A 284,678-nucleotide genomic window follows, 5' to 3' on the forward strand; every position below is an offset into this window, starting at 1 on the left:
GCCTGCCCCACAATCCCTGCTTGAACTAACCTGGGTTTGACCCAGCCTTTTGGGGTGAATTCATGGACACTCCCAACGAACGCAGCCGTAATTCACATTAGGTGCCAAAAACATCTTTATTAGCAAAGTGTACACTAAAACTCCGGAGAAAGAGCTGCTCACAGTTTGACTACTCTCGGAGGGAGCTCGATACATTACTTGAGCTGGCGGCCTAGGACTATCACAGCGTCTACCCGAGCGAGCGGCGAGGCGGCAGCGCTACCTGGGCTTCTCCTACGGACTGCTGCGGAGAGAAGGGCTGGGCAGGAGGGAGCACCTATGGAACCCTTATCAAAAGAGAGACGCTGGGAAGGGGCACTGGACACTCTGGGGCTTTTCAGCTTTCTGGGATTGTGCTTTTGAATTTTGTGCTTTATGCCCAGGCCGGTGACGAGTTGGCTTTACCTGGGGAGCCGTGGGGATGCGTGTTGGGGTTTGCAAGGTGTGATCGGCCTTGCTGGAGAAGTCAGTGCTCTGGGACTCGTGCTGAAGCAGGCTGAGGTGGCAGGGGCTGTTGGCCCTTCACTTCTCAGTGGCAATCAAGTAGGACAAGCTTCTGTCCTTGTCCTTGGCTTGTCACCTGCACTTTCCCCTGAACTGTGGAGATCTCACACTCCTCCTCTGGTGACCACCCTTCTGAAATACCTGCGGGCTCTGCTGGGCCGAGCCTTGTACCAACACAGTGGTCCCTGCTCCAGAAGTTTCCAGAACAGCAGCCTCACAGAGCCCTGGATTTGCTCCCCCGTGGTTGCTGTGGCTCGCTTGGCTTGTGCCCTTCTCGAGAAGAAGCCTTGGCAAGGAGGAGGTGGTGGCCTAGGAGGTGGCCTAACCAGCTCGGTGGTGGCTGTAAGAACTGTTCTAGGTTCACTCTAATGTGCAAATGAAATCTACTCTATGGGAACCGCTGGAAAACGTTGACCTTGGAAGCCAGCCACTCTATACTTCCTGTCACGGTGGCAGAAGATAGCTACAAATTATACCCTGAGCCAATGGCATCGTCCAATGTCTTACCCTTGCAGTCAAAATCAACATCAACTGGCCGGGCTTGCAGTTGAGGTTCCTCTTGACTCGCCCCCACGTCTCTAACTTGCAGGAAGCACGGGGTCGGAGAGGTGTCTCTGAATGTCCTGGTGCTCGGAAGATGCCTCCAAGTGCTCAGGGAGGGAAGGGAAACGAGAGCCCCGCGAGAGTCCCTGGGTGTTTGGTGCCCTTTGGTGGGGAGGCTCTGGGCTCGGGAGAGGTGGGGAGTGGTGCTCCTGCTCGGAGTAGACGGTCAGAGTTTTGTCAGATGACACAGACAGCTGCATCCCACTTGACAAGGAGTCCCTGGATTTCAAGTGGAACTTTTCTACCTCCGTGTAGCTCGGGCTCTGGTGGGAAACCAGGAATTGTATGAGTTATGGTAAAAGCAAAACAAAGTAGCCACACTCTCTCCTCATCAGGCTCCAAGCCCCAAAATGTTATTTTTTTACTTGAGGAAGCCTCAGAGCAGAGGAACCCACTTTTTTCCTTACTGATGGGGCAAGCTGGCAGCTGTGCCCCAAAACCAGTGATGCACTGGGCAGATCAGCTTTGCTGGGACCCACGAGTGTTTGGCTGTGCCTTGCCTGGAGAGAACTCGGGACTGGGGCAGAAGGACCTGGCGGGTGCTGAGCCAGCAGGGTGCCCTTACCTGCTCCTGGGTGGGCAGCTCCTGGTCCTGCAGAGGTGCACAGGGGGCGAGCGGCTCCAGGCTCCGCGGGACGATGCCGTACATGGCCAGGCTCTGGGAGCTGGGCGAGATGGGGCTGTACGCCGGTGGCACTTGGGACAGCTGGCGCTGCAGGAGCTGCAGGATTACATGAATGTCTGACGACATCCTGGACTCCAGCCTGGGGACAGAGCAGCCAGAGAACCCTTTTGCATCCTGCAGCAGGGCAGGGGAGGCGCTGGGAGGAGGTGCCAATCCCGCTACCCCAGGGCTGTGATGCTTTGCCTGCTGCTTGTTGAGGTTTTTAGAGAGCTTCAAACCGGCACTGCCAGAGAGAGAGATCAATCCTGCCATCTCTCTCCTGCCACACTCAATCATCCTCTGCCCAATTTTATGTGAAGCCAAACTGGGATCTGGAGCGGGGATTTGAAAAAAGCTAAAATTACCCTGGAGGGGGGAAAAAATTGCAATGGTTAGTTTTAATCTGGATCAATTCTCCAGGCCAGCTGCCTGTGCTGACAGATGGAGCAAGGCAGGTTAGTGCCAACCACTTTTAACTCAGGAAAAGAAAAAATGGAAAAGTTGAAGTCTCTTCTTTCTGCCTTGTCCTTGACTGAACAACTCTGGATGGAGTGGGCACAGCCCCACTTGTAGGACACAGTCACAGCATCCCTGACAGAGTGGGCAGATCTGTCCCCCTGTGCTAGCATGGTGCACTGCAGGGACACCTAAACACAAGGGTGGGGTGAAATGAGCTCAACAAGGGCAGCAGAACCCACAGTGTCAGCCCCTCATGTGGGTGCTGCCTGGGGACCTTAAACCTGCAACTCCAATGTGGGCTCGTCCTTCTCCTTCAAAAATCACAGAACAGTTAGATTTGAAAGGGATCTTAAAGCTCATCCAGTTCCATCCCCAGCCATGGGCAGGGACACCTTCCACTGTCCTGGGTTGCTCCAAGCCCCTTCCAACCTGGCCTGGGACACTTCAGCCACAGTTGCTCTGGGCACCCTGTGCCAGTCTCACCACCCTCGCAGGGAAGGACTTTTCCCTAGTATTCAATCTAAGCCTACTCTCTGTCAGTTTGAAAAATAATGTATTTTTTCTTATTTAGAGGCCAATGACAGTCATGAGGCTCATTTGCTCAAGAGGATGCTTATAGGTCTGTGCAGCAGGAAGAGGGGCCCTGCAAAGGGCTCCAGTTGTGCCTGTGGTGGTTTAATATCTGTAGTTGCATTGAATTTGGAAGCCATGGCAAAATGACAGATCTCAGGTGGCACTGTGTGACATCCTGGGGGTGGTGACAGATGCCAAGAGTGGTGGCACAGCAGCAGATAAGGGGCTGGGCTGCAGTCAGGGTCAGGACTTGCCCTTTGAGAAGCCACTGCATTTGCAAAGCACTCCCACCCCTTCCCCAGGAATGCAGTGTCCCAGGGGTTGCTGCACACAGAGCCCACTGCAGCCACCTCTAGAAAGCAGAAAGTGATGGCCCAGAGTCCCCCCAGGTCCTCTCCAACCCTGCCCACCTGCTGAGCTGGGCCTGCAGGAGCTCCAGCCTGGACTCGATGTGCCCTGGCCTGCAGTCGCTGTGCAGGGGCACGTCCTGCGAGCTGTGCACCAGCGAGATGTGCTGCAGGGGCTCTGCAGGGTGCGCTGCCTGCCGGTCCTCCCAGAAGGTGAACATGTTGGGAATATCCAGGGGAGTGGCTGGAAGGAGAGGAGACATCTCAGCATCTTGTCTTGCATCCTCCAGCCCCGCTGGAAGTGCGTCAGATTCTGTCACCTGACACACATGGAGAGCCGTCACCAACACGTGGAGCCACAACTGACATCATGGAGAGCCATCACCCACACTCATGGAGAGCCATCACCCACACACATGGAGAGCCATCCCCAGCACACACGGAGAGCCATCCCCAGCACGCACGGAGAGCCATCACCCACACTCATGGAGAGCCATCACCCACACTCATGGAGAGCCATTACCCACACACATGGAGAGCCATCCCCAGCACACACAGAGAGCCATCACCCACACTCATGGAGAGCCATCCCCAGCACACATGGAGAGCCATCACCCACACACATGGAGGGCCATCACCCACACTCATGGAGAGCCATCACCCACACTCAGGAGGGCCATCACCCACACTCATGGAGAGCCATCACCACACTGGAGCCCACCACAACATGGAGAGCCATCACCCACACTCATGGAGAGCCATCCCCAGCACACATAGAGAGCCATCACCCACACTCATGGAGAGCCATCCCCAGCACACATGGAGAGCCATCACCCACACACATGGAGGGCCATCACCCACACTCATGGAGAGCCATCACCCACACACATGGAGGGCCATCACCCACACTCATGGAGAGCCATCCACACACACATGGAGAGCCATCACCCACACACATGGAGAGCCATCACCCACACTCATGGAGAGCCATCACCCACACTCATGGAGAGCCATCCCCAGCACACATGGAGAGCCATCACCCACACACATGGAGAGCCATCCCCAGCACACACGGAGAGCCATCATCCACACTCATGGAGAGCCGTCACCCACACTCATGGAGAGCCATCACCCACACTCATGGAGAGCCATCACCCACACACATGGAGGGCCATCACCCACACTCATGGAGAGCCATCCCCAGCACACATGGAGAGCCATCCCCAGCACACACGGAGAGCCATCACCCACACTCATGGAGAGCCATCCCCGAAACACATGGAGAGCCATCACACACACACATGGAGAGCCATCCCCAGCACTCATGGAGAGCCATTCCTGACACACATGGAGAGCCATCCCCAGCACACACGGAGAGCCAACACCCACACTCATGGAGAGCCATCCCCAGCACACATGGAGCCACCACTGACATCATGGAGAGCCACCACCCTGAGACACATGGAGAGCCGTCCTCAGCACACACGGAGAGCCGTCCTCAGCACACACGGAGAGCCTTCCTCAGCACACATGGAGAGCCATCCCCAGCACACATGGAGAGCCATTCCTGACACACATGGAGAGCCGTCCCCAGCACACATGGAGAGCCATCATCCACACTCATGGAGAGCCATCACACACACTCATGGAGAGCCATCCCCCACACACATGGAGAGCCATCCCAAGCACACATGGAGAGCCACCACCCTGACACACATGGAGAGCCATCACCCTGACACACATGGAGAGCCATCCCAAACACACATGGAGTGGCACAGGAGGGACACAGCAGATCCAGCTGGGGACAAAAGGCAGGCAAGACCTTTGGCCTTGGAATGTGGCTCCCCTCAAGTGCACATAAGCAGCTTGGCCCTGCTCCAAGACCATACCCAAGCATGTCTCACCACCCTCCTGCCAGCCCTGCCTGCAGCCCTGGGTACCTGTGTAGGACTGGCTGCTCTCTGCTGCCTGCTTGCCAACCTCCGTGTTGCCAGCGCTGGTGGTGATGAGGCTGAGCGAGGGCAGAGCCAAGTCATCCTTTTTGGGTGTGGGGAAGGGCTCAGCTTTCACAGGGCTGCCAGTCTTGGCCTCATCATCACTGGCCTGAGAGCAGGGAGAGGTGCTGCTGCCCAGGTCGTCCCACTGGTCCTTACTCAGCGGCTCCTGCGGGTTGGTGAGCTCGGAGTAGGTGTGATACTGCTCTGCATCAGAGATTCCCGTGTCTGGGTCTGTGGGACAGCACAGCAGGTCACTTTGGGGAGTACCACACATGAGAAAACCAGCTCCCCATTCCTTCAGGATGCCTGTAGGGCTGGGGCACCCCAAGGGGAGGGAGGGAAGGCAGCTTGGGTACCTGCAGGGACAGAGTCACCAGCAACCTCTGCTTTGGGGCACCTGTCCTGGTGGGAATGAATACTGACCCCACTGTCCTGCCCTGCAGGTGGGCACTGCCAGCTCAGGGGCACTCACCAGGCTTGCTGGGCTGGCAGGGGGAGCAATGAATACCAATCCCAGTCTCACCCTGCCAGCTCAGGGGCACTCACCAGGCTTGCTGGGCTGGCAGGGGGAGTAATGAATACCAATCCCAGTCTCACCCTGCCAGCTCAGGGGCACTCACCAGGCTTGTTGGGCTGGCAGGGGGAGTAATAGATACTGACCCCACTGTCCTGCCCTGCAGGTGGGCACTGCCAGCTCAGGGGCACTCACCAGGCTTGTTGGGCTGGCAGGGGGAGTAATGGATACTGATCCCACTGTCCTGCCCTGCAGGTGGGCACTGCCAGCCCAGGGGCACTCACCAGGCTTGTTGGGCTGGCAGGGGGAGTAATGGATACCGATCCCACTGTCCTGCCCTGCAGGTGGGCACTGCCAGCCCAGGGGCACTCACCAGGCTTGCTGGGCTGGCAGGGGGAGTGCTTGCGGCGGCGAGCCCGGCGGTAGGTGCAGTCATACTCCTCGCTGAGGGGTGAGCGGGGAACGCTGTCTGCCTGAGGAACGAGAGGGGCTGCTCATCAGGGAAAGGCTGTCCTGTCCCATCTGGGTGTGCCACGGGGGCTACAGCTCTTTCCATGTCCTCTGAAGGTGAAGCTATCTCTGTCTCTTCATCACTGCCCTGTCCCACCCAGTGCCTCCCGGACTGGTTTCACATTCCTGAAGCTGTCCTTGCTGCTCTGAGATTGAGGTAAGTGTGTCAGGGCCATGGGGAGGGAAGGAGCGCCCTGAGAAGTGGCAGGACATCCCAGAGTGGGACAGGACATGAAGGGAATTTTACTTTCTTATCTATATTTCAGGTCTCTGAAAAAAAAAATGTCGGGAAAGGGCAAAGTTCAGTCACACACTATAAAAGTAGACATGTCCTGCTGTGGGGGAATCATGACTCCCTGGAGAATGGGAAATGTGACTGCTGCACCTCCTGACATCCTTGCTTTAGCCCTCCCACTTGCCAAATTTAAGCACTGACCACATTTGCTCCCTGGGGCAGCCCTGGCACTCACATCTCGTAGGTTGAAAGTGATCTCTAGGTTGCTCCAGAAGTTGTCAGAGAAGGCTGGGTACATGTCCAAGACCTCCAGCAGGTCCTCACGCTGGATCTTGTGCAAGTCACAGTAGGTCAGGGCCCTCACATCAGCGTTGGACTTCCCTGGGCGGGCGTAGAGGCTGATGGGCTCCCCAAAGATGTCGTTCTTCCCTGTGCCAAGAGACAGCTCATTATGGAGATGTGGGCACCCACTACTGCTCCAGTTATTCTGGTCCAGCACCTCTTACTTTGGGGCTCGTGAACAAGGGGATGCCCAGCAAACCCAGCCCTGACGGTGTGTGTTGGGGATAACACTGTGAAAGCCACCAGTGGTGGTGACACCAAGCCAGGGCAGTGGGTGATCAGTGATGGCTGGAGACTGCTGAGCCATGCCTTGCTCTCCTCACTCCTTTGCAGCTTCCCCCTGGCATCTCCCAGGGGACCCTCCTTTCCCTGTCCACTGGCGTGGGGACCCATCAGATGCTGAGGAACAACCTCCCTTTCCCCAGCATGTGGGGAAGTTCTTTACCCTCACCTGCCACCCCTCATCCACTGCTCACTGCCCATCACCCTTTGCCCCTTGCCCGTCACCCCTCGCAGAAGGAAGGACTTTTTCACCTAGGATGGCCACCACAATGTCTTCCCTGAGGATCTCAATGGAGCCCCGGGAGATGAAGTAGAGCGTGGTGAGGACATCTCCGTAGTGCACCAGGGTGTCTCCAGGTGGGGCATGGGTGGTCTTGAACTTCATGGCCAGGGCACGCAGGCAGCCCTTGCTGGCTCCCCGGAACGCTTTGCAGTTCTGCAGCAGCGTGCGGTTCAGGTGCAGGCAGATGTCAGCCTGCAGGCAGTCAGGGAAGCCCTTCAGCACCTGTGGAGAGCCAGGGAGAGATGCCATCACGCCACTGTCCCTGGGAGGGCATGCTGTGACAGAGCTGAGAGGTTGGATGACACTCAGCATGAAACAATGGGGACAAACAGGGAGACTGTGTGCCCGGAAAGGCAAAGGTGGGGACACTTTCCCATCCCTGGAAGCGTTCAAGGCCAGACTGGATGGGGCTTGGAGCAACCTGGTCTAGTGGAAGATGTTCTTGCTCATAGCAGGGAGTGGAACAGTTTGAGCTTTGAGGTCCCTTCCAACTGTAAACCATTCTGTGATTCTGTGATTTCGATCATCTTTTGATCTTCCCTTGGTGGATCCCTGCCTGCCTGTTGCTGGCTTTTATTGCTTGTGGCTGGGGACAACAGCACTCCCAAGCAATAATTAAAAGTAACCAGTTCAGTCTATTTATACCCACTGGTGGCATATCCCCTTTTTCATCTTTACACCCACTAATCTTGGATGAATGAGAGCAGAAACTGGCACAAAGAGCACAAAAACCTTAATTAAACAGCACCTTCCTGAATGCCAAGAAACAGCAGCACAGGACAGTTGTGTGCACTGACAGCTAAATATACCTGTGCAAATACCTCATGTTGAACAAAAGCTGAATCTGAAGGTGACATCAAGGTATAACTCGCAATATGGAGAAAGCTGCTGCCACCAATGACTCATGGTGCCAAGGTGAAAACCACCTGGGTTTGGGTTTTTTTTGGAGAGCAGCATATGGCCCTGGGGTCCTCCTTGCTGTCCTCTTTGCTCACATCCCGCTGGTGGCCAAATCTGGAACAGCCATGCTGGGGCTGGTGAGCACGACTTGTTCCTGGCTTCAACTTGATCTCCCATGCTAGCAGAAGTGTTTCCCTACTGGGAAATCAGGAGTGGATGAATTGATCAGGCTGTGGGGTGATTGATGAGATCACACTGTGTCTCTGCAGCAGCCAGCAGGAATTGCTGTGAGCAGCAGCATGGCTGAGCTGCAAGCTCAGCTCTCCCTGGGGATCTGTGACCTGGGTTTCTACTAAGCCAAGAGCACCTGTGCTTGGTAGGGTGGCACTGCTTCTCTTTATTGCCACTGATGTCCAGGCCAGGGTGTCTCCTCCACCTGAGAGGTTTAACCCAAAGCTCTCCCAGCAGCAAACCCCCAGATGCTGCCCAGTTGTTTCATGTGGCAGCATCAACTTTAGAGGGAGATGCTGAATTCCTACAAGTCTGTGTCCTGATGCTGCTCAGGCTCAAATCTTAAGGAAAAGAGGAGCATTAGCAGAGAATGAGTGGGCTGATAACCTGCCCAGGGCTAAGAGACCAGGAATATGAGGTTTCATGTCTCTCCTTGCCTTATCCTTTCTCATTCCTCTGCCTTGCTGCTGGCTGAGCCATCATGTCTGTGCACTGAACCCCAGTGCTGTGAGTCCAGTCCCCAGCCCAGAACACCTCAGCTGAGCCACATCTTCATCCCCACGGAGCCCCGGCGCTGCCGGCACACAGGCTCGGAGACACGGCGCCTCTCCAGCACAGCTCTGCCATTGATCCCCCCTTTGCTAACAAACAGCTGCCTCTCTGGGCTCTAATTAAAATGGATCGAGGTTTATTTAAATGCCCTCCTTTCCCTGCTGCGAGAGCAGGATGCACTTTGCTTAGCAACCGGTGGTGTGGAGAGGAGCTGGATCGATACCTGCTCCGCTCCTGTGACACCAACAGACACCAGCCTGAAAGTGCTCAGTGCCAAGAGGGACTCTGAGCTCCCCACCAAACCTGCTCTCTGGCCAAGAAATGTGCTCATGATCCTGGAAAACCTCAGGGTAGATGTAAAAGAATGGGCAGAGAGAAGGAGAAAGGGGAATGCAGGAGCTAGAAACGCAGGAGATGTAAGGATAGAGTCTGTCTCCAGCCTCCCAAGTCTCCTGCCTCTATCCTGATCAAAAGGATGGAAAAGTTTGGGTGGACCCAGATCTAGACGCCGTGTTGTTTAGGACAAAGTGCTGTGAGGACACGGGGCCTGCCCGTACTCACCGCGTTCATGTCGATGCCGTTGGTGTAGGACCAGGCATGCTGGAAATACTCCTCCAGGCGCTGGCGCAGGGGGTTGGGGATCTGGTGGAAGCGAATGAACTCCTTGACCCGCAGCATCTGCGTGTGGTAGCGAGCTGTGCCTGAGTAGAGGCGCTGGATGATGGCTGAGACGTTGCCGAAGATACTGGCGTACATCAGAGCTGAAACGAGAGGGCAGGACTCAGTGGGACATGGCGAGGTGCATGTCCAGCTACATGAGACCTGGAACCAGCAGATTCCCAAAACACATATCTACCAGGACCTGAAAACCTGTATTTCTATCACCCCATCCATCTGTCTGTGCAGAAGAGGCACAGGCAGAGGGAGATGCTCCAACCTCCAAAGCAGGGATGGGAACAGTGGGACGTGCACCAGCACTCACAGCCAATGAGCATGACACAGATGGAGAAGATCTTCTCGGAGTTGGTGTTGGGCGAGACATTGCCAAAGCCCACGCTGGTGAGGCTGCTGAAGGTGAAGTAGAGGGCAGTGACATATTTATCCTTGATGGACGGGCCAGAGGAGAGGTCGCTGTCGTTGTAGCGCTTGCCAATCTGGTCACCCAGGTTGTCCAGCCAGCCAATCTTGTGCTCCATGTAGGGCCGCTCCACGTTGCCAATGGCATACCAGATGCAGGCCAGCCAGTGGGCGATGAGGGCGAAGGTGCACATGAGCAGGAAGAGCACGGCTGCTCCGTACTCCGAGTACCGGTCCAGCTTCCGCGCCACGCGCACCAGGCGCAGCAGCCGGGCAGTCTTCAGGAGGCCAATGAGGGTGGTGGTCTGCAGGGGAGAGGTGAGACACCTCAGGGACGAGCAAAGGGTAAATATTGCATGTTCCAAAGGCATGTTCCCAGCTGAGCCGTGCTTCCTTTGAAGGATAAAAATGCATTTCTAGAGTGTGAATCACCTTGTCCTGGAGGTGACCTCTGAACTGGGTCAGATGAGTCACAGCACAGGAAAGGCAGTTTGCCTCTGATGATCAAAAGGCAACAAGCTCTGGCATTAGAGGTGAGCAAGTGAGAAGAGCCAAGGCCAAGCCCGTGTTTCCTGATGGATCCTGGCCTTGCCAGCCATTGCTCCCAAAAGTGCTGCTTTCACTCCCAGATGTGGAGCCTCCAGGCAGTACAGTAACTACAGGGTTACCCCACTGTCAACATTTTGAGTCTGGCTGGCAATGCACCCCCAAATTCGCCCACATTGGAGGATGGGGTCAGCCCTTAAACGGAGCCCCCAGCCTGCTCTGCTGGGTCAGCCTCAACAAGGGGAGTGGATCCATTCTGAACACTTAGAGTAGGGACTGCCTAACCCTAAAAAATGAAATCCCAGGTCCCAGCTGCCTGTAAAGACACCCTGTGACCAACCACCCCTCTCCCCATGGATTTAGCCATCCACCACTTACATCAAACCGCCCACATCCCTTTCCTTCTTTCTCATACGTCTCTCCCTGTCCATCCACGCATCCCCTCCTGTCCTGACAGACCCTGCTCTTACCTCATCAGAGCCAGAGCGGAAGATGAGCAGGTCGAAGGGGATGGCAGCCACCATGTCGATGAGGAACCACCCCTTGAAGTAATGAATGGCGATCTTGCCGGGGTGGCTCACCACCTCGTCGTTGATGTTGACGTAGGTGGTGCGGAAGTTGATGACAATGTCCACGATGAACATGATGTCCACGATGAGGTCAATGATGTTGAGCGGGTCGCAGGAGTAGCTGCAGTCCCAGCGCTTCTCCTCCACCTGCTCCTCGTTGAGCAGGAAGGCGGCTGAGTAGGGGGTGAAGACGGCTGTGTAGATGACCAGCAGGAGGATGAGCCAGTCCCACACGGCCTTGAAGGGGCTGTAGTGCAGGATGGTCCATCGATGGATGCGCGGCGCCTGTAGCTTGTACTCGGGAAGGACGTCAGCGCCCAGGGACAGCACCTACCAGGAGAGGGGTGTGAGAAGGATGCGAGGCCAGGAGAGAGGCTGGATAATGCCAGGAACCAGGCAAGGGACTTCCATGTGCTGGTAGAGCATCGAGGAGCACACAATGGTTTCCTACAGCTTTTTCAGCTTTGTTGGCTGAATATGTGTTTGTCCAGTTCCCACTGTGGTGACACCAAGGTTCTTGTCTGTCTGTGATGGTCACAGCACCCTTGGGGCAGCTTCTTACCTGCTTTATGGCCTTCTGACCCAGCAGAGAGGAAAGTGCCTGCTGCTGAGCCTCCTTCTGCCCTCAGCTCTGTGCCACCTGCTTGGGAGCTGCTGGGAGTCCCTGGTGCAGGGCTATGGGATGGGCAGCCTGGAGATGCCCTCACATGGCTGTGTCACCCAAGGGTGACAGCATATTATGCATCTTGCAAGCCTTTCTTGGCCATAGCAAGTATCTTCCCCTGGATGTCCTTCTGGCACACGTGTCCTCCAAGCAGAGGGATAGCTTGGGCCACCTGCAGCAAAGCCTCAGGCAGTGCCCATTCCCCACCTCACCTGTGGCCACCAACGTGCAAACACCATCTCGAGTGAGATGGTGCGAGCCCCCTCCCATGCTGTCATGTGTCCCCACTGCTCTCCACAGAGAGGGGACACTCCACAGCACCAGTGAGTTCCCCACATGCCCAGGCCTGGCCCAGCTCCCCCTCCAAGACCAATGCCAGCTCCTGGTGGCTCTAAAGCCACTGTGGGGACACAACACTAGACACTGGGTATGGGATGGGTGGCGGCATGAAGGGGCTTATTTGGAGCTGGAGGCAGCTGGATCCCTTTCTGCCTCTGCTGCTCTGCTGTCCCCCAGTATCCCTGTGGTGCTGGGACCAGTGCCAGTTGCAGAGGAGGGTGAGGGGCACCTCAATTGTCTCTCCTGGCACTGAGCCCCCAGCTAAAAGGGAGCTTTTTGCTGGGCTGCAAAGGAGAGGAGAGAGGAAAGAGAAGAAGGATCCACATATCCCAAGGCAACAGTGATGAGCATCACCATGGCTCTGGCAACAGATCTGGAAGAAGGGTCTGATCCTTCCTGCCCCGACAGGAAGGATCAAGGTTTCTTTTATCAAGAGTCTCCCAAGGGCTCCTGACGCTGCCATCCAAAGTGGATCCACCCCTGCAACCCCATCCCACAACAAGCAGCCGCTCCCACATCCCAGAGCCCCAGGACACCGGAGGGTCCCACACCCCAGCGGTGTCCCCTGCTCCTACCTGCCTGCAGCTGGCCCTGCGCCCCAGGCGGCAGCTGCCCCTCGAGGTCCGGCTGTCCACCATGGGGGCCCCCAGCCCCACGGGCCCCGGCAGCGTCCGGCAGGGCGGGCGCAGCGCTCGGGCCGGGGCATTGCCCACGCAGGCTCGCAGGCACTCGGCCAGGCGGGTGGGAGGCATGCGGCACGAAGGGCACCCGGGAGCCCGGCCCGCGCTAATCAAAGGCGATCGATGCCGGGCCCCCGTGGGGACGGCAGCGCCAATGGAGCAGCGGGAGCCGCCGACGTCGGTGGTGGACGGAGAGGGGAGGGATTGGAAAAAGTGACCCGAACGCAATCGTTGTGGAGGGGATGAGGGACCAGCTGGGCTTGGGACCGGCTCCTGTGGGGATGGTGGGGAAGGGAACGAGGCAACGCTGATAAAACGCTTGATCCCAAAACCAGGATGCGCCGGGAAGAGCTCGTTCACCTTGTGTCTGGGGATGGGCTCCTTCACCTTGTGTCTGGGGAAACCAGCAGTGCTCCCAGCCTCAGCAGCTGAATGCTTGTTCTGCCTGGCTGGAGGTAGCTCTTGGGGCCAGTCCTGGATTCAGGACACCAAATACTGTTCCCTATGCTGGGGCACCTGCCCTGCGCCTCGTCCCTGGCACCTAGCTCTTGTGGAAGAAGCAAGAACAGGTTAAGCACTCTTGCTTTCCAGGCAGGAATGAATAAAAAACCACAGCCCCAAAGATGTGAGGCAGAAAAGGGTAAACAAATAATCCCCATAAGAGCATCCAAACCAACACAGAGTTAGGGAGCAGCTGCAGCCTTGTTCCTCTCTGCCCCTGAGGGATGGGAAGGTCACCCTTGGGTGGCCTGGGAGTCTCTGAAGGTGGCAGTGCCAGTGTTCCCCGTGGTGATCCTCCTGGGTGCCCCTTCCTCGTGCACTTACTGGCTTTAGCCATGGCCACAGGCTCATGGCGTGGGGTGCTGGGTGCTGGCAGTGAGCGAGGGAGTGCAGAAGGGAGGAGGAGGAGGGAGCAGGGTGGGCTGTGTGGGCTGTGGGTGACAGGGGAGAGGCTCCTGTGACCCTGGCTAACCCAGGCCATTGCTCATGCCCCCTGGTGCCCCAGCACCCACCACCTTCCCAGTTGTGCCCCTGTGTCCCTTGCCCAGTGCTGGGCATAAGGGGACTGACCTGAGGTGGCGGCCAGTCCAGAATCACCAGGAGAGCCTCAAACACGAGTGGCTGGGCAGGATCAGGCCCCTGGTGCTGTCTGCAGGCTGGCAGTGACCCAGTGTCACTCCCAGCACATATCCTGGCACAGCTCAGCCCCCCATCCCTGTCCCCAGCACCCTCCTGCCCAGATGGGGGGAGTGGGACACATTCCACCTGCAGACAGGACCCCAGCCTCACAGCACTCCCACGTGCCTCCAGCTGTGCTCCAGAGCCCTGTGAGGCTGTGAGACCTTCACTGCACTTGTGGCCTGCCCTCTGTGCCAGCTCAGTGCAGGGCCAGACCATCCCAAAGAGCCTGGCTCCACTCCCTGCCCACCCGCTGGTATTTTTAGTTGGCGTCTCGCCGCTGTCTCTGCCTCACCATGAATTATTGAACAGCCAGGAGCAGGGAGCTGTGTCTTGGGCAGGAGGTGTGGGGGACACTGGGGTGAGCACAGGCAGGTCCTCCCTGAGAGGGGCAGATGCAGCAGGGAGGAGAGATCCATCCTGTCCTGTCCCACTGCATCCCATCCCACCTGGAGATTGAAAGTGGAGGGAAGATTGACCTCAGTGGGTGCAGCCACCACCTGCCAGCTCTGACCCCACCACAACCAGCTACTGACCCCACAGGGAGTGGCCAGCACCACTGTGACAGTCACCCCAGTGTGACCATTCATTCCTGGTGTGCTCCTTGTGATGGGGACCAGGGCATGGAGGCTGCTCACTGTCCCTCTGGGGAGTTCAGGGGCCAATCCTGGGTCACTGCAGTCACTCCCAAATTAGAGGGACTAATGAAGGGGACAAGACAGGGGGAAAACAAGCCTAGAAACTGTTCCGTGATGTGCAAAGTGGGGAGCCCATCCCCTGTGCATGAAGTTAAAGGTTTGCTGGCACTGAGACAGAAGGAGAATCCTGCATAGCACCCCACTGTGATGGAGCAAACTCCCAAGCCTGGAGGCTTTTCTGGGGTCAGATGGCTGTGTTTTCATTAAATTTGCCCTGGGCTGCTGCTGGCAACAATGGGAGGTGCCCTTAGATGTATTTTGTGCATTGAGGCTCTCCGTGCCTCAGTTTCCCCACGGCTAGAAGAGCTCCTTACCCGGGACTGTGGGATACCTCAGCATCTCTCATGTACACTGACATCCCCATGGGATGCACTATTCCATGCGTGTCCCTCTGGGTGACAGTGTGTAAAGTGTCCCCTGCAGTGACAGTGCAGTGCCACCTGCTGTCTCCCAGGGGATCCTCGGTGTGCTGACACCAGGCCAGGTCCTTGGCTGGGCACCTCGGGGCCAGCAGTGCCCCAGGGGCTCCATTCCCAGCTCTGGGGGCAGGAACAGTGGCCAGATCTCCCCACATGCACACACAAACATGCAAACACGTGTCCCCTTCAAGGCCACCATCACGAGCAGTTCATGCTGCTGTTTCCCCAGCCACAAATTGCCAGAAATACTCATTGAGGGGACTAAAATGAGAATTTCAGCCATTCAGAGGAAGGCATAACCAAACATAGGGATACTGGCATTTCCTGGGGTGGAGTCTCCAGGTGTCACTGCCCTCTCTGCTTCTCTCCTCCCAAAGCCACCAGAGTGCTTGTGACTGTCCCCCAGCACCCCAGTGTCACAGACATATTTTCTGAAAAATCCATTTGTTAGGATTTTCTCTCCTGAGAAGCTGAGAGGCCTCAGAAATGAAATGTAAACAAGAATTATCTGATTGCTTGGAATGTGGTTTGGAGGTTGCTTACTAACAAGTGCATCTTTGATTGCTCTCATGTGAATTGTTTCTACTTGATGACCAATCCCAGGTCCAGCTGTTTTGGGACTCTGGTCAGTCACAAGATTTTATAATTCATTCCATTCCTTTCTTTGCTAGCCTTCTGGTGTCTCCTTTCTCTTCCTTTAGTAAGGTTTAACATCTCATTTTCTTTTAATATAATATATTAAATATATAATAAAATAATAAATCAGCCTTCTGAAACATGGAGTCAAGATTCTCATCTCTTCCCTCATCCTGGGGGGGACCCACAAACACCCCCACACCCCACCACTGCCTTGGTGGCACCTCAGGGCCCCCATACCTGTGTGACCTTCTCGGTGACGTTCTGGGTGCGCTCCATCACCTTGTGGGGAGCAATTATCTCGATCTCTGTGGTGGAGCCTGAGCGATGCTTCTCCAGGTTGAACTCCACAAAGTTGAGGGTGAACTGGGGGATCTGGCTGATGGTCCTGTACTTCATGAGGTCCGAGTCCGATGTGGAGTTCGGGGGGTTGGGTTTGACGTGGGAAGCCTCTGAAAGAGGATGGAGAGGAGCACTGAGAAGGGCAGTGAGAGCAGGAATGGATCCCCAGAGCCCTGACCTCCTGTAGGACCTCCAGGAGCTGGGGACCACCACAAGGTGCCACCAAAAGGTGCCAAAATCAGGCTGGCTCAGATGTGGGATGCCCTGCCTGGGATGCCTGAGAGAGGGCTGTTTTTCCCACACATCACCCATCTTTCCACCATTAAGCATCCTGCAGGAGGCTCAGAGCAGCTGCCAAAGCACAGAGACACTCAATGTCCCCTGCTAGCCCTGATGACTGTAGTGGGTTGGGGATCAACCCACAGAGATTCAGCAGGGAGAGATGCCAAAACTGGCATGAAAACAGACAGGAGGAGGTTGTTCTCCTCCACCCTTTGCCTGACAAACACAGCTCCTGAGCTGCTGTGCTGGTTTTTGGCCAGACTGAACCAGGAGTTGGATGTATCCTCCACCCCCAGCTCCAGGTAGGGAGGTCAGAGCTTTCTCCAGAAGAAGAGCTGTAGTGGGTGTGGATCCTGATATTTCTCCCTGGGGACCTGCCTCTGGGTCACCCCAGGGCAGGACCAGGGAGGAAGCTGTGTAGGTGGTCATTTCATGGTCAGGCTTGTGGCAACGTGTTGTCATGAGTGGGAGTCTGTACCCAGACCCTGAGCTCCAGGAAGATCCCCAGGCACTGTACTCAGTGTGTACCAACCTTTCCATCTCCTACAGGCAGGGCAGGGTTGTATTTTCAATTTGTTACCCTTTCTAACCCTTGCACTCTGACATTGACCCAAGTGGTGGTGTGGGAAGGAAGTGTCTGAAGACATTGTGAAGGTGCACAGTTAGCACCAGCCATGCTGCTGCCACCCTTCTCCCTTCCCTCCCTCTACATCGTGTCTCCTCCTGAGGGTCTGCAACTTGTGACTATTGGAGGAACATGAACCCCCAGCCCATTTTCACAGCCAGATTCCACAGATTGATCTCTCTCATCCCCAGCTGAGAGCCTTCTCTCTCTACACCTCCATCTAATTTGTCCTCATCCCTCTCATGAGAACCAGAGGTCTGGACATGGACAGCAGGATGAAGGATTGTTCCCTCCAGCCCTTCAGAGTGGCCTGGCCGGTGTCTCACCCACCTCCAAGACGTGGACACAGCTCACACTGCACATGCCTGCAGAGCCCTTCCCTCCCTCCAGGGAAGGTGGGATGGCATCGGGATGCCCCTTGTGTGGGGCAGCCAAATGCAATCTGGTACGGTCTCACATCGCACACACAAACCATGGATGGCTCTCCCTACAGAGCAGGACCTGCCTGTGCAGGGAATCACATGGAGACCAGCGGGTTTTGGGGAGAAGACCCAGGTAATCTCCACTTTGCAGAGGGAAAAGAGACCGAGACCTCCCCCCCGAGATGTGCTGGGGCCATCGCCAGGACCCTGACTCCCACAGTAGAACCGACGGCTCCGGGGTTTTCCCTACCTGAGTTTGCCCTCCTTTCCCTGAATTTTCTCTGGAACTCAGACCTCGCAGCCTCAAAGTTGTCCAAGGAGGAGACCCTGCGGAGGCTGTGGAAGCTGCCCCCGGGGCGAGACCGAAAGAAACCCCATGCGGGGTGTGGGCCCAGCACGGGAGGCTCTTGTTTCGGGGACGAGTGTTGTAGGGTGGGGTCGGCCTCCAGGCTTGGCCTCCTCTCCTTTTCCAGGAGGGATTCGGTCTCTGACTGCATACAGTTTTCCTTGGGCGATGTCTTCAAGTCCCTCAAAATCAGGGAGTCACCACCAGGCTTTAAGACAGCCAGGAGAAAGCGTTGTATTAGAAGGAGTCCCCGCGTGCTGTGGGGGAAGGTGAGGGAGCCGGGGTAGGTTAAGAGGAGAGGCAGAGGGCTGGGAAGCACTGCAGTTCCTGAGGTCATCTCCAGCCTGCACCAGGACCTGCTTTGGAGTGGGGCCACCGAGTCCCTGGGGACTTGGCAGCTCCCAGCTCCTACCAGCTCCCGCCGGAGGCTGGGCGGCCGCGGGGAGGTTTGCGAGGCGATGCTGCACAGGTGGGAGCAGGTGAGAGCAAGAGAAGAGGAGACCTAGGGACAGGCTCTCCTGGAGTACCTGCAGTGCCATGCGTTTCTCTGAGATGGCCCTGTGTCCCACCACTGGGGCTGCCCTTCCCTCCCCTGCTGCAAAGAGCTCAGGCCACCACCGAGGGTCAGCGCCCCAGCCCTGCGCTGGTGTTCATGGGGGAGGATGTGCTCTGCACCAGGAAGCACTGGAGGAGCTGCTGGGTTTGCAAATTTGGTCATATTGCTCCTTCTTCTCCTACAGCCACCTTAAAGCATGGCTAAACCTTTTCCCCTGGAGACCTGAAGAGTTTCCAGACTTTTTTCTGCAGTGGGGTGTTCAAAGCAACCACCTTCTGGAGTAGAGACCCATGAGAACCTGTGCCTCCAGTAATCCCCACAGGAGGAACTGTGGAACTTCTCACCATCCCTAAGGCCCTTTAGGGCAGGTTTTAGGGTGGGGTGCCTGGAGAGGCTGGCTGCTGGCTGGCCCTGTATCTCTGGGCTGTGGCCACTTGACCAAGCTCCAGCGAAATGGTGCATCATCAGGCTGTCCTCAATGCACATTTTCCATTCCACACTGCATTCCATTTCCCTTCCACACTGCAGTGCCCCGTGCAGCTCCAGCCTCGGGGTACCCAGAGCTTTTAGCAGTGCTGGTGCCTATGGGAATGATGGACCCAAAGCATCTGATGTACCTACACACATCTTCAACCTACCATAAGCAGAACCTCTGAGAAGACAGGCACCTTCCATCTCATTATATCTATGATTTGGGGAAGCAGATTTATCCAGGCTGCCTGGATACACCCAGCACAGCCAGACCCTGGCACCTGGGGATGCCTTAGCAGAGCAAAACCCTCCTGCTGACAGCCTTGAGCTGCAGCATTTCAGAAAACAGCAGGTCTTTGACTGGAGCTGCCCTGAGCACTGCTGACAGTCAGGAAGCCACCAAGAACAGCAATCTCTAGACAGGCCCCACCAACAGCTTTTCAAGGTTGGTGACAGCATCACCTTCCATCATGGGAAGTACAATCTCTGCTGGAGGGCTGAGAAGCTGGACCTGCCTGTGCTGCCTGCTCCCTGCCAGGAAAACACGGGGAAATGAGCCTGCCAGTCCTTGCTCAGAGCACACCACGCTCCTACAGCCACCAGCACGTCCCCTCCTTGAGGTGGGGACAACTCCCTGAAGCTCCACCATCCTGCACCACTTGGAGTGTGGAGGCAGAGCTTCCTCCCAGCTTTGGCACATCTCCCACTCCCCCCTCGAGCCGCGGGATGTGCAGAGCAGCAGGGTGGAGCTGCAGCCCAGCAGGGCCGTGCCCTGCCACAGGAGATGGCCCAAACCACAGCAGCCAAGGGGGACTGGGGTGGGGACAGCGAGGTGGAGAGCTGGGACCTGGCCTGAGGTGTGGGCTGGTATCAGACAAAGGCTACTGTTACCTTTCCATAGTCAATGGCTACTCCATCAAACTCACTGGTGGGCAGAGATTTCCGCTGGATTTTGAGGCGCCGCAGGGACGGGAGACTAAACTTCAAACTCCTACCTTCACCTTGTTAAAAAGAAAAACAAAACACAAGAGAGAAAGATGTGACCTAGCTGCATGTGATGGCTGGAGCGAGGCAGGACAGAGGAGAGGCTACAGAGAGTTTTGGGTGGCTCTGGGGGACGCACATGCTGTGTGGCCCTTCCTCCTCCAAATTCCCATGCCATCACAGTGCCATGTGCTCAAGGCAGACCCTGACCTGGCAGCAAGCTCCTCTGAGCTGGAGAAGAGTTCCCTACAACTGCAGATGTGAGATGGGAAAGGTGCAGAGCATCCCTAAGCCAATTAAAGAGGTTAAAGCCAATTAAGGGATTTGGTCCCAGAGGAGATCGAGCCTCTAAATCTCCTTGGTGGAACTTAAGAGAAAAAAAACCCCACACAATAGAGATGGTAATTTAGAAAGGCACAGAAAGAAAAGTAGTTCTAACAATTTTATTCCTGGATTTGTTTTGAATTTTCAGTGATGGAATTTGGACCACAAAACCAGGATCCCTTTCTGCCATCACAGGGGACAAGGAGACCACCTCAGGGAGGACTGGGGCTGGGACAAGGGCAGCCAGGGCTGCTAGGAGCTGTGAGAGGTGCAGGAGAGGAAGAGCCCAGATCTGGAGAGGGCCCAATGCCCCTGGTTGTGACACTCAATGCAAAGTCACTCATCCTCTTCTAGAGGAGACAATGGTCACTTGCTACTGCAGAGTTTGTGTGAGCAGCTGGGTTCACACCCTCGGGGCCTGAAGCTCATCCAGCAGCACCAACTCTGCTCCCTAACTGCACAAAAGGTGGCCTAAATCCTGGGGTGGGTGGGATGTGGCATGAGCTCCACAAAGACATTGTCCCCTGGGAAAAAGCAGCATGTTGAGGAGCTCTTTGGTTTTGGCAAGATTAGCTTCCCAAATCAGCACTGAGCTGCTTGGGCAGGGTCCCAGCCTGCCCAGAAATGCCCCTGCCCATGGGGTACCCTCTGCTCACCCCATCCCCACTGCCTAGAGCAGCTTTTCAGCTGGAAGAAGCAAAGCATCCAACTTTCCCTGCACACCAGTGAGCTGGAGACCAGCAACGCAGGCACCTGTGGCTGTTCAATGAAAGACTGAGTCAGAAAACCTGTGCACAAGGGCAGGTTTGTGCTGGATCTGGATGGGCACCAGCAGCTCTGGCCTTTCCACACCCCCTGTCACTGGAGTGGGAAACCCAAGGAACACAACATCCCTTGGGATGCTCAACACAACATCCAACATGCAGGGAAGTGAGAGGTGCTCTTGATTTGGGTGCCTCCTGTCAAAGGTGTGTCTTTGGGTGGGATGGGATATGGCTGCATCTCATGTTGAGACATTCTGAGAGCTGGTGGGGCTGCAAAGCAGCACTGGTGCTGGAATTTAGGATTTCCTCTGCAGGTCATGCATAGAGGGCAGCTGGTACTAAAGTAAACCATCAAAAATATGAATCTCATCACTTCACAGACCTCCAAACACATGCACAGGTATCTGTCCATTCACACTCACACATCCACGAGCCCCCTGAGCAGGTACAAACCCACACAAAACTCTGCTGGTACCTGCTGCCATCCACAGACACCTGAATGCTCCAGGATACAGACATGGACCGAGCAGGAATGCACTGAGACTCCCACAAACTCCAGTTCAATGGCCACTTGTCCCCATGGGGGCTCCCTGTGTGGCCCTGGCTCTGATCCTGCTGTGCCACCCCATGTGCCAAGGGGGGACAGACCCATGTTGCTCCCACAGCTTTGTTTTGAGGCCTGCCCAAAGCCTCTCAACAGCAGCCCTGGGGAATGTCATCATGGAGGCAGAGGTGGGGTTATTTCCTGACTCAAGGAGAGCTGCCCAGCACTGAGGGCTGTATGCAAGGAGGAGACTGAGAATCACAGCTCCTTGTCAGGTCTAACATCTGCCTTCCTGAACATCCACATCCCCTCAAGAGCCTCACCACAGCTTCCCTTTGATCCAGTCTTCCCAAAAAAGGGAACTTGAGTTTTCCACTGTCTCCAAAACCCTAGAATGAGCCTAAGAGAGCGGGGAAGAGCCTGAAGCTGGGGGCAGGCTGAGCCATTGCAGTGCAGCCATCCTTGTGCCATTGGCCTGCAGTGACACCCCCACAGCACAGCCATGCTCTTGGTGACACCAAATGTCCCCTGGCCCGCTGGTGACCCCGCACACAGGTCCTGCCCCACACCAGCTCCCCCAGCCCAAGCCAGTGTTAAAGATGGAAAAGATCCAGCAATGCAGGGGGGGTTCATGGAGGGGACAACACAGCTCCACTTCCAGCGAGACCTCCTCTCAAAAATGCACCATCCCATGCAGAACAGGCTGGGCAGTCCCCAGCCCTGTTCCCCAGGTCTCTGGGATGTTGGGAAGTGTGTGCAGGCAGCTGTGAGGGCAAGGGGAGCACAGCTGGCTCCTACAGCCTTTTCCCATCCAGCTGGGCTTTGGCTGGACCAGCCCCTGAGCAGGCAGAGCTGCGGCCGTGCAAAAACACAAACCTCTTCCCATGCAGGATCCTGCCCAGACTCAGATGCATCCTTCAGTCCCCCCGTGCTCCCCAGCAAGCCCCGGGATGAGGGGGCTGCGCTGCCCGGCCGGTCCCCGCCGCCCCCGGGCACGCACCTTTGTTCCAGCTGTGCGACAGGCGCTGGTGCAGGCTCCGCCCGGTGCTCTTGGCGATCAGCTGGGCCAGATCCTCGAAGTTGAGGATGAACATGATGACGACGCCTTCCTCGTTCTTCACAGGCACCACATCCACCAGGCAGCGGAAACACGATGCTGCCGAGCAGAGAGAGGCTCAGGGGGGCTGCTCAGGAGACTCTGACCTCCCCCTCCCCTCCAGCACCCAATACTTTTGGCAGAAAAGTGGGGTTTTGAGCACTCTGATGGGTGTGATCCCTGCTGGTGGGTAGTGGAGGGTGTGGAACACGATCTGGGCTCTGGGAAAGGGCCAAAACCCTGAAGCATCCCAATCACACTGATCACATCTCTTTTTTTCTGTCCCAGACAGTCATTTATATTAATGTACTTGAGAGCAGCAATTAAAGAGTGAGTAATTAAGAACTCAGGAAGTCCCAGGTAGTGGTTTAACCTCATTAAGCATCCTGCTTGTAATCACGCTGCAGTTAATTGCCCTGCAATCACCAGGCAGTTTTTGGGGGCTGGATGCAGGCAATGGGGGTGAGCCCACGTGGGGGGCAGGACCGGGTGGGATCAGCCCCCAGGGACATTCCCTAAAGACATGGAGTGGCCAGGCATGGCCTTTTCTTGTCCTGCCATGGGGAAACCGAGGCACAAAGGGGGCACAAGGACTGGCTCAGTGTCCTGGCAGTGATGGAGGCGATGAGGAGCATCCCAAATATATCCACAGGGATTTTCCTGTTGGATGGCAGCTCGACCCTGTGGCTCCTCTTGTGCAGCAGCCAGGCACCATTCTGCAATTAGAGGCAACTGAGAACACCTGCAGGTCTTTTCCAAAGCACCTAGTGAAGGATACAGGTGGTTGCCCACTTCCTTTTCCATCTTTATTCCCACCAAACCCTCCAAAAAATCCTATAATCACCGAGTCCCTTCCCTGAGCTGTTGGCACTGCTGGGAGCGGGACCCCCCGAGCTGCAGCCACTGTCACCGTCCCTCTGGCAAACCCCCCAAAAAACTCCTAGAGATGATGGAGCAGCCAGGTACCATTCCAGCCGGTAGGGAACCAAACCACCTCGTTGCCCGGCAGGGCTGCCCGGTGCAGATCGCTGCTGTCGCCTTTCCCCGGGGATTGGCAGCCGGGCAGGGATGCGCGGCCGGCCCGACCCGGCGCTCCCGCTCCGGCCGTGGCCGCGCTCCAGCCGGGAGGGGCAGGCTGGCCTTCCTGCGTATAATTTTAAGGAGCTCAGGGCCTCCCGTAATCAGGAGCAGATGGCCGGCATCGGGCAACTTCAAAATCTGCCCTGACGTCAGGGATGTGCACATACACGGACACACACAGGCACAAGAAGGGGAAAGAAATGGATATGGTGAAACCTGCTGAAAGACCCCAGCAGCTGTGCTTTGTTCGTTTGGTCTTTCTTTTTCTCTCTCTCTCTTTCTCCACTGCTCACCAAAGGGAGAGGAAATCCACTAAAATGTGTGAGCTGGGGAGGAGAGAGTGGATTTTGGGCAGATGAAGCTGTTTGGGGGCTGCATGGCAAGTGACAGGTTACCTCTGTGTGGAGCAGGGAGAAGAGACTCCTTTCCCTCCCTTTGTCAGGATTTTTAGGGATCTTTAGATGAAGAGATGCCCTGTAAGTGATGCTGAGGGAGCGAGGTGGCACGTGCCCGGTGGGGTGACACGGTGCCATCCCCAGGATGATGTTGATGCTGGTACTGGTATGTGCAGGGGCTGTGCACAGGGGAGCCCACTCAGCGATGTTTTCTCCTTTGGTGTGTTAGAAATCAGGAGGTTTTTCCCCCCAGAGGTGATTTTGAAGCATCACTGACTTCCTGGAACCCACAAGGTTCACTGGCATGGGCAGCCACCAACCCCATGCTTCCCCCTGCACTGGGAATTCTGATCCAGACAGCCCAGTCCTGGCTCAGGTGCTCTGCCCTCCTGCACTCCTTCACTGCCTCAGGTTTCCTCCCTAAGTTCCTCCATGGCAGTGGGAGGAGATGGGCTCTGAGCTGTTCTCAGGGGGGGTTGGATCCTGTGTGGCACAGGAAAGGGTTAATCCCATGGCCAGTGCTGAACAGCTGAAAACTGGGCCCAGTTACATCCAGTTGGAGGGATATAAGGAGCAGCTGGGAGGTGGCTGGGGGTGGGTTTGGGTGGCAGCTGGTGCCTGGTTTGATCCTGCAAATCTGGGAGGTGCTGAGCTTGAGCAGCCCTGGCCAATGTCACTGTGAGCCCCTCACTGATCCCTTCTTAAATTAAATAAAATAGACTATTTCTGTTGGGAGGGAACTACAGCAATAATCTAGTCTAACTACCTGGCCAATTCAGGGCTGGCCAAAAGTTAATTCCCCTCCAAAACCAGGGGAATCACCCCAAAAGTGGCCCCAACAGGCACAGCCCTGCATGCCAGGGACTCAGTGCCTTGCTCTGACCCACATGGAGGTGTGGGTCACCTCCACAGCATGGAGGTGTCAAGGGAATGAGGGAATATCAGAGTCAGGGATGGGAGCAGCAGATTCCCTTCAGCCTGGCCCAAAGACAGGGCATTCCCCCAGGATTTGGGGCACCCCCAGCTCTGTGGAGAGGCTGCAGCTGGGAGAGCTGTGGCACTCTCTGCCCTGACTCAGTTTCCCTATGGTGAGCCAGCCTGGGCTCTGCTGAAGGCTGAGCCTGCTCATCCTTCTTCCCAAAAACCAGGCCCTGCTGTAGCCCCAGTGGCTGAGGCAGCCCCACGAGGCACCTCAGCCCTGCCCTCCCATCCTTGTTCCTCGATCCACTGTCCCCATCCCTCTGACTGTCCCTTCCCTTCAGCTGTTCAGCTAATCTCTCTCCATCCATCTAATTTTATCCAGCCACCCAATGATCTCCTGGAGGAGCCCTGGGGGGATTCACAACCTGCCTGAGCTCTGTGGCCACCAGCATGAGGGTGCCCGTGCCCATCTGGGGTAAAACCCAGCCTGGGGGCTGCAGACAGGCCTTGGCAGGTGGGGTAAGACATGGATGGTGGTTTGAAGGGTCCCACAGCCAACGTGGTAGGCTTGTAGGAGCTGGGAAAACCAGCTCATTCCCTAAAAACTTCTGTTTGACCCTAAAAACTTCTGTTTGACCTTCCAGCACCCAGCTCAGCTCCCCCAAGCCGAGTGAGTGCCTGGAGGTTTGTGCTTTCTGACCCACCGTGTCTTCTGACCTTGATAAAAACCAACACTTAATAACATTAAAAATGTCATTGCTGGGGGCCCTCCCTCCCTCCCTGTCCCCTTATCCCCTGCAGGCACTGGTGGTTAATGCATTTGTCATCAGTATCATCAGTATTAAACTAATCAACAGGACACGGGGGTTTCCAGAGCCGGACACAAGCCAGCATTGTTATGAATATTAAAAAAGAGAGCTATTAATCTGTGCCTAGAGCTCTTCCCCAGGCCTGCCCTCCCCCCAGCTAGGAGATTTAATCTGCAGGGTCTCATGGCAGAGTGGCTAAAGCTATAGTGGTATTATATAAAGGAGCAGGGGAGAGGGGCTGGGGAGGGCACAGAGGGGATGGGCATGGGAGCAGAGCTGTGCCTGGCACGCCCAGAGAGGAGCCTGGAGGACCAAGCTGTGCTCCCATCCTGGGATAAATCAGTGTCAGGGGCTGGGTGGAACTTCAAAGGGAAGTGCAGATTGCTGGGAGGCTCTACAGCAAATCCCTGAGGTGGGGTGGAAAAAAAAATGGAGAGAGAGTCTGAGCTAGTGGGAGATTGGTCACTCTTGGGAGCTGGGGTGAGCCCCTGCAGGTCTGCATCCCCCTGCCCAGGGAGGGAATGTGCAACACAGGTCTGCCCTGGCCCCTCTCCCCACACCCAGACAGGGCATCAGGAGACTGAAACCTGCCAGGACACCAGGCCAGCCAAAAATGACCTTATTAAGTAACATCAGCAGGACAGAGGTTGCCCTGTGCAGGGATTTGTGTGCTTCCAGGCCTCACTGGCTGGAAGCTGCAGAGGGGAAGGAAAATCAGGAGCATCAGCTGGCTGAGGGTACCTACCAAAATGTTGCCCTGAGAAAGATCCAAACCTAGCAGGGTGCTTTCAGTGCAGGTGGATGTTCTGATCCCCAGGGGCCAAAAGAGGTCCTAGATCAATACAGTGGGTTGGCAAAATACATCTTATCTCTGCCAGGGCAGGGATCTCAGGAAAAGCCTGCTCCAGGCAGCATCCTTAGAGGTGCTGGGGGTGATCTGGGCCCGTCCTTTTGTTCATGGGACATCAGGTCCAAGCAAAAAGCATCTGTGGGGATGAAAAATGTGTCTCTGCCCTGGTCACAGTGGCCCTGGGGCACTGCCAGGGCAATGGGGGTGCCTGGAGCTGCAGCACAGCTGTGCCAGGATGGCAGAATTGGCTCTGCAGTGCAGGATCTCTGGGACCAGAGCTTTGCCATTGTGAGGAGGGATGTTTATAAGTTCCCATCTGGAGCTGGGCCCTGGTGTCCATCCCTTTCCAGAGGTCACAGACTGACCCTTAAAGCAAACAGCAAGCAACAAACAGCCCAAGCTTGGCATAAACCCCATGGGTTTGTACAAGCCAAGAGCTCAACTTGGGCTTGGGGTTTGTCAGCTGGCTGTGCCTTCCTTCTCCTCCAACAGCCAAGAAGTGCCCTCAGTCCTGCCTTGACCCCACCACGGGGCAGCAGCAGAGGCTCCCTGGGGCTGCCAGCACCAAATCCCTGACAGTGCCAGGATGCAGCAGCTGCTGGTGGGATTTGCCATCCTGCTCCCAGTGCACCCCTTGGGCACGTCACACGTTGCTGTTTACAAAGCTGGAGAAACCCTGCTTGGATCCATCCCCCTGCCTTAGCCAGGCTTGGATCCATCCCCCTGCCTCAGCCAGGCTTGTATCCATCCCCCTGCCTCAGCCAGGCTTGGATCCATCCCCCTGCCTTAGCCAGGCTTGTATCCATCCCCCTGCCTCAGCCAGGCTTGGATCCATCCCCTGCCTCAGCCAGGCTTGGATCCATCCCCCTGCCTCAGCCAGGCTTGGATCCATCCCCCTGCCTCAGCCAGGCTTGTATCCATCCCCCTGCCTCAGCCAGGCTTGGCTCCATCCCCCTGCCTAGCCAGGCTTGGACCTCCCGCGCATCCACCCTGCCTAGCAGCTGGCCATCCCTGCTAGCCAGGCTTGGATCCATCCCCCTGCCTCAGCCAGGCTTGGATCCATCCCCCTGCCTTAGCCAGGCTTGGATCCATCCCCCTGCCTCAGCCAGGCTTGGATCCATCCCCCTGCCTCAGCCAGGCTTCCTGGCAGCAGCTGCTGGAGAGGTGCAGTGCCACGGACGTGCCCTGGGCTGGGGACAGAGGGGATGTGTCACATGAGTGCCCCTGCCCCCTCTGGGTGTGGTGGCACCCCCCAACCCATGCCTGCCTGGCTGCTTGCTCGGGCCCCTCCACGGGGACCTGTAGGGGGGATGTGCTGAGTGGCACAGGGCACCCCAATCACTCTCTGACCCTCCCAGGGGAAAATCCTGGCTTCTGCAGCAGTGTTATGAGTTTGCTGGCCTGATCCCAGTCCCTAATCCCAGTTCCATGGGGACTGACACGAACTGCTGCTGGAGGGGACAAGCTGTGGGCTCTGCCCAGGAAAGGACAGGCTGGAGGGGCTGGGGCTGCCCCACCAGCTGCTCCAGCTGTCACAGCCACATCTCCCCTTTCATATTCATCAGCATCACATTCACGCAGATTAAGCAGAGCGAGTGCCACCAGCTGCTGCTGCTCAGGCCCTGCTACCCCTGTGGCACTCAGCACCTGTGGCCACCTCCTGCTCTGGGGACCCCATGAGTCCTGGCCAGTGGCTTTGCTGCAAAGCACATCCCTACCTGGGGAGGGAAAAAAAACAACTCTGGATGCAGCTCAGCTCCTCGGTGTCCTCCTCAGGGGATGCTGGAGGATTTGAGCTCTCCCTGGCCATAGTGGACAGTGTGTCTGCAGGGCTGGGGGTTGTGGCTGGTCCTTGCTGCAGCAGGAGCTGATCCCGTGCTGACCCCCCTGTCTGGGCCAGTTCCAGCTGTGTAGCATCTTGTAAGGAAATTAACTTTTCACTGATCTCCCAGCTTTGAGCTGAGGATTAGAGCCCACACGCGCTGCAAATGGGCTCTTCCCTCTTTCCAAGGCCTTTTTGGGGCTGGTATGGCAGGGAGGGACAACTGCTCTGCCTGGGCTGGTCCCACCTTCCCCCATGGGAAGGTTCCATTCTTGGTTCCATTTGGGAGCTGGGCTCACTGTTGGCACCCCTGGCTCATTTGGCTCTGTTTATAATTATAATTAGGTGATGACAGCATGGGTGGGGACCGAGCAGCCAGGCCATCCCCAGGGACACGCATCCCCCATCACTCAGCATCCTGCCTGACCCCAGAACCCACTGGCCCAGACACCCTTGGGTGGCCCCTTCCTACCTTCCTCCACCTGGCCCTGCTTGGGTGTCTCCAACAGGCAGATTTTGGGTTTAATATTGCCTCTGTCAGCCAGAAAAAGCCAGGAAACAACCCCGCGAGCTGCAGAGCCGGGAGTACCGCAGTAATAAACAGCAGGTCGAGGCTGGAGATTGGTGCTGCTGGTATGAAAAAGAGGACAGGCAGGTTCGGAGCTCTGCTGGCTAATTAAGCAGCAGCTCCCTATAATGCAAAAGCCTTTTCTTCGCCGATAAGACCCATTTATAATGGGCCGAGCGGTCGCAGGCTGAGTGCTGGGGGGAAACAATTGGAAAGCATGCTGCTGGTGGGGCTGGGTTTTAAAAATAGACATGAAGGGTTTGCTTCTGGGCTTTTTTATTTTTTCCCCTTTTTTTTTTTTTTTAATAAAAAAAGAGAAGAAAGCAGCTCAGAGCTGCAATGAGAGTTCCCCATGGCCTAGAGGAAGAGCGGGGCTCTGAGGACAGCACCGAGCATCCCGTGAGCCCAGCAGGAATGCTTCAAAGCAGGGAGCACGGTGATGCATCAGGCTCACCGGCAAAGTAGTCCCCAGGGACAGAATGGGAAACTATCCTGAGGGAGGGAGAGAGGAAGGAAATGGACCAGGGCTGCAGATGCTGTCCTTGCCACAGCCAGTGCATGGCCACGCACTGGCACTGGATGGGAGCAGGGCACAGCGTGTGCCACTTCTCTGCGTGTCTCCTGCACTGTGCTGGGCTCCAGCCAGGCCCTGAGACTGCTGAAGGGGGGGACTTGCACCCAGACCTGGCACCACTCGTGGCCCCTCTCCACCCAGGAGTGCCCCACAGGAAGAGCCCCGACTGAGTGGCCCGATTCTGCCACCACACAGGGTCAGGTCCTGCCAGGTTAACACGCCGAGGTGCTGCCAGTGAATAACTCTGATACACTGGCACCTGGATGCCAGCCCGGGAGATAGGGGCTGGGAGGGAGGCCAGGACACCCGGGTGCCAGCCCCCAAGATAGGGTGCTGGGCTGGGAGCCAGGGTTCCTGCCTGCTCCTTCCTTTTCCTTCCAGTGGTTCTCCTCTAACTGGCTGTGCGGGAGCTGCCAGCAGTGGGGTGCTGCCCTGTGCTCAGGCCAAGCCCCCATCAATACTATCTGAAGCAATGGGAAAGCTCCATAGGTTAAAACAAGGAAACACTTCATATTTTTAACCTCCTGTGAGCACCGGCCCTGCATTTCCCTGCCCCTGGGAGCTCTGGCCACTGCTGTTTTGCAGCATCAAGCACTAAATATTTATTTAACTTCCTGCTGTATTAGAACTAATCACTCGTATTTTCCATCAAAGCTTCATTTTCATCTTAACGTAATTCCATCTGTGCACGCACAGCCGCATCCTGCTCACTGCAAAGGCAGCTCTGAGCCCATCAGCTGCACCCACTCTCAGCAGAGATGGGGGGTCTGTCTCCTCTCATCTTGGAGCACGGACTGGCAGACCTGTGTCCGAGCCTGGCTTCTCATTCCTGGTGCAGGGATCCCGCAAGCAATGACACAGCTTGTCCCAGGAGCTCCGAGCCATCCCCAAAGGCTCACAAATGACCTGATTCCCAAATAATCTGACAACACCCTCTATTGCTCAAGGTCCCAGCGTGCTCCAGGCCAGCAGAGGTGCCTCCATTCCACCAGGAGCCACTGTGGATTGGTTCTCAGCAAAGCCCTGAGCCTGTTTGTGTCCCCAGTGCAGGGCAGGTCCCACCGCCCACCGCTGGCTCACCCCGCAGAGCGGCTCTTACTGTCTTTGCGGTAGTAGAGGATCTCGAGCTTGCACTCCTCGGAGCCCAGCAGGGCCTGGGTGAGCTGGGCAATGGAGCTCTTGGTGGTGTCAGGGCCCGTGAGGAAGTCGCAGGTGCAGGGCTGCTGCATCACCTCCACGCGGGAGTAGCCGAACATCTCGCAGAAGCCGTCGTTGCAGTAGATGATGGCACAGTTCTCCATCTGGGCGTTGGCAATGAGGAACTTGCGGTCTGCAGGGAGGCAGGAGAGAGAGCACCAGGCTTAGAGGGGTGCTGGGGACCCACGGGGGTTGGGGACAGCCGGGGTGTGGGGGGGCGAGCTTGGGGTTTTTGATGTCACCCGCTGTGGGGCTCGTGCTCAGGTGACATTGGGGACAGCTCTGGGGGGACAGTGGCTGACCTCAGCCCACACAGTCCCAGGTACTGCTCTGCTTTTCAGAGAGAGAAAGTGTCCCCAGTTCAGTGTGAATTTGTGACTGTGGGGACAGGGGGACCCGAAGGGGGGGTTCTCAGTGGAGCCAGTTTTGCTGGGATTGGCCAATCCCTGCAGCCTTGACATTTCACCGCTGGCATGTGGGGACTCTCTGCTGTCTAATGGGCAATCTGTCCCTGACCAGCACTGCAGGCAGAGGGGAGAGCAGCCTCTGTCCCTACCCAGGAGCTTATCAGGGACCTGAGTTATCTCAGAGACTTTCCACCCTTGCTCAGATTGGACTGAAGTCAGGCAAGGGGCAAGAGGAGGAGTGAGTGTGAGGCTTGGCTTCATGGGAAGCAGGGGTGAAACCCATCACATTAATGATTCTCCTAATGTTTTATAGGATAATTGTGCCTTTGGGCTGAAGGTGAAATCCAGACTCTGCTGGGCTTTGTAGCCCCTATGCTCAAGGGAAAGAAAAGGGAAACTGAGGCAGAGAGTGGTGCTGCCCCATTCCCTCCTGGTGCTGCAGCCACCTAGGTTGGGCTGGGGCCAGACCTGCTGCCTTGCCAGGGTGTGTGGCAGTGCTGCACAGCCCACATCATCCAGCCCACATGGAGCCACTTCCATCCTTATCTCGGGGTGAGCTCTGATTTGGTTAGATTTTGTGGGGTTTTTTTAAGGATATCAGGGAGTGCTGGGCTCTGGGACAGGTTTGCTGGGATGTGAATGCCACATCTCCCCCAGCACCATCTCCCTCATCATTTGGCATCAGGTCTGGGCTGGAGCTGAAGGCAAGTCTGAGCAGAGGGTCCATTTGGAGGCTGTCTCCCAGCCCAGACCCCAAATAATCTCCTGGATTACCCAGGAATGGCATCTGCAGCTTGCGTGCTCCAGAACCCTGCTGCACTCCAGCCTCACGGGGAATTTCACCCAAATGCAAGAGGAACCTCTGCACAGCTGTGACACTGAGCACTGGGACCTGGTGGGGTGAGGGGACCCCTCCCAGGCACATCAGGGCTGTCCCCCAAGGCACCTGCAGAGTCCCAGCTCTACAGGATGCCTCCCAGTAAAACCAGTGTCCCCAGGGATGCTGCACAAGTCTCCTGCTTCATTCCACCCTCTGACAGCCCCTTGGTAGCCCTTTCTGGGGGACTCCCACTCTGGCACCCTTCTCTTCCCCACACAGGGCTGATGCTGGTGCTGATGCTGCAAACAGCACAAACCACCACAGAAAAACATTTCCCAGTTCCTTCTTCCCGATCCTTCTATATCCAAATTGCTTTGCCAGCACCAGGAGGGGACCTTCTCCCGAAGCCCTGCTCCTGGGGCACACTCCCCACCTCTGAGGAACAGTTTCCCCATCCAGTGTCAGCTCCATGGACTGGATCCAGTCTGGATCCAGGCTGGGCTGGCGCAGGACAGGATTTACAGGGCTGGCAGGGCGCCGGAGCAAGCTGTGCTGAGCACAGGGATGTGACCACGACCAGGATGGCAAGGAGCTGCAGAGCCAGGTCTCCTTGGGGGTTTTTTCACCCCTAATTTGCTGTCTTGCTCTCACCTGCAGATTTGCCCTTGGTCCCACAGTACCAGGGCTCTGCAGGGAAGAGTTGGGCCCCTCTGGCTGCAGCGGGGACTCCCCAGGAGCAGCTACACCCATGGGAGCTGCGGTGCTGGGGGTGAGGGCAGCACCCACAGGCGGGGAAGAACTCACTGCCTGTAGCAAAGATCTATTAGGTGTGCTGGTTTGCTGTCTCCCAACACCTGTCACAGCACGAAACTGCCGCGGGGGAGCGTGGGGCGATGTTTCGGCAGAACCCAGCTGGTGCCCGACATGGCTGGCAGGGAGCGGGCAGGGAGCGGGCAGGGAGCGGGGCCCTGGCACTGTCCTCGCTGTCACGCCTCACCGCGTGGCCCCGCTGCTCCCCAGCCGCCGCTTCCCAGGGGGAACTGATAGGAAGCAGGGACAGTTTTTCTCACTTTCCATCCCCAGGGTCACGTCAGTCACTGCCAGGCCAGGCAGCGCAGAGCCTGCAGGGATGGCAGCGCCAGGGAATTTGCACACTCGGGAAACTTGGACACCCACAAAAAAAAAAAACCCAACCCAGCGAGCCGGGGTAGTGGGGGGTGCACGGCCCGACAAACCCACAGCAGCCCCCCGAGCTCAGTTTTTGGGGGACCCCGGTCCCCTGGTCCCCTCCCGTTATCCCCAGCATTGTAGGGGGACCCAGCCCCGTTGGGGTGCCCAGAGAGTGGGAGCGGAACCCCCGCGCCCCCACCCAGCCAGCGCTCCCCTGTGTGCACGGACTTTTCGCTGTATTTGACACGAAACCAGCCAAAAAATTCATATAAAGGGATTACTCGGAGCAACAGCAAATGGCAACGTTTCACCAGGGACGGCGGCCGCCGAGAGCGCAGAGTTGAAGGCAAACAGGCAGCGAGCCCGCCTGCGCTGGGGTACAGCCTGTCCCCCCGTCCAGCCGGCCGGGACCCCCTCCCCGCCAGCCCGGGCACTCCGCCCCAGCCCGGGGACTCGGGGAGTCGCGGCGTCCCCGGCCCCCGGGGAAACACCGAGGCCGGGATGGCTCGTCCCCCTGTGTCGCCCTGTCTATAAATACCCGCGGGGACACTGCCTGGCTGTCGCCCACCCCTCTCCCCCCTCGGGAGGTCACAGGGGCGCCTCCGTGCCCCCGGGGACACCCTCCCGCCTTCCCCCCCTCCTCTCCCCGCTGTGCTTCGAAGTTGGGGGGCCGCCCCGGCCGCGGGGGGAGCGGAGCGGGATCGGAGGGTGCGGTACTCACTTTGTCCTTCAAATTTGCGAATGATGGTGTCCAGGTAGGTGTTTTGGGGGGCCACATGGCCCCGGCGCACCGGCATCGCTCCGCTGCGCTCTGCGCGCCCCGGGAGCGGCGGAACTTGCCGCGGGCGCGGCGGGGAGCGCGGCCCGGCCCCGGAGCGGCGCGGCACGGCACGGCGCGGCCCCGCTCCGCCTCACCCCAGGGCTGACCGAGCTCTGGAGCCCAGCCGGCCCGGGGCTCCCATGCTCTCGGTGGCCGGAAGGGGGAACCCCTCCGCCCGCCCTGCCGCGCCCGGCCCCGGGCGGGGGCGGCCGGGGAAGATGAGGATGGGAGGGGGAAGCGGGGGAGAGAGGGGGGAGGACCCGCTTGAAAGCGGGAGAAAATAATAGAATAAAATAATAAAGAGTAGAAATCCCCAAAGTGCTTAGTCACCGCTGCCCCGGCCGCCCGGAGGCTCCGAGGGAGCCGTCAGCAGCAACAGCTGCCGGCCGGGCAGCGCGCACCCCCCGGCGGCCCCCGGGGCTCCCCCGGACCCCCCGGCATCCCGCGGCACCGGCCCCGCACGGCCCCGGCTGGCACCGGCCCCGCGGGCGGGGGGGCTCCGGGGCGGGGCGCGGGGCGGGCCGGGGGAGCAGGTGGGTGCTGAGGGTGCGGGGGTGGGGTCCTCGAGGGTCTGGGGCAGGGCGTGCTGAGGGGTGAAAGAGGCTTTGGGGAGCCTGGGACGGGGAATGGTTAAGGGGTGCAGGGAGAATCCCTCTGGGGCTGGGATGGGGGGTGCTTGGAGGGGCGGGGATGGGGTCCTCGGGGTGCTGGCAGAGGATGTCCTGGAGGGATTGGGGTGGTGGAGCTGGAGGTTGTGCTGGGGATGTAGGGATTTGGTGGGAGTGCAATGAAGGGTGCTGGGGGCGCTGGAGGAAGGGGTGGTGAAGGAAGGGGTGCTGGAGAGGGGTGCTGGAGGAGGAGGAGGAGGCACCGGGAGCGCCGGGAGCTGACGGGTGGGGATGGTGAAGGAGGATGGTGGAGGAGGGAGTGATGAAGAGCGCTGGGGTGCTGGGGGTGGCAGAGGAGGGGATGCCGGGGTGCAGGGGGTGGTGCAGGTGGTGCTGAGGTGCAGGGGGTGGTGCGGGGGAGGAGGAGATGCGGAGCTGCAGAGGCAGAAGAGGGGGTGCTGCTGGGTGCAGGGGTTGGAGGGGGCAGTGCCTGTGGCTGCAGGGGGGCAGGAGCAGAGGAGGGGGTGCAGAGGAGGGGGCGCAGGGGCGCAGCTCGAGTAGGGAGTGTCGGAGGGTGAGAATGGGGTGCGAGGGAAGGGGCTTTGTCGGGATGTTGGGGATGCCGGGGGATGCCGGGGGGAGGTCGGGGTGCTCCCGGAGGTTTCCGAGGAGGAGGTCAGGGTGTTCCTGAGGGGGCGCCGGGGATGCCGGGTGCGGGGCCCCGGCGCTGTCCAGCCGAGGTGGTGCTGAAGGGGCGGGCGGGGCGGGAGGGGGGGACCGGCTGCTTCTTTTGGGGACAGGGGGCTTGGCATGGGACGACCCTGCCTGGTGCAGGGCTCTGCGGGCACGGAAAATGCTTGAGGAATACAGAGCGTCCTGAGAGTCCTGAGAACTCTGAAGGACGTGGAGAGTCCAGAGCGTCCTGGCAGCTCTGGTGGACATGGAGAATACACGAGGTTCCAGGGTTTTGGGGTCACAGAAAGCCCCAAGGGCCCTGCAGAGCACGGGGGCCCTGGTGGGTCCCCAGGTCTCTGTGGGACATCGGGGTCCCATGGTGATGCTGTGCTGCTAGAGCAGATGTTCAGACCTAGACCCAATTCAGTTCTTCTCCTGCCCAGCCTCAGGGGTGGAGGCCAAGGGCACCAGCTCCCTTTCCTTCCTGAGAAATCCACTCTGGCTGACCCTCTTCTTCCGTGTCCACTGCTAAGGACAGTGTCCACTGAGGGGCTTTCTCTTATTATTTTGTTATGCATGATTTTTCAGGCATGAAATTGCTCTAAGAGGATTATGGTCCATTATCATCAACAGAAGTGTTTTGCTGGGATTTTCAATTAATATTCCAGTGCACCTCAGTGATGTCCATGTGGACCAGGCCATGCCAGTGGGGCACTGGACCCACAGCATGGTTTGCCCGGTTTGCCTCTGTCCCTCGGCCAGCAATGCAAGTGGGTGAGGCAAGTGCCCTTTCAGCCCGTTTTGGAGGCTCAGTGCTGTTTTTATCTCCATCTCTCTGAGAAGTCAGCCTTCCCTAACGCAGAAAAACTTGTTCTATTGTTGAAGAGGGTGAAAAACCCATTATCTCCCCCCATCCACTCTGCACACTGCCTCTGCCGTGATTTACTGCGACTCGTGGAGGATGTTTTGCTCTATATTACACAGATGCAGCTTAATAGCATGGGGGAGGGAGAGGGACACAGAGTCCAGACTCCTGCCTTCTCTGTTTTCTTGTTGATATACTGTGTGACTCAAGGGAGACAGCTCTGTGCTGCAATTTCCTTTAGAAAATAGGGACATTGGTCACTTGGCCTGGTAAAACCTCTCTGAGATTCCTGGATGACCAGTTCTGCAGGGGAAAGCAAACCATTACTACTACAGCTAATATGATAGTAATTATGATTATTAATCACCAGGCAGTCAGGATTTAAGGTTGGCCTCCTGCCCTCCTCTCATCCCATAAATCAGCCCGGGATGCTCACGGACACGTCACGTGGATGAGGATGTGTCTGACAGAAAGGGCACGTGCCAGCCCAGAGCCCTTCTGGGGGGGTCCCCAGGGTGGAGGGTGGGGGCACCAGCACAGCTCTGGGCACTGGGCAGGGAACAGCCCCAATCCCTCCAGCCCCTCTGCCAGGGCTGGGCTCTGCAGTGACCCCAGCAAGGCTTGTCCTGCTCCAGCCATGGCAGTGGGGCCCCTCTGATCCCACTTTCTCCAAGCAGGGAGTTTGTCCCAGCATGTGCTGGTGGAAGAGCCTCTCTTACCAGCCCTCTTCCCCACACAGCCCTTGCATTTGGAGCTGAGTCATGTCATTCTTTTCCAGGTTATTATTGACTAAGCTCCAGCAGCCTCCCAGTGCACCCGTGCTTCTTCCAGTCCCCTCACAGCTCCCTCAGTGCATCCCTGTAGGGGCAGGTCATCCATGCAGCTGCCAGCCCATGCCCTGCCTCCCTGCCCTCTTTGGAGCACTTTATGCCCAGACTTCTTTCAATTCCCTGGGTTTTAAGCATATGCTTGTAGTTAATCCTGTGCTTACATTTTATCCCAAATTGGAAAAATTGGGGTCTTTGGGCAAATTCTCCTGCTGTTCAAGTCAGCTGAAGGGCTCCCTCTAATTTAACTGAACAGTAATCCTCTCTCTCTCTCCCTGCCCTGCTCTCCTCCTTCCCCCTCCTCCCTCCTCCTCCTCCTCCTCCTTTTTCTCCTCACTGAACGTTTTTGAGGTTTTACTCCTTTCCCCCTTTTTTTTTTCCTTCCTTCCCACACCCTGGGGAATCAGTGGGAAACCACCTGGTTTCCAAGGGCAAAGGAGCCCTGGGTGCTTCCCAAGGGTGTCCTCCCCCTCCCTGCTCCTGGGAGCGCAGGGATTTCTGATCTCTGCAGGAAATTATCACCTCCTCAGCGAGGGGCTGCCCTGGGCACCTTGGGAAAGGAGGTGCAGCCTTCACAGGGTATGGATTTGTGGTGGGAGGTGTGGGATGGAGGGGATGGGAGCCCACTTTGGATGCCAGCATGGCAGCTGTCGGCTGGCACTTGCCAGGAGAAATGTTTGCCAACCGAGACGCGACATTTCTCCCTCTTTCTGTAATTAGAGCCACACTGCAAACACAGCTGGGAAGGGAGAGACAGGGCTGTCATGGTCCCCAAAGCTGCTTCCAGCCACCAGGACTGTCCCCAGGCACTCACCTTCTGCCTGGCATGGCTCATGCCCCTGCTTTGCCCTTCACCTTTGGAGGATGCTCCACGGATGTGACACGGGACGGAGGAATTGGGGCTGTAAATTTATTTTGCAGGTGGAAGGATGCTCCTTGTTTTGGCTCCTTTCTCTGTCTCACCACTCCAAATCTTGATGTATTTTTTCAGGCTCTCACCTCCACACTGTTTGTTAAGTATGAAACAATAAACAAAAAAAAAAAAAAGGGGTAAAATGTGCAGCCAAACAGAACTCTCATCAGCCTGGGCCTTCCCAGCCCTGGGAGGCTGCAAATCTGGAAAGGACTCAGTGACATTAAACCAAGTCACGGACATTGCTTCCTGACAAAGCCACTTCCCACTTGTGACTGGCAGGAAATGCCAGGGCCACTCTGCTCTGGGACGTGGCCCCTCAGGTCATGGCATCCCCCCCTGGCACCCTGCCTGTCCTCACTGCACAGCAGGGGAAACTGAGGCACGGGGCAGGCTCGTGACTCACCTGCCAGGAGGATGGATGGGGCCTGCAGGCTGCAATAACTCGTGATGCTGCAGGGAGGAGCAGGGAAAGGCAGCAGGCAGCCCTGGGTCTGTCTGACTGGAAACTCCCCTGGGCAAGGGGGGGAGAGGAGCCCATGCCAAGTTCCCAGCACGTTGGTGGGGGACAATTCTCTCCCTGTCACCTGGGATGCCTCAGTGGGACAGTGTCAGCTCAGGGGGGAGCTCCTAAGGGTGGGGACAGTTCCCCACCAGCAGTGGGACGTGGGCAGAGCCTGCTTTGGGGTCCTGCTGCTGAGGCACCCTGAGACAGGGCAATGTTACCCATGCAGGGCAGGGACTCTGTGGGGCTGGGGAAGTGGCCAGCACAGCTGGCACCTCTGGACACATCCCCTGGGGAGGATGGGACCCCACTGGGTGCCCAGTGCATCCAGGCACAGGCATGGATGACACCCCTCCATCAAGGATGGACATTGGGAGGGTAGAGGTGTCGTTTGCCTTGGATCTGGCCCTGTCCCCCTTGCTAGGGAATTCTAGCTAAGCCATGGGGCTGGGAAGAGTCTGAACTTGCTTAGGGGGAGAATATGGGGTCTTTCCCCTCACCCCCAAACTCACCTTTACACCCCTCAGCCCTGCTTGAGCAGGGGGGAGGGAAGGATGGTGCTGAGCAGAGCTCGCAGGGGCTGCAGCCAAGGGCAGGGATGGAGCTTTCCCAGTCCCTCCTGCAGCTCACTACATCCCCTCCACAATCCTGCTGTCCCCTGAGACCCCCCCCCCAAGGCCACCTGGCCCCTCTCCCCTGCCCACAGTGGCCCCTTCTGATGGCCCCAGCTGCTGCCAGGCTGTGGCTGTGCATTTCCAGGCTCTCCTTTTCCCCGGGGAGGGGAATGTGAGGAACGCAGCCTGTGCACCCTGTCTGCTCCTGCCTGGCCACCCAGCAGCTAAGAATAGACCTGCCTTGGCCAGGCCCCACCAGCACCACGGGGCTGTGGGCTGTGGGAACCCCCAGCCACCTTCCTGAGGGGAAAAACAGACTTTAAAAAAAATTAAAAATGGGTTTCTCTGATTCCCAAAGGGTCCTTGTGCTGGGGAAGGGAGCCCAGAGTGTTTCTTGCTTTGAATTCATGTGATTTTTAAGCAGATCCCCTCTGGAAGCTCCATGTACAGGCAGGGGGGTGCAAAGCAGCCCCCCAAGCCTTGGTACCCGCTGCCTCCTGAGCTCCCCTCCAGGAGCTCTGTGAATTAAGGGGGAATCTCCTCCTTTTTTCTGCTTTTACGTTTCTTTTTTCTCCTTAGGGAGTGATTTCACTGAGCCTCCTAATTTCAGCTGCAAGCATGATGCAGAAGGCAGAAGGCAGCAAAATCTCTCCAGATGTTATCACAGCGGGGAAGGGAAATCATCCTTGGTTTAAAGCTATCTTGTAAAACACTGCTGCTGGCTTGGCAGAGCCCCTGGGGCATGAGCTGGCCCTGCTGCCCTCAAAAGTCTCACCCAGGCCCCCATCTCAGCCAAGAAGCTCCAGTGGAGCTCAAGGTGAGACCTTCAGCCTCCCCATGGGCTGGACTGGGCATCACCTTGTGTCCAGCCCCATCTCCTGGGTGGACTTTGCACCTGTGTGAAAGATAGCCTGGTGTCCAACCCCATCCCATCTGCTGCGTGGACCTTGGCCCCATGTGGAAGGTTGGCTGGTGTCCAATCCCACCTGCTGCACAGAGCTTGGACCTGTGCTGAAGGAGCCTGGTGTCTGCCTCTGTCTTCTGCATGGCTGGTGGGCCTGGGCTGTCTGGGTGTCCCTGGACACAGCTCAGTGCACCCATCATCCACCCTCATGTCCCTGGCAGGACAAACTCAGCTCCTGTGTGGATTCTCTGATGTCTCAGTGTTCAATGTGGTTCTTTTTTCTCCTTTTCCTTTTTTTTTTTTTTTTTTCTTTTTATCCTCTTCTCCAGAAAGCAATTTTCATGAAACTTGCAGGATCTTGATGATCTTGGAGACCTCTTTTCCTCCACTAATGGGGCAGAAAGGAGCCAAGGAACTCAAAATTACCAGTGAGGAACCGAGCTGGATGGAGCACACCTGCACCAGCCTGCTTTCCCAGGCTGAAAATACACTTGGCTTCCAGCTCAGCTCTCACAGTGCCAGGTCTCTGCTCTGTGAGCAACACACTGCTGGGAAGGGGGGAGAGGAGGGAGCCTGGTGTGCCGGGATGGAAAGCAGATGCCCCGGGATGCGGCGAGGGAAGGACACGGTGTGAGCGCTGCTCCGGCTGCTGGGGCTGCTGCTGGGCTCTGGGGCTGTGGCAGAGCCATCAAGGTTGGGGTGCCACCTCCCCGTGGGCGTCCTGCACTCCAGGAGATGGAAAGCAAACAAACAGCCGAGCGTGGGCGGGCAGACACCTGCCTTCTGCTCCTCTGCCAGGTGCATGAGCCGCTCCCAAGCCTCGGCTTCCTGGCTAAGACATGACCGAGGGCAGAGGCCATGGGATGGGATAGGGACGGGTGGATCATCCAGATCCCCTCATTTCCCCTGCTGCTTCGGGCTGCAGCAGATCACAGCTCTTTAAGGCTGCAATAATCCCCAGCCTGGGATTAGTTTTGCACCTAATCACTGCAGAACAAATACGAAGTTTTATTTACAGAAGCAGAAGAAAGACGGGGACGGGGAGGAGGGGTGGGGGGGGGAACGGGTGGGCCTCAAAGCACGGCTGATCCCAAGATAATCAGGAGCTGGAGGGCAGGAGGTGATCACTGACCTTGGAACCTCCTCCCCGGCTCTTACGTAAGCGTGGCACCGCTGCTGGAGTCACAGCAGTGGTGAGCTCCAGCCTGGTGACCCCCCCAGCCCTTTAAACCCTCACATCTGGACTTTGGGCATTCCTGGCCCTGATTCAGCCCCTTCCTTAGGCACGTGCTGCACTGTGAACCCACGAGCTGTCAGCTCTGACGGGAGCTGGGATTCAGGGGAGGATGGAGATGCTGCAAAGGGATGCTGATCCTTCAGATGGGGTGAGGAGAAGCTGGGTGCTGCAGTTATGTTGCCTCAAAGCCAGACTGGGCCCCAGGGATTTGTGTCTGCACTGGGTTGTGGTGGCAGCTCACCTGCTTGAGAACCTCGTTCCACTGAGCCCCCAGCCCACCTGCAAGAAGAAGCTGAGCTGCTGCTGGAAGGGGGACAAGACATAGGTTTATTTTTCAACCATGCAAGCGAACAGCCTGGTAGCAGGCAGACCAGGATGTGCTCCATCCCTCCCCAAACTGCCCTCTGTCACTCAAGTCCCTGTGGCTTTGCCCACAGATCAGAATTGGCTGGTGGGTGACCAGGCTGGACCAGCTCCAGCCCTGGGCACAGGGGCAGCTTGTGATGGCTCCGTGCCTGCCGGAGCCTGAACTTCTCTTTCCCCCGATTCAGATTCAGACATTGACAAATAAATAGCTCTTCTCTGTTCTGGTTCTTGCATAGTGGAAAGGAATGTCTGACCTGATAGGAGAGAGTAATCCTGGGTTGTGGAAACCCATGGCTTCCTTGGCAAGTGTGCCCATGGCATGGCTGCCAGCCTGGCCAAGTGCCCATGCTTGCACCCTGTCTGTGTTGCCCTGCTGGTGGCTGCCTTATTTCAGTTCCATTTCTGAGATGGATGTGAAGGTCTTTCCCCTGGCTAAGAAGAACTTGACACCGAAGAAGATGGTGGTGATCAGGAAGATGAGTGCCAGGGCAAGCAGGACCCAGCCCCCAGCCGTGGCTTGGCTTTTGGTCAGGGACATTCCCAGGAAATCAGTTTTGCTGGAGTCATCTTGGGCTGGAAAAGAGAGAAAAGAGAGACATGGTTGTTGCTGGGGGCTCTGGGCTGTGGTATGTTGGTCTCTTGGGTGCCCTTTGGCCTCAGCTCCACGAGGAATCAAGGAGAAGTATCCAAACACCCTGTGGTTTTTGGGATGGCCAAGCAGCTCCAAGAGAGCTCCATTTCATTCTGACCCTGGTGAGGGCTGAGCCCTGGCCAGCCATTGTCCTGCTGAGCCTGGCTGAGCCCTGCATACCTGTGTAAGGAGTCCAGCTGTATTCAGGCCAGCCCAGGACCTCCCCATTCTTCTGGTTCTCTTTCTCCAACCATATCCTGAGTGGCTCAAAGTAGTTCATCAGGGCCTCTGCTGACATGTTGGGCTGTCCTGTGATGAGCTGCATGGCTTCAGGCCATGGCTTGCTGAAACCCAGCTTCAGGGCATCCCTGTGGCGGGAGAAATCAGCTCCAGTGTGTTCCCCATCACCCTCTTGGTTGCCAGCCCCTCCCTTTCCCTTGGAGTTCTTGGTGTCACTATCCCTGGGTGCAGTCTGAGCCCCCAGAACCATAGGGCTGCCAGCCTGGAGCACAGGGAAGGACATTTATAGAGGAGTTTACATGGATTAAAAACCTCCAGTGGATCCAGCCTGATGCAGAGCAGTCCCTGGGTGAAAGAGTTAATTTTGCAGGTGCTTTTCTTGAAGCAAGGGGGTTGTTTTCCCTAAGGAACTGGGGGCTGGCAGGAGGAGGAGGAGGAGGAGGAGGGAACCTTCCCCCTGCCAGGGGCCTAGCTACCATCTAGTGGCTGCCTTTGCAATCACAGCCCCTGTGCCCAGCCCAGGGTGTCCCCCCCAGATATGGGATGGGAGGGGTGACCAGGGGCTGTGTTGCCTCCTGTCTTGCTGGGCTGGCTTTAAGGTATTTGGGGATACTGATGCCTTGGCTTTAGCCTGCCCACACACCTACCCCAAGAGCTTCCCAGCCTCCTTGGACTGGTAGATGTCACAGGTGTGCAGGGGACCCTGGTGCCCAGCTGCATCACAGAGTGCCTGGTGGAACTGGAACTGGATCACAAAGCTGACGAAGTACCTGGTGGAGAGGGATGAAGAGATGGGAATGGACCCTGCTTGTGCCTGTGCAACAGAGGATGTGGCTCCCCTCATTCTCTGGCTGAACCCTCCCAGTCTAGAGGAGCATCACTGGCTTTGGAGCTACACCTTCTTCAGCTCAGCTCAACCTGACGAGGCCATTTCTCCCATAATGTGTTTTATATTTCTTGGAGTGGATGAGCTCATCTTCCTTGGATAGGGAGAAATCCCCCTAAATCCAAACTTCTCATTTGAAGCCCTGTCAGGGTCTCTGGAGCTGCCCAGCCCACGCAGGATGGTACCACCAGCCATGGAAAAAGGTGTCATCGCTGGCATCTGACCTGGGGATCCTGCTTCTATGTCCAAGTGGTGTCCCTCGTGCCCCAGCCCTGCTGGCTCACCTAATGTAAGGGACGTTGGCAGGAATGTGAAACTTTGCCCCGGGGTCGAAGTCATCTTCAGACCTCAGTGCTGGTGGGCACAAGCCCTGGTACTTCAGCCTGTGTGAGAGAGGGAGAGTCAGGCCAGCTTGGGGAGGAGGAGATGGGGCAACGTGGGAAGGAACATAGTGGGGTGTGAGGACAGAGGGAGGGGCTGTGTATCTCATCATTCCCATTGCAGTCAGCTGGACCACAAGGAGAAAACACCCAGTGGGACAAGAGCCTTGTTTCAGAGAGGGGTCTGAATTCAATCCTACCTGAGGTTCCACCACTCCTTGTTGTACTCGTCCTCCTTGATCCGCCCATCAAACACCTTCCAGCGCCACTGGTCCATGAGGTACCCGAAGGGCAGGAAGGCAATTTTGTCCAGGGCGATGCTCATCAGATAGTTGATATCACTTTCTGCCCAGGGCACGAAGATGTGAGCAAGACAGTGCTGTATCCACCTCTCCTCCCTCTGTGGATCATTCTGCCCCAGAACTGGGTGTCCCCAACAGGTCCTGTCCCCTCCATGCATGCAAAGCCACCACGTATGTCCCTGAGCCCTTCAACCTTGCCCAGCCCCTCCTGACCATCTGCATTTCCAGCTGTTCCCATCAGCATCCCCACATTTGCTGTGTGGCCCCTCCAGCTCACCTTCGTTTTCCATGACTTGGTCCAGCAGATTGATGCTGTGGAGGTGTTTGGGGGTGGAGACGGACAAGGCCATGACATCCCCAACAGCCTCATGGAAGCCAGGGTTGGCCCCGTCACGGAAGGAGACAGGCTGGTCCTTGTACTGCAGGAAGTACTGGACGTGGCCCATCTCGTGGTGCACTGTGATGAGGTCGTCCATGTTCACCACTGTGCACTGCTTGATCCTGGACAAGGACACAGGGGTTGGGGGAGAAGGGAGGGCAGTGGTGGCATGAGAACCTCCAGGAACCATCACAGCCCCTTGAGCTATTTTTCCTTTCTATGTGCCCTCTCCCCACATCTGATGCCACGCCAGGCTGGTCCCACTCCACTGGGTTGATCTCTTCCTCCTCCTGCATCTCCTGCTGACCCTGCCCATTCCTTGTCCCTGTTCTTCAGCTTTTCCATTCTCCAGGACAGGGCAGGGCAGGCATGGATTGCCCTCCATCCACCATGGGGGCTCCTACCAGCACCTTGGGTACCAAGAGAAGTGCCACATTTGGGGTGCCACAGCCACAGAGCAAGACACACTGTGGTGGCCCACCTGCCCTCATTCTACAAAGACTCTTTCTGCCCCAGCACCACACCAGCAGTGGCCACCCCCTGCTCCCCAGGGGCACCTGAAGTCCTTGCGGTTGTAGAAATCCCAGGCTGAGGCGTGGCACACCACCTCCCGCCCATCCGACGGCTTCTCGATCATGGACTTGTCCCAGAACTCCTGTGGCATCGGGATGAGGCCCAGGGAGGTGAAGAAATGGTCTGACTCTTCAAACATTCTCTTGGGTGTCCAGCCCTGAGGAAAGAGCAGAGACCTGGTGAGGGGCAGCGGGGGGGCTGTGGAAGGATGGGAGGACAGGGATAACCTTGTTCTGGGCAAGGGAATCTCCAGGAGTCAGCTAGACCTGGATCCAGGTCTTGGCATGTAGAGGTAGGGAGAATCCAGATGAGGCATGGATTTTTTTGGCAACGTTAAAGCATTTGGCAGCATGGGTGGTGGCAACAGCCAAAGGTTGCTGCGTCCCAAAGGTTTCCCCAGAGCAGGCTAGAAAAGCACTGACCTGGTTTTTCATGGCTGGGGTGGCATCCACCTTGGTGGCATCTGGGAAAGGGACCACCAGGTCGAAAATGCTGGACCATGACTGAGCCCACATGTTGCCTGGGAAGCACAGAAGGATAACACATGTCAGGAGGGAGACAGGGAGAGGAGAGCAACCAGTCACTCCCTCCTCCTGCACAGGTGGATCACCTTGCCTGGTCCCTGCCTTGCCTGGTCCCTGCCCTGTCTGCATAAGGGCAATGTAGGCAGGAGCCATCCATGCAAGAGAAGTCAAACCATGCTGAGCGTGCTGCCCTTCCCTGGGGCAGATTGGCCTCTACAGACCCATCCCAGGGGACTTTTTCCCTTCAGCCACAGCTGAACAGAGACCAGACTTGACTCTTGGCATGGCACAGAGACAGCCACACCTGGTGGGAGAAGCAGCATAGCTCCAGCAGAGCCCTTACCCAGCAGATGGGCAGGGATGGGACCCTTCAGGTTGATGTGCTCTGCACCATACTTTTTGTAGAGGGCTCGGCGTACATAAGCATGCAGGTTGAGGTACAGGGGCTGCAGCTGCTGATACAGCCTCTCCAGATCTTCCTCGAAGGTGGATGTCTCATACAGGGATCTCCAGTAGGCCCCATTGTCTGTGTAGCCTGTGGTAGGGCAAGGACAGGAGCTGTCAGACTCTGTCCTTCTTGGGCAAGACTCTGTCTTGTTGTTCAGACACTCCAAGAGTGAGAGTAGATCTCCTGGGAGTTAGTGAGACCTCCACACCCTTGGGATTTTGACCCCCAGTTGGGTGAAGAGCCCAATCCTCTGCTCACAGGGGGCCAGGGCCATGGTGGGCTCCAGGGGAGCAGGGCACTGACCATTGAGCACGGCTGCCTTGTTGCTCAGCTCCACATATCTCTTGTAGTTGTTCCTCATCTTCTTCCCAGAAGCATCCCTCCAGCCCTTCCAGGCGAAGAGGAGCTCGTCATAGTCCCGAGAGGTGGCCATGATGTCTGTGAGGTCTGAGAGAGAGCAACAAAGCCACTGAGATGCTGTTGGATGGGCTGGGCAGGTGCAATGGTTCTGTACTGTGTTGCTCAGGGGCCATCACAGAGAAGGTGAAATAACCCTTCATGGTCTTTCTTCATGCCCCCATTAAAAAAAAAAAATCCAAAATTCCCTCCCTTCTGGGCCAGGTGCTGATGCCCCACAGGACACCCTGCTAGATCTTACCAGGATCCAGTGGGTGACAGGTTTTGTTCTCTCTGCAGACCTTGGCCACGCTGTAGGTGGTCTCCATGTCTGAGAGCAGGGTGTTATACTGCAAAGGAAATCAGAGTATATAAAGTGGTTATCCTTGTTTCTGATACTGGAGGGTATTGGAGGACGTCCCAGCCCATTGAGGTTTTTGGGTGTTTTACTCTGGTCCTTACCAAGATCAAGTGTGACCCCAACAGAGGCAACACAGAGTGAATATAGGAGGGCCTGGGGCCAATAAGCAGTGTGCTATTGTCACCAAACATCCAGGTCCCACTGCAGCCTGGGCTAGGCAACCTTTGGGTGGGAAACCTTGAAGACAAGGATTTTGGCTTTGTGTGGAAGGTACCAGGCTATCACCTTTTCCAAGGCAGGTGGTGGCTGCCCAGTGGCATTTCTTAAGTTTTGAGAGAAACTTTTGTCTTCACATAAGGTGATGGCAAGGGCCACCCTCTCTTGCTCTGTCCCCCTGCCACTCACCTCCTTCAGTTCCTCCTCAGGTAAGGCTGCCCTCTCAATGACACTCAGCTTCTTGAGGATGCGGGTGACACTTTCATCCTGGAAATCGGAGGTGTCAAACTGCCTGGCCCTCATGCCGTACTCCAGGGTGTGCTTGGACATGGCCAAGTTCTTCTCCAGCTGCAATGACAGAAGAAGAGTTACTTCAGGGAGAAGACACAGGCCACTGCTAGAAACACCCCCTGGCATCCCATGATGACACCCTCCCCACAGCTGCCCTTGTGGGTACCCCATGGGATGTGAGGGTTTCAAGGAAAAGGGTGAGAGCATTATCCCTCTACAAGGGGCAGAGGCTGGCCTGGTTTGCAGAGCCTCTGTGAAACGTGCCCTGGGTACCACCTGCCCTCCCTGGCTGATGGCTCTCCCTGCACAGCCCCAGGGTTGTTCCCATACCATGATCTCCTTGTTGTGGTCAGTGATGTTGGTGTTGTAGGCCCAGGATGCCTCGGTGTAGGCATTCCACACTTCCTCAGCCGTGCTGTTGTACTCGGACAAGAACTCTTTAGCTTGTGCCTCGTCTGCTATTTTGTCTAGAGGAGGAAATAAATGGAGGAAGAGATGAGAAAGCACTCTTGCAACTCTCCTGACCTATCACATGGAGAAGCCATTGTTAAGCTTTTCCCAGAACTGCAGGTCCATTGAAGGATGCCACAACTTGGGAGCAGGCTGAGCTGAGAACTGGGGGAAGAGGTGCCCAGCTGGGGTGTCCCATCGGACAGAGGATGGGATGACAGGACAAACTGCATGCCCTAGACTCTCCCACGTGAGCACAAAGGATACAACTAAGAAGAGAAACTCTTCACACCATGACTGATGACATCACTGTGCAGCCTCAGAAAATGGCACCTGCCTCCTGGGAAGCAACACCCCGTGGGACTTCACTGAGCTGGCTATTTCTCTTTCCTGGTATGGAGACCACCCCACCCACAGCAGAGACCTTCCTGTGCTTCTGTCTGTGGATTAATGATGTCCCTTGGGGGACCTCTTCCTGACCCTCCCCAAACCCAGGATGGAGCTGCAGCCTTACCAATGCCTTCAGGGTAGCCTTCAGGGACAGGGGGACGCCAGTCAAACTCAGGCCAGCCCAGCACCTCATTGGTCTTTTTGTTCTGCTCCTGAAGCCACTTGGTGACAGGGCTGAAATACTCCAGAAGGGCTCCAGCATCCATCTGGCCCTTGCCAGTGAGATTCAAGAGGATTTCCTGCCACGACTTCGAGGACCCAGCTTTCAACACTTCTCTGCAGAGGAGCAGAACAGCAAGAGCCAGCATGAGGCCAGAGGATGGATGGGAGAGAAGCAGTGATAGTATCTCAGCACCTGAAGGGTTGAAAATGCTGTTCCAGAGTGGGATGTGAACCTGGGAACTGCCCTGGAAGCCACCACCTGTCTTGCATGTGGGAACTGAGGACTCCCTGTCACACACTCGTGCATTTAACACCCAGGGAATCAACAGGAGCCAACTGTGCTTTAGTGACCTCTTGTCTGGGTGGGAGCTCATGGCTGGGACAATAGCAATACTCTGGTGAGGACCACTCACCCCACCCCAGTGCTTCCACGTATTTCCATCCATCCATCCATCCATCTGCAAAGCTATTTCTCCAGTTCACTTTTCCTTCCTTCCTTCCTTTCTTCTTTCCTTCCTTTGCACACCATCAGCTTCCATGCACACATCTGCCCATGGCGATTTTCCTGACCCTCCTCTGTCCCCACCTGAGTTTGTCTCCAGCCTCTTTGGACCTGTAGATGTCACAGGTGTGCAGGGGACCGGTGTGGTTGGCTGCCTGGCACAGTGCCTTGTGAAACTGGAACTGGAGGATGAAGCTCACAAAGTACCTGCCAAGGAAGCCCATGAAGGTGAGAACTGGGAACAAGGGGAAGCAGACCCAAGAGCTCAACCCCACCATTTGTGGTCCCAAGCGTTGGGAGATCTCTGTGTCTTGAGCAGGAGCAGCACATGACAGTCCCTGCCCACAGAGGTCATCCCCCACCCACTGCATCCCAAACCTTGGTCCCCTTGCCAACACTTCCTCTACCTGATGTAAGGAGTGTTCCCTGGGATGTGGTACTTTGCTCCAGGGTCAAAGTTGCTCTCATTCCTTGAAATCGGGGCACAGATGCCCTGGTATTTGGTTCTGTGGACAACACAAGCATGGGAATAATAAAGGGTCAGAAGAATCTAGTCAAAGAATAGGAAGGCTTGGCATAGTGCTGAAGAAATCTGCACAATTAGAGCACGATTCCATCCATCATCCATCCATCCATCCATCCATCCATCCATCCATCCATCCATCCATCCATCCATCCATCCATCCATCCATCCATCCATCCATCCATCCATCCACCCACTCATCTCTTCTTCCATCCTACCCACCCCCCATCTATCCATTGCTCTCCCACCATTTCTGTGGCTACTTTTATGCTTTTTCTTTCCTCTTTCCTGCCTCCTTTCCTTGCACATGCCCAGCTTCCACAGCCACATCCCCCCAGGTGACTGTGCCCTACCTCAGGTACCACCAGTCGTAGTTGTAGCGGCTTGGCGGCGTGTGGCCACTGAAGACGTTCCAGCGCCACTGGTCAATGAGGTAGCCAAAGGGCAGGAAGGCAATCTTCTCCAGGGCCATCTTCAGCAGGTAGTTGATATTGCTCTCTGCATGAAAGAGAGCCTGAACCAGGCTGGAAAGGAGTCTGCATAGACAGCACTACAGGCACCACAATTTTAGTGGGCAAGAGGGTGGGCAGATCTGGATGAGAAACAGGGACAGCATCTCAGCACCTAACAGTGCTCCTCGAGAAGGCTGTGTAGGACACAGGAGGTCTCTATAGATACAGTCAGTACCTGAGGCAACATGTGCCTTTTACTGAGTGGGGACAATGAGAGTGACACGTGTGGTGTCCCCTTGCCCTTAAGCCCAGCTCTCAGAGTTAAAAGGTCTTTGGTGAGTGTAACTCTTCACACTTCCACCCTGGGGCCTCAGGGTAAGGGGGTTTGGGGGAGTTTGTTCTGCAGTCACACCACTGCAAAGGCTCTGATGGTTTAGACCCAGAACCAGAGTCAACTCTAGGACAGCCACTGTACCATGAGGAGCACAGGGGATGGTGACATCTGTTTTCCCCCTCTCAAGGAAACCCAGGGAAGGAAGTTTGGAGAAAGACCTGCTGGAGACCCAGCTGAAGCTGTGGGGTCAGAGAAGGGCTGGCAGCACTGCCCTGAGGGGCTGTTGGCTGCCATCACTATGGCAGCCTGGCTGCCAAGAGCTGGCAGGCCGGGTAGCAGTGGCTTGAGGCAGAGACCATCTGCTTCGTTGTGTTTATGCAGCACTGGCCCGATGCTCTTGGCTGCTGGGCTGTCTTTCTTGTCATAAAACCTATTTAATGACACGGCAGGAGGATCCCAGGACTGTCCCTCCTCCGCCAAGCAGCGCCTGGGGCAGGTCTGGGAGCGCTCAATTTCTTCTGCCACCATCTGCTTTGATGTGTTGGCTGAGGGATGTCGGGTGGGAGGATGAGGCTCTTGATGAGCTGGGCAGTGACAAGTCCTGCCCTGCTGTGCTGGCTGGCAGCTGGACATGTCACCCTCTGACTGCCCTCATGACTGTGCACGTGCATGCTTGGTGCCACCTCCTCAGAGCCACACCAGCAGCTCCAGTGGTGGATGCTTCTTGGGGAGGGAGGGAGGGAGGAATGCTAGAAAGGTCAAGGCCAATCAAGCACAGAAATGTTGATTTCCAGTTTGGGCTCTGTTGGTGAAGGGAAAGGCTCTGGAGAGCATCACTCCTGCCTCAGGGGTGAAGAAGATGGAACCAAGAAGGACTCTACATGGACCCACAGAGACAAGAGGGACTTGTGCATGAACCCATGGAGATGAGAAGGGGTTGTGGCAGCTCTGGGCTGCATTGCCAGACTGCAAACCATCCTGGCATGTCTCAAACTCTTCCCAGTGCCACAGGTAGTGCCAGAGCCCTTCAGGTCACCCAGCTCCAAAGGGTGGCTGCCATACCTTCATCCTCAGCAGCATTGCTGAGGAGACCGATTTTCCTGAGGTGGCTGGGGGTGGAGACAGAGAGGGCCAGGACATCACCGATGGCCTCGTGGAAGCCAGGGTTGGCCCCGCTGCGGAAGGACACGGGCTGGTCCTTGTATTGCAGGTAGTACTGGATGTGGCCCATCTCATGGTGCACTGTGAACAGATGCTCCATGGTCACCGATGTGCACTGCTTGATCCTGCCGTGGGAAAACAGCATTGCCTGAGCCCACTGAGGGACTCAGGTGCCTGTGCACCCCCTGGATGGGAAGGACTCCCCACAGTCTCAGAGAGGGTGGCAGCACCCCACAGGGTAAGGGAAAATGGAGGGGAAGGCAGGGCAGCATTGCCACTCCAGACCTCACTGCAGAAAGTGCCAGATTGGGGGCATATTGCCAGGCTGGGGGTACCCAAAAGGGTGATCACCAACGGGGATAGGAGAGGGCCTTGCCCTGTAGCCCTGGGTCCCTGCACGTCCCCACAGACCTGAAGTCCTTGCGGTTGTAGAAGTCCCAGGCCGAGGCATGACACACCACCTCCCTCCCATCTGTTGGCTTTTCCAGCATGGACTCCTTCCAGAATTCAGGGGGCATCTCCAGGAGCCCCAGGGAGGTGAAGAACTCCTCTGAGACCCGGAACATGTGAGTGGCATTCCAACCCTGGTGGGCAGCAGGCAATGGGTTATGTGAGGAAGGGGCTGCCTGTGCCCTGGGCATTGCCTCCAGTGCTCCAGGACTGTGGCAAGGAGGTGAGTTGCTCCCAGGGACTCAGGTCCTGCCCCTCTCTCTGTGATGGGGAGGCCCAGCCCCAGAACTGGTGTGAACATTGCTAAAAAGCATGAAGCAATGGTGCTGGAGCTCAGCAGGGGCAGGAGAAGGGAGCAGGACTTATACCCAAGAAGGGCTTGGAGCTGTGTGATGGTGTGAATGCAGCAATGCAGCCCCCAGCCTGGGGACTGGCAGCAGTCCCAGTGCACTACCCACTTTTGTCCCCCTGCTGCCTCTTTGGTCATTGCCAGATATGGAGTAAGATAATTTCTTTGTCCCTTCCCCTCCCATACATGGGTTTTCTGCTGTCCTCTATACAAGTATTAAAAAATTCTCCCAGGGGGTCAATGTCATGGGCCAGCCTTGGCAACACCTCCTGCTTTTTCTCCCTGGTCCCTCCAATGATCCCTCAGCCCATCACCTGCTGCACCATGGCGCTCGTGACATCAAGGTTGGGTTTCTCAGGGTAGGGGATCATCAGGTCATAGATGTTGTTCCACTGCTGAGCCCACATGTTGCCTGAAAAGAGAAAATAGCTGGAGTAGAGCTGGTGGCAGGTCAGAAGAGAAACACAGTGATAACTGAGACCTCTCTGGCCTTGTGTGTGCCCCTCTGACCCCACCAGCACCTCTGGGCCCAGGCTGGGGGAGTCTCATCTCTTACCCAGGAGGTGAGCAGGGATGGGCCCCTTCAGGTTGATGTATTTGGGTCCATAGCGGTCGTACAGCTTCCTCCGGACGAAGGCGTGCAGGTTGAGGTAGAGTGGCTCCAGCTGGTTGTAGAGGTCCTCCAGGTCCTTCTCAAAGGTGTCTGAGTCGTACCAGGAGCGCCAGTAGCTGCCTGTGTCATTGAATCCTACCAGGGACACAGGGAAAACCTCTGTCTCCAGACCCCAAAGGCTGCCCCCACTACCCACCCCCAAAAGGTGGGACCAGGGACTAGCAGCAGGATTTCCCCCCCATCCTTAAAGTGTTGGTACTTGGGAAATAGAAGCTGGATGTGGGGGTAGAGCATCCCAATACCCCAGTCCCAATTTCCACCCCTGGCCTGTTTGGGGAGCCCCTTGGTTTGTACCATCCTGCGAGTAGGCGGCGTTGCTCAGCTGCACAAACTCCTGGTACTTGGGGCGCAGCGGGATCCCCGCGGCGTTGTGCCAGCCCTCCCAGGCGTACAGCAGCTTCTTGTAGCTCCGGGACGTGGCCATGATATCCGACAGGTCTGGGACAGAGGGGACAAGGAGAACATGAGAGAGTGGCTGGAGAGGGAGGCACAAGCCACAGCTCTGCAGAGGTGCCACCAGCACCACCACGCCAGACCCCAGCGCCTGTCGCTCTAGGACATGAAACAGAAAAATGGGGACACTGGATTTTTTTAAGGAAAAAAAGGGGGAAGTTTAATTCTGACTTCAGCATTTATAGATTTCCAAAAGCGACAGTGGATTGGAGGGTGAAAGTGCCACCTCTCCAATGACACTGGACAAACCAACAGTTTATTAAATTTCTCTTCTTTTACGAAAGAATCCAAAACAATCATATTTACATCAAGTGTGTGAGAAAGTTCATTACAAGAATAAGAATCCAAAACAATCATATTTACATCAAGTGTGTGAGAAAGTTCATTACAAGAATGTAAACATCAGAAGGCTTAGAAAAAATAAAACAGGGCAACAAGTGCCCATCCTCATACTGGGACAATCCTGATGATCATGAGTGGCACATGCCAACCCCAACCCTCTAAGGATGTGGGGACCAGGACACTGTCCTGGCCATGGGGTGCTCAGCAGCTGGCAGGATTGAGGGGACAGGGACCATACCTGGCTCCAGATCCCAGCAGGTGCCATTGGGCAGGCACACCTTGGCCGTGGAGTAGATTTTGTCCATGTCATTTAGGATGGTGTTGAACTGTAGGAAAGGAAAAGACTGCTGAGAGGAAAGGGGCTGCCAGGGGACAGGAAAAGCCCTTCAGGATCTACAGGATTCCCAGCTCTGGAGTGTGTGTGTCCAGACAGATGTGGGGAAGGATTGGTGTGTTTATACAACACGTTTTTGGTGAGATAAGTGTGTTATCACTCAGGGTTTTGGCGTGGTGGGAGCAGGGAGGCTCTTGGGACAGACAATCCATGCTCCAGAGAGGGGCTGTTTATAAAGCTCTTTGTCAGCAGGGCCACAGCACAGGCTGTTTATCTAAATGGGTTAAAAAAAACAGGAGAAGAAAAGCCAGAGGATGAGGGGGGTTTATTTCTGTGAACTGCAACAACAGAAAACAATAGCAACAGGAGGTTTCCTGGAATGTGCCTGGGGAGCCCATTCCCAGGGAAGGAAATTCCTCTGCTCTGTCCCTCTCTCCACTCCCATTCCTCTGCTCCATCTGGGCAGAGGGGATGGAGATGGGGACAATGGTGGCTTGGGATGGAGATGGGGACAATGGTGGCTTGGATGGAGCTGCCCAGGGATGGGAGAGACATGAGTGATGTGCAGGGAGGAGACATGATGCTGTCTGTTGTCTGGAAGAGGGCAGGGATGGGTTTCCTGGAAGGAACTGGGGCCGACAGCTCTCCGGAAGGGATTGCATCACTTGGCTTTGCCAGGGCTTGGCTGGGAATGGCTGTCAGGGAGCTGGGGGCAGGATGGAAGGGCCTGTCCTGTGCTCATGTAGAGCAGAGTGGCTGCCAGCTTCAGCTTGGGCAATATTTTCATGCATGGAAATCAAAATTCAGATAAACTGCCCTAAAAACTCAGGATGTCCTGATGTCCCTAGCATGGAACTGTGTCACCAAGGCAGAGCAGTCCTTGTCTTATGGGGACCTCAGGAGCTGGGTGGCTGCATCAGCCCTTCTTTTCAGTGGGCTGCATACCTGAAGAGCACAGAAGGGTTGGGCACAGCCTGGCTGGTTTCCAGGTGATGCCCAAGACTGCTCTGTGTAAGCAGGAAATTTCCAGTTCTTGCTGGGACAGCTCCAAGATTAGGCTGGGGCTGGCTAATAGGGGCAGAAGGCACCCCACATCCCCTGGAAACAGCACCCCATCTCCTCCTCAGTCACTGTGTAGGGGCCAGTGACACCCTCCAAAATGCAACAGGCCAGCAGTGGAGTCTGGATGCTTGTGAGAATTCCCTCTAAGGCATTCCACAGCACCCCAGCCTTGCCCAGGGCTCCTCTGCCACCTTGCCTACCTGCTCTCTCATGTCCACGGGTAGGTTGGAGGGTCCCAAGGTCTGGATTGATCCAATGATTTTCCTCAGCTGGGGGTCACTGAAGTTATTCCACTTGTCGCCATAGAGTTCCTTGGCTTTCTTCCCCCATAGCTCTGTGAAGTTCTGCTCCTCCAGGGATGCTGCGACCTGCGTGGTGAGAGGGGACATGGGGGCTCAGGACCAGCCCTAGGACATGCCACCACCCAGGCAATTGCTTGGGAGCCAGGGGCAAAGCCATGAGGGTTTGTGGAAGTCAGAAGTGACAGGACATGGGGTGACAGGCAAGGCTGTCCCCAGTGCATGGCACCCATGCATAGAGACTGCAGCTTCCATCTGGGACTGCAGTGTCTGCAGCCCCTACTGCCCTGTGGAGCTCTCAATGAGCACCTGCTGGTGGCCTGGGAGGGTGTTTAGGAGGGAGCTCCAGGGTCTCATTTGGGATGGGAGTGCTGGGATTGGGTGTCCAGGCCATGCAGTCAGGGTGTCTGGGTGCTCCTGGGCTGGCTTTGACATCTGCTGGACCTGGGTTTTGGAAGGAGCTCTGTGGTCTGGCTTAGTTTTATTTCCATTCCTGCTTTTTCTCACCTTCACTGAAGCCCAAAAGATAACTCTAAAGGTGCCACATTCACCTTTCTCCTTCCTCTCTGCCCTCACTATATCTGTACACTCCTATTTCTATACATTCCTCAGGTGGCTGTTTGCACCTTGTGACCTGTAAATGCCACATCTGGTGCTCTGAGTCCCCAGTTTTGGGTGTCTCTCTGCCACCCAACTCCTGCCAGCCCTGACCTCCCTTCCTGGGGCCATGGGCTGCCAGTAAGCTGCCAGCACTGTGGGTGTTATTTAGGCAGCTGGGGCTGTGGCCCTGCTTTTGGGATGGGGTGCATTGCAGGTGTCAGCTGTATTTTTGGGAAGCTGCAATCTTTTCCAGAGTGTCCTGGCCCTGTGCAGGTGGAGTGAGATGGTGCAGAGTGCCTGGTCAGTGTCCATGTGCTGTCCTGGTGTGATTTATGGAGTTCATTAGCTGTGACTTGTGGCATTTTTAGCCTGGCTCCAACACGCCTGGTTTGTTTTATTTTAATCTTCACATTCCCTCAGCAGGCAGCAGGGAAGGAAGGGAGTTGTGGTGTGGCAGAGTTGGAGCTGCCCAGGGTTGGAGGCTACCCACACAGCTGTGGGACACGGGGGTGGGAATCCCAAAAGTGCCAGGTGCCCCTGGCCACCCCTCACTGCTCCCACGGCTTCCCTTGGACATCCCAGTGCCCACAGCATCACTGGCACCAATGCCCCAACATGCCAGCCCCACAGACACCCTGCTCTTGCATCACCCCTCTAAGCAGGAGATGCCTTTACACCTTCCCAGACCCCGTGCAGAGCTGGAGGAAGCAGAGTTCAGCTGTGTTTTGTTTTCTCCTTGAACTGACACCTGTGTTTGGTCAGGCAAATTGTACCCTAAACTCTCCTGACAGCTCTGGTGGAGTGAGTTGAGGCCAGTGGTGCTGCTTGAGAGCCCCTTGCCGTGGCCGTGCCCACCAGTCCTGGCCCTTCACTGCCACATCTGGGATCTCTCTCTGCCCCTGTGGGGGGCTCAGAAGCCCCTTGGCACCCACAGCCTCAAAGCCTCCCTACCAAAGCTCTGCCCCAGTCCCTCCCTGCTGGAGCACAGTGAACACTCAGGATCAGCTCAGGACACTGGCACTGCCTCAGCCCAGGCATCTGCAGTAGTTCTGCACCCAAACACGACCAGCCCCCAAGCCCCATTGCCTGCCTCTTGCCCAGAATCCCAGCTTGTGAAAGATGGATCATCTATCTGTCTGTCCAGCATCCCTCTGTCCATCCCTGCCCCTGCCTTTGATCTGCCCCTCATGTCCCTTTGCCACAGGGTCCCCTTTTGTGGCAGGCCCTAGAGCTGCCCATGCCCTGGTGGCCTGGCTCAGCCTCTCTTGTGTTATGGATGTGCAGGGTTTGCCTGGCCCAGTTCTCTCCCAGATCCCCCAAATCCATCCTTTTGGGTCCTGCTGGCCAGCTGGTATTCCTTTAGGAGCCTGTGACTCCCCATCCCAGCACACCTCCCTGCTGCCCCATCATGGACTGATCTCAGGGCTTCAGGTCCCCTCCTCTACCTGGGCTGGCTTAGGAGCCTTGACATTGCAGGGAGCTCCTGGACATGATCCTCACACATTTAATAGCACATCAAGGGGGGAAAGTGCTCTGCAAACACCTTCTCAGAAAAGTCCTTGCAAGGTGCTCTCCTGGCCTTAATTATGGACTCAGTGTAGCTGGGATGTTCCTGCTCTGCCCCAAGGTCCCTCACCCCACCACATCTGCAGCTAGAGCTGGATGCCTGCCCAGACATCACGTCAGCTTGACAAAAAAAGGCTGAAGGGGCACCTGGGCCCTCTTGAGTGTCCTGCCAAATTGGCAGTGCCCAGACCTGGCAGTGATCTTTCCCCTAGACAGGAAGATGCATTTCCTTCCCGCACAGGACACACTGTGCTCCCGTGCCCACGGGATCTGGAGGGTTCAGGGCTCTGTGTGCCAGCCCCTCTGTGACACTGGGCTGGCCAAACACACCGTGGTCACCTATGGGCTGCACTGCCCCTTGTGCTCCTGCAGCCATAGGACTGGCAGATGTGCCCTGAGCTGTGACTTGTCCATGACCACATGCTGGGGCCACCGGTAGCTCTCTGAGCCCATCTGGGACTGGGGAAACCACTGCAGCCTGCCCAGGCACTGCCACTGCCTGGGCTGGGCTGGGCTGGGCTGGGCTGCAGCTCACCCAACCAAGAGCAGACCTGGGGCTAATCCAGCTCCCTGCCCCACTAAATACAACCCAGACACATGCAAACTCCTGGGAGAGCACACACCCACTGTGGTGGCATTGCTCCCTGCAGAGGTTCTTCCTTCCCTAACCTGGGCTGATGTCTAATTCCCTACAGCCTGGAGTGCTTTCCCGCCTCTGTATTTGTCCCTGTGAGCTGGGGACACAAGGACAAGAGGTGGCAGCCTCACTCCCGATGCCACACAGCTGTCTGTGCACTTTGGGCTCCTGGTGTCTGCCCCAAACCAAAACCCTCAGCACTGGGATGCGGTGACACCAGGCAGGGACAGGGACAACTGACACCTGGCCCAGTTCTGGGAAGGGGAAAAGGAAAGTGGAAGGTGCTGGGAGCAGGGAATCACCTCTAAAAATAACCTTGACTCTGCTCTGGGACCAGAGCTGTCATTCTGGGGCAGAGTCTCCCTGAAAGCCAATTTGGGGCAAAACCCTACAGCTCCTGGACTACAAGTCCCAGCCTTGGTTTGCCACCCCGAGGTGCTGAGACAGAAGCCCGCAGGGAGGAAGGGAACCACACCAAGTGCCTCCAGCGTGACCCAGCCCCCCCAATCCCCGGTGCTGGGGACACCCCCGTGGTGGCATCGCCCCCGTCCCGCCACCCACCTGCCGTTCAGCATTCTCGGCCGTCAGGTTGGTGCTGTAATTCCAGCTGGCCGAGACGCTGTTGAAGAGGATGATCTCGGCCGAGCTGTTGTAGTCTGAGGCGAAGCGGGCGGCCCCTTCCTCGGTGCTGTCGTAGTGGGGGGGTTCGAGGTGGGAGCGAAGGGCACCTGCCAGGCTCAGCCACAGCAGCAGCCCCAGCGCCGCGGGCATCGCGGCGGGAGCGCGGGCACCGAGGGGCCCCGTTCGGTGCCTTCCGAGACGGCTTTGCCTCCGCCGCCGGCTGCTTATAAACCGGCAGCTTTCGCGCAAACCCTGCCCACCGAGCCTGCCTCCCCTCGCAGATAAGAGCGGAGTATTCCGTTCTCCCTCCGGCAGCTCCAAGGCTTGCGGGAAGGAGAGGCGAGAGAACGCTGCCTCGGGGTGCAAAGTCCTTTTGGCTCCTGGCAGTGCCGGGAGGGAAGGGGCTGGGGCAGGAGGGAGGGAAGGAAGGAGATGGAGGAGAATCCAGGGAGAGGCCAAAAAAAAAAGAGAAAGGAGAAAGGCTAGGGTGGATGGGGTGGGTGAGATGCAGCTCCGTCCCTGCAGGGTCCCAGTCCCCTCCCGATTTGGCGCAGGGGGATCCGGCTCAAGTGGTCCTTAGCAGAACATCTCCCCTCTCCTGCATCACACGGCAGGCGCCCCTCGGCAACACCCCGACCACCTGCGGGGGCTGCAGGGGCAAGTGCAGGAGGAAACTGCTCCTGTGGGACACAGCCCAGGGACTGTCACACTGCTTCCTGCCACAGGGACCTCCCTCCCGACAGAACCTGTTTTTTCAACAAAACAGAGTATTTCTCCTGGCTGTGAAGGAAATCACGTCACATCACACCAAGCGTTTTGGACTTGGAAGAATTAGGCTGATGACAAACAAGTAACACACAGTTCCTTCAAAATGAAAACCAGGCCCATGCTGGTGGGTTCGATAGCTCCTTTGTTTTGTTTTCTGTTTAATCAACTATATCCCTTTTCCCCAGGGCCTGGCCTCAGCCCTGGGAATGGTGCCTGGGCTGAACTTAGGCCCTGGGTTGACCGACCTCATGACTCCTTGTTGGAGCAACCACCCACAGACACAATAGTGAACACATGCCAAAAGAGAGCTTTTTTTGGGGAGGAACCGAGGGAAATCCCTTCACCTTTTTTCCCTGCTGGGAGCTGCAAAGCAGCTGCACACCATCATGGACCCTTGGAGTGAGTCAGTGGGTTGAATCCATGGGGACAGTGTGGCCACTTGAAAAGGGACAAGTCCTGCTGTCAGCACTGGGCACCCTATGGGGTGTGCACAGCCATTAAAAAAAAAAAAAAAAAAAGAACTTAGAAGACTGCAACCCTCTGATGTCTATTAAACATCACTCCAAAAATCACAGCTTCACACCTGTTCTAGCACCCTCCACCTGCACAGGCTGATGTGAGCCCATGAAAACACTTCATCCCCCTGACCAAAAGCCTATGGTGGAATCCCCCATGCACCAGCACCACCTGTGAGCCTGGACATTGTAAAGCTGGAGGCAGAGTCAGCATCTGCCTCCAGCCCCCCTTGCTGACCCCTTTCCTCACCAGCCATAGTTTTCTGGAAAGTCCAGTTTACTGGGAAGTTGGAAAAAAAAGGTTGGTTTGGGTCCAAGTTGGCTGGAGACCAAGCCCCAGTGAATGGAGATTTCCTGTCCCCCTGCAGCCTCTGTTCCCAGCTGCACCAGGGAGGGGTTTTCCCGGCCCTGGGTCCTGGTGCAGCCTCTGGCACCAGTGGGGGTTTCAGGAGATCAGTGAGGCCAAAAGTGTGCAATGTCACTGGTATCCAGGAATCCCAGCATTTGAGGCCTTTTCCAAGGCTGATGAGTCCGATGGATGATCCTTCAGGAGAAGGGCAGTGCTCCATCCTTTTACACAAGAGTGTCTTCCAAGGCTGGTGCAAGAGGGGCTGCTGCTGCTGCTGGACTTTGTGCAGGAGAAAAAGTTCCTCTTGGAGGCTGCGTCTCCAGAGATGTCCATGGCTCTGTGTCACTCTGTGTTATAGAACTCCAGCTGCATCAAGCAGAAAAATATCCCACATTCAGGAGAGCACTGGCAGGTTACATGGCTGTTGGTCCAGGAAGGCAGGTGAGATGTCTGCAAGCTGTCAGATGCTCGTTGCTACCTCTGTGCTGCCCCAAATCCTCTCTGTGCTCCAGCACCCACCAAGGAAGGGCTCTGAGTCACCTGTAGGCATTCTGTGGAGCAGTGGGACCACTCCCTACTCTCCCTGCCTTTCTCAGGGGTGCTGGGGTGGGTGATGGACATCCATCAGCTCCCAGCCTGCAGGGTACCCGGCGCTGCCAGCACCACAGACCAGAGGGGCAGGAGATACCGAAGAATGTGAAAAATGCGTTGCCACGGAGACGGATGCGGAACTGCTCGCGGGGACGTGGGCTGGGGGACGCTGGGTGAGACGTGATGGATGCCCCAGCATCTGCCCTGGCCCAGAGGATGCTTGCCATCAGTTTGCATTGCCATCATCACTCCGTGGAGACTTTTCCTCCCCCTCCCTGGGGCACGTGTGAGAGGACACGTGTGCGATGGCCGGACTGTCACCGCAGCGCATCGGTGGTGACACCGCGGCCGTGCCTCACACGTGAAGGAGCATGACTTGATTTCAGCATTTTGGGTCAGACCTGCAAAATCTCCCAGCCCACAGTCAGCAGTGCTGGAAGGGGCTGGTGCAGCCCAGAATTTTCAAAAGAAATAAATAAGGAGTTTTGATGGTAAATGTTTCTTAGGGGGCTACGAGGTGTCCATGGTGGTGGTGTGATGGTAAGCAGGTGTGGTGGAGCAAAGGAGCAGGAATTTGGGGATGGCCCTCGTGCTGGCTGGGAAGATTTGGTGATTTATGTGGGTATATCCCAGCCCCGAGGCCTCTGGCTTGGGATGCTCAAGCTTATTTCCCCCTTCTTTTATTATAAACCACGTTTTTGGCTTCTCCATCCCACCATATCTTAAAGGGTTCAAGGTTGCTTCATAATTTCTGATCCATCTGATCAGAAGTTCAAGGGTTCAAGGTTGCTTCATAACTGTCTGTTCCATCTCTCTAAAGAGCCAAGGAGCTTCTGGAGGTGAGAGAAAGGATTCCCTTTTGCAGAGAAATCATTCCTTCCTTATTTAGACCCAAAAGGAGCTTTGTTTAGTCCAGAGTGCAGTGCTGTGTGTCACTTTTCCTGGTGGCTGTGGTTTCATGGGCATGGCGACTCCTGTACCTGTTGGTACAAACCACCACATTGAGAATTTTTCCTCCCTCTCCAGACCCTGAGTTTAGAGGTGGCTGCTTTATTTACTGATGAATTCAATCAATTATCATGGCCTATAATTCGCTAAGCTGCTTTCCCAGCTGCGGTGATGCTGTCATGAGGGAGAGGGGAAAAAAACACCCCTCCAGTTCAAATTTTTCATCTAAACAAATAGCTTTTTTTTTTCCTCTGCCTTCCAAAAAAAATAAAAGAAATGCCAGAAGCAATCAGGCTTTTTTCCATTTATTTCAGACCTCTGATTGCTAAGATAATTTTCAGCTATTCCAGTGAGTGTTGGGGCTGGTGGAGCCCCTCAATGTCACCTGGATTTGGGGGCTGTAATGGCAAGAGGACAGAGAAGTCCTTGCTCCTGTTGTCTGGTTGCAAAAGGTCTCTGCTGAGCGGTTTTGGCATTACTGTGAGGCTGTTTCCAGCTTTTCCCTGGATTTAAGGTGTGTTGAAAGCCTGGAGTGTCCCCTCTGAGTGGGGATGGGGGGCAATGAGCTGTGGGGGAGCTCACCCTGGCCCCATGACAGCAAGTGTTGCTTTATCACTCGATCTGCACTCTCAGTGGAACGCAGCAGAAAGCTCCTTATCACCACAATTTCCACCCCACCCCATAAAAACTCCTTCTAGCACACACCTGCCCTTGGACAAGGGTCTATTGTCCCACAGAGACCGGACCTGGCACAGGTGTGGGGACACATGTGATCCAGGCTGGCTGCACGGGGCAGCCTGAGAGGGACCATGTGTTTTCCTCAGCTGGGCAGCTCGGTGGGGCTGGAGGTGAGTGGGAAAGGGACAGACATGTGGTTTTCACCAGCAGATCTCCTCAGCCTCATTCCCAGACTGGGACCAGTGCCAGCAGCCCAGGGATGTGCCCATTGCAAAGAGAGCCCCGAGGATGTGCTGTGACACTGCAAGGCCTTGAATATGCAGTGTGCTGAAGGCACTGGTGGACTCAGGGCTCCTAAATGATTCCCACATTTTGGGAGGGTCCTAAATAAATGTAAGACCCCAATAGTCCAGCCCTTGGGGAGCCCCATGCCACAGTGCAGGATATGTGCACAGTGCTAGGCACACAGTCAGGAACATCACAGGGCAAGAAGTAAAAACCTGGTGAGAAATCATTGTTCTTCTTCATCCTTCATCCTTCATCTGTCCTCCTTCGTCCCTCCTTCCTCCACCTTAATTTCTCATCTCTCATCTCTCATCCTTCATTCCTTGTCCTTCATCATTCATCCCTCATCCTTCATCACTCCATCCCCCATCTTTGCCACTCAGCCAGAGCTGGGCATGATACCGGGTGAGCAAAGAGGCCAACGTGTTCCCCTCTGCACCTATCAACCCAATAAAACATGGCAAAGTCCATTATTCCCCCCCTTTAATAAATGAAAACAATCCCAGCCCCGAGGCGAGCGAGCGTGACTGTTCCAGGAGCATTAATCATCCTCTGGGAGCCCAGCTCGGGTTATCAACGCTGTTTATCCAAGCTGCTATTAAAAAATGGCCATAAACTTGCCTTCAGCCTCTCCTGAAGGAGATGAAGTGTCTGCAGGGGCTGTGCTGGGCTGATTGTATCGCCCACCCCACGCAGCAAAGTTGTGTTTCTGGCGAGGAGGAGGACAGGGTGGCTTAATTGCTGCCAGGAGGAGAACCAGAGTCTTTTCCAGCTGATTTGCAGCCTGGGAAGGATCCAGGTTCTTGAGGAAGCTTTGTCCCAGCTGGGAATTACCAGTTTTTCAGCTTTCAGAGCATCCCAGGGAACTGGAGATCAGCCCTTTTGATGCTACCCAGTGCTTAAAACCAAGCCCCCCCCCAGCCACCCTCTTGGCAGCCATTGAACCCTCCAACATGACTGTTATTTTTTCCCTTATATTTAGTGAAAAATGGTTAATTTAGCCCCAGGTTTGGGGTTTCACATGGAACAGCAGCAGCTTGAGGTTGTTTCAAGCCCCAGGTTTGGGGTTTCACATGGAACAGCAGCAGCTTGAGGTTGTTTCAGGCCGCACCTCAGCTCCTCCAAGGCAGCTGGGCTCTTGAATCTCAGTCCTCAGGGGAGGCATCTTGCAAATTAGCACCTCTTAGCCTTAAGAATTTGATTTAGGAAGGAGAAGAAATAAACCAACCAAAAGAAGTTAGATCAGCAAAATGGTAATTTAATAATCTTTAGCGGAGAGAGGGAAGATGCCCATGCCAAGGTGGGAGGCACAGCTGGGCAAGGACAAGAACTGCTGGTTTTCCATTAATTATCAATTGATGATGCTCTTATTGATCCCTGGATTCCTGACAGCCCAGGACAAACCTGGAACAGGTTCCAGGCTCAGCCAACAGCTGAGGAGCTGGAGCAGCATCTCCAGAACCACGTCAGCTCATTGATCAGAAGGAAGCTGTGGCAGTCCCAAGCACACCTGAGCATGCTTGAACACCTCTAAGCATCCCTGAACATCCCCCAAGCATCCCTGAGCAGCCTTGAACATCCCTGAACATTCCTCAGCAGCCCTGAGAAGCCTTGAGCATCCCTGAGAGGCCTTGGGCAGCCCTGAGCAGCTCAAGAGGTCTCAAGCATCCCCTCAACCTGCAGGTCCATGCCAGGACAGCCAGCACAGGTTCTGGTCCCTAAGTGACACATCCCCATGCCAGCAGTTCCACAAGGATTTCATTACCTCCAGCCTGGGGAAAGCTCAAGCAGATTTAATAAAGCCATTATGCCCCTGGCAATGCCTTTAATTAAAGAGCTCGTTATAAATGGCTGCTGCTCCCTGGTAAGAGGAGCTCAGCAGTGAAGAAGCTCAATTGTCCCTGGACTGGCTGCCACCACGGCCCCTCAGCAAACACTGCCATTGTTCCTGCTGTATGGATGGGACAAGATCCACCTCCATTTAATTCTGAAGGCTAAAGGGTTGTTCTCTTTCCTTGTCTGCTGAAAGTTGACATAGTTCAGCTGGACACATGTTTATAAACATTTCTAAGCCTATTTGGTATTGGGTTACACAGTGCTGCTTTCATCAGGCCGAAGCTTTATGTCTTGCCAAGTATCCTAAAGGATGAATCACCAAATCTCATCCCCTTTGTGGGTTTTTCAAGGGTCTCAGCTGGGCTGTGGTGGGGGAAGTCCTCCCTCTGCTCTGCCCAGCCCCCTGGCCAGCCCATCCCAGCCATGGCACAGCCCGATGGCTGAAGGTTTGCAGTTTATGGCGGCTTTTATGGCTTGAGCAGATGACTCTGCCATAAACCATTTTCCAAGCAGTGATAAAGCTCCAGTGGAGGCTGGATGGTGACAGTGACTCCTCTGTCAGTGCCATACCCCATATCTCGTGCCTCACCTCCCTGTGCTCGGGGTGGTGGCTCTGGGACTCTGCCCCAGGCTGCAGCAGGACCTGGACTTTGCTGCTGCTGTGTCAGGTCTCCATCGGGCTCTGGGGCTGCAGAGGGGTTTCGCTTCTGCTGAATCATGCCCTGGTGGCAGTGGTGGGTCCCCATCTCCTGGGGTTTGTGCCCCATAGCACATGTCCCTGCTGGGCAAAGGAATGGGGATGTTGGTGGGGGACTCAGCTGCGACTTCGGGTGCCTTTACCGAGGGTTTCTGTGTGGATGACAGCAGATTCCAGTGCCCAAGAGAAAGGCTGAGGGAGCAGCCCTGCACCCCAACAGAGGCTGTTACACCTGGTCTTCTGCAGCACAGGAGCCCCAGGTCCCACCAGCCACTCCAAGTGCCAGGATGCTCCAAGCTCCCGTGGGCAGAGGGTGCTGCAAACCCCACCATGAGTGAGGGTGCGCTGGTTCCCGGGGGTGCTCTGGCTCCGGGAGTGCCCCGGGTCCTTCTGGGGGTGCAGCCTTAAGGCTGGGGCCGTTCCTACCCGCTCCGTGCCCGGTGTCTGTCTCCTACTGCTGATCCAGGGCCGAGGGTGCTCCAGATCCTCTGGGCGCTCCCTCCCTCCCTCCTTCCCTCACCACCTCCCTCCCTCCTTCCCTCCCTCCTTCCCTCACCACCTCCCTCCCTCCTTCCCTCACCACCTCCCTCCCCCCTCCCTCCCTCCCTCCCTCCCTCCCTCCCTCCTTCCCTCCCTCCCTCCTTCCCTCACCACCTCCCTCCCTCCTTCCCTCACCACCATCCCTCCCTCCTCCCCTCCCTCCCTCCCTCCCTCCCTCCTTCCCTCACCACCTCCCTCCCTCCTTGCCTCACCATCTCCCTCCCTCCTTCCCTCACCACCTCCCTCCCTCCTTCCCTCCCCACCTCCCTCCCTCCCTCCCTCCTTCCCTCACCACCTCCCTCCCTCCCTCCCTCCCTCCCTTCCTTCCTCACCAGGCCGCTGCTCGCCGCGGGCTCCTGGTGACATCTAGTGGTGTCACACACAGGGACAGACACAGGGACAGACACAGGGACAGACACAGGGACACGGACACACAGACACAGCGAGGGGGAGCGGTCCAGGGGCCCTGCCCGCACTCGGCCAGGAAACGCTGAGATGGGGACACCGCTCCTCTCCCCCCAGTTCCCCTATTTCCCCTCATCTCCAGGCTCTTTCTCCCTCAGGGATTTTCCTCAGGCGGTGCAGGATGTGCCCGGCCGTGCTGGAAGGGCTGGCCGTGAGGCAGACGGAGGTCGGGGGTTGATGTCTGCCCTTCCCCTCTGCCATTCCCCCATCCACCAGCCCAGCCAAGGGGTTCTGGTTCCCAGGATGTCACTCCACGGCTGCTGGTGGGTGCAGGGATGAGCCAGCAAGGCCCAACCACAAATGAAACGGTGACAAAGGCCCTGTGCAGGGCACGGTGCTTGGCCTTGTGCAGGGTGCTTGGGCCGGGCCCGTAGGGCCTGGTGCTCCTGGCCTGTTTGGGGCTGGGGTGCCACAGGGGGCAGGGGTGCCTGGAACGGTGTGGGGGTGTCACACACACTGTTAGTGAGTCACCTCCTCGGGGACTGTCCCCAGAATACACAGACCCCTCTCGGTGGCGATCCCGCTGTGGTTTTGCAGCCCCCCTGCCTCTGCTCCTGACACCCTCCCGCTGCAGCCACGCTGGGGTGCAGCTCCCCCTCGCTTTGTCATCGCTGCGTTGCCGTGCCAACGCCGTGGCCCTGTCCCTGCTCAGACACTGTCACCGCAGGGCCCGGCACAGGCAGCACCACCCGGCAGCCACAGGTAGGGCCGGGGAACACGGGGGAGCCATGTGGGGATCTGCCTTCAACCCCTCCAGTTTGTCACTCGGACCCTCCTCAGCTATGAACTGGAGAGAATCCCCTCCCCTGCATGTAGCCCCCATGGAGAGCAGTGACAGTCCCTGAGCCCCTCCTGGCATTTTGGGGAGTCCCAGCCAGAGGCCACAGTGAGGGGGGGCCGGGCTGAAGGTGCATCCTCCCCCCAGGGCACGTGGGTTAACCAGATTAACCGGAGAAAACACCCTGGCAAATGTAAGGAGCACTGGATTTGTCCTGGGAAGGGGGAGCTGTGGATGTGCAGGGGGTGCAGGGGAGACAGAGGTTGGGAGGGGAACAGGCAGGTCCTGGAAGGGGTCCAGTCACCTCCAGTTTTCCCAGCACTCAGTGGTGGCTAAAGGTAACTCAGAATATCCTGCTGCCACAGACACACCCTGTGTCCTGCTGCCAGGCCCTGTGGCTGGGGGTGTTCATTGCCTGTCCCTCCATCCTCGGTGCTGTTGGGGACTGTGTTTGCCCTGTGTGGCTGCCAGCAGGGCCAGATGTTTGCATCCGGTGGGAGGGCAGGACAGGGCTACATGGGTCCCCATTTGCAAACCCCAGATGTGCCAGTAGCCCCTCGGTGTGATGAGAGTTTGGGGGAGGCTGCTGTGATATGGGAGGAGCTGATGCCTCTCACTGTCCCCCCCCAGCCTGGTCCCCCTGCTCATCCCACAGAGCACCCATGGCCCCAGGCAGTGAGGCTGGGCACAGGCGGCCTTTGCAGTGCAACTTAATGGGATAAACCAATTCCCTTAACCCACTTATCTGGCTGATCCAATAAAGGTGGCTGGGAATAAAGTGTGTGCGTGGTCTTAATGCATTCCCCCTCTCCATGCTCCCCCAGTCCTGGCAGCATCCACAGCTGGCAGAGGGCTCCTCCCCAGAGGCAGTGCAGAGGGGCCATTGGACCTGGGGACCAGGACCTGCTGGCTGTAGGTGCCAGGGAAGAGGAGGAGTGGCTGTGACAGTGGTGGAGGTGGCTCCGATCCATTGAGGGATAACCCAGCACAAAGCATAGAGCAGGTGAGTTGTGGGGGCCATGGGAAGGGTCTCTGGTGTAGCTGTGGTTGGGTGACACCATGTGTTTGTCCCTCCCCCCCAGCACAGATGTTCACTCAGCTCCATGTCCCCAAGGGCCATTGCTTTTACCATGGTGGGGGTCTCTTGCTTACCCCTGCACTTCCTTCCTCTCAGGGTTTGGGGGTTGTTGTGGGGGTCTGGGAGTGGGTGGGCTGGGGAGGGGGTGAAGGTGGGACATGGGATGGGCATGGAGTGGAAGGGATGGGGATTGAGGGATGGGGAGTGTTGGAGGGATGGGGACGAAAAGGATGGAGGCAGGGACAGGCACAGAAGGACAAGGACGGAGGGGTATGGGTGGAGGGGCGGTTGTTGCAGCAGGGCTGGGGCAGGAGGAATGAGGCAGGCAGGGCACAGGCAGGGGCAGAAGGGTTGGGAAGAAGGACAGGAGCAGGCAGGCAGGGACAGGAGGATTGGACAGGAGTCCAGGAGCAGGCAGGAGGTGCAGGAGCAGGGGGATGGGTGTGCCGTGGTGGCTGGGAGCCACCTCCAGGTGTGGGTGACGCAGCGGGACCAGGAAGCGTCCGGCTCCGTGGCAGGTGAGGGTGGAGCAGAAGTGACGGACGCTGCTCGGAGCCGGACCTTACCCCAGGTTCGGCCAGCCGGGATCTGCTTGGGGCCACTGCGGCTCCGCTGCCCGCTCCTCTCTGTCCCCGCAGGCTGCCATGGATGGGGCCCCGCCGCCCTCCAGCCCCAGCGGGCTCTCGGCGTACGTGGCCGTGTCGCAGCTGCTGGGCCTGACACTCCTGGGCACCACAGGTGCCTGGCTGGGTCGCTACCGGGGCGGTGTGGCCTGGCACAGCCCCCTGCAGTTCAACGCCCACCCCCTCTGCATGGTGCTGGGCATGGTGTTCCTCCAAGGTGACGGTGAGCAGAACGGTGGGACACCCGCCCTGTCCCAGCTGCAGCCTCCAAAGCCTGCAGCTGTGGTCAGGCAGGGAATGAAGGGGACAAAGTGGTGACAAAAGACACGGGGAAGGTGCACCAGCATCCCTGGGCCGTGCTGGGTGAGTCCTGTGGATGCTCAGGTCCCCTCTCTGTGCAGCTCTCCTGGTGTACCGGGTGTTCAGGCACGAGGCCAAGCGCTCCACCAAGGCACTGCATGCTTTGCTCCATGGCCTGGCCCTGGTCATCGCCCTGGTGGGTGAGTGCTGGGCTGGGCTGGGAGGGTGGGCTGGGCTGGAGGGGTGGATTGGGCAGGATCAGCCCTGCTGGTGGTTCTGGACTGGGTTGGAAGGGTGGATTGGGCAGGATCAGCCCTGCTGGTGGTTCTGGACTGAGCTGGAAGGGTGGATTGGGCAGGATCACCCCTGCTGGTGGTTCTGGACTGGGTTGGAAGGGTGGATTGGGCAGGATCAGCCCTGCTGGTGGTTCTGGACTGAGCTGGAAGGGTGGATTGGGCAGGATCACCCCTGCTGGTGGTTCTGGACTGGGTTGGAAGGGTGGATTGAGCAGGATCAGCCCTGCTGGTGATGGGCTCTTTTCCACAGGTATCATCGCTGTGTTCGAGTCACACAGAGCTAAGGGCATCCCTGACATGTACAGCCTGCACTCCTGGTGTGGGATGGCCACTTTTGTGCTCTACCTCCTGCAGGTCAGGGGTGGGAAGCCCCTGGCCCCCCCAGCAGGGAAGGGGCTCTGCAGCGCCTGTGACATCCCTGTGTCCCCACAGTGGTTCCTGGGCTGTGGTTTCTTTCTGTTCCCTGGTGCCTCCTTCTCGCTGAGAGGGTGGTACAAGCCCCAGCACATCTTCTTTGGCATCACCCTCTTCATCCTGTCCATCACCTCCTGCTTGTTGGGCATTACTGAGATGCTCCTCTTCAACATCAGGTGGGTGACTGAACTGGGGTGAGGAGGTGGCCCCCCCAGACCTCCAGCAGAGGGATGTCCCTGTCCCTGCTCAATCTGTGGCTCTTAAATTTCCCCTCAAGGCCTTTATTTCTGCTGCTGCTGCTGAGTCACTTACCAGATGAAGTTTAACAAGGGGCTGGATCCTGCAACAGCTTTCTTTGGCAATGTGGATAAAATGCCCAGTGCCACTTCCCTATGTCCAGGTGTCTGCAGAACCCCTCAGGGACTCATGTCCCTGAGACCTCTGCTCTTGCAGCTGGAGGACACAGTGATGACCCCAGCTGCACACTGGGGTCACCCCCAGCCCCAGCACTGTGGGGACAGAGCTATGGGGTACCCCAGGAGCCACTTCCCCCCAGCAGGGAGGGTACTGGGCTGCCTATAGCCCCAGTACAGGACTGTGCCACCAGTTTAATCTGCTGTCACCAAGTGTCTCTCCCAAAAGTGAGCAAAACACCAACACTCCTCTCTTGCTCTGATTTGGGGAAGGAACCTTTCCCATGGTGTGTGCCTGAAGGATGAGGATGGGGATGAGGATGAGGATGAGGAGGGGGTCCCAGCCAGGATAAGGATAGGTCACTCATCCCTTAAGGCTTGAGCATCCCTCTCTGTGCCTGCAGTGATTCCTACAGCCACTTTGTGCCTGAGGGCATCCTGGCCAACACCCTGGGGGTGCTGCTGGTGGCCTTTGGGCTGGTGGTGGGCTACATGCTGACACGGGAGGAGTGGAAGCGCCCACCCCTGGCAGAGGAGCTGGCCCTGTCCATGGACTTCAAGACCCTGACAGAGGGAGAGAGCCCTGGTGGTGGCAGCCAGTGACATCTGCAGCTCCTGGTCTCCAGCACGGGCTCCTTGTGATGTCTGAAATGTTCCTGTCCCTGGTGGTTTGCATCCCTGCCCAGCCCAGGGTGACGAGGACAGCTGGGGAGGGACACGCTTGGTGCAATGCTGCCCGCTGGACTCAGCTTGGCTTGGCCTTAATCATCCTAAGCTCTGCCCTGTCCAGGCCCTGGTGACCCCTGAGCCCATCCCAGCCCTGTGGGAATGGCAGTGCTGAGGGCAGGGCAGGGGCTGCCAGGGGCACAGGAGAGGAGGAGGTCTGGGCTCTTCCTCTTCCCTGCTCTGGGGATGGAGTGGGAGCAGATTTCTGCACTGTGGGCCAAAGCCTACGGGCTGTTCCCAGTGCTGATGGGCAGAGGGGATGTTTGCCACCACTGGGATGTCCCACTCACTGGCAGCCCCTCACCCTTCAGCATGGGGGGGACGCTCCCCTAAAGGGCTCCCTGGGGGTTTGGAGTGATCCTGTGCCTGTGCAGGTTCAGCAGCTTCGTGTCTGAAGTGTTTACTCCCCACGCATGTTGTGTTTGCTCAGTGGATGCTCCTGACCTAATAAATGTTTGCAGCTAACCCTGTCCTCCTGACTGTGACCCCTGAGATCAATTTTGGGGTGTCCTCGAGTTCCCACATGCCGAGGGCAGCTGGGAGAGGAACTGCCTGAGGGGCTGGGGAGGGAGGGTGGGCATTAGGGGTGGGATTGTCCTGTCCAGCGCTGCAGACCTCAGTGGTGGCTGTGTGAGGGACCCCATGGGCACATCTCCAGGGTCTGGCCGTGCACTGGGTGTTGTAATTATTATCCACTCTATTATTAAATGCCTTTTGCTGGCAGCAGCAGCGCTGCCTCTGTCACCTCCTGCTCCTGGTGGTTCCCAGGTCTCTGTCCCCACCCCCATGCAGTGACCCTGAGACCCACCATCATTTCCACACCGAGAAGCATCAGAACACTTCTTCACTGACCCCAGTGTGGGAAAAACAGCAGCCCAGACACCATTTCCAAGTGTTAACCATTTATAAATAGGTACATTTTTTTCATACATACAGTTTTCATTGTACAGATTACAATCTGTATACATTGGGGGGGGGGGAAATGCATTCTTTTGAACTTTTCACATCTATCTCACAGCTCACATGTACAGACAAGAAAACTCTGCTCAAGCAAATACAGCAAAGGAAAAAATATGTTTTCTTCTTTCCTTAGAGATGAGAGGCGAAGGCCTCTGCTGTTGGCAGGGGCTGCTCTTCCCACTGCACAATATCACAACTGTGTGGTGTTCAATATATCAGAGAGAACAGAACATGCATTGGATAATATACTGTACAGAGAGAAAGTCCTTTACATCTGAATTATAGAAAAGCTAAAGGAAAATTTAAGTGTCTTAAAGATCTTCCCAGCAAGTGTCTCAGAGGATGGCAACCAGGCAGTTGTACAAAGCACAAGGCAGGTGTAGTGGACGTGTTTGTACCCAACTCAGATCCTCTCGGATGTGAAGACAGAAAGGAGATGGAACGCTGAATGCAACACTATGGCAAAGAAAAGGCTGGACAGGGATGAGCCCGGCAGTACTGGCAGAGTCCACACCAGTCTCTGGCTTATCAGTGTAGCAACACAATGCACTTTATGTAGCACACAGTGCTGCTCTGTGGCTGGCTGAGCAGTGCACAGCAAGGCAGACCTGTGGGGACCCAGCTCTAAGGGCACCAGGCTTTCCCACCTACCCATTCCCACCCTGACTTGCCTCCCCACCGCCGTCCCTGGACAGCATCACCCAAAGGGACAAAGTCTTTTAGCAAAGCAGCCCTCTGTTTTCACAACCACAGGATGTGATCCCATCAGATGGGACCCGGCTGCTGACTCCCCAGTACTGTGACAGCTAGAAAAGGAGCAGGAGGAAGGACACAGCTGGTGGTTGGGTGTCTGTTGGCTTTCCCCGTGACGGCCGCGCTCGCTGTGACCTCTTGGGTTGGTCTGTACCAGTTTGGTGAGATCCAGCTGTTGAGTCAAGAGTTGGACACGAATGCATCTTGCTAAAGAATTGAGCCCTTAGTGGTTTATATTAGAAAAAAGAGTTTGATTGAATGAAAATCCAGCAATTATTCACATAAAGCTGAAAAAAAACGCAGATTCACTTTCAACCATTGTGCTTTGTGTCCAACACACCCTCCACCAGCCTGCGAAGAAGCACAGCCGGCATGGGGTGAAGGCTTTGATTTGCAGAGGTCCCAGCAGGTACAGCAGCTCTTTCCCTAAGCCCTTGGGTAAAGGCTGATAAACCAGCAGGAGAGTTCCCTTGAATTGCCAAGAGTACAGCAAAGTACAACCACCAAGGAGCTCGCGGCAGCGCACTATGGACCCCCGCGGGCGAGGAGGGCGGGGGACGAGCAGGCACGCTGGCTTGCTTGGTTCTCTAGATAAGGCAGAGCTGGCACTTCGGTTTTAGCTAGACTTCTCTTGGGTAACCCTGAATATACAGCAACCTTTGTAAAGCAGGCTGAACCGCTCCCAGTTTGCTGCCCACCCTGGTTCCAGACCTAATCCCAGCACGACTCCGGTGTTTGGCACACGCACGCTCACACGTTCACACCAGCCACACGGTTTTCTTCACAGCCAGGTTAAAGAAAAAGAACCAAAAAGTTCAATGCTCAGACAGACTGAGCTGGGCACTGGTGCCACAGCAGACAGACAGATGGACAGACACACGTTTCAGATTGTTGGAACCATCACAGTCCTCCCAAAGAGTGACACAGAGAAGGCAGCTCAGGCTGTACCTCCTTCAGAGATGGATCTCAAAGGATCTGTCTTTATAAACCCTCCTTTTCCTAAGCACTTTGATGCCCACTCAAGACTATGTCCAAAGCCCTCTGATGCCACTCCCAGCCTGGCTGGTGGGACCCTGCAGAGCTCCCACCATGTGGGCATCCACTCCCCTGGGACCACAGCATCCTCCTGAGCTGGGAGAAAAGCAAGAGTCAATGAACCCCCACTGAGGGATGGGGCAGACACCAACACCTGATGCTGGGAGAGAAGATTCCAGCTCTGTGGCAGCACACCTGGGTCTCAGAGCAGCCACAGGTGAGGATGAGACACCTGGTGGGAAGGTTGGCTAAAGAAAAGGGTCAGCTTCAGCATCACTTTTGGCACTGCCTTCTGCATGTACCCCAAGAATGAAAACTGGAGTTTCAATGTCATCAAGAACCTGCTTTTCTTGGTGAACCCAAAATCCTGCTTGCTCAAAGGTGGGGCTTGCCAGTGGTACTACTGCAGTCAGGAGGGCATGAAGGCACCAGCTGGCAGCATTGACCTGCATCTTAATTACTGAAAAAGTAATTAAATACATAGCACAGACATCCAGGATAGCTCAATGTCTGAAACTGAGCGTGATCCCACAGTGGGGCCTGATCTTGTCACACCCAGATCCAAGAGTAGAGGTTGAGGGGCCCTCAGGGTGAGATCTGACCTTGTGCTCCCCCAAGCACACTGGGGCCATGCCAGCACAACACAGACTGACCTCTGCTTCTCCTCATGCAAAGACCAAATCATGACTTTGAAGACAGGGGACTGAGCAAGAACAGCTCTTCCAGGAAGAAATGTGCTTCTTACCCACCTGGTGACCACAGCAGCCATCCTGCCTCAACTGTCCCTAAGAGAATTGCCAGGGAAGTGCTTTAAAACCACTGCAAATAATTTTGTATTCAAAAATTACTCAATCTGTTGATGCTTATATACAGGAGTCAGTTCTTGTGCTATAAATGTTATGATTCATTGCTTCGTTTCTTTTCTCTTCTTTTTTTTTTTTTTTTGAAAAATACACTAAGAGACTTGAGCTGTTTTGCTATTTTTCTAATGAAGACACTACTCACGCTTAAATATCCAGTATTTATCATAGTAACAAATTCAAACAGTAAAGTGCACCCATTTACAGAGAGAACAGATGGAAAACCATTAGTGCAAGAATCCTGTGGAAAACCTAACGTGTGGAATTGTGAAAAAACCTGCATGCTGCAGTGTTTCAAGCCTTCTTCAGCTTTGTGGTTGTGTTAAAAGCGTGAGCTGTTTTCTTTTCCCTTAAAACATCTTCAGAAACTGGGGAGTTCCACACAGGAGTGCTGTGGGGGATGTTCTGAAGGACAGGACTGGGAGCACAAGGTGGTGAGTGGTGAAAGCAGAGCTTGGGCAGTTCTGTCACTGCCCCTGGGCCACCCTGCTGGCGTGGCAGGGGAGAGGAGCACCCGTGGGTAACACAGGCACAGGGCTGGACTGGGTTACTTTTTCCTCTCAAAGAAGCAACTAAAGGCAGGACACCACTCACTGAGGCAGAAAGCTGGAGGATGGGAGGCACCTAAGCAAAGTGACTGATGCTGCTCCAGACCCAGGATATGTCTCCCAGCTATGGGCATGAGGGATGTGGAGGAGAAATCAGTTATTCCTTACAATACAGAGCATGTTATTTCAGAAATGAGAGGAAGAAAACCATCACACCCCATTTGCAAGGAGAGAAACCCTGCACAGACCTGGGTGTCCCCATGGGGTACCCACCCCATTGAAGGGGTCCCCAGCCAGCCCCCCATTCTACAGAGCACTGGGATAAAGCAGAGTCAGCACTGGGTTGCACCTCAATGAAGAAAACACCAACCTCAATTCAAATACTGGCTTTGACAAAGACCAAATGGCCCCTGGGGTGCCCCAAAACTGCCAAAACTCATAGAGGAACCCCCCCTTCCAAATGCTCCCCATGTGTCTATGAGACACAAGCCTCCCCTGGCCCGAGGCGTGCATGTCCCAGCTTGCTCTGAGCAAGTTAGGCAATGAAACAGCAATGAGATGTGCTGAGCCACACACAGGGAAAAAAAAAATGCCCCATCAAAGCCAGGGTTTGCCTAAAGAGTTCCAGAGCCTGTCCTGAGCTGGTGTGAAAGGGTGCAGCTGCAGTGATGTGTTGCTGGGATATGCTCACTCACACCAGCAGAGGTTGGAGCCCGTGATTTGGTTCAAGAAGTCTTGCAATCGATTCTCAGTAGCCCTTTGGAGGTATCACTCCCTGCTCAGCACTGAACTGCTCCCCAGAGTTGATATGAGTGAGGTTTGGCATTGGGCAACAGGCACTAGTTTGCTTTAAAACAAGCTACAGCGTTATCACTCCCTCCCATCATCCCACCCTTCACCCTCAGAACAGAAAAGGCAGATTACAAACCCACCAGGAATACAGGAATCGGTAAAGGAAGTTCTTCCCCCCACCTCAAAAGAAATTTTCAGCAACTAATTGAAAAAATGCTTGGAAATCCTCTAAAAAGGATTTTGGAACCAGCCCCTGCTTTTCACGTTGTCTGGATGTGACTTGCATTTGATTACAAAACTGAAAATAATAGAAAAAACCCTACCTGAACTGGAAAATGTCCTGAAACAGATAACATAAATAAATTATAAATAGATCTCTCTGAACTACAGCTTCTCAAAAAGCAACACATGGTTTCTACCATGTACAGATACCAATCACAGTGTCCCTTTCCAGGATTTCAGGAACAGAGAATCTTAGAGGAGCACAGCCCTTGCTACAGCACCTGCTGCCTGGTAGGACTGAGCCAGAGGGAAGGGATGCTGCAGGGACTGCAGAAGGACCCTTCCTCTTTTGGGACCATCATGCCACGTTCTACATCCTCATTATAAAAAAAATGTAAAAAAAAAATAATTAAGAATTGCAATTTTCCTCTTTGAATACCATTTCCTAAGTCAGATTTTTGCTCTTCCTTGCAAGTAATAAATCCCTTCCCACATGAAGTCCCCAACACTGACTTGCCCCGTGCAAATGCTGTGGGTGAGGTGAAGTCTGCCAACAGTGTGAAGAAGTCAGTGCAACCCCAGTTCATGCACAAGAGGTTCCTGGCCAATTCCCTTGGCTGATTAAAACACTGAACAAAGGGCCAACCTTACACCCTCAATGCTTGTAAAATGCCCCAGAGCAAAGAAATCAGTGTGAGGGCACCTGGGTAGGTACTTGGAAAGCAGCAAAGTGCTGTGTGATCCCCACCCTTCTGGCCAGTGGCGAGTTAAGTAAGGAAGGAGAGCACTGTAAGCCAGCAGAATCAGAATGGGTGTTGTGGGTGCTGTGCATAGCTACTGGTGCTGAATCACATCACTGAGGGTAATCTGCTCTTTGGGGCAAAGAGCCAAACAGCCTGGCTGGCATGGGGGCCTGTGGATGCAGCCTTGGGAAAGGCTCCTGTGGAATTCCCTAGGAATTCCCATCCGAGTTGAGGAAGAGATCACTGAGACAAAAGAAACCAATTTAAATCCAAGGCAATTGTCTCTGGAAAAAGAGCTGGTTACCTCCTGCTGCGTAGGGATATCTCTGGACCACCCCACACCATGGACTAAGATCTCCTGGTTGGAACTTTGCTGGAATTGGGCAAATGATACTGGCTCGGCTGATGTTGGCTTCACAGTCAGCTGGGGAACAAAAGGGCTGGAGCACGTGCATGGCTGTCTGACCACCACATAAAGTACCGGAGAAACTTGATCATGTAGCTATCAAAGAGAAATAAAAATAATAATAGTAATAATAATAATTATAATAGTATGCATGGAAATCAAGCTTGGAAGTGTGTGCTGAAAACATGAGGGTCTCACTCCAACAAGTGTCTTTCACACATTAGACTCCACAAATGGTCTCTTTGGTTTGATTGGGGACGTCTGCCCTTGCCTGGAGTCCCTGGAGAGCTGCCTGTACAGGTTATCCTGGTAGGCCTGCGCCACGGGCAGCGTCCTTGCCACCTTGACATCGGGGTATGAGGAGGCTTGGGTGACTCTCTCCAGGAGGTCTCCCCGGGACCCATTGGCCAGCATCCCATGGGGGCTGTAATAGTCTTCCTCTAGCAAATGGCCATTCTGTGCATTGTTGGTTTTGTTATAAAAGGCAATGTTGCTGATTGAAGAGGGTGGGCTAAAGGATTCCGGCTGGGGCAGATTGCCAGGAGACGTAGGACTAATGACAGTGTCCACTGAAGACACGGCCCAGGTCCGGTTCTGCTGATGGAGGTGGGGGTACTGCTGAGTCCGAGCAGTTTTATCTATGATCCCCATGAAGGGCGTGGTCCGGGAGCGGGCTGGCTCGCTGGGGTAGCCCCCCTGCGTGGGGGAGACTGGAGACAGCTCATCGCACGATCTGTCATAGGCTGGCTTGAGGGGAATCTCCATTTGCTGAATCGAAGCAGAGGGCCGAAAGTTGGGAGTCAGGTTGGAGGTGGAGGAGATGCTATTGCTGGAAGGGGAGAAGCGGAGGCCAACGCTCTGAGAGTGGAGCAGAGGCCTTGGAGTCGGTGGGTGAGGCTTGATTTCGCTGGGATTGACTGTGATGGGCCTTCTAATGAGGTGAGACACATCTGGAGAGCCCAGCTGGTTGGCGGGGAGGGAAGAACGCTCCAGGTCAAGCTTTGAGTGGCACACGGGATAGTAGGAGGCGGACTGGCTTCGCCCGATCTGAGGGGTCTGGCTGTACCTCATCCCCCCTCTGTAAGCCGAGGATGGTCTCTGTGGAAGGTCTTCTTTGGCCAGCCCTCCATGCTGACAGATGGCTCCGGCGCTGAGACTAGCCTGCACATGCTGCACGGGCCTGCTGTCACCCACGATGCCCCCGATGGAGCCCTGGTAGACCAGGCGGCTCTGGCTGACCCCCATGTCCCCTGATGATGACTGATACTTGCTGGCCATCGAGTGGGCAACCTGGCTGTAGGCACCGGTTGGGATGACAGTACTGGAATGGACGGCAGAGCTGGGCTGATTGCTCCTCACGATCTGTGCCTTGGCCGGCTGCAGCCTCAGCCCTGGCTGCGGCACGGCCACGGGGAGCTGGGGCATCTGGAAGGATCTCTGTGTCATCTTGGACAGAGGAGACTTGGGCCTGCCTGGGAGCTGGGAGACGGCGCTGGGCTCCTGCTGGTAGCGCACCGGGGAGCCGGACTGCGAGCGGTACACGCTCATGCTCTCGGCGGGGGGACTGGCGCGGTACTGGGGGCCTCTGCGGAGGGGAGACGGCGGAGGGCTCTGGTACTCCTTGCCCTGGCTCCCCACGGGAGGGGGGCTGAAGCGGTAAGTGGAGCCCTGGTGAGCTGGGGACGTGTGTGGAGGACTGGGTCTGTAATGTGAGTTTTGGTGCGTTGGAGATAGAGCAGGAGATGTGGACTGGTATCCCTGCCTGGTCGGTGAACCCACAGAGCTGTTGGACCTGAAATCAAAGACCTGGTGAGAGCCAAGAGGTGAGCCAGAAATATAGGCTGAGTCCCTGTGAGCTGGAGATGGGGGTGGGCTCTGGATGATGGGCAGCCCTTGGTTTGGCCTGGACTCTGTCTGTAAGCCAATGGAAATATTTTCTACATCCTGCTCGAGGAATTCCTCCTCAAAGATATCTTGCACAGAGTATAGCTCTTCATGCTGGGCTTCGGGTTCTGGCTCCACTGGGAGTGGAGGGGATGGCTGCTGCTGTTGCTGCTGCTGCTGCTGCTGTTGCTGCTGCTGCTGTTGCTGTTGTTGCTGCTGCTGCTGCTGCTGCTGCACCTGCCTGCACTCCTCCTCCACCCGCATCAGCAGCCGCTGGATCTCACGGTTGTTAGGACACAGCTTGATGGCCTCGTTCAGGTCCTCCAGGGCTGCTGAAAACTGCCTGCTTGACAAAGGAACAGAAATGAGAACTGAAAGTACTTTGGATTTGGATGGAGCTGTTTGCAGAGGTTCCAGGGCAATAAAGTGGCTTGCGCACGTTACTGAGGGAGAGAGCTACTGCTTGCTGCACCTCTCACATGCTGCCTTATGGGCCTCCCTTGGATTTACGTTATCCAAACAGAGGGAGAATTCTGGAGAGGAAGGGAACACAGTCCTTAGATGGCACAGCCCAGACTGGCAAACACGCCTGCCTCTGCAGGTTACCTTAGGGGCTAATTAATTACTCTCCCTAGCATCACCATGAGCTTCACCTCTCTTTTAGTGAAGGGGACACCAACACATTGATCACTGCAAGCCCAGCTCACCAACTGCTGCATACAAGCTCTGACAGAGCTACAACCACTTAGGCCAGTGAAAATTTAACTCCTGCCTGATGCCAAGACCACACAGCGTCAGGCCTGGCTCCAGAGCTCAGGGGCTCCCACAGGTCAGAGCTCTGGGCAAGGCTTGTCTCTCCAATTTTGCAGTGGATTTTGGCTAACTTCTTTGGAATGAAGCAACCAAGCAATGTGCCAGAGGCTGTGAGCCCAGGGAAGCCTTTGTGAGGGAAAGGCCAGCCCAGGAGGTGTAACAGGGAGGCGGGGGTTGTCATTTACAGGGACACTGTTCACTCTGGAGTAAATCTATGTGTTTAAACATGACTGTGATCTTGGAAAACCCACCCAGATGGGGAAAAAGCTCCCATCTGTGATCCCCCCAGCACCTCCCAACAGCGGCTTAATCTTCTGTACAAGCCATGAGTCATAGTCTGCTTTGAGTCCAAGTTGTGATCAAACTAAAGCGTGCTTTGAAAAAGAACACCCCACTTTGGTGCACAGGTCTGCAGTGTTGTAAGATGGTCAGACAAAGCTCTGCTAAGACAAACCTCCCAAAACATTTGGACTCAGAAATCACCAAGTGAGGGAGGGCATTACTCTGGAGTTCAGGACGTTTGTGATCTCACTAATGAAGGTTCCTTGGCCATTTCTTCCCATGGGGGCACTGCCTGGCTCTGCAGGGTGGGTGCCCACACCTGATGTGACAGGCTGGCAGAGACTGGTCCCTCACATCCTTCTCTCTGTCCCTCCTCACCTGCTGCTCCGTTTGGCCCTTGCTCTTGCATAGTAAGCTTCGTAAGACTTCGGTTTCAGCTCCAGTGCTTTAGTGGCAAATTCTTCGGCCATTCCAAAATCCTGCCATTTGAACAGGTGTGCAGGTAAGTAACTGAGTAAATTCAGAAATAAAATATACATACAGCACAGAAGAAAACAAACTTTTAGTATGGGCTTTCTTTTTCATATTGCATGGAAAACTTGATGGTTTCGGAATATTTTACATGGATTCAACATCATTTACAGACAGGGAGCTATGATGGCATTTCCAAAGACTCAGGCATTATTAACCCAAGCTGCTGTCATCACCCTCACTGTGTCCCCAACATGTGCATGTAAATCCTTCTCCAACAACCTGTTTCCTCTCAAGTCTTGAGGAAACATCTGGTCTTGCAGAGGCTGGAATTTTATCTCATGAACGATTTTTTTCCATAGTTGAAAGTAACAGGAAACCTTTCCCATGCCCTTCTGCTTCCCTGAGCACACTGACATTCTTTGAGGGGCTGAAGAAAATTGCCTGGGAAGGACAGGGATGCATTGGCTGTTCCTCACTTCTCCAGGACGGCTCACCTGGGAGGACGGTTTGGGAGCAGGGAGAGGGTGACAGTGTGGGGTGGGACTGCTCTGGGTGCTTTCCAAGGGCAGTGCCATGAGACCAGATTATCAGCTCTGGTTCAGACCCTGTCACCATCCTCCCTTGCCTTGTTCTGAATGCTTCATGTCCTGCTAAGCTCAGCACTTGTGAAAGAGAACTCCTCCTCATGGGGAGGATTCCATTTCACAGCCAAACACTGCTTTGGATTGCTGCACTGGGCTACGACCTGAGCAGCTCTGGGAGAAAGGACTGCAAAGTGCTGCTCCTGATTTGTTCAAAACCTTGTGATGCCAACTCTTGCTATGGGCATGCCCTGCCTGGGGAACATTATACTTCTCTTTGTACCTGCAGTAGCAGTTACTGAGCAGTTCCAGTCCAACAAACTGAAATGGGAATGCAGTCCTGAGGTATCTTTATGGTCTCATAGGTGCAAAAACTGCAGGAGCAATTACAACCCTCCAAAATTTTCTATCACAAAAGTTAGCATTCCCCAGTTAATGATAAACCAAAAATCTTGTCCTCAAAGCACAGGACAAGAGCTGGAGTTGATTAGCTGTGAATTGGCTGATTTAAAAGAAGGTTCACACTTTTTCTCCAAACTGTATTTGTTCACCAGCATTAAGAATTTACCCCCCTTGTTTTCCATCTTTCTTCCTCACAGGAAGAAATAAAAAGGTGTCCCAAAAGCTCCTTCTCCTCCAGTGTAACCTTTGCTGGCTCATGACCTCAGCTATGTCACTTTTTGAATTTATGGAGACTTTAATTGGTGGAAGTGAAAGTCCCTGCACTCCAAGTCAGGGAAGGGTGGCAGAACAGGCATCTGCACGAGCTGCTTGCTGGATGCTGCCAGATTGCAGTGGGGAGAGTGACAGAGATCTGGAAGTTCTGGGCTGAGAGGGAGTCTTGTGGAGGTGTTTCTGCATGAGTCACTGCCCTGGGGAAGTGCTAACCCCCTAAGCATATGCTCCTTCATTTGAAATTAATTAGTATTCAAAGGAGCACATCTCCTGGCTCCTCCTCACTGCTGCCCCAGAAATCTGGAAAATGCCTCCACCCCCATGTGACGATGTGAACATCATCATCAAAAGGGAGTAATAAAAAATTCAAAGAGCTATAAACAGAGCAATGAATTTTTAATCATCTGAAACACATACTAAACCACTACTGCTTTGGAATTATAAAACCTCAGTGCTCTGTGAAGGACAACCAGGTTACAAGAGGAGAGATCTGCGAGGCCAAAGCACAACGAGGGGTGGACACGTCTCTGCAGAGGCACAGAGCTGCCAGGCTGTGCCATCAAGAGGGGACACTTACATTCATTTTCCTTCGACACCGGGAGAGGTTGAGCAGCAGCGACACCTTCAGCTCACGGAAGGTTTTCAGGTCCTCTCCAAACCCTTCTCTGGGGAATTTTTTCAGAGCATACTGGTAGCGCTGGGCAGCCTCTTTCACTTTACCTTTCTATTAGAAGGAAAACATGTCAAAACTCATCCTTGGGTTGAGAGTACCTCCCTGCAGAGAATTCACTCACCAGCCCAACCAATGTTTTAGGTGGCTAAGGAAGCACAACTTCACTACTTAGCTCTTTCCTAGAAAAGAAGGGCAGAACATTTGATCAAGGGAACATCTGAGCTGGAAAGGCAGATGCCTTGCACAAGTTGAGATCTCCCACTTCATACAGAGCTGTCACACTACAGCAGGAAAGGTGGAGAAATGGTGTTAACTTGATACAACTCCATCTGGCTCTTGGCTGGATGGTCTTTTGAGCTGGGTGATCAGTTACCCATTCCTGGAAAACACCCTCCACCCAAAGCTTCATGCACATCCAGGAGGGTAAGGAACACAAATTTTGGGACTTTGGGTGGAGCTCTGGGGCTCAGAGAAGCCTCTGCAATAGCAAAGACAAATGTTACTGCACTGCTGTGGCTCTGAACTTGAACAAACAGGGGGAGATTCACCTCCCTGGACTTCAGAGGTTTAAAACTCTATATCTAAATCTGTTAAGTGGGTTCCATTTATAATTACTGGTATGCAACAGTCACCTTCAAAGGTGACTCATCTCTGCTATTTTGGGCAACTCATTTTGGGATGGGATGATGTGCACCCAGAAGGGGGGCAGCTGAGGCAGGGTGAGAGAAAGAGGGCAGGATGGGATCTAGGACACACACAGCTCCTCAGGACACAGACAGAAATTTTGCAGCTGCAAACAGGGATTTTTAAAAACCTGTAGACTCAGGTTTCTCAGCTGTATCATGTATCTCTGGCAGATAACTCCTACTACAATGCCAGCTTTGCCTATTTTCTGCTTCACCCTTAGAGCCTCAGACTGAATCATTGTTGTACTTGCACAATTTCTATGTGTGTGCAAATCCCCAGGTTTTAAAGACTGGCTTAAAACAAACAGAAAGCAAAAAAAAAAAGACTACCTAATTGTAACAGTGGACTGTCTCCCATGGGCTAAAGGACATGACAAAGCCAGCTGTGTCCTGACAATCTGTTCTCATTGCAAGAAGTTTATTCTGGGAGTTCTTCTGGGATATTCTATCCTGTTGCCTTGATTCCCAACAGTGAGCCCACTAGGTAATGACAAGGCTGCCAGACCTGATGCCATGACAGCAGCACTCCCAATAAACACTTAGGTCCTGCTGTTTTCAAAGAGGAAATGAACTCCTGGCTCTAATCCAATTCAACTTGGCTGTGCTTCAGCTTTTTTACAGATTTGGGCAATCAATCCCCTCTTCTCCAACCCCACTAACCAAAACCAAACAGTTTAGAACACAAGGAATGCTGTGAGTAGGACACAGTTAAGGCAGCAGCATTAGGATCAAAGAACCATTTAGGCTGGGGAGGACCAACCACTGACCTAACACAGCCAAAACCTCACACCAAGTGATGCTGCAAGTTGCATCTGTTCCATGTTCCAAACCCACCCTTCTCACCTTATAAAACATGTCTCCCTCCTCCATCAGCTTGCTCAACAGGATGATCATGATGTCTGGTTTGGAGGTTGCCATTGCCCAAGTTGCTGGACCTGTAGTGTACAGGATGCATGATGGGTAAAGAACTCATACAATGCAAGGGTGGTAGGAAGCTGGGTGGAAAAAAATACCCTGGGGTGGGAATTTCTGCTGGAGAGAACAACTTGGCATGGTCAAAGGGCAGAGAGCTCCAAAGGACTGAGCTGACAATTCCTCTGACACCTAAATTAATGTCATCCCCCTTGCAATGGTTTTCCTTTGCAGTCATTAAGGCTAATCCCAGTGGTCTGGGAAAGGATGGAGCCGTTTCCACAAGAGGGCAGTGCTGAATATGGGACATGCTGAGATGGGGGAAACAAACTGTATTTAAAGGAAAAATCAGAGTGGTTACATAAAAGCATTTCTAAACTCAAATCTATGGAAGTGTACTAGGGAATCTGCAGTTTGACTGTTGATAGGTGGCTTGTGGTTAAGTGGACTGTGATTTGCAGAGTGATTTTCACAAGATGTGAAAGACTAGAGTAGAAAATCCATTAAGGCAGAAAAAATTACAAAGGGAAGGTTGTGTGTAAGTGCTGCTGGTGCCGAAGGCGTCGCTGGGCTGGGGGCACTGGCTCTGCACAGGGGCCACCCTGCAGAGCCAGCTCCTCTCTCAAGGACTAACACTGGCAGGGAAGGGGTGGCAAAAATTTGAGGACAGCTCATTAGTGTGGGTGAAGAGTAAGTCAACAATATTCTATAAGTAGATTCAGTACGTTTTGGGGGAAGGAGGTTAGTTTTTGAGTTCAAGTTATTCTCTGCAACAGTCATTAAAAAAATTATTTGAAGGTGAGGTAAATTAAAAGATTAGAGGTGTTGGGGACGCATGCAGACTAAATCAAACAGGAGAAAGCAAGGCTAACAAAGCTATCAGATCGAAGCTGATGCTGACAGCAATGAGATATACCTCGTGGGCGACTCGGTAACGTCTGACAACCTTCAAAGAAAGGAGAAAACAAGAAGTTGTAGGAGAGAGGGGGAAAAAAATGGATGAAGGTGAAAAAAAAAAAAAAAAAAAAAAAAGAAAGGAAAAAAGCAGCTGTGAGAGGCAGGAAGCGAGGAAGCCAATGCACCAGCAAAATCCCCTTTCACAGGAAAACGTAACGTGAGCAGCTGTGTGGCGCAGTGCAGGTACACTGAGGTCTGGAAGCATACACAGAGCGAGTGAACGCAGCAGCTCACAGCAAGGCATGGACAGAGTACACTTGGCAACTCAGACTAGTAAAGATAGAAAAAGCATTACCAGAGGAAAGACCTTGCCAAAGAAACAGTTGTTTATTGATTAACTTTTGCTAAGTAATACGACAGGAAAAAAAATCAAGTCCCCATTTTAGGAAAGAGAACCAAGTGGTCCTGACTCGCCGTCTGCTTTCCGAGTGTGAAGCAGCGGCTGGGCCTGAGGCTGCCTCTGGGTTATACTTGTATTTTTTAGGATGCCAGCCCCACTGTTTGAGTCCTGACTGAGCACAGAGCTGATGGCAGCGTCCCCCTGTTCCTACCTATCTTTGCTCCTTTCTTCAGGAGGGTGACGACCACCGAGGTGTTGCGGCAGCCCACTGCTCTGTCGAGGGGCCGCATCCCACTGTAGTCAACGTGCTCAATCATGGCCCCATGGTCCACCAGGAACTGAACCTGCAATGAGAAGCCCAATAATCAGTTCTGTTCTTGGCTGAGACCCCCACACACTACTGGGGATGCAGGATCAGCAGAAGCTTGCTCTTCTCCACTGTCTGGGCTAAAAGCACCTCCACGGTGTCTGATGGGTACGTTGTGGGAAGCAGGTCGAGGGAGGGGATTCTGTTCCTCTACTCCATTCTGGTCTCTGGTGAGACTGGAGAGCTGTAGCCAGCTCTGGGGTCCCAAGTACAGGAAGGACATCAACCTGTTGGAGCAAGTCCAGAGAAGGCCATGGAGATGCTCCAAAGGCTAGAGCACCTCTGTTAAGGAGGCTGGGAGAATTGGGATTGTTCAGCCTGGAAAAGGCAAGGCTCCAGGAATACTTTAGAGTCCCTTCCAGTGCCTAAAGGAGCTCTAAAAAGGTTGGAGAGGGAGTTTGGACAAGGAACTGGAATGACAGAACAAGGGGGAATGGCTTTAAATTGGAAAAAAGAAGGTTTTGATATTAGGAAGAAATCCTTCCCTGCAGTGGTGGTGAAGCCCTGGCATAGGGTGCCCAGAGAAGCTGGGGCTTCTCCATCCCTTGAAGTGTTCAAGGCCAGGATGGACAGGGCTTGGAGCAACCTGGGATAGAGGGAGGTGTCCCTGCCCATGGCACAGGGTGGAATGAGATGGTCTGTAAGTTCCCTTCCAACTGAAACCATTCTGGGATTCTCTTATCACCCTCTGTGGAAGCACCTTCCCACAGGGAGTGCCAGGACTGTAAGTGTTCACCGCTACACCAAGCTGAACTGTTTGATTTTATGGCTTTTACAGCAAGTGCCCCTTTTCTCTGGGCATGCCAAGGCCACTCACCACCTCAGCGTCGCCGTAGAACGCCGCCAGGTCCAGCGGCGTGCGGCCGTTCTTGTCCGCGTGGTCCGTGGCAGCTCCGTTCTCCACCAGGGAACGCACCACGGGCAGGTGACCCTTCAGGCAGGCCCAGCTGAGGGCTGTCAAACCCTCTTTGTCCATCAGAGAAATGGAGGCACCTGGAAGAACAAGCAGCAGTTCACTTCAGAGCTCTCCATTGTTTGTTGCAAGCCCTCTGCTCAGCAATGACAGCTTGTTTTCAGAGAGCTCTGTACATAATTATTAATTCCTTTATTAATGTTTCTCCCACCACAGATCCCACCCTCTGTGGCAACTTCAAATACACTGATGGGAACTGTGGCAAAGGAGTTGATTCACACCAAGCTGCAAACTTTTTCACGCCTACCTCTGCTGGCTTTCCTGGCAAACATCTGAGTAGCATGGTAGATCTGACTTCCCTCATCTGAGACATCATCTTTTTAACTGCTTTTTTTAAAACTTAATCCAACCCCATTCCAGCCTGGGTGAGTCAGAGCTGAAGACCATTTTGCTGTTTCAGCAGGTCACCATGGGGAATTAAGTCAATTCAACTCAGTTACCCTAAAAAAGCACATATTTTCCCTTCTTCACTCCCCTCCCCTTTACCCAAAAGTACACAATTTCCAGCAGTATTTCTTCCTGAACTTTACCCAATATAAATACAACGTTGTGGGATACACTGCTGCCAACTGCAAGCCTAGGAGAGGAGGACTTGACGTTTTCTTGGATGAGGCAATGGCGCTGCCATACCAACGGGTCAGTATTGCTCCACACGGCATATGGATACAGATATGAGAGCTGAACAGCAGTTTTAAGTGAACACTCCTCTTCATGGCATGAAGACAACTCCTGTTGCCATGGCACAGCCACGGCTCTGGCTCTGGAGAGTGCAGAGATTATCTGTATCAGCTCTGCTCCTCCGAGGAGCTGCAGCTACCTGCGGGATGCTCCTGCCAGCAGCTGGGATGAATTGCTGCTGCAGTGCTTTTCTCCTGGAGGCAAACTCTAAACCTCCCAGCATGAGATTCCCTGCCTCTAGAACATTCAGCAAATGTGGGAGTGATGTGAATTTCCTAAATGTTCCCGTTCATCCCAGCTGACACATCCCTGGTCTACACAGGCTGCCCAGCTGAGAGCAGACTAAGAGGTCTCCCTGCTGGCACAAACTGTTTGTGGAGGAATACAGCTCCAGGTGTGTTCAGAAACCTCTGGCCAGAGCTCTCACCACAGTGTGGAGTGTCAGTGGGGGGAGGAGGCAAACAGCATCTGGAACAAGCAGGAATGCCAAGGTGGGACACAGGCTGCAAGGTACTGGCTCAGGGAGGACACTGTAGAATCACAGACTCATCTAGGTTGGAAAAGACTTTACTGTCATTGAATCCAACTGCTCCACCAGCCCTGCCAAGCCCTCCACTAACCATGTCTCCAAGTGCCACATCTTTAGATCCTTTAAATCTCCCCAGGGATGGGAGCTCCACAACTGCCCTCAGCAGCCTGTGCCAGGGCTGAACAACCCTTTCATCCCTCCCCTAGAGCAACTTGAGGCTTTTTCCTCAAGTGCCTTATTCCCTGGGAGCAGAGCCCGACCTCCATCTGGTTGCCCCCTCCTGCCAGGGAGCTGTGCAGAGCTCAGGTCCTCCCTGAGCCTCCTTTTCTCCTGGCTGAGCTGCTCCCAGCTCCCTCAGCCACTTATTGTGTTCCAGACCCTTCTCCACCTCTGTTTTCTTCTTTGGACACGCTCCAGCACCTCAATGCATTGCCAGTGTTTCCTCATGTTGCCCACACTGTATCCAGGAACCACTCTGAAGCCATGGGAAAGCCTCTCCAGATGAGCCTGAGCTGACCCAAGCCCAAATTCTGCTCAGGATGAAGCTGGAGCTGGTGTGGTGGGATGCACCACAGCTGGTCCCCAGCACTGTGTTTCCTCACGTTGCCCACACTGCACCCAGGAACATTCTGAAGCTGTGGGAAAGCCCCTCCGGATGATGCTGAGCTGACCCAAGCCCAAATTCTGCTCAGGATGAAGCTGGAGCTGGTGTGGTGGGATGCACCACAGCTGGTCCCCAACACCTCCCAGCACTGCTCTGACCTTGTGCAAGCAGGAACTCCACAGTGCCCAGGTGTCCCTCGGACGCGGCCATCATCAGCGGCGTCCGGCCCTGCTTGTCTGCCATGTTCACGTCAGCGCCGTGTGTGAGCAGGAGATCCACGATCTGCAGCACACAAAGCCAGGGTTACACATGGAGACACAGCTGAGAAGATGCCAGAGCCAAGGAAGAGCAGAACAGACCCCACATTCTAAAAGCTCCCACCCCTACAGGCATGGTGGCTTCTGGGATTGCTGGATGGATGATTAAGGATAATGAAAATGAAGGGAGGTATAAGGACAGGGAAAATGTTCTGGTAGGTCATGAGCATCCTGTTTGCTTCTCAAATGGTGAGACAACCAGAGAAGCTGTGGCTGCCCCATCTCTGGAACTGTTCAAGGCCAGGCTGGATGGGGCTTGGAGAAACCTGGGATAGTGGAAGGTATCCCTGTCCATAGGAGGGGGATGGAATTAGATGATTAGATGATCACTATTCCATGATTCTATGATAACACAGGACTTAAGCAAAGCTTTCTGCAGCCAGCCAGAGCTTGGGGCGATAGAAGAACCAGCATCACTTCTTTTTGCTCTGGCCATTCCCCAGAAGAGCTGGGGCTTGTCTTCTCCATGCCTATTCCAACAAGACAGAAGGGATGGCCTGACCCATGAGGGCGAGAGGACCCCGCTGACCTGCCAGTGTCCCTGTCTGACGGCGCTGAAGAGCGGCACGACCCCGCGGCGGTTGGGCTGCGCCACGGCGGCGCCCTGCTCCAGGAGCAGCCTGCACACCTCCAGCTTCCCGCGCCCCGCCGCCGCCGTCAGAGCTGCACGAGACAGGAAAGAGGTCAGGGAAAGGGCCACGTGCTCACTGGAGTGCTTCCCTACCTGGAAATGGGTCTTTCTGCTGGATACCAAAGTGATGGGGCTTGAAATGTCAAAGCTACCTCATGGCGGGAAAAACCAACAAAGAAAATGGGCTGGATTAGTCCAGCTTCTACTCTTGGAATTTCAGTTACCTCAAAGGTCAACTCTTCCATGAGAGGTTTACATAATGTCATGGAACGAGGCTGCTTGGGACAATCAGCTTTTACTGTTTCCTGCAAGTCACAGTGAAATGGGATGAGAACCCCAAGAAGTATAAAATAATCTACAGGCACTTGTGACTGAGGTTCAGGGGGTGTCTGAGGTTCAAATTGACTGAGGTTAAAGGTGTGACTTAGGCTCAGGTTTAGCTGCAATGAAATGTGATCATGATTTTGTTACTGTTTTCCCTAATGCCAAAGCCATAGGCTGTGAGGCCAAATGTATTTGAGTAGGGGCACAATATCCAGAGAAAATAAAGGTCTTCAGGTACTTGACAAGACCTTCTGCAATCTGTCATTGCCTCATGTCACCATGAGTACAAGGGAGCAAGTGAGGGATCAAGCAGGAGGCACTGACAGATCCTGCCAGCCACTGATCTCAGTCACATTTGTGGCTTTTCTTTCTCCAAACAAGCACAGAGCAGTGTAATCCAGATGGAGGACTTTTATTTTCCATATCCCACTGTAGTCTGTAGATCTTTGAAACCAGGGAAACAATTGGAAAGCAAAAAAGGGTGGATTTATTCACCTGTTTTCCAAGAAGAACACTATTTCTGGGCTTTGTTTCTGGCCAGGGCTGATCCTACCAGCCGGGGTCTTTGTGCAAACCCAAAAATATCTTTCATTTTCATATGCTCATGATATTACAGGTGGGTAGAAGCAATACCTGAGAGCTCTTTCCCTGACAAAATGTGCTCTGTTAACTCAGAAGTGTGGTTGAGTTAGAGAACACATATTCAATCTGAAAATAGTTCCAAGTTCAGGACCTGCCAGTGGCTTGTTTCAGTATTAATTTTAGACTTTCTGGTTCCTCCCTCTCCCTAACTTTCTGTGCACTTCAGCACAGCTCCACTGGCTCCACGTTCTGCTGCTTCTGGTAGGAGTTGGAGCAGAAGGTGGGAGTCTATTTCTGACTGATGTCGCTTGTTTTTGCTTTGAAGTACATTTCTGTGGGTTGGCTGATTACAAGGTGTTGATGGGTTTCCAACTGCAACACTGTTAATGGTGGGGGATTTAATTAATTCTCAATTCTCTTCCATATTATGGCTGAATTTTCTTCTCTTGGGGTTGAGAGACACCAAGAGTTAAATGAAAAATCATTTTGCTGCCACAAGCAGAACATTCTACAAAATCTATAATCAGATCCATGTGGGTTTTAAACGTAAGCTACAAATATAGAAGGAAGCAGAGGGATTGGCATGCAGGGCTGCTGGGTTCCACTGCTAAACCTGCCTGCACTTGAAATGCTGCAGGTTAATTTGAGGTATTTTACATCAAAATTACGAATGTTTGCAACAATGAAAATATTGTGAATCACTCCAGTGTTTGGTGTTTGTTCTTTGGAGAAGACTTTACTGAAACAGGATGATTTGATCCACTGTTTGTCTACTTTCCTTTGCAATTCCTTCTGCCTGGAGTGACACATCTTTCTGCTGCTCTGCTCCTCAGGGTCCAAGCAACTGGAGTGGGTTTGTGGCTCCAGCCTGTTCTCTGCAGCTCCAGCTCAAGGGAAGCTCAAAAGCTCCTGTGCTACTGAGCAGCCAGACCTTGCTCGTCCAGGAGGAACTAAGGAGGATGAAAATGGGCTGGTCTGAAGTTTCACAGTCTGCTGGAGAGCTCCCATGGCCCAGCACATCTGAGGTGAGTCCACTGAGCCCAGCCAAGGAGCAGCAAGCAGGATCCATTCCTGCTGAACAGGAATTGTGCAGCTTTTCCATGAGGATGGAGTTCCAGAAGGACCACTCACCGTGCAATAACCAAGTCCTTCCACAAACACCACACAACAACTTGCTGTGCTTCTCAAAACAGCTCAAACAGAGCCTGAGACCAGGTTCAGGTGTGGATGAGCCCATCTCCATCAGTAAACCACAGCCTCCTACACCAGGGATCTGCCACAGTGCCTTTTGTTTCTGCTGCTGTGTTTTCTTGTAGAAAAAACAACTTTATCTGGAGAAGGAATCATTAAACTGCTCCTATCCAGCACGTGTATCTGTTTCACAGCCTGGCAGCAAGACAAACACTTTGATGGAGATGTTTTTTGCACCTCCAACTCTGATGGAGATAGCAGAAGTGACTCAGACACTTTTCTGCTGGGTTTTGATGTTAGTTCTGTCCCAGGGGGAAATGCTCCATCTGGAACTGGCTCTAGTGTGCTGTCAGCAATTCCTAAACTTATGATGTCACTTGGCACTGCCATTTGGATGATATCAGCCTGATATAATGGAGCCAGGCATTTGGTTCTGCTCTGTGGAAGATGAGACATGAGCAACAAGTACCAAACCTCAGACAAGCCAGGATTCAGATTTTCAGAGCAGATTGCTATTTTTAGGCAGAAACCTGCATTTCTCTCCAAATTTATTTAAACCCTCTATTTGTTTGTGTGAAAATAAAGAATACAGTTATGTGAAAGTGAGCCTTGAGTTTCATATGAACTCCCAGATTTGTTACATGCAGACAAAAGGCTGCTCACTTTGGTGGTTGGCTCCTTTTTTGCTCATTTTCCCATCACACCTACTACCAATTTTAATGTAAAAGTGAATATTCCTTTGAGATGGCTCCCCAGTTTGTGGGTGATTTGTCAATCCCAAATCCACATTCCCAACTGCCCCAGTTACTCAGGACCCCTCTCAGATTGAGGAACTCCAGGATGTCTGGTTAGTCCAGCTTTTTGCATTTTGGGGGGCAGAGGTGTGGGACAAGAGAGATGGAAAAGGGAAAGTTGGGAATATCTGAGAGGGAAGGGAAGGGAAGGGAAGGAAGGGAAGGGAAGGGAAGGGAAGGGAAGGGAAGGGAAGGGAAGGGAAGGGAAGGGAAGGGAAGGGAAGGGAAGGGAAGGGACGGGAAGGGAAGGGAAGGGAAGGGAAGGGAAGGGAAGGGAAGGGAAGGGAAGGGAAGGGAAGGGAAGGGAAGGGAAGGGAAGGGAAGGGAAGGAAGGGAAGGAAGGGAAGGGAAGGGCAGGGAAGGAAGGGAAGGGAAGGGAAGGAAGGGAAGGGAAGGGAAGGGAAGGGAAGGGAAGGGAAGGGAAGGGAAGGGAAGGGAAGGGAAGGGAAGGGAAGGGAAGGGAAGGGAAGGGAAGGGAAGGGAAGGGAAGGGAAGGGAAGGGAAGGGCTTCTACAGAAATCACCTGTCTCTCCCCAGAGGCTGTCAAAGCTGTTGATCTGTGCTCTCTCCACCTCCTCTTCATCTTTTTCTGGAAGATCGAGCAGGTAGGAGACAATCTAAAAGAAAATATGTGTCAGATCATGAACTGGAATGTGTTACACAGGAACTGCTGACACCATCACACGAGCTACTTGTAATACACAGAGGGAAGGGAACAGTCTCTGCCTGGCTCCTTGGGATCAAGGAAATATTCTGAGATTAATCACTGAACTTGCTGCCCTGTACAAGCAACAAAACCTTCCCAAGTGTTTTGATATGGTGGCACATGATGAGACTTGGTAGGGTCAGTTCCCTGTGAGTGCTCTGTTGGAGATGACCTGGTGTGTGCAGTGGGTGCATCTCCTGGAGGAGGTGAGGCTGAGAGGAGGTATTGGGAGGAAAGAAACTCATTCTTAAGGCAAGGAGCAGGAACTGTGGGTTGCTGGGGCTCTTTGGAGCACTGATGGCAGTGGTGGGCTTGGTACTGGCTCAGTGGTTGGACTCAATGACCTTAATGGTCTCTTCCAACCTAAATTAGTCTATATATAATTTTCCCCATCATAAATCTCTGTCAGGATGGCAGGAGGAAGCTCTCTGGCTCTTCTCTCCCTGGACACACAGTCCAAAGTTACACATTCTCACACTCCCCATCCGTGCTGGATGTAGGCAACGTGTGTCCATCCATCTTATCCCTGCTTCAAAGTTCATTCCAAAAGTTTATTCTGACTACTTAAAAGCTTGTTATCCTTCCTCTCCTGGATGCCTGCCCAGACCACAGGGTTGGCCAAGGGATCTGTGAACACTGGGGTGGGACAGGGAGGAAGGGCAGGACAGAAGTAGCCTGGACTCCACCTCCAGACGTTCTCTGGTGGGTGGGCAGGAGAAGGCCAGCCCTTGGTGTCCTACCTCGGTGTAGCCCATGCTGGCAGCAGCAATCAGGGCCTGCTGGATTGCGTGGCTCTTCTTGAACACTCCCTGCTGCTGGCCAGCCATGCTCCAGTCACACTGGATCAAGAACTTCACCACCTCCAAGTGTCCCCTGAGAGCAGCGTGGACCAGGGCACACTGCCCGTTTTTGTCCAAATGATCCACCTTGAAAAGAGATTAAAAAATACAATTAAACAAAATCATGAGGGACACATCTTTGTTTCTTCAGAGTTTCCAATCCCTGTTTCAAAACAATGCCACATGTGCAAAATGTGCATTTTTCTGGTAAACTATCACTTCCATGACCAGAAAACAAACACTTCCAAAGCAATGTCCCAGGCTCTGGCATTATCTTGGCCACAAATGTTTGCTTTGGGGAAAATATCATTACTTTTTTTTAGGTTTCTCCAGTTTTCTTCAAAAATTCAAAGACTACAAAAATATTTTTTCTGTTGTGTCCTGAAGTCCAGCATTCAAATTATTTTGTGCATTGAAATACTATAACCTGGCCCTGGACACTTCTAGGGATCCAGGGCAGCCACAGCTTCTCTGGGAACCTGGTGCTAAATTGCAGTTATATAATACATATGAGAAATATTTAATATATTATAATACATTCACATCAATAATATATCAATATTTCTCTTTTTTCAACTCCTTCAGTAATCAGTATTGCAATTTTCTGCAAATATCTCAGTCTTCAAACTACACCAAACTGGGCTTTGGGGTATTTCTCAGTACTGTTAGGGATAGTCAAGGAAAACTATGAGTGGCAGGACTTATGTCACCAAACTCTCTCAAAATATCCAACAAAAGCAATTTTTTATTTTTTTCCTTCATACCATCCCCACATTATTACAGACAACACAACCCAGCAAGATCTTAACAGTCCCTCAGTCATCCTGACATCCATACCAAAACTACATAAACCCATATTTTGCCTTTTGAACTAAAATTAAAGATATAGAGAAACCACAAATTGTTTCCAGGAGGCTCCACTTCAAAAATCAACATAGTTTTCTTCTTCAACAAAGTATTTTGACTTGACTCATAATATACAATTAAAACTCCACTCATCACAAAGCTAAACAAAGGGGATATTTCTAGGACAAGTCTGATGAAAATTTTAGGAGAATGTGTCTCAGGGAGATATTTAAAGAATGCTTTGTGCTGGAAAAGCAGTGTTGCCATTTTAACCTTGTGAAGTTCAAGGATTTCTCCAGAACATCCTTATGCAGGTCACCAGTGCAGCATCACTAGGCAGCTCCTACCTCAGACCTGAATTCCAGACACCAATTACTGACTCCCAGGAGTTGCTGTCAATGTGGGACTTTTAAACCCAGAAAAAAATCTAGATTTTAGCAGAAAAAACCAACACCAAAAGCAGCCTCCTGGCTTTATCAGCTGGAGGATGCTCCCTAACAAGGGTTCCATGTTCTGCCTGCAGCTCCTACCCAGCCTTGAGTAAAGGTGGAGCAGTTCAGATCAGCTTTTGAGTGCTGGAACTCAGGACATCCCTCTGGGAGTCTGGAGCTGCCAGGACCCCTGGCAGGGGGCTCAGAGACCCTGGCACACAGCCCAGAACACCAGTGGGGTCGATTATGAACCCTGGAGCAAAGTGCCAGCTTTACATGGAGAGATAAAAGCCACAGCAGTTTGAACAGTGTAAGAATAAAGTTATCACAGGGTGTAAGTGTGGGGTTTGGGATTTTTAGTGTAGGGGTTTTTGGGGAGAAGATGGAGGGATTTGGGCATGTCCAGCCTTTCTTCTTCTTCTTCTTCTGTACCTCCACCTTCAGTGGTGATGTTGGCACTTTTGGATTGGTTTAGAGCAGAAGCTCACTGTCTAACACAGGTGACAGGGATGTAATTGTAAATATTGTACATGTAGTTTTTAGTGTATAAAGATAACACTGCCCTGGGGGCAGGCAGAGTGCCTCTGGCTGTCCTGCTGAGCTGACCTCAGCTGGCAGGAGGAAAATTTTATAGATAAGATACAATAAACAACCTTGAGACCGAGATATGAAGAGCTTCAACTCATCCTTTGAACGCATGGGCTGAAGCAGAGACTTTCACCACAAGCTGGGGTCACAAACCCTGTGGCCACCCCACATTTGAGCAGTGAGGCTCCTTTACCTTGGCTCGTTTCTTGCACAGCAGCACCACGATGCTCAGGAACCCGGCGGCGGCCGCGTAGCCCAGCGGGGTCAGGCCGCTCTCAGAAGCTGCATCAACGTTGGCCCCAAACTCCAAGAGCAAGGCCACCATCTCTGCATAGCCCAGGTGAGATTGGACACACAAAACTGGGGCGTTGTTCAGAACCTCCGTCCGGTAATTCACATTTGCACCTCCTAAAATCAGCAACCGGCTGACCTGCATGAGGGAGGAGAGCCTTAGGCTGAGCTTTAGAGAGACAGCAGAGACACCACAGCAGAAAGCAGGGCCTCTACACACCCCCAAACAAACAGCAAAGGACATGAAATGCTCAGCAAAACCATCTGGCCTAGAGATGGCCCCATTTGGTGCAGTTGGAGCAGTTGAATCATTTCCCAAGTGGCTGGGAAGTGGTCTGGAGGGTGCTGCCAGCCTTTGTTTTGGAACAAAGTCACTCCAGCCCTGCTGCAGCATCTGGGGATGTGGAGGGGATGGGGAATCAAACACACAGCTGGAGAGAGCTGTACTCAGCACCTTTCCCATGGGATTCCTCTGCAGGGTTCCTCTCTGGCTGTCCCACTACACGGCTCCCTTTGCCCTCAGCACCCTGCACCTGATACTGGAGAGTGACAAGGGGACAGACACTGAGCTCACCTCACCTGGGTGGGAAGGACCTGGGATAAACATCCTCCCATGTGAGAAAACAATTCCAAACCTGTATCTCTGTGTGAAATCCTTTCTGCTGTAGAGATGGGCTCACCTAAGTCAACACATTCATCTTACCACTGCAAAAGAAGTGGCTGAACCAGCACATGAGCACGTGCTGCTGGATTTGGTGTCACCTCAGAGTTCATGCCTATCTAAGTCAGAGCCCTTTACATGTCAAGTTCCAACATCAGTTATTGCATTCCCCATCTGTGGGAAGGAAAAGATCCCATTTTGCACAGGCACAAACTCACTATTTGCTCATTGCAATGAGAAGGAGATCCTTTGTCAAAGCAGTGGAGCTGACAGACTACCTCACATGATAAAAAAAATCTCAGCTGACTAAAGGCCTCTCCTCAGCTCAGGACAAACACCCAGCAAGCTGCTCAGCCTGGCCAGGACACTGCACACAGCTCCAGTGAATACTCTGCACTGTCACTGCCCACAGCTGGAGCTTCTTGTGTGAATTCTGAACCCCCCAGCCCTCCACCTCCTCCTCCAGTACCTTTATGTTTGGGGTGTAGAGATTTCTCAGAGATGCCAATGCCATTGAAAGTCCTTCAGTACTGTAGGAGATCCAAAGCCCTTGCAGGATGGAGGAAGATACCCCAACTTTTTTACTCAGACCCTGAAAAAGAGAAAGGAACTTAGATCCACACTTACAAATCTGCTCAGTGACACTGGGCAGATCCTCCTGGGTCTCTGGACTTCAGAGGAGTTTCAGGACAATGATGACTACACCCAAGATAATGTGACAATTTGCCATATCTGACCTTCACAGTCAATTAATAAGCTTGCAGAAAATTAACTTATAAAGGTAATGTAGCCATCTCCAAGGTCAAGGAAAGGCAGGATTTAAGTGTGAGCAACCAGATCCATTCCACACCCTCACAAAATGCCATGTTAGGAACACAGATTGCTGCTTTTTTTTCTTTTTAAATAAAGCACAGAGTATCTGCTCACAGTGAAATAAATTCTGGAACTTTCAACCACAGCCTGGAGCAGTATGCCCTGGTATCTTGCACCAGATTGTCTCCAGCTTTTCTAGCTGGTGTCCATGATCAGGTTATACATAATATATTGAAGGTCTGACATATTTTCCAGCACTCCTAACTGGCAGAGCACAGTTGAGCAGGTTTCTCCCTGGAAGGAGAAATAATTTCCCCATAGCTGACAGATGGGAGTGAACAGCTGGATGAAGAGCAGAGGGGTGGGATGGTGACTCCAGCAGGAGCCAGGCTGTCAGTGTGCCCTGAATGCTGCTGTTCTGCTCCTGATTTCCCAGGAAAGCCTGCTGATTCCATGGAAACTGCACAGGCAGCTTGCACTGCACATTTAATTCTGTCTCGAGATGCAAACCCTGATTTCTGCTCTCTTCCACCCCTTTTGGTCACTTCCATCCCTGCAAAGCAGCAGGGTCCCAGGTCTGCTTTGTGTGCCTGGGATTGGGATGAGGCTGCTGCAACAAAACCTCTGCACAAGGTGGGATTTGTTTCCTCTGTGGGGAATCATCATCCCAGCCCCTTGCTGGACTCGGCTGCAACCTCGAATTCCTGTGTGAAAAATAATCTGCAGCATCACCCCAGCCATCAACAGATTTGTCATTTGAAATGGTTTTAGCACCAAAAGAAGCAGTAGATTAGACAAGCTCTTATAAATAACAGCTCCATGTACTCGTTTCCTTAAAATTCAGGGTGCTAAACCACAAAAAATACCTGCTTGTGTTGGGGGGAAAAGAGCTCAGGAATTTGAGCCACTGTTAAATGCTGCTTTTGAAATGACACAACACAAGACACTAGAGGTCAATATTAAATTTCATGAACTCAGGATGGTGAAATTGGAAAGGGAAAGCCTTTTTATAAAATAATTTTAAAATAGTTATACTACTATCAAGCCCATAAATAGGCTGCCTGAATCACCATCAGGACCAAGGAAAAGGGTAGATATTTTGAGAATAGCCCTCTGAAGATAATCACAGATGCTACAGAAATCTTAACTGTTGCATTAGAATATATATATACACTTAGATATTAGTGCAAGACATAAAAGGTGACATTTACCCCTTAAAGAAAAAGTACATTCAACACCATTATCATCCAGTTACCATTCAGGCAAAAGCCTGCCCTACTTCTCATTTTTTAGCTCATATCTTCCTGTTCTAATTCCCCCTTCAGAACAGTGGGGCAGAGTGAATCCTTCAGTAAAAACAACCCCCAGCTTCATACAGAGACAAGATAAAAATACAGCCTTGTTTTTACTAGTGTTAAGCACCCACAGGTCCTAACACTTTGAAGAAAATCTGCATTTCCTGTGACCTTACAAATCCACCCTCTCATTCCCACCTTCTGGTGCCTGGGCCAGCAGGAAGAATGATATTTAGTTTATGGGTCATATTGGTACTCACATCCAAGTTTGCTTTCCAGTTTCCCAGGTCTTAAATGTCAGTTTTCAACAACAATCAGATTTTCCTATTGAATTTTCATTAGACTCTTCAAAACCTCTCTTTTTTAAAGATTTCATTTTTTTTCCTGGATGCTGCCACAAGAATTCATCTTTCAGAGCAAGAAGCATCTTATGGTAGAGAGCAATTTTAGGTAAGGAGGCTCTCTGCTGAATTTACCATCTGAAGGAGGGTTTCATTTCTTAGGTACCACAGCCAATTTTCTAAACTCACTTCTACATGCTTCAGCAGCCTCAAGCAATCACACTTCTTACACCAACCCCACGACAAGACTGGGTGCTGCTGGGGCTGTGGATGAGGTTGGTGTAAACCTTGATCTGAATTTTTGTTACCTTAAAAATATGGGCTTTGAGAATGTGATGTCCCAGTTCAATGGTCTGCTGTCTGTTTAATTTTCCTTCTTGTCGAGAAAACCAGAAGGCAAGGAGTGTGTGGCCACTCCTAAAATCAGAAGAAAAAGTAGGTTAGTATTTCTCATTACACCAACAAAACAGCTTTTGAAGACAAAAGTGCTTTTATCCTTCAGCCACATCCAGCTTTGGGAAACAGAGCTGGCTGAATTCTCACTTGTAAACCAACAATTAATTGCATCCTTTATTATTGGTGATCAGTGACAGCTCAAAACCCCTCAGACATCAGCAAAAAAACCAACCCCAATATATTTCCTATATATATTTTCTATGAGTAGATGTAAATTTAGGAACACCAGAGGTACCATGCAATGAAAGCTGATTTTTATTGTCATTTCACAGAGGCAAACCACATTTGCAAAGCTTGTAACCAACCTGAAGCCACTGGAAAATGCCATATTTAAAATATCCACACTTTGAATAAAAGGTCCTTTAAATGACACCTGCACTCACTACCCTGTGGACAGTCCCATGGAATGGAACAACTTTATTGCTCTGTAAAACTCCTTCTCAACACGTTCTCCAGTGATAAAGATGCTTCTGGCAATGCCCTACCAGACTGACAACCACAGCTAATTACCTGAACTACAACCAAGTCCTGTTTAAGGCAAAAAATAATAAAAATCAGGCAATAAATTCTGTTGTTTTAAAGATGATTTAACGACATTTTTAAACATTTACAGATTTCCATCTTGTAATGCTGCAAGTTCAACATGGCTGAATCTTCTCAGAGATGCGAGAAGATGATTCTCCACAGACACACAAAACACACAAGATGCAGAAATGTGAAGTTTTAATACCATTTCTGGGTGAGATCAGCAAATTCCTGCTCCTGCAGATGCCCCATGCATGTGTGGATGCCACAGCAGGACATGCAGCAAGCAGAGGAGGAGGCAGAGAAACTCCACCCCGGGACCTCAGTGGTCTGTGTGATGTTTTTTTGGTTTTACCAACAAAATTATATTCTTCCTTAAGCCCCTGGCTGATCCCAAGGGAGTCCTTTTAAGCCACTTCATTTCTGGAAGTACATAAAAATGTGACTGCACTAAAAGCAATCTAACTCCTTCCAGCCAAGGAAAATAAAATATGATCTCAACTGTGGCTTTCAAAGGGCTTTTAAGGACAGGAAATGTTATTAGCTCATCCCTGTCTGGCAAAGCAAAGAAATACCTTGGATGGCCAAAGATCTAGTAAATATTACACAAGATAGAAGCTTTCACAGCAGTGGGGATTTACCAGCTCAGCCCCATTCAGGGATGAATACTATCCATCTCAAAATAAACTCAGGAAAAAAAGTGAATGACTTCTAATGCCCTGGCCAGGTTTTTGGCAAGGTGTCCCCTGAGCCCTGCCAATGAACCTCCTTTTGGATTGGTAACACATGGATTTGTGTGAGCAGAGCCCAGGGATGCTCTGTCAGCCCTCGTGGTGCTGGGAGGACAAGAATATGCCTGCTGGAAAAACAAATACTATTTTTCTTGTGAGGCAGGACTTGATCCCCAGGTTTGGACAGGTGAGAGAGCACCACAGCCCATTTACAGGTCATAAAACTGTTGTGCTTCATTCCAAAATGCAGCTCTGCTTATAGAGGCACCATCAACTCAAGTAACTGCTTGCTGAGATGTTTTTATTGACTTACAGTACTTTCACTCTTAGGTCATAGAAAGCAATTGAAGAAAATCCCTTTTTTTTTTGGCCTGTCAAGCTGCTCTCCACACCTTGGCCTGGCACACAGCCCGTGCTGGGATCCCATTGCTCCATGCTTCCCCTGAGTGGAGGAAAAGCCTCTCCAGATGGTGACTGTGCCCATCACAACACTGCTCTGATGCCTCAGCTGAGTGCTGAAAACCCATAGTGCAAGGAGTGCCTCTGATCCCATGCATCTGTGCTGTGAGAACTCTCCAAACAGCACCAGCACAAGGGACAAAACATAAAAAGCTGGAACAGAAGGGCCTTAAAGTGGTTAGAGCACCTTGAGGTAACCCCAGCTTGTTGTCCTGCCTTCCTTTGGCTCTGCCATCTTTGGAAAGGGAGGAGAATATCAGCTCTCCCATCACAGAAGACAAATGCATTTGCTCATGACACTGGTTAAGCTGTGGGAATGTCCATGGGAAGGAAGGACATACAGATCAGAAGGACACACAGCTTGAGTGGTGCCAGACACTGCTGGAAGTCGAGTGGGACAGCAACTGCTGGACTGAACCGGCCCTGTTCTGCCAGATGAGAACTGGAATTGCTGTAACACACTCAGGGCATCCCAGTAACTCATCAGGTTCACAGGCTGGGAGGGGTTGGAGTGGGGCCAAGGGGTTCAGCTCCACCCTGAGTGTGCTGGTGCAAGCTCAAGAACTCGTAGGTCACTGAGCAGGGAGCTGCAGAGAGACTTTGGACAAGGGTCTGGAGTGACAGAAGTGACAGAAGGGGGAACAGCTTCAAACTGACAGAGAGTAGGTGTAGATTAGACAGCAGGAAAACATCCTTCCCTCTCAGGGTGGTGAGGCTCTGGCACAGGTTTCCCAGAGCAGCTGTGGCTGGAAATGTCCAAGGCCAGGCTGGACTGGGTTTGGAGCAACCTGAGACAGTGGAGAGTGTCCCCAAGGCAGGGGGTTGGACTGAATGGCCTTTCCAACACAAACCATTCCAAGGTTTTATGATTCCACAATTCAGAGCCAGCAGCTCCTTCCCTTTCTGGGGGGATCCTCAGGAGCTGCATCCTTCTGCTGCAGACTGTGAGAGGCTGTGCACAAGGACTCTTCAGCCACACCCCTCTCTGCTCCACATCACAGGAGAGCAAATAACCCCAGGTTTTTGCTTGTTGTGAAAATCTCTTTGAGAATGTTTAGGAATGCTCTGGATGGATCTGTAACTGCATTTATCCTAAGCATGAACTGAAAATCCAGAAGCTTCTGAGGTGCAAGAGCTGAAGTGCAGCTCCTGCCTGCCACACCAGTGCAGTCAGCTCCTAAATTGCTCTCCAGCTGCAGCTGGAAGGGCATTTACCTAAATTTCATTACAGACCTGACTTTGGTGCTATCAATAAAGCATGTACAGACTACTCCAGAGTAAGGTACAGTATTCATGAGTAACACATTGCCTCTGCAATGCTTCCCAGACCTTGGCTTTCAGCTGCTTGATAAATACTTGTTCTGTCAACATTAATTGCAAACTAAACCAGACTGCAACAGCACAGGCTCTTTTTTTTTACCTTTAATACAGCAGAGTGGCAGTAATGATTTCTACATCAAGGAGCTCAGTGAAATGATATGCTTTGAATTTCACCACTGCAGAGTTTATCATCAGAGATTTTTCTATTTTTAATGTAAGATTTTTTTTTTTTTTTTTTTGGTGAAAAATTAATAGCTCTGCCAGTTCAGCTCCTGCAGCTTTAATCTGCTCTCTGTGCCTGTATCAACTCCTGTCGTGGTCAGGAGTCTGCCCAGATGGGCACAGAGGTGTGTGTGTAGAAATGTGCATATAGAGAAATCATTATATATAATTATATATATATTTACATATATGTAAAAAAGACATTAAAATGAGTCTCCAATCATTCCAACACAGCACAAACCAGTGCACACCTACAGCAGCTCTGAGGAAGGTAAGAGAAGGCTGCACACATGGTTATGTGGAATTATGGGATGGTTTGGGTTGGAAGGGACCCATCCAGTCCAACCCCCTGCCATGGGCAGGGACTCCTTCCTCTGTCCCAGAGCCCTGTCCAGTCTGGCCTTGGACAATTCCAGGAATCCAGGAGCACCCACACTGCCCTGGGCAACCTGTGCCAGGACCTGACCACCCTGTCAGGAAAGAATATTTTCCTAATATCTAATTTAAACCTACTCTCGAGTAGTTTTGAAGCCATTCCCCCTTGTCCTGTCGTTCCATGCACTTAAAAATAGATGCTGGATGTGATGTCGACACAAGTGTCCCTTATCCACCCAAACATGAGTCACACACAGCTCTGGGTGCAGAGCAGGATGATGCTGGATGTTGGTACCTCAGCAGTCCCCAGGTGAGCTCATTCCTCACGTCACAGATGGAAAAGGACAAAGTCTCACTGATAAAATACTGGTGTGACCCAAGAGCACTGAAGGAGAATGATGAAATACAAAAGAAAATATGAAAAGCTTCCAGATCTGTGCATCATCGAAACTCTTCCAGTTCTCAGGTAAAAAAGGTTTTAAAGAGTTTAAAACTCCTCTGGTGTTAAGGCATTGCAATACCAGAGTAAAAGACAAATAAAAAATTACATGAGAATCAGAAATCCTGTTCACTTCTGAACCTACCAACATCCAAACTCCCTGATTTACACCCACATCTCCCTTCTTCCAGCTAACCCCATGAAAACATTCCCAAATCGAGAGGTTTGACACTGTGCCCAGTGAATCTGCTCTTCAAAAAGATGTGTATTCACATTTCATTCAGCTCTGCCAAGGGTAATGTCATAACTGCAGTGCAGAGACTGATGTGTGCTCTGACAAAGCCCAGAGCCTCTCCCCTGCAGAAGGACAGCTGCGTCTCTGTCCTGCAGAAAGGCCAAGCTCAGCTCCAGGAGCCCCTCTCAAAGGAACAGTTTATCACTGAATTGATTTATTGATTTTTTTTTAATGTAGTTTCCCTCTGATGTCATAACTGCAAATTAACTTGGAAGGAATTCACATTATTAAAAAAATATTCAAATAAAATAGTCAAGGCTACTCTCTCCTGCACTGCTGGAAGATGATTTTGCTCTAAAAGTGGGCCTTAATATTTGAGGAATAAAGTGACAGGAAGAAATTCAGTAACATTTCTTTCTTCAATCAGTTTCTGGTTAACTCTACTCCTGTCTTCCTGGTGGCTCAGTGCCACAGGATGAATTATTCTGTGAATATTTTCTTCCATTCAGATGTGGAAACGGCCCAGCAGACAGAAGTTTAAAGTTCAGAAGAAAAGAAAAAGTGCAGATTTTATGAGGACAGTAACTTAAGATGCTGAATATCTTCAAGCCCTTGCTGCATGCCAGTGCTAGGTCTGCATGGTTAATGAGCCAGTTAAAACTCTGCTTTCTGCTCTCTGCTGATGTCCTTTATGGTGGCACTGATCACATCTGCTCTCCATCTCATCTGTCACCATTCATCATCTGTGCTTTTCTCCTCGTCTCTTCCAACTGACGCTGCAGCTGCACTTCAGGGGGAAACCTGCACAAAAGTCACTTCTCTGCACTGCTAAATCCCTCCTACAGATCCCCAGCTTGCTACCAATGGCTTCAGTCATTGATTTTTGACCTCTGATTTCTGCATGAGATTAGAAAGGGACTCCAAGGCAGCTGCAGAGGGCCTGGAGTAACAGGACTAGGGGGAATGGCTTCCCACTGCCAGAGGGCAGGGTGAGATGGGATATGGGCAAGAAATTGTTCCCTGTGAGATGGTGAGGTCCTGGCACAGGGTGCCCAGAGCAGCTGTGGCTGTCCCACCCCTGGGAGTGTCCCAGGCCAGGCTGGATGAGGTTTGGAAAGTGTCCCTGCCCATGGATGGGCTCTGAAGTCCTTTCAACACAAATCCCTCCATGATTCTCTGACCAGAGTTAATGTTTCGAGATGCTGGAGATGTGGAATTTGCATAATGGTAAGTTTCCTTCACTCACCTTGTTGAGTTCCTACCCATTCTTTTTACAGTTCAAAATTACTGGGTTCCACGTCATGCAATCAAAAAAAAAAAGTTTTTCTGGGACACAAATGGGATGCCCAAAAGTTGTATTCTCAGAGTCAGCACTCCATACTTGGAGAACAGATTGGGTTTGCCTCTCCAATTTACTGGAGGACATGATGGTGGACTCATCTCTGTGATTCACAAATATGGCACTCAATAAATATGGCTCGAGGGGTCAATGGAAAGAGTGAGAAATGTTGTACTCTCCTTCCCTCTCAATGGGTGCACAGGAAGTTCTGCTCAAAATGGCAGCTCAGCCACCACTTCTACCACATCCCTGCCAAAATTAGAGCTGTGGAGATGATGAACAAGCAGACCTGGTCATTAATTGCACTCACTGAGCACAGGCCTTGCACAAGTGCAGATGACCAGACAGCAGGCTGGGTAAGGAAATAACCTGACCTCATTTATTTTGGTGGCATGTGGCATCCAGCCTGTGGCTGGGGATGGCAAAACAACTGCCATCCCACCATGTCCCTTGTGGCTGTGCTGATGTGCTGAGTGCTGCCTGCACCTCTACCTGGGGCACTTTTGTAGCTCCAGAGCTACACAACTGGCACTCTGGAGCAATGAAAAAGACATTAAGAGAGGTAATTCCAAGTGTAAAGCACTGCTAAATAATGACAGCAGTCCCTTTCCAATTTGGAAAACCTGATTATTCCATCTCTGGCCCCACAAGGTACTAGTGGGCACTGCATTATTTTTAATTTTCTGCCTAATATATAAGGAATTCAAATAAATTCTAAACCCATTATTCTGCTTCACCTTGAATTCAAATGATGCCTTTGCTTTGCTGAGTAAAATCCATCCCTCATGGATGGATTTTAGATTAAGACCTACCCTGGGTTTTGGTGAACACTTGATCATTTCAGCTAGCAATCAATCTGAGTGTATTTTAAGAGCTTTTGTGAGTCTTATAATAAAAAAGAGAAAGAAAATCAATTAATCCATGCACCATAATGCCCAAGTGATGGCCATGTGGAGGACTGATCTGGGGTAATTTTTAAGAAGTTAAGACATGTAATACAAGGACCAACTCCCCATTTAAAGCTGTTTGTTGTATCCCTGAATTGCTAGAAATATCACTTTCACCAACTTCTTTTTTCTCCCAACTTTCTAAATGAATTATCTTTACACTGAGGGCTGTTATTTGTCAATCAAATTCAGCATCCCATCAAAATAAAACAAAACCTCCAATTCTGCTCTAAAGCCTTCACTCCATCATTTTGCTGGGTATTACATAAAAACATTAATTTTGTGCAGGAAAAGTCTCCACTTGCAATGTGATCCCAAGAGAGAAAAAGGAAAATGTAAAATACCTACAGAGTATTGTACTGGAAGACAGCTCTGCCAGAAACCATGGCAACTGGGGTGTTAGATGAGAGCTGCTTCCTTCTGCCTGCATTGCTGCTGCATGTTTATCCATGCAGGGTATCTTCAGCTGGGCTCTGACAAACAGATTTGGTTTAGGGATGTTGAAGAGGAGGGAAGAGGTGAGGAAATGGCCTTGTTCTGGGTTCATAAAATGCTTATCCTTCAAAACCCACTGCCCTAGTGTCGCCCTGATTAAGATTTTCTAAGCCTTCTGATGTTGACATTTTTGTAGCAAACTTTCTGTAAATAACTCATTGTTTTTCATTCTTTTATGGAGGAGGAGAAATTTGATGGACTGTTGGTTTGTCCAGTGTCATTGGAGAGGTGTCACTGCCACCCTCCAATCCACTGTCACTTTTGGAAATCTATAAATGATGGAGTCACAAAATAAACTTCCCTTTTTCTCTTCACCTTGAGAACAGTGGTGTGTGCTTGTGTTCTTTTGTGTCCTACAGTGACACCCTAGAACAGCAAAGCTTCACCAGAGGCACCAAGCCCCTCTGCTCTTCCCACCTCTGCCAAGCTCCAGTCCTGCACAGGTCACCTCCCTGGGCAGCAGGTCTGTGCCTCAGTGGCCCTGGAGGTCAGACAGGGACTGAGCTTTGGGTTTCAGCTCACCTCAGCCAGCAGCCAGAAGAGGCCAGATGAACTGCTCCAAGGACTCCAGGAGATGAGAGGGACTGCCTGAGCAACAGACACCTGGGGGCAGGCCCCTAAAATTAGGGGAGTTTTGGCTTCACCAAGCCAGAGGTGAAGCCCCCGAGGTGAAGATCTAAAATGAGGTGAAGATCTAAAATGAGGTGAAGATCTAAAATGAGATGAAGATCTAAAATGAGGTGAAGATCTAAAATGCTTCATCTTGCTATGGAGGCTGGGACACCCCCAAGCAGCACAAAGAGCCTCTTCCCTCAGCCACCACCACCAGCACACACAACGTGGGTTGGTCCAGTGCCACCCTGGGACACAGATGCCCAAACTGGGACTCTCCTACAGCAACAGCACTGAGAGTATCTTTATCCCACCTCAGCTTTCCTGAACAAGGGAAGAAAATCTGTGAACCTGCCTCAAAACCCTGTGTGTAGGGTAGAGGAGCAGCCTGGAAAGATTCACTTCATCCAGCCTTGTCAGTCCTGGAAACATCTCCTGGGGAGCCCATCACCCTGAGATTCCTCATAACTCAGCTGGAGGAGATGCTTCCCAGGCACTCCTCATCTGACCTACTGCAGCCTTTTAGCTCAGGATGAAATTAATCACTCTAATTTCTCTCCTCTGACTATAAAGCAAGTCTAGACAAGCAACTCAGATGTTTACACTTAAACCTGGATAAAGTAATTTCACTTCTGGGGTCCATATCTGACTACAGCTCTCTTACTGCCTTGCCAGGGAATATCACTTCATTTCTGTCTTGCTCACAGCCCTTCCAGCAGCAGCAAAAGGATAAAACATTTATTAGTGTTGTAAAAACATGGGAAATAATTGCATAGAAGTTTCTGATAAAGTCTGGGCAGAAAAAAACTGCATTAGAGCAGAATTTAGGTTTAGAAATACGAGTGTAGGAGGAAGGTGTAGTAAGAACTGCTTTCTCCAAGCACCAGTCACAAAGGATTGGGTCTTTCCCTAAAATGTTTTATGCTATTTGTCAAGGAAGCCACTTGGTTGATGTGCTGGCCTGACAGGCTGGGGAGGTCGTTACTGCAATGCTGGTTAAGTGCTCTGACAAATGCCTCACTTTTTAACTCCTGTGTTAAAAACTGGAGGGGTTCCTCTCTGGGGAGAGCAGCAGTGAGAACGTTGCCCTTCAGAGCCAATTAGCCTTTGCTTTGGACAGCAAACACATGATGAGGGTTCAAAGAAGAGGGTCAGCATCTCCACAGGCCAACCACAACCCCAGAGGGTGGAGATCTGCTGTTTTTCTTAAAAGCATAGAAAAATGTGATAATTCCTGTTCCTCCTCTGCCCTCCCCTCTTTTCCACGCTTCTGAGAACATGAGAACTCTCTCTCACTAATGAAATCAGGAAGATTATCCAGCTGCAGTGCTGGGATATGAGTGGACACGAGGCCCATTATCCCAATTTCCTTCATAACGGTCTCACACCTGGACACACTGTCAGGGTCAGTCAATTAACAGCAGCTTCACAAACCCACATTTCACTTCAAAGCTCTTCTTGCAGGGAATAATATCAGCCTCAGCAACCTTATTCTTCACCTACTGGCACTGTACTGACATGGTGGGGTCAAACTGCATCACGTTCAACAACCCCAGGACTGCTCTGTGCAGTTGTCATGTCCTCTCAATTCCCAAGTGAGCAGAAGGAAATCCATCTGGCTGAGAACAAACCAGCTGCAGACACACTTCCACAGGCTACTGCTGTGAGCTCTGTCAGTGGCCAGCTCTGCTCCTCTTCCAAGAAATAAAATGAAAAATCATGACTTCTCTTAACTGTTGCTCAGGGTTTCCCATGAGCTCAGTATCAGCTGGACAGGAGGATTTTGTGGAGTGCTGTAGCTCAGGGATCCTTCTCTATTAACCTCTGGGTTGTATCTGGTTTCATTAGTTACCATCAGAGCATAATGCAATTAGTGCACATTATACATCAGAGATATAAATATATATTAGTCCTCCAGTATGTATGGGCTCATGCCTGTGGTAGTGAGATTCTGTTGATGCACTGGAATTTCATTTTGCCTGTGGGAAGGAGCTAAGCCAGGCCAGCTCTGTGGGGATACCCTGCTTGCACAGAGCATCAGTGGTCCCCATGAAGTCACCATGAATTTCCTCACATGAATGGCACATATGAGATGGAAAGTTATACCTGAAAATCTCCTAAATAGTCTTAAGGGCAGCACAATGTGTTTGTGATGCTTGGAAAGGCAGCACCAAACCCAAATGTTGAGCAAAAATCTTTCTGGTGACTTGCTGAGTGAACACGGTCTGATTTGTGCCTTCATGTTGATTACACACTTTGTTTAGTGCAGGAACATCTAAAATGCAGCACATCTGAATTTCCTTCTGAATCTGCAGCACCAGGTAGGAGTGATTGGGATGGAGGAAGCTCTCAGCTCCACTGGAGCAAGCACCACACAGATGCTGCAAACAGGGTACAACAGCAAAACGTGGTGGCAAGCACTCAGTGACTTCCAAGAAAGGATATTAAATAATTCTTTGATTGATCTGAAGGAACCTGCTGATGGGAGATGCTTTACCAAGGGCTCACTCAACAGGAATATTGTCAGAACCCACTAAAAACAAGGAGATGCCCATTGGGAGGAGCTATTTTGTATTTTCCTACTGCAGCCTGTTTACCTTGAAATTTAAAGTTGCAAATTACTCTGACACCACTAACAGCCACAGCTGCCTTTCAGCCAGGTGCTTTCCAGCTCCAGCAGATACCATGAGATTGTCTTCAGACTGACCATTGGGTCACTGGCACATCCTTGAATCTGAGTGTTTCCCTGATGATTATAACCATATTTTAAGAAATGGGCAGAAAAACGGAGCAAAACTTGTGAGGGTAAGTGATGAGAATTACAGTCAGATGGTCTGTTTCCACTTGTCACCAGAAACAAAACTCATGTTGTTGATAGAGATCACTGGGCTTAGAGAATATAAATCTAACTGTGATTAAATTCTGCTCCCTGTGAGCTAAGCCAGGAACTCAGCTGCTGTCAGGCTAGAGATTACAGATGCATTTACAGTGCAAAATCACTACAGAACAATTCTGCTCTTTATTTTATTTTCAAAAAAACCTTTAGTAGAACTATGAGGAACGCAACTTGAAAAATAAGCAACCACGAAAGATGTATCCACACTACTCATCTTTCCACTTCTTATCTTCTACTTCCTGTGCTTTTGATGCCTTTGGAGAAAGGGACAATGATGCCCTTTCTCCAGGACTGAGCTGGCAGGAATAACCTGCCCCTGGTGATAACTGAGCTAGGCAGCCTGGGGCCTTCTGAGGAACAGCTCATCTCATTCTCAAGATGACTGTTAGGTTTGCCAAGTCAGGTGTGTGCCCAGGGGTGCTTGTTTCTTTCCATGAACAACATAAAGACCTCAGGTGATCAGGACAGAACGCAGAGACCTCCAGAGTACAGAGAGCAAACTCTGTGTACAGAGTAACTGCAGCCGTGTGCAACTTCATAAAATAAGATGATTCAGGTAACAGTGCAGAGTAACACACTGGTAAGCTCTGATTTCTCAGAGCATTTGCTTACCTTGGATCACAAAGAAACTTGGTTTTTTCACCTTCTTCTCTCCAAATAAGCCATTCTCGGAAAGAGGGATGAACAAACATTCGCGTCATGTCTCTACGTTTGATAAGAAACATAGAAAGGTTCTCCATCCTCTGCTGAAAGTCCTCCCACTCCAAAGTGCCCTCAATGTTACCTGCATTAATGGCCTGAAAAATATGTTCATCTGTTAATGGGTGCAGAGAAGCCACTGCTACGTTCAAGAGAGGCATGACCCGATCAAAGGAAGACTGTGTTGGGAACTTCATATTGCACTGCAACAGGTACACTTCGGACAGGGACACTGGGACCACTTTGTAGCTGGAGCTTTTTAGAACTAGGTATCCTTTCTCTATGAGATCAAAAGTAAGTTTCAGGTACAGGTAGGACCCTTGGCTCAAGGTCTTGAGGTGAGAGCTGAGTTTGCCAAAGGTAGTGTTGTCCATTTTGCCATTGAGCGAGATGTTGTTCTGGATCTCTGAGCTGCTGTGTATCCTGTGGAGGATGTATGCCTGCAGATCCTGGTCGATGGCTTCATTCTCTTCCAGTCTATCCAAAAATATTCTGTGGAAGGGCAACAGCTTAATTATTTCCTACAAAGAAAGAAAGAAAAAAAGATACTCATGCCTGCAGTGTTTGCTATTCTTTAAGTAAACTTAGTTTCTATTACATTAGCACCTTTGAGACTCCTTTAAGACCTTCCATCAGGACAAGAACACAAACAGCAGTTTGTACCCTCAGGGCCTCACACTCCCATCTATAATCAAGCAGACTGTGTGTGACACGTGACTGATATGAAAACAAGGGACACTTTCTAACAGCACATCCATGGAAAGGGCTGGTAAATTCACAGAGCAGTGCCCTTGTTATTCCTGTCCCTCCCAACCACAGATTGACCTCCCATCCCTTCTGCTGTCCAGGACACCCAGATGACAGATCTGAGGCCACTTGCTGAAGCTGAGACCAAGAACCTCCCTGAGAGCATCCTTCTGCATCTACACCCACAGATGCACAGAAACATCAGGACAGATATTAGTGAGTAACTTCCAGTGCAAAGCAGCCGTGTCTGTCTGCTGCAGGACACTGCGCTCAGGGAATGCTCATCTACTGAACTCCCTGGCTCAACACAGACCAAAGATCACCAAAGGCTTCTCCAAAGAAATTCCTGCCTCACACACACACTCTCAGCCTCTGTGAGGAGAGGAGAAGTGATGCAACAGATCTGGACAAGGCCAACTCCAGGAAAGCCAAAAGCTCTCCAACAAAATAGAGAGGGAGAGCACAGTGTGAACTCAAGTGGCAGTGAAGACTTTACAGATGCAAAAGCCCTGATTAAATGAGGAATTCAAGTCATTGGGATCCAATTTAGTTACAATTACAAAGAGATTTCTTCCAAATGATATTTAATTTACTCCATTACTGAGCAAAAAATGGACCCCAGCACTGAACAACAAATAGTCTGTACTCTCCTGGCCTTGGGAAGCAGCTGCCATTCCCAGTGACAATGACAATGTGGGGGCTGGCTGCCCTGGAGGGGCTGGAACCACTCAGCTCCCTGCTGACCTGCTCACAACAGTCTTGAGCTGAGTAACATCTTGGCCTAATCAGACTGAAATCATCCTGCTCTGGGTCACACCAAAAGGAATGAAGATCCAAATTCCTCTGTCCTTCCACATGGAGCCATTAGGAAGGCAGGGCCTGGTGTCTGGCAGCCTTCCTAATGGTTCCATGAGTCAGGCCCTACTGGCCAGTGAACAGTCTCAGAAAATGATCTGAGCTATTTGCTGATGAACATTTATTTACATGAATAAGTGATGCTGGATTAGATCCTTCCAAAGCTGTAGAGTGAGCCTAGGGACATGGATGTAAATCAAAGAATAAAAAAGCAAAAAGGATAACCTGAAACAAAGGTTTTGAGCAAATCCAGAACATCCAGTAAGATCTTCTTTACCAAAGTCCCATCATGACAATGACACAGATTATCCCTGTTTTGGGTCTCATACCTGTAGACTTGTCCTGACTGTCACAACCAGCTTCAGCCAGGAAGGGAATTTTCCAATCATTTTGCTCAGGAACGATACTATGGTGTCTCCATAATCTGGCTTGTGAAATTCAGCCTCATTTAAACCATCAATTAATATAATGAAATCTTCATCAGGGATCTTCCTCTCTGAGAGAAAGAGAAAAAGCATTTATTGGATAGGCTATAGACACACAACCATGAGGTACTGCAACATCACTACAGAGTTTTAAACTCTGTCAAAGAAGAAAACACCTACAGAGGCAGCACCTTTTTAATGATACATTAATTGCACATTGACATTTACAGGTCATCTTGTTTCCCCCTAAAGCTGGGGACAGGGACATCCTGTTGTTGTTCCAACCTGGCCTTGAAAATCCTACAAGAAGTAAATACTGGACTGTTTAAACAGGATTTTTTTGCTGCTGGAGAATACAGTAACCCAGGTGATGCTGACAATGCAGTAATTTTTTCTGTCAGACACTGAGAGGTGAGTATGGCTTTACAACTAATGGCAGAGATACCTTTGGACTTGTATCTTAAGCTCAAGGGGTATCTTCTCAATGGTAAATTTGCCTAGTAAGACTCAAAACCAGGTGTAAAATGTAAAATCTGAGTCTATTGATGGCATATGCTATTCACATGTACTACATGTCAGAATTTAGGGCAAATGGGGGTCAACCTCCTTGACAAGAAAAATAAAAATCCTCCAAAACACTCTGAAATCAAGAGCTGAAACATCTCCCAAGGAGCTACTGCAATAACCAAGAATTATTTTCCTCTAGAGCAGGGGTTCCTAAATGCCTCTTTTTTTCTTTTTCTTTTTGCCAAGAGTGATGATAGGAAAGAGCAACCACGCTCCTTCCACAGTGACATTTCTCCATGCCAGGAAAACCAGCCACTGTCATGCTGTGCTGCCTCTACATATGCTTTGTGCCTGGTGGAACAGGGCAGGTTGGACCCAGATGCTGCTGCTCAGAGCTTGGCCACAGATTTGAAGAGCTGGTTTGAACATCAGAGCTTTGAATCTGCCAGAAGCTGCATCTCCTTCATGTTGGATCTTACACTGTAGCGTGTAGGGCGGTAACAAAATTAACTGAACTATTTTTGCAGCCAAGATGCAGCACAGGCACAGTAATAAACATGATTCTGCAGGACAACAGTCTTGAACTCTGCAATGCTCTGACAGTTTTCATGGCAACGAGCAAAGATCTTAAATTTAGTGACTGTCACGATGAATTACTTATAACTTGCAGAGAGGAGAAAGAAAAGAAGACAAAATCAATGCTCTATTAGAAAAAGCTCTGTTATCAGAATAAGGCTTGTCACCAGCTCCTCCAGAAGCTTTACACATGGTGTCTATGGACTTTTTGATACCAGTCCTTTGGTGAAAGCTTCAGATTCTCCAAAACCCACTAATAGTGACAGGGGAAGGGAAAAAAAGTCACTCCTACACAAATAATTCAGAATATTTTGCTGTAAGCAGTGCTGTGAATGCAACTGGTTGCTTGTTTTCATCTTTAGAACTTCAAGGACAGTTTTGGGATATGAAAGAAGCAAGAAAAGGGAAGGCCAAATGGGAAAAAATTCCTCACTGAGGGTGGGCAGGCCCTGGCACAGGTTGTCCAGAGAAGCTGTGGCTGTCCCTGGTTCCCTGGGAGTGCCCAAGGCCAGGCTGGATGGGGCTTAGAGCAGCCTGGCACAGTGGAAGGTGTCCCTGGCATGGCAGGGGGTGGAATGGGATGACCTTTAAGGTCCCTTCCACCACAAACCATTCCATGATTCTCAGTCATGGGGATTCTGGAGCTTCCCTTCAGCTCCAGAACCGAAGCATCCAGATGAATCCACCGCTTCCTTTAAACACCCAGAACCCAATGAAGCATCATTTCCAAAACCCCAATAAAAAGAGGCTCCTGTCAGGTTGGGGCATGGCAAGGAACAGCAGTACCTTTGTGCAGGCTCTCCAGGGGCTCCAGGACCCCCCTGCGGAAGGAGGCCATGGGGTCCTGCACGCAGGAGCGCAGGCTGAGCAGGCTCTGCAGGTGCGGCTCGCGCAGCAGCTGCTCCCGGTAGGCCACGAACTGCGGCGAGCGGCAGAGCAGGGCGGCCACGTTGTGCACAAACTCGGGCACCAGGCAGGTGTAGGCGTTGTCAGCCTGGCAGTAGTGGTAAGCCACGACCTAGCAAAGAGAAAAGAATGAAAAACTCCGTGTTCTTCATCAGAGCCACGCTGGGACAGTTGGAAAAGCAGCGTGTAGCTGTGATATTTTCTGAAAAATCCTTTCCTTAGGATATTTTCCTCCTGAGAAGCTGAGAGGCCTCAGGAACAAAATGTAAACAATTCTTATCTGCTGCTGTGGGATGCAACAGGTGGATCTGGGATTGGTCTCATCTGGTTGTTTCTAATTAATGGCCAATCCCAGTCCAGCTGTCCAGACCATCTCAGTCAGAGACAAACCTTTGTTATTCATTCCTTTTCTATTCTTAGCCAGCCTTCTGATGAAATCCTTTCTTCTATTCTTCTAGTTTAGTTTTAATATAATAGATATCATAAAATAATAAATCAAGCCTTCTGAAACACAGAGTCAGATCCTCATCTCTTCCCCCATCCTAAGACCCCTGCAAACACCATCACAGCCGTGGTTTTTCCTTTGGTGAGTCTGAGCTGTTCTGGCAGGTGAAGTCTTTAGGAGCAATGACTGTTAACTACCTATGACAAGAATCCAGACAAATCAGTCGGTAAAAACAGGCACTGGTCCTGACAAGTGACTGGCCCACCCTCCTGAGGAATAAATGAAATGAAGCCATAGCTGTTTGCAGAGATGGACAGTGACAATGGTTGACGTCTCTATGTGTTGTGCTGAGCTTGTGTGTGCTCTATCTAAGAACTTGGTGCCAGTAAAGAGCTGTTGAGATTGTTTTCTTGAACTTACTCTTTATTTGCTTTGTTTTCACATGTCAAGCTCTGTGGAGTGGGCAGACAGCACTCCCTGAGTCCATCAGAGTGAGGCAGCCCCACGGGTACAGATTCCCCTGAGATGGGGGCGATGGCAGGCTCACTGTACTTTACTCATACATTGTGATCTCACACTTCATTAAAAAAATTAATTCCATTAAAAAAAAAAAAGTTCCCCTTTTCCCAGCTTTCCCCTGATTTTTCCAGCTCAGCAAACTCTGCTAGAACCCTGCTACATTCTGCCCATTTATTAAAATAAGCAGAACACCAGTGATATCTTCTCAGGCCACGCTGCCAACTTTCTTGTTTTCTTTTGCAATATAAAAAAGGCCCTCAAAAATCTGTCTCTGCTTGCAAATTCCCTGGGAAGCTGCTCTGGCACCACTCCAGCCCAGCTCCTCCTGCTCCCTTCAGCCATAGGCACTGTCTGCCCATTTGGGATGAGCCTCTGCCAGGGCACAAAGCTTTTCTCCAGCTCCCATTCTGGACTGGGTTTTCTTTTCAAATATCACTGAGTATCCAAAAATATCCCAGCAAGGCAGGTGGGAACAGTTCTGTACCAAAACCACCGCTGCCCTGGAGCACTGTAGCACAGAATGTTACAAAATAAATTGCATTTTTGAACTTGGGAAAGACAATATAACTGAGGACACTGTGAAAAGGAAAAGCTCCTCTGGAGCTCAGGGCAGCTGGGATGAAATGTGCCCATGGCTTTGGACATGATAAAGGCTTTCTGTCTCTCCACCTGCAAAACCTGTCCCTTAGATTGCAGGAGGCTGCAGGGTGGCTAGGGCAGTGAAGGATGGGACCAAGGAATGAACACATCAGGCTGTGGGGTCCTCACACGTTGCTGGTTCAGCACTGGCTTTTAATTTTCAATATGAAATTACCCATCGGATATAATGCAGTAATTTCCTTTCCCAGTCAAAACGAGGTGTGACACATGCAGCGATGAGAAAGCTGGGCTGTTATTTCAAGCATCAAGCACTAATACATGTATTTAAGTTTTAATGGATACCTCCAAATTCCTTACAGAATTTTTCCTACCAGACAGTTAAAATAGAATGAATTCCCTTAGAGAACAGCACTATATAAAGTAATTATAGAGGTAATGATTTCTTTTCATCAATCCTATTTATTTGGGGATTATAACTTGTGGATTTCACAGAATGAAGTTCACAAGTTGCCATTCCTTGATATCAGGTTCCACTAACAGAAATTACTCTGATTTCCTATGCAACCTGTGTGTAGACACAAAAATAAAGTCTCTTTTAATGAAAGGCCAATTAATTTCTTCCAGGAATCTGAAGAGTCACGTCATGGAAAAAGGGTCACCCATAATCATCATCACCATCAGATTTTGGGACACACATGCAATTACAACCCACTTCATTTCAGCCACTTCCCCTGCATTACAACTGGATTTGATGACCTTAAAGGTCTTTTCAAACCTTAGCAGTTCTTTGATTCCATGATTCCTGAAGCCTGTGCTGGATTTACTGGTGCATCAACTAAGCCTTATAACCAGCAGGATAAACATAATGCTGAAGGGGGGGATCTGAAGCTAAAGCAGTAAGCAAAGGAATATTCTGGGAAGTCAACCACAGCAAAGGCAGAATGACGTTCTTAGAAAATGCAACCTGAGCCAGAATTTCATCTTGATGTTATTTATTCTCTGTGACATTTTCTCTATCTTCAAATCACAGAGAGGCTGCCAAAAGCCAGGGCTGTGAGTGGAGCCTGGGGATGGAGATGGGGCTGAGAATCACTCACATGGAGCTGGGTGGGAAGCAGTTTTCTCACACTGTAAAACTCTTCAAGGTTTCTAAATCTGTTTCACCCTTGGGAATGAGACCAGGTGAGTGTCTCATTCTCCTTTATGAGAAGGGAATGTAAGAGCCTCCAGGATGGCCAGGGCCTGGTGGGGATGGGACTCACCCCAAACAGCTTCAAACTGCTCTTTCTACCCTGTATTTGGTGAATGCCAGTAATGCTCTGGGAAAGGTCCCTTTCCAATTATTTCACCTTAAATACTTCATCAGTTGTTCAAGGTTAATTTCTCCAGGAAGGGGGATGGATTACCAGCTTCACTGCTAAGGATTCTCTTCTATGACATGCAAGACCACATGCAGGCTTTGCTCAGCATCTAAAATGATCACTCATGTCCCAGTCATGATTCTGAGGTGATTTTGGTCTCTCTTCCTTTTTGTTGACTGGATAAGCCAAAAAACAAATAAAAACCTCCCTTGTATACCCTGGAAATTAACTTTTCACTGGAAAAGGTGTGTTCTCTCTCAAGAAAAGCTTAATTTTCCACAGATCTAACTATTTTGCCTTAAAATAATGTCTGAACAAGTTCCAACCATGCCTTATCATAAACAAATCCTTGAGTTAAACATTTAATTTTATCTAGAAACTATTACAAAAAATGAAATCACCCGGGAACATCATGTGGTTCCAAAAGTATGGGCACGCCTGGATGTTGTGTTCAGCAAATTGTTATTTGTGACTGATACAATTTAAGACATAATTTTTTTAACTGTAGTTTCAATTTGAACATTGTCATCCCATTGCTATAAACACTAAATCGGACTTCCAAAACTTTCAAACCTTTATTTCAGCTATCAGGTTTGTTAAGTGATTTCCTTGTTTTAAAGTCTGTCTAAATTCAAATCATTGGATTGCAAAGCACACAAGGCCTATAAGCAACCCTAAATCAAGAAGTGGATTAAAACAAAGGATGGGAAAAGTAACACCCATATCCAGTCAAGTGCTCATTTACTCTGAAATGACATAAACTTCATCTTTGTAACTGCCAAAGCAGAATGACAAAGACATTATTTGTATTCTCTCTAGGTGTTTAACCCAGCAGGTCTTCAGGAGTCTCTTCTCCCAACATCAGACATTATTACTCTCTCTTTTTGCCACAATCACTCCCCAGTTCTGCCTTCATCCAGCCTCATGTAACCTTTACCTTCCTGCTGGATGAAGGATGTTAAAAGCAAAACAGCTGCTCTGAGGAGAATGGAAAATGCTGCTGGATGAGCAGGTAAGAGCCACATGAATGGAGCAAGAGGACGAGGGTGAGAGGGAAAAATGAGACACAAAAGAGATGGTGTATCAGTCACCAAGTACAGAGGGAGAGAAGGGACTGAACTGTGAGGGAGGAAAAGAAAAGAAAGAGAAGGGGAACGAGTGACATGGCAGGAGAGGGAGAAGATGACAGTAACAGGAAAGGCTGGAAGGACAGCATGAACATCAAAGGAGTGGGAGGGTCTGGAGATGTCTCAAGGGAAATAAGTTATTTTTAATTATTAGCACAGGCCAATTTTATGCAGTTCTCCAGCAATGCTTCTGAAACAGAATCTACTCCATTTAGGCAGCTTTCCTTTGCCATCACACCTCCCCTGTGGCTTTTCTTGGCTTCCTTCTGGAAGTGTATAGTGCAAGGACAGCCAACTCTCTTTGGACCAACCTCCCAGACCCCTGAGCTCACAGCAACACCCCACTCCCTCCAGTGCTCTTAAAGGGCTTCAGCACTGTATTTTAACCTTTAACAAGATTTTTTTTTTTTTGACCCATACAAAATAGCTTCAAATAAATGCAGAGTAACACTTTGACTTGCCACTATGCCACATGCCAGGCACAGTGCTGGCTGGGAGAATGGAAATGGCCCTTAGCACTGCATGTGACTGTGACCCAGTATGTGGCACGTGGTGACCCAGTTTATTGGCAGTGTTCATTACCTTTACACAGCTGAGTATGCTGGGAAATGCTTTCTGAAACTCATTAGTGGCCCAGGGCATCAAGGCTCAGCAGCAATGAATCCCTTCACCTCTGTGTAGAGTAGGAGCACTCTGTTTTTCTGTGCCTGCAGCAATGTTAGTGATGCTTTGGATATGGCTGGGAGGATGGGGAGAAGAGCCTCCTGGAGCCACCAGCTGTGCTCAGCATCAGAAAAATGAACTAATGCAATGGATGTGCAGCTCCTCCACCAGCTGCTCTGCACGGGGTACGACCCATTAGTGCAGCTGAGCTGGGTTTCAGGTCCATTTGTTTAAGTGCTGCTACCACAAGCCACCACACAGCATCCAGAAACCCGAAGAATAAAGCTGTTCAATGGGTTAGTTAAAACTGGGTAGCCAGTCCATTAAAAATCTTCTGTGAGTAAAGGACAAACCTTCAGGGAAAAGGAAAGGTCAGCATGGCAGGACTGAGTCGAGCTCCTGCTTGCCAGTCAGCAGTTACTTCATTCTAAAATTAATGATTTGTTCATCTCTGACATTAAGAGCTAAATGCAAACTTTGCCCCCAAGAATTTACTGTATAAAAATCAGGCATAAAAGTGCAACCCTGAGTAATCCAGAGGAGGAAAAGCAACTGTTTGCTCACCTTTCATTTCTGTCATCATAGATACACAACTTCTGAATATTGGGATAAGTGACATTTTCAGAGGGAAGGGGAGTGGGTGAGAGGACAACGAGCTTCCCACCAGCATTCTGGAGCCTGTACCAGCCATTACCTAAGACTGTTTGTATATTCTTAATCTGCTTTTGTAATGATCTTCATTTCTCCAGCACAGGGACCTCAGCCCAGTCTGAGAACACTCTGCTCTGCTCAGTGCAGGCAGAGGTGGAACATCTGCACACAGCTTTCTCCAGCTCCTCACATATGGTTCATCTAGCTCCTAAAATAACCCTGACAATTGTGGCTGTCCATCACTGTCAACACTTTCTTCTGTGCTTCAATTCTGACTTCAGTGTAAACATAACTATAAAACACACACATCCCAGAAATACTTTTCCATCCAGACAGACCAAAGGACCTTAAAACCCTTCCTAAAGTGTCTGCAGCCAAGGTACAACAACCTATTTTTACTTTAATTTTGGCTGTAAGGATTCTTTTTAGCTCTTTCTCTGGTGATCAGAGATGCAAAAAAATCTTTAGTGAGCAATCTATGCTGTGGATGTGACAAAGTGTTTGAAAGAGCCATATTCCTTACCTCTTCCAGGAGCAAACAAGCTAAACCAGCATCCACTGATCAATTACATACCCAGCAGGATGACTTAAGCACTCAGGGGAAGTGATAGATGAGGTATTTTAAGCAGAGATAGCACACTTTACTGCCCTTTCTGGTGTCTGCAGAGCTTCAGATTTGCAAGGAATACAGTGACTAATGCAACCTGAACAAAACCAGACCTGGGCATTGCATTCCTTTCAAGAACTCCATGTGGAAGAGGAGAGTATCAAATCTTATTTTTGGTTTATGCAGCACATGCTACCTGCCTGGCTATCTGTGTACAGCAGGAAAGCAGACAGGACAAGACAGCATCTGGCACAAAAAGCCAAGCAAAACACGTCCTGGTAACAACTTCAAACAGAGACTTTTCTTGCTGTTTTTGTCTCTGAAGTGGGAGCAGGAGACAGAAAAGCATTACCTGCTCCCATCCTCCCAAAAGGTGGAGGAGGAGCAAGAGAAAACTCCTTGGATTTCGAAGCAAGAGAATGGCACCTTCCTACCACCACAGAATTAGGGTTAAATCTCAGTAATACAATAAAATTCAAGCTGTAAATCTTACGTACATAAGTGACAGTGTTCCATATGTTCCATACAAACCATTCCTGCCAAAACAGCAAGTAATTTGTGTATTGTTCCAAGGGCTATGGTCTACTTTGGAGAATTTCCCAAAAAATTCCCAAGTGTACACACAGCATTAACACTCAGCTTGTGCCTTCCCCAAGTACAGTACCTGCCCTTTTCAAACAAAACACTGCTCAAAAACTGGGCAATTCTGTTCTCAGTGCTGAAGAAAAACCACAATTATTTCAATAATTGTGTCATATCCTAAAGTTTGCAATGAGAAAGTAGGGTTGCTGTGAAAGACAAACCCTCAGAGTAACAGGGAAGTGTATCTGATCTAGAGGGAGTTTCATTTTAGAGAAATAACCTCCCTGGATACCAAAACTCCATCCAGAAATCTCTCGAGGCTCCCCAAGCGAGCATTTGAACGCAGGGATTTTTCCAAGTGACGTCAAGAGGGAGAAGTTTCAAGGAGTGGCTTGAGAAGTTCCAAGGACTAAAGCTGCCCTTTTCCCCAGGAGCCCCCAGCCCCGAGCAGGAGGCCCATCTCCTCATGGCCCTTTTCCCCAGGAGCCCCCAGGAGACCCCAGCCCCGAGCAGGAGGCCCATCTCCTCATGGTTCTTTTCCTCCATGAGCCCACAGCAGACAGTGCCATACCTGTGAGGCCAATTGCCTCATGGCTGCCCTTTGCCCAAGGAGCCCCCAGTCCCAAGCAGGAGGCCAATCTCACCAAGGCCCTTTCCCCAGGAGCCCCCAGCCCCGAGCGGGTGCCATACCTGCGAGGCCAATCCCCTCATGGCTGCCCTTTTCCCCAGGAGCCCCCAGCCCCGAGCAGGTGCCATACCTGTGAGGCCAATCCCCTCATGGCTGCCCTTTTCCCCAGGGGTCCCCAGCCCTGAACAGGAGGTCAATCTCTGCATGGCCCTTTTCCCCAGGAGCCCCCAACCCTGAGTGGGTGCCATACCTGTGAGGCCAATCTCCTCATGGCCCTTTCCCCAGGAGTCCCCAGGAGCCCCCAGCCCCGAGCAGGCAGTGCCATACCTGCGAGGCCAATCCCCTCATGGCCTTTTCCCAGGAGCCCCCAGCCCCGAGCAGGAGGCCAATCCCCTCAGGGCCCTTTTCCCCAGGAGCCCTGAGCAGGCAGTGCCATACCTGCAAGGCCAATCCCCTCATGGCCTTTTCCCAGGAGCCCTCAGCCCCGAGCAGGAGGCCAATCCCCTCATGGCTCCCCTTTTCCCCAGGAGCCCTGAGCAGGCAGTGCCATACCTGCAAGGCCAATCCCCTCATGGCTGCCCTTTTCCCCAGGAGCCCCCAGCCCCGAGCAGGAGGCCAATCTCCCCATGGCCCTTTTCCCCAGGAGCCCCCAGCCCTGAGTGGGTGCCATACCTGTGAGGCCAATCCCCTCATGGCTGCCCTTTCCCCAGGAGCCCCGAGCAGGCAGTGCCATACCTGCGAGGCCAGTCTCCTCATGGCCTTTTCCCAGGAGCACCCAGCCCTGAGCAGGCAGTGCCATACCTGCAAGGCCAATCCCCTCATGGCTGCCCTTTCCCCAGGAGCCCCCAGGAGCCCCCAGCCCCGAGTGGGTGCCATACCTGCGAGGCCAATCCCCTCATGGCTGCCCTTTTCCCCAGGAGCCCCGAGCAGGCAGTGCCATACCTGCAAGGCCAATCCCCTCATGGCTGTCATTTCCCCAGGAGCCCCGAGCAGGCAGTGCCATACCTGCAAGGCCAATCTCCCTATGGCCTTTTCCCAGGAGCCCCGAGTGGGTGCCATACCTGCGAGGCCAGTCTCCTCATGGCCTCCTCCTGGCGCCGCCGCATCTCGGGCGTCCCCGGGCAGCTCCCGCTGGCGATGGACGCGTGGGCAGAGGGCGGCTGCGCCAAGGGCAGCTCCCGGTTGGCATCCACATCTGCCCAAGGAAAGAGGTTAGGACAAGCACTGAGATTATTACTGAAAACCAGGCAGCTGCTGTTTCCTAGGTTAAAAATACTTCCCACAAATCCTCTGGTTGAGATTTCAAGGATTTCCAGGCCAGAGGCTTCTCAAGAAACTTCTTTTGGAAGCAGAAAAGGACCACTAAGAAAAAGCCTTGGGTTTGTCTTATTCATCTTCCCCACTGTAATTTCATTGACTTCTAAATAATGACAATAATGGAGTGAACTGGGCCCTCTGGCAGGCTTTGCCTTCAGGTTTGGTGGATTTGAGTGCCCAGCTCTCCTGCTCTCCCCTTCTGCCAACAGACCTTCCCTTGTTATGAACAATCACTGGTTAATTTGGTTCCAAGTCCTCCTTCAGCACAGACAGCCAATTTTTCTGAATTACAGGCCTATTTTCTAACATAAATAAATGAAGAGCCCCAGCTAATACAGCCATCTGAAGCCCATTAATTTAATCAGGGGGAGAGGAGCAGGAGCAGCACAAGGATCTGGAAAAGGCTTGCAAGCAAATAATAAATTATCCTGGAATTATCTCTGGCAAGTTTAACTGTGTCCTAGTGCATTTTAGCTGCTTCTTTTGCCTGGTAAAGCAGAAATTTGCTTTACCATCAGATTGCTACAGAAGCACATCCACCTGGCCTTTGTGGATAACATTCCCAAACTATTTTTATTTTCATTTCAAAGTACTAATATGGAGGGTTTTTGGGCACCACAACATGCAGCACTTGGTGATGTCTAATTATTGATTATTTCAAGAACAACACCACTCTGAAGAGCAGTCTGTGCTGGCAGAGGATTCTCTTGACTGGATTGCTGCAGTGCATCCCTAAGCTTGACTGGAAATAATCATGCAAACAATGACCCATTTAATGGCAAACAACAGAGGAGAATGACTGCTGCCTCCATAATTAAACCCTGAAAGTGTTAGAATGAGGCATGTTCTTGATTCTGACCATAACACCACTGTCACTTGTATCAATTTTCTGAGAGGAATTAGAAGTATGAGGCTGCATTGGAGCCAGTTTAATTAGCTGATTGCACAACTGCCATAGCAGAGTCAGACCACCTGATTAGCACATTTTAATTAGCATAGATTTAATAAGCATAATAGATTTTTTTTCAGCACGTGGAAAAAGAAATGACAAAGAAACTTATCACAAAATCAGAGATGAATCATAGAATATCTTGAATTGGAAGGGACCCACAAGGATCTTCCAGAATAATTATTATCTTCTACAGCTAGACTTGTGATCTCTTTAGGAAATAAATTACTGATTAATTAATTACTGATTCTGAAGGTTTCCATCCTAATAACTAACACTGAGGAATCATTCAGCTTTCAACTCCAGGGACACACTAGAGTGAACTAAACAATGTGTTAGGTGGGACCAAGGATCTCCATCATCTGTGGACCAAGGGTGCAAGGCACCCCATGTGAGAAATCCAGTTTTTAGTCCAGAAGGAGTTCGGCACAGCCCTATCTTTAATGTCCCCATGTGAGAAATCTGGTTTTTAGTCCAGAAGGAGTTTGGCACAGCCCTATCTTTAATGTCCCCATGTGAGAAATCTGGTTTTTAGTCCAGAAGGAGTTCAGCACAGCCCTATCTTTAATGTCCACCATCATCCTAAGGAGACTGGGGACACACACTCACAGCTGGTGCACTGCAGAGCTGCAGGTAAAATAAAGAAACAAGCCCTGCTTTCACTACACATTGTTTATTTAGCTCTGACAAGTGACACTGCTCAACATGCCAATCCCAGTGACATTTCAGCTCTTCTGATAGGGCAAGAGCACAGCATTTCCAGTAAACAGATTCAACTACAGCTTCACTGAGATACAGTGACCTACATCCTTAAAGATACCTTCAGGTACCTAACTCAGTATTTTTAGTCCTGTCTTACTCACTCACTGCAAGCTGAGTGATTTTAAAATGCTGTCATCTCTACCTGCAAACCTGCCAGTGAGTAGTGATGGGAATTGGATGGGACCAGGGGAGGTAGAGCAATGTTGGGTCCTGAGCCTACAGGGGCTCGTGAACCTGCATGGAATATTTACACCACGATTCAAGGAGATAAACAATCAGTATGGGAAGAAGAATGCATTGGCATGGATTCACAATCACAGAATACTAGCTGCCTGATCTGGCTGGAGATGTCATGAGCAGGGGGGACTGGACTGCATGACCTTTAAAGGTCCCTTCAAACCCAAACCATTCTGTGATTCTATGATTCTAAAATTGGAGGCTTCCCAGCCAGAGAAAGTCTGTGATGTTTCTAAGCCAGACAAGTCAGACACAGACAATTCTGACTCTTCAAAAAGCAGCTTTGGAACAGGAGCTGTATAAAAGCTGCCTGTGGGACTCCAAGAGAGCTGAAGAGGGACTTTACACAAGGGCATGAAGGGATAGGACAAGAGGGAATGGCCTCAAGCTGAAGGAAGGTAGATTTAGATTAGGAAGAATTTAGATAAAGTATTAGGAAGAAATTGTTCTCTGTGAGGGTGGGGAGGCCCTGGCACAGGTTGCCCAGGGAAGCTGTGGCCACCCCATCTCTGGAAGTATCGAAGGCCAGGCTGGATGAGGCTTGGAGCAACCTGGGCTGGTAGAAGGTGCCTCTGTCTATAGCAGGAATGAGATAATCTTCAAAGTCCCTTCCAACTCAAACCATTCAGGGCTTCTATGACACACTTCTCAAAGGTCCTTCCTTTGCTCACCAACAAAGACAAAACTGATTCCTTGGGCCTGAAGAGAAACTGGATTATTTCAGCCAAGCCCGCTCTAAAAGCCACCAAAAAATCTCTGAGTTTTGGAGACCCACGTGCTGCCATCCTTACGTTTTGGGGAGGCGTGGGGGCTATCTGAAGCGATCTGCCTCATCCTGGTGCCGTGGCAGCTGAGCGCCACCAGCCTGGAGATGATGGCGGTTTTGCCGAAGCCGATGTTGCCGACGATGACCACGCCGCGGTTGACGCTGGCGTTGGAGCTCTGCAGCTGCGCGTCGATCTCGTGGAACACCCAGTCCCGGCCCACGAACACCGACTCGGTGGTGATGCTGGGCACCTCGAAGAGCAGCGGCTTCAGGGAGATGTCGGGGGGTCTGTAGGGCGCGAAGCGCACTGGAAAGGGAGACAAAGAAGAACGTCAACATTCACACCCGTTACCCTCATATTTACTGAAAAGGGAGACAAAGGAAGAATGTCAACGTTCACGCCCGTTACCCTCATATTTACTGAAAAGGGAGACAAGGGAAGAACGTCAACGTTCACACCCGTTACCCTCATATTTACTGAAAAGGGAGACAAGGGAAGAACGTCAACGTTCACACCCGTTACCCTCATATTTACTGAAAAGGGAGACAAGGGAAGAACGTCAACGTTCACACCCGTTACCCTCATATTTACTGGAAAGGGAGACAAGGGAAGAACGTCAACGTTCACACCTGTTACCCTCATGTTTTCTGGAAAAATCCCTTTGCCAGTGTTGCAGTGGGATGTCAGTTTGTCTCAGGTATCCCGATCCTCCCAGCTGCCAATCACCTCTCCTTCCCCCACCCTGACCCCTGCTGGGTGCTATCAATCCTGACATTCCAGCAGGGTGTTGAGTGATTGGCAGAGTTCAAAAGATTCCTGGTATCCCTGAGGGTCCACTGGCCCACCCAGGTGCCCTTTCACCTGAGACCTGCCCACCTGCACCTGGTTGGTGGGATCCCTACCCCTTCCCTCCTCCTCTCCCTGGGGGTTAAAAGAGCCAGCAACCACGTGGTTTGGGAGATCCTGTCAGAGCTGTTACGAGATTCAGAACCTTGCCATTGGAATAAAACTCTGGATTGAAACTCTCTGGCAGAATCCCACTCCTTTCCTTCACCTCGCCTTAAAGCATCTGCACAGGGGTAAAACTGCTCTGCATGTCTGGACTTGTCTCCAGCTGCAGCATCCACCAAGCCAGAGGCTTCTCTGAGGTGAAACCACCACAGCTGCCACCTTTTGGTCAAGCAGCAGAGGCTGGTCAAGTCTGGACAAGCCCCATCTGGATAAATATTGGTAATTATTCCAATACACCAAGATTTCTCTCTTGGGAAGCTGAGAAGCCTCAGAGAAAAAGGAAAACAATATTTGCTTCTCCTGTGTTGTGCTGCTTCAGAATGTGGTTTGAAGATGGTTTATCCAACAGGTGGTTGTTTCACTGGTTTTGTGTGAATTGTTTTTACTTGTTAGCCAATCACAGCCAAGCTGTGTTGAGGCTTTGGAAAGAGTCAGGAGTTTTTCATTAGTTTCTTTTAGCCTTCTATCTGTATCCTTTCTGTATTCTTTAACATTCTTTGGTATAGTTTAGTTTAGTATTCTTATTATTTGTCTGCTGACATTTGCTTTCTGGAGAAGAAAACCCACGGTACATCACAGCCATCAGCCTGTGCCCTGGGTTACAGCAACCTGAAAAGCCTCAAATCCCCAGGGATGAAAATGGGGAAAGCAAAAATTGCCTTCCCCATCCTATTAAAAAGCTGTCACTGGGAAGAATCCTTATCACACTCTTAGTGTTGGGATTCCTCTACTGCTCCCTTGCTTAAAATAATTGATTTAACAAAAAATAGCAGAGACAATCTCCCATTCAGTCTCTCTCACTGGGATTTTGGAAGCCTGGGAACAGACAGTGGGCTGTAATGTGTCCCCCAGCACAGGCCCACAAATGGCTTCACTATTTCAGCCCAGTGCCAAGATTGGGGATATTAAAATTAAACACAAGTTTAGGATTTCCAGCTGGAACAAAGAGCTGCAGTTTATAACAGCCCAGATTGATGCAATTTCACAGCAATAGCTGCAAAATGCAGCATTTCAGGGAAGAGCCCCCCTCTGCATATGCAATGACATGCAAATATTTCCAAATAGTGAAATGGTTTGCTTTTTCACATCTTCTTCTCCCCTTCTTTTTAAAAACAGCACAGAACCTCAGGCAGGATAAGAAACAAACTTAAAAGATTTGAAACACTGCTGCTCTTCTCATGCAACTGTCCCAAAAAGGGGAAAAAAAACCCCAAAATGCAGAAGGAAAATATGTAGTGCAACAAGGGTTTCAAAAGTGTGTCTGGAAAACAATTTGATTCTGTTCCTACAATAAAGCTGAATGTTTTGGATGCAATCACTGCAAATTACACAGCTTTGGCAAGCTCCTGCCTCTGAACATATGGAAATTTGGTCTGTCAAACTTTGCTTTCTTCACTTACTGCCTGCTAATGCACTTCTAGAACTGCCTCAGCAGCCAGGGGGATTTCATTGCAGACTTTCATCCAAAGCTCACAAACCCACTCTTTGGAGGGGTCATGTCTTTGGTACAAAGTCCTGCCAGGCTGTACCAGGTTGAACATGTTGGGTGAAAACCCAGCCTGTGCCTTCCAGCTCCCAGCTCCTCACCCTAAGATGGTGGGCTCAAAAAAAAAAACCCCAAGAGAACAGGAAAGTTTCAGGTATGGCCAAAAAAAGCAGCTCTTCTATGCACAGGGGAGAATAAAGCAGTCTCATGGCACAGAAACAACCTGAAAATATCCCAAATGAGCTTTCTTGGCCACTTACTCATCTGTGCAACAAAAAAATGATGGGGCTGAAGCATTAATTAGCCCGGTGATCTGCTGCAGACTCAGGACTGTCACAGTGACAGCTTAAGCACGTGGTGGAAGACTGAGCTCAGATTAAAAGAGGGATGTAAGTTAAAGGATGAGCTGAAATCCCAAGGAGATGGAGCAAACCGAGCTAGAGCTGCCTGGGAATAATAAGCAAAACACTAAAATGCCAGCCCTGGCTCCTCTTCTCATTGCTAATGTCTTGTTTGTGGAATTTGCCACAAAGAACCACAAAAATGTCCCCTTCAAAAGGCTTTTTAGAACTCAAAGAGCTGCCTGAATACAGGCATTGTGAGCAACCCTACAAGCAGTGGCTGAGCTGGTGGCCTGATCCCTGCACTGGGCTCCTTCCCCACTGGCACACTGCAGAATGCAAGGGGGAACTGCAATCCCTGGCCTTGAGTGAAAAAATGAGACAAAACAGTAGTAATCCATAAAATTTCTCATTTTTAATAACTTAGCAAATTATTAAGCCCAAGGAGACCAGCTGAGAGCTGGGGGTATTCATGCTGGAGAAGAGCCAAGAGAAGGCTCTGGGGTGACCTTTCTGCAGCCTCTCAGTGCCTAAAGATGCTCCAAGAGAGCAGGAGAGGGACTTTGGACAAGGGCCTGAAGGGACAGGACAGAGGGCAGGGTTGGATGAGATATTAGGAAGGAATTGCTCCCTGTGAGGCTGCTGAGGCCCTGGCACAGGTGCCCAGAGCAGCTGTGGCTGCCCCTGGATCCCTGGCAGTGCCCAAGGCCAGGCTGGACAAAGCCTGGAGCAGCCTGGGGCGGTGGGAGGTGTCCCTGCCATGGCACTGGATGAGCTTTAAGGTCCTTTTCAACCCGAAACATTCTGAAATTCTGGTTTTCCCATGGACATGGATGAAGTTCCCCCCAGAGGATGGGAAGCCCTGAGGGCCTGGTGGTGCTCCTACCTCGCAGGTCCTGCTGTGCCCGGGCGCTGGCCACGCTCTGCCGCGGCATGCGCAGCGAGGTGCGCAGGGGAGTGTGCCTCTGCTCGTCCAGGTAAGCCAGATCCTCCAGGTGGGCTGAGCTGGTGGCTGCCACGAGAAAGCAAAGAAGTCCATCACACCTGCCTTCTGGATCTCATGCTCTGGTTACTGCATTTATTCAGTTTTTAATGAAAATACATGGAGATGGAAGAACCGTGAGACAACAGAGCTGATGTGAACCAAGGATAACCAAGCATTTTTCTCATGCTTCATTGGTATTTTCTCTGGTCTGGTCTCCTGTTGTGTTCCCAAATAAAAAAAAGACAGATTCCACTATTCCAGGGTGCTCCAGGCCCTCTGCAAGCCAGCCTTGGACCCTGCCAGGGATGCAGGGGCAGGCACAGCTGCTCTGTGTGTGTTGTAAGAGCTGCACCCAGTTGTAAACTGCTCAGTGAAACAACACATTCAGTGACTGTACTTTGTAGGCTGCTATAAAAATGGGTATTTTTGGGCTGTTTTGGAAGAGATTTGGGGAGAATCTTAAAAAAAAAAAAAAAAAAAAAAAGAAAAATAAAAGGAGAAAAAAAAAAGAGCCAGCACGTGTAAGTGCTGCTATGCTTTGCTTCCCAAGAACAGACTGTATACAAACTCAACTGTATTTTGGGAAAAAAAAAAAAAAAAGAGAGAAGAACCTGTTTTAGCAAAGCTGTGAACTCATGATTACCTTAAAATGTGGAATACCATGGAATATCACAAAAGAAAGGCAGCTTTTTGCACCATTCCCAGCTACACTGTCTCCACACTGATGACCTTGAGGGTCAAAATTAATACACCTATTTTCTGGTGGGTTAGTTTTCAGTTGGATTAGTCAACTAATCTGGTTTATCAAGTGGTTACCCAATGTTTGTCACTGGAGCAAGGACATGGAATTGGCAGCTCAGCATTAACTCTTTGAGCAATGTCACATTTGCAGACAGACTTAAATCAACTCTGAAACTACACTTGGCTTCCCTTCCTCATCACTCAGGCACAAAGATAATGAGGTTAAACTCTGGTGAAAACCACCCTTATAAATCCACTACCTAAACCCCAGAATTTTCTGCTGCCATGAGCATAAAGGAGCTAATATGGGATCATTTGGTGATAAAATGTTAAGCCAAATCTTCAATTCTCATCAGAATTATTTCCACGATTTCACCTGGGGTATGAACTGTGTTAGCTGACACAGAACTTCAAAGCAGCAAAATCTCTACCAAAAATAAACATCTAGGAGGAAAAGTTGTTCCTGAACTTTACTGGACAGATAGTTTCCTCCTGAAATAGTATTTGCCTCTAAGTGCACCAAGCAAGTCAACAACTTCCAAAGGCAATTAAATGAACACACATTTATTTAAATTTATGGTGCTCAGCCTACTCTGTTTGTGTTTACAGTGTCATTTATAAGGAATTCATCTAAAGCAAGCAGGCTATGGAAGGAGAGTTTTTGAGTTTTTTCTGTCCCCTCTCTTCAGCCTGAAATCTCAGGTTTTCAGTCTGTGCTGCACCTCCATGCTCTGGGTTTGTACTTCATCATCTATAAATCAAATTTCTGCATTGCTTTCAGCTCTGTGACCAGCCAAAGCAGGATTAAAAACGAAAACTAATCCAGTTATGCAATGCAGCCTGGTTCACCAAGAGATGCTGATTTAACAGACAATATCCCAGGCTCTTTGGGGCATCTCTCAGAATTGTCTCTGGGTTTTCTGGAGCAGGAGTCAGAATTCAAAGTGTGGATTTCTCCACATGTCTACACAGACACACAGACAACAGGTTTTATCCCAGAGAAGCTATCCAGCAAGAAAAAAATATGGGGCAATAAAGGAACAGGGAGTAATTCCAGGCAAGCAGCTTTGCAGCACAGCTTTAATATTTCTAATCCCATCTCTTTTTCTGCCCTGCTGTTACCAGCTTCAGGGGAAGGCTCAGCAGGCTGGTAAAAGACATCAATAAGGTATGGCACAAGATCACTTAGAAATGTTTCAAAGAACAAACATGAATTGAAATGAAATTAATGTTGATTTTATGCCTAGAAAAAAAGAAAAGTCAGTCAGTAGCAAACACCAAGTGCTGTGAGGTGTGAGATGTTTGGGGCACAGTCCACCAGGAGCCATGGGAACCAGAGCAGATCAAGTGCCACCACTCTCCTAACTCCAGAGCTCTTCAGAGGACATGAGACAGGTTATTTTACTGCAATGAATCCTCTGAAATAGTAGAAATGGCTATGATGGCGTGGCACCTTAAACACAAGACATTTGCATTGTAATGACAGTAAAGAATCTGGCTTTTTCTTTTTAAACCTAGTCTCCCATAATCTTGTGTACAACTTTGTAAGGAAGTGATCCTAAACTGCTCAAATAACCATTAAACACCATCAGAAGCAGTTTTCCACAGAGGAATTTTTCTTTTAGAACCAATAAATCAAACAAAAACCCAATTTTTGTCATTCTTAACTACGACGACTCCAGGAAGGAGATTTTTTGGATAAGGAAACACAAGAAGGGCTGTGGCATCCGTGTGCTGTGTCTGGCTCTGCCCTAAAGGCACAAACATGAATTCCTTACCTGCTACTGAATTTGGCCGTGGCATAAGGTACAGAGGAATTGACTGCACTGACTGGGACAGGACTGTCTCCAGGTTCCTCTCGGGGATTTTGTTCAGGCTGTAGGTGGAGGCTGACATGTTCTCATCCACACGGTACAGGCACGAGTCCATGCTGGATTTCTGGGATTGCCACTGCTTCAGGTTTCCCCCAGATCCAAGTTCCTTACTGCTTTCCCCTCCGTATTTAGTACGTTCCACATTCTCAGAGTAACTTGTCAGTGTAGCTTGAAGGAAGAAATGATAAATAAAATGAGGAACAAAGAAAGAATGGCTTGAACACACGCTGCTGAGCTGAGCCATGCACGAGCCAAAAATCATCTTCATCACATTTTCCACATCCACATAAATCAGAGATTATGGATTTTAGTTTAATGATAATACTGTTTCTGCTTATGACTTCTAAAAGAACATTTAAGCTCTAATGTTTTGGCTCATACTGTTAAAAGCCATTTGTAATTACAAAGAGTATTAAAAATTCTGTGCTGCATTGTATTCAAATACACCATTCCAGAGAGAACAGAAATTATTTAGGAGGAAACATTACCACAGCTCCTCATGTCTTTTAATTGGCATCACAGTTTCTACCTTTCCTTTTCCAGGGAATGTTTGCAGAAGTTTGCAAGGTCTGACACTGAGAAGCCTCCACTGACCTGCCAGAAGAACCAGCTCCCATGGACTGGTTTGGTTCAGAAACTGAACCCTTCATCTCATTTAACTGACAGTAAGTTTTTATGAAGCTTCAGCTGTGATCCACTCAGTTTCCCCTCCATTATTGCATTTTACAGATGAGGACTGCTGCTATATTGACTTTCCTACTGGGAAGTGACAACACTCCATTGATCCAGAACATCCCCACGTTCTCCCCATTTGTAGTTTCTCTTCTGGCTAGCAGTGTAGCTACCCCTGGCTGTAAATCCCTTTGGGCTATTGACTTTTCTCTCATCTTTAGTCCCCAGTATATTGACTCAAGGTCATAATCTTAGTTACAAGTTGGGACAAGGCTCCAACATTCCCACCAGCTTATCTGAGTGTTAGAGAGTCACAGAAGGGTCTGGGCTGGAAGGGACCTTAGAGACCACCCAGCCCCACCCCCTGCCATGGGCACCCTCCACCATGCCAGGGTGGTCCAAGCCCTGCCCAGCCTGGCCTTGGACACTGCCAGGAACAGAGCAGAAGGAAGATGGGATAGTGGAAGCCACAGCTTCTCTGGGAAACCTCTTCTTTATCCATCCTAACAGACCCCACAGCACCTTCAATCTTCAGCCCTACTTCTATGGCCTGGTCAATATTGGGTTTCCTTCTAAGGAGTGGGCTCAGTATCTTTGCATCCCATCAAATGTTCCAAAATGTAGTCACTTGCAACGTATTTTGAAATTTATAACCAGCACATGAAACTGCTAAGAATTGGTATTTGTTGGCATTTATACACAGGCTTGCTGTCAGGTAAACATATTTATGATTTAGGGTAAGAAAATCAGATAAAAACAGAAAACAGCTATTCACACTTTTCTCTTGCTCCCTCAAGTCTGAGAAAAATTGAAATTATTCTCTATAAAAAAAGTCCATGTCAAAGACTGGGTTTGCAGGGCAAGGCATGCCATGTTTGCTATCCACAGAAAAAAACCCCCATTGATCCATTAGGATCCCTTAGAACCCGTTCATTTTAAAAGCCTCTCTCAGTGTGTGTCTAATTAGTCTCTGTAGAAACAAATCAGCAGCTGACATCAGTCATCTTCCAACACATCAAACTGAGGAAAAACAAAATAACCATGTGTCAAAATAAGTTTTCTTTAAGTGAAACAACAAAAAAGAAAAAAGAGTTATTAAGTCCTGCTGCCCCTTTTTCTAATCAACAATTTGTGTTCATTCTAAACATAATTTTCTCTGGTTTACACTAAAGCTGTTTTATGTGCAAACTCATCATTGAAGGAGATATTTAGGACTGTTCCCTGTGGATTAATTTACCTGCTGAACAGCCCTGGATGAGCTAAGTGCTGCTACACATGCTGAAGTGATGGCTCTATGGATTTAATCTCTTCTAGGAGCTATTTTAAACCAAAATAATTTAAACTTCAGTTAAAAAGCAAAAGCATCAGGTTAGCTGTGAGTCAGCAACATGAACTGACATGCTGAGCCCATCTCCCACAGCGTGACCCCCAGGGCTGCTCAGACACTACACCTTCACTGGGACAACTGGAGAAAGCACATTTCAGAAAGATAATTTCAGAACATTTACATTACCTGCAACTACTAAGATGCAGAGTGATGTTCAGGGGAGAAAAGCTGTGAACACCAGATTGGCAGATAAATACAATGGAAGTGCAAAGATTTGGGCAGCCCTGAAATAGTCAGGGAGATGGATCAGGTGGTCATTGTAGGTCCCTTCACACCAAAATTATTCTATTCTATTCTATTCTATTCTATTCTATTCTATTCTATTCTATTCTATTCTATTCTATTCTATTCTATTCTATTCTATTCTATTCTATTCTATTCTATTCTATTCGATTCTATTCCATTCCATTCCATCCATTCCATTCCATTCCCATTCCATTCCATTCCCTTCCCATTCCCATTCCCATTCCATTCCATTCCATTCCATTTCCATCCTTCATTCCCATTCCCATTCCCATTCCCATTCCATTCCAATGCCCATTCCCATTCCCATTCCATTCCATCCATCCCCCCATTCCCATTCCCATTCCCATTCCATTCCATTCCATTCCATTCCATTCCATTCCATTCCCATTCCCATTCCCATTCCCCATTCCATTCCCTTCCCTTCCCATTCCCATTCCCATTCCATTCCATCCCATTCCATTCTGACAGGATGAGAGGAAACAGCCTCAAGTTACACCAAGGAAGGTGAAGGTTGAACATTAGGGAAAATTTCTTCCCTGAAAGGGTGGTGAAGTCCTGGAACAGGCTGTCCAGGCCAGTGATGGAATACCCATCCCTGGAAACATGAAACAAACATGTGGATGTGGTACCTGGGGACAGTGCAAGGGGACTGGAATTTACTGGTCCTTAAAGGTCCCTTCCAACACAAACCACCCTATAATTCTGTGATTTTTAAACACAAGGATGCCTCATTAATCAAAAGCTCAAACAAAACCTGCAACCTTTGAACTGACAGCATGCTCTAAACTGGGAAGAGATCAACTGATGAACTCAAACCTATCAAAGAGCAGGAATTTTTGCCTTAAGCCACCTGCAGAGGGGCAGATCCTTCAAGCCCAGTCTCCAAGGGACAGGTGGGACACACTGGGGGTGCCACAGGGGCACCAGAGGCTATGCAAGAACACTTGAGGTTCCTCAATTACTAAATCCAGACCAAAGAGCACAACCCTGATGAAAATAAAATCAGAACTTGGCCATGCCTGGGCCCTGCTCCATCAGATCATGGTGACCACGGTGTGTGCTGGTGAGCTGGGAGCACACAAGGAGAAGGATGGGACAGTGTGTGAGTCACACACAGAGCAAGAGAAACCTGACAGGCACAAACAGCTGAGGTTCTCTACAGCACCCAAGTAACACCACAGGGACATAAATACATATTTATGTGTGTGTGCATATAGATTGTGTATTTATAGATACAGAGCTGGGTCTCCAGTCTCCACTGGTGCAGTCTGACAGAATTTGAGGCATCCAGGTCATGTGAGAGCTGGAAAACACAGAGTGAATGCTCTCCCATGGAAAGCCCCCTGGATGAGTGTGCAGGCAGTGAGGTGCCCCTCTGCAATCCTGTCTGCAGCTTTTTCCTGGGATTTGCTGAATCTCTCAGTCCCCACGACCCCAACCCACCCACAGCACCAGCACCACCTGCACCAGCTTCAAGCAGCTTTGCAGGCACGTGGACTGTGGTGCCAGGAGGGAACACACTCCAGAAGTGCTGCAGTCACTCCACAATCCCACCCTGCTTTGAGCACTGAGCATTTACTCCTGTGTTTCCTCCTTTTCCAACGTGCCTTGTTTCCCTTGGAAACTAAAGTTCTGATTGGAACTTTTTGCAAATAACAGGAGTGAAATATTTTAATTTCTTTGGGGAAATCACAGAGCTGCACTGAAGCAGCAGCAGCCCCCTCCAGACAGCACCTCAGCACTACAAACAGGTCTCAAGACGGTTTTGTCTATTTACAGGCCACAAATATTATTTCTCATTTAGCTGCAAGCTGGCCTATGCCCTGGGAGGTTTTCAGCTGAATGTGTCTCTAGTCAAACACACAAGGGAATTTTTACCATCCCATCCAATTCTCCTCGAGGCAAAGCCCATGCCTGGAAAACATCAACCTTTACATTCACCTTCCAGCTGTAACTGTGGGAGAAGCAGTTTCTGCAGGTCCCACGTGACAATGACCAACAGCTGTATCATTAATTATATGTAAAGATTTATAGTGCCTCAAGTAAGAAACGGGGATTTTGTTGATTTACAGAAATAACTGCAGCAAAGCAATGACCTTTTCAATGCTGCTCTGCAACGAGCTCCAAACCCAGCCTGAATTAACCTCATTTCACTTCAGCACCTCTTGCCTCATTCCATTAGAGATGTCCCAGCTAACACGTACAAGCTGGCAAGGAGTGAAATAAATTTTTTACCCTCATCTACATAAGCCTCCACAAACTCAGCCACAGAAGGATCCACCTAAATATAGTCACATCACCCCAGACCACTCCAGCTGCCAAACAGAAAAACTTGGCAGGCAGAAAGTGAAAGTCCAAACCATTCCCAAGGGAAGGCAGCAGCCTCGTGCAGTCACACACTGTCTGTGCCACAACAACCTTGGTGCCCCTTTAGAACATTATTCCCTGCTGGACACCACCAGGCAGTGAGTTGATGGCATCTCCACACAAAAAAACCCAATCCCAAAATCCCTGAGGTGTGTCCTGCTCAAGGCTTGAGGCCAAAATCCACACTGCTTGCTGGATGTTTAACTTCTGGTCTCAAATAGGAGAAAAAGAAAATGAAGATTACTGGCTTAATTCATATAAACAATCCCACAAATAGACAGCCATTAAACAGGTAAAGCCATTTCTGTGTCAGGCCTGGGGGTGTTATAAATCATGGTGAGCACGCAAAGGGACTTAAAACAAAATGAAAAATACCTTGACAGTAGCATCACCTGACCCCAAATCCATCCTGTGCTAAATCTGAATTCCCTGCTGCACCACCTGACAAGCAGGATGAGGAATGGGATAAAGAATGGGATGACAAATGGGATGATTGCCTTGCAGGGCTCTATCCTGGCTAGAAATGCAAGGTCTGGGTAAAACAGGACGAGACCCTCCCACCTCCTGGGCCCAGCTCCCTGCAAACACTGGCAGACAGAACAAAGTTTCTGTTTCAGTTTATTACTTGCAGAAACAAGGTAATTAATGTTGTAAAGCACACTCCACTATTGTAAACATGAAAAAAATCTGTTAAAAAGGTCCCAACTCTCCAGAGGCAGCAGCCTTAATGACCATACCCCAACTCTCTTTGGGGAATGAGCCCAACTAGAAACCATTGAGATTCAAAAAAAGATCTGTAATTCTCAGAAATGTTATTCATTATTAACAGAGCATTTCATAATACTGATGAGAATGTCAGAATTCAAATGCTTTAACTGTAAGATCACAAAAATATTTAACCTGAGTTAAATTTATCTTGATGTGCCTTTTGAGCTTTGTTCCCTTCTCAAAGCAGATGAAGTTGGAAACAAATCCATCTTGTTTCATTGTCAGCAGCATCTATTCTGCACAGCAGCACCTATTTTGTTTAGCAGGCACTTGGACAAATTTATTTATTAAAAAACCAATTTTTAACCCAAAACCACATACATCTGTAGAAGGCAGCATCTTGATAAAACTTAGGAATAAAAGGAAAAATAAATAGCAAAGAAAGAGTAACTGGAAGAAGCTACAGGCCAGAGATTCCCAGGAGGGAATAAGGCTCCTTTATCTGTTATTTTCCATCAAATAAATCCACAAAAACTAAATGAAGACATCCACACAGTGCCAGACCTGTGCACTTCACTGCAGCAGCAGGGCCAGAGGATTTCCACTGTCACTGCTTTCCCTTCGAAGCTGCTTTTCCCTCCTGCCTGTGTCCCTGCACAGGATGATCCCCTGACACTGCAGCAGGGAGCAGAGGGCAGATCTGTCCTGCTTGGAGAGGAAGTGAGTTCTTTTGGGATGCTGTGGTCAGACCAAGAGGTGCTCAGGTTTGAATATTGGCACCTGGTGAGGACATGGATCCACCTCTGAGAACACAGGGGGTTAAAAGCTGAGAATTGCTGGGGGAAACTCTTGGAAGAGAGATCAGAGCTGCTCTGCCCAGCTCTGAGCTCATCAACAAGATCACAGCAAAGTCTCCACCATCCAGCAAGAAGGAAACACAAGAGGTTTCAGCTGTGATTCCTGGGGAAGCCCATGGTACAAGAGGGACTCCTCTCTCCTTGATGAACTGAGAATTGATGATCTCAAGGGTGGTGCTGGACTGAGAGTTGGTGATTTGAGGGGTGGATGTATTGGAAATTTGGTGTGGGGAGAGGAGGATTGTTTTTGGAAGGTTTTCACCCTGAGTTCTGTGTGTTTCTTTTATAGTTGTAGTTTAATAAAGTTTTTCCCTTTTATTCCTCAGCTGGACCTGCTTTGCTCTATTTCTGATCCCATCTCACAGCAGACACCAGAGAAGAAGTATTTTCATGGGGGGCACTGGCTCAAACCATGACATCATCACAGGCAAAAAGTGTGGCCCCATTTCCACTTGAACACCCTTCTACAGGAAGGTGCCCCATGGACAACAGCCCTTCCTCAGGAGACTGCTGCTAATGATGGAAAGTGCTGCCTGGACATCACTTGGATCAGCTTTGCATACTGGCAAGAAAAGTTTGCTGGTTATTTCAAAGGTTTTTTAAGTCTGGTGGAGGTTTTCCTGTCCTCTGCTGCATTCCAGCAGCAAAGTTTCCATGCTCACACTGGAGGGGCTCTGAGGTGCAAAGTTCCCTCAGAGCAGCACATGATTCTTTGACCAGTTTTCTTTTCAGTAGCAGATTTTTGAACATTAACAGTTGGCTGCTTTTACATAGTGAGAGCCAAAAAATCCTGGAAGCTATTCAGAGGTTACAGTCAGGTCAGGATTTTCACCAGCCATTCTGTTTTACATGGAAAGGATCTCGTGGCACACAGGAGAAAGAGCTGACTTGCTCCTACCTCTGCTCTTGTCTCACCTTCTCCCCCCTTCCCCACTGCTTTTCTTTTACAAATAAAGAATATCTGAATTTGAGGATCCAGACCTTGTAAGTTTTTTTTATCTTTTCAACCTTTGCTCAGCTCTTAGAACCCAGTGACAGCTTGGGCAGAGGCAGGACCCAGCTGGGATCCAACACCCACCTGCACTCAGTGTGACCCTCCAGCCCAGCCCAGCTCTGGGGCTGGATGTGGGAGAAGGTGCAGCTCTGAGGGTGGGATATGGTGAGCAGGGAAGTGAGGGGGTGGGATCCTGCAGTGACTTTGCCAGGATTCATTAACCTACTTCAGCACACAGCTCAGAATAGCTCACCCATTTGCATTTGAAGATCACGCAGGCAGAAGTGCTGCAAGGGTTGCTGTGGCATCCAGGAGCTGAACTAAGCCCAGATTCCCTGATCAGCCAAGCAAAATGTTAACCACTAGTGCAACTAACCTCCCTAAATTATCAACCTGCCTTTCTCTTCTTTTTTTTTTTAACACTACAGAAATTGTTAACAAAATAAAATCTTCTTAAATTGGGGAAATAATCCAGAACATGTGGCAAAAACACCCAAGTGACAATCACCCTGTTGATATCATATAAACATTAATGTTTTCCCATTATGCCTGTACAGTTACTGAACAAAATTAATCTGTGTATATTTTCCCCAGATTCTTTACACCTGCAACCCACAGATCACTCAAATGAAAAACCTGCTACAGCACCTACAGAAATTCACTGAAATTTGTGATAATTTAGCTCAGCTCCTGCACAAGGCTTCCTCTTGCACCATTTAAACAATTTCCAACAGTAAATTAATTGATGTGAAGTTACCAACCTCACACATCCCAATTTTCACCAACTACCATGAATTTTACCCATGAGGAATGGAAGATGGAAGGGTACAGATCACCTTGGTCACTGCAGTATAAATTTAAATAATAAACCTGAATAAAAAAACCTTTCCCCTAATGAGCAATCACAGATAAATAATATTATCTAAACAGAGCACTGCATCCAGCCCTGGGGTCCCCATGAAACAGCTGGGGTGAGTCCAGAGCAGGTCCCTGAGTTGATGACATGCCTGGAATCCCTCTGCTCTGGAGCCAGGCTGGGAGAGCAGGGGTTGTTCAGACTTGAGCAGGCTCCAGGGAGACCTCAGAGCCCCTCTGGTGTCTAAAGGGGCTCCAGGAGAGCAGGAGAGGGACTTGGGACAAGGGCCTGGAGAGACAAGGGGGAATGGCTCCCACTGCCAGAGAGCAGGGATGGATGGGATATTGGGAAGGAATTGCTCCCTGGGAGGGTGGGCAGGCCCTGGCACAGGGTGCCCAGAGCAGCTGGGGCTGCCCCTGGATCCCAGGCAGTGCCCAAGGCCAGGTTGGACACGACTTCACTTGGGACAGTGGGAGGTGTCCCTGCCCATGGCAGGGGGTGGCACTGGATGGGCTTTAGGATCCCTTCCAACCCAAACCAGGGTTGGAAGGGATCCTAAAGGATCTCTGCAGGGATTCTCTGCCTTCTTAGACCACCCCAGCACACTGGGGGTCAGCCAGCAGCAGCGAGGAGGAGGAGGAGGAGGAGGAAGAGGAAGAGCACTCACCGATGATGCCGCTGTCTCTGCTCTCCAGCGTGGACGTGGGGCTGGTGACAGCCCCATAGGTGCAGTCCTTGGCCGTGACAGTGGCACTGACAGGGGGCAGGGTGGAGCAGGGGCTGCTGGCAGGGGGTGAGGCCGTGCTGCTGGTCAGGGTGGAGCAGGGGCTGATGCGCTGCGTCACCGCCGAGCTCTGCAAAAACCAAAGAGCAGGAACACATCACTCACCATGGGCACTGCCGGGGGGGGAAAGGCTTTCTCTAGCTCACACTTGAGGATTTGCTTTGTCTGGTGAGGTTAAGAAGTGCTTTATTTCAGAGTTTGAAAGGAAAACATCCGTTGGGCCACCCCCCACCTGGGGCAGACACTGGGCTCGTTTTCTCCTTCACGCTTCAGAGATCCCAACCTCCGTGCTCAACAGGAGCCACAGGAAACATAAACAGTGGTGTTTATCAAAAGCCTGATCCCATACTTGATCAGGAGTTTTGGTTGTTTTGTTAGCACTGAACTGAAAGCTTAAAAGAAAAAAAGCACAAATAAGCAAAATCTGTGACAGAAAGGTAAATTTGGTGCTGCTGTTGAAGTGGAGAGCTCTGGGGTGGGAAACACACACTGTGATCTCACCTTTACTTACAGTTACAATCACCACATCCAGGAAATCCCACAAAGACCTCTGGGCCACTTCCATCTGCTCAGGATCCTTGTGGGGCTGCAGTTTTTATTTTGCTCTATAAATGTTTCCTCCATTCCAGGAAAACAACAGAGATCCTTTATCTAGATACCAGATGGCCCTGCCCTGCCCAGGCAGGCTTTTCCCACCAGATAAAGTTGAAACAAGCCCTCAATAAGATGGAAAATAAAGCAGCAAAAAGAAGATGCTGTTTTAAAGGTGATTTTTGGTAAGACCCTACAGGATATTGTGTGCAAGGAACCTGGAGGAGTTGATCCTGGAGGAGTACCCTCAATAATATGGAAAATAAAGGAGCAAAAAGAAGATGCTGTTCTAAAGGTGATTTTTGGTAAGACCCTACAGGATATTGTGTGCAAGGAACCTGGAGGAGTTGATCCATCTGATCCTGTGCAGGGAGATGGATTTATTAAAAATCTAAAATCATTCTTGAATTCAGTTTGATACATGACAGAGCCCTTGTTTTAACTGCAGGCTACTGAATACAGGCACATCCTGGAGCATCTGCAGGGGACAAAGCTGCTGTGCAGGGACAAGGCACAGGTGACCTTTTGTGTACTGAACACACCAACTTCATCACCCTTACACTGGATTCAGAGCTTTTTTTTTTAATAAAAAGGCAATTTCAACACTTTCCTTGCACAGGACTGGGTGCCAGAACAGGGTGGGCACTGGAGGAGCCTCACCCTCAGGAGGGTCAGTCCATCTCCCCTCGAGGATGGGCCAAAAGCAAGCACTAAAAATGGAGTTTCAGCATGCCATCCTCCCTTGAGCTCATCTTTAGGGCTCTGCAGAGGGAGGTGACCCCACTCCCCCTGGCTCAGGGGACAGAGCAGAGCCCAGCAGGTTCCCTGCACTGCTGCTGTTGTCACTTCACTCCCCCCACAATGAGCCTGGCCCCAAGGAAGGGACAGCAGAGCTTCATTCCCCATCTGGAATCTGATTCAATGAGATTCCTTTTATTCTGTGGGAGCAGCCCCATGTAATTGTGTGGCTTTGTATCCCCTTCTCTGTGGCACAGAAAACAAACTGCAGAACAGGCTTGACCTGTTATTTTTTTTCCTCCTCCCTATTCCATATTTGAAACTTTAAAAAATGTCTGTGAGGGCCATTTTTAAGTCAAACATGATGTTTTATATTAGGACACCATAATGGCAGCTGCCACGTGAAGCCACCAGGAAAAAAAACCCACTTTGTGCAAGTATCCCCATGGGTTTGGTAAAAATCCTTACTCAGAGAGGATTTTCTCAGCTCTGCCCTGGTGCTGGAGGCAGCACAGAGCATCCCTGGCAGGGGGGATGGAGCAGCCCCCTGGCCACCCCAGAGCTCTGCTCTCATGCCAGAATTGATCTCAGCTCAATCACAGATTATCCCCACCATGGATCAGAGCACCAGCACACCAGGGACACAGGGCCACTGTCACAGCTCTGTGACACACACACATCCCAACACAGCAGACAATGAACTCTGGGAGCATTTCTGTGCTCATTTCTCATTGCCCTGTGGTGTCCATCAGGGTTGGTCTCTGCTTCCAAGCAACACGCATCAGGATAAGGGGAAATTGCCTGGAGTGGGGCCAGGGGAGTTCAGGTTGGATATTAAGGAACATTTTTGGAGTGGTCAGGCATTGGAACAGGCTGCCCAAGGCAGTGGTGGAGTCACCATCCCTGGAAGCCTTCAAAGAACAAGCAGATGTGGCACTGTGTGACATGGTGGGGTTCAAAGGCTGGAGCTGATTATCCTGCAGGTCTTTTCCAACCTTAATGATGCAGGGATTCTGAAATACCAGCAGGGCACATGATGGCTCCATCCCTGCTGAAGCACCTGGGACAAGCAAAGCAACTCTCTCCTCTCTCCATCCTATTTAAAGTTAATCCCATTTGATCAGCTTACATGTGGGATCTTCAAGAATGTAAAGCTTTATTGCTATTATGAATTCTTTATGGTGGAGGTTTTTTTTTGTTTTAACTGTCATTTTAAACAAATCCCCACTGAAACTTATCTCACTACAAAATAACATCCACTAACTTTAAAACATAGAAATCATTGCACTTTAAAGTAAATTAAAATTCAGTGCAAGGATGGCACACTTATCTTCCCTCCAGCTGATAAAACTATTGTTTCATGAAATACCAGAAGTGATAAAAGTTCCTTTATTTGCTGTGTTATCAATGCAGCTCCTGAAGAACAAGCTCCTTGCAACTGGAATTTATGAAATAACACAGTATATCACTTGGCATTGATTGACATGTTTTATTTTTGTATTGATATAGAAAAATGTTCCTCTGTGTGAGTTTTAAATATAAATTTCCATTGACAGAACATTCTGTATTATTATTGCTGCTGTTTCATCTGTCACATTTTCACTGAACTTTGAAAAATCACTCTGTTCTGCCAGAACCTCAGTGTCCTTTGTGCTGCTCTGGCAGACAATACAGTCAGAAAGAATTTCCCAAAAAGCGGGAGAAAAAGGATTTAATCCTCAGCATTTGGGATCTCCCATTAAGGAAATCACAATTAAAAGCCAAGAAAACATTCTGTTTTATTACAATCTGGATTAGAGAATATATCCTTGGATATAAAATAAGGCAACTGGGGGGAAAGGCATGGTAGAGATGCACAGATTGGGCAGTTTCAGTGCCAATTCCTTATCTTCCTTTCAGCTTAGGCACTGGTGAGATGGCAAATAATCATTGTCTCATCCCAGAAGGCAAAGCATGGCTGGAATAACAAGCAGCAGCTTTTGACACAAAGAACGTTTTCTTTGCTGAGCTCATGTAAATTAACACATTAAACCCCAAAAAAATTGTGCTGATTTTTAGATTCAAGTGCAAATTACTGGTCAAAGTCTCAATCAGAATTTAACCAATCAATGGCTAACAAGAATTAATTTAATGAATGCAAATCCCATAAACGTCTCATTGGGTGATTTTCAACATGATTGGAAGTAAGGCAGGGAAAGAAACTCAGTGTGGGATGGAGATCTGGAGAGGTTTTACCAAAATTTGCTGCAATTCAGAAGCTTGGCCAGGATTTGTTTGCTGAGACAGCCAGGGGGAGAGGGCAGAGTCAGAGGAGAGCCCCAGGAGTGTGAGAGGGAGAGGATGATGAGGAAGGTTCACTCAGCCTAGAGAAAGGACAGGTAACTGCATCCAAGGATAGCTGCAGCCCTCCACTGCCTGCAGGGCCTGGAGAGGAGACACAGCCACGCTCCTCTCAGAAAGGGAAAGGAGCTACAGCCACAGCTTCCACCCAGGGCCTTTCTACCAGGTGGAAGAATAATGTTTTTCACAGGTAAACTTGGTGAGCCCCAGGAGAGGCTGTCAGGAGAGCCCAGTGACCTCCATCAGTGGAGATCTTCCAGCCCTGCCTGGATGAGCCATGAGAACCACGGGAGGCTGTCAGGAGCCACTGATCTCCACCAAACCCTGCCTGGATGGGCCCTGAGAACCACCAGAGGCTGTCAGGAGAGGCACTGATCTCCACCAAACCCTGCCTGGATGGGCCCTGAGAACCACGGCTGGTGACCCCCACGAGATCTCCACTGATCTCCACCAAACCCTGCCTGGACGAGCCCTGAGAGCCACAACCCCTCCCTGAAGCCACCCTGCCTCCAGGGGTGCATGGATGGGCTGACCTGGCGAGGTCACTTCCAACCCTGAGTATTCCAGGATTCAAGGCAAGTGCTGACATCGGGAGACACTCACAAAGGAAGGAAAAAATTAACTTGGTAATTGAGGAACCGGCCTCTCTTTATCTTCTCCTCAACATGAATGGCATTCAAAGGGCCTGGAAAACTTTTTCATGCAAAAATTAGCACACAGCCCAAGATCCCAATCTAGTTTAGAGGACAAGTCTGCTATTTCTCTTTGGATTTTTTCTTTTATTTATTCTCCAAAGACATCTTTGGCTTTAGAGAAAAGACTGGATTTTAATTTCTGTCAAAAGGTAACAACAAAAGGAACCATTTATAGTAGAAAGCTCTGCTTGGCTTTGAAGTATTCAGTTGAAAGAGGCGCCTGTTAAAAGGACATTTTCTAGCCCAATGTATAGCACAGTCCATTCTAAATCCACAACTTGCTTGAAGAAATTGAATGGGAAGTCTTAAAAGTCTAACACATGTTTTAAAGGCAAAAACTTTACAAAATCACATTTCTTGGCTCTCAATCAAACCAGCTCACGCAGGAGATCAAAAATGTCTTGTGTCAGTCAGTCAATCCAGCCTGGCCCTGGGCACTGCCAGGGATCCAGGGGCAGCCACAGCTTCTCTGGGCACCTGTGCCAGGGCCTGCCCACCCCACACAGAGGAATTCCTTCCCAATATCCCATCCAACCCTGCCCTCTGGCAGTGGGAGCCATTCATGTCACTCCAGGCCTTTTTCCAACCTCCCTCTCCAGCTCTCCTGGAGCCCCTTCAGGCACTGGAGGGGGCTCCAAGGTCTCCCTGGAGCCTTCTGCTCTCCAGCCTGAACATTCCCAGCTCTCCCAGCCTGGCTCCAGAGCAGAGGGGCTCCAGCACCTGGACCAACTCCAGGGCCTCCTCTGGACTTGCTCCAACAGGTCTGTTCTGTGCTGAGGACAGGCCACTTCTCACTGACTCTCTTTTTAAGGAATTCAGGCTCTCTGAATTACATTTATGTTAAATATCTGAGTGACTCATGCAGAGTCATCCAATGACAACTAAAGGAACAGAGATTTGGAAGTGGTTGATGAGTTTTGTGCTCTTCTGCTACATACTGGATTAGCCATCTGTCAATTTAAATGCAAAAAGGGGTGGGGAGGAAAGGCCTCCTATTTTCACTCAGCAAAACTGCTAATTGTCAGTTAGGACAAGGAGGAAAAAGGAGGGAGAAACTCAGGCCCAGGCAGTTTCTACAAAACCTGTATGATAGCCCAAAGCCTTCCAGCCAGCCAGGAGTGTAACAAGCTCCATCACAATAAAGATTTTATGATTTGCCTTCTTTATCTGTTTTCAAGCATGAAATCACCTTGTTGGGCAAACATGAGCAAGAACCATGACTATCTGTGAAATCAGGCTGCTACTATTCCCCTCTCCCTTCTGCAGAGACTCTAAATCTTTATGTAACACTACTGAAGCACTTCTGAAATATCACAGAGAAGACGCCAGGCAAGTGGAGATTATTTTGGTCACTATAATCTGATTAGAAACACTGCCCACTCCTACATTGGCAGAAACAGAAAAACACCAGAAGCTGTCTCACATGGCTGATCCCTGAACCATGGCCTGCTGCTCAGTGAGGATGAGTCACCCTGAGATGAGGAGACACCACCTCTAGCTCAGCACCATTATTTCATTGTTACAGAGACACCTGGCTGCCATGGAATCAGTCAAGAACCTCTCCCAAACTCCAGGGTGATCCCACCCCATGCCAGCACAGGGGATCAGGGGGAGGGGGGCCATACCTGGTTCTCGTCCTGCACCTCCATGCTGTACTGGGGCCCTGGCTGAACCTCCGTGACTTTCTCTCCGAGGAGGAAGCCCAGGCGAGTCATGAGTGTGTTCGCTGCCTCATCTACGGATGGAGGGGGTCCCAGCTCTTGCTCAGTGTCACCTAAACACAAGAAAACCAGATTCAGACAGGAATTGTTGGCTTTTGGCTGCTGCCCAGTGGTTTTACTGACACAGCACACGTTGGGTACCCTCAGGATCCGGGTTTTCAGGTTATTCACGTTATTCAAGTCTGTTTTACCTGGTCATTAATTTTAGGTCATGCACCACAGATAGAAGTTTTCTCCAGTGTTAACTGTTGCTGCTCCTCTCACTGCTCGTTATTTTCTCACACCTAGGTATTTGTCCCTGCAGCAGAAGCACCAGAGCTACCAGGGAAGAAGATTTTCTGGACCAGCATTGGAGAAGAGTGTTTGCTCTCTTCCCTCAGTTTCTCCCAGAGAAGACAAAGCCAAAAAAGCCATTTGGAAGGTGCTCCACGAGCTGCAGAGCAACCAACCTGTGCTACTGAGCAGTCAACAGCAAAGACCAGGACAGAAAATACATTTGTGGAAGTGCAGCTTCCGCTGTCACCTGCTGTCCCCAACACACTCATGGTCACACAGAAATCAAGTCTCTCCAAATTAAACTCACTTTCTGCACTCCCCCTAAGGGCCACGCCACAAATTCCCCATCAAGTCTGCAAAACAGGCCAAACCCAACATCCCTAATGGTTTTTTAATTTTTTTTTCTATCACTTGTAGGGAAAGCAGCACAGATGAGATTCTAGCTAGCAATGCACACTGGGAAAAGGCCTGGCATGTATTCTGGCATTTCTGTATACTTTTAATTTTATAACAAAAAAGGAGGAACAAAAACCTGTGGAGGTTTTTGACTTGTGGTATCACACATGTAATTTGGGTTCTGAAAGTCAAGTTCCTCCCTGCTCACACCAACAGCAGGGTTAAAGTCTGAAGGTCAAGTTCTCACCACTTTACACTGAAGTAATACTGTGCTTAGTGCAGTTATAGGAGACTAATTAGGATTTGCAATTAGTCTACAGTTAATTATTCATCTGATAATGTACAATCTGGAGAAGAGCCCATCTCCATTTCCGAGCTCTGTCCTGCTTTGGGCTCCTGCAGCAACAGTACAAGGATGCTACTTTAAATAAAATATTGCTTTTTGATAACTGTAACTGAAACCCACAAACCATGGAACCTGGGATACGTACAAAACCTTCCAGAAATTGACATTTAATGAATTTCACAGAAGTTTACAGCAATTTTTGGATGTCTCATCTGCACTAGTGCAAATTAAAAACCCGGGAGCATCTCCCATGCAGCCACGACTGCATTGCTAAGCACCACCAGCTCTGGGAGCTGAGCATCTGGAGCTGTCCTTCCCCTGTGGCCTCTCTGCTGTGAAAATGGATGCAGCAGTAGATCCATGTGAGTTCCTGAATCCCCATTGTACTGCTTGAACCAACGCTGACGCCAATCCCAGAGACTTCAGAGAGACAAATTTAAATGGATGGCCCAATTTGAGGATCTGCTGACCACCCACAGTCAATCTGTGGGCACTTACTGGCTCTAGGAGCCCAAGCCAGAACACAGACATTTATATCAAATGAAAACTAGAGAGACTTTTATTTCCAAGGTTATTTCTTTCTTTGTAAGGTAGACTACATTTTTCAAGGTAGATTTTTTTTTTGGTAAAAGCCATTCCTTATTGTGCATTCCCATCCTGTCTTCACAACCATGATATTAAAAATATTCAAATGATGCTGACTCGCACATCTGGGGCAGAAAGGAACAGCTGGATCTACCTCTATACTGCCCTCCTGAGAGGATTTAGGAGTGCACTGGGCACAGCCAGTTTCCTTTGGCTCAATGCTGGGAACAACTCCCAGCCAAACTTCACTCATTGAAGGTTGAGTTTAACTTTGTCCTTAACCCCCCCACTTCTTTTAAACTACCCTTTAAACATCTCCAAGGGGCACAAACCTGGCTTTCACCTGTAAAATACAGAAAATTACAATCTTGCCTCAAGTTACTGTACAGGTACATTGAAGATACAGAGGATAATAATTATGTGCTTTGATAAGAGTCCCAATGGAACCACAACACCTTCAAGATCCCTGCAACCCAAACCACTTTGTGACTAATTCACAGAATCATGGAAAGGTTTGGCACAGGAAGGACCTTAAAGCCCATCCATTCCCACCCCCTGCCCTGGGCAGGGACACTCTGCACTGTCCCAGGGTGCTCCAAGCCCCATCCACCCTGTCCTGGGACACTCCCAGGGATGGGGCAGCCACAGCTGTGCCAGCACCTCACCAGGCTCACAGGGAATGATTTCTTCCTCATATCTGATCTTACTCTGACCTCCTTCAGCTTAAGGTTCTCCTGCCTTGTCTTGCCACTCCATGCCCATTCCCTGCCAGATGTTGGTGGTGGCACAAGGTGTCACCAGCTGAACCACAGCAGTGCAGCTGTGAGCCTTCCCCATCTCATCCAGAGCTATCAATCATTTCATTATAACCTGGCTTTCAAAGTACAGATCACTCTGAATTTAAGCAAAGCACCATTCTACTGGATTATCCCCTCCTAAAGTCTTGAAAAATAAGTGGGATCATTGAACTGAATGTCAAAGAAGAGACAGAACAGCTCCCAAGTGCCTGTGAATGGGTATTATGGAAAAAAGCTGCATGTTGCCTTTCAGGGCTGACAGTAAGACCTAATACTCCCTTCCTAAGTTCAGTGAAAGGCCAGAACTGGCTTTTTCTCCCTTCTCCTGTGTGTTACCCAGTTGGTGCTGCAACCACATTTTACTCTTCACTTCAGCTCTCCAATGAGAGTCTGTGTCTTGGCTCATTTTTACCCCTAGTGAGATTCTGCTGCAACAAGTGGAGCTGCCTGAGGCTCACACAGATACCTTCTTCTCTTTATTTTCAACAATTTTAGCAGATCCCAGCTCTGAACACCCCCATACTTTCCATCTACTTCTGCCTCTTGTTCAGTTAATGACTTTTTCTTTGACTGAACTGTAAAAATGCAAATTAGAAATACAACTTGAGCTCGTCAAGCAGTTTAATAGCTCTGATCCTCCCTTCAAAAAATTCAACCCACTTTAAATCCGTCAGCACTCTCTGCGATTCACCCTGGAATTTACCTGATTTAGGCCATTTAGGAGCAATTTCACAGAGCCTGGCAGCTCTCTCAGATGTCTTATCTAGAAACCCTGTGTGGATTTCTGAAGGGGTTAACTCCTACACCTCTGAAGGCATCACATGCAGCAAGACTGAGTTCATAAACGCTCATAAATGCTCAGAGTATTCCTTGAAAACCAAATATATCATTTTACAGCAGAGTTATTAGGTTTGCTCCTCTCAAGAAACCATAACATTCAAAATGTCCAATGTTTTTTTTTGTACATTGTCATTTTCAAATAGTGTTTCTGTTACCTCCTTTCAATTCCTAGATGAAAGCTGCCACATATTTCAGCTGCAATTGCTTACCAGCAAATGAAATTTCTTCCTGATTTATTTGGTCATTCTGTGACTGGTTTGATAGCCACCCTCATCTAATTCTAGATAAATGGTGGAGGGCAGTGCCCCTGGGAGACATTAACAATGTAGTCCACAGAATATTTTTAGTTTAATTGCCATACTTTTACTTTCAAACCAGCTGAAATCTATTTCAGTGAGTGGCTAACAAGAACTGGGTAACAGTTCCCTTAGAGGCACCCATCCCCAAATTTCCCTGAGCATGAGACTGATTTACCTTTAGGAAATCAAAAATCCTTGAATTAGCAATGGAAAAAAAGAAAAGCTATGTGCAAAAAGCAAGCACTTATGGAAGGGCAGAAATAAAAACCATTTAGGACCCTGATCTTCAATTACATAACTGCAGAGCTTTATCTAACAACTTCCCTAGCTCCATGTGACCTGAATCTGTCCCATTATTATGTACATCTGCTTGAAATTATTCTGGATACACTTGAGCTGTATTTGGAAAATATCCTTGACCATTTCTGCATATTCCCCTAATCTCAGAATTAATGGAAGATTTTTTCATTAGTCTTGTTTACATCAAGAAGAGATTTTTAAAAATTTAACTACTAAGGGATGAAGGTGGCCCTATTTGCATCTCTAAAAATGTCAATTTTTGTACTGCTGCACCTCCAATCCTGGGGTCAGTTTTGGGGAAGACATTGAGGGGCTGGAACAGGGAAGGGAACAGAGCTGGGAAGGGTTTGGAGCCCCAGGAGCAGCTGAGAGAGATGGAAAGGGGCTCAGCCTGGAGAAAAGGAGACTCAGGGGGACCCTTCTAGACCAAAGAAAAAAGAATTGGGGATATGAGAGGGGGAAATGAGAGAACTGTTCATTATTGAATATATATATATATATAAAAGGTCAGTTATCATAAATACAAGGCTGGGCATCTGGAATATCTCCTGGAAGCAGGATTACACTTTGATCCCCCAAAATGTTCCTGAGCTCTTTAACAAATCAAGGACACCAGGACGGAAGCAGTAAGTTCCCCACTGATGGAAAGCAGAGATGAAATTGTTTCTTTCTTTACAGTTTTTGGCACTTTAGCTCCAAAAAATGAATATGGGGCTGTGCTCCAGCTCTGCACATCCACTGCTGGATGTCAAAGGCCACCCATCAAAGGCATGGCTGGTAAATAAAGTTGTTTGTATTTATTTTTAGGTCTTAAACTGACCTTTTATTCCAGACAATTTGAGGGTAGTGTATTACACTCTTATTGATACAGAAGGCTTTTTTAATATCAAAAAAGAAGAAACACTCCCTTAAAGACTAAGGGAGTGATTGTGCTTGCCAAAGCCTGATTTTGTTTTGCAGTATTAGGCATGTGTCTTGGTTTGAAAGACAGGTGTTTGCCAAGGAAGGTTGGAACCTCCCTTGGAATGGAGAATGCGACCCCCTTCCCTCCAAATTATTGTAATCTGAAATTACAGCGCTTTCAGACAAAGGTACAGGACAAGAAACCCCAGTTCTTCCCCAGGATCTATATTGTATACAAGGCAAACAGACAGCTCTGGCACTGCTAGAAATGGGCCCAGATTCCCGGTACTGAAGTGATTTCAGCATTTCTTATAAGAAAAAGAAAGGCCCAAAGCAAAGGGGCCTCTGGCACTGCTAGAAACGGGCCCAGATTCCCGGTACTGAAGTGATTTCAGCATTTCTTATAAGAAAAAGAAAGGCCCAAAGCAAGGGAGCCCACGGGCCGAGCAGGAGCATTCCCGTCCAGGATGCTGCAGCGCCGGCACTGGGGCTGCCTCAGCAACCATGGCCCCGATGTTCCAGGTGGAGCAGCACAGCTGCCCTGGGTCAGGTGACCCTTTTTATCCTGGTTTTTGTCCCTTTGGATTGGTTTCTTTTTGGATCCTTCATGCTAATCCAGTTTTAGGTGCTCGATTGGCCCGTTACAGTTCTGTCCTGGCTCCTTACGCTTGGGAAGTGGCGCACTTTACTTAGGGGTATTACATTGAGTGCCACATTTCTGATAACTACCCTTTTACCATAACCAAACTAACAGTACATCCTTAACAATTATCAACTATTTCTCACCAGTTTTAATCTAATTTATCTCTCACCAGTTTTAATCTAATTTATCTCTCACCAGTTTCTAATCTATTTTTAAAGGCACGGACACCGGAGTCGACCTTCCCCCGGTGCAGTTCCGGGCACGGCCAGCAGGGGCGCTGCTGGCTCCTGGCCGGGCAGGGGCCATGGCAGCCCCACGGCTGCAGGGGGCGCTGTGCCACCTTTCCCTGCATGGCAATGGAGGGTGGGCACCGGCAGGGACACCCCCGGGGGGTGACAAACAAATTGTCACAGACAACACGCAGGGACACCCCCTGGGGGTGACAAAATGTCACAGACAACACGCAGGGACACCCCCGGGGGGTGACAAACAAAATGTCACAGACAACGCCGCAGCCTCAGCAGGAGCCAAGGGTGGCGGATGGACACAGGGTGCTGGGTTTTGTTATGAAGAAAAAAAGGGTTACCCATTTTTTTCCCAAAGGTTGTAGAATTACAAGTTTAACCAGTTCTGGTAGAGGGGAGGGCTTTGTTAGTTGCATGTTGTAATCACCTGTTAAATAACAGTCGTTAACCATCTATTGTTGAGAATTCTCCTCTCTCAGTACCACCCTTGCCTGCTGCCAGGAGGATGGCATCGCCCCAGACATCCCCCCAGACGGTGGGAAGGGAGGAGACCTTGGAGTTGAGATGCAAAGTAACCTCTGATCTAGAATGCAATGTGACAGGACCCCCACCAAATCCAGAAAAACACCCCAAAAACAATGAGCCAAAACAGAATTAAGAGATCAAAGCAGTGTCTAGACATCAGGGGCGAGGTCTGAAACCGGGAGAGATGCTGAGAACCTCGGCTGTCCCTCGCCCTAAATACAGAAGATGTTGGTTGGAGCCAGGACCCGAGACTGCAAACTCAAAATTGAGATCCAGGGATGTACACCCCAACCTGCTCATGTGAGGAAAGGACCCCCAGCTCTGCCCTGTACTGGACACATCTGCATCTTCCTCCTCCTCCTCCGAGTCACTCCTGGGAGCGACAACAGCAAAACCGCGAACACTCCTGGGAGTGACGATGGCAAAACCACAGACCCGTTGGGCCTCCCAACCCTGAGCTGATCACTTTTAATAAAGGCACTAAACAGAGGAAGGTCTCCTGCCCTGGTTATTTCAGGTTTGAGGGTAGCCAGGAAGCCCAAGGCAGCGGCGGCCGGGCTCCTCCGTAGCACCCGCCTCAGCCGGGGAGATGCGCCCGCCCCGGGATGTGCCCGTCGGGAAGGGGTCCTGGTTTTCCTCTGAGGCATCCCAAGGGATGGTGAAGGTCCCTCCCAGTCTCATCAGGTGGATTAAAGTCCCAGTTCAGCTCTTACAAGCAGCTCACAGTGGGAGGACAAAGCAGTGAATCCTCCAGGCCCGCTGTCCCTCCCTCACCCCCCAGCCAATTCCTGCAGGATCTCCGTCCTTTTAAAGAGAAAACCCCTCAGGTGAGAGAGCAGCCAGCTGCACCCTTCTCCATCTCCTCCTCTTCCCAGCCACATCTTTTGTTCTCTTCAGTATCAGTAGCTATTGTCTCTTAGCAACAAGTGGGACAAAATTTCATGAGAGAAAGGAAAAAAAAAGAAAAATAAATCCTAACCTGCACCAGCACGTTGCATCACAACCACCCAAATAATCTCTTTAATTCCAGCATCTCTCTTTCAAAACATCCCACGTTCCTTCCTCTTATTTTTCGCATCATTTATTTCTATCAGGTGGTAGAAATCTGACAAGAATTTTGGAAAAACTGCTCCCTTTGTGGTAAGGCCAACCCTGGCCAACCAACAGGGGCACAGAGAAGGTGGCAGGAGACTCTCAGAAATATTTACATACATATATAACATAGAATTTCCATCATTTTTTCGGGGAGAAGATCTATAGAAGAGGATTTTGACAAACACCTTTCCTTCTTCCAAGGCAGCTTTGCCTGGTCAAAACACAATGAGCATTAAAATGAACCAAATGAGCATAAAAAGGAGCCAAACAAGCATGAAAATGAGCCAAAAGTTTAGCAAGGCAAATGACACTTTACCGTCACCTTCGACCACTGTCAAGTGGGAGGTCACCAGCAAGAGACAAGACAGCACAAAGACCTTGTCCTTACCTGATCTGATCTATTAGCACCTTCCCAGGATAAATTTATTAAAAGAAAATCTGACTAAATTATGGTCTTTGCATTTACGACGCTGACAACAGTCTTGAAAACCTACCATTAGGTACCTGAATAAGACTTCAAAAGTTCTGTTTGGATGTACCAACTGCTACAGAAATAGACTAATTTACTGCTGCCAGTTTTTAAAATAACAAGTCAGACTGAACAGGGCTTAAACCTGGTCCAGTGGAAGGTTCCCTGCCCTTGGCAGCAGGTGGAATGATCCCTTCCAGCCCAACACAGTCTGTTATTCTCTGATTCTTCTGGGGGCTGATTTCTAACAGCACCAATGTCTAGGGCTGCTGCTAATTGTGTATCTTCAATGACTGGAGAGGGAAGACTACTGTCCATGTGGATAAAATCAATTTAAATCTTGTTCTTTCTCTAAAACATAAATTATATTTATGAAAATCTTACCCCACTCAAATAAAATAAAATCACTCACACTGATAGTGGGGCCCTGGAAAAATGTTAAGATAGACTCTGAAATGTTAAGCTTTGTGTAAGTAGTGTGATAAATGATATAATTGTTAGATGTGATGATTGTTTAGCAATTAAAAATAATTATTGTATAATCATAAGAACCACCATGAGAAACTGTATGTTCCTAATCTAAGGAGGCCATGCTTGGCTGAAATCTACGTATACAATAGAACAATATAAGTTTAATAATTAACATGAAAGTTATATAACAGTAGAATATAAAAATATGTTCATCCCAAACCCACGTCAGAGTCAGATCTGGGTCTGTACCCCTGACCCCCAGAGCTCTTCAATAAAAGCACCTGCATATAATGATTTTCTGTGATTATGTGCTCCTGAATGCCAACACCACTGTCCTCACAGTGCCCTGAAGTGACACAGACGAGGAGCTGTAACTTCACCTGTGAAATGTGGGTGGAGAAACACCACAGAAGTTACTGAAGGGGGCAGATGCAGGTGAGAGACCTGCAGGTAACTGCACACATCACCACAGCTCCTCTTTCAAGGCCAAACAGATGCCAAGAAGAGATGGGAATAGAGCAGGAATGCTGCCCCAGGGAGATTCTGGAGCAGGAGTGGAGAGCAGACCATGTGTGGTGGGACAAGGCTTCCCCAGAGGGATGGGATTCCTCGTGGGAACATATGGAAGAGCCAGGGGGATTTAACTCTGAGGAACAAAACCAGCAGGCTCAGGAGTAGGGGAGGAAGGCTGGGTCTGAGAAATAAAACCAGCAGGCTCAGGAGTAGGGGAGGAAGGCTGAGTCTGAGGAACAAAACCAGCAGGCTCAGGAGTAGGGGAGGAAGGCTGGGTCTGAGGAACAAAACCAGCAGGCTCAGGAGTAGGGGTGGAAGGCTGCTACAGTCTCAGCCCAAACACCAGGATTTTGGAGCCTGCAGGAAGTTCCAGGGCACTGGAGGAATCTGAAGGCAGGCTGGTACAACCAGGCCTTCCAAGCAGGGCTGCACTTTCAAACTGGCAGCTGGCCAAAATGGTCATGTTTGGACTCAAGGTAATTATTTTCGAGCGATTTGGAGCTAAATAATTAGTGACATAAAAAGTCAAAAAATTCTGCTTAATGAGGTGGAAAATCTACAGTGGTACAGGAGGTTATGCACAAGTGGATCTGCTTTCTTCAGGGTCCAAGGGCAGCTGTGCAGCCCTGGAGAACAGAGCAGATGGGACAGAGGGAATGCTGAGGACTGAAGCCCGTTTCACCAGGGGAACAACAGTCACACCAGATAAGAATAAAGAAGTTCTTGTTCTGCAACCCTGGGGAGGGTGAGGAAGTCACAGCAACTGGCAAGAGAGCACAAGTCATGGTGTGGCTTTCAGAGCACTGCATATTTTCACTTATGGGCAGCTCTCCATAGCATCACTGAAATCCAAGGACTTTATCCGTAGGCACTGGGACACGGGAGCCAGGCTGATAAAAGAACAGAGCACTTTCCTACAAAGGCAACCAACCCTTCTGCCATTGCTACAGATAACAATAATGGTAAAATGAACACTGAGAGGCCTCCATAAAGAGCTGAAACAAAATAACAGCATCTCAAAACACTGTAGGAAAAAAAGAAGTAGAAATACTGACCACTTCCACAACAGCATCGCAAAACACTGTAGGAAAAAAAGAAGTAGAAATACTGACCACTTCCTCTTTCTTTCCCCTCTCCTCCAGCTACATTTTTATGATAAAAACAGGCTGAATGGAGCTTGGAGCAACTTGTTCTGGAAGGTGTCCCTGCCCATGTCAGGGGGTGGGATTATATGATCTTTAAGGGGCCACCCAACCCAAACCCTGCTGGGATTCAAGAGCATCAGTGCTCCTGTTGTCAAAAATAAAATGCTAGAAGAGGAAACTCCTCTGCCAGAGTCACTCAGTCAGTGAGAAACCTGCCCCACCTGCTCAGATATGGAAGAAAAGGTTTTCCACTGATCCTCACAGGCCCAGCACTGGCAGTTTCAAAACCATCAGGGTTGGTTTGCTTATGTACATATTTATTTGCTGGCAGAAAGCTATAAATATTCCAAAAGCCAAAGTATTAGCACAAAAATGTTACTGCTTCCCAACAGATCAGTTGAAAGCAAGCACTGCTGCTTGCTGAGGCAAAACAACTCCTTAGATTGCTGGGATCCATCTGGATGGGCAGCCAGAGGTGCTTGGCTGCTGCTGCTGAAGGATCTGAAGCAAAACACACCTCGGGAGCCACCTAGGTTACACAGCCACAACACTTTAAAGTTGGCCAGTTCATCACAAAAACAGAATTTGGATCATTTACAGCCTTTTTCCCTTTTTTTCTCCTCCAGGTAGATTGAACCCAAACCCTGTAAAGGGTTGGGTATTAACAGATTGCACCAGGAAGCTTCAGGAAAAGCATGTTGTCTCCAGTTATTTCACAGTTAAAACATAAGGCAATAATCTATGGGATTAGTATTATTTTTGCTTCTTATCTTGAACAACTCTGCTTTGGGAAGATTGAACAAACCCTAAACTCTGGACCCTGCCACTTTTCTCCAAGTTGCAGCTTTCAGTTCAAGCCAACTCGATGGCACCCAATGGCAATCCAATCCCAAAGGGATTCACACCCAGAACTCCAGCAATGCCTTCAACATTCCTCCCTCTGATCCAGAACTCCAGACCAGGCTGGGGCTTGTTTTGTAACACAGAGTTTAATCTGAAACTGGTTCCATCTCTTGATCTAGCAGAAGGAACCAACAGCATCCTCCCAGGAACAGCAGGAGAAAAGTCAATGGCTCCCATGGCAACCAGTGTGCCAAATTATGGCTCTTCTGCAATTAGGGCTGATCACAATGATTTCCCATTCCCTTCAGGTCACTGGGCTTGACAGTGCTGGGACAACCACAAGATTCAACAGTAAAACACTGCTCAGATCACGCTTGGTTTGATGATTTCCTCTCCCTCCCCCCAGTCCATTGCTGTTCAATATGACAGAGGTTGGACCAGAATCCTGCTGGCTACATTTGTTTGGGGTTTTGTAGGATTTTTTTGGCTCAGTGCCTGTATTTTCACAATAAAAAAATCAGAGAGAGGAGTGCTGGTTCCCACATTCCCTCTTAAAGGGCTTTTTCTAAGACCTGAGCAGCGTTTTGCTGTGTTTAGGAGAAACACGTGGACAGTGTAAAATGAAAAATACACATTTTGCACCATAAAAGAGAGAAGCAGCAGCAAGCAGATGCCAAGCTCAGTGATTCTGTAACCAAAGGAAGAGAAAAAGGAGCACTGGGATGAACACAAGTGCTGCTGCCATGGTAAATCACTCCCCTCCCTGTCTGTGGCAGGAGCACCGCAGTGATTCCTAACTCAGTCAGGGATGGAAACACATCCCTGATTGAAAACACATCCCTGCCAGACACTCAAGATCTGGCTCCCAAAATTTCTGAAGAAGGAGTTAATCAAATTAAAAGATAATGTCATAACAGACTTAGCCTTTGGAACACAACACCAAGGTAATAAATTACATAAAATGCAACTGCAAACATTAATCTGAGGCTAAAGGCCATTACCTGAAAGCACCATCCATCTCCAACAGATTTTCTGAGCACTCAGAAGTCAAAACATGTTTTAGCTACCATGAAAAACAAAAAGCAGCTCCAAAAAAAGACACTCTGGTGACTGCAATGAAGAACTAAGAAACCAGGACAGGAGTGAGGTGTGATAAAGTGGGGGAAAACCCCTACACACGAAACTGAGTCACTAGAATCACTGCAGAAAGGCTTTGACAGATGAACCACAGAGGTTTGAAGGTCAATTTATTCTGCTTTATCCTCCTTGAAGAGCAATGATGGATGTGGGGGTGTCACCCCCAGCCTCCCTGCCCTCACAGGGCTGACAGGGGGGAAAACACAAATGCCTCTGTTGGACAGTGCCTGCAGGACTGGAGCAGGGACAAGGAGGGAAGGTGGATCAGAAACCTGCCCAGACCCTCCTCAAAAAGTCTCTGCCAAGGCAGAGAGTCACTGAATGGTCTGGGTTGGTCTTTTAGCTCATCCATCCACTAGAGCAGTTTGCTCTAAGCCCTGTCCAACCTGGCCTTGAACATTTCCAGGATGGGAGACCTGTGCCAGGACCTCATTACCCACACAGGGAAGAGACAAGAACTCCATCTCCACCAGGAACACTTCAGGTCAAGGACTGAAATCTGAACAACCTCTGCAACTTAAAACATCTACAGAAACATAATTTGACTCAATGATGCTTGTGGGTCCCTTTCAACTCAGCTTTTTCTGTGATAATTCTGGTAGAAAAGGGTTTTTCAAAGTCATGGAACAGCTTTTTCTTGCCATCATCTTAGCTGCAACAACTATAAAATATAAAATGAATTTTCAGAAGATTTATTAATTTTTAAGTATCTACATTCTTTTCTCTATACAATGAATGGAATAAAAAATGAAATAGAAATTATACCAAGCTTAAAACTTCATTATTTGTGCTTGGTATTAGAATGATGTCCCTCCATGGCACCACTCAGGATTGTGATCTTCCTTCTCCTGCCTCGGCACTGGAATGTTGGGAGCACGTCACTCCCCCACACTGACTCACACTGAAGATGTCACAAGCAAATCTTCCCCCCAGCAGCAGGAGGGGCACTGCAGTTGCTCAGGAAACCACCTCCCTGGAATGTGCTGAAATTTGCCTGAAACCTTAAAATAAACATTTTGATACTGAGCAAAATCTCACCTCTCGGCATCTCAAACTGAAATCGTTATTTGTAGATCTGCAGAGCAGCTCATGCTCTCTTTTCTTTGCTATTTAGTGTTTTAAACTGCTTTCAAGTGTATAATTAATTACATTTTTGTGTCAGGGATCACATTAAAAACCACTCCACCTCCCCTCCACTGCCAGGCAGATCATCAGCCTGATTCCTTTCCTTCTTTCAGCTCACAGCGTTATTCTTGGAAGCGCTGGGGATTTAGCACGGAGTGCTACATCTTCACAGGAGGCACGAGTTTCAGAAGAGGGTTAGTGTAAGCCTAGCACAGAGGAGGAGCTGGATTGCCTTGGAAAACCCATTCCAAGCAGTGCCTGAAGCTTTGCCATGATCCAGAGCCCACCTTCCCATCAGGAGCTGGATGCTCTGTCCCCTTCAGTTCCTGGGAGTTGACCACAACTCACTCTCTCTCTTTCTCTCTCTCTCTTTTCTTTCTCTTTCTTTCTCTCTTTCTTTCTCTTTCTCTCTCTCTTTCTTTCTCTTTCTCTCTGTCTTTTCTTTCTCTTTCTCTCTCTCTCTTTCTTTTTCTCTTTCTCTCTCTCTTTCTTTTTCTCTTTCTCTCTCTTTCTCTCTTTTCTTTCTTTTTCTCTTTCTCTTTCTTTCTCTCTCTCTTTCTCTTTCTTTCTCTCTCTTTTCTTTCTCTTTCTTTCTCTCTCCCTTTCTTTCTTTTTCTCTTTCTCTTTCTTTCTCCCTTTCTTTCTTTTTCTCTTTCTCTTTCTTTCTCTCTTTTTCTCTTTCTCTTTCTTTCTCTCTCTCTCTTTCTTTCTCTCTCTCTCTCTCTCTTTCTCTCCCTCTTTCTCTCTCTCTCTCTCTCTCTCTCTCTCTCTCTCTCTCTCTCTCTCTCTCTCCCTCTTTCCACAAGGATCCTCCCTCACCCACCTGCTTCTTCCAAGGTGTATCTCAAGTTTGGAATCCAGCCTTCCAGACTAGCAAACCCTCCAGGCCCCACACTACTGCTGCTTCCACAGAAGGATCCATAAATCTGGGCAGTTCTGTCACGAACAGCTTCAGGAATCCTTCCCCAATGGATTTTATCCCTCCCCTCTCCCCCTGCCTGTCCCATCTGCCAATACAGACCTGGCCACAATCCCTGGCCGAGGCACCCATGAAGAGAGCAGCTCCCTGACAGGTCCCTGGGGTCACACTGGAGGAAACTCAAACAAGCTGAATCCCCAAGCTGCCGTTTCTACCTTGACTCCAATCCTGCCCTGCTCTCATCTCATCTCCCTTTCCCAATACACCAAGGTGGCACTTGGGGACAGTCTCACGGTCACTTGGGAGAGCTGGGTCTGCACTTGGACTGGATGGCCCCAAAGGGCTTTTCCAACCTTATTGGTTCCAACTCTGCCATTGTCACTTGTCTCCTTCCTTAATGACACTTCATGTTCCTTTAAGGACACTTCAAGGCAGTACAGAACTCCACTTTTCCTTTCAGATCACTAAACTATCAGCAAGAGAAGGAGATCAAATAGCAGAAAAAGAAATTAAAGCAACTGCAGATCCCATTGTCAAAGCCCATCCCTGGGCTTGGCAGCAGTCCTGCCCTCCAAAGCTCTGGAAGAGGGGAGGCACAAGTCTGGGTGTGGGAATGTGGAATTTATGGGTTTTTTAATCTTACAATGCAATGATAATTCTCTGTGGATGCAATCATAATAAGTTTATAATTATTAACAATTATAAACATGACAGTTGAAGCTGCTCAGTTAGAAAAAAAGAGCTGCAGCAGCACAATTTTAATTGTAATTCATGATGATTGAAAAAGGAGCTGCACTTTTCAGGCAACTGTGGTCTCCAATTAGGCATTGCCAAGCACAGGAACTGGCTTTTGATTTTCTGAGACAACTTCTCTTTCAGACAATACATTCAAGAAAGCCCACATTCAAAATCTGGACAACATTCAATTAATTCCTCCAATTTTGAGCACTCTACAAGTTCTTCTACAAATTCATCAGCCACAGGAATAAGCAACACCCTGATTTCAGAGTCATTCATTAACCTGACCTTGGTGACTGTAGCTAGAGATTCAGAGGCAGATGTCACACATTTACACACCATTTCATCCTATTAAACATTCCTTTTTCCATCCAAAGCCTACACTGAGTATGGATCCCTTTGGTTCATAAGCAGGGAGAACCAGGGGAAGAATCTGCAGAATTCAGCACAGAATCCACCACAACTCCTGCTGCTGTTTTCAGCCTTCCCCAGGCTGCCACTTCCACATTTCCACAAGTGGAAACGATCCTGAGCTGCAGATTCCAGGCCCTCACATCTGCTGGCTTTGCTGGGGCTGGGGGGATTTAGGCAAAGCCTGCCTGAGCTGACAGACACCAACAGGGCTGAGCCAGGAGGGGACATCACCCACTTGATTTATTTTTCAACCAGAGGCCTCAAGCAACACGTAAGCATTTCAGAGCAACTGCCACAGGATCCATCAATGAGAAGGTATTTCCCAAGAAAATAAAAGTTACCACCCCAATATTCCTAGATGCAGGTAACAAGGTCCCACAGTTTTGCTTTAGCTGACTGAATGATGTTTCTGAGATGTGGTTTTATTCCAGCCTCTCTGCAGACCAGCATTAAAAATGAAATTTAAAGCAAGTATGTTTACTGGCTCCTTTTTATCTTCTCAAAAACAACTCCCTAGACCTTCTAAATTATTCTGAGGAGACAGAAGCCACATGCAAAATTGCAAGAAAAAAACATAAATGGGCAGTGATCAGAAATTAATGCTTATTCAAATTTCCAAGAGAGTGAAACTTGGTCAGGGAAGGTCCAACCAAGCATCCAGCCAAACATTATCCATTTAAAAAGTCTTTCTGCCTGTTTGCACAGAGCCTTTGCATGCAGCTTACCAGGGCAGAAGGCATCAACATCCAACTTCTGGGCAGAGAGGGTTGGGGAGCCAAGCTCGGACTCTGGGATTCGAGGGCTCTCCACAAACTTTGCTTTCCTCAGAGGGGCTAAAGGAGAAGGAGGGGGAGAGAAAAAGAGAGGTCATGAGTAAGGGAAATAGCAAGCAACAGATGGAAGCACTTAACTAAACGACACTGTCAGACTCATATCAGGTTACCTTTTTTTTTCTTTTTTTTTTTTTTTTTTTTTGCCAGGAAAAAAAATTATCTGCATTCTTTACAAAGGAGATGGCTCTTGGTTAAACTTTCAAACTGCACATTTAAAGTGTGTGAACGCTGAGGCACATTCCTGATACTCTAAAATATTTTCTTTTCTCCTATTTTTATTAAATTTTTTTAGAGGAAGCAAATGAGCCTGGATCCAACCAGCAACTGTGGAAAAGCAAAAATCATAGAGAGGTACACAGATTTAAATATTTAAATATTTCACTGTAAATATCTGAACTGAACACACAAATGCTATGTTCAGTAATTGTTTCCTTGAACATAAATTTCAATTTCAAGCCAGTCTCACTGCTGGACCAAACAGGTTTGGTGTTCAACACAAAAGAGCAGAGCAAAGCTAACACTGTGCAAGCCAAAAAGAAGCACTCCACTTTTATCCTTGCAAATCCATAAAAGATCAAGAGACTTAACAGAGGATGGGGAAAAGGTAAAAGTGTCTGTAACAAAGCATCACTGACCACTAGAGCTAGAAAAATGGGATTTTCTCCATGTTTTAACAGTCTGAACTCTAAAGGATATGAAATTCTGTACAACTTTTTTTTTTTTTGGAGTAAAACTATAAAAGTGCTTTAGTAAAAGTCTTTAAATATATTCCAGACCAGAGAAAGAGAACTAGAGAAAAAGTTCAATGCAGAGATGGTCACAGTGCATTTCCAAGTTAAACTCTCATGCCCATTCCAATGAAAGGTTAATTTGAAAAGTCCCTCAGCAATCATTTTGGGGGTCAGTGCCTTCTGCCCCTCCAGTTCCATAATTTATCTTTCTAGTTCCCTGCCTTGCAAATTAAATTTGGGATCTGCAGCTAAAGATTGGGATTGTTCTTCTGCTTCTCCTGCAATAAAAGCTCAACAGGTCAGAGAATGATCTCTGAGGCAGCAGCAAATCTTGGTTTTAGGGAGCTGCTGTGTGCTAGGAAAGGCTGAGAAGGTCCAAGGATGGGGAGCCTGACAGACAATGCACAACCAGATCACTCCCACTGAGCTGCACATCAGTGAGCCCAGATTCTCTTTAGATGGAGTGGGCAAAAGGAGATGCAGACTGGGGAATGGTTTTTCACTCTAAAGGCTGTGCAAAAGGAGATGCAGGCTGGGGAATGGTTTTTCACTCTAAAGTCCCTGTGAAGCAGAAGAAAGGCAAAGAATCAAGCCCCCAGATCTGCACCAAAACAAGTGTGCTAAAACCCCTCCTCTCTGCCCCCTCAATGCACCTGAGGAGATGTGCTGAGGGAAAGCAGGTACCACGCTTGCATTTCACACACAAAACCCTGCAGGAATGTGAGACCCTGCCAGCACATCCCATCCCCTGCCAGCCCATCCCATCCCCTGCCAGCCCATCCCATCCCCTGCCAGCCCATCCCATCCCCTGCCAGCCCATCCCATCCCCTGCCAGCCCATCCCATCCCCTGCCAGCCCATCCCATGTCCTGCCAGCCCATCCCATCCCCTGCCATCCCATCCATGTCCTGCCATCCCATCCCATCCATCCCATCCCATCCCATCCATCCATCCATCCCATCCCATCCCATCCATCCCATCCCATCCCATCCCATCCCATCCCATCCCATCCCATCCCATGTCCTGCCAGCCCATCCCATGTCCTGCCAGCCCATCCCATCCCCTGCCAGCCCATCCCATCCCCTGCCAGCACATTCCCTGCCATCCCATCCCATCCCATCCCATCCCATCCCATCCCATCCCCTGCCAGCCCCCCAGGGCTGGTGCAGCAGGAGCTGTGCAGGGCAGCAGGAATGGGAGAAGCTCAGGAAGGTCAGGGCAGCCTGCAGCCCCTTCTGCCCCCATGCTCATCATGGGCAGCACCACTCAAACCCACACCCTGATGCTGAACACTGCAAGCCAGCAGAGAATTCTGTGTAATCCCCCCTGGAAAAAATCCCACAAACACCCCACAGCCACCGACTGGCCAGCACCTGAGAGAAATCATTCCCAGCAACAACCTTGTGCCAGATCCTGACGTAATGAAAACATTTTAATAATGAAAAGATTATTGCTATGGCCTGAAAATTGGTTAAATAATTCTGCACTGGTCAATCCTTTAATATTTCATTTGTAAGTGCAGTTTAATAAATATTAATATATTTAATATTTTAGTATATGATTTAATATAAATATATTAATAAATAGATGTAAGATAAATATATTGAAGATAAAGATAGTTAATAAATATCTGTAATGATAAAGATATGTTAAAAAATATTAAGATAAATATATTTAATAAATATATTTAATATAAATATATTTAATAAATATCTTTAATATAAATATATTTAATAAATATCTTTATGTTTTGCCACAGTCTCAGTAATTTCTGTAGTAGATATTAAAAACAGCCTCTCTTTTCTTTATCATTTCTGGCTGACACCAGGACCATGCATCATCCCATGCACATGTGGCAGTGCTCACTGCATTCTAAAACACAAAACCCCCAGAATTTGCACAGTTCAAGAAATGCTAATGACTGATGGGACTGTCACTAGAAGGTTCTGCACTAAAAAGTATTTTTAAAAAGAGGAAGGAGAATTTTAAGAAGCACAGAGAGGGCGATGTGATCAGCACCCCAGCTGCTGTGGGGGCACCCAGGGCTGTGCAGGGTGCAGGACCTGCCTGTGCTGTCAGATCTGCACTGGGCAGTGCCTCTCACCTGCAGGGAAGGGATTGATCTCCCTTTCCACTGGGTTTTATTTTACATTTCCTCTGGATCTCTTCTACCCCTCACTGAGGTGCCCACTGCCCCACGGATGTGGATCTTGCACCCAACAAACTGATCCATCATTTTTGCTCTTGATCAAAGAACATCCTGTCACCAATGTGGTGAAATCTCTATATATTGCAATTTACACACAATTTTAATGCATTTCACAGCATCACAAAATCACAAACTGGGGGGGGCTGGAAGGGAATTTAAAGCTCATTCAGTTCCACTCCCTGGAACTGGGCAGGGAACACCTTCCACTACGCCAGAGCACTGCCCAGTCTGGCCTGGCATCTATTTTATTATGTTTTTGTTCCCTCAAAAGCACAATTTGAGCCCTAAAAAACACACTTCCACCAGCCAAAACACACCATGACTCACAGACAACAGCTCACTTTAAAAGGCTCAAGTCAATACAATCCTCCCCATGTAAATACAGGTGGGGAAAGATCACAGGAGGAAGAGTTTCTGTTCTTACAAATCCCCTAAGTGTGGAAAAGACAAAAACTCCTCCTAACTCAGCCACAACCCGATTGCAGGAAAGGAGGATTTTCATGGACAAGAATTAAGCACCTCTGACTCATGTTCAAATGAAGATTATCCTGACAGATTCACATTTGGGCATTAGTCTTCTACTGGGATAAATAATAAATGGAAATATCATCAACTCTAAAATCTGCTTTGACACTCTACAGCCAAATGTTAATGGGGAACTCTGATCTTTTTATAAAAGTGCCTTTTCAAGGCACAGTGGTTTGCCTGGGTCCTGAACCCCTTCCTGAGAGCAATCTTATGATCAGAGTCATGGGATCAGCTCCTGGCACAAATTATAAAAAACTGACAAAAGCATCAAACAATTGTTTGAAGTATTCTGTACCTGCTCAGCCCTTTAGGCCTCTGTCAGGATTTTCTGTATGAAAATGACCAACTCCAGGTGTGAACCAGCACAGAAACAGCCCTTGTGTTACACAACTGGAGTTTTCTGAGCAGAGAAAATTATGTTTTCCAAGAACACCAGGAAAAGGATGTCTGCAATAACCAGTTCTAGGAATATCATGGATTGAGTAGAGATGGCAGTCAGCAGCAACACTGGCTTTCCAGAAGTGCAAAACCAGCATTTAATTCAGAAAATGCTGATTACAGGGAGCCAAGAGTCACAACCTTGTGGCTGTCACCTTGATCTGGGTCCACCTCACAGGCCAATGATGATGACAAATATATTTGCTACTGCTGAAGAAGGAACTCCAATTTCAATGGCTGAGATGTCATTTCAAACCAACACTGCACATTTTTGGGGCCAGTTCTCTGCACTTCTTAGTGGGATTAATCCCCCTGGCATCCAAGCCAGCAGAACAAAACTGAAAATCCCTCTGTTGATGCAAAAAAAACTCTCATTTGACTTTGGCAGCACGAGGAAAGTGATGGGAATGAACCATGCAATGCAAAACCCTGAGCAATCAGAAAATTGAATTAGCTGCCTCATTTCTGACACTTCCTGCAACCTTCCAGGGTCTTTCCTTGTCCTGGCACAGGTGCCCAGAGCAGCTGGGGCTGCCCTGGATCCCTGGCAGTGCCCATGGCCAGGTTGGACAGGGCTTGGAGCAGCCTGGCACAGTGGCAGGTGTCCCTGGATCCCTGGCAGTGCCCAAGGCCAGGCTGGGCAGGGCTTGGAGCAGCCTGGCACAGTGGCAGGTGTCCCTGGATCCCTGGCAGTGCCCATGGCCAGGCTGGGCAGGGCTTGGAGCAGCCTGGCACAGTGGCAGGTGTCCCTGGATCCCTGGCAGTGCCCATGGCCAGGTTGGACAGGGCTTGGAGCAGCCTGGCACAGTGGCAGGTGTCCCCACCATGGCAGGAGATGGGACCAGATGGGTTTTAAGGTCCCTCCCCACCCAAACCAGGGCTGGCATTCTGTGACAGACCAGGGAAAGGATTTCCTCAGGAGCTGCAATTTCAGCAGCTTTTTCTGACTTTTCAAGACTCTCTTTAACAACAGAGAGCAAACTTTGGAAGCTTGGCTTGGAAGAGAGGAAAAGTGGGGGCTCAGTGCTCAGTGCCTCCTCCCTCCCCACCTTTCACTCAGAGCCTGCCTCACCTTTGAGGTGTTTGAGGTGTCCCAGCAGCTCTGCAGAGCTGCCTTTATTGAAGGAAATGTTTTTAGTGCTGCAGAGTTATTGATCCACGCAGCTCCTGGAACAAACCACTGGCACATTCAGCCCAGCTGCACAAAACCCACCCACCAAACACAGGGCATGAAGCTTTGCTCCTTCCTCTGGCCCAAAGGAAACTTTATTTGGCCAAAAAGAGGAAATTGTGGATCACATGATTATTTCTGCTGGAACCCCAGAAGGGTTTGGGTTAGAAAAGACCCTAAAAAAATGATCCAGCCCCACTCCCTGTCATGTTCCACTAGAGCAGCTTGCTCCAAGCTCCATCCATGAACATTCCCAGGGATGGGGCAGCCACAGCTTCTCTGGGAAACCAGAAGAAATACCACACCAGCTGTGTGCAATGAGGATTTTTAGGTGCATATATATTTTTTAGAAATTAAAATTAGACCAGTGACAATACATACAAAGAGGGTGAACATCCTCTTTACATAACCCAGTGTTATTTTATAGAATCCATTGTGTAACAGGGTTGGTTTTTTTTTTCCCTCTTCTATTATTTGAGACTAAAACAGCTTTTTAAATTCCATTTTAAATTTAAAGCTTTTTAAATTCCATTTTAAATTTAAAGCTTTTTAAATTTAAAGCTTTTTAAATTCCATTCCTCAGCCTCTCTCCTCTCACCCCACATTAGGGCAGGGCAGCACAGAGAAGTGGTGAGAACAATGTGTTGTCTGGAAACATCACACTTGTTCCTAAACTTTCAGAAAACATGTTTAGTTTAGGAGATAAGGCCCTGGAACAAGAAAATGGAAGGAAACATAGGTGGGAAGAGGAAAAGAATAAATAAAAGCAGGAAGAGAGTTCAGCAAGGTGATAGCAGGACAAGAAATGGAAAAGGAGAGCTCAAAAAAGCAGCTAAATTCATGTAGAAATTCTTCTTTAAACTGTAGAGGTGTGTAACACAAAGGGTTTGCCCATTACTGCCCCTGAAATTGATTTTTCCTTTGCAAAACTGAGGAAGAACCTTCTCCAAAGCAGAGGATTCTGCAATCCCATGGGACCAGAAACCTCTTGGAAGATTCTTTCCTCCTCTCTGTCTCTCTCCAGATGAACAAGGCACAGAAAATATCAGCAAGAATATGTTCAGTGACCTCAAAAAGGAATGAATCTTCTAAAAAAGCATAATTAAATCAAATTATTACCTACCTAACCAAGATTATTACAAACCCTCCCAAATAATTGATCAAAATGATTTTCTGTCTGAATAGACAGCCCTAAATCGATGCTCAAGGGAGAAAATCACCTGGTTTTGAAAAGGCTTGTATGAATTTGAAATATAGAAATAATAGAATAAAATAATACAGATGTAGAATAAAATAATACAGATTTCTGCCTCAAGTGTTCAATAATGGCAATACAATGCTGCCTACAATACATTTATATATTCAGAAAGAAGATAATTCCTCCTAAAATACCAACCTGGCTGAATTCAGCTCAATTTCCATTCTGCTTCTTATTATAAATGATTTCCTGTCATTCAGAGGAGGGGAACAGTGATTTTTCCATCAAGTTTAGCACTGCCAGCAAAGTCCCCATGCCCAGCTCAGCCCAAAGGGTTCAGTTTTGGAGCATCCCCTGAGCAGATTCTCCCTGGAATATTCTGGAAGAAAGCTGCTCCTGTTATTGATCCCAGAAAGAAAAACAAACCCTCACTTCACTTTCCCCCTAGATAAGGTTTTTTTTTTTCTCAACATGGGCTGCCAACAAGTCTCTGTCCATGCAGGGGATAGCTTTGAGGAGAAAGAAAATATTTAATAAATCTATAAATATGGCAGGAAGAGGAGCTGGGACTCTCCTCCTTTCCTCTTCCCATCCAAACTGATCAAGTCTTTCTGACTCCCTGGAGCTGTGGCACACTGCACCCTTCCCCATGTCATTCCCCATCGAAAATTCTTCTTTTCAGCATCTTCTGAAGCCTCTCAGAATTGCCTTTTTTAGCAGAAATTCCTCATCTGTGACTCAAGGTGGAACCCTGTGTGTGAGATGAGGAAGATGAAAGCAGAGAAAGGAAGGCAGCACCACTTGCTCCACGTTTCTAAGTCATCCTGTTAGGAAAACAAGCCATAAATTTCTGTGGCTGTCACTCTTGAAGTTTCAGACTTTGTTTGCACTAAAAAAAAAATAAATAAAAATAGATAAAAAATAAATAAAAATAAATAGAGTGGCTGGAGAGCTGGGACTATGGGATGAAACCACATCATCAACATTTTAAGCCTATGTAAGATGTGCTCAAAAACCCCAAAGATCCTCCAAAAAACAGAAACAGGAAAGAGCTGGAGGGGAAAGAATTCCTCAACCTTTCCCCAACAGTTTTATTTCATGAAATGTTCAATTTAAAACAGATGAGAGGAGAATACTACAAAACACAAGGACTGAATTGCATTATTCCCATTCAATCTCCTACTGTCCTGGACTTCTTCCTGTAATTCAGGGACTCAGATATTGCACTAAAAATGAGGAAAAATGTCCAAAAAGGACCTGGATGTACTGTAAAGGAGATTTAGTCTATAGAGAACAACAAATTAATCAAATTATAGGCAACCCTGGTCTTTCACTGGGTAGAAAGAACCTGTTAGACCAATTTCTAACCATGCTCAGATTTCAAGCTAAACAGAAGCAGACAGAAATCAGAAAGCAAGCATCTACCAAAGCAATCTCATTTCCCTCTCTTGCATGGAGCTCAGGGAAAGCTGCCCATGGCACTGGGTCCCCACCAAGGGGCTTGTGTGGGGCTTTTCAGAGTGGTCTATGCTGAACACGCCAGCCAAATCCTGTCTGGACATTGACACAGCTTAATTTAGCTCGAGGCACTAGAAAAAGAGAAAATATCTTTAACTGGTGATTCTCCCCACAGAAGAAAAGAGGAAGTGAAATGCAAACAGCTCTGAAATGCAGCTCAGCTCCCGCAGTGTTTTCCTCTCTCACAAAGCTCTTCTAGAGCAGCTTTAAGGTCCCTTCACTCTGCAAATCTGCAATTGTCTCCACTGAGATGAGAAGTGAAGCCAGGAAGGTGTCCCTGCCCATGGCAGGGGTGGAGCTGCACTCCTGTAAGGGTCCATTCCAACCCCAAACCATTCTGGGATTCCAACCCAAACCATTCTGGGATTCCAACCCCAACCATTCTGGGATTCAAACCCCAACCATTCTGGGATTCCAACCCAAACCATTCTGGGATTCCAACCCAAACCATTCTGGGATTCAAACCCCAACCATTCTGGGATTCCAACCCAAACCATTCTGGGATTCCAACCCAAACCATTCTGGGATTCAAACCCCAACCATTCTGGGATTCCAACCCCAACCATTCTGGGATTCCAACCCAAACCATTCTGGGATTCAAACCCCAACCATTCTGGGATTCCAACCCCAACCATTCTGGGATTCAAACCCAAACCATTCTGGGATTCCAACCCAAACCATTCTGGGATTCCAACCCCAACCATTCTGGGATTCAAACCCCAACCATTCTGGGATTCAAACCCAAACCATTCTGGGATTCAAACCCCAACGATTCTGGGATTCAAACCCAAACCATTCTGGGATTCCAACCCCAACCATTCTGGGATTCAAACCCCAACCATTCTGGGATTCCAACCCAAACCATTCTGGGATTCCAACCCAAACCATTCTGGGATTCAAACCCAAACCATTCTGGGATTCCAACCCCAACCATTCTGGGATTCCAACCCCAAACCATTCTGGGATTCCAACCCAAACCATTCTGGGATTAACTCTGCCCTCCAGAGCTCCTCCTATGAACAAGTTCCACACACACACACCAGGCCAGTGGGTCTGCAGCTCCCCAGAGCTCCCTCCAAGCCCTTTTCACCACCTGCCAGCTGCCTGGTGCTAAGGGAGTTATAAATGAGCAGTTCAGAGAAGGACTCCAGCACCCTTGGCCACCTCCTGCTCCTCCTGCTCAGCCCAGTTTGCCTCCCTGACCTGCTCTACCCTCCCAGACAAAGCTCTGCCATCCCATCTCTGCAGTTACCCACACACTGGGGACCCACTGCTCTGATTCCCTGTAATTACAGCAGTAATAAATTCAAACATGCATGAGGTGTTAAAGGGTTTATCCATTTTTTTTTAAAAGGTTGCAGAGTTACAAGTTGAGCTGGGAGCTGGCTGCTGGCAGAGTTCTGTGTTAACTCCATTGTGTAATCACCTGTCAAGAGTTGGTCATTAACTCTCCATTATTGAGAATTCCCCTTTTTGTACATCCAGAAGGGATGGCCCTGCTGGGCAGTGCAAGGAGGGGACATCAGAGGACATGCAAAATAACCTCAGACCCAGAATGACACGAGAGAGGACCCCCACCAAACCAGGAAAACCCCAAAGCAACGAGCCAACCCAGAATTAGGGGACTGAGGTGATGTCTGGACATCACAAAGGTCCAGAGCCTGCAGGGATGCTGAGAACCTTGGCTGGCCCTCACCCCAGCCAGGAGCCTGAAGGGCAAACCAAAAGAGGGAACAATACCAAAAAGTGGTGTCCCCACTGCTCTCCTGAGGACAGGACCCCCAGCTCTGCCTCCTAGAGCACCAAGCTGCATTTTCCTCCTCCTCCTCCTCCTCACCACCCCTGGGAGTGATGACAGCATGGCCATGGACCCAACCTCCCAACCTGAGCTGATCACTTTTAATAAAGGCATTAAAAAGGAGGAAGATCTCCTGCCCTGTTTAGTTCACAAGGGGTTTGGGAAAGAACTGAAAAAAAAAATAACAAATGCACTCTAGAGAGCACTGCAAGAGCCCTGCTGAAGGATTTGACAAGGAGCCAAGGATGATCAAAGGTGGGTATCAAATGATAGCAGCAAATTAAATTGGGACAGGAGTGGCAGGGCAAAGGTCAGCAGCAAGCTTAATCTGCATGTAAACAAAATCTCATTTATTCTCCCACCATATCCTGAAGATCAAACCAGGATATTGTAACCATAAAAGAGAGTAAACTGTAAAATATCTGACCATTCCCAGCCCAAGTAAAGCCAAGACTGGATCCTGTTCACTGTTTATGACCAGGAGCAAACAGCTGCAAGCCAATATCAATTCACTCCTTGATAACAGCATTCGAAAATAAAGGCAAGAGATTAAGAACAGCTAAGGTAATTTTATTTCTGTGCAAGTCACTCAAATTTTGTGATGCTAAAACTAATTTAGTTGGGTTGGCTGATACCACCAGAGCTGTAATTACACTGACACACATGCAGAACTGTTCCACTCATATCAAACTGGATTTAGGATCCCCATTGCTCCACTGGCAGCAGCATCACAGAATATTCTATCCTTAAAATGAAGCTGCTGATCTGGCAAGGCACGAGCCTGAATTAGCTGAACTTGTTTGTTAACACTTGAAAAACTGCATCCTGCTGCATTTACAAGGTGGGTTTTACCTAAGGAAATTGCTAATGCAGCCATCTGGAGTTTTCAGTAATTTATTTGCTCCCCCAATTCTTCATTTCCTTGCAAAATTAAAGGAGCTGTTTGCATTTTCTCTTTTGAGGAGTGAGGACTGCTCCTCAATCCTTTCCTTCCACAGAGGAGCAGGGACAAGGACACATGGCATGCCTCAAGGGTTTAACTGAAAGATCTGATAACCACGGGATTATTTGTGTGAACACAGATGGCTGAGGCAGACTGAAGGACTAAACTCCTGTCACTGACACTGAGGGAGTGCCACCCTCCCCATCACGAGTGGATTTAAGACCCAAAACTTCTCTGAGGCTTTGGTGCCCACGAATCCTGTGACCCCACAATGTCCCAGACCAGGGGACACTGAAGTGTAAATAATGGGGAGGCAGCACTTGCAGGGCCCCTTTCCAAGCTGAAAGCCATGACATGCAACAGGGCCAGGAGCATTTATGGACAGAAACACACCCATCTGGTGACTTCCCTTCTAGAAAACCACTTTCTCACTTACACCTACTCACTTCCACGGCTGAGGAGATAAAAAGAAAAGCATAACAAGGATAAAACCTGTTTTGTTCTCATCCTGCCTTCATCTCTGCAGAGGAAACACTTGTAAAAATTTCAAGTTTAAGCTTTCCAAAGGGGTGGGGGACATCTTCCACTGTCCCAGGTTGCTCCCAGCCCTGTCCAACCTTGCCTTGGACATTTCCAGGGATCCAGGGGCAGCCACAGCTGCTCTGGGCAAGCTGTGCCAGGGCCTGCCCACCAGTGCAGGGAAGGATTTCTTCCTAATATCCAACCTAAACCTACCCTCTGCCAGTTTAAAGCCATTCCCCTTTATTCTGACATCACAAGCCCTGGTATAAACTCCTCCTCCATCCTTCTTGCAGCTCCTCTAGTTGGGAATCTAGGAAATCCATCTAGCTCCAGGCTGTCTAGGAATTCCTGAGCATCAACAGCTGCTCCAGGAAAAGCACCACAGAGCAAGGAAAGAGAAGTGCCAAAGGAATGGTCCAGAGCCAAAGATCCAGCTCAATCCTCAACCTCCTGCATGGTTTGAGCATCAGTCACAGGATCTGTGATGAAAACTTGGCATGTGACTCTGCAGTGACCCCACCAGCACCCTGCTCATCTTGTGCTGGACACCTCCTCATCCCAAACTTGGGGATAAGACCATGAGGAGTTTAATTAACTCTGATTAAGGTTTCCTGCATGGTTAGAGCCAGCCAGGCACAAATCCCATCAGAAATTCACTTGTGCAGAAGTAATGCTCAGTCTCTGGGCCTGTGACTCAACCCAACACCTCTGTGTGGTCATTCCCTTCTTCACACAAGAAGAAGTTTCCAAATTGGGTTGTGGCAGAAGTAGGAGAGGCCCAAAGATCACACCCAGGCCTCTTCCTCAGAAACCATCCTGGGAGTTCCTCTCTGCTCCCAAGTGCACAGGACACCTCTGAAGGCACGTTCCAGGAGTAGGAGGAAAACGTAGCCAAGGCAAGAAGAGTGATGGCCTGATTTAACTCCACAGGAGGCTTTCTACACCACCTCCTCTTGCTATAGAAACCTCTTAGCTATGTCTAAAAATTAAAAATTCTCACACACCAGAAGTGTAATCGTGACAGATGCTCCATTTTGTGCAGCCCCAGTGTGAAATAAGGACAATTTCTCTCTCTGAGAGTCTGAAAACCCATGGAGGTAAAAGGCAATATTTTTGCCTTTTAAACACTGTCTACACTAGAGAAACTTTTGAGGTTCTCCCTCTGTTTAGGCATCTACACAAGTGTCTGAAATGCAGAGTTATTATCACCTTTCCCCAGCTCCAGTGCTGTGATGACATTTTACCACATCCTCTGCAAGGCTGAGCAGTCCAACAGCCTGGATGCAAATAAAAATACCCTTGGGAAGAGCAAATTCTAAAGGTTCTGCAAAAACCTCACACCACCACCAAGGGAAAAACATGGGATTTTCTGCAGATCTCTATTGCAATTTCTGCTCTGTCAAAATGAAAGACAAGTTGGGTGTCAAAATAAGACAGATAGGGTTTGTCTTGAAAACAGCACCAAGGAAAATCCATGCCAGAACTGGTAAGTGTCTTTCAAAATCCAATAAATATGATATGCCAGTTTTTTCCTTCCCTTTATTGAAGAAAATAAAAGTTACATCCAAACTATCCCGAAATTAATGCAGAAATCTCATGAGTTTGACAGGTCTCCAACAAACAAAAACCCTTCAACACAGGATTTGGTTTAATTCCAAAAATTACAAACAGACACATTATTTATCTGAATAAATTTCAGGGACAGTTTTGGAGCTCCAAAAAAATTTAAAGCAGAAATGTTCTCAATTCCCACAAAGAATTACATTTAATAGAGACAAAAGTCCATCTGTGAGTACACAGGGACACATTCACCCACCTGTTCCATCCCTGCAAGCTCAAATGGTTTCCATTTGAGTATGAGCCTGTCAAAACAAATCACAAGTCCCAAAATAATGGATGAAGAATCCCAAAAATGGATAGTAAGAACTGGTACACCAGGGAAAAAATAAAATACTCAGCATTTGTTATTGTAAGTGAACGAGGATCCTCCTTCTCCAGCAGGTTTCATTGCTGGAGACAGAATCCCAGAATCACTGAGGCTGGAAGAGACCTCCAGGATCAAGGAAATTCTTCCTGAGACATCAGGATTTGCCACACTGAGAGCATCAAACAGGACCCAAAATCCAGATGGCCAAACCATGAAAAGTTGTGTGCATTTTAGGTCATTTTTTTAAAAAAGGGGACAACTCGGTTATTCTGACAAAACACAAGTTTTTTACTCATGAAACCTCCAGGCAAACAGAGATTGCAAGGGATTAGGGAAAACTTCAATAGAAAATTAATTATGCCCAGAAAAAATGCATTAAACACCTGGAACCACTAAAATCTAATGGCATTTTGCAGGTAACTGGGTCCTTGTGCATTCTGAGACACGGGGTGGGCCTCCCACCCAACCTCCACTCCTACACAGGAACAGGAATTTCAGATCAGTGCCATGCTGACAGCATGACACAGAATTCAATGAAAAGAAATGTAAGCCTACTGCAAACACCACGGGATAAAAATACTCAAAAAGGAGCAAAGTCTCTCCTGACACCAACAATTTTAAGCACAATATCCTTCAAAAATTAGCTTCAACACAAGCATCAGGCACTTCAACAGCTTTTCCTCAAATTCTACCTTGGTCATGACTGTTTATTTACTTTTATGTCTAAAAGCTCACTCTTTCAGTGAAAATATTTCTTCCCTCAGCACAAAGGAGTTTTATAATCCACTCAAATCGAATTTGTGGTCATTTCAGAACACAAAAGGAAAACATTATCTCAATCCCATTGTTCTGACGTTTTTGAAAACAAAACGACTGGGTGTCTGTAGCATTTTCAAATCACTCCTCAGCAGTTCTATTTCAGCAATGCTCAGAAATCAAATTTTTTCATTGCACGTTGATTCTGCCCAGCTGAGCAAGGAGGTGACAAACTGGGATTATGTAAAACGATGGCAACAACTAAAACACAAATAACCACCAGCAGCATCACTCTGGCACTAACTCCCTCCTAGTCATGGCTTCCTCTCCATCCAGGAGCCCCACAACCCTTCCTGTACATTGATTTTCTGCAGTTTGAGAGGGCTGAGGAATGCCCAACACAACCCCAATCCAAGACCGAGCGCCACGAATCGCCCGAATACTCACGGGGCTCTGCTCGCTCTCCCCATCAGCCAGGCTGGGAATTCAGGGCTGCAGCTGCCTGGAGAGCACTCTGGCACAGATCCTGCTCTGATCCCTCCCTCTCCCCAGCGCTGCCTCCATCCTGCTGATGTTACAGGTGCCACCTCCCGCTGCTGATGTCAAGCTCTGCTCCCAAAAAATCCCAAGCGCCGTCTCCCTGCGGCGCCCGCTGCTCGTACGGGCATCACCTGCACATCCTCTGGGTGCCAGGAAAGGAGCTCCAGCAGGATTCCAGAGAAGCTCATGGACACACAGCCTTCCCTCTTCAGCAAGTCTCCCAGCCTTAGAGAGCTGCTTTCATTCCTACCAGAACGCTGCAGCCAATGCAGCCTCTACGCCTCCCCTGGGGGGGAAAAGAAGGATTTTTACAGTTTCTTTCCGTGGTGCAGCTTCATTTGTTCTTTTCCTAGAGCAAAGTGCTGAAAGAACGGGGAGATAATGGATCAGGAGAGCAGAGTGACTGACTCATGGATGCTCTCCCGAATATTTCGGAGTAAGCCCAGGGGCTGGTGATGCAGCCCAGGACCAGAGCTGATGAATGGCGCAGTGCTGCTGTTGTCATGGCAACCGAGAGGAAAAGGAAAAAAAGGCAGCACCAAATAAGGAGTTGTGACATGGATTCTGGGAACAATTTATACTAAAAGGCTGTAAGCCCTGGGATACTTTAAAGCTGCAGTACCCCCTTGGTTGGGGACAGGTTTCACTGCTCACACTGAAGCAGGGGGCACAGGTTTCTGACAGGATCACATCCAGCCCACACACCTTTGCACTGGGAGGGCTGCACAAAAACAACCTGATTCTGCAGAGTGGGCAAGTAGCTGGAACTGAAATAATTGAAATTATTAAATGGCTGGACGCTCATAAGGACCCGAACTAAGATCTGTGAAAACAGAGTAGCCACAGGTAGGCAGAGCCCCACACAGGTGAGGAGCTCTGTCCTTCCAGAGCCAGGCTGAGATGAGCCAAACTGCAGCACCATCAGGTGGCTGAGTGCCTGAGTGGCACTGACACCAGCACAGATCCTGCCAGGCCTCCCAGGCTCAGGAGAACATTCCCAAATTAACCCATAACCAGGCACTGCTGGGCAAGGGAGGCTGGCAGAGCCCCCGAAGCATCTTCAGGGATGGCAGAGCAGGGAAAGCCAGCTCACACTGTGAGCAAGGCCAAGGTTTGTATTCATGTACAACACTGGGAAAAACACATTATTCACAGAACCATCATCAGCTGCTTTTCACTCAATGCATGTGCTCAAACAAACAATTCACAGCGAGGGAGGGAACGGCCACTGCCCACCCAGCACAACCTCAGCACTGCAGGGCTGGAGCCTGGGCTCAGCAATGAAATCTTGTCAGAAATCCTTCCCTTTGAGGATTTATTTTGTTTCTAAACACAGAATCCCAGAATGGCCTGAGCTGGAAGGGACATTAGAGATCATCCCTGCCTTGGGCAGGGACACCTCCCACTGTCCCAGGTTGCTCCAAGCTTTGTCCAGGCTGGCCTTGGGCACTGCCAGGGATCCAGGGGCACCCTGTGCCAGGACCTCACCACACTCACATCACAGAATCATTGTTATGGCTGGAAAAGACCTTGGAGATGATCAAATCCAACCACCAACCTTGCAAACACCATCACATTCCACACCAAACCACGGATTCAAGAGCAAGAGCCACCCATTTTCTGAGCACTTCCAGGAGTAGTGACTTCAGCACTTCCCACAGGTGCCAGCACTGACAGCTTCCCCCCAGCACTCCCACCCCTGAGGCTCTGCCTCATCATCCCTCACGCTCCCACCCAGCTGAGCTGGTACAACAATTTGCAGAGAACATGTGGTCCTGGGGGTTGCAATCATTCATCTGGGTTTATCACCACCAAACAAGAAACAATAAAAGTTTTCAGGTGGATCTGAGCTTTTTAGCCCCACAATTACAGTTAACATCAAAGAACACTGAACCATTTGCTGAAGGTACAGAGAAGGGAGATGGGACACTCCTCGTGGCTACTCCCAAGAGGTGCAAGGGTATCCCTTGAGGGATGGGGACAAGACAAGACCCCAGGTCCACAAATGACAGAAAATGTTGTGGGTTGAAGTCCCCAGCCCAGATGGACCTGGAGGGTGCTGAGAACCACAGGGGTGGGTCCTTACTGGCACCACTGGGAAGAGCAAGTCTCCATCCTGCTGAAGGATCCAGTGAAAAAAATATAAATCTTCTTTAGGAAAGAGGCTGCTATTAACTTTATAGGAATATTCCTACTGATTTATATGGATTGTTCTTAGGGGAAGTTCCCACATTCCCCAAACACAAGGGAGGAATGCCCTCACAGAGAGGATCTGCAATGAAACCACTTCCCCAGGCCCATGGCTCTGAGGACACTAATTCACAGTGGATACAGCAGGATCAGACCTCTGAGAATCCAAACTGAAACATCCAGGCCAGGTTTTTGCTAGAAAAACACAATTTCTTCCCTCAATTTCTTGCTAATATTCTCCCCTCCTCACTCTCAGCACAGGCACTCACACTCAGGCTCTTTCTAAGAGAATCCCAATGCTGGCAATCTGTCATTCAATAGAAAAAATGGCAATAACCAAGTACAGTGATGAATAAAATTATCCCTGTGCACATAAATGCACAATATGCAAATGAACACTCCTTCCTGAGGAGGAGGAGGAGGAGGAGGAGGAGGAGGAGGATGCAGCACAGGGCTTTGTGCAAACCCTCAGCAAATGGTGGGTTCCACAGGAGTGGAAGAAAAAAGCCATGAGCTGACTCTTTCAGCCCAGTATCTCCCTTATTAACCTAATGGATGCATTTTTGGCATCAATTCCCAAAAGCACTTAGACACATCCATCCCCAAGCAGCCTCCTGGAAAGCACTGCTGTCCTCAAGGCAGGTACACAGAGCACCTGCATTATTTTCATTATTGCTTTGAGTCAGCAATAACACACCCTTGAGCTACAGCAGAATATTTAAGCCCATTGTTTCAACATCAGCTGCTCTTTGTGCAGCGAGCACAGGAACTTTTAAGTTTTTAATTTTATTGCAGACCCAAACCAAAATGGTGCCTTCCATTACCTCACCTGGGCTGGCAGGGTGGGGTGTTTTCTTTCCCTTTATTACATATTTTTCACATTATTTTTTTGTTAATAAAGCCACTATCATATAAAAAATAATTAAATAACTGAGATTATAACAGACTGAGGTTGAATGTGCTGATTGAAGTATGCTTTCAGCCAGTGCTAAACCAGAGGTGACACAGGCAGGAGGGGGAGAGCTGATTACTTATGCTGGCTATTACCTCACCCCTTAGAGTGACAATGATTTCAGGTTTTTTTTTAATCACCAGACTATTCAGCAGAGTGGAAACTGCACCCAGGTGGAATATTTATCACCCTCTGAACCCAGATACCAAGATGTGAGTGAGTGACCTTAGTGCCTCTGGGTAGAAAACTCTCCCTCTGTGGAATGTGCTCCTGAGGCTTTTTACCAAAAATGGACATTTTTCAACTTTTCTGTGGATGAAAAGCTGCTTTGGTTAAAGGCAGACAGATTAGAGAACTTTAAAAGATTATATTATCATAGAAATATGGAATGGTTTGGGTTGGAAAGGAGATTAAAGCCCAACCCCTGCCATGGCAGGGACACCTCCCACTGTCCCAGGTTGCTCCAAGCCCCATCCAACCTGGCCTTGGACACTTCCAGGGACTGGGCAACCTGTGCCAGGGCCTCACCATGCCCACAGCCAGGAATTTCATCTAAATCTCCCCTCTTGCAGTCTGAACCCAATTCCCCCTTCTCCTGCCACTCCAGCTCCCAACAGAAAGTCCCTCTTTGGCTCTAGGCTCCTTCAGATACTGGTGAATGGACATCAATTTTTATTTAAAAAAAGAAATTAAAAGAGAAAGGTTTTTATGTAGCATAAGGGTGAGGTCCCACCCCCTCACCAACCCCTCTGCACACACAGAATTATGACAGGAACAGAATCTCTCTGCCCAATCCTTTCCAAGTTCTCCTTTCACCAGAGGGCAGAGGAAACAAAAGGCACCAAGTGCCTCAAAGCTCCCTTTCTGTACACATAGATCAGATGATATCCCACAAAAACTCTTTTTTAAAAAGCTGGGCACAGAGGGGGTCAGACTTTAGGCAAAAAGCAAGTTTCTCACAAACTGTTACCAGCAGAAATATTTCTTTTCAGGCTTTTATATGGATGTTGGACTCCAAGTGCATTTGAAAATCAAACTACTGCCTCATCTCTAGGTATTCATACAGGTTAGATAAACAAAGCAGTACCTAAAAATATGCATGAACCAAAAAAAAAAATCACTTTGCTACAGAAGTTAATAATTTCTCTGTTGTTCTCTCGACATTCAAAATTTAAGCATCAACTTCTTTAAAATCACTGTAATGCTTCCACAGTGCATAACAGCAACACAAAGTGGAACTGAAACACACTCTGATAGAAATTTCTCAAAAATGAGAGAATATTTGTAAACCAGAGAGACCTTTTTCAGCAAAGATTTCTCTGTCCAAATCCAATCCATCCCCAGCTTTGACTGAAGCCAATCCTGTAACAAACAAAGGAATGACTTCCACACAGAAACCATTCCAAGCTTTTGTTTGTTTGTTTGTTTTTTCTTACAGATTTTTGCACCAACGGACCTTAAAAGCCCCAGTGAACTTTATTTAAGTCCTTACCAGTTAACTTCTTCACAGGTTGGAGCCGAACACTGATAGACTGATGTGTGAGTAAGGGGGAGGATGGAAGGGAGCGGGACATGCCCTCCATTATCCGAATGTGCTGCATACCTTCGGTCACTGCGAGCGCCGGGATGGCGTAGTCGGGCTCGAAAGCACAGTCGTTCTCTGTGGAGGTGCCTGGTGGGCAGAGGGAAAAGAAAACACCACTTGGTTGGAATGCAAAGGGAAAGGATCCTCCTTCCAGCAGTGCAAAAGGGCTGGCTGGTGGGAGCCCTGGGCAGAGCTGGCTTGGCAAATGCTTGTTGGCTTTGCGCGCTCGTGACGCGTCCCTCAAAGAGGTTCTAAAGGGCATCTCAAAACCTCTATGAGATGAGCAGCACAACCATGAAAACGTCCCTTGAAATAAATCTCAGCACCTCTATGAGATGAGCAGCACAACCATGAAAACGTCCCTTGAAATAAATCTCAGCACCTCTAGGAGATGAACAGCAGAACCATGAAGATGTGCCTTGGAATGATTTTACAGAGCATCTCAGCACCTCTCTCTAGATGAGCAGCACAACCAGGAAAACGTCCCTTGAAATAAATCTCAGCACCTCTATGAGATGAGCAGCACAACACTGAAGATGTCCCTCGAAGAAGTTCTAAAGGACATCTCAGCACCTCTCTCTAGATGAGCAGCACAACCATGAAAACATCCCTTAAAATAATTTTACAGAGCATCTCAGCACCTCTCTCTAGATGAGCAGCAGAACCAGGAAAATGTCCCTGGAAATAATTTAAATGAGCATCTCAGCACCTCTCTCTGAGATGAGCAGCACAACACTGAAGATGTCCCTTGAAATAATTTTACAGAGCATCTCAGCACCTCTCTCTAGGAGATGAACAGCAGAACCATGAAGATATCTTGGAATGATTTTACAGAGCATCTCAGCACCTCTCTAGGAGATGAGCAGCACAACACTGAAGATGTCCCTCGAAGAAGTTCTAAAGGGCATCTCAGCCCCTCTCTCTAGGAGATGAGCAGCAGAACTGTAGCCATGATATTTTATCAAAAATCCTTTCCTTAGGATTTTTCCTCCTGAGAAGCTGAGAGGCCTCAGGAACAAAATGCAAACAATGATTCTCTGCTGCTGTGGGTGCAGCAGGTGGATCTGGGATTGGTCTCTGTGATTGTTTCTAATCAATGGCCAATCCCAGCCCAGCTGTCCAGACCATCTCAGTCAGACACAAACCTTTGTTATTCATTCCTTTTCTATTCTAAGCCAGCCTTCTGCTGAAATCCTTTTAGTATATTTTTAATATAATATGTATCAATATTAATATAATAAATCAGCTTTCTGAAACATGGAGTCAACTTTCTCATCTCTTCCCTCATCCTGGGACCCCTGTGATCACTTGTCACAAATGGTGACCCCGAGGAAAGAACTGACACACAGAACCATGAAGAATTTCTTTCAGTGTTGTTAATTTGTCTTTCAGAGTCTTTGAGTCACTAGTTTTCAATATAATTACTGTAGTTTTTAGACTGGCGCTTTCTAATAAAAAAACAGCTAAATTAAATTTCAATAGGAGGACCTTTAGCCTAAAAAAACCCAAATAAAATGAAGAACAAATGCCTCTAAAACCAGCCAGAAGCTCCAGCTCTCCAAGAGCCACACAAAGCCAATGTGGGGGTTGCATCCCTACACATCCACAATGCAATACAGGAACAGCATGAGAACAAGTGAAGACAGAATAATAAAAGGACTCGACCCTAATTGCAATCAATATTAATGAACAGTGAGGGGTCCAGATCAGCAAGAGTCAGGAGCCATAAGGTTCCTCCTGTCAGCAGCAGACATGGAAACCTCGGGGTCAAGGACACCTGGATCTCCACTCTTGTCACTAAGATGAACAACCTAACCCAGACAACCAATAATTCATATGCAAAACCAACCCCAAACTGTTAGCACTCATATTTCACTGATTTTTCAATCATGTGAGAAGGCCAGACTTGTGTCACTCTTTACAAGACAGATTTCAGCTCTTATTGAGTGCTGATGTTTGACATTGCTCCCTGGATTTCCACTGGATAGCTGTGCTGCTCTCAATGGCTTGGGAGAGTGTTTTTAAAAGAGAAAATGTTTGCTGGACAGAAAGGGAGATGGGCAAGAGTGGGAATAAGACTGAAGGGGAAGAGCCTCAAATGCATGGCACTTCAGAGATGGAAAAGCTGTATTCCCAATATCCACAGTACAATGTGAACAACCCAACATGTTGCCTACAATCAGCAGAAAAACCCAATTATTTCAAATTATTATTTGAAATAATTGTCAAAACTCTTGGCCCAGCTCCCAAAGGGCTCTAGAGGGCTGAAATGCATCCAGTGCTGGTGCCAGCAGTCAGGAATGGCTCTCAGCAGTCCTGTAATGCTCTTTACATCAAAGCCAGATGTGCATTAACACCCTTCCCACCTTGCCTGCTTTGGACAGCTCAAAACAAACTCACTGCCTGCTTGCTCCTCACTCCCAGTCACCAGGAGCTCTCTGCAGGCTCTGCCAGCCCAGCCAGGCTCACCAGGAGTGGCAGGGAGGACAAACCTCCAGCTCTGCCAAAACCAGATCCAAAAAGCCAACCCATGTTGAAATAATTGTCCAAACTCTTGGCCCAGCTCCCAAAGGGTTCTAGAGGGCTGAAATGCATCCAGTGCTGGTGCCAGCAGTCAGGAATGGCTCTCAGCACTCCTTGCTCATCACTCAGGGGTTTTTAAAACACATTTGGCACCAGGCATGAAAAAAACAGATTTGCCACCAATGATTTTGATTCTTAAAAATAATTTCAGTTGCCTCAGGATAAATTTTAGGGAACCATAAACCATGGGCATCTCCTGCAGCTCAAAGTCTGGGAAAGACTCACAAGTCTAAGTGCATTTCAGTGGTTATTATGGTGTAAGCTCCCAGTGCCTTTGATCAATCTGATTAAAATCAAGGGCAGTATGTTATATAAAAAATAAAAGTAATTATAGGTGGGTAGAGTTTTCCCTCTTAAATTCAAAGGCTTTACAACAAAAGAGAGAACTCACAAAACATCCACAAGGTACAACCTTCATTTCACACATAACAGAATTTCTCTCTCCTCCTTGGCAGAGCAAAACCCCTGAAAGAGTCTGGAATTTGTTTTGATCAGAAAGAATCAAACCCTGGGCTTACCAAACCCTAGAACTGGGGCTGAACTGGAACTTTAACAGTTTGTTTATATAATACATTTAAATAAAATGTTACTGCAAAGTGCATACTTGAACTAATAAGTTATTTCTTGGAGTTTTACAAGATCACCACAGAATCTCTCAGGTTGGAAAAGACCTTTAAGATCATCAAGTCCAACCATCAGCCCAGCCTCACCACGATGTTCACCACTAAACCATGTCCCTGAGTGCCACATTCACACGTTTTTGGAACACTTCCAGGGATGCTCCAAAAATATTTTCCTAAACCAACCTAACCCAAACCTCTGACCTAAACCTCCCCTGGCACAACTTGAGGCTGTTTCCTCTTGTCCTGCCAATGAAGCTTTGAAGACACCTGGACATCCCACAGGAAGACAACTGCCCCATTTCAGCTGGGTGCTTTATCCAAGGATAATAAACTTCCTCAAGCCACCATCACGAAAAATACCCAGCAGCAGGTGCAGAAAGATTTCAAGTGATGGGCACAGCTGGGAAAAGTTAGAGATAATGCTTCTGTAGAGCAGAGAGACTTCTCCTTCCACACTGCAGAAAGCCTGCCTCTACAATTGCATCCACTGATCCAAATGGAAATATTCAGCTCAGAAACTTGTTGCTCCAAGAACTTGGAAGCTTTTTAACCATTTTCCCTTCCATTCCCTCTCAGGCTGAAAGTTCTAGCTGGTTACTGCAGTTCCTTCAGTCAGTCACCAAAGAGGTACAGATCAGTGACTCTTCCAAAAGGATTTGCAAAAAACACTCTGCCCAAACCCATGCCTTTCCCAGAGCAGCAGAGATCCAGAACAGCTGGGCTGAAAAGGAACTTGAGAGATCAGAATGTGCTCAGATAGCTCCCAGCAGCAACTGCATCTGAGCTGCTGTGCCCCAGAACAAGGAACCACTGGACACAAGCCAGACACAGAGAAGGACAGGCCAGGCACCCAGAGCAGAGCCTGTGGCACAGTGACACAGCCACAGCTTCACCTGAGCTCCAAGGCACAGCCTCTGGCACTGTGACACAGCCACAGCTCCATCTGAGCTCCAAGGCACAGCTTCTGGCACAGTGACACAGCCACAGCTCCATCTGAGCTCCAAGGCACAGCTTCTGGCACAGTGACACAGCCACAGCTTCACCTGAGCTCCAAGGCACAGCCTGTGGCACAGTGACACAGCCACAGCTCCATCTGAGCTCCAAGGCACAGCCCCTGGCACAGTGACACAGCCACAGCTCCATCTGGGCTCCAAGGCACAGCCCCTGGCACAGTGACACAGCCACAGCTCCATCTGAGCTCCAAGGCACAGCCCCTGGCACAGTGACACAGCCACAGCTTCATCTGAGCTCCAAGGCACAGCCTCTGGCACAGTGACACAGCCACAGCTCCAAGGCACAGCCCCTGGCACAGTGACACAGCCACAGCTCCACCTGAGCTCCAAGGCACAGCCCGGGGCACAGTGACACAGCCACAGCTCCAAGGCACAGCCTCTGGCACAGTGACACAGCCACAGCTCCAAGGCACAGCCTCTGGCACAGTGACACAGCCACAGCTCCAAGGCACAGCCTCTGGCACAGTGACACAGCCACAGCTCCAAGGCACAGCCTCTGGCACAGTGACACAGCCACAGCTCCAAGGCACAGCCTCTGGCACAGTGACACAGCCACAGCTCCAAGGCACAACCCGGGGCACAGTGACACAGCCACAGCTCCAAGGCACAACCCGGGGCACAGTGACACAGCCACAGCTCCAAGGCACAACCCGGGGCACAGTGACACAGCCACAGCTCCAAGGCACAGCCTGTGGCACAGTGACACAGCCACAGCTCCACCTGAGCTCAGAGTGAGGAAGAACAGCCACTCTCTCTCAACATCAAAGCCCTCCTTCTATGCATGCTACCAGATGTACAGCTATAAATCCTCTGGTTCCTTCCTGATTTTACTTTAACTCTACTTTAAAACAATAAAATAAAAAAGAATAAATTTAAACACAACAATTGAAAGATCCTACGTGAAAAGAGCAGTTGACACTTGTGAGCTTCATGGTTTTAACTATCAATTCCAATCCCCCTAATTCTGATCACAGCTTCAATGACTCAAAATCACCTCACCCAGGCAACACTGGAATAGTGCCAAAAAAGGACAATTCTCCGGAGAAAATGTCCCCATAATAAGACATTAGGACACCATGACAACAACAGGCTTGAGCCTAAATGAAAGGAAAATTATTGCTGCAATCCCAGAGTAAATCAATGAGCACAGAGCCCACCAGAGCCCTTACTCACAAAAAATGCTGCTCAGTCTCAAAGCTGTGTGAGAATACAACATTTTCACAACTCTCACAAATGAGAAAATGCTTAAAACTTAGTAAAGCTGCTTCAAAGGACACCTAACCCAGCACACATCTAAGAGCAGCTGCTGTCAGGGACAGAAATCCCCATGAGAGGACTCTGTGTGGGGTTAACCAACCACCAAACCTCCTCTGAGTGACAGATACTCAACAAAAGAGTCTGCTGGATTGTTATTTAAAGAATATAAACCCTGGGTTTAGGACTTCCCTCCTTGGACCTTTTGTCCTCGTCCTCTGGGATGAAACAAACCAAAGCAGAAGATGCAACGTGGGGCAGCTCAGCCCCAGAAAGGTTCACAAAGGTCCTTTTCTATCACATCCCAGGGCTTGGGATAACCTGGTTCTGGTGACCCTGCCTGGTTCTGGTGACCCTGCCTGGTTCTGGTGACCCTGCCTGGTTCTGGTGACCCTGCCTGGTTCTGGTGACCCTGCCTGGTTCTGGTGACCCTGCCTGGTTCTGGTGACCCTGCCTGGTTCTGGTGGACCCTGCCTGGTTCTGGTGACCCTGCCTGCAGCTCTCTGATATCAAGGGCAGGACAAATATAAACTTGGAAAGCGAGTGCTGGTTTGGGCTGGCAGGTGCTGAAGAATTCCAGCTCCAGCAGCAGAGCACTGCCCCTGTGGCTGCAGCACACACACCTGCACTCTGCAGGTGCACCTGAGCTGCACCAGGAGCTGGCTTCAGGCACCACAGATTGCCTGGTTGGTCACTCTCAGCACGTGGGGAGCTGTGTGGGTAACAACCATGGGTGCAAAGTCTGTCAGGTGACACAGTGTGACCAGAAACACGACAGGAGGGAGATGCCAAAGGTGAACACATGAGAGGAGTCCCCGAGGCAGAACAAGACTCAGGTTTTACCTTGCCCAGCTCGGCTCTGACGGGAGTCTACACTTGCCTGTCTTCGGTCTGGTGGCTCCTCGTTCCCTCCATCTGCACGAGAACCAAAACAGCACAGGTAGAACATCACACTGGACAGGCAGGTGCAACTTTTCCTTGAGTCCCATCACCTATCTCAGAGGAACAGCAGCACAAAAGGTCCCTCTGGCAGATTGAAACTGGGCAAACTGCTGCTTGACTCTGCTGCTCCTTCCACCTTTGCCCCAGCTCACTGCAGTGAAATCCATGAGGTCCTTGGGGATAGAAGAAGGTTTTACTTGCTCCTATTGATGCCACAGACATCTGAATGAGATAAAAATCAAACTGTGCATCTTCAAAGAGCTCCTTCACTTTGGACTGTTCTATCAAAATATAAAAATATTAAGCACTGGAATAAAGAGATCCAGGAAAAAAAAATTAAAAATATCTGAAATACAGAATATGAAACTGTGTCCCTTTAAAATTATTTGTCTGCTAAAAACCAGGAAGGCTGGGAAGAATAAAATCTCTTATCACATCCTCTTGAAACTGTTTAGGAAAGCAGCTAACAAATCCCAAATCCATCTGTGGAAATGCAGGGTGGGACATTGTGTACAATATTATAGAATTAATTACAGGCTGCTCCTCATTGATCAACTGACCAGATTAGAAACAACAGATACACCCATCAATAGAGATGCTTGAGTACATGGAGTCTCTGGCAGCTGAGAGCAAAAAGAAGCCCAACTCCACAGAGGGGAAAAAGAAAACAGAGGGATTTCAAATTCAGGCTGTGTTTCAGCAGCTCTTTCCTTATGGTAGACGAAGGGGAAGCTTTTAAAATCTTTAAAAACAGTTTTGAAACCACTGAATTCTTACAGAGCTGTTTAAAAACTCAACAGCTGGTTTAGCATTGATGTGTTTTGATGACACTAAAAGCAATTTTGATGTATTTGTATCTCTGGATAGCTCTATAGAAGTTATTTGGTGGAGAGGCCTGCTGTGCCATAATTTAACTTTATCAGCTCCTGCTCCATCTGAGCTATATCTGGCTTGATGGGAAGTTGGGAATTGCAGCACAAGAGCAGAACTAAAATGGAGACTAAAAACTGGAATTTACCCCCACCCCCAAAAAGAGAGGAACCCCACGGCAGGCCAGGAGAGCTTTTCTGCTCCCTCTTCCCTTGGTGAAATGCTCCCAGCTTTCAGTTTTCCTGCAGCAATGCTCAGGCACCTTGAAGAGATGCCATTTCTGTCACCTCTGCATCCCTCCCTGCTGACACAGCAGCTGCATGTGAAGGTCAGCTGGCTCCAGCAGCCCAGAACTCTGGTTTTAAATGAGCTGCACCCACCCCAACCAGCCAACAGTGGCTGGGAGGCCACAGACCATGACACTGCCCAGTTCCCTTCTGACTCTGGCTGCCAGAAGGATGTCACACTGCAACTGCAATATCATCATCATCATCATCATCATCATCATCATCATCATCATCCCCCCGAGTGGCCCCTGGCTCTGAGCCCCCACAGACAACCTCCAAGTCATGGAGAAAACAAAACCCCTTTTGAGCTATGAACACAAATCCAAATGCAAACTAAACTTTTCGAAAGACAAGAAAGTGCCAGTATTAAAATCAGGGGTGAACCCCTGCATTTCTCCAAACTCCCTCCCTGAAAGTTTCACCATCCTTGCAAGTGTCTGACACCAAACCACACAGGGCTTGGGGGTGGAACTGGATGAGCTTTAAGGTCCCTTCCAAGGCACCCCTGAGATCTCTGATGATTCTATGGATCCTGGATCACATGGGAAGAAAACTCCTGTGCTGTAAAAACTACCCAGGGGTATCAAACCCTGCCTTGGGAGGGGCTGGGGGAGCAGATCTGGGGTCCCACTCCCCAAAATGCTCCAACACTCAAAGGTGGCACACAAAATGGTGCTGCCAAAGCCATTGGGCTGGAGAAGAGGAACAGGAATTGAGTCTGGGATGGATCTCCCTGCTAGTTATACAACACATTAAGGGGGGAAGAATGCTCACAGTAAATGAATCTCCAAAATGCATTTAGCAGGTGGGAAAGGAAAAGATAAATCAGATGATTCAGCAAATATTAAATCTTCAGTCAGCATACAACCTCTGGTGCATCTGATATGGATGCAGCAAAGGTGGAGCTCGGTGGAAACCAAGGAGGGAAAGGAACAGCCACAGTTCAAAGTGGAATAACTGAACTATTTAATTCTCTTTCTCTTCACTAGAAATAAAAATGTTGAGCATATTCTGCTCCTGGCAGTGGAGGAGCAAGGTGAGCAGGGAACAATACCACACTTAATGATGAAGTTACCTCACTGGGCATGCAGAAAAGGGGAGATTACTGTTTCTAAGGGAATATTAATTCTCACAGTTTTTAACTTCCAAGTGCTCGTATTTACATCCACCTCTGTGTGAGCATGGGGACTCTGCCATCACAGCAACACTCCTAGATATTTTATTTATTCGTGATTTTAGGCAGTTGTTACTATCTGCTTCAGGAACAGCTATTGTTTATAGACATGACCTACTATTCAGACAACATTTTCAGTATCATTCCTGAAGTTCAATTGACTCAGTTGCTGTAATGATTGCCAGGGTGGTCAAACACCAAAGTTATTGACAAATCCTTCAATGCAACAGCTAAAATAGGTCACCAGAAGTAAATCAGTTGTGAAATCATTGCTAGAGAACACAGCTATCCATGTTAATTTAAAATAAAGACCAGCACAGACTGAGATGAACCTGTTTAAGGAGCTTTACAGTTGTCAAACAAAGAGAAAACAATCAAATGCCACGAGGGAAGTGAATAATATTGTAAATATTGACTCAGCAATTCATATTCTCCTGCATCTCACTATGAAAGGGAGAAAAACTTTCATGATCTTTAAAAAAATCTCAGTGTTAAGAAAATCCATTAACTCTTACAGAGTATTTTAGTTTTTGAAAGCTGCTGTCTCCTCATTGTGCAGCATCTGTCCACCTGGGACGCTGGACACAGGTCAGAAACCCAACAAGGATTTGGAGATCCTGATTCTGAGTCGAGATCCTGATTCTGAGTCAAGAACAGAGCAAACAGTGATGGCTATTAACTCCTTCTCTCAGTCACAAGAAGGGATCTCAAAGCTCATGATTAGTCACAGGATCAACAGAGCAGCCTCTCCTCTAGAGCCAGGTATGAGAAACACTCCTGATTCCTCCTCTCCCCCATCCCCACTCCAGCAGCTCCATTAAAACCAATGCCACAACAAATCCCCCCCAACACACTCAGCTGGATTCTCTGAACTGCCTGCTCTGACAGGGAAAGAAAATCTCAAGGTTTCAGCATTCCTAACCAAATCCCCTGCACAAAGCACCACAACCAGCATGAGGGGGCTGCAAACAGGAGCCAGATCTGCACCAGCACCTCTGGTGTCAGTCAATCCCACAGCACCTCTGGCATCGGCTCTGTCAGCACCTCCTGCCAGGCATTCTCCTTAAAGGCAAACATAACAAGATTCATCCAAAATCAAGTGCTAGCAGCCCAATATCTCTGGTTTCCTCTTTAATTACAAGGCCTTTAAAACCCACTCTGTGACTAAAGGTCTCTCAAGATCTCTGATCTGACCAAGCAATTTTTAAAGCAGAAGAATGCAAGGGTGGGTGAGGCTGCTGCAGGCATGCTGGGCAATCTGCGGCAGGAAGCGACTGCATCGGACGTGCTGCTGCTCTCACAGCAACCAGCAGAGCACACTCCACTGCAAGAGCTGATAAATCAATAGTTTAAATCCACATCACATCCAAATTGTAGCTGGAAAAGGTGGAAGACTCACACAAAGCCAGTCAAGGTGTTAGGGACGGATCCGATCGCAGCCCAGCCCTGCAGAGCATCCCCGCAGGCACGGCACGGCGCCCCGAGATGCGGCTCCCAGCTGCCACTGTGCTCCCAAAACAAAGACCCAGAGGGGGGAAAAAACCTTGAAATAAATAAATCAGACAGCTCCAGGGGCTAGAGCCCACCGGGAGGATCCTGGAGCTGCTGCTGCAGGAGGCAGAGCAGAGCCTGAGCCTGGAAGCCGCCGCAGCGATGCCGGCGGAGGAGAGGGAGCTGCAAATCTTCCTCTCAGCATTCCCGATGGATTCCAGCCTGCTAAGAAAGGACACGTGCCACATCATCTGCCTGCTGCTCTCCCAGGGTGAGACCTGCCTGGGAAGGGGCAAAGTGCTTCCCAGCCAGAGCAGGAGAGAAGAGGGAGCCCAGTCTGGTACTGAAAACAATTCTTTTAACCAAAAGTCCTTCCTGATCACTTAATTTGTATTTTTCAGCCTCAGAAAACAATATGCACCACCCTTACAAATTCTATGATTAATTCTATTATAAATTCTACTCTATATTCTATTAATTCTATTCTATATCTATATTCTATTCTATATTCTATTATTCTATTCTATATTCTATTAATTCTATTCAATATTCCATTCATTCTATCTATATTCCATTCATTCTATTCTATTCCATTCATTCTATTCTATATTCTATTCATTCTATTAAATATTCTATTTCATTCTATTCTACTATCTATTCATTCTATTCTATATTCTATTCATTCTATTCTATATGCTATCATTCTATTCTATATTCTATCATTCTATTCTATATCTATTCATTCTATTAATATTCTATTCATTCTATTATATTCTATTCATTCTATTCTATATTCTATTCATTCTATTCTATATTCATTCTATTCTATATTCTATTCATTCTATTCTATATTCTATATTCATTCTATTCTATATTCTATTCATTCTATTCTATATTCTATTCATTCTATTCTATATTCTATTCATTCTATTCATATTCTATTCTATTCTATATAGTCTATTCATTCTATTCTATATTCCATTAATTCTATTCTATATTCTATTCATTCTATTCTATATTCATTCATTCTATTCTATATTCATTCTATTCTATATTCTATTCATTCTATTCTATATTCTATTCATTCTATTCTATATTCTATTCATTCTATTCTATATTCATTCTATTCTATATTCTATTCATTCTATTCTATATTCTATATTCTATTCATTCTATTCTATATTCTATTCATTCTATTCTATATTCTATTCATTCTATTCTATATTCTATTCATTCTATTCTATATTCTATTCATTCTATTCTATATTCTATTCATTCTATTCTATATTCTATTCATTCTATTCATATTCTATTCATTCTATTCTATATTCTATTCATTCTATTCTATATTCTATTCATTCTATTCTATATTCATTCATTCTATATCTATTCATTCTATTCTATATTCTATTCATTCTATTCTATTCTATATTCTATTCATTCTATTATATTCATTCATTCTATTCTATATTCTATTCATTCTATTCTATATTCTATTCATTCTATTCTATATCATTCATTCTATTCTATATTCTATTCATTCTATTCTATATTCATTCTATTCTATATTCTATTCATTCTATTCTATATTCTATTCATTCTATTCTATATTCTATTCATTCTATTCATATTCTATTCATTCTATTCTATATTCTATTCATTCTATTATTGTTGTTGTTGCTATAAAATAGCACCGTGGCTTGAGAGCCTTTGGCAATTCACAAACAGACTGAAGTCCATCCATTTATCATCCAAGTTCCTCTGTCTTTGAGGAAAGGCCTTTGGGCAGAGCAGGAATTCTGGATTTGTTTGGTTTATCAAGGCAGCTCTAACACAGATCCAGGGCAGCATCACCCAGCAAACGTGATGCTAAAATCCCTCAACACCTTCCAAATGTTGGCTATTTTTTTTTCCTCCACCTGCTCCTGCTACATTTTTATGGCAAAAACTTCTTCTTTTTAGGAGCTTGGGACACTTGCTGGGATGGTGCCTGACAACCTCAGAGGTTCCCAGAGCAGCTGTGGCTGCCCCTGGATCCCTGCAGGTGTCCAAGGCTGGATGGGGCTTGGAGCACCCTGGGATGGGCTTTAAGGTCCCTTCCCAACCCAAATCACTCTGAAATTCAATGATAAATGGACTTCAAACTGTAAAAGACCTCTTGTCTTCTTGTGGGATATCCTGCATTAACTCCTCACGTCGCTTATTAGTCATGAAAATCCACAGGAGGAAAAAAAAAAGCCAACAAACCAACAATAAAACCAACCCAGTGGTCAGAGGGCAAAAGACTTCTCAGAGGAGCCACAGGTTAATATAAAAAAAAATCCTTTGCCTCTGCAAGTACATTTGTGTTTATTTTTATTGCTGCAGTACTTGGAAGGCTGAGCTGAAATGAAGGTCCTACTGCACAAAAAACACAGCAAGGAAACACCCTGGTCATATTAAATTCATGAACTTGAGTCCTATTCCTGCAGGAGACACTGCCAGCATTCCTGCCCAGGAATTCCAGACACAATAGAAAGGAAGTTTTTCTCCAGCATGTGTAGGAAATCAGAGATCAGGTATGCCAATATCTGAGTTATTCTGGAGCAGAATGAATCCTAAGTCAGGTCAGGTATCAGTGACACAGATCTGCACCTTCACCATCTCAGGAGCTGTTATTTACTGGAAAAAAGCAGGTGCTTCTAATCTGGGGTACAATTCACCTCACCTGTTTCACCCAGAAAAAGCAGCATCCTTCTTTCCATTAACATCAAGTGACTTTTACCCAGACACACCTATAACTGAGCATGGAAATCAAACAAACAACTCCTCCTTTTTCTTGTTTTTTAATGAGGGAAGATGACTTCATGACAAAAATATATGGAGGAAAAAAATGTGTTGCTAATAATATTTGGAAATTATACACTGTAATTCATTCATTAATTTTAAAGCCACCATAATAATGTATAAATCAAAAGCAGACTGTATTTAGCATATAATTAAATTGTGTCACTTGAAATCATAACAAAAAAAAAAACCCAAATATAAATTAAAAGCCTGTTTTTAAATCTGCATTTGGAATATAAATTAAAAGCCTCTTTTTAAATCTGTCTGTTAGAATAATGAGATAATCCATGATCTTTATTTCTGACTCTAAGAATGGTGCAAAGGTCCAGTTCAACAGATTATTTCTGCCTACCACAAGTCAGGAACAGAGCAGAAGTGATGGCTGACAATCATTCTGAAGATTTTCAAACATATTTAAGTGATAAAAAATATGTTCTACCAAGGTCTGGCCACCTTATCAAAGCTTCTATAAAATGTCCATAACTTGCTTTGATTCTGAGGGGTTTTTGTACACTAAGAGAATTTGGGTCGGCCTCTAGACTGATCTCACCCTCAAAAAGAAAATTATATAAAAGGGAAACATAAATCCTCCCACTTGAGAAAGATCTTGCAGCAAAAATTTCCACAATTCCTTCAAATAGGTCAGATATAGATGGAAGCTCTAGCAAAAATTATCCATGAGTTATCTAAAAATATATCTGGTACTAAAAAAAAATAAATGGTCCTCACAGACAGGCTGAGAGGAGAAGTTTGTGCAAGCACTGGAAGAGTGAGAAACTCCTGAAAAGGTTCAAAAGTCAATCCTCTCCCAAAGAAAAGATGATTTTTTTCATTAAAAGTATGAGCAAGTTATAGACATTTACTGTTCCTTAAGGCAAAATAAAAGGAAGGGCAAGTGCAACTCCAAGAAGAGAATTGAGTGATGGAATTGCAGAGTCATCCCTCCCACCTGGCACAGGAACTCCCTGCAGCCAAAAAATGCTTGGTGTGCTCCAAGTGGAGTCTGTGCATCTTGGAAAAGCTTCACACAGACAGGGCTGAGCTTAAAAACCCCTCAAAAATCAAAATATTGGTCATACCTGGAATAAAATCCTAAAGTGAATCCATAAGGATTCAACATCTGTCAAGAGAATAAACAACAATCTGCACTAACACTTCCAGGGACAAGCAGCACTGAATATAAATTATATTTCTCTTTAGGAACTGGGGGAAAAAAGTGATGTGGAAAACTCTCACATCTTGGACAAGAAAATATTTTATATATTCAACACACTGAGCTAAAATCAACATTGAATAGTTCTAAACCAATTTATTTCTTTAGAAACATTTAACACTCACTAAGTCTCTAGAATTATGAGAAACATTACTTTTAGGTTGCTTGAATAAAATCCAAAAATCCATTTCAATAGATCAGATTACAGATTTTGTTTAAATCCTGCTTTAAGGGAAGGAATTCAAGTTTGATCCTGAGGCCAGGCCTGTACCAGCAGAAAAGTTAGAAGAAATCTCAGTGATTTCTGAGTTTCCCAATCAGAAAATCCCCAAATTATAAAAAATCTCAGTGATTTCTGACTTTCCCAATCAGAAAATCCCCAAATTATAAAAAATCTCAGTGATTTCTGACTTTCCCAATCAGAAAATCCCCAAGTTAGAAGAAATCTCAGTGATTTCTGATTTTCCAGATGAAAATGTTGAATTCACTGAATTTCACATTGCACAAATATTTTCACATAATAATAATTTCACATTATTTTCTTAAAAGATTTGATTGCATTTTTAAACTATTTCAGATATACAAACCCTTAAAAGTTTCCACCTTCCCAACAGTTTGGCTGAACAAATTGAGAATATTGAGAATATTTCCTTTTATAAATTCCCTTTGAAGCGTTGATGAGAATTCCTTTTTTATGCTGAGATTTTTAATTTCTTTTCGATGTGAGAAGATGTAACTTCATCTCCCTGGAATTTCAGTGGGATTGGATGGAAAACTCCTGCTCCCTCTACTGGCTTCAATATTTCATCACAAATCTGTCACTAAATGGGAGCAAAGCCCCAAAATGCCACCTGAACCCCAAATGTGAGTCCAGGGAAGGGGATGGAGCTGGGAAAGGGGCTCAGCCTGGAGAAAAGGAGGCTCAGGAGGGACCTCCTGGCCCTGCACGAGTTGCTGACAGCCACACATGTGAAATTATTTGGGAATCAGAAGGAAATAAATACATATTATTCTAATGCAAGCTGCTCAAACTCCCTCTAGGATAGAAGGGCAGGAGAGAAGATGAAACTTCATTGTCCAAACATCTTGTATTTGTCTGGGGAATGAGTTTGGTACGTGAACAAGACACATTTTTGATCAAATAAATCAGAATATATGGAAGCAAACAGCCTGCCTGTGCACAGCCACACTGCCTTCTTCAGAAGGAAAACTCTGAGTTAGATTAAATGCAAAATAAACTTTCAGGAAAGGTCAGTTCATGCTTGGACAAACTTTCCTGTGGCCAGAGGATTTGTCAACGTTTTCAAGCCTTGTTTTAAAAATGGATTTCTGAAAAAACCAGCCATCCTTGTGGAAGAACAGGATCTGAATGATTATTTAGGTGAAATACCTTGAACATGTGGATACAAAAACTATGATGGGTATTTTAATACCTCCCTCCTATTTATTTAATTAAGTTACCTGACTTATATTAAGTTTCCTGACATCTCCAGGACCCACTAACTGGATCTCATCACTCAGCAATTTCTCCCAGAAATTAAACTGAAAAATCAGTTAATTTTTTTAAAATTTAAATTTTTTAATTTTTTTTTTTTTAAATCAGTTGTGACCCTGCAACTCTGCTGGGGTAAAAGTTCTCCTCAGACTTCCCCAAGAGATCAGAGAGATGAGAAAGGTCCCAGGCAGAACTGAGACCTTTGCAGAAATGCCTTTTATCCTCCAAAGGCAGGAATGGGAGGAGAAGAGCATTTGACAGGGGCCCTTTCAGCCCCAGAATTAAAATATCAAGTGGCAGGTTCCAAAAAGCCCCAGAAATACCTTGGAAATGAGAAATAATTGGGTCTTGTGCAAACCAGGAGAGAAGAAGAAGAGGTTTTTTTAAAAACCCTGAGCCAAAAATATTCTGAATGACAGGCAGGCTCCTGGCTGGGGAGCTCCAGATAAAAATTGTGCATTTTACAGCCAAGAACAAGCAAGATGTAATTGCTAACTAACTCAGAAGAGACAAGCAGACCCTTTAGGCCAAGGATTACATTTCTCAGATTTTAGAGTCCTTGCCTTGATTTATTTTTTTGGTTTTTCTGTGAGTGGGTGGGGTTATTTGTTTTTAGTTTTGTTGTTGTTATTTTCTTCTTGGTTCTTTAATTGTTCTTTTTGTTGTTTTTTTGTTTGTTTGTTTGTTTGTTTTCCCCCTGGTTTTTTTTCTTTTGTTTAATGTAACATTTATCCTGGCCTCTGTCAGAAATAAACAGCAGAAATTCTTGGGTTTATTCCTCACAGAGTGAAGGGAAATACAAAACCAAACAAAAGGTGCAGTTTTGCAGCTGAATTTTACCAGGCAATCCAAAGGGTTCCTGGTAAAATTCAGGATTTGGTAAAATTTGGATTCTAAAGGGAATCCAAACTCTTGCAGCAGCATTCATTTAATGTGATAATGCAAGAGGGAAATAATCCAAACTCTTGGAAAAGAACAAGGAAAACTGAAACAGGTGGAATGATGAATCCTTTCCATGGACTTATTTCCCTAACAGGATGCTGGATTGAATACAAAATACACACCCAGAGCAAGGAATGATTAATACAAGCAGGAAAATGCAGATAAATGAGGCAGGTCCTTCATAAAAACAAATGGAAACAACAGAGAATTTCACAGTCTCTGGATTCAGAGAAAGGAACTGCCCCAGAACTGAATTGGGGGGAAGAAACCACAAAATCAGGTTTGCCTTTCTGCAGGTTAATTCACCTGCTAGCCCTGACCACAGGGCTCTGGCCACAGCAATCCTGCTGGATCTTCATAACCCAGGAGAAAATCCCATTTTTTAAGCGTTTATACTTTAAACAAACACATCTTACACAATATAGCTCTGGATAGAAACAAGAGAGAAAGCTTTTATTGCATATCTCTAAGTTAATTTACTCTGGGAAAACAAAGGTAAATCTGCAAGTAGACTGAGCTCAGATTTCAGCACCACAAATGCTCCCTGGCAGCTTTGTGGAATATTCATTTATATCAGAAAAAAAACCCCAATAAAATGCTGTTGCAGGCATTGCTGCAAAGCATCCTGAGCACTCCTGAGCCAGGGCAGAATTTGTCTGAATGAAGACATGAAGTGTGTGCACCCTCCTGGGCACTGAGCACTGTGAAACCCCAGCTCTGAAGGGACACCCAGAGGGAATCCCAGGAGATGACACAGGCTGATGCTGCAGGAGAAATGAACTGATTTTCATTTTAGGCTGTCTGGAATTGCCTTTTCAGATGCATGGAATTGTATTCTGCTTTTATAAACAGTTTGTGTGCTCCTGGATCACAACACCAGCAAGCAGCAGAGGGGAAAACCCAGCCTGGCTGAGGTAAAATAAATGTTAATCACAATTCTCAGAGGAGTGGCTTAGCACTTTCTAAAAGAGGGAAATTAAGAAAGCTACCAGTGTTCTTTTCATCCCCAAGAATGATCAAAACCACACCACATCCAGGAATCATTAGCTCCACTCCTGTTTGTCCAGGGCTGCTCAAATGAAAGCCAAAGCAAAGCACAGGAATTTCAGCTCCTTTGGATCCCCCCAAGAAAAGAACACAACACCTCTAACCCTGCTCCAAAGGTTCATCCCACACTGGAGCTGGGAAATGAAGAGACAGCAGAATTTCAGAGACAGCTGGGTGGGCTGGCAGCATCCCTCAGGAGCCAGACTCAGGACATGGCACACCTGAAACCTCCCACTGATGATTTCCCTAATGTGGAGTTGAGGATTTTGTTCTCAGAGATGGGTGTAGCTCTGATGGGGCAAATCAGAGCAGCAAAACCATCAGGGAAGCTTCATTTCCAGCTCCTAATTAACATTATAATCATGTTAAACAACATTTTAAAATTTCAATTAAAATTTCAATCCTCTTTTAGAGCTCTTGCATGAGAAAAATTCCAAAACCTGCAGTGTCCCACCTATGTCCCTCTAGAAACTGCCAAGACAAAACCCAGCAGGGAAGACAACACTGCTGGAGGGACCTGAAGGGCAGCACTGAGCACCAAAAGTACCAAATTTGGAATTTGACAGAACTGCAAAGCAAATAAATACAGCAAGTTTCAGGTTTACAGCACTGCATGCAATACAGAAAATGTACACTGAAGATTTACTGATTGTTTTGTATTTTTACTGTATTTTTGCAAGACTTACTGTGTTGCAAAAATACAGATTTAAATATGTTTATCTTATTAAAAAAAAAATCTAGGCAGCAATGAATTCATCTAGTGTCATGTAAGAGTTTAGAAGATTAACAACTATCTGAAAGATTATTATGCAGTGCAGGGATGTTTGCCACTCGCTCACAAACAATATAAACAAACCTGATCATCTCATTTTCCCTTTCCCTCTCTTGCCCTGAAGAATGCCAAACAGGATTTCTCAATAAAAGCAACTTATTTCAAGGGCAGAATTGCAGTAAAATTAAATTGCAGTAAATTTAAATTGCAGTAAATTTAAGGCACTCCAGGCACTGGCACAAGAGAATCTGTTCAATTCTGTCAGATTATTTTTCAATAGATGAATGAGAAAAGCCATCTCCTCTTCTGCTCTGCCCAAAAGCAGACTGTGGAATCTCAGTGCTTCAGAAGTGACATTTTTTCATTCACAAAACAAGAAACACAGAGCTTGGCATGTACAAAATCCTTCATGTTTGGAGATAACATATTCTGGGAGATAAGCCAAAATGACACCAGGGCCTGTGAGCAGCACAGCTGACAGAGAGAGGGCTTTGTACAGAAATCACGAGTTCAGGTGATTTGTCTGTGCACATTTCATAAAGGTATCATCAAAGGACTTGGACTCCCAAGCAGCAAAGGTGACACAAATCACAAGGGGATGGAGCCATCTGCTCACAAACCTGGCAGCAAACTCCCTCCCACCAACCCCTCCTGCTGCAGGAGACTGAGGAGCTCCCCTGGCAAGGAAATCTTCTCCAAAATCAATGCACAGCCACCACCTCAGAGCTGAACCCTCCTGGTGCCTTTGCCAAACAGATTTTTACCTGCTCTGAGATCCTCACCACCTCCACCCCCACGGGGCATGCCTCAAGTGCCCAGGACCAACCAACACCCACAACATGTTCTAGCAAAAATCCTTTTTCCTTGGGGTGTTTTTCCTCCTGAGAAGCTGAGAGGTCTCAGAACAAAATGCAAACAATGATTCTCTGCTGCTGTGGGTGCAGCAGGTGGGTCTGGGATTGGTCTCTGTGGTTGTTTCTATCAATGGCCAATCCCAGCCCAGCTGTCCAGACCATCTCAGTCACACACAAACCTTTGTTATTCATTCCTTTGCTATTCTTAGCAAACCTTCTGCAGAAATCATTCCTTCTATTCTTTCAGTATAATTTTTAATATAATATATATAATAATATAATAAATCAAGGCTTCTGAAACATGATTCTCATCTCCTCCTCATCCCTACAAACATTGTCACACCACAAGTGTCAGCAGACTCTGCAAAAAGGGATCCTTGATCCCCAAGGCATCACTGCTGCCCCACAGCTCTTCCTCCCCAAATCTGACACGGCTGGGATGATATTTATTAACAACAGCCAAATTCTGGCAGTGTGAGAAACACAGAACTTGCTCAAAGCAAAGAAATCAGCCCATTTTCCCCCTGCCTTCACCAGCACTGTGTCTCCTCATCCTCACCTCTGGTTTCTCAAGGAACATCCAGAACAGAAATATCCACACTGACACAGATGCACGAGCACAAATAAACACTGTATCCCAAAATATTTAAAATGTGCTGCCAGATGGCTTTAAAATTCAAAATGTAAGTTCTAATTAAAAGCTCTTCTCCTGCCAACACTCCATTTTTGGAAAAAACTACAAAAGTTAAATGAAAATGTTTTTAAAGCCTATCAATATTTTGTAATGTTTTGTTTTACAATTACAATCTCTGTCATGGATGAAACAGGCCAAGTCACATGAACCAACACTAACTGTAAACTCCTTTCCTGAGATGGTGGAAAAATGAAATTGAGATAAATGATGACTAAATTTGGGCAATTTCTCCTTTAATTTCAACTGCTCCCATTCCTCTCTCTCCCCTCCTGTTTAAAAATAAAAGCTTAAAAGAAATTGCTGCTGCTCTCACAAGTTCTGCCTGTAATTAAGCAATTTCACTGCCACAAGTCATCACAGACATTTCAGAAATTAAAAGATTTCTTCCTTTCCATAAAATAAAACGTGAACCTTGATGCTTGTTTACTACAAGATTATGTAAAACTCTTACTTGGTTTTCCCTGCATCTTATCACCCCAATTAAACCAGATGATGGTTTAAAAATTAAAATACATTTGAAATTAAAAGTACAGCACGACATTCAAATGAAGTTTAATGACGGTTGGAGTCTACAAGATCATCAATGTCCTAGGGTGACATTAGGATGCTGGATCCCCATTTGTGTGTGTTATTTATGCTGGAATTTATGTTCTGTGCCTTCCAGACTGGCTCTGCAGAGGGAAAGGTTTGTTTTGGCCTTTTATCAGCCACTCCCCACAGCTGGTGGGACATACAGATAATACATAATACATCGTGCTGGTTTTGCTTTTTGCCCTGCTTTTTGCTCTGCTTGCTCTTGCTTTCTGCTCCTTCTCATGAGTTAATTTAGCTAAACAGATCAAATTCCTTCCTGGACTGTTCTTCCTTTCCTTTCTGGATCTACCTGAACCTGCTCCAGACTGGGACCTGGGAACACCAAGAGTTTGTGTCGCCCTGATTTTGTAAAACTTTTTAAGCCTTCTGATGTTTATATTCTCTCAACAAACTTTCTCAAACACAATTCTGTAAATAACCTCTGTTTTGCATTCTTCCATGGAGGTGGAGAGAATTGATGGACCCTTGGTTTGTCCAGTGGCATTGGAGAGGTGGCACTGTCACCCTCCAATCCACTGTCACCTTTGGAAAACTATAAATGTTGGAGTCAGAAAACAAAGGTCTCTCTCTTTTTTTGTTCCCCTCGAGAGCAGCAGTGTCTGTGTCATCATTTCGTGCCTTATCTCAACAAGTTTGCACACTGAGGCTGCAGCAGCTGCCCCAGCAGGGGGAGGGATGATAACAGTGACAACCCCAGGAGAGACTTTCTGAATTTGTCACCTTTGGCAGAGTGCTGTCACCCAGTATTGTCCATTCTGTGTGCTGGGGGTGCTGTACCTGTTAAACAAACAGCTTCTTTCCACTTCTCTCCCAGGAATTCTCCCCAAACCACTTGGGAGGAGGGGCCGTGTGGGTTTGCTGTCTGCAGGGGCCCCTTTTTGGGGATTCTCTCCCAAATTTTTCCAAATCAGCTGAGGTGATTAAGAAGAAAGTGCTGCAAAGACCCAAACGAGCAGAAAAGGGATGGTTTCAGCAGGAGGACTTACCGCTGGACCTGTTTTTGCGGTTGGACTTCCCTCCTGTCAGAAGCATCTTGAGGCTGTTTCGGAACATGGCGATCCCGCTGCGCCCGGCCGCTCCCAAACGCTGCGGAAAGCACGAGAGACAGCCAAAAATCAACACTCCCACCTGGACTGCTGGGGAGAAGAGCTCAACAACAGCTAAAACCAAGGTAAAATATGAAAAATTAAAATTGAAAAATTAAACCACGCACTGCATTTTTACAGAATGCACGGTCACTATTAAAGAGTTAAAAACCAAGGAAAAATGATGAAAAATTAAAATTGAAAAATTAAAACGCGCACTGCATTTTTACAGAATGCACGGTCACTATTAAAGAGTTAAAAACCAAGGTAAAATATGAAAAATTCAATTTGAAAAATTAAAACGACACACTGCATTTTTACAGAATGCACGGTCACTATTAAAGAGTTAAAAACCAAGGTAAAATATGAAAAATTAAAATTGAAAAATTAAAAGACGCACTGCATTTTTACAGAATGCACGGTCACTATTAAAGAGTTAAAAACCAAGGAAAAATGATGAAAAATTAAAATTGAAAAATTAAAAGACGCACTGCATTTTTACAGAATGCACGGTCACTATTAAAGAGTTAAAAACCAAGGAAAAATATGAAAAATTAAAATTGAAAAATTAAACCACGCACTGCATTTTTACAGAATGCACAGTCACTATTAAAGAGGTTAAATTTTCCAATGTAACATTGAAGTTTAAAATTGAAAAATTAAAACACGCACTGCATTCTTACAGAATGCAGGGTCACTATTAAAAGAGTTAAAAACCAAGGTAAAATATGAAAATTACAATTGAAAAATTAAAACACAGCACTGCTTTTTACAGAATGCAGAGTCACTATTAAAGAGTTAAAAACCAAGTAAAATGATGAAAATTTCAATTTGAAAAATTAAACCACACACTGCATTTTTACAGAATGCAGGGTCACTATTAAAGAGTTAAAAACCAAGGTAAAATAATGAAAAATTTAGCTCTTCTTTAATAGTGACCCTGCATTCTGTAAGAATGCAGTGCATGTTTTATTTTTCAATTTTAAACCAAGGTAAAATGCAGAAAAATTAAAACTGAAAAATTAAAAGATACAAGTACATTTTTACAGAAGGCAGGGTCACTATTAAAGAGTTAAAAACCAAGGTAAAATGCAGAAAAATTAAAATTGAAAAACTAAACCACACAAGTACGTTTTTACAGAATGCAAAAAAATTTTCAATTTTAAACCAAGGTAGAATGATGAAAAATTAGAATTGAGAAATTAAAGCACACAACTGCATTTTTAAAGAGTGCAGGGTCACTATTAAAGAAGAGCTAAAACCAAGGCAAAATGATGAAAAATTAGAATGGAAAAATTAAAACACACAACTGCATTTTTACAGAATTCAGAGTCACTATTAAAGAAGAGCTAAAACCAAGGCAAAATGATGAAAAATCCTTTTGCCACTAAAATTCCCAACAACAACATCCACATAAACCATTCTGTTTGCTTTCAGTTACCTAGGCTTTATTTCCACCCAATTTCTTTCCAACACAACTCCAGTGCTGCCAGAAGAGCCATAACCAATTTTGCCCAACAATTTCTCATCACACAGAAGTGGGAAAAGACAGAGCACTTAGCAAATTGCCATTTCCCATCCCTGTTAAAGCCAAAGCCATCAGAAGGAGCTGCTGCCCAGGAAATCAATCCTGCTGACACCAAGCACAGCTCCAGATGCTCTGCAGCTCCTGGGCTGCTTGACTCTCAGATTCTCTTGGGAGTTGAATAAATTGTCATGAGGAGACAAGTCACTCCAACCCAGGGCAAGTGATGCAAAAAATCCAGCAGAAACTTTAGCCCTGTGTTTTCCTTGCTGTGTATGTCTAGGGAGGGGAAAAAAAAAAAACAAAAACAGGTTGGTTGAGTATTGCTGGAGATAAAAGAGTGTCTGGGATCACCAGGCACCCTGACAGCCTGAGCTGGGGAACAGCCACTTATTAAAGCATGTAAAGCATGAAAACACCTACAACAAAAGCAGCTGAAACCAGACTAAAAGAGTTCTGAAGAGTCTTTGATTGGTACATACAATAAACCACATTTTTTTTTCTATTGTGCAGGTGATATTCCATAGTTCCAAGATAACACATTCTTCTTGTAAAAATAAATAATGATTTTTTTCCCAGTAGCAATATTTGGTTCCTCTTGGAGGACGCTCAGTAAATGCCATTCTGCTTTTCTCCCCATTTCTCTGATGCTTTCAAGACTAATCATCCAATAATGCTCAGTTCAAAGAGTTTCAGATGTATATTTAAAGCCACTGAAAGTCCTTTTAATGGTGTGCTCATCACTGAGAGACAGCAGCAGACCAGGGCAGCAGCTCAGGCTGCACACATCCCAAACCCCAAGAGCAAACAGGGATGGCAGCACCTGCAGCCTTTCCTGACACCAGCTCCCATTCCCAACCCCCAGACAGATCTGGGAGTCTGTGTGCCCGCATGGCTGAGTATCAAACATGGAATCAATGTTTCCTTTGTATTTATGGGTCACTTGAGCATCCCTGGCCACCAAAACACAAGGAGCTGGTGTTCAGTGCTGAGCTACACCTGAACTCAACCAACTTCTGTCTGTGTGCCTGCATGGCTGAGTATCAAACATGCAATCAATGTTTCATTGGCATTTATGGGTCACTTGAGCATCCCTGGCCACCAAAACACAAGGAGCTGGTGTTCAGGTCATTCCCAAGGCTCCTAAATGAGGCTTGGGTCCCCTTCAGAGCATCCCACTGTTACATGAACATCCAAAAAAATTCCACCTGGGCACACAGACAGTTGTTCAGGGACTTTGCCCATAGTGCAGAGAGAACTGAGCAGAGCTCAGCACTGGTGAATTCAACCAACTTCTGTCCAAGGAGCCCCCCAGCCTGGGGCTAGGCCATGCCAAAGGCAGGCCTGAGAGTTTGTTAATAATTCTCTTTATCTCGCAGACAGGGCCAGGAGGTGCAGTGTTGCTCCTAGGGCTGAATTAAGGCTCTGCACAGGGCACGGAGCCTCCATGAATTTGCTCCTAAGAACCCCAGAGTGGAGAGAGAACTGATGTCCTGCATGGGATACCAGCCAAGGGAAAGCCCAAGGACTAATTCCAGACTCTCAGGGACTGCTGGACTACAGGGAGATGACTCTGCCCGTGCCAGGGGGTTGGAACCAGGTGGTTTTTGAGGACCCTTCAGCCCAAAGCACTCGGTGATTCTGTGACTCTGCTTTTCCTGGCTGTGGCTCACACACTACACTGATGTGTCCAAGTGCCAGCACTCACTAGACTCACAGGTCACTGACATCTATGATGAAAAACCCTTTCCTTATGGTTTTTTCCTCCTGAGAGGCCTCAGGAACAAAGTGTAAACAATGATTCTCTGCTGCTGTGGGTGCAGCAGGTGGGGCTGGGATTGGTCTCTGTGGTTGTTTCTATCAATGGCCAATCCCAGCCCAGCTGTCCAGACCATCTCAGTCAGACACAAACCTTTGTTATTCATTCCTTTTCTATTCTTAGCCAACCTTCTGCTGAAATCCTTTCTTCTATTCTTTTAGTCTAGTTTTAATATAATAGATATCATAAAATAATAAATCAGCCTTCTGAAACATGGAGTCAAGGTTCTCATCTCCTCCCTCACCCTGGCACCCCTGTGATCACTGTCACACTCACATCCTGATTAGTTAAGGTGTTGACAACACAGAGGAGCAGGTGACCAAAATCAGCCTCTGCTTTTCATTTCCATGCACAGCTGTGTCCCTTTGTCCCTTTGAGCAAACGAGGTCACAGCTCTGCCTCTCTCCAGCCAACATCACAAAACCAGAAGTAATATTGAGGAATAAGCACTCTAAATTAAAAACCCTGTTGGTTGTGTTAGTTCATGGAATCAGAAGCATCAAACAGCAAAGAGAATTACAGCATTAGGAAGAGCTGGATCAGAGAATTTTTATCCTAACCTGTGAACTCCTCACTGCCCCTCACAGCCCAGGTTAATGCCTCCAGCCAGGATCAGCTGCAGCTCTGTCACAGCAGAAGCAAAAGCTGCAGGAATGTGATGGGAACCTTCACACCAACACAGGATGCCTCTGGCAACAGTTTGGGCAAGCAAGAGCTACCACATTTGATTTGTCCTTTCTCTTGTCATTTGTGAGCTTACCAGACAAAATGAAGACATGGTATGAGCACAAGTCTCCAAATAAAACAAGATATCATCTCCATGGAGCATTTTTAGAAAAAACACCTCAAGAATCTCCTGGTTTATGTCCAAGCACTCTGACAAGTGTTGTTGGTCTTCTAACACATCTAAATTTCAATGAAACACACAAACAATAACAACTTTCTGGAGCATGAGGAGGCAGCAGTAGAAATACGAGGAGGAAAAAGCCAAAAAGGGGAGGGGGTGGAGGCAGACTGAGCCCTGCAAGCTGCAAACTTGCACCAAATGCTAAACCTGAACAAGAACAAGTCAGGGACATCTCATTAAATCCCTTGGGATGGCAAAGGCCTATTTCAGTGTTTTCTTAATCTTTAAAGAGAGTTTGTAGACAGGCTGCAAAAACCACCTCATGTTTTCAGTGGCTACACATTATTACAGCCCACAGAAGAAACTTTTGCTTCTTTTTATAGAGATAGTGTCTGTCAGGCACAGAATTACAAAATCAAAGTGAATTTTTTCTGCCCATATACCACCAGTAGAACAAGCAGATCCCTGTATTCTCCTCCTCTCTGACTGCCCCACTAAAAATAAAATTTTATTTCATATAAAGCTGATTAGCAAAGCTAAGCTCTTGTTCAAAAGAGTGTTTGATGTCCAGTGAGTCGTACAAACACTGCTGGCAAATTTTGTGCATGTCAGCAGGAGAAGCTATTAAATGTATATCTTAAGATTAGAATTCTGTGGTTTTTCCCATAAAACCAATTTCTTGACAAGTGGCAGGAGCTCCATGAACCCCACGATGATCAAATCCATCAAACTCTGCCTGACCACAGGGTGGGAATAACTGATTACAACAACACTGAAGTTCTAAGGAAATATATATTTATAAGCTTGGTCCATGCACATTGAAACACACAGGAGCAGAATTTAGAGATTAAGTTTAGAGATTAAATATTTCCAGGAATAAAAACAGCCCTGTTGTGACCTAGCAAGCTTGCCAAGAACTTCTAGGATTATTTGGAAATACAAAAACAGCAAAGGTATTAAATGCACTAAACCCTCCCAATTAGAGGTCTTTAAGCAATTAAGAGTTTATTAAACAGAGTTCTCTAATAGGCTTTAGAACAACCAAATTAATTGTTAGATGTTGTGTTTTCTCACAAAAGCCTGAGCACCAACAACTGTCTCGGGGGGCCAATCTGCTGATCCACTCCTAAACAAAATACCTGGAGATCTCTGGGCAGGAGATCCTGCAGATTCCCACAATCCCAGAGCCCCTGCACAAGTGCTCTCTCCTGTCCTCCTGCTATGACCCCACTGTCTTTGACAGAAATACATAAAAATACACCCGGGAAACACCTCCCAGCATTCCCACAGGGAAAACGTGGGCAGGAGGTCAATGAAATGTTTCACAAGGAAGCAGGAGGTTGGCCTCAATCCCTGCTTTTATTTTATCCAAAGCAGCAGCTGTTAATGCTCCAGTTAAAGAGCAATTCTGAGAGCATAACAAAGTCATGTTCCCATGTTTGTGAAATTCCCAACAACAGCCCTAAGGTGAACGTGGCCCTGCAAACTCCTCGATGAGTCTGTGGTGATTATGTTCACTCCAAGTCTGTGGCATTGATGCTCAGAGGTAATTTTGACACAGCCTGGGAGGAAGGAGACAAGCACTGTGTTGTGATGGGAACCCACACAATTCAGCAGAGGAACAGCTCATTTTGGGGCTGTGCTTGGAGCACAGCACTCCCAGAGGCTGAGGCTGTCAGGACCTGGAGTGCAGCTCCAGGAGGATTCAAGGCTCAACCCCTCAGCACAAACCTGCTCTGTGCAGGCTCCAGCTTCCCCCTCTCTGCTACCACCAAAGTGTTTTTCTTGTTGTCTGGAACACAGTCATATTCAAGTAAGGACAAAGGAGAACAAAAGCTGCACTGACAGACAGCTCCTGACTCTGAGCCCTGAGAAATCACAACTCCCAAACAATACCAGCCCCCCTGAGATAACCCTGCCAGCCACAGAACACCAACTAACAGACCTTGTAACCAGAACTTTCTGGTCAACATTTGAATCTGATTTTCTGGGGAAAAAGATTTCTGCAGCAATACTTAAGTGTTGATATTTAACACCTGTTTAAAAGGAGATCAGAAACACTGCAGGAAAGAATGCAGTCACTCACCAGGAGAAAGCCAAAAGTCAGTTCTCACCTCAACATGAAAATGGGATGACCTTGAAATGCAGGAAATTTAATTTTGAACCAGGCTTTGTCATTTTGCATAACCTGGTTTCTAATTCTGGATTAATGATACAGACCTGAATTCCCAAGAGACATTTCCATTCTCCAAATACAACATCATCATTATCCAGCCTTGGAGAAAAATGACAACCAAACAAAAGCTAGAAATGCCATCACCTCACTTTCATCAATTCACCCGTGGTGCTTTTAGTTCTTCTGTGTTGCTCAAAACAGTAAAAATGATTGTTTTGGTTTTAAATATTACTAGGACCTGTCTCCATCAACAACCAAGGGAACAGGTATCTAAGCTTGAAATAAAATGAGGCACAGTTCTGCATGAGCTGAGTCTTGCTAAACTGCCTTGACACAAATTTTAGGGCATTTCCTCCAAGCTGGAATCATGAAATGGCCAAAGCTGGAATGGATTTTAAAGTTCACTCAGTGCCACCCCTGCCATGGCAGGGACACCTCCCACTGTCCCAGGCTGCTCCAAGCCCCTTCCAGCCTGGCCTGGGGCACTGCCAGGGATCCAGGGGCAGCCCCAGCTGCTCTGGGCACCTGTGCCAGGGCCTCACTTCCCTCCCAGGGAGCAATTTCACCATCAAATCAAACCTAATATGTGAAAGCTCTTACATCTTTTTCTTTAATGCACTCAGGTTAAGAATTGTAGAACTGTTCTAGAAAGTGCCCTTGTTCCACTTTCAGGTGATCAGACACTAACAAAAACAACAGAAGACAACTGGGACTCTGAACAGTGAAATTATGCCTGCAAAGAACACATGGGATTGTAGGAAGAAAAAACTTTCCTACCTTGGTATCTTTAGACAAGTTAAATCTTTAGCAAGAAGTGTCCTCCTCCATTCACTGCAAGTCCTGAAAGACAAAGAAACACAACAGAATTTAGGAGCATCTTCTCAGCACTCTGTGTGCCCCAGCCTGTCCAGATGCACACACACAGAGATACAATAATCCCATCCCAGGAAAAACCCCACAGCTTTCCCAGAGGATTACTGGGTAAGCACCAGGCAGACCCCACTCTTCATCCTTACCCTTCAAAAGTGAATTAAATTGCTGTTCATCCACACTAACTTTGGTCACTGCCTCTTCCTTCTCACCACTTTTCAAATGGGAAAAGGGAAAAAAAAAAAGCAGATATGCTGCCCTTTGCCACACACCATAGAGTACATGATTTAACAAGAGTATTTCCCTTCATCCTACCAAGTTCTCCTGCTAAAAGCCTACAACCTCCCCACTGTGTTTTCTTAAAAAACTCAATCCTTAAATAAACATCACTCCCAAGGATCCAGCACTAAATCAAGGGTTCAGTACTTGGCCCTTTGCTCTGTCATCGTGTACTTAGAACATGAAGTTCATCAAGGAAAAGCCACAAGAAATAGATCCTGCCACTTACTGAAAAAGGTGACAGCAGCTCTTTTCTCCCCAGCCTGTGTTTTATTTGTGCTGAGGTTCTTGGGTTACAGCTTTCCCCAATCTGTTCTTTTAGAAATCTCATTTGGGAACCAGCAAGGAGAAGGAAATGGAGACACATTTCATTTGTCAGCCAACAAACAAACAAACAGAATCAAAGGAAATTGAGGCCACCTTGTATTTGCAAGTTTAAAGCAAAGCAGAGTCAGTGTTCAAGTGCACCAGTCAGGTTTTGGTTCTCCTGCAAGAGGATACTGAGAAGTCACTGACAGCTTTTCTTGGGGTTCATGGTGCTCCCAGAACTGCAACAGTGACTTCTCCTATGCTCTCAGATTAATAGCTTTCTATGTAAAGACATTCTATACATTAATCTAAACCCCTATTTTATTTCTCAGGGCTGCCAATTATTATAGTTTGTATGTAACAGACATTCTATACATTAATCTAAACCCCTATTTTATTTCTCAGGGCTGCCAATTATTAATAGCTTTGTATGTAAAGACATTCTATACATTAATCTAAACCCCTATTTTATCTCTCAGGGCTGCCAATTATTAATAGCTTTGTATGTAAAACTAAGACATTCTATACATTAATCTAAACCCCTATTTTATTTCTCAGGGCTGCCAATTATTATTAGTTTTGTATGTAAAGACATTCTATACATTAATCTAAACCCTATTTTATTTTCCAGGGCTGCCAATTATCAATAGTTTTCTATGTAAAACTAAGACATTCTATACATTAATCTAAACCCTATTTTATTTCTCAGGGCTGCCAATTATTAATAACTTTGTATGTAAAGACATTCTATACATCAATCTAAACCCCTATTTTATTTCCCAGGGCTGCCAATCACCTGCCTGCTTTCAGTTGTTCATTTCTCTGTTAAAACAAACACAGAGCTAGGAAGCAGCAGAGCCCTTCCATGGGAGCAGGGAGGTTTCCTTCAGCCAAGCAAGGACACAGCTCCAAGGGCAGCACTGAGGGGATCCCTGGGATGGGAGCAAGGTCCCACAGCCCCTGCCAGAGCCCTGGGCTCTGTCCCACCCATTCTGCTGCTCTGCCACAGGATGCTCCTTCCTCCAGTGCCCTCCCTGGCTTGTACAAAGTGCCCCAAATCACCTGGGTGCCCAAACATTCAGGAGCTGTCTGCTCAGAAAGACTCAGCTGCACATTTCCCAGTGTCCAGTCACATAGAGAACAGGACCAGCATGGAACCTAAACCCAAACAGGCCCAGATCAAGCAAGACTTTTATTGGATATTACTTCACATGGTTTAATTCCCTAGAGGGGAGTTTTGGTAAGGGCAGGGAGTGACAGAACAAGGAGAGAATGGGCTTGAGCTGAAGGAGGGCAGGGTTAGATCAAATACTGGGCAGAAATTAAATCAAATACTGGGCAGAAATTAACTCAAATACTGGGCAGAAATTAACTCAACTACTGGGCAGAAATTAAATCAAATACTGGGCAGAAATCAAATCAAATACTGGGCAGAAATTAAATACTGGGCAGAAATCAAATCAAATACTGGGCAGAAATTAAATCAAATACTGGGCAGAAATTAAATCAAATACTGGGCAGAAATTAAATACTGGGCAGAAATCAAATCAAATACTGGGCAGAAATTAAATCAAATACTGGGCAGAAATTAAATCAAATACTGGGCAGAAATTGTCTCCTGTGAGGGTGGTGAGGCCCTGGCACCCTGGGGTTGCCCATCCCTGGAAATGCCCAAGGCCAGGTTGGCTCAGAGCAACCTGGAGGAGTGGAAGGTGTCCCTGCCCACGGTACAGTGTGGAACTGGATGAATTTTGAGATCCATTTCACCCCAAACCATGCTGGGATTCCATGATTCTAGGAAAAAACCCTCTATTCCTTAGATCCTAAATACACAAAAGAAAAAACAAATCTTAAAATAAATATCTGGCCTTCTCCACAATTCTTTTAAACAGTCCAAACCTGGGGACAAACACCTCAGGTGAGGGAGTATTTTTTTTTTCTCAAAAGAAGCAATGTTACAATTTTTGGAAAACTGAAAACATTCATGGAATAACTACAAATAACTCCTTATATAAATGTTTCAGTGTGCTGCCATCTGTCTTCCTAATTCAGCCCTAAAGGTGCCACCCTGTGGAACAAAGAGCAGGAATGGCCTGGGCTGGGTGAGCTGCACTTCCAGCCCTTCAGGAACTGCATTCCAGGAGCAGATCCAGGGAATCTGCTCTGCACTGAGCCCTCCAACAGCACAGCTCTGATCTGCTCCCAGCATTCCAGCAGAAATCTCTCTGGGAATGCAGCAGACATTAGTGGGCTGTCAATAAAAGCTGAACCTCATTAAAGGGATTTAATTCTTTAAATGCCTTTCACCCTCTAATTATATTTGTAAATTCTGCTGTTGAACTGTAAGGAAGTTATAAATTCTGACATCTACCACAACAAATACATTTAGAGACTGATGCACAAACAGTTTTGGTGGCAGAGAATCACTTCTAGAACCATTCCCTCTTGATTAAACACACAAATCACCAACTAGCACACACTGTAGCTGCAATATTTTCCTGACAGGCTGAAATCCATGAAGGAAAAAAAAAAATTAAAGCTTTAAGAATCAAGGCAGAAACCAGAAAAGCTGCCATCCATGGAAACTTGTCTACATAGTCTGAAATCCCAGCAGGATGTTTGATTTCACAGCAACAACTTTGAGAAATGCCTTGAGATCTCTTGAGCTGAACAGCACTCATCCTAGATTTGAAAATATTGAACATTAGTACTGAGAAACATCCAAATAAAAGGCTGAACTAAGACTAGTTTTCTATTCATCTTCGAGTAAATAAAGGAACTTTTTTAACCCCTCAATCCAAGCAAGCAGGTAAAATAAAAATTCACAGCAATTTGGAAAAGCTAATTGAATCTGAACCTCTGGAGCAAGCATAGCACAGCTCACACGTGTCCTGATCTCAACAGTTTAATTCTATTTTCCCAGAGAAATCAGCAACTTACTCATACTTTTATCACCAGAACATTAAAACACAGACATGAAACACAATGGCCATCTGTCTTTGAAAAGCAAAACTACCCCAGTGATCAGAACATGCTGCTCAACCAGTCCTGCTGGAAAGCAAAGGCTCTGCAATGCTCTCATGAATAGGGATTTCCATCTTGAAATGCAGCTCTTTTTCTGGTTTTGGCTGTCAGATGCACCAGCTGCTATAAATGGAGTGAGCCTGGATGGTGTTCTAAAATCAAATCAAATCACAGTTTAAATTCTTTGCACATATATACACGTTGGAAACAAAACATATCCTGACTAAAAATAATCTTGAGTTCAGTTCTAACTTGCATCCATTGATTTTTAAGCAGAATGTTTTGTGTTTTAATGATGTCTGTCATGTAAGAAATCAAAGATCAGGAAAGTGACAGCATTCTTTAAATGATTGTCATGTAACTACCACTGACCTAATTTTACTGGGGACAAATCCAGGAAAAAAATCTCACATTTCCATCTTGACAAAGAGTCTTCTTAACCTCATATTCTCTAATTAAAAGTCAGATTGGAATCATATGTTGCCATCCATAATGACTGCACTTACACAGCTCATTGCACAGGAAAGCAGACCATTGATAAATCAAGAATTCCACAAATAAAACCATGCAGCACAACACTCCAGGCCAGAATTAGATACCTCTTGGCTGATTTTCAACAGCATTAAACAAGCATCCACTCTACCATATTTTAAGTTGGCAACACTTTCTTCATGAGCATCACTCTAAATAACTATGGGAAAGCATCCAGACCTCAATGGAATAATGGAAAAAAAATCAGAAAACTGACCATGCTTTGAATTGAGATTTGGGTTTTTTTTGCTTATCATGTATGCCTTAAAAAAAAACCCACCCTGAGTGTTAAATCCACATTCTGCTCCTCACAACTCCTGCTTTTATATTGCAATTAAAAGGAGCTCCCATTTCATTTTCTGCTCACAAATAGTTCCAAGCTATTCAATCAAGGATTGCATTTTTCAGCATCTTCCTCATGTTTATTAAAACTTTAAAAATTACCTATTTACCAGCTCTTCCCCAGCAATCTGGGGGCAGGAGCTGCTCCTGTTTGATGGTACCTGGTGGTCCCCAGCCCTCACCTCTCTCCTATTTTCACTCTAATTACCATCTCATGTTTAATTACTCTGGCAGACAGGGACTGTTAGAGCAAGGCGGGAGTTGCTGGTGCTGCCACAGCAGAAAGGAGCAATAAATGACTGCAAGTCTTGGGTCATGCTGCTCTTACCTGCAAATCTTCTAAATCTCTCTGCTTTAGAGAGAGAAAAGTGTGAGAGAGTGTTGGTGATTTCTGACTGCTCTCCATTTCAAATATTCCAACACTGCAGGCTCCAGGAGGAAAGCAAGCCAGTTATTTTTGTTGTTTCTTCTTGTTTTCCTTGGTTGTGCACGCTCTTCAATGCCAAGGAATGGAGAGGATTTGGGATTTGCCTCAGTGAGTGATGAGATAAGTTATTGCTGCTTATACCTGCCTCCATTTGCATTCCAAATGCAGGGGAAATACATTCCCTCCCCTTCCACCTCTAGGAGGGATTTGATTTCCTCCACAGGACAGATACAATTTTAAAAATCGATAGATTTTTACTATAGATACAATTTAAAAAAATCAGTTTGTTTTTGTAGTTATGCAACTTTGTGGAATCATCTCACCCATCCCTGCCAAAGTTTTACTGAAGCTAAAAATGGGGGAGCAGCAAAAGGCTCTGTCAAAGCCCAGAGCAGCACTGCTGCATTCAGCTGACACCTTCTGATCCTCCTGGACCACATCCACTGAGCATTTCCTTTCCCAGAATGAAAGGGAGCAGTGTCCCCAACACCCTGGAGCTGGAGGGACTCAGAACAGCTCTGGAACTGCAGCAGCAGCAGCAGCAGCATCCCCTGTGCTCCTGGCTCTGTGTGGAAGCAGGGAAAGGACTGGGCAGTGAGGCAGGAGGGGCAGGGCAAAGCAAAACTGCACCTCTGCTTCTTCCAGGGCTCCTGCACCAGCCAGCTGAAGTGATTGAGGCACTTCTGAGCCACGGGCAAGGATCCTGAGGCCAATAAAATGTTTTGGGATAAGTTAAGAGGGTCCTTGGCATTCAAAGCTGACTTCCTAAGCCATGGTAATGTCATTTTCAGGAGTCACACTGAAAGGAACTCAGGCTTGGATTTGGGAAGTGCTCAGCTTGCTCTGGCTCTCTCACTAGCAATGTTTTCTGCTGTTTATCTCCTCCAGGCTTTGTGGACTTGGTTGATTCCCTTTGTGGACCCCTTACCACTGATTTTTCCTGTTAAAAAAATAAAAAACCTCACATGGGCTTTGCAGTTCTCCCTCTCCCTTGCATCAGACTGAGGGAAACCACAGTTGTTTCCTGGCAAGAACTGGAACTCTCTGCACATCTCTGCCATTTCTGCGGCTGGCTGCTGGCGGTGTGGGATGAAACCAGCAACACTGAGGCACTTCTGAAGCCACGGGGCAAGGAGTCCTGAGGCCAATAAAATGTTTGGTGGATAAGTTAAGAAAGAGGGTCCCCCTGTGGCATTCCAACACCAACTTCCTAAGCCCGGGTAATGTCCCATTTTTTCACACAGGAGTCACCACTGAAGGGAACTCTGCGTGGATGTTGGGAAGTGCTCAGCTTGCTCTGGCTCTCTCACTAGGCAATGTTTTCTGCTGTTTATCTCCTCCAGGCTTTGTGGACTTGGTTGATTCCCTTTGTGGACCCCTTACCACTGATTTTTCCTGTTAAAAAAACCTCACTGGGCTTTCAGTTCTCCCTTGCATCAGACTGGGGAACCACAGTTGTTCCTGGCAGAACTGGAACTCTGCACATCTCCATTTCTGCTGCTGGTTGTGGCATGAAACCATCAACTCCTGATTGTTGTCAGTTGAGGAGGACAGTGTGAAGTGGAGTTGGTGTATACAACACTGGATTCCTCTGAAGCCTGCTGTGTGCTGTAATTTCCAATGTACTCATACAATGGCTTCATTTAGAACTCAAACTTTAAACACAGTGTCTGAAGGAACCGCTTTGGTCACATTCCCAACTCACTGGGCTCAGCCTGGAACAGCAGCCCATTGTCTCCTTTGCTGGAGCTAACACAGCCAAAATGCCTGATTCACCTTTATTATCCTCTGAAACAATGGTCTGGAATTTCCTCAGGCAAGTTCTGCAGAAAAACATTTCTGACACCAAGATGCCTTACAGCAAATCCTGCATTGCCTGCCTGCATCACCACCCCGACCAAAAAGGCTTTTTTCTTTAGCAAGAATGAGTCAGAAAGATGAAAAACAGTTCAATGTTCAGAATCTTGCAGCTAGATCAGATTAAATTAAGAATGGATAGCACATTTTCCAGAGTTCATTGCTTTTAGAGCCAAACCATACTGCAGAAACCACTTCAGGATAGTCCTAACACAAATCTAAAAAAAAAAAAATCATAATTCCTCAGCTCCCAGAGAGCCTTTATGCTCTATAAACACACACAAGGAAAGCAGAGGAGGGAAATCTCTGCTCTCAGCTCCTGGGCTCCTGCTATTAAAGCAATATTCACAATCCCCACTGCCCAGCTGTGTGATACACACATTTAACTTGTTCACCTTTAGAGATCACAAGAGCCATGAATAATCCCTCCTTAACACATGCTGGAAGCTCAGCAACACCTCCCAGGAGCTGAGCCAAGGCAAGAAGATGAACACAGACACCAAAGAACACAGGAAAAGCAGAGTGCTTCATGCACTCTTTTCCAACATTGTTTTCAAACACTTAAAACAATGTTTTAAATGCATCTCCTCTGCTACACAGCTCCTCTGTACTCTGTCATTATTTTTTTCCTAAGCCATGTCCTGTTTCAAGCCTTCCTCAGCTCTAAAATTCTACAAAACAACTGAAAAAGAATGAAAGTGATACTTAGGAAATTCCTTGCTTTATGTACAAGTTTGTTTCTGTTAACCAAAGCACTACAACATCCCTGCACAACAACTGATAGAGATCTCAAATATTCCTTCAAGGTGAAACTGTTAAAATCCTAAAGGAAAACACAGCAAAGCTGCTGACTAAGAAATTATTGCACTCTTTTCCAACATTGTTTTCAAACATTGTTTTAAATGTTTTAAAATGCATCTCCTCTGCTACACAGCTCCACTGCACTCCGTCATTCGTTTTGTCTACCTAAGCCATGTCCCTGTTTCAAGCCTTCCTCCAGCTCTAAAATTCTACAACACAACTGTAAAAGAATCAAACTGACACTCAGGAAAATTCCTTGCGTTATGTACAAGTTGTGTTTCTGTTAACCAAACCACTCCAACATCCCTGCACAACAACTGACACATGATCTCAAAATTTCCTTCAAGGTGAAACTGTTAAAATCCTAAGGGAAAACACAGCAAAGCTGCTGACTAAGAAATTATTGCACTCTTTTCCAACATTGTTTTCAAACATTGTTTTAAATGTTTTAAAATGCATCTCCTCTGCTACACAGCTCCACTGCATTCCATCATTCTTTTTTCCTAAGCCATGTCCTGTTTCAAGCCTTCCTCAACTCTAAAATTCTACAAAACAACTAAAAAAGAATGAAAGTGATACTTAGGAAGTTTCTTGCTTTATGTACAAGTTTGTTTCTATTAACCAAACCACTACAACATCCCTGCACAACAACTGACACAGATCTCAAAAATTCCTTCAAGGTGAAACTATTAAAATCCTAAGGGAAAACACAGCCCAGGCAATTAAGATTTCAGTAAATGAAGCCTGCAGAAAAAAAAACCCAAAAATCTTCCTCCTCCCAGCAAGCTGATGGTGCAGAGGCAGCAGCAAGGGTTTGCCTTTGGTTTTCTGGGTAGGGGAAGTGCATTTCCTCTCTCTGCAGGAGAGATCCACTGAGCAACACTGCCAGAAAAGAAACTAAAAGAAGAAAATCTCAACTGAGTCACCAGTGAAGCTGAAATTACTCCTTTGGTGTCAAGCTAAGGTCCCTCCTGTTAAAGGTTTCTCTGCTCAAGAGTGACTTTAGGGATAATAATTCCTTTTAATGCACACAGGCACAGACTGTGTGATTTTACTGCAGTCCCTCTGCTGCTCTACCAAGGAAAACAAGGATTCTTCCACTTGCAGAATAAAGAGGATTCCTCCTTTCCAACAGAGCCTGAATCATGGATCAATATGTGACCTATCAGGTTCTGGGTAATCTGGCAGCAGAGAATTACATTCCAAACTTGAAATCCTTCTAGCAAGTTATTGCTGCTACAAAATGACTATAATATGACTAGTGCAACAGTTAATTACACAGATCTGTCACCATGTCCAGGAAAGAATTTTTCACAGGCTGTTTTTGCCACCATCTCCACCTGCTTTAAGTACTCACACTACACTGAGTGAAGCTGAATCTAGGTGAGCAAACTTAAAATAAATACACCCCAGAAATAATTAAAAGAGGAAGATAAGGAATGAATTTCACTATTATTAACAACACCCCCCTCTTGAACTCTCAATTATATTTGTTTGTATAAAATCATTTGTGTCAGGGCACATTTTATCAGCTGGCTCTAAAACATCTGGAGAAAAGTCAGGCAGCAATTAGACAGATTAATGTCTAATACTGAAGAGTAATTTACAATTTAGCCCATTCCCCACTGCCAGCTAAGAAATGCTACTTAGTCCTCCCTAAATGTACTCTTGCTACTTTTCCCAAACTACTGCAGAATATAAATCATGGCTGGAAATAACACATAGAAAAATGTTAAGGACTACATCAAATTGTTAGAAAAAGGAAAACCATATAAAATTCTCTATTAAAGGTTGCAGTCTACAAGACACCAAGTCCCAAAGACCTTACTACAAACACACATAAACAACAGGGTAAATTCAGAAGAACTCTAATGTCTAATACTGAAGAGTAATTTACAATTTAGCCCATTCCCCACTGCCAGCTAAGAAATGCTACTTAGTCCTCCCTAAATGTAATTGCTACTTTGCCCAGACTACTGCAGAATATAAATCATGGCTGGAAATAACACATAGAAAAATGTTAAGGACTACATCAAATTGTTAGAAAAGGGAAACCATATAAAATTCTCTATTAAAGGTTGCATTTAAAGTCCCAAAGACCTTACTACAAACACACATAAACAACAGGGTAAATTCAGGAGAACTTGGGGGAAAAAAGATTTACCAGCTTCCAATACTCAGCTAATAATTAAAGATGTGAAAATCCACTAAATACCCACTGAGATGATGCTGCTTAGAGCAAAAGGTGACCTGTAACCTTTACTGGGAGGGTGTGCAGAAAAATAATAATAATGCTGATTCTCATTCCAGTTCAGCCTCAAGCCTGCCTGCCCTGCAGATAAGATAAATGCATCTGTAACAGCAGGAACAGACACACAACACATTCCTCACAGCTCAGTCTCAGCAGCAGCCAGCCCATGAAACACTGCCCCACACACCTCATGCAAAATCCTTGTGAAAATGCATTCAATAACATGTAACAATGGATTTCCTGGCATTGATTTGGAAATAGATATAATATAATCAGAATACTAATAATACGACTAATAATACTACTAATACTAGACGACTCGGAAGACGAAGTAGGAGAAGAATAAAGATACGCATAAGGATGAGAAGAGGAAGTCCGACCGTCCTGAATACGAAGGGAATAATAAGCAGGCCGAGATGACAGGAAGAAGAAGACGGTAGCCTCCAGCTGGTTGTCCGTCCGCCCGCCGACACTCTCGATTCCGCCGTCATGCCGGACGCAGAACGTCCCCTCCGCCAGCAGGCAGCCTCCTTGCCTTCACTTAATCCTCCGTGCCGACGCCCCCTCCTCCTCCTCCGTCCTCCTCCTCCGTCACAGCCCTTGCCTCACATGCCTCAGCGCTCGCATTCCGTCCGCCTCGCTTCTCCTCCTCCTTACTCCTCCGCCTCTCCTCCTACCTCCGCTCCTCCTCCTTCCCCTCCCTCCCTTGCCTCATCCTTCGACGCCTCCTTCCCGCCTCCGCTCCTCCTCTGCCTTCCTCACTTCCGCCTCCTTCTCCTCCTTGCCGGCCTCCCTGGGGGCGCCCTCCCCATAATGCCTCCTCCCTCACTTCCTCCTCCTTCCTCCCTCCCTTCCTCCTCCTTCCCTCCCTCCGCTCTTCGCCCCTCCGCGCCTTCCGTCCTCCTCCCCTCGCTTCCTCCTCCCTTCCTCCTCCTTCCGCCCATCCTTCTCCCCTTCCTCCTCCTCCTCCTCCCTCCTCCTCCTGCCTCCGCCTCCTCCGCCCTCCTCCTCCCTCCTCCCCTCCTCCTCCTACGCCTCCTCCGCTCCTCCCCCCTCCTCCTCCCGCCTCCTACTCCCCTCCTGCCCCCCTCCTCCCACTCCTCCCCCTCCTCCCCTCCCTCCCCCTCCTCCTCCACCCGCCTCCGCCTCCCCCTCCTCCCGCCCCCTCCTACCTCCCCTCTCCTCCCCTCCCTCCTCCCTCGCTCCCCGCGCCCCCCCGCACTCCTCCCCCTCCGCACTCCCCCCATCCTCCCTCCCCTCCTCCATTCCCCTCCTCCTCCCCCCCTCCTCCTCCCCCTCCTCCGCCCGCCTCCCTCCTCCTCCCCTCCTCCTCGCCTCCGCCCCCGCCACAGCACGACCCACCGCCTCTAACGCTAAAGACTCCGAATACATACTCACCTCCTCCCGCGCTCCCGCCTCCATCCTCCAATCGTTCCACTGATCCTTTCGATCCAGGTGCCATGAAAGGGCAGTGTATGTGCATGCAGGCAGAAAAAGCAGCTGCACATCTCGGATCTGGCTCTCACTGAGCCCTCTCTGAGAGCAGTGATCCTTTCTGTTCTGGAGGATGTGGACTGGCATTTGTAGCACAGCTATAAACCTGTCCAAATCCTGTTTGACTTCTACATCACTCAGCCAAGTCAGTCTTAATCTCCAGATGAGATTTTGTTCTCTCTAAACGCTCCATTAGAAGATTGGGAGCCTTTTTCACACAAACTTTCCCAAATTCATTATTATTAATTCACCACTTTTCAGTTACTCTTCCCACCAGCCTTTACATGCAATTATCTATTCAGGATAATTTCCAAATTCAGAAACATCTTCTTGCTGCTGCTCTCTCCCTCAACATCACCTTCACTACCTGAGTCCTCCAATAATTTATTTGCTCATCTTCCTTCACCCTCAGGATGCACAAGGCAACAGTGAGAAATATATTGGTATTAATATATTAATATATTTATATATTGGTATTAATTAATATATTGGTATTAATATATTGGTATTATATTATTATATAATATGGTATTTACAGATATTTACAGAGCTGCACCTGCAGGAGCAACTCACAGCAAGGGAGAAGAAAATGAAATTACTCTCCCACCCAGGCAGCTCCTGGGGCATCCTGACAAGCAGGAGAGCTCAGGAGGGAAAAGCATCCAGGAATGCTGGAAAAATACAGAGATTGCCATGCCAGAAAAGATTTCCTTTCAGCCTGCTGAAAGGCTCAGAGCAAAATCCAGAGCTCCCAGAAAATACTTCTGTAGGAGAGGGATGATGAGCTGACATCTTTTTGGGAGAGCTCAGGATGAAGGAGAAGATTTGCTCAGGGTGTTGTGAAGGTGACACTGCCAACAGCAGACACAGCACTCAAAGCCCCTCACTCCTGCACCAGATTGGAAGAAAAATAAATTTTCCTACACCTCCTTTATTGTCACACAGATGTCATTCTCTCAAGGCCACCTAGAAGCCTTAAACTGAGATTCTTCTGCATATTATATTAAGATTATTCTGCATATCTTTTGGTTTAAAAGTTTGCACCTTGATGGAAGAGGATTATTGACTTAAATCCTTCCCATTACTAACAAGCAGAATGACAAAAACCACCCAAGAGCTCAATTCCTGACCCTGCTACCCCAACTCAACAACAGCAGGGGATAAAACAACAGCAGGATGAGGAGGGGGAGGAAGAGGAAGAGGAAGAGCACAAATAAAGGAAGGAAAAGCAAGCTGGTGTTCCTCTAATGAGCAACGTGCAAATCTCAGATCTGAACTGGGGTAAAAACAACTTTTGGAGGAAAACAAACAAAACCCAGTTGAAAAAACAGCAGGTTCTTTCTGGAGCTTTCTTACAGGATTTCCACAATTATTTAGTAAAACACTCAGCAAGCTGCACACAGATAAATCCATCTCCTCCAGGAAAATCCAGAATTCCCAGAGGTACACAAGTAACACAATGTGAAATCTGGGGACACCTCTCCTTTATCTAAAAGGCAAACAGATATAAATATTGCATCTTTCCACCAAATCAGGCACATTAAACATGTAAGTGAAGGGATTAATGTTTTAAGTGGTTTCTTACTTGGAAGAAAACAATAAAATTCAGTTTTATGAAGTATTTACACTTTCTGTTTAATATTAAAAAAAAAAATCAGATCAAATCCCACCAGCACTTCAGACAGAACTCAGCACCAGGAATGGAAACTCAGGACTTTTCAGGAGGGAGGATGGACACAGAGTGCTTTTTCCTGGGCTCTCTCTAGTTATATTTGATGTGAATGATGTGTTACAGAGCATCTCAAAAATACAAACAGGCATCCTCCTCACCAATTTTGAAGTTCCTTTCAATCACATCCTGCAGCTTCCACCCCAAGCAGCCACGCTGCATCCTTTCTCACACATAACATTAATATTTATTCCAATTTTCTTGAAAAAACTTATCTAGAAATCAGTCAGTCAACAACTTGTCGTGATTTATGGTTGGGTTTTTTTTTGGTTTTTTGGTTTTTATTTTTTTCCCTGACTATTCAGAAGAGCCTGAGCTCAGAACATGGAACAGCAGGACTGCTGCCAGCAGATTTCCTGTGCTCCTGAAGCACATGGATAAACTCTTAATACAATACAGACTCTTCTTGCATGTGAGAAAGTGCCAGCAGATCTAAACCTGGGGATTTATGGTTGGCAGGAGAGGTTTAGGCTGCCCAAATTCCACAAGTGCACACCCCAGGCAGCACTCACGTCCATCACACACGAGAGCACAGGTGGCAGAATGTGACATCTGAGAAGGGGAAATAAATGGAATAAATGTCCACTCCCACACTCAGCTCTGCTGCACCACAGCTAAACAGGGATCCATTAATATTGAGATTATTCTGCATATTATATTAGCCTTAAACTGAGATTATTCTGCATATTATATTAGCCTTAAACTGAGATTATTTTGCATATCATCTTAGCCTTAAAATAAGATAATTCTGCATATTATATTAGCCCTAAACAGAAATTATTCTGCATATTATATTAGCCCTAAACTGAGATCTTCTGCATATTATATTAGCCTTAAACTGAGAGTATTCTGCATATTATATTAGCCTTAAATAGAGATTATTCTGCATATTATATTAGCCTTAAACTAAAGTTATTCTGCACATTATATTAGCCTTAAACTGAGATTATTCTGCACATTATATTAGCCTTAAACAGAGATTATTCTGTATATTATACTATAATTATTCTGCACATTATACTAGCCTTAAACTGAGATTATTCTGCAAATCATATTAGCCTTAAACTGAGATTATTCTGCATATTATATTAGCCTTAAACAGAGATTATTCTGTATATTATACTATGATTATTCTGCATATTATATTAGCCTTAAACTGAGATTATTCTGCATATTATACTAAGATTATTCTGTATATTATATTAGCCTTAAAATAAGATTATTCTGCACATTATATTAGCCCTAAACAGAGATTCTTCTGCATATTATACTAAAATTATTCTGCACATTATATTAGCCTTAAACAGAGATTATTCTGCACATTATATTAGTCTTAAACTGAGATTATTCTGCAAATCATATTAGCCTTAAACTGAGATTATTCTGCATATATATTAGCCTTAAAATAAGATTATTCTGCACATTATATTAGCCCTTAAACAGAGACTATTCTGTATATTATATTAGCCTAAAACTGAGATTATTCTGCATATTATACTAAGATTATTCTGCACATTATATTAGCCTTAAAACAAGATTATTCTGCATATTATATTAGTTTTAAACTGAGGAAAACCAACCCAGAGCACAGGGTACATAAAGCTGGACTCATCACTTGAAAGCTTTTATGGTTCCTCAGTTTCCAGATAATCATGAACAGCTAAATAAGCTTGTGTTACATGATTTCATCTTCCTGGAGAGGTTGTTTTATCCAAACTTGGAAAGGTTTTTTGTTTGCCTCCATTTCTGCAGAATGTTTATTTGCATCTGATTTTGAGTGGTTATGCTGGAGTAAAAAACCTTGACTACACAAAAGCCACACGAACATGTCAGCAGTAAAGGTGGGGCCTGATCTGCTTTTCCAGCTGCCTGTCTGCAAGGACAAAAGCAATGCAGAAGTTGATTGCAGTGGCTTTCTAAGCGTGAAATTTTAATTGTAACCAAGCAACATGAGAGAGCACACAGCATACAGTTACATCAGGTACATGCCATGGACTTGGTTTAGCTGAGTGCTGGAACTTGCCACAGAAAATAATTAATGAATGTCTAATTAAACTGCATTTCTTAACAAAAATAATTTGGTAAATAGATTAAACCACCACAGGCACGCACAAAATAGCATTTGTTAACTCACTTAAAAAACCTGCACATGTATCCACCAATTTCAACTCAGATTTCTGCTCCCAAAGGTCCAAACTACTGAAACACACCATGGAAAAACGGGCTCGGGGGTGCATTCGGGGCTGCATTCGGGGGCTGCATTCGGGGGCTGCATTCGGGGCTGCATTCGGGGCTGCATTCGGGGCTGCATTCGGGGCTGCATTCGGGGCTGCATTCAGGGGCTGCATTCAGGGGCTCAGGGTGCATTCAGGGGCTGCATTCGGGGCTGCATTCGGGGCTGCATTCAGGGGGTGCATTCCGGGGGTGCATTCCGGGGTGCATTCGGGGGTGCATTCGGGGCTGCATTCAGGGCTGCATTCAGGGCTGCATTCAGGGCTGCATTCAGGGGGCCTGGACAGAATCTTTATTGACCAGATTATTGAACTGGGCTTCTGGACATTTACAAGAGGCAGAAACAGTTAAAAAAAACCCCAAAACCAAAACAACAACAAAAGCACCACACCAAGGAAATCAGCAAAATCAGAGTCCAAAGCGAAGCTGAGACACATCAGGAGGATTCCTGCAGCTCCAGCAGGGGCTGGGAAGAGCAGGCAAATCAATCCCTGTGCTGAGACAATGCACAGACAGGAAAGCAGCTGCACCCACCCAGGAAATCTGAAGGAGACCAAAGCCCTCCTTGAGAGCCTGGCTGTGTCTGGGCAGAAATTATCTCCAGACTGATCCACAGCACTGGCAGAGTCTGAGATCTGAGATCTGAGTCAGAGTCTCAGACTCACAGAGTCTGAGCAAGGCTACAACAAGAACCCAGGTCTGGAAAAGGGCACGAATTCCCAACTCCCCCTACATGCAAATGTTATTTATCAATTTTCATTTCAGATGTTTCACAGCACTTTCTGCTGCTCTGACCATTTTTATTCAGAATAAACGCTGAGAAATTAACTTGCTCATACTCCAAGCTTCTAATTTTTTCCAGACCCATTTGAATTTAACCCTTTCTTCCTCTCCCTGCAGCACCTTGAGAGCCAGTGCCATCCACAGGTTTTACCTACTCTCAATTCCTCCATCCAGGTTACTTAGCAACCTGCTAACCAGCTCTGCAGCCACTGTGCAGCACTTCTGATCATGCCACATCCAACTTTCCCAACAAAAATACCCCAGGCCACCATCCTGAAGTGATTCTAAAAGCAAGACAGAGAGTTTTCCACCTCATTACAAAGCTTCTCGAATTTTAGAGCAGCAATTTGTTCAAGACTATTTAATAGTGCCAAAGACTGAGATCTTCAGTCCCGACTGGGCAAAATCTAAATCAAATCAACAGGTCACTCCATTATATAGCCCTCAAAAAAAAAAAAAATCCCCCAGTTTCATGGATTCATCAAGTTGAGGCTTACATAATCCAAAAAAAAGCCAATTTTTTTTAGTGCCTAGGAATTGGTCTAGCAGGCATCACAGCCACACTCGTCTGACTGACTCCCCTCACACCTTCTCTCAAATGCCAGCAACCAAAACCCCAGCAGAGCCCCCCATGACTGAAAACACTTCTCAAGCTGGCAAAAATAAATCCTTGCATCTCTTTCCCTTTGCAAACGTAGACGGATTTAGCATGACACCATTTGGCCTGTGATCACAACTTGTAACTGGCAAGAACTCCCACTGCCATCACTTTTTGGGATAACTGCTACCCACACAGTGCCAGATGGTCCTTTCCACCTCTGCTGAGGAGGTGGAGCAGCACTGCCTGCTGCCAGCACTGCAGCTCCTTCACTTGCTCTGAAATCAATTCAGGGATGATATTACCAGAAGGAAGAGAAAGCAGGTGGGCACTTGTAGCTCAGCCCTCAAAGAACAACAGTTCTTTCTTTCAGGGTGCCTGTTGCACTAAATCCTCACTGCTGAAGACAAGAGAACAAGGGATGTCGTGGTCCCCATGAGCCAAAGGCTGGTGGCAATGAAAAGCTGCTCAGAAAGAACATCTGGGTTTGACTGAAATCCAGCTGTGGAGCTCAGTATCTCATAGTAACAGCAGCAGGAAACTGAGCTGGGGTCTTCTAATCAAAGCTTACACTGAAAAATTAAATAGGAAAATCGTTTGAGTAAGAGGAGAACAACCCATTAAGTAAGAAAATGGGGGATTTGTCCTTCCATAAAATATAAATTATCTATTAAACTGAGATTATGTGGAACTGCAAAAGCTGCTGGGAAAGATAATTCAGTTCGACTCCAACTTATACAGAAAGTAACAGAATACCTGCCACCACCCAGATCACTTTGCAAATATCCTTAAAAATAAAGTCACATGAAGAACACCAGAGCCTGCAGGCTGGGATGAACCTGCAAAATCTGCAGACACAAGCATTTATTTCCATCATTCAAATCCCACTCCCCACTTGCATTTGCACCTCTTCACAGGCTCAGCTTAACAACTCTCATAAAAGTTACACACACACCTTTTGTCTGTCTTCTGTTACACACACACATCCTTTTGTCTCTCTTCTCCAAAAAAAAAAAATCTACCCTCCCTATTTCACTTTGGTTTTCCCTCTCTCCACATTCTGTTCCAGGAAATCCCTGAAGGATGGAAAGTTGTTGATCTGTTTGCCTGCTAAGCTGCCCTTTGTTGAAGCCTTTCCTGCAGAGCAGCCTGGCTAAGGCCACTCCAATTATCAGCTCAGGCCCTGACCCCTTCTGCTCCCAGATCTGCTCAGGACTGTGCCTGCTCTGAAGGAACCTGCAGAAACACCAGCAGCACAGGGCTCTGAGGCCTGAAAAGACAACACTTCTTGACCAATTTCAAATTCCAAGCACCCTAAATAATAAATGAGTCAATGCTGCCATCCCCCAGACCATACAGGCTTTGCCACTGATACCTCCCAGCATTAAAAACATGGAACTCATTCCTACAAAAGCACTTTGTGCCTTTATCTTCTTCTTACCAGGATTCTTCACTTCACTCTCTGGAACATTAAAGGCACCTGACTATCAAAAATAATTTCTAGACAGAGAATAATCCCACACAAGACAATGAAAGATAAAGCAAAAGGGAAAATCATTTGTTATTAAAGAGATAAATTACTACTACAATATTCAAACTCCCATTCTGAAAGATATTTAATTTTGGTGGTTTTCATATGCTCTGCTGGTTTCTCTGTTTCATCAAGGTTCTCACCCAAACCATGAAGGAAACACAAATTTTTAGGAAAGACACCTGAAGAGAACACAAAAAAAGAGGAAACCATTTACACCCATACACAAGCCTTACTCATTAAGGCACACAAAAAATATAAATTGCAGCAGAGGTGTTTCCTCCTGATTGCTTGGTAAAAGCATTTTGCTTAAATAATCTGAATACAGAAAAATAGCAGCAATCTGTCAAATATTGTTGTAGCTGCCATGGAAATTGTACAGGCATGAAGGGGAAAATCAAATAAAAACCCAAAACACTTACAAAGAAAGTCAACAAGAAGCTCCCCATCATAAAAGAGAAATTTATCTCTTTTCTCACACTTCTTAATTAATAACAAATACTCAACGTGACTTGTACTGCAAATAACAACTCACCTGTCCAAAATACTTCTTTCATTAATGAGATCATCACAAATCTTAAATCTGAGATCATTACAGTTCAACCATAATCAGCAATTCCAGCTGATGTAAGTAAAAATGAGACAATTGAATATTCACCAATAAAGTGAGGAGCTCAGAGAAAAGTGATGCATTTCCCTATTCATTCTTATTTGGGAATTCTTCCTCCACTTTCCAGCTATTCTATATTTTACTCCTAAAAATATTCCCTGCAGATGAGGGTAAGATGTAGTTCAAGCAGTCAGCTGAATTTCATTAGTGGTGTGAGCTGAGCTTCACCTATCACACCCTGGAAATGTGCAAATCTGATCTCTGCAGAGCAAGTCAGCTAATTCCAGTGGCAGAAAACCAGACCAGATGGAAACGTGGATGCACAGAGAAATCATTTCAAACACGAGCAGACCTCTGCTGCAACCTACTCTAAAAGATATTATCACAAATTTACCAGCTAAGACGTCGAGGAAAGAGCAACAAGGAGGTTTGGCTCCATCCCTCCAAGCTCTGGGAGGGCTAAAATGACAACACTTCTTGACCAATTTCAAATTCCAAGCACCCTAAATAATAAATGAGTCAATGCTGCCATCCCCCAGAATGGCAAAGGGGCTTGGCTCCATCCCTCCAAGCTCTGGGCAGGCTGGGATGATGGCAGCCACACTTTTGGGATTTGGAGGACAAGGAACAAACACAGCTTTCAGCCTCTCTGCTTTGATGGGCACAGCAAGGTCACAAATGCCCATCAGATGATTTCCCAGGCACTTGTGAGCCATGGGGCAGCATGAATAGAAGTGCTTGTGGTGCAAGAAAGGATCATTCATCCCCCCCAGGGCCTCCACTCCGGACATACCACTGGATTCTTTCTCAGCAAGTACAAGTGAACAACTCATCAGCAACAAGTTGCTCCAAGACTCTGAAAAAGATCTCTCCCAACAAATCCCTGAGCAGCCAAAGAGTGAAGTTAGCAGCAAGCCTGCCCTCACCCTGCAGAGCTCCCAGCCTGCTCAGCAAAGACGTTCCTTGGGTCACAAATATGTTCTTTTCACAAAGGACAAATAAATAACTGATACTGCTAAGAGCTGAAATGTCAACATGCATGATTCATTGCTCTGTTCATTAGTGATGCCAGCAGCACTCTGCCAGATCACTTCCCTGCCATGAGCTCACCCAGCATCACTCCTGAGCAGCACCAGGGCTCCAGCAGCACGCAGAGACCTGCCTGGGTAGGAATAGTAACACGAACTCACCAGGATCCTCTGTGTGCTCCTCAAGTATCTGCATGTGCCTCTGCCAAATTGGCTCTGAAGGATTCCCACCTCGGGTTACTTCTTCAGCAAAGCTGAATAATCCTTGTCTTTACAATGATGGGAGAGGAAGGGCAAAGAAAAAAAAAAAAAAACTGCTTAAATTTTAAGCAAGGTTTTTAGAAAATAAGCCCTGCACTCAGAGCAGGAAAAAGCTTTGCCAAAGTGCTATAAAAATTACTGAGGAAGCAAAACTTTGGTCTAAGCTTGCTTTATGCAGAATACATAGAAACCCAACTATTACATAGATTTTATAAAAGCCATGAATAAGTAATGATTCCTTCAAAATCAAATAATGATGCAACATGGCACAAACCCAACGTTGAGTCAAAGAAGCACATGGTACTTTTTATGTTTTCTCATTGCTGTTTTCTCACAGAGTATTTTTCAAGATAGAGTTTCTCATGCCACAGTATCAATTCTGTTGTTTGATGAATTTTGGAAGGATTGGGAATAAATAACCCAGGAAGAAGGCCAGGCTGCTCAGGGGACTCAAGAGATGATTCAAAGATTTCTCTTCCTGAGGAGCTGAAACACCACAGCACCCAGAACACGCAGCATTTTTATTCACAACCTACTAAAGAAACTTCTGCTCTCTCCTCAGAATCCCACAGGCAATTCCATGCTAAATTCCTCTCCAGTGTGTCCAGCATCCTTGTTAAACCAGACCCTTCCATCACAGGCTGCTGAAGTGGAAACTTGAGGAACCCAGAGGTGGGACAGCTTCACAAGGCTGGCCTCGAAATTCCCCTTCCTAATCCAAGTGCACCAAACAAGTGCTAATTCCAAAAAGTAACGCAGAGTTTGCACTTAGAGCAATCACTTTCCAAATGAATGCCAAACAAACATCTGAAGGAATCATTTCATCCCACACAATAACGAAACTGGAACCATCCTAAGGAACACAACCAGAATTTGCTTTTCCCAAGCTCATAAAATCCAGCTGGCATTGAATAAACTAGAGACAAATGACCCAGTTCACTGGATCAACTATTTCCAGGTGCAGGGAGCCCTAAATCCTGATTTATCTCCAGCCAGGGCAGCAGGATCCACCTCCAAGGGAAAATGAAGGTGCCAGCCTGGGGTGGCTGCAGCCAGTCCTGGCCACAGCAGCTCACACAGGGCCAAGGTTTGGTCCAAGACTTGAACTCGAGTCAAAACCAACCAGTTCTGTCACCATGGTAACCTCCAAAAGCCCTTCCTGGCAGTGCCACCATGTCCTGGGTCCCCATGTCCTGGGTCCCCACAGAGCCCCACGTGCCCTGGGGATGCTGGGAGAGATCCTGGAGGTGGGCACACATTGATCACAGGAGACAAAAGAGCTGGAATTACTGATCAGGGTCAGTGATGATTGATCAGTATTGATCAGCCTTGGGGTCTAACCAGGGCTGATCAATAACCAATTACTGATCAGGGTCAGTGATGATTGATCAGTATTCATCAGCCTCGGGGTCTAACCAGGGCTGATCAATAACCAATTACTGATCAGGGGTCTGACCAAGGCTGATCAATAACCAATCACTGATCAGGGTCAGTGATGATTGATCAGTATTCATCAGCCTCGGGGTCTAACCAGGGCTGATCAATAACCAATTATTGATCAGGGGTCTGACCAAGGCTGATCAATAACCAATTACTGATCAGAGGTCTAACCAAGGCCGATCAATAACCAATTATTGATCAGGGGTCTAACCAAGGCCGATCAATAACCAATTATTGATCAGGGGTCTGACCAAGGCTGATCAATAACCAATTACTGATCAGGGTCAGTGATGATTGATCAGTATTGATCAACCTTGGGGTCCAACCAAGACTGATCAATAACCAATTACTGATCAGGGGTCCGACCAAGGCCGATCAATAACCAATTACTGATCAGGGGTCCAACCAAGGCCGATCAATAACCAATTACTGATCAGGGTCAGTGATGATTGATCAGTATTGATCAACCTTGGGTCTACCAGCCGATCATAACCATACTGATCAGGGTCACCAGGCTGATCAATAACCAATTACTGATCAGGGGTCCGGACCCAAGGCTGATCAATAACCAATTACTGATCAGGGTCAGTGATGATTGATCGTTTGATCAACCTTGGGGTCTAACCAAGGCCGATCAATAACCAATTACTGATCAGGGGTCCGACCAAGGCCGATCAATAACCAATTACTGATCAGGGGTCTAACCAGGGCCGATCAATAACCAATTACTGATCAGGGGTCCGACCAAGGCCGATCAATAACCAATTATTGATCAGGGGTCTAACCAAGGCTGATCAATAACCAATTACTGATCAGGGGTCTGACCAAGGCTGATCAATAACCAATTACTGATCAGGGGTCTGACCAAGGCTGATCAATAACCAATTACTGAAATAATAAAATTAAATGAAATAAAATTAAAATGAAATAGAATAAAAATAGAAATAAACAAAAATCAACAATAGAGATAAAAATAGAGATAACAAATAGAGATCATAAACCAACTCAGATACCACACTAGAGCTACCAACCAGACATAACTAGCGCTCCACAACCGCCTACCCCAACGCACCCCCCCTATACCCCAAGAATTAACAAATCACACCCTCGCCTCCCCCTCGCACTCACCTAGCCTCCCCTCGCCTCCCCCTCGCCTCCCCCTCGCATCCCACCTACCCCTCCACTCCCCTCCCCTCATCCCACCCCCTCCCCGCCCCATCCCGCCCCCTCCCCGCACCTCCCGCCACCTCCGCCCCCTCCCCGCCCCACTCCCCGCCCCTCCCCCCCCTCCACCGCCCCCTCCCCGCCCCCTCCCCCCCCCTCCCCCCGCCCCCTCCCCCCCCTCCCCCCCTCCCCGCCCCTCCCCCGCCCCTCCCCCGCCCCCTCCCCGCCCCCTCCCCGCCCCCTCCCCGCCCCCTCCCCCGCCCCCTCCCCCGCCCCCTCCCCCGCCCCCTCCCCCGCCCCCTCCCCCCCCCCCTCCCCCCCTTTCCCCTCCCCTCCCTCGCCCCTCCCTCGCCCCTCCCTCGCCCCTCCCTCGCCCCTCCCTCGCCCCCTCGCCCCTCCCTCGCCCCTCCCTCGCTCCCTCCCTCGCCCTGCTGTCCTTTCCCCCGCGTTTTCCCCCGCTCACTGCCGCACCTGACAGAGGGTCCACAACACTGGGGGTGGGAGAACAGGACAGAGATTCAGCACCACTTCCTAAAATCTGCCCAACCTCCTCAAGAAACACCCAAAGGCATCAGGAAGTCAAAGGAAATCACCTTGTCAAAGGAAAGAACCTTTGTGCTCTAACGAAAATTCACCCTCCAAAGTTGAAAGGATCAATGTTTGTACATCAAAGAGCCCAGAAAGAAGGATTTTGCTTTTGAAAAAAAATTTCAAAGCAAAAGTTTATTGTTTTTTTAATAGTGCAAAATATGAGATTCCAGGTGCTAGCAGGCTCTCAGCTGGTCTCACATTTAACCACCTCTAGAAAAGGCAAACCTCGATAAAACATAAGAAATGACAGAATTCTTCTCTTTTTCTAATGAGAAAAACCATGCCCAAATCTGGGAGAGTCACAGGTCCTTTTCTGGTTCCCCCTTATTGTTTTTCTTTTGCAGTCTAACAAAAAAGTAAAATATACTTCAGTGAATTGTAACAAGCATCCTGAAATTAAACAAAATACAAGATTAGAAACTAATGAGTGCACAGGATAAATAATTTAAATGTGTCACAGGCAGGCCTGGCATCAAAGTGTTCTTCTGGAATTTATATAGAAACTCACACCTGCAAAACTCAAGAGCAAACAGTGCACAATGCTGGGCATGACACATCTTTGGGCCTTAAACCATTTGCATTTATGGTGATTCATATTAATAAGTGAGAATTTGCAAGCAGGAAGTCAGGGATGCTTGTGTGTAATGTATTAAAAAATTCATCTTGCCAAAATTCCCTGTGTGCTCATGGATTTCTGAACGTTACCATGTACATCAGTGGCATTGCTAAAGGTTTGGCTGAAAGTAAATCCAGTGGATGCAACCTGAAATTCAAAACAACCCAGAAGCTCACACAGGATCATGGGAAAAGATGAGAACAGAAGAGAGGAATTGCTACAAGGCAATCAATACTGAAAAGGAGTTGATTTTATAAAATTCTATTAGTCACCCAGTTACCCTGAGCATGCAGGAATTCACACTGTAATTACAATATCCTCCAATATTCCATGGCCACAGCAGAGATCCCAACAGGACACGACCCTGTGTACTCCAAATTTACCCCAATTTTGTTGCCACTCCAAGAAATTGGGGTAAATTTGGTGTACACAGCCTTTCACTGTGTAGGATGCCCTCAGGATGAGTCACTACAGAAAAGAAACACAACTCTAAATAGTTTGTTTATTTTCTTAGAAGCCCAAGAGTCATAAAAGCCACAGACCTCAAACTGGCTAAGACAGTCTTTGCCTAAGCATTACCGCTCTCTTTCCACCACCAGTTTGTTTGCAGAGACAAAAAAATGAGATTTTGATCATGGCAAACGGCAGTAGATTGTTATTTTCTTCGTTCAACCTTAGGTCTAGCATGCATTTCCCAGGTAAACATTCCTCCACACCAACTGCCCATAATATCAAGGTGTAAAAAGCCTCATGTGACTGTACCCAGCAAATCCTCTTCAAAACCACTCTCACCAAAAGCACTCATTACACCAGCTCCTTTCTCCTCTTGAATCCACGCCTTAGGAACGGATGTTCCCAGGTGCAGGTTTGGAAACCAAGTTCTGAAGATTAAATAAGGACAATAAACACCACCCGACCTCCAGCATTTCGCAGGAATTATTCCACGCTCCAGCCTGAGCAGTGCTGCTGGAGGATCTCCTGGCCATGTTGCTCGGAGAATTTCTTCTTCTCCTCCCAACCCAACATCGATTTGCCTTCGCTGCCATACCGCAGCTACGCTGCGCTCCCCAGCAGCACTAATTAGCCTCCATAATTTATTTAAGTTCTCTGGTTATTTCATTCTCCTTGCACTATTTTCACCTTGAGAAAAGGTGAAAACACACACCAGTCCATCACTGAATAAACCAGCTCGCCGACAGGAGCTCCGCACCTCCCCAACACGAACGGTGATGAGAATCTGCCTTCTCCTTCCCAAACACCCATCTGAGCGCTAATTAGCCTCCATAATTTATTTAAGTTCTCCGGTTATTTCATTCTCCTTGCACTATTTTCACCTTGATAAAAGGTGAAAACCCACATCGCTCCATCACTGAATAAACCAGCTCCTCGACAGAAGCTCAGCACGGAGGAGAATCTGCCTTCTCCTTCCCAAACACCCATCTGAGCGCCAATTAGCCTCCATAATTTCTCTGGTTATTTCATTCTCCTTGCACTATTTTCACCTTAATAAAAGCCTAAAACCCACACCGCTCCATCACTGAATAAACCAGCTCGCCGATACCAGCTCCGCACCTCCCCAACACGAACGGATGGGAATCTGCCTTCTCCTTCCCAAACACCCATCTGAGCGCCGTCTGCCTCATCATCTCGCATGGCTTTTCTGCGTCTGAGCCCCCACCGACCAACCCACGCCTGTAACGGAGAGATCCAGCGTGTGTCATTAGCCTCCACACGCCTTACTCACCCCTCGGAGGGCGCACGGGGAGGGGGTTGAGCCCCGCCGGTGCCCGCAGCAGCGGGGGCGAGGGCGGTGCGCGCCCGCATCACGTGCGCGGTACCTGCGGCACCTCCCGCGGAACACGGGCCGAGGAAAACGGCCTGGCCACAGCCTGCGCCGGGCCCGAGGGGATGGATCGGCGTTCCGCAGGGCGGAGGAAACACCCAGCGCTGACCCCCCGCACGCCGCTTTCTCCTTCGACAAAACAGCCGATCGCTTTCTGAGCGAAACAGTCAATTTCTCATTGAAGAAACAGAATCTTGGGGAACTCGGCGCTGGCGCCGACCCCGCCTTTCCCGGCGCTCGCCGCCGCCGCATCCCAATCGAATGAGCGAGGCACCGACAGCGCCGGCTCCCCCTGGCCGGGAATGGCGGGGAGGAGCCCCCCACCCCAGCCCTGTTGTTGCGGTGCCCTCGGCCCCGTCCCCCGCCCGCGGGAGGGGCGTGGCGGCGATCGCGATCTCCCCCCCTCCCGCTCCCCTCCTCACGACCGCCGGGCGTTGCCCCCTCACGGTGTGTCCCCGTCGTGTCCTACGCTCACACCCGTGGCCTTGACCCCGGTGCTCTGCCGGTGCTTACCTGGCTCGGGAGGCTCCCGGCGGCCCCTCACAGAGCGCGGCGGCGCCTCCCTCTCACCGCATCGCCGGGAGCCGCCGCCGCCGCGGCGAGCGCGCGCCCGAATGGGAGGGGACGGGGGGCGGCCGCTCTCGCCCCTCCTCGGCGGCTCCTCCACCGCCCGCTACAGCGCCCCCTCCGCCCGCTCGGCCGTGCCCGCCGCGGCCTCCTCGGGGAGCCGCCGCTCCTCCCCTGCCGCTTTCCCCTTCCCTTCCCCCGTTCCTTCGCTCGGTCGCTCCGAGCTCGCCGCCGTCTCACGGGAGCCCGCGGAGGGCGGGGAAGGGACGCGGCGCGCGGGCGGGCGGGCGGGCGCGCTCCCGGGGCTCGCTACCCAGCGCCCCCCATGAGCGCACGGAGGGGCGCGGCCGAGCGCGGAGCCGTGACGAGGGCACGGTTATACAAAACAGGCGCGCCACGCTCCTCCGGAGCGCCGCGCTGCTCTCGGGCATTGCCTTTCCTGCCTTTCCTTTCCTTCCTTTCCTTTATCTCCCCACCCCTTCCTCTCCGGCCGTACCTGGAAGGCGGCGGGGGATGCGCCTCGCTGCCGCCCTGCCGCCTGCACTCAGCCCCGGCCGGCAGCGGGGGAGCAGCGCCCGCGCCCGGCCAGCCACGGAAACTTTGCGGGAGGGCGGGCGGGGACAGGATCCGCCGGGGAGGGGGAACGCGGCGGCCGTGGCCGTGGCCGTGGTTGTGGCCGTGGCCGAACCGGGATGTGCCCGAGCCATGTGCGCTCGCAGCCCGATCGTTCCCTGAGTTGCCTCCCCACCCTCTGTGGGCGGCAGGTCCAGGGCTCCTCTGCCCCGCTCAGGTGAGACCCCACCTGCAGAGCTGCCTCCAGCCCTGCGCTCCCAGGAAGGACTCGGACTTGGTGCCTCCTCTGGATTCACTCCAATAAGATGATTAGAGGGTGGAGCAGCTGTGCTCTGAGGAAAGGCTGAGAGAATTGGGGTTGTCCAGCCTGGGTGACCTAATTGCTCCTTGCAGCACCTGAAGGCAGCCTGCTGGAAAGATGGAGATATTTACAAGGGCCTGGAATGACAGGACAAGGGGGAATGGCTTCAGACGGGGTGGTCTCCAAGGTCCAGCCCAATCCAAACCATTTTGTGAGCTGCAGGGAGGGTCTCCCACAAGGGAGGGAGCAGGAAACACTTCCAGGGCAGCTCCTGACAGGAGCCGGTCTCTGCCCTGTCAGGACCTGTGCAGGGCCAAAGCACCAAAGCCACCTCCGAGGGCTGAACCTGTTCCTGCAGGTACTGCTCAGCCCGGGCACTGACACGTCGTGATGGGATGGAACACGGTGACCCCGGTGCCTGGGTGCTCCCCCAGGTACCTATCCAGGTGTGCAACACCCTCACTGACTTCCACTGGTTCTTAACAAATGAGACTTCTGGGAATAATACCTGGAAACTGAAATGTTCTACTGATCATCACATACAGCTGAAGGCCAGAGGCACAAGGAGCACGCAGGAAATGCTGTATTACCTGTTCAAGCTAATATAAACATTTATTTAAATTACCTAAATAGTGTAAGGTAGCCACTGAAACCAGCAATCCAATCAGCATCTTGGCATTGCCTGATTGCCCATGTGAATGAAATGTAACTGACAGAAATGTGGGCTTCTTGTCAAGCTGAAAAACATTATTTTTGCACAATAAAAATATATGGTAAACAGAATATTGGGTTTTCACTGGCTATTTCCCTTTAAGAAAAATAATATTTATGTCTTAAGTCAACAAAATAATCTTTTTAGTCCAGTACAAAATGTTCCCTTTAATTAAATTATCTCCACTCCCTTGGGATGGATGCCTCATTAAACCTCCTGGGTGCAGATTGCTTGCCTCCATCTCACCCTGGAATGGTTAAGAGCTTTACATCACATCTACCCACAGTGCCAAATTAATCACCAAACAAATGAAGCAACAGGGTAATCTTCAGTTGTGAGTCAAGAAAATGAACAAAAAATGAACTGCAATAGAAAGAATCCTACCTAGAAGGTGTTGGTGAGAGTGTTCTGGTTTGGGGTTTGTGCATATTTGTAGCAGAACTGATGAGGAAGATGCCAAGTGTCTGGAGTGAAGCTGGGATCAGAGTGAGGGCAGTGACATCCACATTATCTGTCAGTGCAGTGGCTGGGTTTGCCCTCACAGGAAACAGTGCAACAAGCACTTCAACAACAAATTACAGGAGGGAAATCCTCCAGGAATGTTTTCATCTAAACCCATTCCCTCCTGCCTCCCCTGACCCCCATGGCCATAGTGCTGCTCTCCTCAGCATCCCATCCTCGCTGCTCTTGAGGTCCACAGGAGGTGACAGGAACTGGTGACAGTGTGGCTTGTGCCACTCCTGAGCCTTTGGTGGCCCTTCTTCCCTGGAAGAGGTGATGTGATGGACCAAACCACTCTGTGCACAAAGTGGCACTCTAGAATTATTCAAGCCAGCATAATTCAGACCACCACTGGAACCTTTCAGCTCATGCCTAGAGCTTTGCCATGCCATTTTATTTTTAATCATGATTATCTGTTGTGTAACAGCAGTTACTTTGCAGCTAATTTTTTTTTTTTTTAAGGTAAATCATATTTGAACGGAATCAAAAATAAGCAGGAGCTAAAATATCTGCAGTGCTGGGGCTGTGCCAAACACCCACAGATTCTGTACCCTGTACTCAAGCCTTGTCAAGTAGCTCAGCACATCTTTATTCTAATAATTTACTTTCATTTCATGCCTCACAGAGAATTGTCCTGATTACTCAAGCAAGGCACAGAAAACATTTGGTCAGCTTTGGGTCCTTGGTGCTCCTGGCAGAGCTTGAACCTCCCCAGTCCCTTACCATGAAAGATTTTGGTGTATGTGCAGTGATCACTTAGCTCTTGACTGGATTTCCACTAAATCTCTTCAAGAAGTGATTGGATCACTCTGAACTGAGAGGCAGCAAGAGCTGCTGGAGGTTAGAGAGTGACTTGAGCAGCTGAAAAACTCCAGAGGTTCTCTTTGGGCAGTGCAATTCCAGCCAGGAATTTGTTGTCTGACTCCTGATACAGCAGGGGATGGGCTGAACAAGCCCTTTTCACTCAGCTCTGCGTCTCTGCACAGACACTGTTTGCTTGGGTGCTAAAATCCCAGAGCCAGGGAATCATTGAGGCTGGGAAAGACCTCTCAGATTTGATGACCCTGGAGGCCTTTTCCAACTCTAATGGTTCTAGGATCACTGAATCCAACCATCAGCCCAGCACCACCACCATGCTCACCCCTAAACCACATCCACATGTTTTTTGAGCACTTCCAGAGATGTGAGTCCACTGCTGTCCTGGGCAACCTGTAGCAATGTTTTACAACCCTCTCTATGGAAATATTTTTCCCTAATAACGAATCTAAATCACCCCTGGCACAGCCTGGGACAGTGACCTCTCATCATGTCAAAGGCACTAATTCCACATGGTAAAGATGAGAATTTCAGGACACTCATCCCACAGACAGGGAGAGAAGTGCAGAGCAAGATGGACAGACAGAGCCCCAGGGACCTCAGGAGGGGAGCAGGACCCCCAGCCCTGCCTGCCAGTGCACTGGATGCAGCTGGGGAAGGAGCTGCAGCAACCTCAGCTGTTGAGTGAAGATATTTGGCAACCCCAGCAGCAGCAGCAGCCTCTGCAGACAAGCCCATGCAGCCTCCTGCTCACCTGGCAGCTCCCTGGCATGACCAGCATCAATCACCATGGGAACGGGTCTGAAGTCATTCGAAAGAGCTCCAAAAATCCCTGTTCCGGTGAGAACAGAGTGCTGGGATGGTTTGGGCTGTTGTGCTCACTTTTCCCAAGGGTGGAGATCACTCCCGCTCCAGCAGGCGGGCTCTGGGAGAGAGGAGCTGCCCCGGCTGTCCTTGCCAGCCCTCTGCGTTAGCGTGCACAGGGAATGCTGACTGTACCAAAACAAAGAATTCCATGATAACGTGCCCAGGGCAAGGCAAAACCAAGCAGGGAATGGATAAACTCCTGCTGTTAGGGGAGGACTTTGTGCTGCAGAGCAGCAGGGCACCACAAACAGCACCCTGAGCTGGTCAGGACCCTCTGGATGTTAAACCCTGCTGTGGGCACTGCCTGCAGCTGCTCCTTGAACTCTCCTACCCTCACTCATTTTCACCTTCTAATACTCTGTTAATGATTGACTTTTTAAAGTATTCCTCGGGTCACAATAATAATAAACCTGCCAAATAGTGTGACCTGAGGGGCAAAAGTAACTTTGTCCTCCATCTTTCAGAGCTGGAAAAGTTTGGGTGCAGTAGATTAAAGGTTAAATCAAAAGTTAAAATAATTAACTTGAAGGAAAAAAAAATTACAAATTCCAATCGTTCAAATACTCAAAGTTAAGGTGGTCCTGAAAGGAAGAAGCCTGAAATTGTACATAAGCACTATTTGAGCAGGAATTAGAAAATGCTTATTGGGAATAGGCCATGATTTCTGTCTGCCTACAGGTAATACATTGAGACTCCTGCAGAGATTGTTTGAGCAAGGCTGGATTTCTTAGAACAGGAAAAATAAGTAAATGCAAAAAACATCTTAGATTAAAAAAAAAAAATACAAAACTCAGCTGAAAAAGAGCCATTTGATGAAGAAGAAGGATGATTTCATGATTTTCCTGGGACAGAGGTTGTGTGCAGCAAGGTGAGGCACCAGGTAAAGGCAACCCCGTGTGACCTGCTGCTCACCACGTGCCCCCAGCTGTGCTGCCCATGCTCAAACCCTCCTGCATCCACACTGCCTCTTTTAAATTCCCTTGTAATAGAGGGAAAAAATCCATAACCTGACAAATGCTGATAGCACAACCCCAAATCTCCATATTTACATCCCTGAGTGCTGCTGGTATTGACAGAGCCCCTCTCCAGGGGCTGCCACCAAAGCAGTCATTTATTCAGCCAACACTGTTCAAACACAGATTGTTTATCCAGTTTCTGCTCACATTTCCTCTGGTTTGTTTAATCCACCACAGGGATCCCAAAAGGGGAGAGGGGACACCTTCACCACCAGTGGGAGATCCTGTCACAGACCCTCCCACTTGGTTATAAAACAAAAGGTAATTTTAGATCATTCCTTTTGGGTTTTGTAGTTGGTTTAATCCACCACAGGGATCCCAAAAGGGGACAGGGGACACCTTCACCACCAGTGGGAGATCCTGTCACAGCCCCCCAGCCATTCCCTCTTGGTTATAAAACAAGAGGCAATTTTAGATCATTCCTTTTGGGTTTTGTGGTTTGTTTAATCCACCACAGGGATCCCAACAGGGGACAGGGGACACCTTCACCACCAGTGGGAGATCCTGTCACAGACCCTCCCACTTGGTTATAAAACAAGAGGCAATTTTAGATCATTCCTTTTGGGTTTTGTGGTTTGTTTAATCCATCACAGGGATCCCAACAGGGGAGAGGGGACACCTTCACCACCAGTGGGAGATCCTGTCACAGCCCCCCCAGCCATTCCCTCTTGGTTTTAAAACAATAGGATATTTTAGATCATTCCTTTTGGGTTTTTTTCTCTATTTAGACAACAAAAGTTAAACCTTCTGAGGAAGCTTTGGGAGCTCACTTGCCATGAACACCTGGAGAGCTGCAGCCAGCCCTGGGATCCCAGCACAGGAAGGACAGGGAGTGATCCAGAGGAGGCACCAAGATGATCTGAAGGATGGAGCAGCTCTGCTGTGAGGAAAGACTGAAAGAATTGGGATTGTTCAGCCTGGAGGAGAGACCAAGGGTGACCCAGCTGTGACCTTCCAGTCCCTGAAGGGAGCTACAGGAAAGATGGAGAGAGGCTTTTTACCAGGGCCTGGAGTGCCAGGAGAAGGGGGAAAGGGCAGGGTGAGATGGAATCTGGGCAGGAATTGTTCCCCCTAAGGGTGGTGAGGGCTGGCACAGGGTGCCCAGAGCAGCTGTGGCTGCTCCATCCCTGGAAGAGTCCAAGGCCAGGCTGGGGCTGGCAGCAGCCTGGTCTGGATGGTGTCCCTGCCATGGCAGGGGGTGGGACTGGGTGATCTTTAATTCCCTTCCTGCTCCAACCATTCTGATTCTGTGGTACCAGCAGGGATACCCTGACCTCAGCAGCTAAAATTCCTGGATTGTGGATCAGGCTGCAGCCTGGGACACGAGCTGAGGGCAGGAGCTGCCAGTCTGGGAGATCTTTGCCTTTCAGCCTTTTATTCACACTCAGTCAAGGTTTTCCCCTTTTCCACTGCTCCCCACTGGCTTTCCAGATGCTGTTGGGCTGAGTGCTTGCCACAGACCTGCTCAGAACTGTACAAATCAAAGGTTTTTACAGCAGCTCCACTGGAAACATCCCAGCTTCGTGCTGGGGCTTTGACAGCTCGGTGTGAACACACAACTGCAGGCTCAGGGTAAAGGAATAATGAGCAGGAGCAGCAGTGCAGCATTGCCTCTGCTCACACTCTGAGCTATTCCTGTGCAATTCCTGCAGCAGGGACACAGAGGGGGTCAGGGGTCAGTGCATCCCTGGCCCTGTGTCAACAACAACCCAAAAGTGATGGAAAACAAAATGAGCAGTGAAGCAAGGACAGCTCAGGCCTAAACAGTGAATGAAATCCATCAGGAGCCTCAGTTTCCTCATTTCTTAAATGCTTGGCTTTGCCACTCTGACATCATTTTCATGTCATGCTTGATATGATTTCCTAGAGCCTCTTGGTTTGTTGTTTTTAGAGGAATAGGAAAAGGAAATGCTCCACCCCCCACAGGAGAATTAAACATTTTACCAAAGTATTATAATTAGGAAAATGAGATTTCATTTAATTGCAACTGTTTTTTTTTTTAAAAAAAAAAAGTGAAATTTTGATTTGTTTAATTTTATTTCATTTCAACTGAACTTGGAAAAATATTTCTTCCAAACACGTTTCCAGGCTTTTGCAGAGTGAGCTTTCCCTCCTGACCCACACACACATTTCTCTACTATTTTCCAAATTTTTCCAGTTGGAAGACAGAGGAAATATGTGGGAAATGCTGTCAAGCTATGGAACACTTTTCAAATTAAAATAACTTTCAGTTTTGAAAGTAACACTTACCAGGTGTGAAGTGTTTGATGGGCTCATTTTTAAAATGACTGACTGCACAAGCCCAAGGTGGTTTTTTGGCTATTTGGGTCCAAAATGTCAGGGTCCTGCTCCAAAGAAAGGAGTCCTGGATTTTCTGAAAGCATTGTACTAAAAGACAGAATAATTTCAGAGTAGCTGATGCATTATTTTCTTTAATCAAGTGCAGATCGATGTGATTACATGATGAATTATGCAGCAATATTATGACCCTGCCATAAAAATGGAAAATCAGTGGGCAGTGTGTGAACTCAGATTGCTACAAAACAACCTGTAAATATCTGAGGGGAAGCAGCATCTTTGGAAAACAATGATTCATGCAGGTTTTGTTTTCTTTCCTCGCCACCCTGAGCACCACAGGGAGCTAACATGGGGAGAAGCTGCTGGCATGTTTGTCTCACACCAACTGCTTCATGTCTCAGAAGAAAAGGAATCCTTTAAAACATGATAAAGAGAAATATTTGTCCTGCTTCTTTTTGGGTTTTAATTATGATTATTATTTTCCCTTGGATCAAGCACTCCATTCCTCGCCTGTCCTGGCTTTTGATGGTTTCTTTCTCTTCCTCAGAATTCATCAAATCAACATTTTGCCATCAAGAGGTTCCCAGATCCCCTGGGATGTGTTCAGATGATGGGGAGGGAGGGGGTTAAGCCCACCCAGAGAGCACAGAGTGTCAGGCTGGGTTCTCTGAACCCAGCCCAGAGAGGGGGAGATGCTGACCCACAGCTGGATCCTCCCCATCCCATGGCAGGACAGACAGACTGAAGCAGGAAAAGGTTTTCCACAGCAATCACCACCTGGCAGAGCTGTGTTACTCCTGAACAAATCCCTCCAGCCTCACTGGGATGGAATATTGAAAATACTGAATGTGGACACTGAGTCACAGAGAGTTTGAGTTGGGAGGGTCCTGGAAGCTCCTCTTGTTTCCACCAGGTTCTTCCAAGACCCTCCAGCCTGGCCTTGGACATTTCCAGGGATAAGGCAGCCAAATTATTGCATTGTTACCCTTTATAATCTAAAACCATTCCAGCAGAATCCCTCCAGAAGTATAAAACAAACCCATTTGAAATCAGATTTACAGTGCTGGTGATTCACAGGCAGTCAGAATCCCCTCACAGATTGTGGGTAAATGGGGAATTGTTGCCTTTGGAGCTGCCTGTTCTCCTCTAGCAGCCACTGCAGAAGATTAAAAGGAGCAGTTCCAGCTGGCAGCAGCCTGGATTGGAGCTGTGCAGGGGCAGGAATCTGGCTGTGGCACCCCTCACCGAAATAACCCTGGTCTGGTTTTGTGAAGGAGATAAAAATGCATTCTCTCAAAACAACAGAGATCAGCTTTCACAATCTGTTTGCTGAACAGGTGAATGTGAAATTACTTCTGTTTGCTGAACAGGTGAATGTGAAATTACTTCTGTTTGCTGAACAGGTGGATGTGAAATTACCCCCCCTGACAAGGAGCATTCTAGGGGGGCAGCAAGAGGAAATTTGGAATAAGAGCACACAGGGCACGGTGAAGTGTCACCATTTGTTGGTGCTGACAAATGGGACAAATCACAGCCCCTGTAGGGTTGAGGTCGAGTTTAGCATTTTTACAAGGACTGAGTAATGTTAAATATCACTGTGCAGAGGTTTAATTGTTATTTAAAGGAAAATTGATGCCAGCTATGAAGGATGATGTCTGCAGCTGCTGTAACAAGCTGGTAGTGCCTCTTTCAGGACAGCAGAGTGAGCCCAAATAAAATCATAAAATCACCACGGGTTGGCAGAGACCTTAAAAATCATTTTATTTCAACACCCTGCATGGGCAGGGGAGATCAGGAGATCTTCCAGGAGATCAGGTCACTCAAATCATCCAGGAGCCTTCTTGTTGTATCCAAACAAATTCTCACGTGCTGCTAAAAAATCCTCCAAACTCAACATAACCCAATCTAGTGTTTACATCTGCCTCAAGAAGCACAAGCACAAATTAATCTCAGGCTTTGGCATCCACGAATTCCATGGCCAAGGTTGAGGGCTTGCCCTGGAGCTCAGAATCTCCATTAAATGGATCATCACCACCACCTTGATTTCCTGCACCTCACTAATTCACACCCTTCTCCACCAGCAGGTTGTTGTTAAAACCCCTCCAAGTCCTGGGGAGAGCAAACAGAAGGAATGGGAATCAGAGCAGGAACTAAGAGAAACCTCCAAAGAGCATTTCAGCAGCTGCATTTTGGGAGGCTGGTCCTGGAACCTGACACTGGATCAGGTGCAGGCCTGGGAAGCAAAGGATGCAGATGGCAGATGGTCTACCTTGACTTATCCTTCAGCAGCAGGTGTTGAATATGTTGAATATATCCTTTTTTATCCTTTTTTATCCTTTTTTTTGGTGAAGAAATGGTCTTTGCCTTCCTGTGAATGTCCTCACACTGAAAATTCACGAGAGAGAAACCACGGATGGGGAGGTCCCCACAAAACAGGGACCCACCTGTAGCACTCCACAGCAATTATTTCACACCAGAAAGACCAAAGTTGGCAAAATGAAGGTATGATCAAATTCCTGGGCAATGTTCAAGAGCACTGGCTGCATTTCCTGGTTCTGGGAGCACAGGAGTGGGTTGCTTGGTAACAGCTCCTGCCAGGATCTGCTCGGAAATCAGCCCTAAAAGCAGCTCCCCTGCCACTGCAGCGTTGCTACAGCAACGTGCACAAGTGATGGACCCCGAGTTAGAGACACACCTCGAGCAAAAATATGTTTCCTGTCATTTTAAACACTTTCCAGCCCTTAACTACGTGGTGTCTGCCATTCTGAGCAGCTCCCTGCAAGGCTGGCTCCCAGGGGCTTTGTCAGCATTTGCAGTTGAGGATTTGTTCCTGTAGGAAAGCAATTGCAAAGGGGAAAAAAAAACCCCAAACTGTGATGTCTGCAGTGCTGGGCTGCAGCAGCACAGCAGCCAGGTCACTGCAGCCACACAGGGCACTCAGGAGAGGTTTCTCCCTGCAGGTGTGAGCTGCACTGGGGCTCAGCAGGGCTGGTGGCTGAGGGAACCCTCCAGGGGCTCAGCAGGGCTGGTGGCTGAGGGAACCCTCCAGGGGCTCAGCAGGGATGCTGCAGCTCCACTGTGGGAACTCAGCCCATCCCTCCTGATGTCCAGAGCTACCCAGAGAACCCCTGGGGGGCTCGGGGGCCTTGGAATGTTGCCAGAAGCACTTGGTGGATGGATTTTGATCCATCAGGGATGTGCCACCTGTGTATGAGGAGATGGAACCTGTGGGAAGCACTGGGGTGTGAATGGTGAAGGGAAGACACAATTATAGGGTAAATCCCAGATTTTGGGGTTTTGGTACAGGGGGGTTGTGGAGACAAGATGGAGCACTCAGGGCGTGTCACAGGGCTCTTCTTTCTTCTTCTTGTCCATCTTCTGCTGTGGTGTTGGCACTTGGGGATTGGTCTGGGGTGAGGGTGCACTTGGTGACGAGGGTGACAGGTATTGGGGATAAAAGGTAAATCTGATATTTGTAGTTTTTGTTATAAAAGATGTGCCCACCTTGGGGGTGGCCAGAGTGCCTTTGGCTGCCCTGCTGGTCAGATCCAGGTCGGGCAGAGAAGGGACTTTGTAGATAAGAAACAATAAACAATTCTGAAGACCAAAAAACCCAGAGTCCAGACTCATCCTTTGAAGCCCAGCGTGCCAGAACCATCCTGGGCGTGTGTGGGAGCAGAGACAGACAGCCCAACCCCACACTCCACCTGTGCCTCACACAGGTGGGATCCTCAGCCCACAGGGGACATCTGCAGCACACCAAGTGTCTGCTGCCCCTCAGCCCCTGGGCAGAGTCCTCACGGACACTGACCCAGCAGGGAGGGCAAATCACACCTTTGGATGGTTGGCCATGAACCTGCTGTTCAGGACCCCTGAGTGACACAGGACAAAGGGCTCAGATGGAGACACCCGTGTGCAGGACACCCCCTTTGATCTGAGACCTGTCCTGCTGCTGTTCAGGGCCCCTGAGTGACACAGGACAAAGGGCTCAGATGGAGACACCCGTGTGCAGGACACCCCCTTTGATCTGAGACCCTGTCCTGCTGCTGTTCAGGACCCCTGAGTGACACAGGACAAAGGGCTCAGATGGAGACACCCGTGTGCAGGACACCCCCTTTGATCTGAGACCTGTCCTGCTGCTCTCTCAGGGCCCCTCTGTGCTCAGCTGTAACACAGTTCTATGGAATCATGGAATGATTGGAGTTGGAAGGACCTTAGAGCCCATCTCATTGCACCTTCCAGGAGACCAGGCTGCTCCAAGCCCTGTCCAGCCTGGCCTGGGACATTCCCAGGGATCCAGGGGCAGCCACAGCCTCTCTGGGCAGCTCGTGCCAGGGCCTCACCACCCTCCCAGGGAAAGATTTCTGCCCAAAATTCCATCTAACCCCGCCCTCTGGCAGTGGAAATCCATTCCCCTTGTCCCAAGTCCCTCTCCTGCTCTCTCAGAGCCCCTGCAGGTACTGGAGGTGTCTCTAAGGTCTCTCAAAGCTTTCTCTGCTCCAGGCTGAATACTTCCAGCTCTCTCAGTCCTCTCTCCATACCAGAGGTGTGCCAGCCCTCTGATCATAAAAACCAACCAAAGAGCTGCCATGTCCTAACAAACCAGCCTGATGGGGAAGAACTTGACTGCAGCCACGCAGAAGAGTAAATTGGTGTCACTCTGAAGTGACAGGGGTCAGTCACTGTGCAGCACATCAGCCTTTACCCAAAGTGTTCTTCCTCGGCTCCAGCAGCTGCTGCCCACGGCCTCTCCTCCTCACAGAGCTGCTGCCACTGAGCCAGACACTGCCTTTGACAGAGCTTCACTCCTCAAACCCAGTCGGTGCCCGTGGGTAACAATGCCAGGGCCCTGCTCCTCTCACGGCTGCTGCTGATCCTCAGCAAGAGCCACGAGCGAGTGATGAGCACAGAGCTCCTCTGTCTGTGCTGCCCCACACCAGTCTGGCAGCTGAGTTAACAAAAGCTGAATTATTTTTCTCTGAAAAACGTCTAAAATGGCCCCACAAACCGAAATTATAAAATAATTACATCCCGCCTTGGGCTGAACACAAAAAGGTTATTCACTACAAAGCCCTAGCAACCATCTTAGCCTTAAAGGAAAAGAGAGCAGACTGCCAAAGCAGTAATGAAATGACACACAACTGCTAATTTCATGTCTGTTTTTCAGAGGTCTGTAATAATAACCAGTAATTCCTTACAATGCATCCATTCTTGCTCCCTAATTCCCACCTGAGGAGATTGAAAGGCTTAACCATTCCCTGGCTGTGTCTTTTTTGGAAGATAATGTCTTAAGTAGAGGTTAAAAAATATTTTATTATTATTTTTTAAGGGAAAAAAAATCAAATTTATAAGGCTCTATCAAGCGGTCAGGTGAGTCCAAATAAAAAATATTTTATTATTATTTTTTAAGGGAAAAAAAATCAAATTTATAAGGCTCTATCAAGCGGTCAGGTGAGTCCAAATAAAAAATATTTTATTATTATTTTTTAAGGGAAAAAAAATCAAATTTATAAGGCTCTATCAAGTGGTCAGGTGAGTCCAAAGGGCTCAACAGGACCAGCAGTGACACCTGGACAGGTGGATTTATTTATTCCGTGGCCCAGCATGTGGCACTTCAGTGGCCTCAGGGCAGGAGGTCACCTTGCAGAGCCTTGACAGCTCTGGGCAGAAAAGAATGAGACCTGCACCAAACAAAGCTGCACAGGTTTAAGTTGTAATTAGCTGGAAAATTCACTATTTCATCATCACCATTTGTGTGTCTTCCACCAGGCCCTGTATTTATGAGTACACAGAGATCTGGAAATGACAGCAAAGGCAGGCAGGGTTAGGAAGAGCTCCTCTCATTGTGCCTCAGCACAATGCTAGCACACAGCCACAAAGAATTCAGTTCCAGAGGCAGAAATCTCTGTGCAGCTCCTGAGATCAGCCACCGGAGAGCTGGAGCTGCCTGGAGAGATGGATCCTGCTCTCTGACTCAGGGCTGACATGAATTGTTCTGCTGATGCACCTGGGAATAAACCAGGCCACAAAGGTGCTGTGGTGTCAGGAAAACACCAAACGTGTTCACCCAAGGTCCCTGCTCAACATCAACAGGCACACAAATGTCATGAGATTAAACAGGAGGAGTTTCATCCTCCGCTCCTGGAGGATTCACCCCACCCTCATTCACTCCTCAGCCTCCAGGCTCTGCTTGGAGCTGGAGCACCCCAGGGTGCTTGGGCAAGGCAGGGGCAGCAGAGGCTCAGGTGTCAGGGTCTCTGCTGCTCACACTGACCCTGAGAAAAGCTCAAAAGTTTCTTTTCCCAGCCCGGCGCTTGAAGAAGAGGTCAGGGCTCTTCATTTCTCGGTCTCAAGGTTGTTTATTTTTGTATCTTATCTATAAAATTCTTTCTCCTGCCCAGCTGAGGTCAGCTCAGCAGGACAGCCAGAGGCACTCTGCCTGCCCCCAGGGCAGTGTTATCTTTATACACTAAAAACTACATGTACAATATTTACAATTACATCCCTGTCACCTGTGTTAGACAGTGAGCTTCTGCTCTAAACCAATCCAAAAGTGCCAACATCACCACTGAAGGTGGAGGTGGAGGAGGAGAAGGAGAAGGAGAAGAAGAAGAAGAAGAAGAAGAAGAAGAAGAAGAAGAAGAAGGAGGAGGAGGAGGAGGAGGAGGAGAAGAAGAAGAAGGAGGAGGAGGAGGAGGACGAGAAGAAAGGCTGGATATGCCCAAATCCCTCCATCTTGTCCCCAAAAACCCCTACACTAAAAATCCCAAACCCCACACTTACACCCTGTGATAACTTTATTCTTACACTGTTCAAACTGCTGTGGCTTTTATCTCTCCATGTAAAGCTGGCACTTTGCTCCAGGGTTCATAATCGACCCCACTGGTGTTCTGGGCTGTGTGCCAGGGTCTCTGAGCCCCCTGCCAGGGGTCCTGGCAGCTCCAGACTCCCAGAGGGATGTCCTGAGTTCCAGCACTCAGTCACTGTTGGAATTCCTGGGGCTCCAGGACCGAGCTCCTTGTTCTCTCTCCAGAGGACGAGTTGGTGTTCTTCACCCACGGGATGCAATCACCCAACCCCAATTTATTTATTGTCTCTGGAAGAGCTGAAGGAAAATATTCTGTGCAGACCATGCATAAATACACGATATTTCTTGTGGGGTGCAATGACCCAACCCTCTGTCCCACATCCCACCCAGCAGCACCACCAGACCACCTCCATCATCCTTCAGCTGCTTCCAACACTCATCAGCCCCTGAATGGGTGGGTTTGGTCTCCAGGGCCAATTTCTGCCCCAGGAATTCCAAAAAGTCACAACAACCCTGGTCTCTACCACTCTGTGCTGGCTAAAAAGCAATCCAATGAGCATTGTATCTTATTTACACCTGAAAGAGCTGAAGGAAAATATTCTGTGCAGACCACGCATAAATACACAAAATTTCTTTTTCTTCACTAATGAACTATTGTGTTTAATAAAATTAATGCAGTTTCATCCGTGATAGATCTGGTTTCATTTTTGAAGCAGGGAAATGTATACGTGTTATTTGTAGAATGGGGGAGCCAAAATTCAAGAGATTCACTTTAAACCGATCAGGCAGTTGTTTTATTTATGTAGCACCCTTCAGAAGAATTATCTGAAGGCACTTGACAATGCAAAAATAACTCCACTTGGCAACCATCCAGGAGGGTGGCTGCTGCTGCTGCTGCTGCCCATGACTTCAGACACTGCTTGTGTGGCAAGCAGATTCCTTAAAGCTGGCTTTTTCTACCCAAATCTGCTTTGTATCCTAAAGTTACCACTCCAGGCACTCCACAGAGGTGTTTTTTGAGGGCTCAGGCACGCAGCTTGTGTGTTGGCCAACCCCAGCTGGTCTGTGGGCTGACCACTCACCTTCCTCCCCCATCCTTTGGGATATCAGGATTCCCTCCAGGCAGGGCTCTGATTTATTCCTGCATTTGGGAAGGCTTTGGCAGGGGACAGGGTGGGGCTGGGCTGTCTGTCTCTGCTCCCACACACCCCTAGGATGGTTCTGGCACGTTGGGCTTCAAAAGATGAGTCTGGACTCTGGGTTTTTCGGTCTTCAGAATTGTTTATTGTTTCTTATCTACAAAGTCCCTTCTCTGCCCGACCTGGATCTGACCAGCAGGGCAGCCAAAGGCACTCTGGCCACCCCCAAGGTGGGCACATCTGTTATAACAAAAACTCCGGATATCAGATTTACCTTTTATCCCCAATACCTGTCACCCTCGTCACCCAGTGCACCCTCACCCCAGACCAATCCCCAAGTGCCAACACCACCACAGAAGATGAACAAGAAGAAGAAAGAAGAGCCTGGTGACACACCCTGACTGCTCCATCTTGTCTCCACAACCCCCCTGTACCAAAACCCCAAAATCTGGGATTTACCCTATAATTGTGTCTTCCCTTCACCATTCACACCCCAGTGATTCCCACAGGTTCCATCTCCTCACACACAGGTGGCACATCCCTAGATGGATCAAAATCCATCCACCAAGTGCTTCTGGCAACATTCCAAGGCCCCGAGCCCCCCAGGGGTTCTCTGGGTAGCTCTGGACATCAGGAGGGATGGGCTGAGTTCCCACAGGACAGGAAGCTGGCTGAGCCCCTTGTGCATTCTGCATGCACTGCTGCATTCTGCATGCACTGCTGGAGCCCCTTTTGCATTCTGCATGCACTGCTGCATTCTGCATGCACTGCTGGAGCCCCTTTTGCATTCTGCATGCACTGCTGGGCTGGGTGTCCTGTGGCAGAGGAGCTGCAAACAGACCCTGCTGAAGCTTTGTGGAAAACACTCACCCAGCAGACTGCAAGGCAAAGCTCCCGGAAACGCAGCAGAGCCTCAGGAAATGCTGGGCTGGCTTGTGCCAGCAAGCCCTGCATGTTTTCATTATTTATAGAGAGCTGGAGCCCAGCACTGCAATGTGCACGAGGGACAATGCACTGTGCAAACGAGAGGCAGCTCCAGAAATGCAGCACCAAAGGAGATCAAAAATCAGCACAAACCACGCTGGGATGCAGGGCAGCATTTCCAGTGGGAAGGTGCCACGGGATAGGGTCGGGTTTAAGAACCATTTTTAGGAAAAAATATGTCTTTGTGAACTCTGGATTGGAACAAAGGGAAAAGCACAAAGCCAGCAACAGGGAGAAAAGAGGGAGAGGATGGTGAGCTGTGCAGGACTCAGGGTGCCAAAGGCAGGGAGAAAAGAGGGAGAGGATGGTGAGCTGTGCAGGACTCAGGGGGCCAAAGGTTTGGGAAAAGAGGGAGAGGATGGTGAGCTGTGCAGGACTCAGGGTGCCAAAGGCACTGGGAAAAGAGGGAGAGGATGGTGAGCTGTGCAGGACTCAGGGTGCCAGAGGCACTGGGAAAAGAGGGAGAGGATGGTGAGCTGTGCAGGACTCAGGGTGCCCAAAGGCTTTGGGAAAAGAGGGAGAGGATGGTGAGCTGTGCAGGACTCAGGGTGCCAAAGGCACTGGGAAAAGAGGGAGAGGATGGTGAGCTGTGCAGGACTCAGGGTGCCAAAGGCAGGGAGAGAGGGAGGAGGTGAGCTGTGCAGGACTCAGGTGCCAAGGCAGGGAAAGAGGGAGGATGGTGAGCTGTGCAGGACTCAGGGTGCCAAAGGCAGGGAGAAAAGAGGGAGAGGATGGTGAGCTGTGCAGGACTCAGGGTGCCAAAGGCAGGAGAAAAGAGGGAGAGGATGGTGAGCTGTGCAGGACTCAGGGTGCCAGAGGCACTGTGGATACACATCACAAGAGAGTGCCCTTGATGAGCTGGGTGTTGGAATGGAATGGATCAGGAACCTGAAGCTACCCAAGGAACAGCACAAGAGGTTTTTATCAAGGGGAAGTGAGCCCTGGCCCAGCAGGTGGATGCTTCACTGTTAATTTTGATTTAGAGGCCCAACAGCCAGTCTGGAGTTCAGGGCTGTGCTATCAATTGGCATTTTTGTCACAATAAAAGTGGTACCACTGGCAGGTAGATTTGTGCATTGTCATCCAGGATTGGCTGCAAATGGTTTTTTGCTGTGTGGCTTTGTCTCCTCTGCATAGGAGGGAGGAAGGAAGGAAGTTCCTTCTTTCTGAAGGAACTGCTGGGATTAGGTTCAAGCTAAAATTCAGCCTCAGCTGTCATAATCTTCACTACAAGAAGATCTGCCAAGCCTTATAGATGGAGAGAAAGAGCCTCAAGGGGTACAGGGCAACAAGTACATTTATTCTGCAAAGATGGATGCTAAGGATTTTTTTCCAAAATTCTGGATGAAACCTTTCTTTTGTGCACCACAGACAGACTTGATTAACAAAGACCTCCCATGCAAAACCATTTCATTCAGTCCCTTCCCTAACCTGGAGGTGCCCTGCCCCAGAGTGGGACAGAGAATTGATGGCTGGACCCAAATCCTCTCCATGGGCAGTGATATCCCTAAATTGTTCAGACCTCGATGGCAGCATTGTCTTTGCATCTCTCTGCTCTGCATAAAATCCTTTGTTTAGCACTGATGTCCCAAAGGTTTCTGTGCTGAGCTGCTGGCTAAGGAAACACTCTCCAGCCATAACTGTGTGCTCAGAACTGGGCAGAGGCTGGAACTGAGCACTTGTGTTTGCACAACGAGGTGTGGATTTGAAGGTGAGAAGCAGGATGTGTGGAGTATTTAACTCTCTGCTGCTATCACTGGGTGTACAGACTGTACTGAAGGCTCTTCTGTGTTTACTACTGATCACACACTGCAAAAATTTGTGCTTCAGCAGGGGAAAAAAATTGGCAGTTGTTGGCATTGACCCAAAAGGCATCAAAGGACAGATCCTGAGTGGCAGAGAGTAAAAGTCAGTGCAAAATCAGGTCCTGCAGCATTCCAAGAGAAGCACTGGACCAGGCTGCCCAGAAGAGCTGTGGGAACCCCATCCCTGAGTGAGGACAGGCTGGGCTGGGCAGGGCTTGGAGCAAAACTGCTGTGATGGTGCTTGCAGGGGTCCCAGGGTGAGGGAGGAGATGAGGATCTGACTCTGTGTTTCAGAAGGCTTGGTTTATTATTCTATGATATATATTATATTAAAAACTATATTAAAAGACTAGAAGAAAGGATTTCATCAGAAGGCTGGCTAAGAATAGAAAAGGAATGAATAACAAAGGTTTGTGTCTGACTGAGATGGTCTGGACAGCTGGGCTGGGATTGGCCATTGATTAGAAACAACCACAGAGACCAATCCCAGACCCACCTGCTGCACCCACAGCAGCAGAGAATCATTGTTTGCATTTTGTTCCTGAGGCCTCTCAGCTTCTCAGGAGGAAAAAAATCTTAAAAAAAAGATTTTTCATCATGCATGTCAGTGACAGAAAACACTTCAGGAATCACTTTCTGAGGCGTGTAAGCAAGACCCAGAAAATAAACTCCTCAACATCCACTGGGGTTTTAACACGTGCTTGTGTCTCCTTCCAACCTTCCTGAAAACTCCTGAGGTGTGAGGGGGGAAAGAGATTGCACTGCAGCCAGAAGGATGGAACACATCTTCCTGCTCTTAATGAAGTTAATGCAGAGTTTATAATTGAGCAAAACCAGAGCAGGATCGAGTCAAGCCATGTCACAGCCAAACCCACAGAATATCCTGTTTATTGTTTTTAAAGTATATTTTCTCCACTCGCTGCCCGAAGCTCCATTAAAATTCTTGAGGCCATACCAAAAGGAAATTCTGCCAAAAGCTGCCCATTAAAAAGCAATTAATACACAAGCTTTAAAGGACAAGGTTGCTCATACCATCCCACAGAATATATTCTTTGCCTACTCTTTCTCACTGGAGACATTTTTTGACAGAACATTCTGACTCTGCCAGGGATTTCAAAAAGTGGGCTATGATCCTCAAGAAAAATAAAGTCTGTGCTTGCTCACGCTCAAAATACTTGATTAAACTTTAAGATTAAAGGCTGTTTTCTGGCCTAGCTAACAACTGAGGTGGTAACAGGAGTGACACCATCAGCTCTGCCCAGTCTGCCAGCTCTCAGACCAGGGGAACAAGGCCATTCCATCCAAACCCTGAATGTGTCGTTTGTGACCTGAGGATGGAGGGGAAGAGCAGGGGGACTGTCACTCTGGGCTTGCACCATCAGCATTTATCGTGTGGTCTCACTGGATTCAGCAGGCAGTAAAGTTCTGGCTGACAAACCAGCATTTCTGTGGAACTGGTGATTCTCAGCGTGGGAAACTGCAGAGGTGAAGCAGCAGCCTTGACAAACTTCTGCTTCACATCTGATCCCTGTAAGACACAGAAATGGTTTTTCATTTCAGTTCCTGGTCACAATAACCACTTTCAATGACTGACCACAGCTATTTGTTCTTTAGCCAGGACAGCTGAAAGGTCTGAGCTGGAATCCTCATCTGCTCGTGGTGCCTGTGCCCCAGCTCCTCTGTCCTCACCCAGCAGCTGAGAACCTGCACGGCCAACCCAAGAACAAAAGCTGAAGCAGAACACCCCATCAAAAAGGGCACAAACACAGCTCCACATTCATTCCTCAGAGGACAAAGAATTGTTGTGGCTTTCTAAGTAAAGTACAGATTATGACAAAAGCCACCAAATGGTGTGGTTTGCCTGGTGAGAAACGGGCTGAGGCCAGCAGCAGCCACTGGCCCGTGCCTCAGAGTCCAGCAGTGCTGGAGCTCCTCCAGCTGCATCACTCAGACCTGAAACTGAAGCATGAAATTCTCTTGGCTTCAATCAGCAAGACCCAGAAAGCTCCACTGCCTCAATTCTGCAGCACCAGAGCTGGTGCTGAGCTTACCCAACGACCTCCAGCACGTGGAGGGACACAGAGCTGCCTGATAAAGGTGTGACAGTGGTCACAGGGGTCCCAGATCAGGGAGGGGATGAGAATCCTGACTCCATGCTCAGAGGGCTTGGTTTATTATTTTATGATATATATTATATTAAAACTGTTCTAAAAAGAACAGAAGAAAGGATTTCATCAGAAGGCTGGCTAAGAATAGCAAAGGAATGAATAACAAAGGTTTGTCTCTGACTGAGATGGTCTGGACAGCTGGACTGGGATTGGCCATTGATAGAAACAACCACAGAGACCAATCCCAGACCCACCTGTCACCGACATAGTTTATGAAAAATCCTTTACTTAGGAATTTTCCTCTCCTGAGAGCTGAGAAGCCTCAGGAACAAACTGTAAACAATTCTTATCTGCTGCTGTGGGATGCCACGGGAAGGTCTGTGATTGGCCCCGTCGGACTGTTTCCAGTTAGGGGCCCATCACAAAACACCTGCCCAGTGTCTCGGGCTGAGAAGACTTTTCATTTACACATTCTTTTCTATTCTTAGCATAGCCTTGGTAGTGAAATCTCTAGCTATATTCTTTTAGTATAGTTTTTATGTCTTATATATCATATAATAATAAATCAAGCCTTCTGATGAATGGAGTCAACTTTGTCGTCTCTTCCCTCATCCTGGGACCCCAGAAAACCACTGTAACACCCACCTGCTGCACCCACAGCAGCAGAGAATCATTGTTTGCACTTTGTTCCTGAGGCCTCTCAGCTTCTCAGGAGGAAAAATCCTAAGGAAAGGGTTTTTCACGGAACATGTTGGTGACATGAGGCTTTTTTCTGACCATGTGAGGTTTTGGGGTGACCTGCTGCCCTCAGGCTTTGCCCACTGCCCTGCTCACGCTGATGGTGACAGACAGCAGCTGCTGCAGCACATCCAGGGATTTTCTCACCTCTCTGCCACTCCTGCTCCTGCCAACAACCACTGACAGCTTTCCTGAGCCACGTGTTGCATCGAGACTTTGCAATATTCAGCAGGAACTGATGGCCCCACCCTTTGTTCGTGTGGAGAATCCCTACCCCAACCTATTTATCAGTCTGCCCTCCACGGGACCACTTCCACCTTTTAATTACACAGCATTTCATCAGTTTATTCATCACAATGAACAAAAACTCTTGGGATGAAATTCAGTGCATCAAACAGTGATTAATTTTAATTACCTTGAGACCTGCATCGATGAAATGTATTTATTCTCATTCTAACCACTATGCCTTGTCTTACAATGAATTGTTTTAAAAGCATCTTACTCTCATTCTTTTTTTTTTTTTCTGAATTTAAAGTGTAGAGCTGTTAAAGTACCAAGATGGTTTTAGCCAGCAAGGTTGGATTTTAAGAACATCCTACAATGAAGCACTGCTATTCCTTTTAGTGTTCATCTCCAGCTTTTCCCAACTCATTTATGTTTGCCTGCCAGTTTCATGCAAGAGAATGCAGCTTTAGAACACGAGGGAAAAGTTGTGATCCTCTAAGAATATACCAATTCCCAGATGGTAAAAAAAAAACCCAAAAAAAAAACTAAACCAGATCTTCATGTTAAGTTTCAGCCCCTAAAAGTTTCCCCCAGACAGTGGGGAAGCCTGCAGAAAGGGTGAACACCAGGATCATTACATTCCAGTTTTCCAAATGCTGCTGGTTTCAGCTTCATTCAAGTTCCTGCTGTGGCCACGCTGTAATTTTGAACAAAATTACAGACTATTCAAATTCGGAAACAAACTGAATTCCAATGAGCCTCCTCTGTGAGTCAGGCAAGGTTTGCTGCTGCTAAGGAAGATTTAATATCCCCGTGATCACACTTCACAATCAAAATTTGAAGCTGTGTGTGCAGCACTGCTGGCTCTTGGTTGAGGCCATGGGTGTCACACCCATTAGCCTGATGTGACATTTTATGTACATGTCAGTTCCAAAGGGCCTGACAGAGCTAAACCCACCCCATTTCTGTGGCTCTTAGCAGGATTTCACAGAGTTTATTCCTAAAATAAAACTGCACAAGTCAGAAACCTCGGCGTTGCAAACCCGTTGCCACGTCTCGCTCAAGGGCACGCTGGAGATGTTTTGCCACACAAGAACTCTAAAAGCATTTTAGGGAAGGCAGAGTTTCCTCTCAGGGCATATTGCTGGTGACATGCACCACAGGACAGCAATTTTATCATGGCATCTCTGACTTCTGTGTGTGGCACACAAGAGATTCTCTTTATGATGATAAATTCCAGGATGGATCACACACAAACGAGAAGGAGAAAGAAATGATGCATAACACAGACAGACGTGCTGGGATGGGAAAAATCCACAGGCCCCTGAACACGAGGGCCAGCCCTTTTCCCCAGGAAACAAAACTCAGCACCCCAGGTTGCTGGTGTCACCTTGCAGGAGGGACTTGGCACAGTCAAACCAGCCCGAGCTGGCAGGGGTGGCACTTTGGGACTGGCAGGCATCGTGCTGTGTGTGCCCCTTGGATTGCCCTGTGCAGCTGCAGTGGGCCTGGAGCTCTGGGCTTTGTGGTTTCAAAACCCAAACCCCAACCCTAAACCCTAATCCAAACCCTAAACCCTAAACCCCAACCCTAAACCCTAACCCAAACCTAAACCCTAAACCCCAACCCTAAACCCTAAACCCCAACCCTAAACCCTAACCCAAACCCTAAACCCTAACCCAAACCCTAAACCCTAACCCAACCCTAACCCAACCCGAACACTAACCCTACCCAAACCTACTTAACCCTAACCCAAACCTAAACCCAACCCTAACCCCACACTAACCCTAACCCAAATCCTAAACCCTAACCCTAAACCCTAACCCAAACCCAAACCCTAAAACCAAACCCTAACACTAAACCCTAACACTAAACCCTAACACTAAACCCTAACACCAAACCCTAACACTAAACCCTAACCCAAAACCTAAACCCAAACCCTAAACCCAAACACTAAACCCTAAACCCAAAACCTAACCCTAACCCTAAACCCTAAACCCAAACCCTAAACCCAAACCCTATTCCTAACCCAAACCCTATTCCTAACTCTAACCCAAACCCTAAACCCTAATCCTAACCCTAGGCAGGAAAAGCAGCCTTGGGCTAGGGCTGGTTCCATTCCGGATTCCACCCTTATCCAGTCCTGGTTTTTCCCCACTCCAGATTCCAGCCTGGATCCAGTCCTGGTTTTCCCCCACTCCAGATTCCAGCCCGGATCCAGTCCTGGTTTTCCCCCACTCCAGACTCCAGCCCGGATCCAGTCCTGGTTTTCCCCCACTCCAGATTCCAGCCCGGATCCAGTCCTGGTTTTCCCCCACTCCAGATTCCAGCCCGGATCCAGTCCCGGTTTTCCCCCATCCCAGACTCCAGCCCGGATCCAGTCCCGGTTTTCCCCCACTCCAGATTCCAGCCCGGATCCAGTCCCGGTTTTCTCCCATCCCAGATTCCAGTCCGGATCCAGTCCCGGTTTTCCCCATCCCGGATTCCAGTCCGGATCCAGTCCTGGTTTTCCCCCATCCCAGATTCCAGCCCGGATCCAGTCCCGGTTTTCCCCATCCCAGATTCCAGCCTGGATCCAGTCCCGGTTTTCCCCCATCCCGGATTCCAGTCCCGGTTTTCCCCCATCCCAGATTCCAGCCCGGATCCAGTCCCGGTTTTCCCCATCCCGGATTCCAGCCCGGATCCAGTCCCGGTTTTCCCCCATCCCAGATTCCAGCCTGGATCCAGTCCCGGTTTTCCCCCATCCCAGATTCCAGCCTGGATCCAGTCCCGGTTTTCCCCCATCCCGGATTCCAGTCCCGGTTTTCCCCCATCCCAGACTCCAGCCCGGATCCAGTCCCGGTTTTCCCCCATCCCAGATTCCAGCCCGGATCCAGTCCCGGTTTTCCCCCATCCCAGATTCCAGTCCGGATCCAGTCCCGGTTTTCCCCATCCCAGATTCCAGCCCGGATCCAGTCCCGTTTTCCCCCATCCCGGATTCCAGCCCGGATCCAGTCCCGGTTTTCCCCATCCCGGATTCCAGCCCGGATCCCAGTTCAGTTTTCCCCGTTATTCCCAGAATTTCTCCCTACAGAGGTTTCAGCCCAGGGGCGGCTCAGGCAGGCCCAGATTTCCCGTGAGGAGTTCCCGTGAGTGGTTCCTCACCCAGCGCACACCCCCGGTGCTTTTCCAGGCCTTGGTGCTCCCACCCTGCATTCCCTGCCCAGCACAACTTCCCAATTCCCACAGCAGCTTCCCAACCTTCCCCTGAAGGATTTGGGCAGAAGGAAGGCTGGAGGAAGAGGAAAAGGAGGAGAAAAGAGGAGGCACCTGGAGGTTAATCAGGGAATTCTTGATCTGCAAGTGTTCTCCTCTCCCCCTGAGCTACACCCGCTGCTTCCCATGGGCATTCCCAGCAGGAATTCCCTGCTCATTTACCATCCCAGCAAAATTCTCCTAATTAATCCCAGGACAAAATTCACATCCTCCCAAAATCCTTTTCCCTTTCCTCACCAACACCCCCTGCAGCTGCTCTGCTGGGAATCAGCACAGGGCCTGCACACAGCTGGGGGTTGGAATTCTGGGAATTCCGGGCTCCCAACCACTTTTTTGGGGATAAAGAGACATAAAAGGGAGGGGGCACCCGGATTTGAACCGGGGACCTCTTGATCTGCAGTCAAATGCTCTACCCCTGAGCTATACCCCCACCTGAGTGAGTTAGGCAGGTGAGGCTACTTGTGGCCAGGTGAGGTTCCCTGTAGTCAGGTGAGATTCCCCATGGCCAGGTGAGGCTCCAGGTGGCCACTGATGTGGCTCTGTCACATTCCAGGGATGGCTGTCACACCCCAGCTGCTCTCAGCCCTGCCTGGCACACCCAGCCCTCCCTCACTGCCCTCACACCAGGGCTCTCACCTGCTCCTGGTAAGGCAGGTACTGAATTCTCACCTGATTCCCTCGAAAAAACCCCAAATGTGGCCAAAGGAAAGGAACATTTCCAGCACTGACTTCAAAATGTCACCGCAGGCTCTGTTTGGTCTCAGGGTGTGCCCAGCCTGGCTCGGGAATTACTGCAACACCAAAAATCCCCCCCCAAAATATTTAATCCAACTCTGGAAGCTGTGGAGAAATCCTTCACAAAGCAGGGATGGTAAAACTGACCCAAAAGAGCAGATTTATTGTGGTTTTATTGGGGTGGTTCCTTACACGGAGCAGGGCCCTGTGGTGCCTAGAGAAGGCTGAGCTGGAACTGAGGCCAGAGTTAGAGAATAAAGCAGGGATTTGTTAAAAGGATCTCCTCCATGGATCCACCTGGGGCAGCACAAGAGCCCAGCCAGGGCTGCACCAAGGATGGACCAAAATGGTCACAAAATGAACCCAAAATGGTCACAAGATGAACCCAAAATAGTCACAAAATGCCCAACCGCTCACAGGGTCTCTCTCTTTTATAAGTTCTGCTCCATTTGCATATTGGAGTTAATTGTGGAGTTAATTACAGATTTAGGTTATCAAGTCCCATTCTTGTTTTTCTCTCTCCAGCCCACGGTGTTTGTGCTCCTGGGCTGAGATTTGGATCCTTTATCCTTGGTCCCAGCTGGAGCAGGAATTGTTTTGTCTCCCTGCTCTGTGCAGAGAGCTCTCCATCCCATAATATGAAGCCCACACACTAAAGCAGCACAGGATCTAAAAATTATAAAAACTAAAACCTGCACCTCTGGAATGATGATCACTGCTTGGGGAGACAGAAATCCCCCGCAGCTGCAGCTCTGGGATGTTGGGATCACCCCCAGAGCAGCGCTGGGCTCTTCCAGGGAATGATCCATGGGCGCCCTCCTGCTCCAAAATCCTGGGGAAAACAGAGGCAGTGACCCCCGGCGTGTGCAAATCCTTGGCCAGGTTTGCTCCTGCTGCCTGCACCCGGGTCTGGGATAGCCAGGAATATCCAGGAATATCCAGGAATGGTCAGAGAGGTTTAAAAACCCCGCCCAAAGCAGGGCCGGGGGTGAGCGCAGCCTTCCCTGGGATGGTGCTGCTGGATCCGGGAGGTGTCGCTGCCTTCCCGCTGTGAGCGGGCACGGGAACGCCGGGAATGGCACCGGAACGCCGGGAATGGCACGGGACGCATCGGGAATGGCACGGGAACGCCGGGAATGGCACGGGAACGCCGGGAATGGCACCGGAACACCGGGAATGGCACGGGAACGTCGGGAATGGCACGGGAACGCCGGGAATGGCACGGGAGGCATCGGGAATGGCACGGGAACACCGGGAATGGCACGGGAACGCCGGGAATGGCACGGGAACACCGGGAATGGCACGGGAACGTCGGGAGTGGCACGGGAACGCCGGGAATGGCACGGGAATGGCACAGGAACGTCGTGAGTGGCACAAAAGGCATCGGGAATGGCACAGGAACATCAGGAATGGCACAGGAATATCAGGGATGGCACAGAAGGCATCGGGGATGGCACAGGAACACCGGGAATGGCACAGAAGGCATCGGGAATGGCACAGGAACATCGGGAATGGTACAAAATTATCAGGAATGGCACAGAAGGCATGAGGAATGGCACGGAAACGTTGGGAATGGCACAAAATCATCGGGAATGGCACAGGAATATCAGGAATGGCACAGAAATGTCGGGAATGGCACAGAAGGCATCGGGGATGGCACAGGAACATTGGGAATGGTACAAAATTATCAGGAATGGCACAAAAGGCATAGGGAGTGGCACAGAATCATGGGAAATGGGCACCACAGAGGGCATCAGGAACGGCACAGAATCACCAGGAATCTCCAGAGGTGCAGCAGGCAGCAGCTCGGTGCCAGCTGGAGGTGGGAATTTTCCCCTTTTCCAGCCCCATGATTTGGGGGCAGGGCAGGCATTCCAGGCACCGCAGCCCCAAAGCCACCCCACTGTCACCTGTGGGTCCAGGGATGAGGCTCCCCCCACCCTGTGGGTCCAGGGAATCCCAGCTCCCACCCAAACCATTCCTGCTTTTGCTCCAGAACACCACAAACAGCCCAAGTTTTTCCCTGGACACCCCTTCCCACTCTGTTCCAGAAGGTTCCCAGCCCACCCCGAGCTCAGCCCGGGCTCTCCAGGTGCAGCTGGCACTGAGGCTTCAGCTCCAGCCACTCCCCAGGTGACAGCAGTGGCCTCCCCCTGTCCCCAGGCAAGGGACATCCCTCAGCTCCCCCTGTCCTGGGGCTCAGCCTCGGGCACTGTTTCACTCTGAACTGCTCAATCTGGCAGAAAATTCCAGGATTTCTCCAATCCTAGGAGCTCCAGCGCAAAGGCAGAGCTGGCACAGACCCTTCCCAGCTCCCCTCAGACAAGGCATCACTAAAATTTGAGCCACTCCAGGGATTCTTCAGGAACCTGCCTGAAAACCAGAACTAAAATCCCCCAATCCCATTTTCCAGCTGGAGCTCCATAAAATCACCTCCCAGCACAACCCTGCTCCTGTTTGGAATGAAAACACCACGGAGTTGGTACAAGGAGTTTTATTTTGTGTCCCTGGGCAGGGGCAGGGTCGGGATCAGGCGATGCTCCCGGCGTTGGAGGCGATCCTGGGCCACAGATCTGCACATTCCTTGGCCACGGGGCCGGTGATGGCCGAGCCTGGAAAACAGGGACAACACCCCAGGGTCACTGAGGCTCACCTGGTCCCTGAGAGAATGGGATGCAACTCCCAGAGAAGCCCTGGCTGCCCCTGGAAGTGTCCAAGGCTACACCCTGGGACAGTGGGAGATGTCCCTGGGATGAGCTTTGAGCTCCCTTCCAACCAAACCGTTCTGGAATTCTGTGATTTAGAGCTCACAGGTGGTTCAGGGCAGCATTTCCCAGCCCAAATCCCACTCTCTGAGGGGAATCCTGAGTCCTTTTCCCCTCTGACACCATCCCCAGGCTCACCTTTCATTTCCCCTTTGTTATTTACAATCACTCCTGCGTTGTCCTCGAAGTACAGGAACACCCCATCTTTTCTCCTGTAGGATTTCCGCTGCCTGATCACCACTGCTGGGTGCACTGGGAGAAAAAGTGTCACAGCCCTCAGGAAAAACACACATTCCACACTGATCCCACGGGAATCAAACCCAGATTCGGGGTGGGTGCTGCTTTGCACCTTGTATTTGTGGTGTTTTACTCAAAAGTTACAATTTATAGCCAACAATCCCCTTAAAATTCATCATTAAAGACCTGCAGCTACATCTACACTTGGAAAATTCAGGGTTTTCCCATTTTACACCTTTATTTGGAAGTAAATTATTAATTCACAAACAATATTCGGCAAAACCTCCTCTGGAGCAGGAGCAAACCCATGGCAGGGGGTGAACCTGGATGAGATTTAAGGCTCCCTCCCACCCAAATCGTTCCATAATTTTTAATTTTACAGATCCATGTAACATCGTTTCCCTTTTACTTATGGACAGCTGGGCTCAGGAGGGGATTTAGGGAAGGAATTCATCCCTGGCACAGGTTACCCAGAGCAGCTGTGGCTGTCCCTGGATCCCTGCAAGTGTCCAAAGCCAGGCCTTGGAGCCACCTGGGACAGTGGAAGGTGTCCCTGCCCACGGGTGGGATTGAAGGTCCCTTCCCACCCAGCCCACTCCAGGATTCCCAAACCCTCTGTCCCACCGCGGATTGAAATCAACAGCACCAGCAGCTGCCACTTCACCCAAAAGCGGCGCCTTTGCTCTGCCCTTCCACGACAACTCCCTGAGCCACGGCACGGACCCAACGAGTGCTTTAGAGAAGGGGGAGGTGACTCGGGGACTCCGGCGACAATCCGGGACAGCGATGGTGGCACTCACCCTTCTTCCTCAGCTCCGGCTTGCCCTTCTTCACCGTGGCCATCACCATGTCACCCACGCCGGCCGCCGGCAGCCGGTTCAGGCGGCCCTTGATGCCCTTCACGGAGATGATGTAGAGGTTCTTGGCCCCTGCGGAGAGCGGCGCCGCCGTTATCCCGGGACAATTATCCCGGGATTCCCGGGGACACGGCCCACTGCAGGGACACCCCGCAGCGCTGCCACTACCGCGGGCCCAGCGAGATTCCAGAAGGAAAACGGAGGTTTGGGAACTCACTGAGCACCTCACCCCCGGGTTACTGAGGGGGCCCTTCCCGAGGGGCTCTCCCGGTTCCCGAGGGGCTGCCCCGGTTCCCGGGCCGTCCCTCCCGCCGCCCCCGCGGTCCCAGCCCGCACTCACCGGTATTATCGGCACAGTTGATCACGGCCCCCACCGGGAGACCCAGGGAGATGCGGAACTTGGCCCCGGACGAACCTCCGCGTCCTGCGGGTCGAGAAGAGTGTAAGAGCCCGGTACCGCCTCACGGAGCGGCCGCGGCCTCACGGGGAGGGCAACGGCGCCATCACGCGTAATATCTGCTCCCGCCCGGGCTCAGGCGCCTCTCCCCGGGTCCCCGCTGCGCCGGGGTGGCCACGGGGACACCGGATGGCGGCGGATGGAGCCGGATGGCGGCGGAGAGCAGCGCCCGCCTCACCTCGCTTCGACATCTTGGCGGCGGAAGAGGCGGCGGATGTCACGTGACGCGCCCACCCCGCCTCGCTCCCCGCGCGGCGCCCCCTGGCGGCTCCCGGGACGCAACACCCTCACCGGCACCGGGAGCGGGCGGCGGGGACGGAAAGAGCGACCGGGGATAATTGGGGCGAGAAAACTTTGGATAAAGGGGAAAAAAAAAAAATATAGAAACAAAACAAGGGGGCACCCGGATTTGAACCGGGGACCTCTTGATCTGCAGTCAAATGCTCTACCACTGAGCTATACCCCCACTGAAAATACATCGTCCCTGGGGGAGATTTTACAGCTTGCTCCGCGTCTTTCTGCTCCAGAAACGGAGACTGCGTGTAAATACGCTACTGGCCCACTTCAAACCCCCCCCCATTCCCCAGAAATGCCGACTAAATAAGCGAAAAATATTGGTAAAAATAGTTGAGGGGGCACCCGGATTTGAACCGGGGACCTCTTGATCTGCAGTCAAATGCTCTACCACTGAGCTATACCCCCGCCCGCCACACAGTTCCGACAGGACTCAACTTTACCCTAGCCACAGACCTAAAGGTCCCCGGTTCGAATCTCGCCACTCCTTCAATATAAATTTCTTGTGGTTTTTACGCCGTTTTCCGCCCTTTTTAGGGGTGTTTCAGCGCGGCGCTCCCTTCCTAAGGGTGTGCACCCCGCTCGCACGCGCGTTACGTGTGCGCGCACGCGTAGGTGCGCGCCCCGCCCCCGCCGTCCCTCCCCTTTCCTTTTTCCCACCGCCTCCTCCCCTTCCCGACTATTTAAAGTCGCGACATCGCGGGCGGCGGCTCAGTGGAAGAAGAAGGCGGCGGAGGAGGGTGGGAGTGATTTTTTTTTTTTTCCCCCTCCCTCCACGCGAGTTTTCCGCCATGAATCCCAACTGTGCGCGCTGCGGGAAGATCGTGTATCCCACGGAGAAGGTGAACTGCTTGGATAAGGTGAGCTCCGCAGGGTGGCACGTGGGGACCGCGACGAGGATTTGGGGTTTTCTCCATAGGATCGCCTCCGGATGGGATGGTTTTTCCCCTCACCCCCATTCCCGGGGGGTTTTTCACGGGATTTCGTTGTTTTGGGGGGTCTCCGGTAGGATTCCAGCCCACCTCCCCCGTGGGTGCCACTTCCTTACGGACACGGCTCTCCCCCCCCGCCCTATTCCCGGGAATGTTTCCACGCTTCCCCACTCCAAACCCCGATTTTCCCTGGGCTATTTCCACGCTGGATCCCATCGTAGTGGGACCCCAGGGGATCTGTGTCCCTCCCACCCCCCTTTCCCGGCGGTATTTCCACGCTCCCCCACCCCCCTGGGTGTCCTGGGGGTCCCTGGAGCCCCCGGTGTCCCGAGGGTCCCGCACGGTGCCCAGGGAGGGGACAGGGACGGAGCTCTTGGCCCTGGGGGCTCCGCCAGCATCCCCAGCTCTTCCTTCCGTAGCAAATATTTCTATGTATTGGAATATCTCCCATTCAAAGGCAGCACATCCGTGTGGAGGCCCAAGGAAAGCAACAGTTAACGCTTCCCTGAAGCCGGGAACCTCATCTGGTTTCCATTATCGAGCTTTTTCCCCCTTTTTTTTTTCCCCCTCTTTTTTTTCTTTTTTCCAAATCTTCCATCCCATTTGCTACTTTCCTGTTACAAAATCCCATCCCTCCACTCTGGGGCTGCCTCCCTTAACCTGGAAATTTTTTTGGAGTATTTTCCCTTCAAAACCAAAGCTCTGGTGGAAGCTGGAGGTGGGGAAGGTGATGGTGGGACTCCATTCCCGCTGTTCTTCCCATGGGATTTCCTTTCCTCTCCTCCCCCTCCTCTCCCAGGCTTCTGGGACAACCAGTTTAGGGACTAAAAAAAGTAACTGGGAAGAGAACGCTCCGCTCTCGGGCGGCATTCCTGAGCTCCGGCAGACCCTGTTGCTCGCATTTTTAAGGGATGATGCTTCTTCCTGAGGCCGAGAATGGCTGGGAGCTGAACTATCACCCCTAAATCCTGGGATTTGGGGCTGCCAGTGCCTCTGGGCCCTGGGAGCCTCCAGGAGGTGCTGGGTGTTGGGATTGGGGACAACTGGAAGGGAAAAGGAGTTGCGGAGATAACTGGAAATGGGGTTTGGGATTTGTGGGTATTTAGAAGGGAAAAGGGTTTGGGGGTTGTAGATATTTGGAAAGGAAAATGGGGTTTGGGTTGGGGGTTGTAGATATTTGGAAGGAAAAGGGGGTTGGAATTTGTGGATATTTGCTAGGGAAAGGAGGCTGGAGGTTGTGGATATTTAGAAGGGAAGGGTTTGGGGGATAACTGGAAGGAAAAGGAATGCTGGGGTTGTGGATATTTGGAAGGGAAAGGGGTTTGGGGGTTGTGGATATTTGGAAGGGAAAGGGGTTTGGGGGTTGTGGATATTTGGAAGGAAGGGGGTTTGGGGGATGTGGATAAAAGGAAGGGAAGAGGGGTTTTGGCTTTGTGAATATTTCAAGGGAAGGGGGGATTGGGCGTAACTGGAAGGGAAAAGGAGTGCTGGGGTTGGGGATATTTAGAAGGGAAGGGGAGTGTTGGGGCTGACAGGAAGGGGAAAGGAGTGCTGGGATTGGGGATAACTGGAAGGGAAGGGCAGTGTCGGGATTGAGGCTGACCAGGAGGGAAGGGGATGAGCCTGGGCTCGCTGAGCTCCAGGGGAGGCTCTGTTCCAGCTCTGGGGAGCAGGCAGGAGCCCGCAGTCACCATCTTGTCCTCCTCGGGCTCCTCACCCACTTCCTCTTCCGAAGAGCCGAGGCTCGGCGGGCTCGTGGTGCGCTCACCCCGCCCCGGAGCGCCTCCGGCTGCCCTTTTCCCGGAACGCTGCCCCAGTTCCCATAAAACCCTGGGCAGGCCTTGGAGTGCCTCTGTCCCTGCTTGGAATTCCTCTCTCCCTGCTTTTCCTGGCCCTTGGAACTCCTCTGTCCCTCCTTTTCCTCTGTCCCTGCTTGGAATTCCTCTCTCCCTGCTTTTCCTGGCCCTTGGAGTTCCTCTGTCCTTCCTTTTCCTGGCCCTTGGAATTCTTCTCTCCCTGCTTTTCCTGGCCCTTGGAATTCTCTATCCCTCCTTTTCCTCTGTCCCTGTTTGGAATTCCTCTATCCTTCCTTTTCCTCTGTCCCTGCTTGGAATTCCTCTATCCTTCCTTTTCCCGGCCCTTGGAGTTCCTCTCTCTGTCCCTGCTTTTCCCAGCCCTTGGAATTCCTCTGTCCCCCGCTTTTCCTCTGTCCCCCGCTTTTCCTGGCCCTTGGAGTTCCTATGTTGGGGCACTTCCCAGCCTTTGGAGTGCCTCTGTCCCTGCTTGGAGTTCCTCTCTCTGTCCCTGCTTTTCCCAGCCCCTGGAGTCCCTGTCCCCTCTCCTGTCCCTGTTTTCCTGGGCAGAGTCCGAAGGGCAGCCAGGCAGTGCTGGCAGGAGGAGGGCACAGCCCCAGCCTTGGGGTGTCTGGGATGTGCCTTTTCTTCCAGAACCAGGGAAACCCCGCTTCCCTTTGGGATTGATGGAAAACCCAGAGCTTGGCCACCATCCCACAGCCCTGACGTGCCCCGAGTGGCTTTGGGGACATCACTGTCCCTGCCCCCACGGGGACAGTGCCACTGCTGGCTCTGGTTTCTGCAGGGGAAGTGACACCTGAGGGCTGGGCTGGGCTCACCCCGAGCTGAGCCTCACCCAGGGCTTGTCTCCTCCAGCCCAGGGGGTTCCTCTGGGGGCTCTCCTCAAATCCTGGGGGCTCCAGGGTGTGGGGTTTGCCTGGTGGGAAAAGAGAAGCTGTGGTTGCCCCTGGATCCCTGGAATTGTCCAAGACCAAGAGCTTGGAGCACCCTGGACATTGGGAGGTGTCCCTGCCCATGGCAGAGGTGGCACTGGATGAGTTTGAAGGTCCCTTCCATCCCAAACCATTCCATGATTATAAACCCAAGGAATCCTTCATTTCCCCCCCATGGATTGTCTCTGACCCACTCACCTGGATAACCTGGAATGTTTCAGAGCTGTTTTCCTTTAAATCTGTGATTTTTCCACTGAGGTTATGTTGGTCAGAAGTGTTTCCAAAATGTGTGTTCACACTTAGAAATAAAATCCTGTCCAGCCTGCTGGGATGTGGGATCACCTGGGATCACCTCCAGGCTCAGGATTTGGGAAGCACAGGGAGTTCATCCTCCCCTAAACCCCATTTGGATCCTGTCCTCTTTCCACAGCGAGCAGAACGTTCCTGGAAGCTGAAATAACTCCTGCTCCCCTGTGTCCAGCCCAGCTCCAGCCTCCTTTTAGTGCTGCCTCAGATTTTGTGGATCCAGCATTAATTCCACTCCCTTTGTGAGACAGAGAGTGGCAGCCAGGCTGAGGACAGGAAAATGCTCCATGGGCACTTCCCAGGGGATCCCAGATCTCCTCCCAGATCCCTTGGGAAGAGCCTCGGGCTGGGAATGGCCCTGCTGAGCAATTCCTGGTGGGAACTTGGGCTGGAATGTGCTGGGAATGCTCTGGGATGGGAGCAGAGCCTGCCTGGGAGCATCGTCCTGCTGTGGGGTGGGATTGGGATCAGAGGGATCTGCTGGATCCCAGGGATCTGCTGCTGTTCCTGGATCTGGGATTGGGCTTGTTTCCCTGCTGGATCCCAGGGATCTGCTACTGCTCCTGGATTTGGGATTGGGATTCCTTCCCTGCTGGATCAGAGGGATCTGCTGCTGTTCCTGGATTTGGCATTGGGATCAGAGGGATCTGCTGCTGTTCCTGGGATTGGGGTTGTTCCCTGCTGGATCAGAGGGATCTGTTGCTGTTCCTGGAGCTGGGATTGGGGTTCTTCATCTGCTGGATCCCATGGATCTGCTGCTGTTCCTGGATTTGGGATTGGGGTTTTTCCTCTGCTGGATCCCAGGGATCTGCTGGCTGTGCCAGATCCTCCTGGGAGCTGGGACATTCCTTGAGGAGAAGGCTCTGGGGTTGTGCTGCCTCTCAGTTTCAGTTCCCCCCTGCAGTTCTCCCATCCCTGGCAGCTCCTGCTGGGAATGGCTTGGAAAGGACCCTTCACCCCCCAGGACAGCCCCAAAAACTCGGGATCCAGCTGCTGATCCATCCTGCAGGAGCCCAAAAAAAGCTGGGAAAGGGGCAAAACCACCCAGAGGAGCAAAGCCCCTGCAGCTGCAGAGGGGAGGGACAAATCCGTGTCTGAGAGCAATTAAAAGGAGGAGAATTGTCCCCTCCAGGGCTGAGTCACGTCCCCAGAGCCTGGCAGTGTTTGTGCACGGGGTGTGGCACCTGGGGAGGTGACAGCAGGGCTTGGTCCCTGCGGGGACACAGATCCAGGCTGGCCTTGGAGAGGGAATCAGCTCCTTGAAGGGTTTAAAGTGGAAATCCCAGGAGGAAGCAGCAGCTGGGTGCTCTGGGTGGGATGGCTGAGTGTTAAAGGGCACTTGCCTGTCCTCTAATTAGTGCTTGGAGCTGCTAATTGGGCTTTTGGTGGAGTTTTCCCTGATTTTTTGGGGCGTTGCCCTAGGGCAGGACTGGCTGGCAGGGGTGAAGGTTTTACTCCAGGCTGTGCTTTCCCTCTTTCCCTGCTCCAGGAGGAAATTCCCATTTCTCTCTGGGCTCTGGGAATTCCCACCAGACCCCACAAATCCCCGTGGAAAAGCAGAGTCTGGACTCTGGCAGGACTTTGAACTCGGTCTGTGCGACCTCAGGAACACAAAATCAGAACAATTTTACTCCCAGATCATCGAGTCCAACCTTTAACTCCAGCTCTGAGCTGTTCTCAGGCTCCTCCCAGCCTGGGCCCAGCTCACAGCCAGGTGGGAATCATTTCTTTAGGAGCAGCCCTAAAAAAGAACCTTCAAACTCTCCTTGAGGGTTTGTCACAGCCCAGGCTGTGGGGTCAGGCTCTGGCTTTTTGGGGTTGTGTCTTCCACCTTGGATCTGTGTCTGCTTCCCATGAGAACCTTTTCCTGCTTGGCTCGTGCAGCCTCACCTGACCTGCTCTTCTGGCTGGCACTGAGCAAAGAACAGCAATAAAATAAAAAAAAAAAAAAGAACCAAAGCAGCAGCTTTGAACCTTCAAACACAGCTGTTCCCTCTGCTGAGGTGTCACTTGCAGAAGGAGCTTTTCCTATCCATGAATTCCTGGGTTTATGGAAGGAAAAAAAACCTCCCTTGGCACTTGGGAAAATCAGGAGAGAAGGGATTTGATCCTAAATTAACCAGGATAGTCCCTGTGCTCATTTAACCACCCTTTTTTTTTTTTATTCATTTATCCAGAAGTATCCTGATTTGTGTTTCCCTTTCTTGGAAATCCCATTTTTTTGTAGCTGCTCCTTATGCACTGACAGTTCTTAGAAGGAAAATTTGGTTTTCTTGGGGTCACATTGATTTGTGTTCCCCTTTCCTGCCTGCTCCTGAGCTCTGTGGACCCAAAATGTTTCTTAATATCTAAAAAAGACCTTGAAAATCCCATTTTTGTGCCTGCTCCTTATGCACTGGCAGTTCTTAGAAGGAAAATTTCGTTTTCCTGCTCCCATGCTGGGTGGGAACTGTGTGGTTCCAGCAGGGTTTTGGACTCCCTGGTGCTGATGGTTGGGAGTTTTTTTTTGTGTTGCAGTTCTGGCACAAATCATGCTTCCACTGCGAGACCTGCAAGATGACCCTGAACATGAAGAACTACAAGGGCTACGAGAAGAAGCCGTACTGCAACGCGTGAGTGCCCGCCGGGGGAGGTTCTGGGGGGGTTTCTGGGGGGGTTTCTGGGAATCCCTGCTGTGAGGGCTGCTGTGGATCCCTGCTGTGGGGGATCTTAGGGATTTTCTGGGGATGCCTGCAGTGGGGCCTGCTGTGGGGTTTTCTGGGGATGCCTGCTGTGGGATTTTCTGGGGATGCCTGCTGTGGGGCCTGCTGTGGATCTCTACAGTGGGGGATCCTGGGGATTTTCTGGGGATCCCTGCTGTGGGGCCTGCTGTGGGATTTTCTGGGGATCCTTGCAGTGGGGCCTGCAGTGGGGCCTGCAGTGGGGCCTGCAGTGGGGCCTGCAGTGGGGCCTGCAGTGGGGCCTGCAGTGGGGCCTGCTGGGGATCCCTGCAGTGGGGCCTGCTGGGGATCCCTGCAGTGGGGCCTGCAGTGGGGCCTGCAGTGGGGCCTGCAGTGGGGCCTGCTGGGGATCCTGCAGTGGGGCCTGCAGTGGGGCCTGCAGTGGGGCCTGCTGGGGATCCCTCCAGTGGGGCCTGCTGGGGATTTTCTGGGTGTCCCTGCAGTGGGGGATCCTGGAGATTTTCTGGGGAGGCCTGCAGTGGGGCCTGCTGTGGGATTTTCTGGGGATCCTGCTGTGGGGTTTCTCCTGTGTGGGGCCCTGTTGTGGGGATCCTCCTGTGGAGTCCACTGGAGGCATCTTCCTGTGGGGACCCTCCTGTGGGGGATCTCCAACTGTGGGGGATCCTGCCGTGGGATCTCCTGCTGAAGGTCTCCTCCTCTGGGAGGGATTTTGTCCTGTGTGGGGATCCTCCCATGGGACCCTCCTGTGCGGGACCCTCCTGTGGGGGATCCTGCCTTGGGATCTCCTGTGAGGTCTGCTGAAGGTCTCCTTTTCTGTGAGGGATTTTGTCCTGTGTGGGGGATCCTCCCATGGGATCTCCTGTGGGGGATTCTGCTGTAGGATCTCCTGTGGAGTCCACTGGGGGGATCCTCCTGTGTGTGGGGGGGGATCCTCCTGTGGTGTCGTGTGGGGGGATCCTCCTGTGTGTGGGGGGGGATCCCTCCTGTGTGTGGGGGGGTGTGGGGGGGGATCCTCCTGTGTGTATGGGGGGGGATCCTCCTGTGTGTAAGGGGGGGGATCCTCCTGTGTGTGGGGGGGGGGTGGGTCCTCCTGTGTGTGGGGGGGGGTCCTCCTGTGTGTGTGGGGGGGGGTCCTCCTGTGTGTGGGGGGGGATCCTCCTGTGTGTGTGGGGGGGGATCCTCCTGTGTGTGTGGGGGGGGTCCTCCTGTGTGTGGGGGGGGGATCCTCCTGTGTGTAGGGGGGGGGATCCTCCTGTGTGGGGGGGGGATCCTCCTGTGTGTGGGGGGGATCCTCCTGTGGAGTCCACTGGGGTCTCCTGTGCTGTGGGGTCTTTCCTGTGGGGATCCTCCCATGGGGGTCCCTTCCTGTGTGGGACCTTCCTGTGGGGGACCTCCCATGGGGGTCCCTTCCTGTGGGGGACCTTCCTGTGTGGGACCTTCCTGTGGGGGACCCTCCTGTGTGGGAGCTCATGTGGGGACCTCCTATAGGATCCTCCTTTGGGATCTCCTGTGGAGTCTGCTGTGGGATTTTGTGGGGGATCCTCCTGTGGGATCTCCTGTGGGGTCCGCTGGGTCGCCTCTGTGCTGTGGGGGATCCTGCTGTGGGATCTCCTGTGGGGATTTTCTGTGGGGTCTCCTGTGGGATCTCCTGGATATTCCTCTCTCAGACTCCAGCCCTCACCCTGGAACAGGCTCTGTGGGGCACCTTGAGCTCTTCAGGAGCAGGGAACAGACCCGGAAATTCATTTGGTGCAGGAAACAGACCCACAAATTCCCTGGGTGCAGGACAGGAGCACAGCCATTCCCTGGGTGCAGGACAGGAGCTCGGCATTCCCTGGGTGCAGGACAGGAGCTCGCCATTCCCTGGGTGCAGGACAGGAGCACAGCCATTCCCTGGGTGCAGGACAGGAGCTCAGCATTCCCTCGGTGCAGGGAACAGACCCACAAATTCCCTCGGAGCAGGACAGGAGCTCAGCATTCCCTCGGAGCAGGACAGGAGCTCAGCATTCCCTCGGTTCAGGGCTCGCCAGGCAGGGCTGGTTGCAGCCACCTGAATTTCCTGGCAGGGGAAGAATCCCAAGGTAAATAAACCTGGGAGGTGAAATCCTTGGGGGTGGGGGATGGAGGCAGGGCAGGGTGGAGCAAGAGCTCAGGGCCCTTTTTTTTTTTTCCCCTTTTTTTTTTTTTCTCTGGGACTTTTTTTTTCTTTTTTCTTGGGTCCTTTTTTTTTTTTTCCTGGGTCCTTTTTTCTTGGTCCTGGCCCTCTTTTTTTCCTTGAGCCCCTTTTCCCTCTGGCCCTTTTTATCCTGGCCCTTTCCACCTGTTCCTGAGCACTGGATGTTCCCTTCCAACCTTTTTTTTTTTTTTTCCCTTATCCACAAGGACCCTGTGGACCCAAAATGCTTCTTAATATCCAAAAGGCAGCTTGAAAATCTGATATTTTTTTTTTAGCTGTTCGTTATGCACTGGCAGTTCTTAGAAGGGAAATTAGGGAATATAATTAATGTAATTAATTTCTTAGTGCGGGATTAGGGTGGTCTGTTCACAGGGTGCTTTAAAAATGCTGATCCTGACAAGATCCCTGTAGGAGTCAGGGAATTCCAGGTGGTTTGGGTGGGAAGGGACCTTAAATCCCATCCAGCCCCAAGGGCAGGGACACTTTTCACCATCCCGGGGTGCTCCCAACCCATCCAAGCTGGCCTGGGACACTTCAGGGATGGAACAACCTGAAAGAGCCTCACGGGGGGGGAATTTCTTCCCAATATTCCTGATTTTACTCCTAAAGTTTTTACTTTTACTCTTTGAATTTACTCTTCTGAGTTACACCGAAAGGAGAAGTGGTGAGAGCAGAGCTTGGCCAGACCCTCCCATTTCCGTGGTTTTTTTAGGTGTTTTATTTCTGGGGGTTGGGTGCTGGGGGCGGCTGTGGCTTGTCCAAAATCCAAGAATTTGGCTGGGCTGAATTTGTTAAATTTGTTAAATTCCAATTTGGGCAGGGAATGGCATTTTTTGGGGGGTCTCACCAGGGTGACAATGCAAATAACTGGTCGAAAATAAATTGGATTTATTTATGGGGGAACAGCACTGCTGGAGCTCCATTTTTGGGGGGAAAAGCAGGAAATTTGGGAGTCTTTTTTTTTTGGGGGGATGTGTGTGCTGAGCAGGTGGGCTCTGCCTTTGGGGGTGATGAATTTGGGCTGGGGAGGGTCTGGCCTGGCAGATCTCAGCCCCCTGAGCTGTTCTAAATCTCCTGACCCAAAACTTTTCCCCCCTGGCTGTGGGATTTGCCCATCCCCAGGCTTAGGGTCCTGTTCTGTGCTCTCCCTGCCAGGGAAGTGGGATAATAAAGGGAAATTCCTGACATTCCAAGGAGTCTGCGCAACCTCGGGTTCTCACCCCCCTCTCTGGGGGCTCCCTTTGATGCTGCTGCTGCTTTAACCCTTCCCAGCCCAGCCCTGAGCACAGAAACTGCCCCCAAAATCCTTTCTCCTTCCCACTTTCCATGTCTAAAAGCAAATGGAGCAGCTGGAAGTTGCTGGAGGATTTTCCAGTGGGTTGGGATGTGGTGGTGGGGGGGGGGAAGGGAAAATTCCACGCTTGGATTTGTCCCAGTGACTCCCAAATTTTCCTGCTTTTCCCCCCAAAAATGGAGCTCCTCCAGCACTGCTGTTCCTCCATAAATAAATCCAATTTATTTTCGACCAGTTATTTTGACCAGGGTTGGTTCTTTCTCAGCTGCTCTCAGGAATATCCTGGGACAGCAGAAACTCCAGCAGAGCTGTGCCTGGCTGGGAACATCCCAGGAGGAGCCCAGCCTTCCCAGATTTCCTGCATTTGGAGGGACAAGGTCCTCTGATCCAGGAGAAGGGGGTGGAAAAGCAACGTTTATCCTGGCAGGGAAGAGGCTGCCTTTCCAAACAGGGTCCTCTCTGTTCCAGCCCGTGGCTCCCTGCCAAATTCCTGAGTTTCTTTCTTCTGGGAGAGCAGGAGGAAGAGGGCTGGGCTTCCTCCAGCCCTGCCATTCCCCCCCCAGCCATAAATCCAGCAGGAATCTTTGGGAATGGCTTGGTGGCAGATGGGACGGTGCCCACCCCCTCCCTGTCCCCTCCCTGGCTCCAGCTGGGCACTGGGAGGGACTGGTGGCTCACTGGAAGTGACATTCAGGGCTGGGCTGGGCTCTTGGCCCGAGCACTTGGAGCTGAAAGTGGGAGAAGGGAAAATCCAGGGGAGTCCGAGACTTTTCCAGATGAAAAGTGGGGAAAAGTTGGATACAAGAGACAGGCAAGGCTGGAGTTGCAGCTCCAGCTGCTCTCAAATGCACATTTTATAAATATTTAATATTAAATACGTATTATAAATATATATAAAATATTTTGTATATTTATTTTATATATGAAATATATTTTATGGGTTTTTTAAATATTAAACTTGCTGTGCTGAGGCTGAGGGATCAGGGATTGGGATTCCTTCCCTGCTGGATCAGAGGGATTTGCTGTTCCTGGATTTTGGGATTGGGCATCCCAAGGATCTGCAGCTGATCCCAGATTTGGGATTGGGCATCCCAGGGATCTGCAGCTGATCCCAGATTTGGGATTGGGCATCCCAGGGATCTGCAGCTGATCCCAGATTTGGGATTGGGGATGCCAGGGATCTGCAGCTGCTCCTCGGTTTGGGATTGGGGATCCCAGGGATCTGCAGCTGCTCCTGCATTTGGGATTGGGGTTGTTTCCCTTCTGAATCACAGGAATTTGCTGTTCCTGCTCCTCGGTTTGGGATTGGGGATGCCAGGGATCTGCTGCTGCTCCTGCATTTGGGATTGGGGTTGTTTCTGTGCTGGATCAGTGGGATCTGCTGTTCCTGCTCCCAGATCTGGGATTGGGATTCATTCCCTGCTGGATCAGAAGGTTCTGCTGCTGCTCCTGGATTTGGGATTGGAGTTGTTTCCCTGCTGGAAATTGGGGATGGGATTGGGGATATGGGATGGATCCTGCTGCACCCAGAGCTGGTGAGCAAATCCCTGTGCCCATTGCTGGCCCCAAACCAGCCCTGGGATTGGCCTGGCCATGGGATTGGCCTCTCCAGCCCTGGCACCAGGACACTGGGACAAATCCTGGGGAAATCCTGTCCTCCACAGCGGTGCTGGGCTCTCTGGGAGCAGCTGCACACGGGGAGGGCTGGCCCAGCCATCCTGGCAGCTTTTCCCTGGAAAGCCTGGGAGGATCCCAGCCCTCCCCCGTGCCCGTTCCCGGTGGGATCTCTGCAGGCTGGGGCTGATTTGGGTGCTGACAAAGGCTCAGTTTATTTCTGAAGCTGCTCCCCAGAAGCAGCAGCCCCTTGAGAGGCAGGATGTGACCTCGGAGCCTCTCCTGGCAGAGCACAGCCAATTCCTTCCTTTGTTTAACTCTCCTCTGCTGAATCTTCCCCAAATGTTCCCAAATCCCTGAGCCAGCTGGGGGGTGGCTTGTCACCCCTGGGAGCTTCAGGGACAGGGAGTGTTTGCATCCAGGGCTGCTCCTTGATGGATCCAGCTGCCAAAATCTGCTTTAAAGCCTCAATATAAGCAACACTCGGAGCTCCCGAGGTTTTTCCAAACACTCACATCATCCATGGGGTTTTTTTGGGATCAGACTCGGGGTTGGGGATGCAGGGTCTGCTCCTGGAGCTCCCAAATCCCATCCCAGCTGTCTCTGGAGAGCAGCTGGGCCATGCCAGGCTGCACTCCCAGGAGTTTTTGGTGGTGGTCCCGGATTTTTCCTCATTTCTAGCTTGGGAAAAGCTCCAGAGGCAGCAGCTCAAGTGCTGCTGCTTGGGATGGGAGGTTTTTTGGGGGAATGCTGCTTTTAGGGCAGGGATGGGATGGAATGGGGTGTGAGTGCTGGGGGATTCACCTCCATCTGGAAGTGGGATTGCTCCAAACCCCTCTCCTGCTGTGGGGCAGGGAAGGTGGGAAATTTGGGGAGTACAGATCCCATGGAAACCAGGCACGGTGCTGCTCTGGGAAGGAAGGTCTGGATTCACTTCCTGACATCCCTGTGGAATTTCCCTCCCTGCTGCCTGCCTGGGGAAGTGCAGGAATTGCTGGTGGCCCCCAAAAGAGCCCTTTAGCACATGGTGGCTGCCGGGAGCAGGAGGATCCTTCTCCCAGAGAGGGATGAACTTTATCCCTTGGGAATGGCCGTGCTCAGAGGGATGAACTTCCATCCCCGGGAATTGCCAGGCTCAGCCGCCTCCTTCTCCCAGAGGGATGAACTTCATCCCCTGGGAATTGTGCTCAGAGGGATGAACTTCCACCCCCTGGGAATCTCCTGATGAGGAGGGGAGGGATGAACTCCAGCCCCCAGGAATTGCTGTGCTCAGCCCTCTCCTCCCAGAGGGATGAATTTCCATCCTGCTGGGAATGGTCGTGCTCCTGAAGCAGGAGGGATGAACTTCCATTCCCTGGGAATTATCATTCCCTCCTAATGTGGGAGGGATGAGTTTCCATCCCCCGGGAATTGCCGGGCTCAGAGGGATGAATTTCCATCCCCCGGGAATTGCCGGGCTCAGAGGGATGAGTTTCCATCCCCCGGGAATTGCCGAGCCCGCCCCTAATGCTGGCGCCAGACGGGAGCTGTGCCTGGGGAATCTCCTCTGACCTGATTTAGCAGCGCCACAAAAGCTGCCGGCTCTGGGCTGCCACAGCCTCCCGGCAGCAGGAGCCGGGGTTTTGGGGGGTTTTGTGGGGTTTTTGGGGGTGGGAAGGGGTCCCTCCCGCTGTGGGGTGCTGCCTGTGAGGTTGTGTTTGGGGTCTCTGCCATGCCCTGTGCTGTTCTGTGTGGAATCCTGGAATAGCCTGAGTTTAAAGGACCCCCAAGTATCCTGAGGCTGACCCCTGCAGATGGATGGATGGGGGGATGCCAGCAGTGAGGAGAGACCCCAGGGTTCCCCACCCAGTCCCCCCTGGCAGTCTGTTGGCTCCATTCCTAAGATCTCCCAGCTCCTCTCCATCAATCCCTGGGATAATCCGTGTCTGGCCACTGCTGGGGCTCCTCACCCCCACCCTGGGCATTACAGCAGCACCAACCCACCAAAATCTGGGTCCCATCCCTGCTCCCATCCCTGCTCCTATCCCAGATCCCCCTCCAGCAGGGAGGACACCTCCTCCTCCAGCCTTGAATTCCCTAAGGGCTGAAACACCTCTACCCCAGGGAACTGGGGGAAAAAGCAGTGCCCAGTCCTAGGGAGCATCCCAAATCCCAAATTCCTGAAGGGCTGAAGCGCCTCCTCCCCAGGGAACTGGTGGAAAAGCAGTTCCCAATCCTGAATTTTGTTCATCCCACACCCTGCACAGACAGATCCCTCCTGCCTGCTAACTCAGGGCTGAGCAAAAGCTGCCTCAAATCCTTGAGAGATTTCCTCAAAATCCAAAGGAACCCTAATCCCAGCTTCATCCCTGGCTGTCTGCTGCTCCCCCAGGCTGGGCTGGAGCAGGACACAGTGCTGCATTCAATCCTGCTTCTTGTTTTCCGGGTTGTTTTTAATTCCCTCCTCCTCCTTCTGTGGTTTTCCCATTCTCCTGAGCTCCACAGGGATGGATTTCTGCCTTTCCCAGCCCTCCTGGCCAGCTGGAGCCTGATCTCCTCCCGTGTTATCAGTGCCCAGGGCAGGGATGTGGTTGCCATGGCAATGGGAGATTCCCGGCTGGCAGGGTGGGGATGGATCAGGGATGGTGGGGCCAGCAGGAGCAGGGGGGGTCATTCTTCCCCTGGAATTGTCACTGGTGAGGCCACCCCCCAATTTAGGAGGGGCTGGGGAGTGTCCAGAGGAGGCAGCGAGGCTGGTGAGGGGTCTGGAGCACAAACCCTGTGAGGAACAGCTGAGGGAGCTGGGGGTGCTCAGCCTGGAGAAAAGGAGACTCAGGGGTGCCCTCACCACTCTCTGCAGCTCCTGAAAGGTGCCTGTGCTCAGCTGGGGCTGGGCTCCTTCTCCAGGAACTGTCAGAACCACAGCACACAGCCTTGGGCTGCACCAAGGGAAATTTAGGTTGGATATCAGGAAAAGGTTTTATACAGAAAGGTGATAAAGTTCTGGAATGTTCTGCCCAAGGAGGTGGTGGAGTCACCATCCCTTTCTTTCCCTCTGCAGACACTACCCCAAGCAATCCTTCACCATGGTGGCAGACACGCCCGAGAACCTGCGCCTAAAGCAGCAGAGTGAGCTCCAGAGCCAGGTGAGCCCCTCAGATTCCCAAACTCCCGTGGGAAGAACCCACCCTGACCTTTCCCTGTTGTGTTTCTGTCTCTGAGGGTTCCGTGGTTTGGATTTCTCTGGATGCCCCTCAAATTCCCAAATTCCCATGGGAAAAACCCACCCTGACCTTTCCCTGTTGTGTTTCTGTCTCTGAGGGTTCCATGGTTTGGATTTTTCTGCATTCCCTCTCCAGAGGGGCCCTTCCAGCCCTGATAATTCCATGATTCTCTGAGTGCCCCTCAAATTCCCAAAATTCCCGTGGGAAGAACCCACCCTGACCTTTCCCTGTTGTGTTTCTGTCTCTGAGGGTTCCATGGTTTGGGATTTTTCTGCATTCCCTCTCCAGAGGGGCCCTTCCAGCCCTGACAATTCCATGATTCTCTGAGTGCCCCTCAAATTCCCAAATTCCCATGGGAAAATCCCACCCTTACCTTTCCCATTGCATTGCTGTCTCTGAGGGTTCCATGGTTTGGGATTTCCCACTCCAGAGGGGCCCTTCCAGCCTTGGAATTGACACTTCCAAGTCAATTGGAATTCCGTGGTTGACAATTCCATGATTCTCTGGCTGATCCCTCCCTCCTAAGTCCTACTGCCTCTTTCATAATTCTGCTTCTCCAGAGTATCCAGTCTCATTTACAAAACCCTCCTTTAAAACTTATTTCCAATTTCATTTCTCTCTCAACAGCATCCACCCTATCCCACAACATTCCCAAGCCAACATTTCTTATCTCCAAGCTTCCATACAGCCACAAACTTTATAAACCATCTGTCAAACCCTACAAATCCATTTCCCACGTGCCCCCTCCGAATGTTTCCTGTACACAAACAGCTGGGAGGGAGCAGGGCTGGCCTGGAGGAGAATTCCAGGTTTTTCTGGGAAGGGCAGAGCCTGTGGGACAGGCTGCTGGCCAGGCTTTGTCCCCTGCAGCTGGCCCTGGCTCAGCCATTCCCTGCTGGGATTGTCCCTGTGGTGATCCCGGATTTCCTTCTGCTCCAGAACTCTGGGAGAAGGGATGGGGGCTTCAGTTTAGTGGGAAAACTGCTGGAATGGGGATGGAGGGGGGGTGAGCCTGCCTGGGGAAGGGGCTGGAGCACCAGGAGAGGCTGAGGGAGATGGGAAAGGAGCTCAGCCTCTGGAAAAGGAGGAGCAGGAGGGTCCTTCCCAATCCCTACAATTCCCTGGAAGGAGCCAGGTGGGGCTCAGGCTTTTCCCCAAATTAGCAGGATGAGAGGAAACAGCCTCACCTTGTTCCAGGGAAGGTTTAGGGTGGAAATCAGGGAAAAACCATTCCATGGAAAGGCTGTCAGGGTCACCATCCCTGGGAGTGTCCCAAATCCAGCCTGGGCACGGGGATTAACGCTCAGCTGGGGCTGGGTTGGACTCTGAGCTCCCAGGGCTTTTCCAGCTGTGACAATTCCACCTTTTCCTGGGCTCTGGCTGTGCTGGAGCATCCCCTGAGCCGTGCTGGGAGCTCAGCCCTGCTCACTGTGCTGGAAAAAATCCCATCCCGAGGCAATCCTGCAGCTGCCCTGGCAGTGCCTGCACCCCATTCCCTCTTTTCCTTGGAAAAGGGGCACTGGGACAGCCCAGGGTGCTGGCAGCAGGCCCTGCTGCCTCTCCTGGCAAGGGATATTTCCCTGCTCTTTTCTGGAATTTTTTCCCCTGCAGTTTCCTAGGATTTTTTTTCCCCCAGCTGTTTCCTGGGATTTTTTTTCCCTGCTCTTTTCTGGGATTTTTTTTCCCTGCTGTTTCCTAGGATTTTTTTCCCCAGCTGTTTTCTGGGATTTTTTTTCCCTGCTGTTTCCTAGGATTTTTTCCCCTGTTTCTGGATTTTTCCCTGCCTTTTCTGAGATTTTTTTTCCCTGCTGTTTTCTGGGATTTTTTTTCCCCTGCTCTTTCCTAGGATTTTTTTTCCCCTGCTGTTTCCTAGGATTTTTTTCCCCTGCTCTTTCCTAGGATTTTTTTCCCCTGCTGTTTCCTAGGATTTTTTCCCCAGCTGTTTCCTGGGATTTTTTTTCCCTGCTGTTTCCTGGGATTTTTTTCCCCTGCTGTTTTCTGGGATTATTTTTTTCCCTGCTGTTTCCTGGGATTTTTTCCCCTGCTGTTTCCTAGGATTTTTTTTTCCCTGCTGTTTCCTAGGATTTTTTTCCCCTGCAGTTTCCTAGGATTTTTTCCCCCTGCTGTTTCCTAGGTTTTTTCCCTTGCTGTTTCCTAGGATTTTTTTCCCTGCTGTTTCCTGGGATTTTTCCCCCTGCTGTTTCCTGGGTTTTTTCCCCAGCTGTTTTCTGGGATTTTTCCCTGCTGTTTCCAGTCTTATTTTGGGATTGGGATCAGAGCCCTGCCTGCTGTGCTCTGAAGGATGCTGTGACCTTCTTCCTTCTCTTCCCATCAGCCTGGGAGTGCCAGGAGCTGGGGAGCAGCTGAATCCTTGGGAATTCTCCAGGAGGAGGGGGAGGAGGATG

At 49.3% G+C, this 284,678-nt stretch overlaps 6 protein-coding genes and 3 non-coding genes across 16 annotated transcripts in view; 2 read left to right on the forward strand and 7 right to left on the reverse strand.

The window, feature by feature from the left end:
• Positions 1–353: 353 nt before the first annotated feature.
• KCNH6 (potassium voltage-gated channel subfamily H member 6) lies at positions 354–34,008 on the reverse strand. The gene is made up of 14 exons (XM_050985549.1): positions 33,933–34,008; positions 30,717–30,947; positions 22,503–22,658; positions 16,083–16,294; positions 11,129–11,557; positions 10,018–10,417; positions 9,597–9,796; positions 7,322–7,574; positions 6,681–6,874; positions 6,074–6,173; positions 5,130–5,417; positions 3,253–3,433; positions 1,712–1,910; positions 354–1,409 (listed from the first exon to the last, which is right to left on the reverse strand). The coding sequence occupies exons 1-14, from the start codon at positions 34,006–34,008 to the stop codon at positions 1,122–1,124; spliced, it is 3,207 nt and encodes a 1,068-aa protein (XP_050841506.1). The 3' UTR covers positions 354–1,121.
• A 7,493-nt stretch (positions 34,009–41,501) lies between these two features.
• On the reverse strand, positions 41,502–59,168 carry ACE (angiotensin I converting enzyme). The gene is made up of 25 exons (XM_009096579.4): positions 58,533–59,168; positions 55,070–55,237; positions 53,712–53,799; positions 52,973–53,116; positions 52,562–52,753; positions 52,320–52,417; positions 51,618–51,790; positions 51,108–51,331; positions 49,613–49,757; positions 49,144–49,242; positions 48,821–48,943; positions 48,137–48,348; positions 47,503–47,639; positions 47,071–47,229; positions 46,567–46,654; positions 46,212–46,355; positions 45,804–45,995; positions 45,359–45,456; positions 44,921–45,093; positions 44,262–44,485; positions 43,883–44,027; positions 43,587–43,685; positions 43,064–43,186; positions 42,357–42,544; positions 41,502–42,118 (listed from the first exon to the last, which is right to left on the reverse strand). Exons 1-25 carry the CDS (start codon positions 58,740–58,742, stop codon positions 41,931–41,933), a joined length of 3,834 nt encoding a protein of 1,277 aa, XP_009094827.1. The 5' UTR covers positions 58,743–59,168; the 3' UTR covers positions 41,502–41,930.
• A 9,445-nt stretch (positions 59,169–68,613) lies between these two features.
• Positions 68,614–71,363, forward strand: LOC103821655 (transmembrane ascorbate-dependent reductase CYB561). Its single transcript, XM_030230627.2, has 6 exons — positions 68,614–68,638; positions 68,759–68,966; positions 69,145–69,243; positions 69,590–69,693; positions 69,772–69,929; positions 70,571–71,363. The coding sequence occupies exons 2-6, from the start codon at positions 68,765–68,767 to the stop codon at positions 70,767–70,769; spliced, it is 762 nt and encodes a 253-aa protein (XP_030086487.1). The 5' UTR covers positions 68,614–68,638; positions 68,759–68,764; the 3' UTR covers positions 70,770–71,363.
• A 3,192-nt stretch (positions 71,364–74,555) lies between these two features.
• TANC2 (tetratricopeptide repeat, ankyrin repeat and coiled-coil containing 2) lies at positions 74,556–238,392 on the reverse strand. Of its 6 annotated transcripts, XM_050985765.1 has the most exons (29): positions 237,777–237,866; positions 231,511–231,617; positions 211,430–211,492; positions 204,187–204,286; positions 188,843–188,914; positions 182,434–182,613; positions 163,414–163,521; positions 147,569–147,717; positions 141,463–141,649; positions 132,613–132,876; positions 129,995–130,120; positions 126,295–126,576; positions 123,300–123,433; positions 114,936–115,167; positions 112,971–113,137; positions 110,953–111,560; positions 99,598–99,706; positions 97,310–97,432; positions 96,082–96,318; positions 93,925–94,110; positions 93,002–93,095; positions 89,486–89,619; positions 88,798–88,921; positions 86,673–86,848; positions 85,700–85,832; positions 84,123–84,214; positions 82,498–82,644; positions 80,569–80,669; positions 74,556–79,438 (listed from the first exon to the last, which is right to left on the reverse strand). In XM_050985765.1, exons 4-29 carry the CDS (start codon positions 204,251–204,253, stop codon positions 77,425–77,427), a joined length of 6,246 nt encoding a protein of 2,081 aa, XP_050841722.1. In that variant the 5' UTR covers positions 204,254–204,286; positions 211,430–211,492; positions 231,511–231,617; positions 237,777–237,866; the 3' UTR covers positions 74,556–77,424. The 6 variants fall into 6 exon arrangements, with proteins under 6 accessions (XP_050841722.1, XP_050841723.1, XP_050841725.1 ...); XM_050985766.1 differs by lacking the exons at positions 231,511–231,617; positions 237,777–237,866 and adding an exon at positions 238,327–238,392; XM_050985768.1 differs by lacking the exon at positions 231,511–231,617 and having other exon boundaries at positions 182,545–182,613.
• Positions 238,393–262,334: 23,942 nt separating this feature from the next.
• Positions 262,335–262,406, reverse strand: TRNAC-GCA (transfer RNA cysteine (anticodon GCA)). The gene has a single exon. It is a non-coding gene; the product is annotated as a tRNA-Cys (tRNA).
• Positions 262,407–265,189: 2,783 nt separating this feature from the next.
• RPL23 (ribosomal protein L23) lies at positions 265,190–267,366 on the reverse strand. Its single transcript, XM_050985835.1, has 5 exons — positions 267,206–267,366; positions 266,911–266,994; positions 266,514–266,642; positions 265,615–265,728; positions 265,190–265,323 (listed from the first exon to the last, which is right to left on the reverse strand). Exons 1-5 carry the CDS (start codon positions 267,216–267,218, stop codon positions 265,241–265,243), a joined length of 423 nt encoding a protein of 140 aa, XP_050841792.1. The 5' UTR covers positions 267,219–267,366; the 3' UTR covers positions 265,190–265,240.
• Positions 267,367–267,421: 55 nt separating this feature from the next.
• TRNAC-GCA (transfer RNA cysteine (anticodon GCA)) lies at positions 267,422–267,493 on the reverse strand. The gene has a single exon. It is a non-coding gene; the product is annotated as a tRNA-Cys (tRNA).
• A 164-nt stretch (positions 267,494–267,657) lies between these two features.
• TRNAC-GCA (transfer RNA cysteine (anticodon GCA)) lies at positions 267,658–267,729 on the reverse strand. The gene has a single exon. It is a non-coding gene; the product is annotated as a tRNA-Cys (tRNA).
• Positions 267,730–267,978: 249 nt separating this feature from the next.
• LASP1 (LIM and SH3 protein 1) overlaps positions 267,979–284,678 on the forward strand; it is a 28,985-nt gene continuing 12,285 nt past the window's right edge. For 2 of the 3 annotated variants that reach the window (XR_007780245.1, XM_050985831.1), the window contains exons 1-3: positions 267,979–268,181; positions 273,823–273,917; positions 282,111–282,195. Coding sequence is in view for 2 of the 3 variants with exons in the window: in XM_050985831.1 (XP_050841788.1) it covers positions 268,113–268,181; positions 273,823–273,917; positions 282,111–282,195 (249 nt within the window). In the remaining variant the exon portion in view is untranslated. Of the gene's footprint in view, positions 268,182–273,822; positions 273,918–282,110; positions 282,196–284,678 lie in introns of those variants that run through there. The other variant, XM_050985832.1, reaches the window with a different exon arrangement.

This window comes from Serinus canaria, chromosome 27 (genome assembly GCF_022539315.1).
Source record: "Serinus canaria isolate serCan28SL12 chromosome 27, serCan2020, whole genome shotgun sequence".
In the NCBI taxonomy this organism is placed as follows: Eukaryota; Metazoa; Chordata; class Aves; order Passeriformes; family Fringillidae; genus Serinus; species Serinus canaria.

What these genes read in the sequence shown, in the direction of transcription:
- KCNH6 (XM_050985549.1), bottom strand. Translation starts at nt 34,008, where the DNA reads ATGCCGGTGCGCCGGGGCCATGTGGCCCCCCAAAACACCTACCTGGAC. An exon ending in CATTGTGGTGGCCATCCTAG is followed by an intron (nt 6,875 to 7,321) that starts GTGAAAAAGTCC and finishes CTCTTGGCACAG; the next exon opens with GGAAGAACGACATCTTTGGG. An exon ending in CTGCAGGCCCAGCTCAGCAG is followed by an intron (nt 1,911 to 3,252) that starts GTGGGCAGGGTT and finishes CTCTGTCCCCAG; the next exon opens with GCTGGAGTCCAGGATGTCGT.
- ACE (XM_009096579.4), bottom strand. Translation starts at nt 58,742, where the DNA reads ATGCCCGCGGCGCTGGGGCTGCTGCTGTGGCTGAGCCTGGCAGGTGCC. An exon ending in CCAAGTCATGGAAAACGAAG is followed by an intron (nt 44,028 to 44,261) that starts GTGAGCTGGAGG and finishes TGCCCTGGGCAG; the next exon opens with AAAGTGATATCAACTATCTG. An exon ending in AAGGAGTGGTGGAACCTCAG is followed by an intron (nt 43,686 to 43,882) that starts GTAGGATTGAAT and finishes TCTCTCACACAG; the next exon opens with GCTGAAGTACCAGGGCTTGT.
- LOC103821655 (XM_030230627.2), top strand. Translation starts at nt 68,765, where the DNA reads ATGGATGGGGCCCCGCCGCCCTCCAGCCCCAGCGGGCTCTCGGCGTAC. An exon ending in GGTGTTCCTCCAAGGTGACG is followed by an intron (nt 68,967 to 69,144) that starts GTGAGCAGAACG and finishes CTCTCTGTGCAG; the next exon opens with CTCTCCTGGTGTACCGGGTG. An exon ending in CCTGGTCATCGCCCTGGTGG is followed by an intron (nt 69,244 to 69,589) that starts GTGAGTGCTGGG and finishes TCTTTTCCACAG; the next exon opens with GTATCATCGCTGTGTTCGAG.
- TANC2 (XM_050985766.1), bottom strand. Translation starts at nt 204,253, where the DNA reads ATGTTCCGAAACAGCCTCAAGATGCTTCTGACAGGAGGGAAGTCCAAC. An exon ending in ACCTGTGAAGAAGTTAACTG is followed by an intron (nt 163,522 to 182,433) that starts GTAAGGACTTAA and finishes CTTCTCCTTTAG; the next exon opens with CCCCTCTGAGGAAAGCAAAG. An exon ending in ACGGCCAAATTCAGTAGCAG is followed by an intron (nt 130,121 to 132,612) that starts GTAAGGAATTCA and finishes TTCTCGTGGCAG; the next exon opens with CCACCAGCTCAGCCCACCTG.
- RPL23 (XM_050985835.1), bottom strand. An exon ending in GCCGGAGCTGAGGAAGAAGG is followed by an intron (nt 265,729 to 266,513) that starts GTGAGTGCCACC and finishes TTTTTCTCCCAG; the next exon opens with TGCACCCAGCAGTGGTGATC. An exon ending in TAACAAAGGGGAAATGAAAG is followed by an intron (nt 265,324 to 265,614) that starts GTGAGCCTGGGG and finishes CCTGTTTTCCAG; the next exon opens with GCTCGGCCATCACCGGCCCC.